Source organism: Barbus barbus (genome assembly GCF_936440315.1).
Source record: "Barbus barbus genome assembly, chromosome: 15".
In the NCBI taxonomy this organism is placed as follows: Eukaryota; Metazoa; Chordata; class Actinopteri; order Cypriniformes; family Cyprinidae; genus Barbus; species Barbus barbus.
The window spans coordinates 5,190,715-5,479,072 of record NC_136743.1 but is presented as its reverse complement, the minus strand read 5'-3'; the positions used below and the strand labels follow the sequence as shown (position 1 = coordinate 5,479,072).

The 288,358-nt window shown below is 37.1% G+C and overlaps 13 protein-coding genes across 69 annotated transcripts in view; 6 read left to right on the top strand and 7 right to left on the bottom strand.

Annotated features, from left to right (window-relative positions):
• Positions 1 to 55,509, top strand: part of LOC306881030 (muscleblind-like protein 1) — a 68,749-nt gene extending 13,240 nt beyond the window's left edge. Inside the window, exons 1-13 of one of the 42 annotated variants that reach the window (XM_079434911.1) lie at positions 11,892 to 12,070; positions 12,519 to 12,640; positions 18,885 to 19,486; positions 40,366 to 40,536; positions 41,028 to 41,252; positions 42,503 to 42,742; positions 44,335 to 44,388; positions 45,243 to 45,396; positions 46,924 to 46,959; positions 49,419 to 49,510; positions 50,161 to 50,187; positions 50,704 to 50,775; positions 52,269 to 55,508. In XM_079434911.1, the coding sequence (XP_079291037.1) occupies positions 19,313 to 19,486; positions 40,366 to 40,536; positions 41,028 to 41,252; positions 42,503 to 42,742; positions 44,335 to 44,388; positions 45,243 to 45,396; positions 46,924 to 46,959; positions 49,419 to 49,510; positions 50,161 to 50,187; positions 50,704 to 50,760 (1,230 nt within the window). In that variant the 5' untranslated portion in view covers positions 11,892 to 12,070; positions 12,519 to 12,640; positions 18,885 to 19,312 and the 3' untranslated portion in view covers positions 50,761 to 50,775; positions 52,269 to 55,508. Of the gene's footprint in view, positions 1 to 2,735; positions 2,909 to 11,788; positions 12,071 to 12,511; positions 12,761 to 17,181; positions 17,341 to 18,884; positions 19,487 to 40,365; positions 40,537 to 41,027; positions 41,253 to 42,502; positions 42,743 to 44,334; positions 44,389 to 45,242; positions 45,397 to 46,923; positions 46,960 to 49,418; positions 49,511 to 50,142; positions 50,188 to 50,703; positions 50,776 to 52,268 lie in introns of those variants that run through there. The other 41 variants (XM_079434892.1, XM_079434908.1, XM_079434870.1 and 38 more) reach the window with 41 other exon arrangements.
• An 8,307-nt stretch (positions 55,510 to 63,816) lies between these two features.
• On the bottom strand, positions 63,817 to 65,283 carry LOC306880895 (frizzled-8-like; the record flags this gene model as incomplete). Its single annotated transcript, XM_079434701.1, has 1 exon — positions 63,817 to 65,283. A coding segment is annotated over one exon (1,467 nt), but the record flags the coding sequence as incomplete, so codon positions are not given.
• A 17,986-nt stretch (positions 65,284 to 83,269) lies between these two features.
• Positions 83,270 to 88,057, top strand: LOC306881131 (Krueppel-like factor 6). Its single transcript, XM_079435049.1, has 4 exons — positions 83,270 to 84,127; positions 84,942 to 85,422; positions 86,551 to 86,674; positions 86,752 to 88,057. Exons 1-4 carry the CDS (start codon positions 84,026 to 84,028, stop codon positions 86,801 to 86,803), a joined length of 759 nt encoding a protein of 252 aa, XP_079291175.1. The 5' UTR covers positions 83,270 to 84,025; the 3' UTR covers positions 86,804 to 88,057.
• A 2,949-nt stretch (positions 88,058 to 91,006) lies between these two features.
• On the top strand, positions 91,007 to 103,203 carry LOC306880994 (presequence protease, mitochondrial-like). Its single transcript, XM_079434789.1, has 27 exons — positions 91,007 to 91,203; positions 91,423 to 91,519; positions 92,447 to 92,553; positions 92,669 to 92,820; positions 92,898 to 93,012; positions 93,110 to 93,206; positions 94,112 to 94,272; positions 94,363 to 94,489; positions 94,669 to 94,757; positions 94,835 to 94,963; positions 95,046 to 95,159; positions 95,340 to 95,436; positions 96,653 to 96,787; positions 97,023 to 97,161; positions 97,231 to 97,347; positions 97,442 to 97,571; positions 98,207 to 98,327; positions 98,545 to 98,621; positions 98,718 to 98,883; positions 98,965 to 99,065; positions 99,999 to 100,119; positions 100,203 to 100,253; positions 100,340 to 100,452; positions 101,276 to 101,401; positions 101,526 to 101,671; positions 101,933 to 102,035; positions 102,164 to 103,203. The coding sequence occupies exons 1-27, from the start codon at positions 91,157 to 91,159 to the stop codon at positions 102,255 to 102,257; spliced, it is 3,072 nt and encodes a 1,023-aa protein (XP_079290915.1). The 5' UTR covers positions 91,007 to 91,156; the 3' UTR covers positions 102,258 to 103,203.
• Positions 103,204 to 103,462: 259 nt separating this feature from the next.
• Positions 103,463 to 127,971, bottom strand: LOC306881533 (ATP-dependent 6-phosphofructokinase, platelet type-like). Of its 4 annotated transcripts, XM_079435691.1 has the most exons (23): positions 127,725 to 127,971; positions 124,115 to 124,188; positions 123,733 to 123,810; positions 122,732 to 122,921; positions 122,477 to 122,642; positions 122,210 to 122,254; positions 122,016 to 122,124; positions 120,485 to 120,580; positions 119,411 to 119,503; positions 119,186 to 119,311; positions 117,144 to 117,208; positions 116,937 to 117,006; positions 116,110 to 116,256; positions 115,027 to 115,097; positions 114,387 to 114,474; positions 113,124 to 113,276; positions 110,800 to 110,952; positions 109,046 to 109,210; positions 107,891 to 107,952; positions 107,673 to 107,784; positions 107,494 to 107,593; positions 105,150 to 105,255; positions 103,463 to 104,124 (listed from the first exon to the last, which is right to left on the bottom strand). In XM_079435691.1, exons 1-23 carry the CDS (start codon positions 127,807 to 127,809, stop codon positions 103,977 to 103,979), a joined length of 2,502 nt encoding a protein of 833 aa, XP_079291817.1. In that variant the 5' UTR covers positions 127,810 to 127,971; the 3' UTR covers positions 103,463 to 103,976. The 4 variants fall into 4 exon arrangements, with proteins under 4 accessions (XP_079291817.1, XP_079291814.1, XP_079291815.1 ...); XM_079435688.1 differs by lacking the exon at positions 110,800 to 110,952; XM_079435689.1 differs by lacking the exons at positions 103,463 to 104,124; positions 110,800 to 110,952 and having other exon boundaries at positions 105,248 to 105,391.
• Positions 127,972 to 131,120: 3,149 nt separating this feature from the next.
• LOC306881253 (protein SNORC-like) lies at positions 131,121 to 136,793 on the bottom strand. Of its 2 annotated transcripts, none has more exons than XM_079435258.1 (3): positions 136,485 to 136,793; positions 132,296 to 132,466; positions 131,121 to 132,105 (listed from the first exon to the last, which is right to left on the bottom strand). In XM_079435258.1, the coding sequence occupies exons 1-3, from the start codon at positions 136,567 to 136,569 to the stop codon at positions 131,996 to 131,998; spliced, it is 366 nt and encodes a 121-aa protein (XP_079291384.1). In that variant the 5' UTR covers positions 136,570 to 136,793; the 3' UTR covers positions 131,121 to 131,995. The 2 variants fall into 2 exon arrangements, with proteins under 2 accessions (XP_079291384.1, XP_079291385.1); XM_079435259.1 differs by having other exon boundaries at positions 131,127 to 132,105; positions 132,296 to 132,460; positions 136,485 to 136,637.
• An 884-nt stretch (positions 136,794 to 137,677) lies between these two features.
• On the bottom strand, positions 137,678 to 165,591 carry LOC306881766 (GRB10-interacting GYF protein 2). Of its 8 annotated transcripts, none has more exons than XM_079436035.1 (29): positions 165,501 to 165,591; positions 162,291 to 162,341; positions 157,692 to 157,830; positions 157,498 to 157,593; positions 157,068 to 157,176; positions 156,703 to 156,811; positions 156,106 to 156,146; positions 155,824 to 155,856; positions 155,047 to 155,223; positions 154,761 to 154,972; positions 154,489 to 154,639; positions 153,919 to 154,170; positions 153,601 to 153,797; positions 153,256 to 153,406; positions 150,334 to 150,500; positions 150,134 to 150,228; positions 149,430 to 149,528; positions 149,119 to 149,258; positions 146,796 to 146,893; positions 145,621 to 145,761; positions 145,212 to 145,370; positions 144,517 to 144,762; positions 144,014 to 144,142; positions 143,599 to 143,859; positions 142,848 to 143,038; positions 142,584 to 142,732; positions 142,028 to 142,209; positions 140,005 to 140,140; positions 137,678 to 138,904 (listed from the first exon to the last, which is right to left on the bottom strand). In XM_079436035.1, the coding sequence occupies exons 2-29, from the start codon at positions 162,326 to 162,328 to the stop codon at positions 138,837 to 138,839; spliced, it is 3,966 nt and encodes a 1,321-aa protein (XP_079292161.1). In that variant the 5' UTR covers positions 162,329 to 162,341; positions 165,501 to 165,591; the 3' UTR covers positions 137,678 to 138,836. The 8 variants fall into 8 exon arrangements, with proteins under 8 accessions (XP_079292161.1, XP_079292162.1, XP_079292163.1 ...); XM_079436036.1 differs by having other exon boundaries at positions 154,746 to 154,972; positions 155,122 to 155,223; XM_079436037.1 differs by having other exon boundaries at positions 144,517 to 144,759; positions 154,746 to 154,972; positions 155,122 to 155,223.
• Positions 165,592 to 167,730: 2,139 nt separating this feature from the next.
• LOC306880907 (G-protein coupled receptor 55-like) lies at positions 167,731 to 173,260 on the top strand. The gene is made up of 3 exons (XM_079434713.1): positions 167,731 to 167,850; positions 168,668 to 168,750; positions 169,662 to 173,260. Exon 3 carries the CDS (start codon positions 169,669 to 169,671, stop codon positions 170,590 to 170,592), a length of 924 nt encoding a protein of 307 aa, XP_079290839.1. The 5' UTR covers positions 167,731 to 167,850; positions 168,668 to 168,750; positions 169,662 to 169,668; the 3' UTR covers positions 170,593 to 173,260.
• Positions 173,261 to 176,749: 3,489 nt separating this feature from the next.
• Positions 176,750 to 178,307, top strand: LOC306881139 (lysophosphatidic acid receptor 6-like). The gene has a single exon (XM_079435060.1). It carries the CDS (start codon positions 176,811 to 176,813, stop codon positions 177,789 to 177,791), a length of 981 nt encoding a protein of 326 aa, XP_079291186.1. The 5' UTR covers positions 176,750 to 176,810; the 3' UTR covers positions 177,792 to 178,307.
• A 238-nt stretch (positions 178,308 to 178,545) lies between these two features.
• Positions 178,546 to 186,242, bottom strand: LOC306881121 (integral membrane protein 2C-like). Its single transcript, XM_079435037.1, has 6 exons — positions 186,081 to 186,242; positions 183,415 to 183,555; positions 183,067 to 183,255; positions 182,302 to 182,412; positions 181,580 to 181,730; positions 178,546 to 179,722 (listed from the first exon to the last, which is right to left on the bottom strand). Exons 1-6 carry the CDS (start codon positions 186,171 to 186,173, stop codon positions 179,625 to 179,627), a joined length of 783 nt encoding a protein of 260 aa, XP_079291163.1. The 5' UTR covers positions 186,174 to 186,242; the 3' UTR covers positions 178,546 to 179,624.
• Positions 186,243 to 188,813: 2,571 nt separating this feature from the next.
• On the top strand, positions 188,814 to 190,296 carry LOC306880868 (transcription cofactor HES-6-like). Of its 2 annotated transcripts, none has more exons than XM_079434667.1 (4): positions 188,814 to 189,054; positions 189,139 to 189,225; positions 189,300 to 189,381; positions 189,478 to 190,296. In XM_079434667.1, the coding sequence occupies exons 1-4, from the start codon at positions 188,992 to 188,994 to the stop codon at positions 189,855 to 189,857; spliced, it is 612 nt and encodes a 203-aa protein (XP_079290793.1). In that variant the 5' UTR covers positions 188,814 to 188,991; the 3' UTR covers positions 189,858 to 190,296. The 2 variants fall into 2 exon arrangements, with proteins under 2 accessions (XP_079290793.1, XP_079290794.1); XM_079434668.1 differs by having other exon boundaries at positions 188,898 to 189,054; positions 189,306 to 189,381.
• A 1,759-nt stretch (positions 190,297 to 192,055) lies between these two features.
• Positions 192,056 to 222,842, bottom strand: LOC306880763 (period circadian protein homolog 2-like). 3 transcript variants are annotated; one of them, XM_079434507.1, is made up of 24 exons: positions 222,684 to 222,842; positions 214,056 to 214,535; positions 208,181 to 208,279; positions 207,556 to 207,713; positions 206,736 to 206,857; positions 206,332 to 206,533; positions 206,061 to 206,112; positions 205,647 to 205,789; positions 205,260 to 205,338; positions 204,988 to 205,094; positions 204,709 to 204,859; positions 204,048 to 204,156; positions 203,639 to 203,779; positions 203,426 to 203,501; positions 203,005 to 203,170; positions 202,250 to 202,377; positions 201,537 to 201,722; positions 201,088 to 201,144; positions 200,567 to 200,824; positions 197,032 to 197,951; positions 196,018 to 196,195; positions 195,048 to 195,258; positions 194,143 to 194,293; positions 192,167 to 193,438 (listed from the first exon to the last, which is right to left on the bottom strand). In XM_079434507.1, the coding sequence occupies exons 2-24, from the start codon at positions 214,439 to 214,441 to the stop codon at positions 193,274 to 193,276; spliced, it is 4,245 nt and encodes a 1,414-aa protein (XP_079290633.1). In that variant the 5' UTR covers positions 214,442 to 214,535; positions 222,684 to 222,842; the 3' UTR covers positions 192,167 to 193,273. The 3 variants fall into 3 exon arrangements, with proteins under 3 accessions (XP_079290634.1, XP_079290633.1, XP_079290635.1); XM_079434509.1 differs by having other exon boundaries at positions 192,186 to 193,438; positions 195,129 to 195,258; XM_079434508.1 differs by lacking the exon at positions 201,088 to 201,144 and having other exon boundaries at positions 192,056 to 193,438.
• Positions 222,843 to 236,726: 13,884 nt separating this feature from the next.
• On the bottom strand, positions 236,727 to 240,336 carry LOC306881968 (C-type mannose receptor 2-like). 2 transcript variants are annotated; one of them, XM_079436366.1, is made up of 7 exons: positions 240,225 to 240,336; positions 239,480 to 239,527; positions 239,068 to 239,125; positions 238,633 to 238,992; positions 238,212 to 238,541; positions 237,992 to 238,086; positions 236,827 to 237,722 (listed from the first exon to the last, which is right to left on the bottom strand). In XM_079436366.1, exons 3-7 carry the CDS (start codon positions 239,102 to 239,104, stop codon positions 237,582 to 237,584), a joined length of 963 nt encoding a protein of 320 aa, XP_079292492.1. In that variant the 5' UTR covers positions 239,105 to 239,125; positions 239,480 to 239,527; positions 240,225 to 240,336; the 3' UTR covers positions 236,827 to 237,581. The 2 variants fall into 2 exon arrangements, with proteins under 2 accessions (XP_079292493.1, XP_079292492.1); XM_079436367.1 differs by lacking the exon at positions 239,480 to 239,527 and having other exon boundaries at positions 236,727 to 237,722; positions 240,225 to 240,334.
• Positions 240,337 to 288,358: the final 48,022 nt, after the last annotated feature.

Genomic DNA, 288,358 nt, shown 5'->3' with positions numbered 1-288,358 from the left:
TTGTGTTTGGCATCATAAGGACATGTGGTCAACATGAAATTCAAATACACCCTTTTTACTTCATTAAAAAGTCATTTAAAGGGATAGTTCACCCAAAAAAGTCTGTCATTATTTACTTAACCTCTTGTCATTTCTTCTTCCTTTTGTGCATGGAATACAAATGAAGATATTGTGAGGTATGTCTCAGTGTTTTGTTCATACAATGAAAGGAGTCCAAAGTAGCTTTGAGTTTTGCAGAGGAAAGAACATCACAGGTTTGGAATGACACGAGGATGAGTAAGTGATAACAGGTTTTTCATTACTGGGTGAATCTCTTCAATGCATTAACATGCAATAACACTGTAGTATTATTTTAGTATTATATACTATTATAGTTTATATTAATATTTGGAATTGTTTTTATATTTTAATTTTTTTGTATTTTATGTTTATTTGTCATTTTATATTTTTGTTTTTAAAAATATTTCCATAGATTTAATTTAGTAATTTTAGTATTTCCACGTAATCTTATTTCAGTTGTTTCAGTATTTAAAATTTTAGTTTAGTTTTTCATCTAATATTTATATTCATATTTATTCAAACTAATAAAAATGTTTTAAAGGAATAGTTCATCCAAAAAAATGAAAAGTCTGTCATTAATTACTCACACTCATGCCGTTGTAAACCCGTAAGACCTCCGTTCATCTTCGGAACACAAATTAAGATATTTTTGATGAATTCTGAGAGCTCTCTGACCTTCCCATAGACAGCAATGCAATTACCACGATCAAGGTCACGCTTTGATTTGAACGAAAACTTATCCGCGTGGTGCAGCTGACACAGAACAGCATACGCTGTTTGTGTTCAGTTGATACTCTCCAAAATGGCACTATAGGGTGACGTGGAGGAGATGAATTCTTGAATAAAGTCGTTATTTCTGTTTTCTTTATGTACAAAAAGTATTCTCGTAGCTTCGTAAAATTACAGTTGAACCTATGATGTCACATGGATTATTTTACCAATCTCCTAATCCGTTCTGGACCTTGAGCGTGGTAATTACATTATCTATGGAGGGTCACAGAGCTCTCAGAATTCATCAAAAATATCTTAATTTGTGTTCCGAAGACGAAGGTCTTACAGGTTTGGAACGACATGAGGGTGAGTAAATAATGACAGAATTTTCATTTTTGGGTGAACTATTCCTTTAACAATAACAAAACTCCACAGAAGTATTTTAAAGTTCATGGCAATAACAGAAACCATTGATTACCGTTGGCACTGCCATTGGAATTCCATGTTCCAGGATAAAATACTCCTCAAAGTGAAGAAGTGAAGTAACCCCCCACAATCTACAGCAAACTGGCATTAAGTGGGAAGTCGTGGCCTAATGGTTAGAGAGTCGGACTTGTAATCCAAAGGTTGTGGGTTCGAGTCTCGGGCCGGCAGGGATTGTAGGTGGGGGGAGTGAATGTCCAGCGCTCTCTCCACCCTCGATACCACGACTGAGGTGCCCTTGAGCAAGGCACCGAACCCCCAACTGCTCCCCGGGCGCCGCAGCATAAATGGCTGCCCACTGCTCCGGGTGTGTGTTCACGGTGTGTGTGTTCACTGCTGTGTGTGTGCACGTTGGATGGGTTAAATGCAGAGCATGAATTCCGAGTATGGGTCACCATACTTGGCAGTATGTCACTTCACTTAACATCTGGCTCCGTTCTGACTAGAAACACCCCCTTTTGGTGATCTAATCAATTTTACGTGGATAAAATCCTGTCTTTTTTTTCCACATTGAATGTTCTTTAGATAATGGAAGAAAAATAGGTTAAACATTCTGTTTCATGTTGACCTGAAACATTTATTTTTGTCATTGTAGGAGCTCAAAACGGTTCTCCACTGGCATTTGACCAGAGGCTTTATTTGCACAAATACACTAGCCTTAAATCTGTTTCTCTCTCACATTAGTGTAAGGAACACCGAGGGGGTTGCAGTAGTGAGATGTGTGAGTGTTTTTGTACCAGGTGAGTGAGTTTAGAAGAGGAACTCTACCATCGACTCAGTCATGTGGACCGTCTGAGATAACACACCTGCCATGAGTGGACTGCAGACCTCAAGTAACCTCGCACACACACACACACACACACGCACACGCACACATGCACGCGCATACATGCATAGTGACCCACATTAAAGAAATGAGATGTTTGGTACAGTAAGTTTCCGATCATAAAACTATACATTCAGTGTTTTTGCAATATTTGTTTGCAGAAACAACTTGGTTTAAAAATGTTCAAGTGTGACTCACATGCTAATAACTTTTTTTATCTCACCTGATAAAATAGTTTTTCGGGGCTTCTGTATGAAGCAATTGCAACCCTCTTCCTGTGCAAGATGTGCTGTGTTATCTTTAGCAGTGTATGAAAGTTGTTTCCTGTTTTTGAAGCTTTGATATTTAGGGCGTGTATGTTAGTATGATATTCACAGTGTTTTTTCTACGTTTAGGATCTGGGAAAGTGTTTACGAGTGTGAAACGAGTGTGGCAAACTTCTCAGAGTCTCTGAGGAGGGCAGTGGTGTTTTCTAGGGGAAAATGACATGGCTCTCTCTGCGGCTGGTTCACCCAGATGCAAATAAGATAAAAGCAGGTTTCCATGGTGATAGAAAGAATGATCGCTGAACACACACTCACAGTTGCTTCAGTCTGTGCTTTATCATGTGATCACACATTGAAACCGTAAACACATGCACACATTTAAAGATCTTGACGCAGTGTTTTGCATGCATGCTACTCTATACTTGGTCGTGCACTGTGACACACCGGGGCATACGTTAGTATCTGTCCCAGAATGCATTGCGGTGAGCCACAGTGGCTGGTGACCCGTGTGTGAGTTCCTGTCTCACTCTCACTAGAGATACAGCTTTTGCACTACACACGGGTAAGAACTAAACTAGCACAAACGGCCTCAAATATACATGTTTGCATCTATAGCTCCGGAATTATTTATAAAAGGGAATTTCTGAAAAAAAGTGCGTTTCATAATGAATTTATATGTGTATTATATATTGCTTTAGAAAAGCTAACAGTTACACTCTGTGATGTAGATTTTTAACCTTTTGAGTTGTTTGCTTATGGCTGATTTGCACTTTTTTGCATTGTTTTATATGCGTAAAGTTTTGTATTATGAATATTTTGAAAATCCCCAAAAATTTGTTTCAGCAGTCTGTTGATATGTATTCAGAATGTATATACTGTACACTGTAAAATAATCTTTAAAACAGATCGAAAACAGGTTGCTCTGATTGCAAGATCTTGACCGTAAAATGATTTTTAAGGCATTTTAGTGACTTTATATTTTGCAGTTTGTACAATACTTTACATTTCGTTATTATATTACAATATATTGCAATTACTGTAATTCTTAATATATTTAAATACATTTCACTGTATATGGTTACTTACTGTACACTTTATGCATATTTACATTACAACATTTTTTCAGTGTGTATTCTAACACGCTTGACCACTTCCTCTTGTGTCTCTTTGTCTCGTGAACGTCAAGTTCTGGTATGCAAGCCATTTACATGGCCTTTTTACGTATGCATCACTTTGTAAATTTACACTTTATGAAGTTGTTGGACTTTGTTGACGAGTCATACTAGCTACCGATCGCGCTCTTTCTCCTCTGACATTGCTTCACAACTTATTTGATTATATTCAAAGTCAGTTTGAAGAATCAGTGATGTAAATCTGCTGCCAAGCGCCATTGGCCGTGTCAAACACACCGGCCACATCGCTTCTGAATGTATGAGATGTTCAAAAGACAATTTATTATTGAGTTGTTGTTTTTTTCTCTCTCTCTAAGACACTCTTGGGAGGTGTTAATGTAAGGTGTGACGTGCTTTTTGTTTATTGCATCTGTAGCTGGTGGTAATATTTGGCGGGAGGAGATAAACAGCCGTTCTGTTTAGTCATTCAGAGCTGTTGTAATTTTTTCCTGTTTATCTTAGCAGAGTGAACTGAAATGCTGCTTTCTCAACATGCTTTGGGTCAAACAGTGTTAGGCTTTGTTAGGTTTTGTAAGACCTTGTTCCAAAAGAGGACGTTTGCAAACTGAGAACTTCTCACTCAGTTACGCATACACTTCCTGTTTTCTCACTGTTTTAACTGTTTCAACAAGTGAAACTAGTTTCCTAATTTAGCAGCTGAGTTTTCTGAATGGGTACAGAGCCTTTGGACTAACTTTTAACATTAAATGTTTGTTGTAAGAGTTTAAAGAATCACACATTATTTTACACAAAAAAGTGCTTTCATTACATTACAATATTCTTTCAGTATTATTTCTTACAATATTATTTATATTTATAATATTATAAATAGTTTATAGGCCTTTTTTGAATAATTAAAGAGGCTCTGTATTAACTTTTAATGTCAAATAATGAAAATCATGTATTTAATAAATGAACCGTTTAATGAAGCTTAACATTTAATGTGTGTGTGTGTGTGTATATGTGTGTGTGTGTATATGTATGCATGTATGTATGTGTATATATATATATATATATATATATGTATATGTATGTATGTATGTGTGTATATATATATATACAGTGCCCTCCATAAGTATTGGAACAGTAAAGACCAAATTGCTCTGTTGGCTGTGGAGTCAAGACATTTGCAAATATGATTAAAAGATGAATATGAGACAAAACTACAGAATGTCACATTTTATTATTAGCCGTTTCAACACATACATGTTTTACCAAATAAAAAGAACAGCACTTTTAGAGTTCATCTCACTCATTGATGTGAGCATAAGTATTGGGACAGTTGAACATAAGGCAGATATAAAAAATTAAAAGCTATTATTTAGTTGCAGATCCCTTGCGCACAATCACAGTAGTGAGTCTGTGACCCATAGACATCACCAGACTCTTGGTCTCATCCTTTGAAATGCTTTTCCCAGCCTTTAATGCAGCCAATTCCAATTGTTGCTCCCTCGTCTTCATCCTGGTTTGTGTGTGTCATCATCGAATGCAAGATTCAGAATGCAGAAGTAATGGATATAACTGATACGACACATTCCCTGCTTTTAATATCTGAAGAATTAATGCAACAGGACACAGTTGATCACTTATAAAGACCTGTGAGGCAACTGTTCCAATACTTATGCTCACATCAGATAGAGGGATGAAACTCTAAAAGTGCTGAACTTCTTAGCTGGTAAACATCTATGTGTTGAATCACCCAATAATAAAATGTGACATTCTGTAGTTTTATCTCATATTCATCTTTTAATCATATTTGTAAATGTCTTGACTCCACAGCCAACAGAGCAATTTTGTCTTTACTGTTCCAATACTTTTGGAGGGCACTGTATATATATATATATATATATATATATATATATATATATATATATATATATATATATATATATGTATATATATATGTGTGTGTATATACACACACACATACAGTATACACACATGTATGTAACTTTAAAGAATGATAAATTTCATAAATGAATAGTTATAACTTAAGGAAGCATAACATTTAATGAAAAAAATATTTAGTTTATGTATATGTATTTGTAGCAACTACAACAACTGGGCTACTAAAAGAACTAATTCTTATTAGTATGATTTTGATATTTGTGTGTTTTTTATTTTTTATATATGCATTTAGTGATGTGAATATGTCGAAATATAACTGTATAAGTCAGCACTAACAAGAAAACCTTTACTTTTACTATGTTTTTGCTACACAAACAATTAGCTTTATGAGAAGAGTTTTGCTATTACTTCTCTAAAAGAGATCGATTCACGGGGTGATGAAGACACTGCAAATGTGTAAATATAGTCTTCCCAGAATGTTTCTGTAAATCAGACAGCCATTAAAAAGAGCATCCGTGTTGTTACCTATAAGGAGAAGGCCTCCAGAGGTCAGTAAACCTGACGAACACAGAGAGTTTTGCTGTTTTAGGATTTCAGTTCGCTACAGCTTTAGATTATTTCGAGCTAAATAATGACTCGATGCCACAAAGACTAAAGAGTGGCTTAGAAATCCTTTAATAGTGTTTGCAAACCGATTATTGCATCATCAAAGGTAATTCTGCTAGAAAAGTGGTTGTAGCGTTGTGATGTAGGGCAGTGATTTAGTTTGGGTGCTGTAGTAACTCAAGGCCTGAATGCCTTCGATAAATCAGTAAAGTAGGCCAGCACAATGCTGCTTTTATCAAGGGCATCGCCGGTGACTTTCAGCAATGCAGCCAGACGCCGATGCCTAGCACTGAACCCCTGAGTCACATTTACACTATTCAGATGATAGCTGTTGTCTGAAAGCATCGTCTTAGCAAACTGTGCTGAGAGAGATGGTGTAATATTCCAAAAAGCAGGGATTTTACTGAATAATTTAATAGATAATTTAGCTTCGAGTAGCTCTGCTCAGATAATGTAATAAAATATAAAAGATATGTGGGACCGTGCAAGAGAAAAGGGTGAGGTTTGCAGGGTTTAAATGAGGTTATTGGATGGTGAGATGAGCTGGAGAGGCGAGAGGTGTCCATACTTACTGAGTAACGAGAATATTCTCTAACCCAGCAAGAGTTCACATCCACCAGCCATGCACAATTTACAGCATCCTGACACATACCAGTGCTGAGACGAGAGAAAGCGAGAGAGAGAGGGAAATGGGCATTGCTATGACTGAGACTAAGACTGAGGTTTTTTTGTGCACTGAACATTTCTGCCTCGTTCAGTTTGTATATCTGGCACAGATTTAGGAGCTCAAAACGAAGGCATCTTTGATAAACATGGTGCTGACAGTTGTCTTTTCCACCTTATGGTTTTTATTTCCTGTTCTGAAGGCGAACTTCCTGTCTCTGCTCCATGTTCAGGTGTGACTTTCATATTTTGCATGATTCAAAATGGCCCCGTTTTCGCATAAGCCGCACGAGTAACTATGTGATCTCCAAATGGGTTTTAACATCAGCAGGGACTTTTTCTCCACACAGTGTGATGAGGTGAGCGAAGCCAGACCCAGTGGATGTGGTTTTAGGCATTGGTTTAACTGAAATAAACATAAAATATTTTGTGTCTGTTGGAAATATAGATCAATCCATTTGGAAATCGAGGTAAATTGTTGATGCAGTCGTAGAGCTAATCACTAGATTTGGCAAAGTTTGCCAGGCTGGCAGCAACAAATTTTTGGTAGATAGATGCTTAGATACATAGAATTTTATTTAGGTCACTTAAACTAGTTAGAACTCTAATTTCTGGTTTGTCTGAGTTTTGAGGTTCTGTAAAATGGTCAGTATTTTTTGTCAGGATCCTGTCACCAAACTATGAACATGACTGACCAAAATATCTGGATCCTAAAAATATCGATGATCATGTTCTTAATTTGGAGACAGGAACCTGAAACTTTTTGACAGGCAGAAATTCTGTTGTTTTTCCTATTTCATCAGTATTCACAGAGATTATTTTGTAAAACTTTTATTAGAATTTTTTTTTTTCCATATTGTGGTATGATTTATTATACCACCATTAATTTGCGACATGTAAAAACAAATCAAACTGTGGGCACACACTACCATCATTAAAATATTACCAGCACAAATGTTTTCAACATTATTATTAATAAAAACAGTTTTTTGAGCAGAAAATCATCATATTAGAATGACTTCTGAGGGATCATGTGACACTGAAGACCGGAGATGCTTAAAGTTGAGTTTTGTATCACTTCTATTTTCAAATCTATTCAAATAAAAAAGATTATAATAATATTTCACACTATTACTGGGTTTTTAATCAAATAAATGCAGCCTTGGTGAGGAGCATAAGGGACTTCTTTCAAAAACATTACAAATATTACCGACCCCAAATTTGAATGCTGGTGTTGGTTTGACAATCTCTTCTTGTCTAAATTTGGCATTGAGGACCAGACTTTATGCTGTTAGTTAAACATTTGCCTAGGTAAGACTGCTTTACACCAGCATTCCCAGCCTCTCTCTCTGTAAACTATAAATGGCCGAGCCCAGTGTCTTTGACTAACTGTGTAAACAGCCACACCCAATCACTTTCACTCCTTTCTTTTCAACTTGTCCATTCAGACACGTTTAAGCTGTAAATGGTGAAGGATTAAAGAGAGACCTGTGAGAGATGGTATGAGGGTTTGAGAAAGAGAGGCACGTCGTGGTTGTAGTAATAAAATTTGATCTAAATGTGTGTGTTTGACGATCATGTCTGCGTCTAGATTTCTGTTTGGTGAGTCAGGGAATTTGGCGCAGAGAGGTCAAGAAAACTCGGAAGAGTTCTGATGTCATGAAGCCAGACCGACATGAATCAAGTCACCCCAGTCAGCTTGTGCTTTAACTCCCTTCTCTATCCACTATAATGCATTGATAGAATACAAAAACAGTCCACATGAATATACATTTGTTGTGCAGGCATGCACCAGCGCTGGGGAACGTACTTCCAAACTGTCAAAACTACAAGCTAATTATAATATATCTTAGTTAAGTCAAGCTGCCCTTTTCAAAAGCAGCTAGCTATAAAAACTATATTTTATACTACAGATCACAAGATTTTTTTAATTATTATTTTTAAAGAAATTAATATTTTTATTTGTGCTGTCAAACGATTAATCATGATTAATTGCATCCAAAATAAACTTTTTTGTTTTCATAATATGTGTTATTATTTATACATAAATACACAAACATGCATGTATATATTTCAGAAAAATATGTTATGCTTGTAATATATATTAAATATATTTATATATAATATAAATTATATGAATATATAACCTGTACATGTAAATATGTAAATATTTTAAAAATATACACTGCTTGTGTGTGTATTTACATAATAAATATACACAGTACACACATATATTATGTAAATAAAAACTTTTATTTTGGATGCAATTAATCGTTTGACAGCATTAATTTGTATTCAGCAAGGGTGCAATAAATTGATCATTAAAGACATTTATAATGTTACAAAAGATTTTATATAAATGTTGTTCTTTTGAACTTTCCATTCATCAAAGAATCCATTATCAAAGAATAAATGCAGCCTCGGGAACATAAGAAATTTGTCAAACATTAAAAAAAATATATATTACACAGTTCTATCAGATTAACTGTGCAATTACAGCATTTACTCGTCACAAAACACATAACTTTTGGCGACAGGAATTGAACTTAATTATATAACCTAACTCTATTATAATACAATAAATGCAACTGGTAGAATTAGAAAATCCACTCATTTAAATAACCAAAGTTGAAAAGCATAATGATGAAAAGGAGCGTTCGGCTAAAAATTTTGTTTCAAATAAAAATATTCAGAGGTTAAAATGAATCAGCGTATTAATTACTTGGTCACTGAATCATTATTTACTTGAACAGACTAATTCACTGAAATGAATCCGACTTCCCAGCTATACAGAATTCAATGCTAGACTGTTTTGAAACCGGCTGAACAATGTTACTAAAAAAAAAAAAAAAAAAAAAAAGTTAAGTTTTAACATTTTAGCTAGTTTTGTCCCAGTCATTTAGAGAGATGCACATGTAAAATTATAGGGATGCAAAACTTGAGTGTTTGGCCGTTTTAGCAGTCTGCTAATAGATTTCCATTTAACTAGAGAGTGAGCGAGAGCCGTTTCAGTGGAAAGTATGACCGTCTTCTCTTCTCGGGTGACTATTTCTGCCACTTTCATCACTCTTAATACCAGAACAACCTTCTAGAAGTATGAGGACACAAAAGTATGAGCGGAAAGGAAAAAGACAGGAATTATTGGATAAGACATATTTTCCCTTATGTGTAATATCTGAATGAATCGGTCAGTTGAAGGTAATGGGGAAAGAGGTAGTCAGAGTGAAATGTGTGTGTTTGTGTGGTTGTTAATATAAACCAGAGTTAGACTGTAGCCTTGGTCTTGGTGTCAACTGCATAAATTATCATAAATGTATCACTGATCCCAGCCAAAGAGTATCAGGCTAAACATTTTGATATCAGGCCGACTGTAGTTCACATGAATGTTTTAAATTAAAAGGAAAGTTGTACACTAGTGTGTATGACTAAAATTGTGTTTATTAGGTGATTAAATGGCCACATGAACCACCCTGATGTCTAGACACGGGGAAATCAACTTTACAGTTGTACTTTTAACAAGAATTCATTTTATATTCAACTAAGGTTATGTTTTATTATGTACCCATAAGATGTCAGCGCAAAGCTGATACAAATATACTAAAAGGCATAGTTTATAATGGGTGTTATTATTTATGGCATAAATGTGCATAACAGATGTTTTTAGTTGGTATATTCTGTTTTAATTACTCAAATTATATAATTTGCATTGACATGCATTTAATTGACCTCTACAAAAAAAGTGTATATGTTTTTGTCTAAAGTTTTGGTTGTATTGTGTTTCTCTGCACGGTTTTTTTTTTTTTTTTTGCTGCTTTTCGCCATACCAATATATCAGCTATTACAGATAAACTATTATCAACCCTTTTTATATATAAATTGACCCTTATGTATGCATTTTGGCATTAATATGCTTAATTTTTTTTTTTTTAATTTGATTTGTGGTTGGTAATTCCTAATGTCTTCCTTTTTAAATGGATGGGTTTTAGCCAGAAATAAAGCTGAAATAAAATAGACTGCGCATTAGAAAAATATTAGAAAAACTTCAAATTAACATGATGTAATGGCCACTAAGTGAAATAAGTTTAGGTTAAAGTACTAAAATGACTAAAACTGAAAAAATAATAAATTAATTAATTACTGACTTAAATCTAAATGGGAAAAAAAAACAGAAATCACCAAAGCACATAAAATGACTAAAATTAAAACAAAATATAAAAACAAAAGCTTATTGAAAATATTAATAAATACTATATAAATAATGCTAAAATAACGCTGGTGTGTAGCTCTTATTAGCAGTTTCCTCTTATGCACATGCATGCTATTTTAGGCCCTCAAGCTGTAGACTTAAAAGAGCCCATCAATACACAGCTCTCCTGACCCCACACACACTTGAGCTTTTCACACTTCCCTGAATCTCGAAACAATTCTCTCCAAAACAAAATTCCTTGTGTCGAAGGACGTGTGAACAACAGCAGAGTTATGATTTCCTTTTTCTATTGACTTTAGCAGAAAAAGCTCTAAATGTCTTTTATTATTATGATTATTCCATCCTGAGTTGCGTGTCATTTTTCCAGCAGTCGGATAGAGTCATTGCTGGGTGAGGCTCAAGTATGCAAATAATGCAATAACGCATTTTTTTAGAAGATAATGAATTAATGTCGCCGTTTCAAAGGTTTATTGCCATCCTGGAAAGTATTGTGTAGTTTAAAGTGACTCTAAATTATTGGCCATGTGGGAGTTTGTTAATATTAACATCGGTGAGTTAAATGAACACAAACCAGTTCTACTTCGTCATTTAATAAATAGCTCATGGTGTAAATATATCACACTTTTCAAAGCAGATTATTAGAAAAATGCTTAATGCGATGATATATTTCCGTTTCGGAATGGCCGTAATTCAGATAGTGATGATTCAAAGTCGAATTAAGCCCAAATCCTGCCTTTCCCAGCAGCAGATAAGGTTGCCGCACAATGCACCAGGTGTGCAGGTGTGTGAGCGCGCGCGTGTCCCACTGCAGTCTGGTGCCCATCGCAGACAGACTCCTGGGAAAGCACGATGTAATCTCACAAGCACACTCGTTTTCTTTACCTCCCTTTCCTTCCTTTCATCCCCTCCCCTTCTCATTTTCTTCTCTCTTCGCTGAGGAACTCACAGAGCAGTGGCGGCAGCAGCACTTCCTGGTTGTGTGGGTGGGCGGTTCCAGCTGGAGTCCGGCGCTCTGCGCAGTGCTGCTGTTTCTCGCAGGCTCTCAGCTCACACACACAGTGGCGCAACCAGCAGCCACACGCGCAGCCTAAGCGCTCTGTCTCTCTCTATCTGTCTCCTCCTCTCTGAGTATGGTCCACCCGGTGCCTGAGGCTCTGCTGTCGCGGCCTGCCACCCGGGTCTGATCTCTCACACACACACGCGCTCAATACTAATCATGATGTGAGAGGTAAGAACTGCTTTTCTGTAACGTTACTCGCTCTCCTGTCTGTCTGTCTTTTGCCGTTCTAACAGCAATGCACCACTTTTACATGCTTCGTGTGTGTGGGATTGGGGGTTGTTCAGTGTGTGTGGGGTGTTTTTGACTTTATAGGGTGCCTTTGTGGTGAACTGCCGTTTGTTATGTCTAGGCGATCACAAACAGCACAGAAATCTGGGGGAATCTCAGCTGCGTTCGAAAAAGTTGCGCGGCTGCGTTTGACAGGAAACTCCCCCACCCCGCGCGACCGGCTACTTGTTTAGACACGGATCTCACTTCCCTTATGTTTGTTTTATGCGCGTACCAGCGTGTGCAGGGTTTTTCTTCCTCTTACGACAGAGCCGCGCTCTCCACTCCCCCTGCATGTAAATTACGTGTGACATGTTTAACTGCTGATTCCTAATATGGCTCGTGCTAGATTTCAGAGCGGTAGGACCCAGCCAGGCACCCTGGGACTGCACAGGGGCGTGTGTGCGAGAGGGAAAAGAGAGGGGAGAGAGATGTTGACGCAGGTTTTCACTTCTGTCTGAGTGCAGTCATGTAAGTAAACGCTCAACACGCTCTCACTGCAGAGAGAAACATATGGATTCGAGCCTTTGCAGGTCTGCTCGGCAGCTGCACTGAAATGGAAACATGCAAGGAAGGATTGCCTAATAACAGGTTATGCACACTTTTAGTGCACTTACACGGGTTATTGTTTCACCGTGCTGCAGAGTGTTTAGAAACAAATGTCAATGCTGAGAAGTCAATGGTGATTGGTGGCGTATGATTAAAGCAATTGTTTCGGTTTGTTTGAAGATACCATTTTTTTGTTGGGGTGAGGGTGGGAGAAAAATAAACAAATGATCTGTTAGGGTGGTCTGGGGCCAAGTCTTTGGGTTTTGTCGACGGCGTGCTGTAGTTGAGAAAGTGAAAGTGTTGGGGAAAGTAAGCACATGCCAGCACACTTCACTCTAGTTTGCATCATATTCTGTTTAGACTAGTTCTGAATCGCTGAATTTTACATTAGTGATGTAAACGGTGAATTACCGTGGATTGTAAAGTTGATGCAAAAAGATTCTTTTAAATGAATTGTTGGTTTAATCCCTTATGCTAGCTGTTAAACAACTGTTGAGATGATAAATGTGTTGCACCTGCGTTAGATATCGTAATAGCACATCTGGTTGTTCATCTCCTCGCGAACACGTCTTATCCTCGATTTTTCTTGCTTTTTGTCTCAGTAGCATTCTTGCATTTTATTTGGGGTGTTTTTGCATGCAAACAATGCCTGTTGTCTTTAATGCCGCTAATAAAAATATGTCTGATGGCGGCCATCTAGAAGGTGTCGTTGAAAAAAATGACTTATTGTTTTGATAAATTCCTAACTCTTATCAAACTGAATTACTGCATTGGTAACTATTATCATTTGAATAGGTAATAATGTGAAAAATCATTAACCTTTGACCTCTCCGATTCACGCAGCTTTGTAGGGCGTTTAGAGCTGTGCGTGTTTCTGAGTTACTGGGTAAAAGGGCTTTTGCTTGAAGCTTTGTGCTGTGTAACCATGGTGATGATACTATTTTCAACCCTTTCCAACATGGCAATCATCACCTACACACATCTGAGTCAAACGATGGAAGGCTGTGGTTTAGATAACCATCTCCGCTGCCCGCACACCTTTCTGATCAAACACTCCACCCAGATTCAGGCCAGTTCCTTCATGCATTAATGGCAGAAAAAAAAACGCTGATTTGGGTTCAGCTGAACTTGGAGAAATTGAAATAATCAGCATTTTAGAGCATCCACATGGTGCCTGATTCCAAGAAGCATTTTGAAATGCATATTGACATCATAAAATCCATTCTTTGCCTCCGACTGTCTGATAAATTAAATTCTCAAGGTATTCCTAAGGGATAGTTCACCCAAAAATAATAATCCTGTTATCATTTACTCTCATTTCTTTTTTCTGTTGAGCACAAAAAAAGATATTTTGTAGAATGTGGGTAACCAGACAGACGGTAGCCATTGACTTCCATAGTATGGAAAAAAAATATATGGAAGTCAATTGTTACCGTTGGTTACCCACATTCTTCAAACTGTACTTGTAAGGTTATGGTTTTGAGGATTTTTCTGAAATAAACTGACAGATTTGTTTATGAAGGTTTAGTGCTGAGGTTTGATCATAAAAATAATGGTGATAATGGTGCGTCATATAACCTTCATTTTTGAGTTCTTACAAGGTTGGCTTAAAAGTACTGATTAAACGATTAATCGCAATTAATCACATTAATTTTTAAAAGTTTTTGTTTACATAATATATGTGTGTGTTTACTGTGTATATTTATTATGTATATATAAATACACACACACACACACACACATGCATGTATATATTTCAGAAAAATGTTATATATTAAATGTATTTATATATAAAATAAATTAAATGAATATAAATATATACATGTAAATGTACATAATTTCTAAATATATACTGTATGTGCATATATATATATATATATATATATATATATATGTATATATATATATATATATATATATATATATATATATATGTAAACAAAAACTTTTATTTTGGATGCGATTAATCATTTGACAGCAGTACTTATAAGGTTCTTGGGTTGCTATTGGTTCTTTGGAGATTCGAAAAAGGTCAAAATCAGCGAAATGGGATTTTTGGAACTTATAAAAGTTCTATGACATCATACTGTAAAAATCCTTCTTGGTTAATTTTGCACTTCTGTATCCTTCTATTTATAAAAGTGTTGGTGCAGCTCATTAATGACACACTTTTAAAGCCTTAAATGGTAACAGTTTCCTATATGCTTAGGATGTAGCTTGTTTGTTTACAGATGTGATTTAAAATCTCCATTAAACACTGCTTTTTTAATATTAATACTCTGCATATTTGAAGTGTCAAAGCTCTATGCAGGGAGAGTTTGTTTTCTGTTTCCTAGACACAGACTAAACTCAGACTGATTTTAACCTTTCATTATAATTCCTTCATTTAAATAGCTGGTCTTTAATATTGCACGGCTGTCGAATTGCAAACAGAGCCACAGGAAATCAAATGTTCAATCAAGCATTTCTCACTGGCAGGAGCGTATTAGAGATCAGTGTGTGTACAGACGTAAATAAAGCCATAAGCCAATGGGCAAAAAGAATGAAACTCTTAATATCTCATTCATGTGAATCATTGAAATAGTTTCCATTTCTGAAAAGAGAACATAACATCCAGTTCCCCTCCCAGTGGCAAAAAGGTTTGACTCTTTAATGGGCTTTGATTGGCACACTTCCAGATCATTCTCTCTCTCCCTTGCTATCGGTCTTATTTTCTCTCCTTGTTTGACCTTGCAGCAACTTCTGAGAATTGTTATTCCACTGCAAAGGATTGTGGGAGATACCGTGACATAATAACCAAATCATTTAACCAAAAAAAAGGGAACAAGAAACAGCATCGTTATGTTCAAGTAAAGATGAGGATCTTAAAGTAGAATCCATGTCTGAGCATGAATTTCCTTTAATTGTCACGGTGATTATTCCTCTGCTCAGTAAACACAGATAACGCAGGCATGAGCCTGTTTAATGCAAGATCAGAATCACACTGCAAGGCTCATGGATTCACATTATCCAGAGCGATCACTTTCTTTTCATTTCACAAAATCATTTAGCCTGTTTGGAGTATTCAGCGTTCCCAGGAATCCAGTCTTATCGGATTAAAATATGTCATTCCATAAACAGGGTTGTGTTTTGTTTTGTGTGTGTGTGTGTGTGTGTGTGTGTATAGTGTACTTCCACGATAACCATATTTCTGCTTAAGAACCAAGTTTTTGTTTTTAACATTTATTGTAAACTATTGATTTATTTATTATAAACTATTTAAATTATTAGAATAAATTATTAAATTTAATTGTATTTGTTAAAAAAAAAAAAAAAAAAACATATATATATATATATATATATATATAATGTAATTGTTATATATTCTAAATAAAAAAATTATACAATAAATATAAATATAATTCTATTTTATTATTGGTTTTAGCATGTATTTATATTATATAATTATGAATTTGAATTAATTTTTTATGCTGAAAAATACTAATTCCATTGTATATGGTTAGTGTTGCTCGCCCATACAGACCCTGTTGCAAAGAATTTCAGACTGGTTTTTAGCAGCTTGTTGTGGATGGATACTAGGGTATTTTGGTTACTTTTCATGGTGGTATCTTATTCAAAAGAGGCCACTTTCAAGTCTCAGTGATATTCTGGTCTCTATGACTCATTGACAGTTGTCAATTGAAAGAAGTTTTCTGTCCATTTCTTTTTTTTTTTAAATGTAATAGGTAGCTAATACCAAGCTAGTACAGTTTTAATAACACTAACTGGAGTTAGGCCGTGTTCACACTTGGCGTCTTTTTCGAAGCTGCCGGCGTCTGTTTTACATTATAATCCTATGGAGTAAACCGTGTTTTCAAAAAAGTCCTGAGCGCTTTTTAAAACGCCACCGCCGGCGTCTTTTTCTGCAGCTCAGAGCGTTTTTTCGAGTTGAAAAAAGTTCAACTTTTCTGAAAAAAACGCCCTACGTCAAGCGCCTTTTTGACAGCTGACCAATGACAAGCGAGTAGTGAGATCTGTCGTTTCCATAACAACAAGAAGAAAAATGGAGAAGGTGCCGCAAACCGTGCATCATCCAACCGGAGCTCCTGGACTAAATTGTTGTAAGCACCATATTGGTTCCTTCCCTGTATAATGTCGTGCACCCACAAACGTCGTTGTGAATCGACATTTTCTTTCCCGTTAACTTCAAAAGCCAACGCAAGAGCCAACTTTTTACTCTTTCTTGACATTTCTGCAGTACACAGCGCTAGGCTACTGTTGCAGCTGTTGCTATGGCAACAAAAGACGCTCTCGGCTGCTATTTGTAACAGACGCTGCCAGCTTTGTTTTTCATAAAAAAAATGCTCTTGTCAACTTTTTCTAGTCAAAAAAGACGCCAAGTGTGAACACGGCCTAACTATGTCATATAAGTTTTTTTTGTTTTGTTTTTTTTTGTAAAGGTGTTTTCTCTCGCCCTCTCTCAGACTGGCCTGCTGCTCTTAACTGGCATGTGGCCGAGAACATTGCTACATCTCTTCCTATGATTAGCTCACCACGAGTCACACAATACTTCAGAGAAACAGGAAATTACCTCGCCGTTCAACTTTCCACCTTCTCAGTCTCAGCTCTGATGTGCTATTTGGGTCGGTTTTCCTCAACCTGGACTGAAACTTCAGATTGTGAAGGGCTGCTTTGTGCGTGTTTGTTTGTGTAAGAAAGAGCCCAGTGTGTGTGTGTGTGTGTCAGTGAGGTGTGTGTTAGGACAGGAATGTGTGTGTGACAATGCTTTATTTGCTTGGACTGACAGTATTCTGCAGACTTCAGTGCATTTCTGGCATTTTTAGGAGTGTGAAGGATTTATGCAGCTGGTGAGAGTCTAATAGAGAATGAGTGAGAAACAGAGCGCGGGCGAGTGACGGAGAGAGATAGTGTGATAAAGTGAGGATGGGCGGGCTGCGTTCCAATTTTACTCATGTTGTCTGGCCTAAATAGTATGCAAGATTAGTACAATTCCAGTGAACTGCGCATTTTTGCTGTATGCATGGTATACATCTTCTTCATCTGCCAAAGTATGAAGTATAATATTGAGTCTCATTGCGATGCACCCAACTTGATGCAAAATATGTTTATTTCTGAGATGATAATTGGACAATGCTAGCTGAAGTAAACAGATGTCATGTGATAGCCTCACGATGAAGAGTTCATGTACTGATAATGTGGCATGATATAGTTTGAGCTGCTTCTTGTTGCAGAATGCATTGCCCTTCACATGCTATTTTAAAAGAAATATTAAGAATTATTCAATATATTTAGGGAAACTTTTCTGTTCCCCTGATTATTTTTTATCTTTCTAGTTTTAAAGGATACATTTAAAGAATACATTATATTAGCTTTATTTGTTTTGGGGGGTTTTTTATCTTTATTTGCTTTTTAGTGTTAACTTTTTTTTTTTTTTTTTTTCATAGTTTTAAATTTGATTTGCCATAATTTCATTACCCAGACTTTTTAACCTTAAATTTATAAAAGATTTAAAACCAGGAAAATTCTTCTTTGCACCTTTTCCTAAATTTGTTTTTATGTTTAATGTGTAACTTTAATTAGGTGGATTATTTTATAATTTTTAGAGAGAGTAATATAAACTTGAGTCAATCAATTAGTTTAATTAAAATATTTTTTTTTTTTAAATTTTATATATATATATATATATATATATATATATATATATATATATATATATATATATATATATATATATATATATGTGTGCATGCATACAGTAGTCAACATTTGAAGTGGATCAAAAAAGTTCATCAAAGTTGCTTTACACATTTTGGTTTTAGGACAACTTTGATCCAATGTTCAGATGTTGACTAGCGTATACATACATACATACACACACACACACACACACACACACACACACACACACTATACAAACTGGATGCAAGGTAAATTGTTGTGTTTGCAAGTCCAACTCTTGTCCAAAATTTTTTTTTTTTTTCTCTCTCAAGATTTCAGGTAGTCAAAAGCATCTCTTACTCAGTTCGGTTCAGTTTTTGTGAAGAGTTAAAGGTGCAAAACTTCCTTTGCATTAAAAGGATCTAATCTCAGACTCACTTGATGATGTTTGCTGAAGAGTCCTGTAGGAAGGTCTTTCAAAGCTGTTCTGTGGTTTTGTGTGTTGCAGGTGGGTACTGAGTATCGTGCTCTCTCTTGCGTCTGCCGCTGCTTGGACCTGCTTATAGTACCAGCCTCAGCTTTCCTGCCTGCTTGCTGCCCACATCAGTGAAAGGACTGCCCGCATAACCCCACAATCCCTGTGACCCCGAACGACCCCTAAACAAACACAGAGCTGAAGTGGGCACTATTGAATCAGCCAATCAGATTCAAGGATTTTTTGCTTTGGGATCCATTACTGCAGTTTTCTTTTTCCTAGTAGCAACTTTTTTTTTTTTTTTTTTTGTCCTTTTTGCTTTGGCCTGGTGTGCATCCACAAGGAAAGAGGAGCTTAATGATCTAAGGAGAGGAACATTCTTAAAAGGACAAACACAAGCACACCCAAAGCTTTTGGGATATTAAAGAATTGAAGTTTGCTTGCCGCTAAAGTGTGTTGAGATGGCGATGAATATGGCTCACATGCGGGACACGAAATGGCTGACGCTGGAGGTGTGTCGGGAGTTTCAGCGGGGAACGTGCTCTCGCTCCGATGCTGAGTGCAAGTTTGCGCATCCTGCCAAGAGCTGTCAGGTGGAGAACGGGAGAGTCATCGCGTGCTTTGACTCACTGAAGGTAAGAAACACCTCAGACTCAAACATTACTTTTTATTTAATGTTAGTTTTTTATTTTATTTTTGAACATTTTTGACACATTCTTTTTATGACCATGTTTGAGAAAGGACAGAAAAGGCAGAGCAGGAAGAGAAGCAAAAATTTAAGATGTTGCCCACATGAACAGGATTAAAGGGATAGTTCACCCAAAAATGAAAATTTGATGTTTATCTGCTTACCCCCAGGGCATCCAAGATGGAGGTGACTTTGTTTCTTCAGTAGAACACAAACAGATTTTTTTACTCAAACTGTTGCAGTCTGTCAGTCATATAATGGCAGTCAATGGGACCCACAGCTTTGAGAGTAAAAAAAAACATACATAGACAAAACCAAATTAAACCCTGCGGCTCGTGACGATACATTGAGGTCTAAAGACACGAAACAATCGGTCTGTGCAAGAAAGTATATATATAATTTCTTACCTCTGATCCACCGCATTGTCCAACTGTCCTGAGTGCGATCACAACAGCCGGCGCGTGACGCGTCAACGTGCTCTGGCATAGTAGACGTATGCATGGAGAGTAAAAAAAAACATACACAGACAGCCAAATAGTAGTAGACGCATGCGCGGAAGCGATCTGTCGTGCGTATACGTCACTTATTGTTTAGATCGCTTCCGCACATGCGTCTACTACTATTTGGTTTTGTCTGTGTATGTTTTTTTTTACCATTGACTGCCATTATATGACTGACAGACTGCAACGGTTTGAGTTAAAAAATCTTTGTTTGTGTTCTACTGAAGAAACAAAGTCACCTCCATCTGGGATGCCCTGGGGATATGCAGATAAACATCAAATTTTCATTTTTGGGTGAACTATCTCTTTAATGTGTCATATCATGTGCGCCAACTACTAGGCCACAGCAATTTTTGGTTTTAAGAAATGCTTCCCTTTTAATGCAAATATTCTTGACTTATTCATTCATTAATTATACATTTTTACCAGGTTTTACTAGTTTACTCATTTTACTAGTCAAATAGCACTTTTATGAGCATGAAAATAAGCCAGATTAGTTTCCATATTATCTGGCTGTATAAATGGCTGAGTGTTTTACATCAGAATGACACAGAGCAGGCTTTAGCTGTAAATTCCTTCTTCCTACTTACGTTGGATGCCAACATGAACATTCCACACACTATATAAAAATGTAAATCCACTGCACTGTAAAGCGCAGGGATTTTTATATGGGAATTTCTTAGACCACAATACTTAGGGGAGGACCATGGTAACACACAAGCATTGTTGTCATGATTGTTATCAAAACTGATTATCATTGTCACAAAAAGAATAAGCCTTGACCTTTATATGATAGGAATCCTAAATGTTTTGCATAGAGAAGTTTCTGCAAACTCTCAAAGTTTCAAAACATTTCGACAATGTTCAAATCCAGGTCTCACAGAAGAAGACTAAACATAAACTGGTTATTCTGTGCTTTGCTGCCTTGTAATAACACACTGAATCTCTGATGTTTGGACAAGGCAGGCTGAGGTCTCGGCTCTTTTCTGCAGTTTTGGTTCAGTTCCTCATTTGGTCGAGACAAAGAGACACTCAGTACCGCTTACGCGCTCTGAAACCACCAGAACCCGAGCCTGGATGAGTAAGAGGACATTAAGCTCTCAAAACTGAAGGTTCTGGTGATTTGGCAGTCATGATTGCGCTTTTCATGTAATGTTGATAATTATATGGATATATTGTATTTTTAAACCTTTCGACTATTCAGCACAAAGCCACTCGTAATAGTACAAATCCCCAAAATATGAGATAATATATACAGAGAGAGGCCGCTCGCAGAACCTAATGCGTGTGTTTCTGTCATTCCCGTTTCCCATCCTGAGGTCTGAACGGAGTATTTGCTCTCTTCAGATCCAAATCCTTCATGATGAACAGCCTGATACCAGCCAATAACTCCACAGAGGTCTGATCCTCCTCCATGAGCCCTCTGCTTTTCCCTCTAATAACACCAAAAATCACATCCATCAGTGCGGACCCCAACACTGGCCCTCTCAGAAAGTCTGAGTCAACAAAGACAGAGAAGTCTGTAATGCCTAGCAGAAGAAACTAGGGTTCTCGCAACTTTCTTCCATTTGGATACATCAGTTGTTTTGGTGTTTACAGAGGGAAAACATTATTGTGTTATGACAAGATATTTTAAGCGATGGACAATTGTTAATTTGTCCTTTTTGTAATTCCATACGAAAAAAAAATTAAACACTGCTAATGCAAATTTTATAAGTGTTGCTATTTTTATTTAATTAATAGCATTAAATATAATTAAGTAATTAACATTTTTGCATTTAAGTTTTTAATTATCATATTTTATATAAAGTAAAACAAGTATCTTAAAAAATTACATATATAACGTATAACTTAAAATAAATCCAAAAAGAGTAAAAATTATATATAAATAAATTACATAAATTATAAAAATAAATGTGTATGTATGTATGTATGTATATATATAGGTTATGTTGTTATGTGTGTTTTCCCATCTCTAGTTGTCTGTTATTGTGTTTGTGATGTCTGTCCTTCATGGGTTTTCCCCCCTTTTTATCTTCCATCAAAGACTTTGTTTTAGTTTTCTCAATAATCTGACATATCATTCATGTCCGTAGTGCAAATGAAATGAGTTTTGCAAACCATCTAAGCCAACATATGAGCAAGCATGTCTAAAAGGTTATTCCAGTTTACGCCTTATGCTTTGATAAATGAATTAATGCCTATGTCACATCTGTCCAGAATGAGCTTTTGTGAAGTTTCACTAATCCATTACTCTGGTTCATGTCATCCAGTGTTTGGCTTAGTGTGGAGCTACTAAATTATTAAAAATGACTAAATATATTTAAATATTGAAAAGACCACATGTGCTGAATTATTAAAATGATTAAATTTGCTGAAATATAAAAAACATCAGCTATGAGTTTATTAGGTGTTAATTTGTAGCGCCAGGACTTTGCAAACAGCTCCACGTACTGTAAGTGTGTGTGTGTGTGTGTGTGTGTGTGTGTGTGTGTGTGTGTGTGTGTGTGCATGACCACTTCCTTCCAGAGCAGTAGGGAATGCCACTTTGTAATTTTCCATCTATTTTTACATGGCAGGAGAAAAGCAAATACACACACACACACACACACACTGGCGGGGGGGTTCAAGCTAAATCTCAGGTCTGCTGGGAAACCTTGGCAATGTTTCAGGTGTTCCCCTCCACAGATACACACACACACTCTCACTCACTCACTCATTCACACACACACACACACACACACACACACACACACACACACACACACGTACGTACGTTTGTTTATATTGGACACATGCAGTAGTCGAGACACTTTCAACAAATATACAGCATTTACAAAAACGTACTGCAGGTTTTTGGACATTACCATGAAAATAATTCCTTTTTTTTTTCACACATTCATTCATTGTTTTTTTTTTTTCCATCAAATGGTATGTAAATACAACAGTAAATGAATATGGGAGTAATACCAAACCATAGTAGTTATTAATTTGCATATTATATGATATTATATTTTGTATGATACATTACTGTTCAAAATTTGGGGGTCAGTAAGATTTTTCTTTAAATGTTTTTGACAGAAGTCTCTTATGCTCACCAAGGCTGCATTTATCATCAAAAAAACATTCATTTTGTGAAATATTAAATTTTAATATATTTTGAAATCTAATTTCTTTCTGTGATGACAAATCTGATGTTTATGAAAACTTCTGTATAATATTTTTGTGGGCACCATGATACATTGTTTCAGGATTGTTTGATAACTATGATAACTATACAGTTCAAAAGAACAGCATTTTTGTTTTTCAATAGAAACCTTTGGTAACCATTATAAGTGTCTTCGCTTCGCTTTTGATCAATTTAATGCTTTCTTGCTGAATAAAAGTATTAATTTCCTAAAAAAAATCTGATCCCAAACATTTGAATAGCAGTGTATTTACCTTATATTAATCTTGTATTTTCTTTTAATGTATTACACAATAATATATTTTATTATATTATAGCTATTTATAGTGTTTAAAGATGCAGTCCGTAACCTTTTTTGGTTAAAAATGATCCGAAATCAATATTTGAGAGAGTACATAACCAGCCAGTGTTCAAACCTATCGCCTTACTTTAGCCCGATTCACAACGGTTAGCTTATAATGTTTTCTAATTTGAGTGGTACGGGTAGGTTTTCTCGGGAAATTCGAGCATGGCACTGCGTCATTACGTCACGTCGGTAAACATAAAGAAGTTTTCCCGGCTAGTAGGCTATCGCACGTGAGGATCCTGCAGGTGGAGGATCGCTTATAGCGTTTTCACACAGCAGCTACAATAATTAAATGTACCATTTTGATAGTGGATTGTAATCCAGAAAGGATTATGTGTTTATGAAACACATGTGAATAAAATGAAATTATATTCCAGTTTTAAATGTGCTTCTGATTAAAGATAGTTTGGGATTACACAAGATTTGTATTTTAAAGAAAACCAGTTGGAAGGCAGAATAGTTTGCTTTTTGGGTTAAAAGAATTTCTTAATATGAAATTTGAATAGTATGACAATTAGAGATTAGACTGTACAGAAATTGAAATCTACACGCTAATACATACTATACTCATAGTCATGTAATGCTGATGTTGTGAACATTAATACTTTGAGAACAAAGTATAACAATGATAATACTTTGCACAGTTAGATGTGATATGAGCTAACTGATCTTTAGATTAAATCACCAGTGGTAGCGCGATTTATTGTAATGCTTTTTTCCTCAATTGGGCAGAACGAACTTGGCAGACTTGTTACTTGTTCAGATGGCAATATACAGTGAAAATTCTTATTTGAGTCATATATTCCAAGACATAGGCTAGAATCTGTGATTGCGAAGTACAGTAAATATCCACACTGGTGCAGTGACTAACAACTACACATTCACCTCAAAACATTAGATTCATCCGTGCTGGAGCCAAGCCGGAACACCGGATCACAACCACACGCACGGAAGATGATTCCACAAGAAACTGCAATTCCAGGTTTTCAAACAGAGATGGCGACAAAGAGGCAAAAGTTACGGACTGCAGGTTTAATTTATTCTATAAAATATATCACACTTATATCACCGTAAAGGGTGATATAAAGGGCAAGATAATTTGTTGCAATTAATAATATATCCCATCATACCCCAGAGCTCTGGTAGAGCCACAGTACTGCTTTGTAAAGGAGGAAGAGTGAAAAACAGATGAACTATGAACACGTGTTTTGCATCAGGCGACTGGAGTCGTATGAGAAGATCTACTGGGAATAAAGGCCAGTGAGCGTCGTGAATCTAGTGCTGGCCTCATGTGCATGTGTGTGTTTGAGAGAGAAAGAGAGGTAAAGATCTAAAGAAATTATTTCAGTGCAGATGTGGACAGAAGAACATTGTCTTGTGTGTGTGTGTGTGTGTGTAACAGCTCTTCTGACCATGTTGAATCGGGCTGGCTGGATGAAAAGCACACTGTGAGGCTGCTGACGCTGACTGCCATGGGCCAAAGTCCAGACACACTGCTCAGCTTTATCTATCATCCTTCCATCTGACAGAATGATAGATCTGTATCTCTGCCTGTATAAATATTGCCAGACTGACAGAGAGAAAGAGCGAACGCGATAACAAATGATGTAAATAAAACCGACAGAAAAGAAGAGCTTTAATATGAAGGCGAAAAGAACCTGTAAAAAATAAGTGATTTTCAGAGAGAGAGGAACAGCTATGAATTTGGTGTTGTTTTACACTTTTGCTCCAAGCGAAATGGAAGATCATAGAGTGGAAAAGTGGCTTGTGAGTGAAGCTGGCGTGAGTGAGAGATGTTTGAGCCGGCTGGCCAGTTTCTTAATCTCTAACAAGAAACAGACCAGCCATATGGCTCACAGAGCCAAGATGGCCACTGCAAAGGTTTTGGTAGGAACAGAGAAGCAGGAAGATCTAAGTGTGGGTCAAAACGGACCAAATGGGCCAAAAAACAATTTGATGCCATGTACAGTAAATGTCCCTGACTTGTGTGCAATGCATTTGTAACTTTGAAGTATAAAAATGGTTTTGTCATATTTAATATCGCTAATTTTAGACACATTTCAGAAACATTAACAAATCTTACAAACAACCCCAAACTTTTGAATGTCAGTGTACGTCACATTATAAATGTTAAATCTGTTTCATATAGTGGTTTTATGTATGTCACTGCTTTATGAGGGCAGCTCACAGCTTAACGATTAGAGCAGACCGTGGATGGCCTTCTTTTAGATGATATAATTAGAACAGGTATCACATGACCAGGCATCTAAAACACACTGGTGCAGACACACACGCACACACTCACCCAGAAACGCAACACAAATAAGTGTCTATGCTTTCAACAGTGCATTTACATATCATGCAAATCATTTGACTGAATATAGTCCAATAAGCTTTCCCTTCCCAGCAGTCCTCTCGAGCTCCAATCCTACAAGACAGAGGTGAAGTTGAGATCAACCAGTAGTAGAGAGGACCAGCACTCCCATTTAACGCTTATCTCTCCATTTTGGCTCCGATTAGTGCAAATATTATGCAACGTGCCAGAGGGATCTACCCAGTTTAACGTTTGCTGGTTACGAGCGCTCCTTTGACCTTGTTCAGTCACACAGAACAAATCTGAACGCTAAACAGGATGTTCAAAGCCGATGTAAAATTAGACGATATTTGTACACCTGCAACCGCGCTTCAATTGAATTCTGGTTTATTTGTTGCCTACAAACTACATTTAGTCTAATGAACTGAATTACATGGCAGATTTATTTATAATTATCATTAATAAATGTAATTAATTTAGTCTGCAGGTTCGACGTGTACAACATAAAATATAAAAAAAATTAATTTGATATTTTTTCATTTTCAGCTATTTTAATTAACATATATAATGTAATATTATTCATGTTTTAAGTAAAAAAAAAATATTCCAACTAAAATGATATACACATCACCTCAATATTATGACTGGGAAAATATATAGCTATCCTACATTATATTACTCACAAATACACTACTGTTCAAAAGTTTGGAGTCATTAAGTTTAAAGAAATTGTTTATTATTTAATAACTTTTATTCAGTATGGATGCATTAATTTGATCAACGATGGTAAAACTTTTATAATGTTACCAAAGACATCTATTTTAAATAAATGTGGTTATTTTGAGCTTTCTATTCATCAAAGAATTCTGAAATATTAATCGGCACAAGTGTTTTCAACATTGATAATAATAATAATTAATGTTTCTTAAGCACCAGATCAGCATATTGGAATGTCACATGATAATTTTTTTAAATTTGAAATTTTGTGCCACTAGTATCACAAAACTTGTTGAAATTGTTGTTTTCGAACATGTTTCCCCATTTGCCATTGGTTAAACTGACAGATGGTCCGTCCCCAACCTCACATCATTGGTTGAGCTCATATTGCTGCGAGGAGCTACATAAATACAACTCACTTCAGCTTTATACCTGAACCTATTTAGTTGTAAGGACCTTTCAAGATTCAAGATTTTTTATTTGTCACATACACAATTATACAGAGTATAACCAGCAGTGAAATGTAAACCTTTCAGGTTAGCCTTAGCATTCATCCATCAAGCATGAACCTGCCCTGCCCTTAAAAACTGATCCTCGTCCAAAGAGAAGACAAACAGATCAAGGCATAGCATGAGGACTTCAGAAGAATGAAATTTCAAAGACGAGATTCTGAGAAGAGAGGATATTTGGGATGTGTTTTCAATGGTGAGGTGTGGAAGCCTGAGTCTCTGGTGAATGCTATACTGTGTACAGTGATGTCGCTCGACATTAACATGTGACTTTGACATTTTTTGACATAAAGCAGATGTTAATTGCCTTTTAAGTACTTTGCATTGTAATGTGACTATAGCAACTGCAGTCTGCAAATCCATTAGCAAAGATTTCTCACAGCTAATGGACTTAATCCTGGCAGCAAATGATTTAATCTGGATTTTCTTGACTAAAGATGCCAAATGGTAACTAATTCAGAGGTTTCTTCCTAGATGGTTTTACACATTGTTTTCCTTTAAATGAAGGCAGCTGTGATTCTATAGCAGAGACACATGGCTAAATGTTCCTGTTTGCCCTCTTTTCAAATTGGCTCAACGCCTATGATTATTTCTGTATACGTTCAATATGTTCTCTCCCACTAGCTTGATACACCTAGGAAAGAAAAATGACATACAACGCCTATTTAATATCTTAATTGTTTCTCATGGTAATCTCTTTTTCTAAACAAAAAATGGTTGCCAGCCCATTTCTGTGCAATTACCTTGTTTTGTAGGTTAACTGGACCTCGTTTAAAGAGCCTGTTGATTTGAAGTGTTATTGTTTATTAGAACTAAGTCTAAAAACAGAGAATTATAAAATACAATTAAATTAAATTAAATTAAAATGTCGTCCTGGCAAATAACTGAGGTTTAATTTGAAATACAAAAATAACTACAAAAAAAAAAATTACATGAAAAAATACAAACTAATAATACAAACTACATTATAAAATGTAAAGAAATGTAAAAATAAAGTAAAACGTAGTAAAATGAAAATGAACTGAAAATATAAACAAATTAAAGGCAATACAAATTATGAACAAATACTGTAGTAAATAATGCAAAAATAACTTATTCCCAAAAAAGACAGAGCTATGTCTTTACATTTTTCTACATTCATGTCAAATCCTTATATTGTATTATTTGGTCAAATTTGTCTTTTTAATTTTTCCCAAGAAACTTTATGGAAAATTTGATACAGAAACAAAAATCTAGTCCTGTGCTTAGAGCGAGCAACCACTGAGCAATAAAAGTTTTCCTCTGGCCTTTCTTACAGATCAACATTCAATAAATAATTGTTGTTCTTGTCTTGTTTTGGACGGTTTAGTTAGTGGGGAAGTTTCTTAAGGGAGTTTGTAGCCTGGGATCCAAATACCATCATTCGCCTGTTTATAGGAGCTGATCTTCTGCGTCTGAAGACCTCAGCGCTTTGGAATACGGCTCCAGCACTCAGCCAAACTCTCTCAGCTTCTACAGAAGTCATCATGGCGGCCGGGTCAATCTCATGTTGCACACACTCACAGCTTTTAAAGCTCACGTCATCTCTGACCCCGTATCAACTCGAGTGTGTGTGTGTGTGTGTGTGTGCTCACTCGCTCTCTCTGTATATGGCTATCTTTGACACCAAGCTTACATTCCAAAGTCTGACACTCTGAGGGTCTTTTTCTCGCTCTGTTTACATTTCGTTACACACAACCCTCTCGTCAGGGTTTTACTACACTAAACGCCTATTAAAAATTAAAGCTAAACATTATTCTGCTACTGAACTTAGAGATACTAATATATGGCTCCAGCTGTTAGATTACTCAGTCGTGAAATTAATGAGATCTCTTTAATATCTCAATTATTTCTCCCAGACAGCAAACAGATTAGTGCAGCCTTTTATGCAGTTTTTTTTATTATTATTTTTTGAGGTAGTGTATGAATAGTGATAATTATGTCTCAAACTTGCTCAGATTTGGCATGATACCAAATTCTGAGATTTCAACATGAACTCATTTCTAATTATATGGACTGTGCTACACTAAAAACTCAGTTCTCTCACTTTGGTTCATTTATTTCAGTTTTTTCTACAATATCATTTTAAGAGAAACATCTAAGGAAAGTTGATACTTAAAATGAAAGATCAATAGATAGATCGATCACTGAGTGGTCCTGTGAGTGTCGTAACATTCAACAAATGTGATCCAGTTCAACACACTCAACAAGCACTAGAGAACGGGACTGAACCCGTTTCACCATGTATGGAGACAGAGCGGCCAATGCAACCACTGTTAGTAACACGCTCATGGAATGTACACTCACAGAACACACAGACACACTGGGCATTCATTAGAGAATAAATGACTGTTTGAAAGCATAAACATGAGCGCAGTAAATCCACAGAGGACGTTTTCACTCCTGGATCACGCCATAGAAACAAGCCAGCACTGGGATCTAACACACACACACACACACACACAGAGCATGAACCTGACCAGCAGACCGAGAAAACTGTTTATCTGACATACTGTCCCAGTGTGTCATAACAAAATCATCTAATTCTGGCTCCCTCCCTTTCTCTCACTATTAAAATATTTACACTAAAAAGTACCATAGCGCACTCTATTACTTAAAGTTTCCTCAACTGCAATGCTTTCTGGGAGTCACGTGCACTGGAGGACATGTATATGAGTTTTAAACCTAAATTGGCCCCGGAAAGAGTTCGAACGCTTATCAGGAACACCCTGCCTAGCGATTTCATCTCTACGTGACTCAGCTTCTAGTGAACTCTGGGAGTGGACCCTGCACTTCCTGTAGAGCTGAACGGGCTGAGTCATCAAAGCTCTCATTGAAAGGAAATGCATCATCAGCCTCAACGCATCAATCTTTAAGAGGGAGGGGTCACCGAAATGCATTATTCATTAGCGCAGTGAGCGCCACACACACCATATCACATTAGCAGGCACAATTATGTTTGTGAGGTATCACATTATAGGTGAAATGCATTTAATTACAGGCATTTCTGAGGTTGTGTTTCAAAACACACGCTCTTAAGCGATGGTACAGATGTGACTAGCCCTCCGCAGACTGTTTGCACAATCCTGGTGTCTGTCATGGTCATGGTATCCTAGCAACAGAGCCCTCCATCTAAGCCCAGCTCATTCTGATGTGTATTTATGAAAAAGGATTGAAAACACTGAATTCAATTATCAAAGCCCTGGAATAATGATGAAAGAGAGAGGAAAGGAGTCCGTTTTTGAAATGCTTTTGTCTGTTTTTTTTATGTTTATGATTCTGATAATATACGCCTGTAAAGGTGAATATAGCTACTGATTACACAGCTCTTGATTTTAATTGGTCAATCGTTGCATTCTGCAGTAAATGGTTTTGTATGTCTGTTAAACTTTATATTTGAGTGATTTTTTTTTGCTAGTTTTACGTCTCTCGTATCACGTGGCTGTACAAAATCATTTCAAATCAATATGTCATTTGTTTATTTACTAAGAAGACACAAGATCCCAAAATAAACCCCTTCGGAGTGAAACAGGATCGCTGTGGTAGTTTATTTTGCGGTAACGACCATCGGACTACGTTGTCTCATTTGACATAATGATTTGACAACTGTTTATATGACATAATATTAAAATAACATTGTATGCGGTATGCAACAATAAACATTATAACGTTAATATGATTCTCACTATGACCTCACTTTGTTGCACTTTTTATCCAGCAAGTGGATAAAAATGGATCATATCGGAAAAATAATTTTAGTCCAAATTTGTGTAGAAATCTGTTAACTTTTGGCAGTCTGATCAAATAATGAGTCAAATTTCAATTTACTTCCATTCCATTTATATCTCTGGAAATGGAAAATTTAGAACACTGCATTGTGAGATATATAATATTCCATGTAGTGTTTTATCAGATTTTTAAATGTTTTTATGCCCACCAAGGCTGCTAATATTTGATAAAAAAAATACAGCAAATATTGTCAAATATTATTACAGTTTAAAATAACAGTTTTCTATTTTAATATATTTTAAAATGTTATTTATTCCTGTAATGCAAAGCTGAATTTTCAGCAGCAATTACTACAGCCTTAAGTGTCACATGATCATTCAGAAATCATTTTAATATGCTTATTTGACCAGTGTGTGTGTATATATATATATGCATGAATTAGGGCTGAACGATTTTGGAAAATAATCTAATTGCGATTTTTTTTTTTTACCAATATTGCGATTTAATATGCGATTATTGTTTAAAGCTTTTTATATTCTGTATTGTTCAACAAAGACAAGTAATAAATGATTGTATAGTATGCAGTGTTGGGCACGTTGCTTTAAAAAAGTAATTAGTTATATTACTAGTTACTTCTTACAAACAGTAACTGAGTTACATCATTATAAAAGAAACTAATTAAAAAAAGGGGGTAAAACTACTATGAATTGTACTACTAATAAGAACAATATAAAATGCACTAAGGATTATTGAGCTGCTGGGTTCATGAATATTAATCAGGTTGTCTGCGTTTGCACAAACTGATTCGCTGAAATCAAAACAGGGAGGATAATAGGTGAGCGCCAGCCAATGAGATTGCCGCTTGTGCATTAGCCCCGCCCACTACCAGAAAACCCGACAGTTCTTAAAAGCTGAAGAATTCCAAAGGAACTCCGTTATTTTGACAGGAAAATACAACAAAGGATATAATTTACATGTAGCGCATCAATTCTGCATGATATGTATGATATGTAAGCGTGCCAACTTGATGCTTCCTCTGAAGACTGCTTAGATGTGTTCGACTTGAAGCAGTGCAGCTAGACCGATCGCTGTGTCTCATCAAATAAGAGAGTGGGCGTCTCCTTATTCTTTCTCTCGCTGTACTTTGATATCATACACCGATCGATCTTCAAGTCGAGCACACCTCTTTACTCTCGCGTCACGTGGCAGTGTAATCGCAGCCTCTGCGGTTGAAAAATGGTGTTTTTTATATCGCGATATCATCGCAAATGCAATTAATCGCTCAGCCCTAGCATGTATGTATTTTATTTAATTTATTTTGTACTTTGTATTTTTACTTTGTAAATATTTATACCTTTTATGTTCCATCTCTTATAATAATAACTATAAAAAGTGTTTAGAGTGCAGACCACAGCTGAATTTGATAGATTATCAGATGAGTATCTGTGGGAGAGCCCTGCACGGGACCTGAAAGAGATCACCCTGACTTTGAGGGTAAAGGAGGGAGGGTCGGATAATCCCATGGAGACTATACGGATAATTCCGTGATTATAATCCTAATCCTATGTCACACTGGACAGCTCACATTGCTGCTAATCGGCTGTAGCGCTCTAAAGCCACTGTGAACACTGTTAATCCTGTTACTGAGATTCACGTAATCTCACGCTGATAAGGTAATCATACAGAGAGTTAAACGTCTATGTGTATGCCGGTTATAGCCTACATGTGGGCCAGCCAACGATCTTCATGTCTGACTGAAAGTGCAAGAATGCTTTTGTGTGAAACCCTCCCACAAGCCTGTTTTAAATTTAGGGATAGAAACTTTTATTGTCTCAATAGAAATCAGTGGAAAAAGTCCCCCACCATGATAGACAAAAAAACATCTCTGAGTGGAAGTACACATATCCGAATTACATTAATTACTGCAGACTGATTCATGACCTTTGACCCCACCCTTTCCCTCCGGATGAGCCAGGCGTGTGTCGCGTGAGAAATGTGTAAGGAAATCTTGACAGGCGTGAGACAACGACAACAAACGTGCACCGTGAGAACCTTGGCAGTGTCAGAGGGGGGTGTGTAGCGAGAAAAAATAAAGAGGCAAAGAAACTGTTAACAAGAAAAGAGTTGGCAGAGACAGCCAACATGACAGCTGACCAAGATCTGACTCTATCTCTGCTTCTCTCTCTCTTTCCCCGTCAACCACAAAACTGTAGTCACAGATGAAGCAATAGATGAACATTTCACAGAAAAAGAGAACTACACTTTTCTAAGGAATGTGGTGTAAAACTTGTTTTGGTAAATCATAATTATTACCAAAAAAATCAAGATGTAAAAGTTTCAAATACTTTAAATTATGATACAAATCAAGATTATGAGATACAGAGTCAGTGATGAGATATAGACAAAATTGCACAATTTAGTCTTAATACGACATAAAAAGTCTAAATTATGACATTTGTTCATATTTATGAGATTAAAAATCAAAATTATGAGATAAAAGTCATAAATGACAAAGCAAGTCTATTATGAGTTAAAAAGTCTAAATTATGACATGCAAAGTTTAAATTATAAGACAAAAGCCATCAAAAATCATGACAAAAAAAACCCTAGTTATGACCAAAAGTTGAAATTGACAAGAAATGACAAAGCGAAATTAGAAGATTCTAAGTCAATTATGAGATAAAAGTCAAAATTATGAGATGTAGCGAATTTTAAGATGAAGGGTCAAAATTATGACGAAAAGTTTAAATTATGAGATAAAAGTCATAAATGACAAAGCAAGATTATCAGATACTAAGTCAATTATGAGAAAAATCAAAATTATGACATGCAAAGTTTAAATTATAAGACAATAAACAATTATTATTATATCAACAAAAGTTGAAATTGACAAGAAATGACAAAGCTAAATTATAAGATGTGACGTCAATTATGAGATAAAACTCAAAATGATGACATTAAATCATAATTGAGATGTCAAAATTTTGACAAAAATTTGAAATAAAGAAAAAATCACAACATTTACTTTTATCTCAGAATTTCAATCTTTTATGTCATCATTTTGACTTTTTCAAAATTAAGTCAAAAATTATGGTTTACCAAAGCATGATTTATTTTTCTTATGTGGAGGAAATGGGCTTCCATAAGAATTAATTCACTTCATTAGTGAAAATGGAGAGTAAGACTTATTTCAGTAATATACAGGCAGAGAATGAGGGGGAAATAGTTAGATCACTATTGAGCACTTAGACACACACACACACACACATTGTAAAACACGTCTGCCAGTAAACTGTAAGTCAGTGCAAGTACAAAGGGACTCTGTTGCTGCGGGACAGCAGCGGCTGACACTATACACGAGGATGAGACCTTCCTCCATCCCCTTAAAATCACACACACTCACACACATTTAATCAGTGCTAGGAATTTTATCCATGTCAGTGATGCTACAGTATCTTGATACATTTTGGACATTCAGCTGTAAAACAGACGTTTATCTTGTTTACTGTGCAAGTGAACGATACAACACAAAACTAAAATGGTCCTGTTATAATTAACAACTAAAAACTAAGCTAATTTAATATGGTGATATAGATTATAGACTGGCGATATAAGAGGGGTTTAAAGGTTAAAATTCTCTCCTATCCTTGTACAGTCAGCTAAACCTTTTGTAACTTGAGATGGGCTGAATTGAGACTTTTGATTTTTAGTCCAGCTGTAAAAGGGAACGTCAGCCAATTTACAAGGATGAGAGGACACTTCTTGTTTTCTTGTTCACTATATGTGTGTTAATGGTGTTTCTGTAAATGTATGCATATGCATAGAAACCACATCTGAGGTGATTGAAACATACCCTCTGTTTTTTGGCTCAGTGCTTATATGTGGCCATATGCAAGCAGTGACCTAAACGTCCAGCCATAGCAGTGCTGGAAAGACTGCATCCTCTCTCTCTCTCTCTCTCTCCATCAGCTGTCAGGAGGCCGAGTGACGATCAGGAATGACTTTCTCTCTGATTTCACTGACAGGGCTGTCTGTAGTGCACTCTGACTGAGGATCATGTTTCAAATGCGTTTCCTGCCATGCACAACTGAGGTTTTTCACCTCAGTGATAAAAAAACTACAAAGAGCACATGCAAAAAAACATGAAAAGGAATATTAGCACTTATGATAGGGGCGTCATGAACTTGCCAGACAGAGCTATATTCACTCGAAATTGGAAATGTAGTTTTATAGTGCATTTTTATAATGTTCTTTTTCTTTCTTTCTTTCTTTTTCTAATGTGTATATGCAAGCAAGGCCAGAATAATCAGACATTTAAAAAAAAAGAATCAATCTTCAAAAAAAATTATATTAGATCATTGTAACAAAATTCTGTATGACTCAGTCCAGTCAGCAGTTTATAAAAATAATGCAGGCGACAAAAATCAATGATTGAATTTAAACAAAATAAAGTAAATCAATAGATAATCCAAGTAATAAAATCAATTATGCTTTGTTATATTTTATCAGGATGATTTTGCCTAGTACTTGATTCTTTAAAAATGCATTTGCATTATGCAACAAAAGAATGCATTATTCATATTAATATCAAAAGTATCTAAATACTTTTGGGGTCCACTGTATATTTTCTTTTTCATTATTGTTTCACATTTTCTATTGTTTTAGTGTTTGCAACTATAAAAAGTAAAATAATTAGGGGTTAAATGTAATTCATAAGTCAAGATTTCTATTTGTTGCACACACAGTTATGTACAAAACACAAGTTGCAGTGAAATGTAAACCTGGTCAGCTACTCAGAAGGTCAAAATAGTACATCTTTGTGAAATAGTAATAGTTAAGGTTTGGTTAAGAGCTCCAGATCTCACTACTCTAGATCTAATATTTTCTCCCACTGAATGGCTCTTTAGTTAAATGAATCTTGTCCTTACATGTGTGTGTCATGTGACCTGAGCCCCGATGCTGCTGTACTGCAGAAGGTTAGGGATGGGGTGAGTGGGGTTAGATGGGGTGAGTGTAACTCGACTCCGCTAGCCCTGACACGTACGGCTACCTACCATAAACACGTCTTTCTTTTATCCTTCAACTTGATTCTCTCCTCATTCTTTCCCCTCCTGCCTCCTTTTTTCCTCTTCCTCTCGGCAGGTCAGTGAGCGTACAGTACTAATATCTCTCGCACATGCTCAGTAGGGCCGTGTTAAACCTTTCACAGAACGTTCTCACCCACACACCCTTCAACATGCACAGACCCGCATAAAACACACACACAGATCCTTTAAACATTTTCATTGCGCACATTCACATTTGTATCTGACTTCCTTCAAAGGTTTGACTGTGCTGACATATATTAAATTGATAGTTCACCCAAAAATGAAAATTCTGTCATCATTTACTCACCCTCAAGTAGTTCCAAACCTGTTTGAATGTCTTTGTTCTGCTGAACACAAAGGAAAATATTCTGAAGAATGTGGGAAACAGAGCAGTTCTGGGGCACCATTGACTTCCATAGTATTTTTTTTCCTACTATGGAAGTCGATGGTGCCCCAAAACAGCCTGGTTACAAACTTTCTTCAAATTATCTTCCTTTGTGTTCAGCAGAACAAAGAAATTCAAACAGGTTTGGAACTACTTGAGGGTGAGTAAATGATGACAGAATTTTCATTTTTGGGTGAACTATCCCTTTAAGTGTCAGTGACTTCATGTGTGATACTTTATATACACACACACAAACACAAATTATATAATAATAATTCATATAATAATAATAAAGCATTTTATAATATTTGTTAACAGGCTGATGATGCTGATTGATGGATCATTGTCTAAATGTGTTGTAAACAAATTGCAATAATTACAAGCATTACTGAATTATTTGTTAATAAGAAGAAGAATAACAATAATAATAAAAAAAAATACTATAAATTAATATATTTTATCATATTTTAACAAGCTGGTAAAGTTAATTAGTGGATCATTATCTAAAGGTGTGGGAAATAAATTGTAATAATTAAATACAACATTATTAAATAAATTTATTATAAATAATAATAAAGCATTTTTATAGCATTTTTAACTGTTGATTAGTTGATCATTGTCTAAATGTGTGAAAAACAAATTGCAATAAATAAAACCATTATTACATTATTTATTAAATAAATAATATAACACAATTTTGGATAATTATTATAATGAATTTGAACATTTGAAAAAAATGATAAATAACAGCAACAGTTGCTAAGGTAGTAACATTTGAAGATATTTAGCAAGGGCCTATTGAATTAGAAAACTGTATTTTTTAGTGTGAGACACTTGCATGAATCAAATTAGCAGAAATACAGAAGGAATTAAAGACCGAGAGTTTTGTTCAGAGTATTCATCTTCTCATAGCCCAGTGTTGTTTCACAGAGGCCAGCTTCACTAATGACTTAAACAGATGGTAGAAACTTCAGCTCACAGAATACCAGCCAGACACTCTTTGATTGGCCGGCTCACAGCCGAGTATGTGTGTGTTTTATTTATTTTCTACATGCTGCATAGATAGGAGCGCAAACTTACGTCACACTTCCAGAAGGTTCTGCTATCTGCTTTAGCCTCTGTCTCTGTGGCATATCACTGAGCAGTTATACAAAGTGTTCGTATTAGACTAAAAATAATCATCTTAATGCTCTGGCATGTTATTTTGGAATGCATATGTTACCAAACGGCTAATGAGTTGTGTAAATGTGATTGTTGGACTGGTGTTTAGTCAAATCAAGATTTGTAATAGATAAGTTCCTAGTTTATTTGTGTTGGGGAAACTTCATTAGCAGTATTTGCAGCTGGTGGAGATCTTCACTTTTTACATCATCAGTGACCAGGATGAACTGATGATACCTGTCAGCGTATGATAATGGAGGGAGACAAACCCAGAGAGGGTTTAACATTTAGGGGTGTGTTTGTGTGTGTAATACTGCTGAGGGACATCTGACTCCCTGCTATTTTCCCCTGGAATTGACTGACCTGACCTCTCGCTCACAGTGTTTGTCTAACAGGTCCCACACTTATTATGGACTTGGTCTGGCTGAAATGGGTGTAAAAGTGAAGTGAAGTGACATACTGCCAAGTATGGTGACCCATACTCGGAATTCGTCCTCTGCATTTAACCCATCCAACGTGCACACACACAGCAGTGAACACACACACACAGTGAACACACACCCGGAGCAGTGGGCAGCCATTTATGCTGCGGCGCCCGGGGAGCAGTTGGGGGTTCGGTGCCTTGCTCAAGGGCACCTCAGTCGTGGTATTGAGGGTGGAGAGAGCGCTGGACATTCACTCCCCCCACCTACAATCCCTGCCGGCCTGAGACTCGAACCCGCAACCTTTGGATTACAAGTCCGACTCTCTAACCATTAGGCCACGACTTCCCTCGCTAAGTGCTACACATTTATATTGTCTCTACAAAAACATTAACTGTTAATCTTTCATGACAGGAATAAATTATATTTAAAAAAAATATATAGAAATAGAAGACAGTCATATGTCTCAATATTACTGTATTTTTCTATCAAATAAATGCAGCCTTGGTGAACAAAGAGAGTTTCAAAAACATGATAAAATCTTACTTACCCCAAACTTTTCAAAGACACTTTATAATTTTTGGTTTATTGTCTATTGTACTATGCATCTACTACTACTGTCATAACTGTAAATAACGTCTTTTTTATTTCATACAAAAACACTGTATTTCATAGTCATTTTAAAAGAATTAATAAAACATGCATAAAACTTGTAATTATTATTTAAATTATTATTATATAATTAAAATTAAAACAGGTTATAGTTAAAAAAAAAACAGCAAAAATACCTAAACTGGATTGTGCTGTATTATTAGATGCCACAAATAAAATATTATTTATTTTAATAGTTTAAAAATCATTTAATAATATCATTTAATTCATAGTAATTCAAATTGATAATTGTTACAAATATATTATTGGAGTTATACAGTAAATGGTGCTTTGTTTTACGTAGTTTTGTGTTTGTTTTTAGTTTATGCAAACCTAGTTCCAGTTTGCTGCATTCTCTTCTATCAATTGTAAATGCTTTGCATAAAAGCATTTTTTGGCATTGTGAGTTTAGGAGAGAAGTCAGTTTACTTTCCAGAAAGATTTTAGCCCTGTATAGCTATCCAAATCCATCTACTGACCACAACTGCATAACACTCTCCTTAAGTGCTGGCTGCAGAGATAATTGAACATTTAACCACAGAAATTGGCAAAAAGGCTTTATTTTGGTCGCAGCAGACAGACATGACGACAGGCGTCAGATCAGAGCAGGTTAATGACCGGCTGCGTTAGAAAGGCTGGTGTCCTGACATACTCGCCTACGCAGCCCAGATAAAGACACTCATCATCCGAGTGTATGTGGACGGGGGTGGGGTCACACGGGTTACTGTAGATCCATAAACTCGTCAGATGAATTTCTCTCGCACTGATGTGACTCTTTAATCGATACTCAGCTAATCAATTGAGTGACAGGCTGTCAGGGCCGATTCCACATGGGCTGAAAGCAGCTGCGGGTTGTGGTCAGATGCATTAGAGCAGAGGGCTTTCCCGTGCACTCAATACTGTCAGCTGGAATGAGAACAGGGTGTTCCCTCTATCTGCTGTTGAACCAGAACTGGAGATGCCAGTTGCATGCCATTTACTATTCAGTCTTAATGTAGTTCATTTTCAAATGCAAACATTGTATGATTAGTATACACCCATACTAGGTGTTTGTCTTAATCTGTGTTACTATACTTTTCTACTGTGTGTTTTGCCAATTTGTGAAAAGTGCATGTTTAAAACAGGGATAAAACTTCAATATTATACGAGTCATTTTACCATCATTATTTAGTTTATTTTTTTATATTTTGAATTTGCTTTTAATTTTTTATTTTCTGTTCGTAATATTATTATTATTTTTAATTAGTTCATTTAAGTTTTTGTATTCTTTGTTTTTTGTTTTTTTCTTAATATGTACTTTCGTTTTGTTTTTCTTATGTCTATATAGGTTTTTATTTCAGTTTTAGTTTTATTTATTTAAAATAAAGTTAAACTTAAATGAAAGTGATATGATATTTGAGGAATTTAGGTTAATTACAAGAGGTTAAATGGTTTGTTCACGCACAAAATGAATATTAGATTAATTTTGCCTAAAAATATTATATATATGTATATATATACATATATGTGTGTGTGTGTGTGTGTATATATATATATTAACAAATTTTGAAAAATACAAGGTTGATAAAATGATGACAATATATTTATGCTTTTATTAAAAAAAAAAGAATTTTAATTGTGATGTTTCTGTTAATTTTGTGTGTTTTAGTAAATCACAAATGATTAATGTACTTGAATTAAATGACTTTTATTTTTTTACATGTACGATTCCAACATAAAAACAGTAAAATCACGATAAAACATGAGGTTTAATAGATATATTTCCTCCTCACGTTCTTCCTCTCTCTCTATTATTCTCAGGGTCGTTGTTCCAGAGAGAACTGTAAGTACCTGCACCCTCCTCCTCACCTGAAGACGCAGCTGGAGATTAATGGCCGTAACAATCTGATCCAGCAGAAGAACATGGCGATGATCGCCCAGCAGATGCATCTAGCCAATGCCATCATGCCAGGAAGTCAGCTTCAGCCAATGGTGAGGCTCCATTCTTGTGGCCTCAAGAGAGATCAGGCCATTTCTATACATAAGCATTTTCTGTAAATGTTAGTCTAATGTTTGTTAAAGTTTATTTATGCTTTGCCACTTTTATTATTATGTACTAAATTAGGTTTCTATTATGATATATATATATATATATATATATATATATATATATATATATATATATATATATATATATATATATATACATTGGCCCCAAAAAATTGTTATATTAATATATATTAATGCTATAAAGAATTAACTACTGTGACCATGCACTTATTAAAAACAAAGAAAAATAATAATAATAATAATAACTAATAACACAAAATCATGTACTGCCACGTACTGGATAATAGTCAAATAACAGTGCTTATTTTTTGAGCCTTGACTCTATTATTTGCCTAAGTCACAGAAACAGAAAGTCGATTTATAGCAGTGTCCCGACATCAGTTTCATTTATTGTTATTTTCGGTCTGTTTCAGCCTATGTTTTCGGTTGCGCCAAGCCTTGCGAGCAATGCCAATGCAGCTGCTGCAGCAGCCGCCGCTGCTGCATTTAATCCGTACCTGGGCCCAGTGTCTCCTGGGCTGATGTCCGCAGAGATGCTGCCCAGCGCATCTGTGCTGATGGCGGGCAGTCCTGTGGCATCCGTGCCGTCCGCTTCAGCAGCGGCCGCCCAGAAACTCCTCAGAACAGACCGACTGGAGGTATGAGGACACCAGAGATCCATCACATCATGACACACTGCCAATATCTATCTCTGTCTCTATCACACATATACACATTTAAATCTTAATTTGTGTGCATGTAAGTAAGTTACAGCTATACTTATACGAAGAAATTAAGGGGCTGCTGCCCTCTGCTGACCACTGGCCACAAAACACATCTCGCCACCTGAGAAAGTGCTATAATACTGGCTATGTGTTGAATTAAATAATGTTACAAACTGCACAGTGTGTACTATAGACTGCCTACTGTTTCCTTTTAAAAATGTACTTGTGTGCAACAGCGTGTAGTATGCGGTAATAAGTGTTTGAAGCTGTAGTATGCTACACTACCACACCTGTTGGGAATAAATATGGGTTTAATTTATGTTTTTTTTTTTTTTATGCAATTAATCAAATAACAAGCCAAGATGGGAAATGCAGTACAAATTAAGGCTGATATTACTTAATCACTCTGGAAATGGAAGGTTGTATGTTTTTTTTTTAAATATTATTATTAATATAATTTATTATATGAATATAATACATTATACTTAATTATATGCTAATGTATTCATTATTTCTATTTATAAAATAACAAGCTAAGTTGGTATGCAATATTGGTGAAATGTTTTAACGTAATTATTAACATAATTTGTTATATTAATATAATATTTTTATTATACTGTAATATTTTTATATTTGTAAAATAACATAAATTGGGATTGTTATAAAATATGGGTACTTTTTTCGAAAAACAAGTAAATAAATATATATATATATATATATATATATATATATATAAAATGACATGGTGGATTGGTCGAGTGCATAGCATTGTGTAGTACAATATTTCATGCAGTGTACTGGTTGTAAATTGCACATTTTATATTTTATATAATATATTTTCAATATTTTAATACACTTTTGTGAAAAAATGCCTTAACTGTTAAGTCAAGGAAGTGAAAAAAAAAAAACATTTTGCATTGCATTGTGGGCTATGGTATTCTGCACACTGTGCTTTGGTTGCACCTTTCACATTTCTGCTTCCATGCATACATAAAGTTCACATATTTATATACACTACTGCATTCTACTTTGTTTCCATTCTGAACATAATTAAATTAAAGATTACTGGGTTTCTTCATTAATGAAACCTTGGCCAATCAGTGTACAATTCAGTTTTACACGAACACAAACTTTGTAGTCTCTCAGTATGCCAAGTGATGCATTACAGCTGTGTGTATTTTCAGGTGTGTCGTGAATACCAGCGTGGCAACTGCTCTCGTGGAGAGACGGACTGCAGGTTTGCCCACCCTGCCGACAGCACAATGATCGACCCCAGTGATAACACAGTGACGGTGTGTATGGATTACATAAAGGGCCGCTGCTCCAGAGACAAGTGCAAATACTTCCACCCTCCTTCACACCTGCAGGCCAAGATCAAAGCGGCCCAGCACCAGGTCAATCAGGCCACGGCCGCCGCGGCCATGGTGAGCACGTCCTCTACTGCACATCACACACACAAAGTCATGTAATACTGTTCTCATGCATCATACTGTTTGTAGAATTAACACTTTCTTAGATGGTATACATATGTGATCTCGGGTTAACATTGACCTTTCTGTGCCATTTTAAATGATGCATTTAAAGGAATTGTTCACCCAAAAATGATAATTTACTCACCCTCAGGCCATCCAAGATATGAGTTTGTTTCTTCATCAGAACAGATTTGGAGAAATGCAGTATTACGTCACTTGCTCACCAATGGATCCTCTGCACTGAATGGGTGCCGTCAGAATGAGAGTCGAAACGGCTGATAAAAACATCACAATAATCCACACCACTCCAGTCCATCAATTCACAACTTCTGAAGTGAAAAGCTGCACGTTTGTAAGAAAAACAAATCATCATTAAGACATTTTAACTTCAAACCGAGTACGCTATCCACAATATTGCTTTTTCTAGTGAAAATGCCATCTTGTCTGAATCAGGAGAGAAGTATGCACAGATCAAGCACAATTTACAAGTCATAAAAGGCTTTTTGATGTGAGAGGACAAAAGGGGATGGACTTTTTCCCTTGAGGAAGCATTATTATGGTTTATAGACTGGTATTTTGGCCAGAAGTGATGGTTTAGAATAAAACTTCCTTAATAATGGATTTGTATCTTACAAACACACAGCTTTTACTTCTTAAGACAATAATGGATGGACTGGAGTCATGTTGTGGATTATTGTGATGTTTTTATCAGCTGTTGGGACTCTCATTCTGATGGCACCCATTCATTGCAGAGGATCCATTGGGGTGTGATGTGATGCTAAATTTCTCCAAATCTGATCTGATGAAAAAACAAACTCATCTCCATTTTGGATGGCCTTAAGTATATTTTAAGCAAACTTAAATTTTTGATTGAACTATTCCTTTAAAAAATAAAAAATATTTGAAAAAAGGAATCTTTAAATAAGCTTTATAAAAAATAAAAGTAAAAAAAGGTAAAACATTGTGTAGAAATAGTGTAATTTTAATACTTTCTTGGTATATTCGATCTCAGGTTTCTGAAAAAAGTTTCAGGAGTTTTTAACAATGTTTCTTATGGATTATATTTTTGATAGAGTTATGTATAAGATAGTATATACCTACAAGTCATTGCCATTTCCATTTAAACTGCACAAATACGTAATTTCACCATCCTGTCGAGCAGAGGGCAGTGTCCTAGTTATTTTTATGTAACATTTCTCCACATTAAATGTATGTTTGCAATCCAGCGCAATGTTATCCACTGTTGACGTATTACAAGTATGTTTACTGTCAATGAAACCCTGTTAATGTTACCATAATTGATGTACTTGTTAATTGAATCTCAGTACAGAGTTCTCTAAAACAGAATGGACTGTATTTCTGCATGCCTTAGTCCTGATATCCCCCTGTATACTGCATTCCAATGATTTGTTTTTATTTGTTTTTTTCTCACCTACCCAAAATGCACTGCTGCCCCCATGATGCACCTCTGCTTGCTGTTTATGTTAATGCGCTTGAACCCCATTGGCCCATTGCCATCATGTGCTCGCTGCCTGCTAATTAAGACTCAGTCGGCTGTCAAATCACTGAAGCGACCCCTCGAAGCCACCTTTGACCTGGTACTATGACCTTTCACCTTTTTGCTTGGCATGTTGCTTTATTGTAGTGTCTTAACAACAGAAGAAAGATCATTTGCAAGCATAGTCCTTTTGTTATCTGTTTATTTAATGCCTCTGTTGTGTTCTGTGTTACCATGTCGTGTGATCAACTGACTGCGGCGAGCATATTGAGCAGATGTGTAAAGAGAAACCAGATATGCCCGTCTGCCGCAATCAGATCATCACACGTGTGTTATTCCAGGGCGTGAGGACAGGGCCAGATGTTCTAAACTCTAGTGACATGGCTTCTCTATGTTTATGTTCAGTATGCATGTTTAGTATCTCTGTGTAGTGCATATGTCTATGGGAGGGGTAGCAGCAGAAGAATACTAAAGCTCCACCATTAAAGCAACAGAAAAGTTCTAGTCTCTTTTTCACACTTATCATGGAGTGAGCAGTGCAGTTTATTTTCCTTTTTTTTTTCTTTTTTTTCGAGTTTTTTTCGTCACTTTTGTCTGCAATACATTTGAGTAGTGCTACGCTTGCTTCATTTGCATTGAGTTAGCAGTATGGATGCTGTAATGTTAATGAATTAATACTCTCCTGATGTTAAACTAATAATGTAAATCACAGATGCTCAGTGCTAATTTTTGTTTTATAGCGAGAGGAACTGGCTCTTTGGCTTTTGCTTGTGCCGTAGACATGTATTAGCTGCCGCTTGCTTGCTTGTTTGTCAGAATCGAGCCCTGTGATGTTTTGCCCTCTGATGATAATTCTGTCTTTTTTTTGTTCCTTTCCTGTCTTTACTCTCTTCTACACGTACCCTTACTCTCCCTTACCCTTACTCTCCCTTCCCTGTGGTCTTATCGGAGCAGGGAATTCCTCACAGTGTCATGCAACCTTTACCAAAGCGACCTGCGCTTGAGAAAGCCAACGGTGCCGCGAGCATGTTCAGTACTGGCATGCTCCAGTACCAGCAGGCTTTGGCCAACATGCAGTTTCAGCAGCAAGCTGCATTTATTCCGTCAGGTAGGGCCGTCAATCCTGACCACTCCTTGATCTCACCTTTGACCTTTCTAAATCATAAGGGATGCACAAAGACATGGGATAACTTTGTTTTAAAGAGACAGGGTTCCCACAGCCATACCAAAAATGGAAAATTGTACGTTAAATAGTAACAGAGTATGTCGCTTTTTGTTAAGTAATATACAATAGGAAAATGTATTAGATTTATGTATGTAGTATATATTATGTAACAATTCACTCAGTTCCCAATTCGATTTTCTCACGATTGTTTTTTTTACAAAATGAGATTGAAGACATTATACAGTAAATGAGAAGGTGTCCTTTTATTAGGCTATTGCTGCACGTTTCTCTGTGAAATTGAAATATAACAAAACTAAATAGAAATTTGAAAACAAACCCCAAATAACATAAACATCCTCATATAAACTAAGGCTTTGTCTGTGCTCTTTCCATTTAAAATGAGAGGCAACCACTGCATTTAAATCATCATCCAAACAAAGATGCGGCATACATGCAGCATGAGCAGTTTTTAATCTAAATTAGACTGTATATTTTATATACATTTAAAGCAAAAAAAATGATATTTTATATATAAATTTGAAGAAAAAACAGACTTTAGTTTTGTGAAACTATACTACGTAAAACATATCTGAACGAAACGGCAGACGAGCTGAATGAGACGCAGATTCACGGTGAAAAGAAAATACCACGTAAACTTTTCTAAAGACAATCAGTTCCCCTCAGAGATACATTCATATAAACTCCTACTCTGTAGGAGTTTGTTTGGCATCTCAACCGATTCGAATCGATTTTCAACCGACTCGTGGTTAATCGTTACATCCCTAGTATATAAATGGTGTAACTATAGATAGATAGATAGGTCTTTTTATTTTTTATTTTTTTATCTGGTTCCATGAAACTACTGGGATGCAGTGTTGTTTATGCATTTCTGCATTTAGCAGACGCTTTTATCCAAAGCGACTTACATTGCATTGTTACAGTTTTTACATTTTATCAGTTTATACCTGGTTCAGGTAGTCACTACATTAAAATGAATTCTAAAAATCTATATCCAGTCATCTCAAACATCTGTAAAACTCATAGAAATCCATTTGGTCAAAAGGTGTGGGAACCTTGTAATATATGCACAGTAAACTGAGCAATAAGAAATGGGGCTGTCTTTCAGTTTCTCTGTATCACCTCATCATTGTATCACATTTCTACTCTGGAACATACCTGTAGTTGAGCTCATGGCTTTCACTGCAAAATACAGTTGCCAATAACCCTAACGTCTGCTATAGTGACTGTCACACATACACAAGTTTCTGTGAGCTCACAAATACATGTGCTCCCTTCCTGAGTTCACGGTTTTATCAACTAATCGGTCTCTTATGGACATCATGCTATATCACTGTAATGATTTTTGTCTTCCTTTAATTATGATTTCTTCACTCTAACCAACCTTGTGATGGGCTGTTGTGATTCTTCTCCCTTTCCAATCCACTTCCTGTTGCAATGCATGATGGGCAGGCTCAATATTGTGCATGACCCCTGCAGCGAGCATGGGTAGGTTTCTAGACTTCCTCCTCTTAGTTGTTCTCACACCCTCAAAATCCACATGGCCGACAAACTGGCATTAAGAAGTGGGCATCTCAGTGAGCGAATCGAGCCAAGTTAAAGTCAACATGAAACGGCATCTGCAATGCAGTTTACTTCAGTAATATGGCATGCTTCCAAGTGAAACAGAATATCAAAGATATGTAGAGGAAGAACTTGATTTGATTCATCAGGAATTGCATTGGATTGCGAAAAGTGGCTTTTAGGCACATGAAAGTTGGAGGAGGCGGCCGAAAAATAATCTTTGCATTAAAGGTGCAGTAAGAGATCTTGGAAAATGCTAACTTTAGCCTGATAGCACTGAAAGCGAACGTCCCACCCTCCCTGCAAATTGCCGTCCAAAGCCATGCCCCCTGAACGCATGAACACGAACAGTTCAGACGACCATTAACATCATTAACCAGTGAGAAAATGACAGTACAGTTAGTAAAAGTACTACAATACCAGGAAGGAAGATCAGGTTGTTGATGTTTGCCTGCCATTCTCGCTCCGTCTGCACAGCGCGCATGAACGCGCTGATGACGTATCCTGTCTGTGCGAACAGGGTGTGCAGAGGTATGCAAATACATATGTTGACATATGTAGGAAAGTCAATAAAAATGCTCGGAACGAGCGTTTTGATTGGACGAACATTTCTTGGTCCTACGCCTTCCACAGAATATATTTACATATTTATACCACTTAACTTAAGATTGCTATCGGGATGTGAAGAGACTTTCAACAAGCATAACAAAAAATATTTCTGAAGACGATCACCTATTGCACCTTTAACATGCAAAATGAGATTATTGAATATTATAACATTTTGTTTTCATGTTGACTTTAAATACAAACAAATATGGTTTATTTCACTGTGAGTTGTAATTATAGCATTTTGTGTATCGTTTTTTGGGTTTTGGTGGCTTTTTAAAGAGATATTTCACCTAAAAATTAAAATTCTGTAATTCGTGAAGAACAAAAGGAGGAATTTGAGTATTCTTGCTGTGCAAGTTTAAATATGCAGAATGGAGAATGAAATTTGAGTGTTTTTTAAAGAATAACAACCTAAAATGTATTAACATGTATTAATATTTGTGACCCTGGACCACAAAACTAGTCTTAAGTCGCTGGGGTATATTTGTAGCAATAGCCAAAAATACATTGTATGGGTCAAAATTATAGATTTTTCTTTTATGCCAAAAATCATTAGGATATTAAGATCATGTTCCATGAAGATATTTTGTAAATTTCTTACCATAAATATATCAAAACTTCATTTTTGATTAATCGTGCATTCCTAAGAACTTCATTTGGACAACTTTAAAGGTGATTTTCTCAATATTTAGATTTTTTTGCTCCCTCAGATTCCAGACTTTGTCCTGTCCTAACAAACCATACATCAATGGAAAGCTTATTTATTCAGCTTTCAGATATTTAGAAAAATTGGTCCAGGGTCACATTTTATATATATATATATATATATATATATATATATATACTATTTTATCTTCTATAATAAGTTATATAATAATAATAATAACTATTATATAATATTAAATATTGATAAATTTTTTATAATATTTATTATAATTATATAAATATTATATAGTATAATTGTAGTATAATTTTATAAATATAGTATAACAGTAGAGTATTGTATGATTTATCATAATAATATACGTAAATGTTATAGAATGAAAATGACTACAATTTATATATGTATGCATTTTGTTTATTAATATATTTTTGTAAAATATAATTAATATTTGATCATTATTAATATAAAAGTATAATTAACAATTATTATGTGTTTACATGTGACAATGTTTTAATATAATATCATAAAAGATATTATAGAAATTATAATGTGTGTTATTGAAATTATAGAATACAATTTTTTTAAATAAATATATATATATATAATAGTATAACTTTACACATAGTATGATATTATAATATGTAATATTTAAGTTTGTAATTTTGGAATATGCTGAAGGTGAATATTTCCATTTTTGGGTGAACTATCCCTTTATCTCCTCACTCAATTGAACACTTTGTAGTTGATACTGTTTTTCAGAAGTTGTTTGTGGCTCAGATAATCAGTGTTGAGCATGATGTTCAAGTAACAGAAAATACGAGAAGGCTTAAATGTTAAAATAGTACATGGAAGCTGAAACCTAAATGCAAAGTTTATGAGATGCCATGCCCTTGTAGCTCTTGATGTGTTGCTCATATGACACTTTACCTGCCCTTATGTCTTCTTTAGAACAATCTCTCTTGCCACCACTTTTGGTTTGCCGTTTGCTAATATCACCTTCAATGCTCACTTTTCTTTCCATACCCCCTCTGTGTCCACTCACTCATCATGTTTGTGCACCTGTTGGCCACACTCCCTGTATGTGTGCTTATACCATTTTCCCTCTGAAAAGTTCCCATGATGCACGGCGCTTCCCCAGCCGCTGTGTCCGCAGCAACCACATCTGCCACAAGTGTTCCCTTCGCATCTGCATCAGCCAATCAGGTTTGCCCTTTATGGCCTTTTCTCTCTCTCTATCTATCTATCTATCTATCAATCTATCTATCTATCTATCTATCTATCTATCTATCTATCTATCTATCTATCTATCTATCTATCTATCTATCTATCTATCTATCTATCTATCTATCTATCTATCTCACACACACACACATACACACACTCTCTCTACCTTTCTCTTTCTGTCTGATGTATGTTTCTGAGTGCCGGGGGTCCTTTTAAAGTGATCTCTCCCCCTTGTTGGCCTACACAGGTTTTTGATAAGTCGTGCACATTTTGTGGTACTACAAACCACAGATTCACAATAAAAATGTTTATTTGACCTGTAGTTTTCTCACTGCATACATTGGCTGCGAAAAACAAGAGAATGCACTATTAAAGACAGAGCTATGGATAAGTAAATTGAGTTATTTGAACTATCTTCAGTACAGGTTTTATGCACAAAATGCACTAGAAATTAGTCTGAAATTGCCTGAGCGCTGTGAAAATGGTGTAAAAATGTAATTGAAGTAATTAGAAATTTCTATTAAAGCACCGTTACATTAGTATTTCTTGTTATATTTGACAGTTATAAATAGCATTGTAATATTGTTTTTTTGTCCTTTTTTTATTTTGAGGACTCTTCTCTATCAAAGCTGACTACCAACGAATACATGCAATTGGTATGTATGAGGTCGTTTTTCTTAGTCTTTTGCTTAAGGCACATCTTTGCCGGCTGTGAAGGATAAATTATTTCATTTTTTCCCCCGCTTCACTTTGTTGTTTTGCTGATCAAGATACAAAAAGGATATCCATCGGCTTACATTCTGCTCATGTGAATGCTATAACATGTCTTTGTAATCAATACAAACCAGCGTTACAGGCCGCAATGATAGAATAGTCTGTTCAAAGTTATACAATTAAAACAAATGGCAGAGGTTCTCCATGGTTTGAAACATTAGATGTTAGTAGAGACTATAAAGCAGCTTTTCGAATACCTTCAGTTATTGAAATAAAAAGTGAAGGTCAACAAGTTGAAAAAATGGAATGGAATTTGTTGTGTTTGACTCATTCTCTTAACTCTCATGGGGAGGGAGTGAGGGTGAGGGAGAATATTTTAGTCTTTGAAATGATTTTTGTAAAAATAAAGGTCGTAATGAATCTTTGTTTCATGCATTTTTTTTTTCGTTCATCTTCAGATTCCAATAATATCTGCAGAGCATCTGACTAGTCACAAGTACTTGACGCAGATGTAGTTCCAGTCCACAACAGTAAGTGATTTTAATTGAAATTTTCCAGAAACTGCTGGATTTGTTCCCTGCCTGTCTGAGAAATTTAAATGTGTTTGATTTAAAGCAAAACATCACCCAGTTTTGGCCATTATTTGCTCTCATGTCATTCCAAACCCCTTTGTGGTTGTTTTTTCAAAAGAACATAAAAGGAAAATTCTGAAAAGTTATCAAAAGTTTGTCAAGCTCCAAAACGGAAACCTGTGACAGTTTGATTACAAACATATGGACCACTTTTATGATGCCTTTTTGGAATTTTCTTTTTTTGAAGATGACATAGTAACTGTCACTGTATGGAAAAGAACTTTCCAAAATTCAAACTTTCCAAACAAATTCTAAATAATTTAAACAATGACAGAAGTGTCATTGGTTAGAACACAAAAAGCTCAATTCTGATTTTTTTTCGGTTCATAGTGACCATGTGTGTCAAGCACCAATAAGGAAACTATGGCACCTAAAGTGCAAGTTTCAGCCTGTTCATCACACAAAACTATGATATGGCTTCAGAACACTTAATGCATATTTACACAGCTCAGTTAAAGGGATAGTACACATAAATGAACATTCTGTCATCATTTACTCACCCTCAAGTTGTTCCAAACCTGTATGAATTTCTTTCTTCTGTTAAACACAAAAGAAGATATTTTGGAGAATCTTGGTAATCATCAAACAACTGACGGCAGCCATGGACTTCCACAGTACAGAAAAGATAACTATGGAAGTCAATGGCTACAGTCAGCTGTTTGGTTTTGGTTACCAACATTCTCCAAAATATCTTCTTTTATTCCTGCTCAGACACACCTCAGCCCATAGTATAACAGTATGCTATTGACAATGCCAATGTCACTGTATGGAAGAGAATGATTCAACATTATAATGACAGAATTGTCACATTTGGTTGAACTCTCAGGCCCCGTTTACACTAGTGCGTTTTCGTTTTAAAACGCATAACTTTTGCTACGGTTACGCCTATCGTTTACACTACTCCGGCGTTTTCGAGGTCGAAAACGGAGGCTTTTAAAAATGCTGCAGACCTTGTTTTTGTTTGAAAACTCAGGGTTTGCGTTTCAGTGTAATCGGACCAAAACTGAGACTTTTGGAAACGATGGCGTGGCTGCCCACATTCACCCTGCGTATCCTTGAAGACTGTGTAAACAGTAACATCATGTTCATTGTTGTACCCATAGATATGTAAAGGTAGATGCCTCATTGGACAGATGCGTCCGCCATCTAAATAATAGGGAATCTACATATACATATCTATGGTTGTACCTGCATGAATGGTCATGTGACAAGCGTTTTCGGTTGTGTAGTGTAGACGGAGATCGTTTCTGAAACACATCGGAAACGCCAGTGTAGACGAGGATCGTTTTCTCTCTAAAATGTCATTTTAAAACGAAAACGCACAAATGGGGCTTCACTTTAATACTTATTCTTAAGTCTTCTAAATATGCACTTTTTCTACTTTTCCACAGATCAAAGGAATGTGCTGTTGCCCTGGACAAAAGGCAAACAAACTAAATTCAAAATTTTAACGTCAAGATCACCGCCGGATAGAATATAGTATGAAGATTAGAATTTGGTCATACATGATGGTAGGGTTTTACTGGGGTGAAACTGAATGTCCTTCCACATGATGTGTAGAATTTGAGTGAACTGCATCATTATGTCAGACAGGACGGCATTTTTACTCTCAAGCCGGATTAGTAGGAAAAGTTATTTTCATGTCTGGCTCGCCACCGTTTTGGCATGTTAGTAGACCAAGAGATATTTTTTGTGATTCACACCTTGATTTTCTTTCCTTGAAATTTATCTGAAGGTTTACAAAGTGCACCTTGAATTGAAAAGCGAATCGAACGTCGATATGGCACAAAACATCCAGCAAAATAATTAAATGTATGTAGTTTTCTCTATCTTTCGTTCTGGCTTCTAGTCAAACTAGATTGTAAGCGCAGAGTCGAGATTGACAGATGAATGTTTTGGGTAGAAACAGATCACCTGAGACCTTTCAAAAGCACATTCTTGCAAGCTTTATGTACCATAACCACCGGCTGAATACCAGACACCGATCTAGAGTGTTATATCAACAGTGTTATTATGTTTACCAGAGATTAATGTTTTTTACAGCGCTTGTTTTTATACATAATTTCACAAGTGTGTGGGTTTTTTATGAAACGTGCCATTTTTATTTGTCGATCATCCATTAGGCCTTGTGGCACTATGAAGCCTTTTTGACTCCTATGAGAACAGGGTTGCCTTGTTCCTAATGCCCTGTTTCTTTATATTGCCTTGATCGAGAGAATGTGGCGTTAGAAGGTAATCGAGAGTCACGTTAGAGTGTGGTTAGGAGAACGTCAAGGTAGCGTAGATTCAGCAGTCGTGCGTGGAAACGAGCGACTGCGTTCCAGTCTTCGCCGTAACGGTGCGAGGACTCTAAAAATTCATGCTGGAAAAGCACTGCTTGAGTATTTCGTTACAGATTGTGAGTTCGAGACTAGGTACACGGAAAGATGAGGTTAGTGTTGGGTCAGGGTTTGTCTTGTGTTCTCATCTGTGTTGATTTTGAGTTGTTTTCGCGACCGCTGGATGACGTAAAAGAGAAACGGAGAATATAATGCAAACGTTTTTAACATTAAGTTGTGCCAAAGTTTTAATTTTTTTATTTAAATGTGTTTTGACTGGGTATACTGATCACGGAAGGTGAATAGTTTGTAAAGCTTCGTTTTACGTACAAGGCTGCTTGTAAACCAGGAAACAGACGTTCACATCAAGGTTACTTGCGAAGGTTTTAGCATCACAACCAGACTCAAGATGAAATGAATGAATCCGAGTTCACTTGAGTCTGGATTTCAGCCTGGTTTAGGTGCACAGACTTGAAAGGATGCACGCCATTGCCGTTTCCTCACTAAAGCCTTATATTTCAGTGTTTGAACCCACACAAACATTCTCTCAATCACAAATGGGAAATTGCAGCGATTTGAGATTTTATTCTTCACACTTATTTTACGTGTATATTAATCATGTTACACTTAACGTTCACTCTGTTTCAACGCCTTTATTAGAAATATGTGTTGTTAGCATATCATTTTTTTTTTTTGTATTTCACAATATTGTCATAGAACTGTTTTAGAAATATTGTTTTCCTTACTGTCACTTTCATGTTAAGTTCATAATGTTTAGCTAGTAGTGTATTCTTAATTCTTCATGTTAGTTTTCATGGTAGAATGTTTGAAATTTCAAGGATTTTGGTTTTGAATTTATTGAACAAAATGTTTTGTCTTGTCTTAAAAAAGAGTGAAAACGGCAGAAAGAGAGTTTATTTGTAGCTATAGTAAGGTTGATATTTTAACCCTTTATTTTGTGTTGAATCAAGACCACGTCTACAATTAGCTGGTTAAAGTATCAATTGTACATGCTAGAGAAAAAAGAAGTTATTTTCTACTGTATGCATTTCAGAATTTAAAAAATCGTCTTGTAATATTTCAAAAAAAACAACAAAAAAAAAAAACATCCCTCAATGTCAGGCCAAAATGAGCAGCAATTTGTCTCCAGAGATTTCTGAATATTTAAAGATGTAAAACAAAGGAGGGAGGTCAAAGGGTCGGGCCTCGAGCTGCAAACGAAAGAGACAGCCATAACTTAAGGGACGAAGGTTGACTTTTTGCACTTCTGTACATAGTCAATATAAAGAAAAGAAAAGGAACATGTATAATATTGAGATCTTATTTTGAATAATAAAAGATTCTATAACTATGAGAAATTTTCTTAGGATAATTTAAGAATTAGAGTAATAGTCCAGCTAACAAATGATGCTTGCAGAAATATGGCACAGCTCTTTTATTATCATTTCCGCCCATCACGTTCAGAAAAAAATCTAAATAAAGCTCCGCGTTGCCTGCATACAGTACCGACACATACCGAGAGTCTCAAAAATTGGCAGTACACTCCGCCTCGTCATGATTTCCACTGTGGGGAATTGGTTTTGTTAACAAATAGATACTACACCTTCAAAAACACAGTATTTGTCATATGATGGACATAAATAACTGCATGAAGAAGAAAAATTCTCATAATAGATAAGTACGTAGATAAGTTAATTTCTCACAGTACTGTAACTATCATTGCCACAGCATAGTGCAAATCAAGTATCTCAAATGATATCTGAGCCTGAATTGAGGCTCGTTCACCAATAATCCGTCTTGAGTATAATCGTAAGAACAGTACAGTTATTAAAAAGGCCTTCAAACCGACTCTAGATGCTAGCAAAAGACGCCCACTTAACACCCGAGAACAGAAAAATCGCTTTGTTACTTGGTAACGTGCCTTCAGCAGGAAAAGGACACCAAGAACACACATAAAAACAAACAAAATGAATGTAACTGTCAAATCCTCCGCTGAGGTCAGCGTTTTACTCATTTGAGGTTGCTGCACAAGAGCTATTAAACCAAAGCATCACTTTTCTTCACTATACGCAATGCCTAAAAGCTGGTCGGCCGTTGCAGACGGCGAAACCACAGGTGGTCCTGCCTGCTGAAAGCACTTGCTTGGATGCTTAACGCCCTCCATGGAATCTTACACCTGCCCTTTGCTTATAGTTGCTGTAAGATATTGTGCTGCATTCTAAAAGACTTGTTTTATGCACATTTATTATTGTTAGAATTGACTCTTACTGTTATGAGTAAAAAAAATCTTAATAAAACAAAATGGATTTGCTCAAAAGGTGTGTGTGTGGTGTTTCACTTTCTTTTCTTCATAAACGCAAAGAGGGACAAGAGTTCTAAAGGGAGATCATATTTATGTATAATGTGGTTTGCTTAACTGATTTCTAGTCACCAAAATCTTTTCTGGATGAACTCCACATGCCTTTTTTAGGGCCCAAGCCAGTAAGGCGCAGGGCCCTATTGTTCTTCTAAGGATTATTATTTTTAGGGCCCAAGCCAGTAAGGCGCAGGGCCCTATTGTTCTTCTAAGGATTATTATTATTTTTTTTTTTTTTTTTTATTTCAATCATCCGGGCACTTTTGGGGGCCTTAACGTGCCCGAAAACTCTCGAAAATTGGCACGCACATTGGAACCTGCGGCCATTAGGACGCCGCTGAGGCTGGGACCCGGGCGTGGCACAGGGGCTCTACGGCGCCCCCTGGAAAATTGTCAGAAAACTTGATGTATAGCTCACACATACTTGCACGTATTCATATGAAACTCGGTACACATATAGAACTCATTGAGCCGAACAACTTCCGCACAGCATGTCTTAGGCTCCGCCCAACAGGAAGTCGGCTATTCAGGGCTGTTTAAAAAGCGCATGCTCTGGAATTTGATATACTCCTCTGAGGATTTCCATACGATTGCCACCAAACTCGGTGAACATGATCTCAAGACATTGGGGACGCTAAATTGCGAAGATATTTTTGATATGTCGAACGGTTTGCCCGTGGCGAGGCGATGAAGTTATGGCGAAAAATGAGACCCAGGAAATGCCTAATAACGTCCACATACATTGTATGATGTAGATCAAACTTCAGTGATTTGTTCGTTGTATGATGCCGATCGGATAGATGTGACTATTATGACTGAAAGTTATAGCGCCACCAACTGGCTGCAGGAAGTGTGTCGTTTTCAAAATGCTTTGAATTCAGCATCTTCTTTTACCTCGATTTGCTTCAAACTTCACCAGAATAATGTCAAAACACGGCCGATGTAAAACTGTGAAGGGAATATTGATATCTAAAATTATGTTGCCATGGCAACGTGTCAAAGTTGAAAATTCGTTTCTGGTGATTTTGAGGCAGATAACATGTTTAGAATGTCATGAAACTCAACACACATGTCAGTATTAATGATAGTTAGACACTGGAAAAAGCTCATAAACGGGCGTGGAAGAGACACTCTATAGCGCCACCTTTTGTCAAAAATGAGGGGGTTAGTTTTAGCTACAGACACCAAACTCGGTACATAAATTGTTCTAATTAATCCGGACAACTTTCTAATTTACAGTCATTAGCTACGACCAACAGGAAGTCGGCTATATTTATTTTAATGTGGTTTTTTTTAAAAAACGGGCTGTAAACAAATTAATACTCCTCCAAGCAGAAACACGGAAATCACACCAAACATTTTTTATCATGATGCCAAAATACTGAAGATGCTAAATTGCGGACGGATTTAGGATATCTTGAACGATGATTTAATGGCAATTTATCAAAGTTACAGTAAAAAAGATAATTTTTTTTTTTTTTTTATCTTTTAAGAGCAGCTTCCAAACACTTCATAAAAAATTACATACACAGAACAATACAGTCTGAGGATATGTGATTAATTTCATGAATTTACAATACACTATGCTTAGGAGAAAATTTAAAAACTATCAGAGAGCTCTTAGACTGCTGAGTGAGAGCTCCCTGCCAGCCTGCAGCTGAGTGAGGGGTGGGCTGTCAGTGACTGTGTGGATTGAGGAGCTGGGTGAGAGAGAGAAAGAGAGAGAGGGTCTGTTTTTTAAAATCTTTAAAAAATGCTTATAAATCATTAAATAAGGTCTCAATTCTTAACATTAGGAAATGCATTAATTAACGTGAACTAACAATGAAAAATATATTTTTACAGCATGTTAATTCTTCCATGATAGTATGAACTAACAAAGAACAATTTTTTTAAAGCATTTATTAATCTTTTTAATGTTAGAAAAATAGTCATGTTCAAAAGATAAACTTTAAAATATAATATATTAACACATTTTGGAATTAATATTGATCAACATTAAATGGTATATAATTATTAATGTTTATATATATATAATGATAGCTACAGACACCAAACTCGGTACATAAATTGTTCTTATTAATCCGGACAACTTTCTAATTTACAGTCATTAGCTACGACCAACAGGAAGTCGGCTATATTTATTTTAATGTGGGTTTTGTTTTTAAACAGGCTGTAAACAAATTCATACTCCTCCAAACAGAAACACGTAAATCACACCAAACATTTTTTCTTATGATGCCAAAATACTGAAGATGCTAAATTGCGGACGGATTTAGGATATCTTGAACGATGATTTAATGGCAATTTATTAAAGTTACAGTAAAAAAGAGAAAACTTTTCTTTTCTTTTTTTCTTTTAAGAGCAGCTTCCAAACACTTCATAAAAAATTACATACACAGAACAATACAGTCTGAGGATATGTGATTAATTTCATGAATTTACAATACACTATGCGGAGGAGAAAATTTAAAAACTATCAGAGTTCTCCTGTCTCTGTGCTTCTGATGTTTGCGGTAGGTGACTGGGTGGGTGACTGACTGTGTGAGTTCAGTGAGTGTGGAGGGGGAGAGAGAGAGGGAGAGAGAGAGAGGGTCTGTTTAAACATCTCAATAAAATCCTTAAAAAATGCTTATAAAGCATTAAAGGTTTTGATAACACTTTATAATTAAGTCTCATTTGTTAACAGTAGGGAATGCATTAATTAACATGAACTAACAATGAAATATATATTTTACAGTATGTTAATTCTTCATTGATAGTATGAACTTACAATGAACTAACAATGAACAAAATATTTTTTATATTAGAAAAATAGTCATGTTCAAAAGATAAAACTTTAAAATTTAATAATATATTAACACATTTTGGAATTGATTTTGATCAACATTAAATGGTATATATTTATTAATGATGTTAACTAACAACAGTTAAATAATGTTGTTTTTTAACATTGGTTAATTCACAAATAACATTAAATATTAACAATATATTTTTTACTTTATTAATTTGTGTTAGAAAAAATTATTCATGTTAGTTAATGGAAAAATAAATCATTAAAAAATGCTTATAAATCATTAAAAGCTTTGGTAACTATAATAATTTCTCATTTGTTAGCATTAGTAAATGCATTAACTAACATCAACTACCAATGAAAAATAAATTTTCACAGAATTTAAAGTTTTATATGTTCTGTGTGTGTGTTTCACAGAGTTGATGGTTTGGATTAACCCTTTAATTGCCGTATCCCTTAAAACCAAACTGCCAGAGGGTTACTGTGATGCTTGTGCTCGCTGGGCACCGTTTTATCGATGCCACCGGGGTGGCGTATGCTGACGGCTTGGGCCCGTCATCGCTGCTCGCAGCTATATATTTTTTTTTTTTTTTATTTCAATCATCCGGGCACTTTTGGGGGCCTTAACGTGCCCGAAAACTCTCGAAAATTGGCACGCACATTGGAACCTGCGGCCATTAGGACGCCGCTGAGGCTGGGACCCGGGCGTGGCACAGGGGCTCTACGGCGCCCCCTGGAAAATTGTCAGAAAACTTGATGTATAGCTCACACATACTTGCACGTATTCATATGAAACTCGGTACACATATAGAACTCATTGAGCCGAACAACTTCCGCACAGCATGTTTTAGGCTCCGCCCAACAGGAAGTCGGCTATTCAGGGCTGTTTAAAAAGCGCATGCTCTGGAATTTGATATACTCCTCTGAGGATTTCCATACGATTGCCACCAAACTAGGTGAACATGATCTCAAGACATTGGGGACGCTAAATTGCGAAGATATTTTTGATATGTCGAACGGTTTGCCCGTGGCGAGGCGATGAAGTTATGGCGAAAAATGAGACCCAGGAAATGCCTAATAACGTCCACATACATTGTATGATGCAGATCAAACTTAAGTGATTTGTTCGTTGTATGATGCCGATCGGATAGATGTGACTATTATGACTGAAAGTTATAGCGCCACCAACTGGCTGCAGGAAGTGTGTCGTTTTCAAAATGCTTTGAATTCAGCATCTTCTTTTACCTCGATTTGCTTCAAACTTCACCAGAATAATGTCAAAACACGGCCGATGTAAAACTGTGAAGGGAATATTGATATCTAAAATTATGTTGCCATGGCAACGTGTCAAAGTTGAAAATTCGTTTCTGGTGATTTTGAGGCAGATAACATGTTTAGAATGTCATGAAACTCAACACACATATCAGTATTAATGATAGTTAGACACTGGAAAAAGCTCATAAACGGGCGTGGAAGAGACACTCTATAGCGCCACCTTTTGTCAAAAATGAGGGGGTTAGTTTTAGCTACAGACACCAAACTCGGTACATAAATTGTTCTAATTAATCCGGACAACTTTCTAATTTACAGTCATTAGCTACGACCAACAGGAAGTCGGCTATATTTATTTTAATGTGGGTTTTTTTTAAAAACGGGCTGTAAACAAATTAATACTCCTCCAAGCAGAAACACGGAAATCACACCAAACATTTTTTATCATGATGCCAAAATACTGAAGATGCTAAATTGCGGACGGATTTAGGATATCTTGAACGATGATTTAATGGCAATTTATTAAAGTTACAGTAAAAAAGATAATTTTTTTTTTTTTTTATCTTTTAAGAGCAGCTTCCAAACACTTCATAAAAAATTACATACACAGAACAATACAGTCTGAGGATATGTGATTAATTTCATGAATTTACAATACACTATGCTTAGGAGAAAATTTAAAAACTATCAGAGAGCTCTTAGACTGCTGAGTGAGAGCTCCCTGCCAGCCTGCAGCTGAGTGAGGGGTGGGCTGTCAGTGACTGTGTGGATTGAGGAGCTGGGTGAGAGAGAGAAAGAGAGAGAGGGTCTGTTTTTTAAAATCTTTAAAAAATGCTTATAAATCATTAAATAAGGTCTCAATTCTTAACATTAGGAAATGCATTAATTAACGTGAACTAACAATGAAAAATATATTTTTACAGCATGTTAATTCTTCCATGATAGTATGAACTAACAAAGAACAATTTTTTTAAAGCATTTATTAATCTTTTTAATGTTAGAAAAATAGTCATGTTCAAAAGATAAACTTTAAAATGTAATAATATATTAACACATTTTGGAATTAATATTGATCAACATTAAATGGTATATAATTATTAATGTTTATATATATATAATGATAGCTACAGACACCAAACTCGGTACATAAATTGTTCTTATTAATCCGGACAACTTTCTAATTTACAGTCATTAGCTACGACCAACAGGAAATCGGCTATATTTATTTTAATGTGGGTTTTGTTTTTAAACAGGCTGTAAACAAATTCATACTCCTCCAAACAGAAACACGTAAATCACACCAAACATTTTTTCTTATGATGCCAAAATACTGAAGATGCTAAATTGCGGACGGATTTAGGATATCTTGAACAATGATTTAATGGCAATTTATTAAAGTTACAGTAAAAAAGAGAAAACTTTTCTTTTCTTTTTTTCCTTTTAAGAGCAGCTTCCAAACACTTCATAAAAAATTACATACTCAGAACAATACAGTCTGAGGATATGTGATTAATTTCATGAATTTACAATACACTATGCGGAGGAGAAAATTTAAAAACTATCAGAGTTCTCCTGTCTCTGTGCTTCTGATGTTTGCGGTAGGTGACTGGGTGGGTGACTGACTGTGTGAGTTCAGTGAGTGTGGAGGGGGAGAGAGAGAGGGAGAGAGAGAGAGGGTCTGTTTAAACATCTCAATAAAATCCTTAAAAAATGCTTATAAAGCATTAAAGGTTTTGATAACACTTTATAATTAAGTCTCATTTGTTAACAGTAGGGAATGCATTAATTAACATGAACTAACAATGAAATATATATTTTACAGTATGTTAATTCTTCATTGATAGTATGAACTTACAATGAACTAACAATGAACAAAATATTTTTTATATTAGAAAAATAGTCATGTTCAAAAGATAAAACTTTAAAATTTAATAATATATTAACACATTTTGGAATTGATTTTGATCAACATTAAATGGTATATATTTATTAATGATGTAAATTAACAACAGTTAAATAATGTTGTTTTTTAACATTGGTTAATTCACAAATAACATTAAATATTAACAATATATTTTTTACTTTATTAATTTGTGTTAGAAAAAATTATTCATGTTAGTTAATGGAAAAATAAATCATTAAAAAATGCTTATAAATCATTAAAAGCTTTGGTAACTATAATAATTTCTCATTTGTAAGCATTAGTAAATGCATTAACTAACATCAACTACCAATGAAAAATAAATTTTCACAGAATTTAAAGTTTTATATGTTGTTCTGTGTGTGTGTGTGTTTCACAGAGTTGATGGTTTGGATTAACCCTTTAATTGCCGTATCCCTTAAAACCAAACTGCCAGAGGGTTACTGTAATGCTTGTGCTCGCTGGGCACCGTTTTATCGATGCCACCGGGGTGGCGTATGCTGACGGCTTGGGCCCATCATCGCTGCTCGCAGCTATATTGTTTTATTTAAAATCACATTTATCATTTTGAAGTTCTGTTTCTTTTTTTAGTCCTCATTGATTAAGCACAGGTGTGTCTTGATGATCTTGTTAAGCCATTTGCTTTGTGTGTGTGAATGTGTATATTGTGGCGGGAGGAGCAAACGACAGACACAGTGGGCGTGGCGTCAGGCCTCGGAGAGGTTTTTATTAAACAAATATTAAAATAAAGTGTCCAAATAAAAGGGGGGAAAGTGTCCAAAATAAACAGGGATCTGGTGTCCTCGTCGTGCTGCGGGGCTTGTGACGGAAGGCAGTGTTCAGAAGGGAAGGGTCCAGGGAAGGGGCGGAGTCCGGTGGCCGCACGCGCTCCCCTCTCGGGTCCGGGAGCGAGTGGCGGCGGCTTCCTTTAGCGGCGACGTCCTACTCCTGGGCCCCCGGAGCTTCTGGGTGACTCGACGGCCCGGCATCCTGGCCCGTCGGCCGTCTAACGGGTGCGGCAGTCTTCCTACTCGACGCTCCCTTCCTGGACCCACGAGGACACCAGTGTGCATGCACTCTATTCACATCAGGTGCGCCTCATCATCACACGCCGCCAGCCCTGGCTGTTTCAGCCAGCGCCCCTCCTCTCTCACACACCCACTATTTTGCGCGCTTGAACGCCATTGGCCAGTTTCACTGGTGTGATTCAATAAGGCTTCAGTAGTATTCGAGGAAAATGTATTTCCCATAGCAATGTAGAGTGACCGAATTGAAGGGGAACTACTGTATTCTATTTTATTGCTCTTCATGTCATCAAAACATTACGCGAGCACTGTACTCACGCAGTCTGTTTTTTTTGGGGCGGGGGGGTTCTAACCGCGCTTGCTTTATAAGCCCGTCTGCAAACAAATTCGTATAAACATTACCGGGTTGATAGATAAAGAGCTTTTGAGAATTAACAAATGCTTTCACGCTTTTAAACGCCTGCTCTGCTCTCTGCAACACATAACCAGAAAGTTCAAATTAACTGCTGTTCCATGTGGCTCTGTTTTTGTGTGCATGCAGTGAAATGGCAGAAGCCAGTTTTTCAGTGGGCGTGGATCAATTCAGCTGTTCAATCTGTCTCGATCTACTGAAGGATCCAGACCATCCCCTGTGGACACAGTTACTGTATGAGCTGCATTACAGACTGCTGGAATCAAGATGATCAGAGGAGAGTTTTGTTTTTACATTTTACCTTATAATCCTACAGACAAATTATATCAGCACATGAACTTTGCATGCTGTTATAAATCACATTACTGTCAAATATAGAAATCACCTTAAATTTTCAAAGTGTGATGAAAATTTTATCTTTTTTTATTATTTTTAGTTAGTGTTTTATTTGTATATAGGCCCTGTAGGCTACTGAGAAATATGAATCATTTTAAACTCTCAAACTAAATTTGCTATTATTTTGAGCAAAGCCAAATATTGTCCTTCTAGCTGTTGTTGCAATCGACAGATAGCCTACTCTTCCACTTTCACATCTGTTTGTGAGCGATATGAGCTCTCTGTAAATATGAAATACACATAAAATATGCTTTGGTAATATTTCACATAGTGTTTTATTGTCAAAATAGTTTTCTGTCAGAGTAAAGGATAAATACACACAATCTTGTATAAATGTTAAACATTGTTTGTCGTTGTTTTAACAATAACATCTTAATATAAATACATAAGAAAATATAAAAACCCGTAAAGGCGCATTCAGCTGTGATTTATTGACTGGCATAAACACGGCGTAATCCGGTTTCGGAGCTTTTCTATCCAACGCATGCGCGAGTTCCCACGCTTCGCGATTGTGCTGTTCGTAAACGTAACAAGCCACAATCACCATTGCGATGACCGTATGCAGGACCGTAAACACCCCGATGCGAATCATCAACCTCTCGAGTTTGTCCGTTTTCGTTCCTCCTTGTTTAATAACGCTCCGTATCCGAAACATAGACACGAAGCCCGCGAATAAAAATACAGTTCCTATAAAAAGATAAATCACCAGTGGCGCCAGCACGAATCCCCACAGGTTATCCAGGCTCTGGTTGCCCACGTAGCAGATTCCCGCAACCGAGTCCCCGTCCACCGAACTCAGCGCGAGCGCGGCGATAGATTTGACGCTCGGAATGAGCCACGCGGCCAGGTGAAAATACTGCGAGTATCTTGCGATCGCTTCATTTCCCCACTTCATCCCTGCCGCGAGGAACCACGTAAACGTCAGGATCACCCACCAGATGGCGCTCGCCATCCCAAAAAAATAGATGAGTAGAAATACAAGCGTGCAAAGCACGGGACCCGTAGTTTCGTAGTGGATATGGTCCACCTCGTGATCCTGATTGCACGCGACTCTTTCGTGGCCCGCGATGAGTCTGATGATGTACCCCACGGACACGAACATATAGCAGGCGGACAGGAAAATAATCGGACGCTCGGGGTATTTAAACCTCTCGATGTCAATAAGGAAAGTGGCAACAGTGGCGAAGGTGCACAAAAAACACAAAACCGACCAAACTCCGATCCAAAATGTGGCAAATGTCCTTTCCTCCTGAGAAAGATAGGGGTTGTGGCATGGCATTGCGCAGTTGGGGATCTGTCCGGTCTTTACCCGGTTATACAACGGATGGCGGTCACTGCTCAGGGTCACCATAGGCGCGCAACAGTGACACGAAGAAGATCCATCACTGCTTTTATTTTTCCGGTTGTATGGCTTCCCCGGTCGGCTGGTTGGTTTTGGAGCAACTGGTGAGGCTGTAGCATCAGTCCTGTTGTAGTCCATACACAGAGTGTTTGGATCTCCCTGCACGGGGAGAAGATCGCATCTCATTCGTTCCGGCCACGGGAAGCCGTATTGTCTCATCAGAGGCGCGCATCCCGCTTTCGCCCGTTCGCACACGCTCCTGCACGGCGGCAAAGGCTTCCTATAGTCCTCGAGGCAAATGGGCGTGTACAGACTGCAAAGAAAGAATTGCAGGTCCGGGGAACACTGGACCTCCACGAGGGGCCAGAACTGGTGCACCTCAAGCCCGGCTTCATCCTGGGTGTCGTGGTTGAATTGGTTGGGCATGTAGGTGTAGTTGTAACCGATCCCTCTGCACAATGGCACTGAAATCTCCTGACAGACCGGCTCGCGAGCACACACGGAGCTCCACAGTAGCAGGACACAGAGCGCGAGTGGAGGCCAGTGGGACCCCTGTATAGGCGAGTCCATCCTTGGTCAGTTGCACACACCCGCTCCCGGTCTTCTAAACAAAGGATGCGCTTGCATGTGAGCAATGTCGTCTGGTTACATACATTTTTACACTTAATTAAACTGTGTTCAAATTTGCAGTTGGATAAACTGATAGCAAGTGCAATTCACTACAACGTCTAGTTTGTTTTGGCTGTCAAATAGTGGAGCGTGAGTCTATTTATACAAAGGATAGCCGTGACACGCCCCCTTACCTCGGCGCCCAATCATAGAACTCCAGGGGCGGAACCTTACGATCATTTAATCAAGCATCCCCGGAGAGTTTTGAGTAAATGTTTGAACTACCAGCGGTTTGTTTGTCTTAAATTATTTTACCTCCGTTTACATCCCACCCTGTGTCCAAACACTGAATTTGTGGTTGTAAACAAGTCTCTTGGCACGCTTAGGATTTTCCCAATCTCTCCAGAATGAGTGTCCTCTGCCAAATGTAATTATTGCATAAACTCACATTTAGTCGGCATTAATTAGATTTAAAACGAGACCAAATAGCAAGAGCTGTACCAAAGAGACAAAACTGGCATACTAATCGATAAAATGCACGTTTCGTGCCAGTACAATAATGGCCGAAACCCTGCAAGGTTTTACTTGACTTTTATACAGTGCCCTCAAAATCTGTTTGGACACTTATGCAACTTTTAAAGTGATTCATTTTCTAAAAATATACCAACCCTTTTCCTTTTTTTAATGAAATATTTTAGGAAAAGTGTTATGTGTTCAATTTTAAAACAATAACCCGATTCTTTGAATTAGGCTAATTAAATGAAACTTTGCCTGGCCTTAGGTTTAAAAATATAAACTTTCAATTGACTTTGTCAAAAAGGTTTTCTATCGATTAGATGTAAATAAAAAACAGTTCAAACCATTTCATCGTAATTCATTCACTGAGAATGTATTATATATATTTACATGTGAGAGAAAACCCTTTTGTGATAAATTATAGATGAGATTGAACCTAAACATAAATTAACATCTCAACATGTTAGGGGAGGGAGGGGGTTGCATCTTGTTTGCATATGTCACTTGCTATCAAATTCATTCATTTAATGTGTGAATAAGCGACCAAACACCTTTTGGGGCCACTAAACGCAATTCAGACACAAGCAACTTCTCAGCGCGTGAAGTTGGCTTGTTGACAGCGCGCGCGGGGGGAGAGCTGTCGCGCGCTGGGAGCGTCTTGTTCGATCTAATTGCGTCGCTGATGTTCCTTTTAGCGCCTCGGCGGGGGGCAATTGCCATACAAGCTGGGTGGTGCATGTGTGAATGCACTGGGTTTTCTGCAGTGATGTAGTCTAGTTTTATGCTGTGTATGCTGTGATTTTTCCTTCCCAGTCTCATACTCACCCGTCCCAGAGCAGCCCCTCATAAGCACCACCACACTCACTAAACAGGACTCTACACTTACTTTTATTTTTAGGAGCACTGAAGAAGCTTCTCTACTCTAAAGAACCTTTCGTGCAGTTGAAAGGGCTATTAAAGGTTCTTCTATGAGCCACAGAAGCTTTATTTTTAAGTGTAGCAATATAGAAATGTGTCAAAACACTCACAGAATTGTATAGAGATACTGTATTTGCAATATTTACTTAAAATGACTTAAAAACAAGAAAGTTGACCCCAGAAAGACTAATAAAACAGGGCTAAATGACACACAACACATCTATTTTAGACAGCAAAACAACCATAAATTTCACACACACACAAACTCTGGCTCAATTCCACATTAAGCAGCAGTGATCCGCTGTAATGTTTGCTCCTGTCAGAGTCTTCCTACATCTCCTCTGTCCTTTTCCCCCTTCTACCTTTCTCAAATGCATTCACCGGATTCCTCACCATGGCAACAAGCCCACCCAGACGGCACCTGGCAGTCTAATCTGAGACAAACAATTTGGGATTTCCAAACAAAAAGTTCAATAAACTGACATCTCTATCTAAAATGAGAAAGAGATCACTTGTAGACTATGTGCATAACCCATATGGACAACTTTTATTTGTCACTTTGCAGCTTTTTAGCCCCATGCTCTTAATTAAATTAACCAGGATATTTCTCTGAATATTAAAAAAAAGGTTACACTTCATTTTATGGCGTCGTTACAGTGTAATTATGCATTTAATTATTACGTATTATTAATTAACTACTTATTAATAATACGTGTTAATGTACTTGTATGGTTAAGTTTAGGATTAGGGTTATTTGCATGTATTTATGCATAATTAATTATATAATAGTAAGTACAAGTAATGTATAACAAGGGCACCTTAAAATTAAGTCTTACAAAAAAATGTTTTTTTTTTTGCTTTTTTGGAATGTCATACTTATTGAATACTACCTATTATTTGAAGAAACGGTAGTATATGAAGTACACAATATGCAAAGATTTAAATAGTATGCCACATTGGTTTTGCATTTTAAATCCAATTTTCTGTTACAAAATGGGATAGTTCTTATGGAAATGTTTTAATGGGATAGTTCATTTCTGTCATAATTTACTCACACTTAATTGGTTCCAAACCTGTATGAGATTCTTCCTCTTGCAGAACAAAATGACTATGAAGAACACTGGAGTCAAAAACACTGAGATATTTATTAATATATGTCGTCAATATATATCTTTGGTGTTCATTTGTGAACTATTTTTGACTAATTTTTTTACATCACTTGATTGACTTTATATATATTTAATATATTAAATAAAGTCAATAAAGGGACGTTAAGAAATAGTTAATATTGTGGTTCATTTATTTGTGAAAAATCGTTTTTTTTCCAGCATATAGAATATTTCCAAACGTTTTTAAAGACTAATGTGAATAGAAAGGTAAGTAAATCTGTTTCCAGGTACAGTATTAAAAACTGAAGGTACTGCATGTCAGGTGTAAAACAAAAAAGGTAAATGTGCTTATCATTAAATGTAAAAAAATTTTTGATGTCAAACGATTAATCCCGAAGTTTTTGTTTACATAATATATGAGGGTGTACTGAGTATATTTATTACGCATATATAAATACACGCATACATATATATTGAAAATATGTACATCTATTTACATATATTCACATAATCTATATTATACATAAATATATTTAATATATAAAGGCAACATTTTTCTTAAATTCTATACATGCATGTGTGTGTATTTATATATACATAATAAATATAAACAGCACTCACAAATGCATTATGTAAACAAAAACTTTTATTTTGGATGTGATTAATCGTTTGACAGCACAAATAAATATATAAATACCTCCGAAATAACTGTTGCATTCAATGTTAATCTCTAAATGAGATATTGTGTGTGTCTGTCATTAAGTCTGTTGTATACAGTCCTCCACGTTATAATAGAAAGGCTGACTGAAAGTATTGCTCTTGTTTTTCTTTTGTGTATCTAGTGTTCTTTACTTCCTCTCAATGGCTTTTCTTTTTCTTTTTGTCTCTCTGGCCCTCCCCCAACTCTCTCCCTCTCCGTCATTCTTACGTCTGTTTATTTTGTCTTCTTCCATTCATCTGTGGCTTAAGACCTCTGTCTCTCAGACTGCTCAAGGCACTCACGTCACATTTATGTCTCCACAATAGCCTTCTCTCCATCTCTCGTCTTTCTAAAGCCTGTTAAATGGCATGGAATAAGAATCGGTGAATGTGTCTGCTTAATTAGAGCAATAAACATCTTCCTTCATGATTGACTCTTCCAAAAGAAGAGAGAGGCAGACTAAATGTATTATGATGGATCTCTATGCTGCAGGACATAAGATATTGTGTGGAGGAATGTTTTAAAAATGTTTTCTATCTATCTATCTATCTATCTATCTATCTATCTATCTACCTACACTCTTAAAAATAAAGTTCTTCATGTTTCTACGAAGAACCTTTAACATGCATGGAATCTTTCCATTGCACAGTGAAAAAAGGGTCTTTAGATTCAGAAAATGTTCTTCACACTATAAAACTGGTTCTGGATGTAAAATTGTATACACAACTGTTTTTTTAAATATAAAAATATGCAAAAATATCTATTTTATGTGAACTATTTAGGGTGACAGAGATAGTTTTGTCAGGTTTATTCTGGTAGAATGACCAGCTTACTTTATCATATTGCTTATGTTGTGTTCCCCAGAAACACAGACATCTGAGACACACACACACACAGTACGATGATATAAATCCTAAGATCATTAACAATGAGGAAAACGTTGAAGTGAAAGATTTACCAGACCAAGGCATTCAGAGTGGTGTTTCCGAAACTTTGCCTGAACAGACTGAATCCACACAGCCGGGTAAAACCACTGAGACTGTAATCAGAAGGAACCCACCAAGAACTTGGAGGAGGCCAGCTCATCTACAGGATTTTGAGACTGAAAATATGGAGGACAAACTACACATGCATGGACTTTTGTTATAGAGCAGTATGCGATGTACCGCAAACCTACCAGGACGCCATAATATCAACCAAGTCAAGGCAATGGAAAAATGCCATGGACAAAGAAATGCATGCATTGGAGGAAAACAAGACTTTCACACTCACCGAGTTGCCACCAGGAAAACAACCAGTTGGAGGCAGATGGGTCTACACACTTAAAAGTGACATTGATGGATCTGAAAAGTACAAGGCAAGATTCGTTGCAGAAGGATACAGTCAGAAACAAGGGACTGACTATGACTAAACATTCTCACCCACAGCTGACATGACAAGTGTGAGAGTGGTTATGCAGAAGGCAGCACAAGAAAATTTGGTCTTGCATTAGATAGATGTTGAGACAGCCTATTTGCATGCACCGATTGATCATGAAATCTATATTGAACAACCAGAGGGTTATGAGCAGAAATCTGAAAAGCTAGTATACAAGTTAGAGAAATCTCTCTATGGTCTCAGGCAGACACTGGAATGCTGTACTACATGAATGTTTGACTAAGAGTGGTTTTACACAAAACGCAGCTGATAACCGTTTATACAAAGGAAAAGTGAGACGAGAAAGTAATCCTGATAGTATGGGTTGATGACCTAATCATAGCGGCTAACAGTGAAAGTGTTCTGGAGAGTGTAAAGAGAATGCTCACTGAAAGGTTCAAAATGAAAGACATGGGAAGGTTGAAATATTTCCTGAACCCCGACAGGAAACCAGAACAGAGCCTGAATAAGACAGGAGTGCCGGGATCCGAACACCAAGCTCCAACATGAAACAGAACACGTAGAAGAGAGCGTGCGGCTTCACCAGAAACCAAGACGAGAAGGGAGTGTCAGGGCTCTGTCACAAAACCATAAATAAACTAGACCGAAGTGACAGAACCCTGACACTTTATGGAACCATTTAGACAAAAAAGGTTCTTCTATGGCTCTGTGAAGCACCTTTATTTTTAAGAGTGCAGATTAAATAAGAAACACTGACAGGCGTTTATGCAGTGTAGTATTTGAAAAATTGCACATCCGTGATCTTACTTTATATTCTTCATGTCATTGTTTTCAGTTACTGATGAAATGGTGTTTGATGCACTGTATATTATTAAATCAGCCTTAAAATTTTACATTTATTTACAATCGACTGATAAGCAATTTTTCTGCATCTCAATTAATTGGGTAGGTAAAATGAAATCCAAGAAAACTGCAGTCTTGCAGCATCTCGTGATACATTCCAAACTATTTAAAAATGCATTTGCTAAGTATTTTATAGTTTTGTTTGCATATTATTGTAATGAGCTCAAATAAATTTACAGACTACAGAGAATTATGTATTCCTTAAAAAAAATCAATTTGACACAACAGCAGCATGATTTAAAATAAACTAGCAGTGATTACAATTTTGGAAAACATTTAGAGGACTGGTGATACCTTAGAAATATTAAAATAAATGATGTTAGTCAAAAAAAAAAAGTCCACGGACACTGTATAAACGACCCAAATAAGAAGTGAAATAGCATTTGAAGACATTAGAATAATGAAATTAGCTGATCATGTCATTAGAAGGATATTGATGTTTAAGAGTTTGATTGAATGAAGCTTTCAGGAGGTTTACTCTGATATATTGGTCAAGTGAGTTGTGTATTAAGGACTCATTACCCCTCTGTGTGGTCTGTGTTTGAGGGGCGAGGGTTGATTCAACCTGCCCGACACTAATCTATGTCGTCAGGACTCTAAACACAGATAATGAGATTCGCCTCCCCCTTAATGAGGCTGATAATCACTGTTTGACATCCACCTCACACTAATTGTCAGCAGATGTTTGTGTATTTGTAAAGCTGTATTGTGGTGGTAATTTGGACTATTGTTAACTAAAGAGACAGACAAGCTTTATCTAGCACTTGTCTAACACAAGCATAGGCCTACATCTACAAACTACTCAAGATGAGGAATGTTTTTCTGAAATATTTTAATTGATATTTCAGTATTTTGTGTTATAATGACACCTCATTTTGAGATGTTTGGCTGAGCTACAGAATCAGTTTTCTGATTTTTTGTTGTTGATTTTTTTGCATTATTTTGAGCATGTTTTTGACCCAAATACACATTACTGTAATATGCAAAAAGGTGAAAAATATTTAAATAGTAAACCACTTTGCTACAAAAAAATTCTGTACATGAGTCATAGGTCATGATGCTCATTAAATGCAGTTTTAGATTTTTATATTATTTTTTTTATATATTTTTTTTATTTATAATTTAACTTACACTTTTTTTTATTCATAGTTTTTTTTTTCACCAAAAATGAATAACATTTAGATTCTCCATTTCATGACGCCTTTAATGAGAAGAAAATACTTTGGGCTGCAAATTTGAAGTTGTACACAGAATTTATTTCCAGTTCATTCAGAACAGACTTTCACTGTGTTTCTACTGTAATCTGAAGACAGAAAGTCTGATACATTGGGGATGGCGTGAGTGTGAGTAAATGATGAGATAATGTTCATTTTTGGGTGAACTGTCTCTTTAAGTATCACAGAAAAATCATACTCTTTATGTACCTGTCGAACTGTCCTCATCCTAAGCAAAAGCCCTACAAAGTTTAATAGTGCACATTTTAGAGAATTATGTTAATTGAAAGCAAAGAAATCAAATTGAGAAAAGAAACACGATTTTGTTGTAGATAACAAATTATATGATTGAGTAAATGTGTTATTCAATGTTTAATTTAGTTCATGAAAAATAAAGACAACTTCAAATGACCGTTTTACAATATGCATCAATTTTCCAAAAACCACCAGAAATATTAATAAAACTCACAATAATTTCTGTAGTCAGTAAAAATAGCCAGTGTGTGTGTGTGAAAATGCTATTTAAATAAAAATGTTAATGGAGAGTATTATTTGCTTCGAGTCAAACCAAATGAGACCCAATTTTTAATTAAAAACCACGATTTTCAATTAGACAAAAATAAAAATGCACTTTAAGTAAATGATATTCTGTAAATTTTTTTCAGTATAGAAGTTGTGTCTTTGTACTTTGGCGTTGGTGGTTTAATGGATTTCCATGAAATCATTGTGTTTTTATGGTATTTCACAATATTTTACAGTATCTAAATATTTGAACGATTTTGGAAGACTAAACACAAAGATGGAAAAAATGACATTGTTGCTAGCACTAGTTAAGCTACATGAAGCAAATGCATGCTTGTGACAAATACAAGCATGAGATGACTCTCAAATTCAGTATTCTTAATATCACATGAGGTTTGATTCATACATTAATGGCTGGCCATTGAATCAGGCACTTGAATCCTTTTGATCGTATGTTTCCTGATTGCTCTGTGGCTGTAAGGCACTAACAACTTTCTTCATTTTAAGAATTTTCTTCATTCTCTTCTCTCTCTCCACCATGATCTGACGCTCTTTTTCGAGCAAACTTTCTCCTTTAGCAATCTTTTCCTGGATAAGAGCTTCTTGTTTCATTTTCTCAAGTCCAACAATGCGGTCCTCAAAGCCAGGACTTCTCTCCTCTTTCTCAGTTTTGATCAGGATTTCGAGATATTCAGCTGTGGAGAGAGATTTTGGCTTCAATGCAATTTCATCTAGTCTTCTTAAGCAATTCTTCTTCCTCCTTAAATCGGTTCTCTTTTTAAATTCTTATCTTCTCTTCTTCTCTCATTCTCTGTATATTTCTTTAATTTTCAACTCTTTGGTACTGTTCCTGGAGTGCTTGTTTTTCTGCTTGGATTCTGCATCGTTCCTCCGCTGCTTTTTGCTCCTCTCTCACTCTCTGTAATTCTGTTTGTTCAGCTCTCATATGTTCTTATAGTTTCACCTGAGTTATCATTTCCCATTTTCAGTCCTTTGTAGATGGAAAGCTGTTATGCCAGGAAAGAGAGAAGAATTTGTTCATTAAAGTATTAGAAATTCGTAAAGTACATTCAAACATATTCGTTATAAAACAAACATCCTGTTAATATGCTGCATGTAAGGGGTGTAAATATCTGCTCCGATGACATTTCTGAAATTTGGCCAAGATTGATATTGTTCAGGGAAGCCCTCTGTGAACTGCATAGTTTTTCTTTTACTTTAAAATTCCCATTAAATTAAAATATATATTTTTCTTTGTAGAGATAGTTTTCATTTAAAATTTGCATTCCAAAAGAAATGTTCTAAAGAAAGAAAACTGCAATTAATAAGCCATTTTCTGAGGTCTTTGAAGTGCATGTTTTACTGATCTACATTTGAAATTTAAAATAATTTCCCTAATTTAAAAGCGTTTTTTTTCCTTCTCAGAATATAGAAAGTCTGTAAAATAGCACGCTGGACTGTTTTTTACTGTAAGAATTACTTTTTGTAATTTGATTTGTTCACTTAAATCTGTAATCATACAATAATCCAACCACTAAATGCTATAGTATTTTTCATAAAGTTTACTGATGACTGTTTGTTTCTTCAGGTTTTGCTCAGTTTCCAAATCCTAAAGGAGACATTGATGCTTCTATTATGAAAAAAATGGTTATTTGCTGAATATTCTGTAGTAGTAAACAGATGTTTAGTTGTAAAAGTTGAAGCAGTCATTACCATTATTAGAGTTTTAAAAAATGTGGTCTGTGGAACTTGCAATACAGTTATCGAAAAACTACAGCCATCAGAGCCTAATTTTCTGAAAACAATGACTCTGTCAACAACATACCTGTTTCTTCTTCTTTTTTGTGTCTTGGCTCCTCCAGTTCTCATGTACAGCTGGTGTGTGTGTGTGTGATCAGCCAATAAGACTGCAGTGCTCTGGAGGACATGAGAGGTTGGGTATTTTAGCATTTCCTTTCAGATCAATCTTATATTCTTTCTTTTAGGTGTGTTAAATGCCAGTTTTAGTATTTGCTAAAAAAAAAAAAAAAAATACTTTTAACTTTTAATTAAATGTGAATATTAAGCACTATGTTGTCACAGAGACCATATAATAAGTGTAATGCTTTTTATAATAGCTATAAGTGAAAATACATTGAGGTATTGCAACCAAGGAAATCGTTTTTAAGGAGATAAAAGTGTAGATGGGCTCCTGAGATCTTTATATTTGTTAATATTTTAATACTAGAAGTTCTTCACCGACTATTGGCATAAGCTCCTCCCACTTTAAATCTCCGGGTTTATAGTTGGCTACTGAGTGTCATGCTTTGAAGCTTTGAAAAGCCCAGTAGAGGGCGCCAGTCACCTTCAGCCACTGAAATAGACCTCTGAAAACCCCATTAATTTTAATAATATGAAATGCTTGAAATTCATCAATCATCAATACATGTATAAAAAAAAAAAAAAAAAAATGATGCCCAAACACAAGAGCCCCATAAATGCTGATTATAAGACATTCTCCTCCTGACAGCTAAATGAATGAGAACAAAAACATTAATAAACAATAATCAACAGTAGTACCAACAGTGTAACTTTAGTATCATTTATATAGCCTACTATTAAAGTTCTTATAAATATTTTGAATTAGATTTTATTTTTATATTTTCTGTTTTCATTTAAATTGCAAAGTTTACTTAATTTAATTTAGTTTTTGTCATTTTGTTGTCAATATGCATATATTATTTTTATTAATATTATTCATTAATTTTAGTGTATTTATTTTTTGTTATTTTAGTACTTTTTTATTTTATGTCAAGTACAAGTATTTATTGATTGATTGATTGATGGGTTTTAGGTTTAGTTAACTATAATAACCCCACCAGCAATACAAGCAAATAATAAATTATTCAATTATATATTAGGAAACAAATATATTGACAATAAAAAGCAAGTCCCAAAAGCTAAATTCTTGGTAGAAAGCCACCAGCCAGAAAAAAAAGAGCTGGGTTCAAAGAATCATCATCATCATCATCATCAATTTTAAGTAAGTATTTATTTATTTATCATTAATATTATTAGTGGTATTGTGTAATTGAATTACATTATTAATTAAAGAGACATTAACAGATTGCGAGTGACAAATATGAATATTAAAAACAGACATATACAGTTTTGTTAGAGCTTTAGCTTCTCATTTTATTGATGACTCTGGTGTGTGTGTGTGTGTGTGTGTGTGTGTGTGCATGTGTGTGTGTGTGCGAGTGTGTGTACCTGATATTCCCTATATTATAGGGACCAAACAAGGACAGTAATACCAGTTCATTTGAACCTTGTGGGGATTTTTTTAGTCTCCATGAAGAAAAGATTTTATAAATCATACAGAATGAAGGGTTTAGGCCTTCTAAAGGTTCTCAAAGTCTACATTCAAAATCCAAATCTGAATTTTCATCAGTGTCAAAGGTAATAACAAATGCAAAAGTAGCAAAACAATTCATTTAAGTGTCAGCATTAGAGGTCGATTGATATGGGTTTTTCTAGCGATCTATGGCCAATATATGATGCCGATTTTTTTGGCTGATATATTTGATATTTCTGCACCCTGTCAAATTATGCACCCCCTAGTATTGGTAGGTTTAGGAGTAGGTGTGGGGAAGAGGTTAGGATTAGGGGTGGGGTTAGGATTAGGCAATCAAGCAGCGATTTCAACGAAGGGCTGCATAATCTGGCAGGGGTGCAGAATTCGGTACAACACCGCTCAGTTTTGATATAGTGACTGACCACCACAAATAACTCAAATTATGGGAAACACTTGCTATAAGTCAAATGGCTATATAAGTGATAAAAAAAAATTCTCATATTAGCGGTGAAATGTCACCCGATTATGTCAACGAAGGAAAAGTTTGAATATCTCACCTTCGCTCCAAAAACACATAAAAAACTAAACAAATGATTTAAAAGTTTAACATGCGTTTATCAAAGTAGGAAATATAATTAGTGCTCTTGAGATATGAAATGGAGGCGAGAAGCACCGGTTTAGGGGTTAGGGTAATGGGATAGAATATACATTTTGTACAGTATAAAAACCATTACACCTATGGAATATCCCCTTGATGATACCTGTATGTGTGTGTGTGTGTGTGTGAGAGAGAGAGAGAGAGAGATAGAGAGAGAGAGTTCACAGGGTGGGTCTCCATGCTGTCAGTAGCAGATTAAAAAATATAAATATTAAATATATCTTTGTCAGGCAGAAAGCCAAGAGTGTGTGTCTTATGAATTATAGTGAGGATACACCCTTGTGAGTCATTTCCCTCTAAAACACACACACACACAAACACAGGGCTGCTTTATAGCTCATCTTGCTTCCATTAGGGCAATTACAGTGCGATGCATCTGAACTAGAACATGCTGTCCTGTTACCAAGCTTTCTGCTTACTCAACAAACACAATGCTGAGATATGGCTTGAGGGCAGGCATATCGACATGATAGTGTCCCGACCTCATGTTTCTGAATGGCACAGTGACTGCAGGGCTAATTATGATTCTATAAATCATTTTAGAGGAGCAATTTGCATACAGTATGCATAGATGGATGGATAGATAGATGTTTCATTTTCTATAATGTTTGAGGAACACGTCTTCATGACCCATCCCAACAGTTTTTCAGACTCTAAGGGTGTGGGACAGTGAGTCCTGTTATATCTGCTGTAGTGCAGTATTCAGTGCACCTATATCAGCACCAGTGTATCCCATTGCTGCGGGCGAGTTGGCACAGGTTAATTGTACAAAGTGTTGCACTGAGATGCCAACGTATTCTAGGAAATTCAGAGCATTAATGTAGAACATTGTGATGCCAATAGCATGTGGGTCAATGGGATTCTTGGTAACACTTCAGCTTTCCTAAGAAAATAAAACAAGTCGCTTTTATAACAGCAGTGTTTGAATCAGATAACAGAACATCAAAGCATATCATCATGAAAGATCTCATAAAAAAATAAGCAAACAATTTAGGTTATACATTGCAGCGCTGACCACTTCTATTGGTACAAATTGCCTTGTTATAGACTTTAGTCAGGGTAACGTCATATAGAATTTTGTAATGAATGAAAACGAGGCTGTGAGGGATGGGAGTACATGTTTGGAAGTAGTGTGTTTAATGGATTAAACTGTTGTTTAACAGCAGCTGATTGTTCAGCAGACAAAACATCTTTCTAATTAATACTTTCAGTAGAAAAAAACGTCATAAAACAGTTTTGAAAGTTGTGAGTTGTAAAACATTTGCCTACTTCATCAAATTATATCATGAAGACTAAATCTATCTTTCGCAGCCTTGTTTTCGCTTGTGTTAAATGCAGTGTGGCGTTTCATCTGACTAAGGACATAGATTTTACTGAAGTTTAAATTGCACTTTTAATGGACATAAATAATAAATAAAAGACAATGAAGATCTTTTCAACAAGGAAGCTTTTATAATGCAAACGGCATCTTGATATCATTTTTGGTAGTTCAGTCAATGAGTATTTAATTAATGCAGCTGATACTGCTTCCAGTTTACACTAAATGTGCATTGCATTGTGGGATACAGAACCCAGAGCAACGTGCCCTTTTGTTAACTGCACATTTTGGAAACGATTCAGAATAGAAATACCTGAATAGCCCCCCCCCCCCCCCCCCCTCTTTTTTTTTTTTTTTTTTTTTTTTTTTTTTACATCTCGCAATTCTGTTTTTCCACCATGGAATAAAAAATTATCTCACAATCCGTCCTTTCTCTTGCAATAGCGAAATTGCGGGAATTGCTTTACGGCAGCAACAAAAACATTTTTGCATTGTCCATGCAATTGCAATTTTTAAAGGAGTGTCTGCTCTGCTGTTCTCAGAGTAATGGCCTTCTTGTCATATTATGTATTATCAGGGAGAGTATTATAGTAAGATGCTTTATAAAAATGTATCCAACAAATTGTTGAATAAAAAGAGCCAATCGCCTAAAAAGTATTGAAACTAGAGAGCTGAAACTTTGAAACACAGTCATTGGCCGAACTGAAGGCCACACGTCACAGGGCAGTAAATAAATGTTTATCCCTCATCTATGGGTCAATTCATGTGGTTGAAGACATGTTCAGAATGGCATGAAAGAATCTGAAATTAACATTTCCTAAGCTGTCCCTATAGGCATATTACAGCCCCCTCTAGCTCTCAAACATCCACGCAATCTTCTTTTGCTAGATGTGGAGCCTCAGATCACAAAAGGAGGTATTTCTCTTAAGGCATCTTAACTGGTTCTGTGTGTATGATGACGAGCCCAGACTGGAACCGCATTTATTATTACAGTGGATGTTCTAAAATCTAGAATAATAACAGAACAAGAGAATGTCTCAGGTTTTAGGTATGTACAACATGTTTTGTAAATCTACTTCTAGCCACGGCCTACAGTAATTACCTCCAAAACAAAACAGTTGCTACAAAAAAGGAATGTACTTCTAAGAAAAGTACAAAACTTCCCCTTTAAACAAGTCTGATCGTGTGTGTGGCTGTGTGTGTGTGTGTGTGTGCATGTTTATGTGGTTTATGAGGACACAAATTTGTATAATGACATGGGTATGACAGAGGCATTACAATATGAAGGTGGTTTATGAGGACACTTCCTATGTCCCCGTAATTCAAAAGGCTTAAAAAACATACTAAATGGTGTTTTTTTGAAAATCTAAAAATGCACAAAGTCTCCTGTGAGGGCTAAGTTTAGGTGTAGGGTTGGTGTAGGGCAATAGCACACACAGTTTGTTCAGTATAAAAACCATTACGCCTATGGAGAGTCCCCATAAACCACAAAAACCAGTGTGTGTGTGTGTGTGTGTGTGTGTGCGTGCGTGCGTGCGTGTGTGCGTGCGTGTGTGTGTGAGTGAGTGAATGGGCAGGCTGCATTTAAGGATGTATCCAAACACTCAACAACTGCTTTAACACTAATCTGAAAATTGTGCTGAATTGTGCTCAATGTTCCTGGTGGTTTTTTAAACCCGGCTGGAATATGAACACACTTCTGTTAGACTCATTGAAAAGAGGACTTCCTCTTGGCACACCTATTTACAGTAACTTTCTCTCTCTTCATTTGACTGGTTATTTACTTCTTTTATTAATCTGATAGCAAATGGGTCTTTGAAAGGGAAATGTACAGTATGATATTTAACACGCTCCCAGGCAGAGCTGGATAGATTCATTACAAATTGTAATCCATTACTGATTCCAAATTACATGACAAAAAATGTAGTTAGTAACACAATCCATTACATTACACATTTTAGGTAATATAATCAGACTACTTTTAGATTACTTTTGACCTATCTCGTTTATCACATTGATTTAAGTAGGATAATCTTGTACCATAGTTATATAAAAATACATTCCATTTGTTGTTATCAACAATATGAAGTGCATTAAACATTACATCGAGGTTTCCCAAACTGGGTTTGAGAAGGAACCGTAGGGGAGTTATGAGCTGAATGAAAAGCTAATAATTAATTAAATCATAAAAATGTCAAAATAATACAAATCATTTTAAAATAAATAACATAAAACACTTACTGAAAATATTTCAGATTTAATTTGTTTACCTGCATGTCATGTGACCATAACCAACCTCAGAGAACCATGGACATGCAAATGTGATACTTCATTATTAAAATATTTATTTGAAAAACTTGGTGAATTTGTGCATTTCAGTGTGTTTGAAATGGTCCAATGCTGTGTAGCCACCTGACAAGTGACTTTGTGTGAATGTCCAAAAAAATGGAAGACTTTCTGAGTGTATACAAGATGAAAAAGAGGAATTAGGAAGAATCAATCAATTCTGAATAAAATATGTGTATTGTGTAAATAATGTGTAATCCATATTGTCTGATTACGAGTATTTTAAAATGTAACTTAATCTAATTACAAGTACTTCATTTTTGGAATCTGATTACGTAATCCAGATTACATGTAATCATACCTAGCTCTGTTCCCAGGTATAGCTGTGCATATACGTGCTGAAACAGTATTATGTAATAACGTTAGCAAGCTGGAACTGAGCAGACACACACACACACATACACACATTCATGGTATTTTTGTAATTCCTTTCACACAACCACAAAGAAAAAAATCACAAACCTGCAGAACCCTGAACAAAACGAGCACAATACCAGGCCCACACAATGAGATAATGATGCAAAATTCATAATGTCATCAATTTTGCAATGCCAATCCCTTATAACGAACATTTCTCAATGTGAGAGTCTCGCTAGAACAATATGCTCTCACATTTAGTCACACACTCTGCTCAAACCCGTGATGTCTTGTACAACTGTTTTGTACTTCAATTAAATTCCATCTCATTAGCAATGAGTTTTGTCAGGCTCAATGTGAGGGATCATGGGAAAATGGCACATTAACACAATAAAACTACATTTCCCTGAGTTGACTTCTTGTTAACAAATGTGTTTGTGTGTGAGATTCAGCCTACAGTCATTTGAATGTTGAATGATGTACATATCTGTGTGTGTTTTACTGAATCACATGATAAGAAAACATAAAAATTAAATAAGATTAACAAAAAGGGAATATTATATTATTAACATTGTAATGTATAAAAAATAACACATATGGAGACTTGAACATTTGTGTGTGATGCCGAAAAATTAATCTTGTTTTGAATTGATTCAGTGAAATGGATTGCTTGCAAAATTATTGCAAATAGATTGTGAATATTTAGCATCATACAGCTCGTTCTTCACACATTTTCTACGCTACTTCCAACATCATCTGTTTCTACACAATCAACTTAGCAGAATGATTCCTCAGAGAAATATTGTTGTCATTCATTTTTTTTTTTTTTTTTTTTTTTTCAAGAAGCCAAGTTCCTGGCTTCTCCCAAGACCTTCAAGGACCCGATTGACCTCGGAATAAGCTGTAAAGGAGGATGGAACTGATATTTAAGGTTAGACTATATTTCAGAATAAGATTATCTGTGCTCATGTGTTATCTATATTCTGTGTTCATGCATTTTTTGCTGAAGTTGTCATATCTGTTATTTTGAATGGGACAGCGATATTGCATCAATTTGTCTCCTACTTCATTTGAATCCACCATCACCACAAGGCTGCAAGGGAAAAATGTCCTCCAATCAAGCTGAAAAACATCTTCAGAAAGGTACGTTTGGACATTTCTGTCACTACCCATTGTCTGCCTCAAAATATTGCCAGATGGGTTGTATATGAAAGACGAATATAAATAAAATCAATTGGAGAGCTGACCTTGAGTGCTATTTTTGCTATTTTTATACTTTAATCTGCAGGGACTAACAAGAAGAACACCTTGATTGCATAGAAGAGACCACACAGCCATACCTGCTTGCTGATGGGACAAGGAACATCATTCATAGATGCTACACAACTGTTGACAAGTATCTTACTGCAATCTTGTTCAAATCTACCTGTCAATATTTTATTAACTATTTTATAGTGAATGTGACTGACTGATTATATATACTGTATATGCTTTAAAATTGCCACTTTGACCATTTGTTAAATAAACGTTGGAATTTATACATCTGTCTGAAGTCTCTTGATTTTGTGTAATCTTGTACATTAATACCATACAATAGCATTTTTATTTTTGCACTGAAAAGAATACTTTATTAATAACACTTAAAGGATTAAAACAACACCAGGGGTTTTAAATACCCCATAGTGTAAAATTTGAACAACAATTACAAGTATAGCACTTTACACTCAGAGTGTAATTTTTCTGCGAACAGTGTATTTTTTAGCACCAGATAGATTGGGACCATATATGATCTTTAGTAGTGTTAAAATTGACACTGTGTACTCAAAATCACACTTAATTTGTTTGTGAGTTTGTGTAGTGCAATTTGTGGGAATTTATGTGATTAGTTTCATCATTTTAGGTTTAGGCTTACTATTTATAGGGTTTAGATTTGAATTATTTTTCGTCTGTGTTTCATTGATGTCTATGACTTCGCATTTTATTCTGTTTATTTGTTTTTATTGTGCATTTGTGGGTATCTACTTATTTGTGTTTCTGTGGATGTCTGTTACTATGTAGTCATGAATTACTATGAAAATAATCTGTGTGATTTCAAGTGTGTTGCAAAATATCATCTTTGACAGAGAGCATGTGTGCTAGCCTGAATACAGTGTGTGTGTAATCACAGAAAATATGAGTCAACACCACTGTACACACACATGTCGGTGCATGTGTGTGTATGTGTGCATTATCCCGCCACACAGTCTTGATAAAGGGGGGAAACTTACGATTGTATACATAGACTGACATGCCACAGTGGTTTTAAGAGGTAAAAAATGTACGGGTCTCAGGATAGCAGTATGTGTTCATGCCTCCAGGTATTTACTTTCAGTAATCCTTACCTCAGTATTTATAATCCAAGGCTTTTATGGGTGTGGAAAGCACAATATCACACACAGACATCACAAATTGATTCAGATCTGATTTAGGCCTACCTCAAATGTCTTCCATGAATGTATTCACTTGTTAGCCACTGATTATTGTTTAGTTTCCCACTGTTGCTCTGATGATGAACAGTAACTGAACATTACATTCAGAGGCAAAATCGCAGTATTGCATTATACCGCATGAAGTAATGCAGTGTACATGACCCTGTATTTAAAATTTGAGTTGCATTGAGTCAGATTTTGAGTCATATCCTTTCAGGGAACCACTTGACCCTAGTCTCAGTGATTTTTTCATGAATCAGACTGATCCATTTCGCAAGACTCAACGAGAATCATGTCTCAAGGATCCAGCTCATTTCAGGGTAAGATTATCCGTCAATATCTCTTCCGTGAATTATCCGTGAACATCTCTTCCTCTCACAAAGCAAACAGGCTGCTTCAGAAGACTTATAAATATATATAAGTCTTATATATAAGACAAATATTTTATTTATGCTTTTAATTTATTTATTTATTTATGTTGCATGCTGTCAAAGCCATACTTAAGTTGTAATGAGCTGCCAGTACTTTTATTGTTACTGTTATTTTACAGATTTATATATATATACTGAAGTGTGCAGCCATCTATGCTCGTAAATATATGTACAAGTACCACAACTTCCTCATTTTTGAGAAGAAGGGGGTATGTTTATATACCTCCCCAGAAATAGCGCCAACTACAGCCCACCAATCAACACACACAGAGACACACCGATGACCAATCCTCAACCAGATCGGCAGACGGACACACCCATCGGGTGGAGTTGAGACGGTGGGCGGGGCACTAGCTGGTCGCTTCTGATTTGTCCGCTGGTGATGTCACTCAACGCGTTTCGCTTGTTTTGAAATTGTAAGCAGCCGACCGTCCGCTGAAGACAAACACACTGTTGCGCATTAAGACACTGCGGGAAAGCACCTTCTCCAGGATTTCCATCTGGGTTTGACAGATCTGCTCGTGGGAGGAATATGGATGTTATTCCCATGTGTAGTATTTTCCAGGAGCTACAGAGTGTCCTTGACACGGGATACCTGTCCGCATTACCATCTCTAGAGGAGTACTGGCAACAGGTAAGATAAACCAGCAGCTTTATTCATTAAATACTTTGATCAAACATATATATATATATATATTTTTTTACAAAACTTCTTGTTGTGAAATATTACAATTTCAAATAGCAGTTTTCTATTTGTATACATTTTTATATGTTATTTATTCATATGATGGCAAAGCTCTTTTTTTAGCATAGTGAATTTTCACCCTAGTTTTCAGTGTCACATTGATTATTTTCTTTACTAATATCTCCAGGAAGGCTGGCTTGCTTATTTATTTATTTTTTACTAATTTTACGTATAGACATATTATATGTTTCAAAAATGTGTGTATGGTATCATTATTTGGCATAAGGTGTCACAAAAGAATCCACCATAGGCTTTTCTGCTATAATTTAAATACGAAGTTCACACAAAAATGATAATTCTGTCATCATTGACACGTGCTCATGTCATTTCAAAACTGATATACACTGAATCTCTGAGCTGCTCTTTTCCAAAACAATGCAGAGCACTAAAATTCACCATAAAGTGTGAGGAACATACAGAAATGGAAAGCATTATTCAGTGATATTTGAGTATGGACTACTTTTATGTTACCTTTATATCATTATTGGAGCACAACAGAGCCCATTTCCATTTACTTTAATAGTTTAGAAAAGAGCACCGCTGATATTGTGCTAAGCCTCACATTTAGTGTTCCACAGAAGAAAGAAAGTCATATAGGAATGACACAAAGTTTAATTAATAATGACAGAATTTAATCTTAGAATTTTTCCTACATGCAAAGTATTCTGGTTGGTGTTTGATTGCTCTTGATTCTCTCTTATAGACTTGTCTGGAGCTTGAGCGCTATCTGCAGAATGAGCCCTATGTCTCTGCAGCTGATCTGAGATCAGTATGCAAGTCTGACAATCTTTGGAATCAGTTTCTGCGCAGCTGTGGGACTGAACTGAACTCATCCCCTCCAGAAGTGGCCATCCCCAAGCAGGACGGGGTCGCTACGGCTTCCCATTTGCCATTCGGCAGCTGTAAGAAGATCACTGCATCTGCTGACGTGCTCACACACCCACTGGATCACAGCGGATCTGAGCAGCAGCATGTAATCGCACACACTCCCCCGACACCGCCTTCCTCACCCTTACTCCCTCTCAAGGAGGTTAAAGAAGATGCAGAAGGGGCGATAGGGGATGAGGTCAAAGGTGAGGGGTCACCTGAAGGACGAAGGAGAGCTCATCGCTGTTACTTCAACGGCTGCAAGAAGGTGTACACCAAGAGCTCTCACCTGAAAGCACATCAACGCGCACACACCGGTAAGCACTTTCTGTGTGTGCGTCTATAGTCCTACCTGTATTTTAATTTACTGTTGCCACAACAGTGTTCTCAGCTTTGGGAAACAAAGTTCTTCCATTTGGATCACGTTGAAAGTGGCTTCAGTAATCTGCCTTACAAAGCATATTTTTTAAAACCTCTCTTAAAGCCTTCAAAAAAATCATAGCAACATGCTTTGAATGCAATTTAGGTTGCTTTAAATAAATGCGTCTGCCTAATGCGTAAATGTTTCCTATTCACAGTTTCAGTGCATCAGATGTACTAGTATTATTTATAAACTATTATCAAATTTGAGCTTTTTTAACCCCATAAACATACTGTATCGTATTTTTAACATATAATATATAATACATAATATATCTGCACATTTTTTAAATGATCAACATAATCAAAACGTTGCTGTTGGACACAATCTACTACATGCCTTCTGTCTTCAAAAAAATAGCTGCACCAATTATTTTTTTTTTAGTTTGGGCCTCAAGGAGATTTTGAGAATTTGACTGAGTACTGGCAGAACTATAAAGCTATTCCCATGGAATGCATGAACTGATGTATACTTTGAATATCTTCCAAATTCATAAATGAATGTTTCAGTGCATGCACAGTATGCATTCATTCCTATGTAGCGTTGCCGTTGCATCACATTTGAATATTTAGAGTGCAGAGGTGGCTGTGTGACCTCCTCCTCTAGAGGAGAATGATTGAAGAGTGTGTGTAAATCCGGTTTGGTGACTCCTTACATTCCTGAAATGCTCATTCTTCATGTTGCTGTCACACACTCTAGGAACATAGATTACTAACCCTGTTCCCACACTCTTCATCTTGCATGCAATCTAAAGAATGTTTGCAAACTCTACTGACTTTACCAAGAACTAATAAAGATCATAAAGGAACCCAGATCACAGCATAGAACACATGGAGACGTGGGCTTGCAGGCGTGAACGTGCTCTAACATGTTGCACGTGGTGATTATGTACTGAGCGACCCAAGCTTTCGTGCTGCCTTTTAGATGTCTTCCAAATTTGACGTGTCAAAAACCTACAGAATTAAACCCCCCAAATTCTCAACGTTTTTGTCAGTTAAACGAACCCCTTTGACTTAAAATACAGGTGAGAAGCCGTACAGGTGTTCGTGGGATGGCTGCGAGTGGTGCTTCGCTCGAAGCGATGAACTGACGAGGCACTTCAGAAAACACACCGGAGTCAAACCCTTCAAATGCAGCCACTGCGACAGGTGAGCGTGTGTATTATCAGACACAGTGTTTCAAACTGATTTTGAGCTATACGTAATCATTTTTATTTTATTTTCAGGTGTTTCTCTCGTTCTGATCACCTGGCCTTGCACATGAAGCGGCACATCTGAATGCAAATCCCAAAAGACCTGCCAAAGCTGGTTTTCTATGTATTCGTGTTAGTGTTGCAGATTTTGCACATTGGTAATAGCATTTTTTCCCATGCTGGTGACATTTGACTTGTTCAATTCAAGTTATAGCAAAGCTATAAAGGCATTGAAAAGGCAGAAAGTCTGGTACTGAATGTAAGTTAGCATATTTGCAGACTTTGCAAATTGCAGCGAGTATGTATGTCAAAATCAAAAATAATATTTGGCTAACTAACACTTTGCATTAACACACTGAAAACTCTCGGCTTTACTGCGCAGCTAACGTGTTTATATCCAGAGCAGCTATAGTGTCCATGTAGATTTATAAGAATATTTGAGATATTTATTACACTCTCAGATAAAAAAAAAACCTTTCAAAACATACTAATATGTACCTATAATATACCAATATGTAGCATTTAGGAGTACATAAGGTACAAATGACCTGCTTTATACTGCAGTTACAGGTATGTTAGTCATACTGATATTACTTGTACTTTTAACCATTTAACATTAGTGCCTTAAAATGCTTCTCTTAAAGTTAATTATGAGCTATTCATCAAGAATCACTTTGACCAATTAAAGTTCAAGTTTGAAGCATTTGATGAAACTGGAAAATCTGATGATAAAATACTGTATATGTTGAGTCAGAAGGACTGGAATGACTGAATTGTGTAATTGAATGATTGTTACCCAAAGAGAGGATCTGGACTTGCTACTGTGTAAAAACAAAATGCATCAGGATATTTCACTGGTTCTCCGAGCACAGACTGACATCATGTTGGCACAGATGAAGCTATAGCCATTTGTTGTCCAGATGTTTAAAGCCCTGCAGATGTTACAGAGACGAGGATGTTCACTCAGGGATTGGTAATATGAAAGCTGTTAATGTCTAACTGGAATTTGCAGTATCTTTAGAGGAATTCTAAAATGCACTCCAATATTATCACGTTATGTGCATATAACGATTTTTTAAGGTTGTGATCTGTACAATATCTCGTACATTTGTTTCATGAAATTTGTTGAATTTGACCTGTGCACCATGATCATTTGTTTTGTTTTGTCTAAAGAGACTGATATAAATATATATTTTTTTTACTTTTTTTTTTTTTTTTTAAATGTGTTTTTTCTTTGTTAAAAGCAGATTTCTGTGTAAAGCAACAATATATTGTAAGATTTTTATTATCTTTGTGAATACATTTTATACCACAATAATAATAAATGATTTTTTTTATAAAACTCTGTTATGTGGTTTCTTTATTATACAGTGGGCAAAACATTACACATTAAAGATTATAGTGGGATCCTGTATCCTGTGTGTAAACTGTAAACAGACTCTTCTGGAACACTGTGTGGACAAAAATATGGTGCGCTGTGTTCAATGTTACAACAAATGTTCAGTACTTCAAGTTCATGGCAGTGTTTTATAGACTTTTTACCTCTACATGAACTTAAAACAGACATCAGTGAGATGAACGACATGTTCTTCGGTCCCACGCTCACACACAAAAACACTGGGAAAGAAACTTTAAACAAACCCACTTTAAAACCATAATTCTGACTTAAATAGGACTGTCAGTAGATTTCAGTTTTGGAAAGAACAAATAATGTGTTATAAGTCATACAGTGAGCTATAAAATAAACATTCTAATTTATTAATTTGTAGAAAATGGTAAGTTCATCACAAATCTGCAATAATGAGATATAATATAAATATAAACACTTTGTCTTCCATATGTAATGTATAAGTTGGGTAACACTATTCACTATTAACTCTTAGCTAATATAGTATATTCAAATTTAAAACAACTTAAACATTTTTACACATTGAATTATATATTTTATGTATGTTGTGCTCTTATTTACAGCAATCTATTTATACATTTATAATAAACTATACATATAATTAAATAATGCACATTTATTTGTATAGCACTTTTTATTATACACATAATTTCAAAGCAGCTTTACACAAAATGAAAGTTTCTATATTACAAATAAGAGTTCTGTTAACAGGTGTAACGTCATGCATTCAGAAATAATGAAACATGTATACAGAAACAATGAACAAATTAAAGCAATGGTTACATGATGTGATCATTACAATGCAAGGAATATTTAGTAGTTTTGTATGTTTATTCTGAGTCAGCTTCATCTGAAGTCCTCTCAAGGGTCACCTCTTCACAAGTGTTGGGTCATCTGAAGTCTTCATGAGAGGCTGGATATAGTCAGCAGGAGTAATCAATAGATTACACCAACAAAATGTGATGGAATCATACCTGGGAACTGGCACTTTTTCCCAAAGAACAGGAAAAGACTTGCCAAACCCAGTGAAGAGACTCATTGTGAGGGTGATGTCTCATTACAGGGAGTCTTCAGGTGGTTCTTGTTCTGAGCAAGATAGAGAAGGAGAAAAACACAGGAGAAATGGTTAAGTGATGCTCCATCACACTTCAGTCCTGAGGCATCACTGCTCCTTCAACACAGTACTTCTATAGTTGACGTTTAAGTATAAAATACTGTAATAATGTACAGGTTTACTGTGATTACTTCTATAAAATTGTAGTGGTATATAATGCATTTTTGGAAATGTAGTCTAGCATAATTCTGAAATGAAAACTGCTCACCTATTTTAAACTTTTCATTCTCACTTAGGTCCATCAGCATCCTTTGCAATAAATCCAAGTCTATTAAATAACTCCCCACCAGCAAAAATCATGTTTAAAAGCCTTAATTACACAACGATGTATGAAACTGCATGTAGAGAATGAATAACATCCTGTAAATCTACTAATTAAGTGAGGAATAATCTAATAATGATCTGTTTTAATGCACAAGGCATTGTGATTAGCTGTGCTGATAATATACAATTTGTTTCTATAAATGTCTTAACTTTTAAAAGTTGGTCACAGCGGTCTCTTCTGCTGCATCTCTATGGCAGCTCGGTTTACGCAACAATTGAAGATATTAGAAGACATATTTGTCGTAAGATTTTAGCATATCAACATGATGATGATGAATTTGTAAGTAAATGTAATTAACATCAAAATAAATTCACAATTATAGATCTGGAACTTCTTTAAGTCTGTCTAAGTCTGTTTTCTTCTTCTTAAGTCTGTCTTCTTTAAGTCTGTCTGATTAATGTAACATAGAAATACTATACATATTTATATATTTTGCTATTGTATTGTGGAGTGACACTTTCATAAACTTTTCTATGCTCCTCTGATTATATAATGGTAAATATTACAATATCATAGCACAACGGCAATGATCAGCAATAATGATAAGCCTATACTCACAATAAAAATAATAAGGTCATATAGATCATAACACAGTCTCGGAGGAAAGAAGTGGATTATCCTTCACCTGAAATGTCTTTTCTTCCTGAAATGCGAGGCAAATGTTGGATCACAATAATTAGGAACCACAGTTTCCACAAATCCCTTCACTTGATTGGTTCTCTTTTATTCTGGACGGCAAGGGCAGTGACTGTAACATTGAGCATATTTTGCAGTATTAAACACGTATTTATACCGATTTCATCAGGCTCTGAAAATTGGCCACATTTAAAACAACAATGTGAACAGCTATACAAAGAAATCAGATCTGAGAAAGAATTGAGCACTAAGTTAGATTCTAAATTATTATCAGAAAACACTAAATCTGCAATAATGAAATAATAAAAAAACATATTAAATGGACTTAGTCTTCCAACATGTAATAAAGATTGACAGTGGTAACAATGGAATATGGGAATAAGCCATGGTAATTGTTTATAAGGACAAACTCCCAACAGAAATCACTTTATCGGTTTATATATATATATATATATTTAACTCTAATGGGTTACTCCTCCTGTGCCCAAAAAGTATAAGTGCCTTCCATTTCTAATTACTTGACCTTTGTGTTTATTTCGTGACCTTTGTTTCTACTGACACCTGTCGGTCATTATAAAAATGTTCGGCAAAGTGGGCAAAAATGTAAAAACCTTGCATCCTGCATTTCTTTTATCCTTTGTTTTACAAGAATGTATATTTTTCCATACAATATTTTAATAGGATCAAATTTATTTATTTACCATTTTTTAATTGGACTTTTATTATGTACAAGCAGTGACTCGGTATTAATCAATCAACTACGCTCTTCTTATCTTGCAGCCAATGAAAAGCAGCGTTGTTTGCTGTTGGGGTCGTGACTAGTGCGCATGCGCAGTGTACAGCATGGGACATGGAAGGGCAGAGATATAATCATAATGGAAACATGAGTCCAGCAACACACACATAATGTGTTTTAACTTGTAAATTGGTACGGCAGTCACACTAATTATCTAAAATGTTTCGTCATAGCAAGGGATTCATTACGAAACTCCAGAATTTGAGGTGAGTTCGGTTGAATTAAACTTCAGTTCTTCAGTGTTATATGCGTGATCTTTTTTAGGCTGTATTTTAATTGGGATTAATTGATGATACAGGTCATTGTTATTCATTGATATCGGGTTTATTTATAAAACTTTGAGTGAAATGTGTTATGTAATCATTATGTAGCTCAGTCATGCTGATTGATGAGCTCTGTAAGTCTGATGAATGAGGGGTCTGTAGTTTCCAGAGCTCATGGAGGTCGAGAGGCAGCTCTGCTGTAGAGAGAGCACTGCAGTACACGGCAGGACAGAAGATCCACGGGTTCACTGTTAAAGAGGTAAAGAAAAAGTCAACAAATCATGAAAATGCACACCTAAGTGTAAGGTTCACCAAGGTAAATTAATTGCATTTTACAACCTTTAGTGGTTTGATTTAGTTAATACTGTAAAGCCTTACATATGAAAAAAAAAAGCATTTTCAAATGGTAAAGTTCATTGAACTTTTAAACAAAATTTAAAAGAAAATCAAAAAAGTGTGTGTATGGTTTTGTTGTTGGGCATCATATGTAATAAATCAGGCTTTTATGGCGCAACTATGATATAGTGAGAATATGGAGCTCGTTCTCAAGGAGGACAAAAACACCACATTTTTATTCAGAGGCCCAAACTCAGCAAAAATATGCAGTTGCTTTTATTTCTTTGACCAAAAAGTAAGATGAAATTCTTATAGCTTGTAAGTCAATGAGATCTTTATAACAAAATAACACTCTATATCTCTCAATAATGTCTTAGTAAGATATTTAAATGTTTAGTTTTTATGGTCTTTCTGTAGTTTTAAACAAAGCAGTACAATGAAGCCTGATTAATGATATCTGAGACTCACATTTTAACATAATTTCTCTAAAAAACGATAGATAATGTCTAATCAAGTGAAGTTGCTTCAGTCCAGTAAATGTTCATTTTGAAATATTAGAGTACAGCATAAAATTATTCTTATGTTTACTTCATAAAAATCATTCAAATTAAACGCAACTAAAATGCCTATTTCTTGCTAAAAACAAAAAGTATGAAATCTCAATCGGACAAGAGAAGGCATGTTTGTTTTTTCATCATGTTGATCATTTAGAGGCCTTAGAAATTCATATATCAAATATGAAATATGATACAATGGGCTTTATAGGGATAATTGTGTTCTAAGCTATTATACTATTTTGATAGTCCTCCAGACATTTACAACACTTCTGAAAATGCTTGTATTTTTCTAGGTAACAGCAGTGCCAGATTTGTTTCTAACTGCCGTTAAACTCTCCCATGATGCCACAGGAGCTCAGTATCTGCATGCAGCCCGAGACGATTCCAACAACCTCTTCAGGTACAGTGTTTGATGGACACTAATGTTTTGAAACATCTGTGGAATTTGAAACCCATTATATGCCCCGATGATGTACCTATTGATTTGAGTGTGTGTTCTTCATGTGTTGTTCTAGTGTGCAGTTTCGTACCACGCCGATGGACAGCACTGGCGTTCCTCACATTCTGGAGCACACGGTTCTGTGCGGCTCTCAGCGCTTCCCCTGTAGAGACCCCTTCTTTAAGATGCTCAATCGCTCGCTCTCCACCTTCATGAATGCCTTCACAGGTACCTTCTGAAGTGTGTTTGCGTTTAAGTGAGTGTATGTGTGATTTGTATTTCTGATTGTCAATTTCTCCCACCAGCGAGTGATTACACGATGTACCCGTTCTCCACCCAGAATCCCAAAGACTTCCAGAACCTTCTCTCAGTCTATCTGGATGCTGTCTTCTTCCCATGTCTCAGAGAACTGGACTTCTGGTAAAAGTCATGACTCTGAAACATACTCAAATAGTGTATGTTTTCCATGGCACATAAATTGGTTTGTGAAAAGGATTTGATGTTTTTTTTTTTTTAGGCAGGAGGGTTGGAGGCTGGAGCACGAGACCCCCACAGACCCCTCGAGTCGTCTGGTGTTCAAGGGTGTGGTGTTCAATGAGATGAAGGGAGTATTTGTAAGGAAACTCTTCTGTGCTCTTCTGATTTAAAAATATATATATATCAGTGAGATACATCCATAAGTGATGTTATACAATATTGTTAAAAGTTTGGGGTCAGTAAAGTTTTTTTTTTTTTAGAAATTATATACTTTTTGTTCAGAAAATAATGCATTAAATTACTCCAAAGTTAGTCATTTATAATGTTACAGAAGATTTCAGTTTCAAACACTGTTCTTTTGAACATTCTATTCCTCAAGGAATCCTGAAAAATGTATCACGGGTTCCACAAAATATTAAGCAGCACAACTGTTCTTAACACTGATAATGATTATGTTTTAAAACACATAATAATTTTTCAAAATTTTGTTGTTTTTACTGTGTTTTTGATCAAATAAATGCATCTCTTACCATCCTTAAACTATTGAATGATAGTGTAGGTATCAGCCAATACAATGTTTTCTTAAACTCCCAAATTACTCGCATTGATCTGTTAAAACCAAATCCATTTTTCATATATATATATATATATATATACACACACACACACACACACGTATGTGTATATATGTGTGTGTATTTATTTATTTATTTTATTCATCTAGCAGTAGTAAGAGTTATAATTTTTGTCATTACAGTATAAGCCATTATTTCAGCCATCACAAGTATGACAAAACACACTCTGTAGAATTATAATATGCATATAGTAGCATCATAGCAGCCATTATGACATTGTGTAAAAATAAATATCTGCATAATAATAATATTATTAAATCTGCATAATGCACACTTCAATACACTGAATATTCACTGCATCTGTCCTTTTCTACTTACAATTCTACTAGATGGGACTTTTATATTGATTTGCATTTTAAGACTAACAGTCTCTTCTTCTGTTACTCTTGTATTTGTTGTTTGTGTAGTCAGATAATGAGCAAATGTACGCTCAGCACCTGCAGAATAAACTCCTGCCAGATCACACATACTCTGTTGTGTACGGAGGAGAACCACTAGCCATTCCTGACCTGACCTGGGAACAGCTCAAACACTTCCACGCCACACACTACCACCCCAGCAATGCACGGTACACACACAAAGCTCTCGGAATCAGTAAATGACTGTGTGCAGAAAGCAGACGATGCTCATAATGGCCTGTTGTTTGTGTGTTTTGCAGGTTCTTCACATACGGGGACTTGCCGCTGGAGCAGCACCTGCAGCAGATAAAAGAAGAGGCTCTGTCTAAATTTGAGAGATCAGAGCCAAACACTGCAGTTCCACCTCAGACACACTGGGACAAACCTGTACGTTTAATCTTGTGACTTGGCAAATTTGAAACAAGCTCTGAATGTGTGATGCGAAACAAAGTTTAATGAAGCAGTGTTTCAAAAGCACGCATCTCTACAGAGATTGCAACACAATCAGTCCAAACACACTGTAAAAACAGCACTGTGAGGTTTGTCATGTTTTGTTTTTTGTTCAGAGAGTGGATCACGTGACTTGCAGGCCTGACTCTCTTGCTCCTGATCCCATGAAACAAAACACGCTCTGCATGAGCTATCTGCTGGGAGAGTGAGTGGACAAATATTTATTTAGTCTTTTTTCAGTTGTGGTTTAACTGTCTAACTGCTTGTCTGCATGTGTTTCAGCATCACAGACACGTTTGAGGCGTTCATTCTGAGCCTGCTCTCCTCTCTGATGATCTCTGGTCCAAACTCTCCCTTCTACAAAGCCCTGATCGAGCCCGAAATGGGTTCTGACTTCTCCTCTTCAGTGGGGTATGTGGTTTTGACAAGACTATAAAATCAGCTCATCTCTCTGATTATTGCGAGTGGAGCTTTATAAATGTGATTGACGCAGGTTTGACGGCAGCACTAGACAAGCGTCTTTCACCATCGGTCTTCAGGGCATGGCAGAGGACGACACTGAGACGGTCAAACACATCATTGCTCAAACCATCGATGACATCATCGCGTGAGTGTTGACTGGGTTTTTATTGCTTTAATGCAGTGAGGTGTTTTTTTTATTTATTTACTTATTTTTTTAATGAAATCAAGCTTTGGATTGACTGAGAATCTGAATTGATGATCAGTTTAGATAAAAGCACCTGCTAAATGAATAAATGAATATTAATTGAATTAATTGCTGTTTCAGAAAAGGTTTTGAAGAGGAGCAGATTGAAGCTCTGCTGCATAAAATCGAGATTCAGATGAAACATCAGTCCACCAGCTTTGGTCTAGCTCTCGCTTCAGTGAGTAAACACACACACACACACACACACACACACACGCTCATTGAGTTTTTATTAATATTTTAAATTAGTTTTTATGTTTTGTTTTCAATTTGATTTTAATGTTTTAATTGAGTTTTTTGCCTTTTTTTATAGTTTTATAATTTTATTTCATTTTTAGTATTTATTTTAGTTCATTAAGGTAAGCTAAATGAAACCATGTTTATATATGTATTAGGGCTGGGTATTGTGACCAATTCTTCGATTCCTATTTTTATGGTTTCGATTCGATTTCGATATCGATTAGCTATCAATATTTCATTTAAAATGTTAGTTTTGCAGACATGGGATCCATATTTTGATATAAATGCTGGTAACTGAAACTCTCCTACTTAAGTTTATTACTGAAATACACATCTACATTAATAATAGGGTGCACACAGTTGTTTTTTTTAGTGGAGCAATTCGAAAGATGGTGACACCTTCAGAACGAGAGGTGAATATTCATATCCTCTTACGTGAAGCACGCGCATTAAGAATCGATTCGGGGATTTCCCGAATCGATATCGTTGCGTTCAACTGAAGATCGATTAAAATCGGAGAATCGATATTTTTTACCCAGCCCTAATGTGTGTGTGTGTGTGTGTGTATATATTCTTTATTTTTAATTAAGTTTTTTTTTTTTTTATGTTTAGTTAACTATAATAATCCTGACACATACACAAAAATGTGTGCTTACATTTTTATTTTTTATTTTGCAGAAGCACTAACTACTAAGCCATGGCTCTGATTGTTGTTCTTAAAAAAAATGTTAATTGAAATAAAGCTGAATTAAAATAAAAAATAAATATTAGATATAAAACTTAAATTTTTAAATTAAAACTTTAATTTTAAAACTAAAAGTATAACATTTTTAAAAGTATTAGAAGTATAAAAAAAAATGTATAATATAAGTAATAATAATAAAAAAAAAAAAAAAAAAAAAAATATATATATATATATATATATATATATATATATATATATATATATATATATATATATATATATTTTTTTTTTTTAAACCATTTTGTTTTTAAATATTATTATTTAATTTATTTATTTTTTGATAGTGATAAGCTGGTTTTAGATTTTTAGTATTTTACTATTTGAAGGTAGCATTCAAAAACATTCTCACACGTACTAAAAATCTAACGTGTTAAATAATAATAATAATAACATTAACTCTGTCTGTCAGTATATTGCATCCTGTTGGAATCATGATGGTGATCCAGTGCAGCTGTTGAAGATCAGTGAGAATGTGTCCAGATTCCGGCAGTGTTTGAAGGAGAACCCTCGCTACCTGCAGAACAAAGTCCAGCACTACTTTAAGGTAATGAAACCCTAAAACTAGAAAACACTGAACAAAATACACCAAAAAAAAAAAACTAAACAGGAAATAGTAAAACATAATACAATTAATTAAAAGAAAACTAAATTAAAAATGATTGTGGTCATATTTGGAGTGCTTTAGAAAAACAGCATTTATAACAGAATGGTTGTTTCATAATTGCAATTTTTAATACATGTTTGCTGAATTAAGTAATGTGTGTCTGTGCTTGTTTCAGGATAACACCCATCGACTGACCCTTACCATGAGTCCTGATGAGAGATTCTTGGAGAAACAGGCTGAAGCTGAAGAACAGAAGCTTCAGCAGAAGATCCAGAACCTCAACGAAGCAGACCACAAAGACATCTATGAGAAAGGTGTGATCATGAGACCACAGGAAGGACAAGAATAATTGTGTAGATGGTTTAACGTTGTTGTTGCTTCAGGTTTGCAGCTGTTGGCCGCTCAGAGCACGACTCAAGATGCTTCCTGTCTACCTGCATTAAAGGTGTCTGACATCGAGCCGATCATTCCCTACACACCTGTACAGCTGGGAACCGCAGGTCAAACGCACATGATGCATACATGCAACAAGCATATTCAAGGTTAAAATTATAGATGCAAAAAAACTTTTTCCTACATTTACTGTCTCTGTAGGTGGTGTACCTGTGCAGTACTGTGAGCAGCCCACCAATGGCATGGTGTATTTCAGAGCCATGTGCAACTTCAACTCCCTCCCTGAAGACCTGAAGATCTACGTTCCTCTGTTCTGCAGCATCATTACTAAGTATGAAACATTTGTGGTTTATTAATGCTACATACTGTAACATGGACTCTGTGATATCCATTATATACCAACATTCAATCAGACAAGTCATATACATACACATACATTTGTGTGTGAGTATGTGAATTGGAAACGCTTTCTATATCGGTCTAATCCAGGGGTGTCAAACTGAGTTCCTGTAGGGCCCCAGCCCTGCAGAGTTTTGTTCCAACCCTGCTCCAACACACAAACCATGTAGTTTTCAAATAAGCCTGAAGGACTTGATTAGCTGGATGAGGTGTTTAATTAGGGTTGCATCTAAACTCAGGGCTCTGGTTTCTCCCATCTTCTCGTCATTACTCCAGTCTTCAGTGTCTCATGATCCTTCAGAAATCATTCTAAAATGCTGGTTTGCTTCTCAAGAAACATTTCTTGTTATCAGCGCTAAAAACAGTTGTGCTGCTCCATATTTTTGTGGAAACCGTGCCACATTTTCCAAAAGTTCAGAAGAACTGCAGTTATTTGAATCTTTTGTATTATTATAAATGACTGTTGCTTTTGTAGTTTAATGCATCCTTGTTATTTAAAATTATGAATTTCTTTAAAAAAAAAAAACATACTGACCCCACAGAAATGTGATGATCATGTAATCTCAGGTTGGGCTGTGGAAAGATGGATTATCGTCAGCAGTCCCAGCGTATTGAGCTGAAGACTGGAGGCATGTCTGTATCTCCACAGATCATACCAGACACTGATGACCTTGATCTGTATGAGCAGGTATTGCTATTTCTCCATCATCTCTCTTGTGAATTTACATAAATATGATATATATTCACTTTTAATGTAGGAGTGATTTGATATGGTAGCTAAAATCTCAGAACTGGGAACCAGAAGACTGTAGATTTGAATCTAGGAATTGTTCTGGAGATTGAGTTTGTGCTTGCATTAGAGTGAGTGTGTAATCTACGCTTTTGTCTTTATTTGTGTTTTTTAGGGTATTATCCTGTCGTCTTCCTGTCTGGAGAGGAATCTACCTGACATGTTTCAGCTGTGGAGTGACATTTTCAACAGGTTAGTCTTTTTTTTTTAAAGAGACTGAAATCTGTAAATCTCTGTGCAAGTGTAACGATTATAAACTGACGCAGAATCTGTCATGTATATCTCCAGCCCTCATTTTGATGACGAGCAGCGTCTGCGTGTGCTGGTCATGATGTCAGCTCAGGAGCTGTCCAATGGCATTTCGCACTCCGGTCACATGTACGCGATGACACGTGCGGCTCGAGCCCTCACGCCCACAGCAGAGCTGCAGGAGACCTTCAGCGGAATGGACCAGGTGAGGGCTGAGGTGTTGATCTCCAGTCTTTGACCTCTTGGAGTAGAATAAATTGCTGTATATTTTATATTTTAATATCAGGTGAAGTTTATGAAAAGAATAGCTGAGATGACTGATCTGACTGCAGTTTTGAGGAGACTTCCCCGGTTAAAGAGACACCTGTTAAATCCTGAGAACATGAGGTAAACAACAGCCACAGGAAATGAACAAATATCAATGGTTTTATTTTGAAAATAGAAATGACCAGACTGTATAAACTAGATGTAGAATTGTACCCACTTACGGTTGCCTTTACATGGTTTTTGCAGCTCTTCCTTGACTTTTTAAACTTGACTTTTTTTACGTTATATAAATATTACATATTTCATTAGCACGTCCTGCTTTAACTGATAGTTGGAAATATTTTTACTCAGAAATTACATTAATGGGCGTAAAGGAAAAGTTTCTCGTGAAAAAATATTAGAATTATCAAATTGAAAGATTGTATATAAATGTTATTTTTATATCTACTGTAGATATTTATATATCAATATAAAATTTTTAGCTGGTTTGTTAATAATTTTGTTAAATAATTGACTATTACTCTTGAATTTTCCATGAATATATAGCCTTTGATGCTGATCAGTGTTATTTACTATTATAGTTTGAGACACTTCATTTTTATTAATGTTTTTGTTTTAATTTTATTTAAAGGTTATTTTATTGTGTGTTTTTGTATTTTTTAATAGTTTTGAGGTTTTTGTATATATCTTTGTTTTTTGTTCATTTATATTATTGACGTTTTAGTTTTTTTACTACATCAAATTAAAGTAAAACTACTTGCTGAAAGGTAATTTATTTTTATTTCAAGTTTTTTAATGGTTTTAATAATTTTTAGTCAACCATAATAATATGGAGCTGATTTGGCATAAAATGGTAAATTAAATGAAAACCACAGTAAATGTCGATACCATATCATGACATAAACTAATAAATTAAGAATAAGAATAAAAAAAAAAAAGTGAATTAACAAAATGAAATGCTAACAACTAATTGACTGTAAATGTGTGTATATATATATATAGTATACATGTTTATGAATGCATTTAAATGTGATTATGATGCCATGGTTTCAGGTGTGCAGTGAACGTCACGCCGCAGAAAATGTCAGAAGCAGCTGGAGAGGTGGAGAGGTTTATAGGTAATATAGCAGCCAACAGGAAGGAGCGCAAACCTGTCAGACCAACCGTTGTGGAGGTGAGGCCCCACACTTTTCTTTTTAGAAGACTCCACTTTTCACAATGAATTGAGCTTTGATTGGTTTGTTTTTCCTCTCGTAGAGAGCATTGGATCCTCAAGCTGGATCTTCTGCGAGTCGTAAACTTATCTCAGTGAGTGTGTTTGTATGTCATTAGAGCAACATTCAGGTTTGATTGATCCGTAGCTTTCTCACTGATCTCCCTCTTCATCCTGCCAGGAGCCTCATTTTAAACCCTGTCAGATGAAGACGTATTTCCAGCTTCCGTTTAATGTGAACTTTGTCAGCGAGTGTGTGCGGGCCGTCCCATTCACACATGCTGATTACGCCAGGTACAACAAACACACTCTTCGAAAACGATCTTCATTATGCTTGCTTAGAGCTACTTTTTGAAACTTTTTTGTGATTTATAGACATGACTAATAATAATAGTCCTAGGCAACGATTAATTGTGTATGTATGTGTGTGTACTTAGTGTTTATTATGTATATATAAATACACACACATGCATGTATATATTTAAGAAAAATGTGTTGTTCATATATTAAATATATTTATAAAATATAAATATACATGTAAATATTTTCAAAATATATACTGTATGTGTGTGTCTTTATGTATACATAATAAATATACACAGTACACACACACATATTTTATAAAAAAACACTTTTATTTTGAATCGTTGCCCAGCACTAAATAATAATTGTTGTTGCTGCTGCTATTATTATTATTACTAAATAAAAAATGTTGAATAAAACAAGAAATATTACTGCTTTTATATTTCACTTAAGAAAAATTTAACAAATAAAACATTACAATAATAAAATATAATTTAATAATAATAAAAAATATAATATTGTAAAGAATTTTAATACATTCAAATAATAAAGAATATATTTTACAGTTCAACTAAAATTAAAAATCTAATAATTAGTATCGATTTTTTTTTTTTTTTTTTCAAACATTAAAAATTTGATCTTTTATTTGGTGGAAACAGTCTTTTCTGTTGTTTACAGCAGCCTTTTTATAAGTGCTTCTCATTACAAGTTTACACGCACATATTTATTGAATTAAGATATGATCTCACAATTATGGTTTTATTCTGATTAATCGTGCAGTCCTTTGCTTATTCTGTCATCTGTTCTCTCTCAGTCTGTGTATTTTAGCAAGGATGATGACTGCTAAGTTCCTGCATGGAGAGATCAGAGAAAAGGGTGGGGCTTATGGAGGCGGAGCTAGAATGGGAGGAGGCGGCCTGTTCTCATTTTATTCCTATAGGTACATATTACACATTTCATTGAACCTGATGCTATTTATCCATAGTGTATTTGCTTCATATATAATGATGTTTAATTTCCAAATTGATCATGTTTTATTATCTGATTTATCATCGCAATCTCAGAGATCCAAACACCACCCAGACGTTGTCGGCTTTCCGTAGGGGAGTAGAGTGGGCACGAGCGGGAAAGTTTACTCAGCAGGACATTGATGAGGCCAAGCTGTCGGTTTTCTCAGCCGTTGATGCACCTGTCGCCCCCTCAGATAAGGGTCAGTAATGTGGATTGTGTCGGATACTGAGTGGCATTTGTGTATTATTACTATAGTTGTTTTAGGTTTCCAAAGGATTCTCCGATATTTGAAGTAAATATTTGACTATATTCACGGTTCAAATGTAAAAATAAGAAAATGAAATAATTTTTTTTAATGTAATTTGTGTTTGTTTAAATGCTCAGGTGTTTGGATGTTGTTGAGTGTGTGTTCTTGGATATTGGCTCTCTAGTTCACAAGGACCTTGTTATTGTGCTGTAGGTTTGGGGCGTTTTTTAAATGGCATTACGGATGAGATGAAACAAAGATACAGAGAGAGACTGTTCGCTGTGACCGATAAAAACCTAACTGACGTCGCTGGCAGGTAACAAAACATTTAAATATGTATATATCTAATAAAAATATAAAATTTAAAAGTGTATTTATGCTTGAGTGCCGGTGCTTTATTTCTATTTTTTGTATTCGTATTTACTTTTTGTGTGTGTTAAACAGGTATCTTGGTATGGGTCAGCAGACATGTGGAGTGGCTATTCTAGGCCCGGAAAATGAAAGCATCAGAAAAGACCCATCCTGGGTGGTCAAATAGACTCTTTACCTCTCTTCTTATTAGGATTGTGAAAGACACGCACACGCTCCTGCATCACGCACAGATCAGGCTTTTCCGTGTGTTTTCTTCCTTACAGTCATCATGAGGAACAGAGGTGCTGAAAGAACCTGAATTAAAGTTTCACTTAATAGTTCACTAGAACTACTTTTTGTTTCCACAGCATATTGTTAGTGATGGACTCCATCTTTCTATAACAAGGTCAAAAAACGCTCGTATGATTCTGCATGTCATTTGAGTGAGATTTATGAATTAGAAATTATTTATGAGATGTACTGAATTATAATAAACGTGACCATGTTTAACTAGAATGATTTTTTTTTTCTATTAAATAAAATATTTTAAATCGTTTGAGAATAGTTTTTTTCCAAATCATAAATCATCCAATTATTATTAATTACTTCAAATGTGTTTTGTGTTTTAATACAGTATGCGCTGTCTGAACAGCTGTGCTTTAACCCTTGTGCATTCTTGTCAGTTTTTTTATAATATTGTTAATGCCAACAGCATAATGCTCAAGTGTGCATTTTTATCACCCTCATTTCCTTTAATAAAACTATTTTACACTAGATCCTGAGTGTAAGTATACAAAATATATAGATTTTTATTTTTTTTTGTCAAAGAGCCATCTTTGATAATAGTTTTCATTCTGTTGGCAGGGCTTCAAAATTATTTTAACCATAGTAAATACTTGCTCTTTTCCTGCTTTTGCTTTATTATAGAGCCATTTAGATAAGAATGGATGTCAGAGTGTGGCTTGTATGCGTGTACTAAAAGATTGTGAGAAATTCTACTGTACTGTGAATCATGAATCTCACTGCTGTAATTGGAGCTTTGCTGGCATCTAATGGGAAAAATTTGGTACTGCACCCAAACAAAATCATACCAAAATCTTTAAATATAAAAAACAATATATATTTTTGAGTTCAGCATGTTTTATGAAATACGTTTTACATAACATTTTGCTCAAATAACTTTCATAAATTAAAAACTTTATATACTTTGTGAAATAATTGTTTCATTTTTTTAAAACTTGTTTACTTCAACAATCTGCCAGGGGTCGTTAAAATGAGACTAAACTTGTACTCCCAAGTTTAAAATTACTTTTTCTTTTTTTTTTTTACAATGACCTCATAGTAACTTTAAAATAGCACAAGGGTTAATAAATGAAGCAAAATACACAGATTATGTTCTAAAGGGAGTTTATGCAGCATCGTTAGTTTATACACACGTCATGACAAACACACACTAACACATTGTATGCTTTAGTACATGGTGCCTGCACTAACAATCAATAGCAGCTTGGAAGACTCCAATTCAACTAAAACAAGGTGCAGTTGTTAAATAGCATCACTATAAACCAGTGGAGCATTCATACAGATAGTTCCATGCTCAATGACAATAAGCTCTATTAGAATATATATATATATAAATATGGAAATCTTGCATATTCACAAAATATACCACTTGGCCCCATTTAAAAGGGATGATCAGTTAATTGTCAATTAAAACACAGTGAGCTACTATACCGAAGGATCTCGTGGCTGTACGTCTATGGTTAGAGTTTAATGTGAACTGCTTTACATATACTGTATATGATTATGTGTTCAGGTCAAGACGGTGGAATCACAGGTCTTCGCCTTCAATAAATACATTTTTACTTGCGATACAACTTGGTTTTACATGTGGCTGCTGCTGCTTTTAAATGGCCGAGACGTCTTTAGTTCTCAGACGGACGATGTGTTCAAGCTGGCCTGAATCAGACACGTCGTAGCTGGTTTTGTACTTGGCCAGAATCTTCATGAGCGGACGCAGTCGGAGCCACCACTGTTCCTTCGGGATCCTGTGACTGGAAAGAAAAATGAACAATATCAGGTCAAAGGAATTTGTCATTTTAAAATGTTTATAATGTGATTTTTTTTAAAGAATATATAATGAAAAACAGTTTTTTTCCCCTACGGAGTTAAAAAGAGTGCATTATGAAGACATAGACAACTCTAAACTCCTCAAGTCCACCCAGAACATTTATTAAAATTAAACTAACATATTATCAGCCTTTTTACATGTTCATGGCTTTTCAGTGTTTAGGAACATGACCTGTCCTGATTGAACTGAACTACACCAGTACAATTATAATAATAATGAGAGACTAAAGTAATTATGATTGTGATTTAAAAATGCTCCAATTTTGCTGTGCTCGTTTCTAGGGCTACAGAATTAGGCTAATTTAGTGATTTGTGCATCAATATGAATAATAATAATAATAAAAAAAAAATCAAATATTAAACAAAGTCAGAAATATTACAATTTGCATATTTTACTATAAAATAAAATATATATTTAATTAGTGTTTAAGAAAATATAATTTTATTGTACAGTACAACTGTAAAATTACAATACTAATATTCATGGCTGACTGAGGAAAAGTGGTACCATTTTACTTAAAGCTGTTATGTATAATGTGTTATAAGAATAATCTGAATGCATTAAATATGCATTGTAATACGCCTTATGCATTGCATGATCTTTAGAATAATTATAAACAGTTATAATACATTATATTAATCTATTCAATGTCACACCTGTACAAAGTATAATGCATTAAAACAAATGACAAACAAACCTTCAAAAATGAATGCATTTGAACTTTGGTTACAATTATTTATAAAAAATATATTATGAATTACATTGTACATTATGAATACTTGTGTTATACATAAAGGCTTTAAGTATAGTGTAGTGTTACCAAAAAAAAGTTTGAAAGATGTTTCAAAATAGAATCCTATTCTAAGAAAAAGAGTAGCCTTGGAAACGAATATTACAACCTTTTTAAGATAATAGAATCAGCTTTGTGAAGCATGTTTGTTGCCTTACACAAAATCCGTCTCATCCTTGAGCTGTATGATGGGCTGGAAGACCAGGGCCCTGCGCCGCATCCCCAACAAACACGCAGAATCCTCAGAGTTCGCAAACACACGCCCTACAAAACACACAAATATTGCACTGCACACAGTCTACAAGCAGTGCAAACTGACCAAAGATATAAGCATAATAACACTGCACTTTAAGTGAACTCAAACAATATCATTTAGAGATTCAAATAAACTTACCTTCACCTGAGCCAACCGAGGAAAGCAAAATACAAACAGCAAAATAAAATGACAGTGACAGTGAGGACCAATTTTTTCTTATACTAATATATTTTCTTAATTTATTAATGTACATATTTGTTATAAAAAAAACATTACAAAAATAAAAATATTTTATTAATATTAATTTATTATTAAACTATTATTAATTGTATTTATATATATATATATATATATATATATATATATATATATATATATATATATATATATATATATATATATATATATATAATTTTTTTTTTTTTTATATAAATATATTTTTATTATTATTTATATACACTCACCGGCCACTTTATTAGGTACACTTGTTCAATTGCTTGGTAACACAAATTGCTAATCAGCCAATCACATGGCAGCAACTCAATGCATTTAGGCATCTAGATGTGGTGAAGAGGACTTGCTGAAGTGCAAACCGAGCATCAGAATGGGGAAGAAAGGGTATTTAAGTGACTTTGAGCATAGAATGGTTGTTGATGCCTGACGGGCTGGTCTGAGTATTTCAAAAACTGCTGATCTACTGGGATTTTCACACACAACCATCTCTAGGGTTTACAGAGAATGGTCCGAAAAAGAGAAAATATCCAGCGAGCGGCAGTTATGTGGACGCAAATGCCTTGTTGATGCCAGAGGTCAGAGGAGAATGGGCAGACTGGTTAGAGATGATAGAAAGGCAACAGTAACTCAAAGTGAAGTGAAGTGACATACGGCCAAGTATGGTGACCCATACTCGGAATTCATGCTCTGCATTTAACCCATCCAACGTGCACACACACAGCAGTGAACACACACACACCGTGAACACACACCCGAAGCAGTGGGCAGACATTTATGCTGCGGCACCCGGGGACCAGTTGGGGGTTCGGTGCCTTGCTTAAGGGCACCTCAGTCGAGGTATTGAGGGTGGAGAGAGCGCTGGACATTCACTCCCCCCACCTACAATTCCTGAGACTCGAACTCACAACCTTTGGATTACGAGTCCGACTCTCTAACCATTAGGCCACGACTTCCTCAAATAACCACTCGTTATAACCAAGGTATACGGAATACCATCTCTGAATGCACAACACATCGAACCCTGAAGCAGATGGGCTACAGCAGCAGAAGACCACACCGGGTGCCGCTCCTGTCAGCTAAGAACAGGAAACGGAGGCCCCAATTCGCACAGGCTCACCAAAATTGAACAATAGAAGATTGGAAAAACGTTGCCTGGTCTGATGAGTCTCGATTTCTGCTGCGACATTCAGGTGGTAGGGTCAGAATTTGACGTAAAGAACATGAATGCATGGATCCATCCTGCCTAGTCTCAACGATTCAGGCTGGTGGTGGTGGTGTAATGGTGTGGGGGATATGTTCTTGGCACACTTTGGGCCCCTAAGTACCAATTGAACATCGTTTAAACGCCACAGCCTACCTGAGTATTGTTGCTGACCACGTCCCTTTATGACTACAGTGTACCCATCTTCTGATGGCTACTTCCAGCAGTATAATGCACCATGTCACAAAGCTCAAATCATCTCAGACTGGTTTCTTGAACATGACAATGAGTTCACTTTACTCAAATGGCCTCCACGGTCACCAGATCTCAATCCAATACCTTTGGGATGTGGTGGATCGGGAGACTCGCATCATGGATGTGCAGCCGACAAATCTGCAGCAACTGCGTGATACTATCATGTTAATATGGACCAAAATGTCTGAGGAATGTTTCCAACACCTAGTTGAATCTATGCCACGAAGAATTAAAGCAGGTCCAACCCGGTACTAGCAAGGTGTACCTAATAAAGTGGCCAGTGAGTGTATCTATCTATCTATCTATCTATAGCTCATGAAAATGGCAATCCTCAGTTAGCTATATAATTTATATATATTATATAGTTTATTTATATAATTCTTAGTTACAGAATTTTATAAATGTATCTGGTGGAAAAATGCGCTCTAAGATTATTAGCATGTAATTTCCTGCAGCAGTGTTTAATATGCATGTTTTCTGTTGCTCTTGTAACAGAAATCAGTTCTGACTTCACACTATCCCAGACTGCATCTCTACGGGAGTGATTTCTCTTTACCTTCTCTGTAAAACTCTTTGAGCTTCTTGGAGATCCACTGCATGGCTTTAGCTGCGATCTTGGTGCCAAAGTTCCTGTCAAACGGGGAAGGAGCACCACCCTACACAGCAGATGAACAATATTCTGATCACGTCCACAATTGCATTTAAGTATGTTAGCATATGTGTGTGTGTTTGTACCTGCTGCATGTGTCCCAGGACGTTCTTCCTGCAGTCAAAGACTCCTTTGCCCTCTTCACTGTACAGCTGGTAGATGAAGTCAGTGGTGTAGTTCTCACTGCAGTTCTCATTCCTGTAAAACACAGACACACCTCACTGCTTCTACACATACAGAGCTACATGATACACATGAATGAATCCAGTGAATTAATGCTGTATATAAGAGAGCTAGATCATACCTGAGCACTAAACCTCTCTGGATGCTGGTCTTCATCTTCTCAGTTAAATGTTCAACGTTGGACTGAAAAATAGAGCACTCGTAAAAACTCAGCATGATGCTGACGTTCTCGCTCTCTTTCCTTAAATAGTACACTAAATATTCCTGCCTGCGTGTGGGACGGAGCAGACAGAGGACGTGAAGAAGGGTACATTGTAATGCCTGTGTCTGGCAGAAGAGGGCAGATTTGACCTTTGACCCTCATGTGTTAAGAATCATTGACTCGACTTTGGCTACTGTATAATAATGGAATACTAACTAACTACTTACTAAACGATATCAATTTTTTTCTGAAAAAAAAAATTGGGGGGAAAAAAACTCTTATTCAGCAAGGTCACATTAAACTGATCAAAAGTGACTAAAGACTTTATGCTATAAAAGATTTCTGTTTCAAATAAGTGCCGTCACTTTGAACTCTATCGTTTAAATAATCCTAAAAAAAAAAGATGCATCATGGTTTTCACAAAAATATTAAGCAGCACAACTGTTTTCAACATTGATAAAAAAAAAGGAAAAAAGTATTTAATTAATAAATATTTCTTGATCACCAAATTCTGCAAGATCACGTGACACTGAATGCTGGTATAATGATGCTGAAAATTAAGCTTTGCATCGCAGAAATAAATTTAATTTTAAAATATTAAAATAGATAACAGCTATTTTAAATGGTAATACTATTTCATAATATTACCATTTTTACTGTATTTTGGATCAAATAAATGCAGCCTTGATGAGCATAAAAGGCTGTTAATGATATTTCAAACATATCCTGTGTGTGAAATACAAACGTTGAAATTTGAAATGGAAAAAAAAAAAATTATGATTATGATATTTTCACCACATTAATGTTAACCATATTTATTACACTCCAATGTACTTTTTTCACAGAATACCTTTTGTATTGTTGCCTAAAAAAAAAAAAAAAAAAAAAAGTTATGGTTTTGGTACATTTTTGTTAGTGATGTGTTTGCCAATCTAGGTCACAAGATGAAGCTATATATAAATACAGAGCTATATTCAGTAGGGCAGAACTATATTTATTCACCTTGTCCATCCCACACAGCTACACTGCAGGTATACATGCATATATATATAAGTAAAGTATGGTGTCTCTCACCTGCAGGTCTCGGATGTCAAACGGCTCTTCATAGATGTAGGCTGCATCCGCTCCGGCCGCCAAGCCGCCCACCGTTGCCAGGTAACCACAGTAACCTCCCATCGTCTCAATGATGAACACACGACGCTTAGTTCCGCTGGCCGACTGCTTTATACGATCACACGTCTAACAAACACATTTTAATAGTTAAAGAATGAAACATATCTGTTATGATCACACTCATGCACAAGCCAGTGCAGTTCTGACACATAACCAGTAATATCCTGCATGTCTGAGTGTTTACGAAGTATAGCACAAGCATAAAGCATGGTCCAAAATTAACTGGCAAATGTTATGGAAATTATTATTATTATTTTTTTCATTCATATTTCATAATGTCCTATAAATAACATTTTATTAGATATTTAATATATATTAAGTAACATTTCAACTGTGGATTTTATGATTTAGCAGTTTTTTGTCACAAAAGTCATGGAAGATGTACTTGAGTTAAGTTTTATGCATGCGAGTTCAGGAATTATTCAAACTATTATTAATTCAACTTACACTATATAATGTTGCACTTTTTACTCACAGTTGGCACTTGCTGAGTGTTAATTCTGGACCTGTGTGCAAGCCATCACATGCAAGCACAAGGCACTATATAGCTCACAACAACAGAGAACATGCATGTGGTTTCAACTCATAAATAAGTGTTTAGGTGCAGTTCCTTTTTTAGGATGATAAATGTTTGCCATGCAACTTAGGAAAATATACAAACGTTTCAGATCAGCATAGCAATCTTACCTGTAGTGGACAAACATGATTTGTATGTTATATAACCTCCGATAATGTAACTTGCATCTAAAGCTTAATATCTCATGGGCAGATATTTATGTGAGAAAAAAAATAAAAAACATTCTGTATGCATTTCTCATATCCAGGTATGATTGTAAAAATTTAAAGGTGCACTAAGTAGTTACCACTTGTAATTTGTTTTTTTATTAATTATATATATTCTTTAAAAACATAAAAATTACATTTGACAAATACATTAAAATGTGACATTTATCATTTTATTGTACTTAAAAGCAAATCACGACCAGCCGAACACTACTCACTTTATCACAGTAAAACCCTATCATTGTTCTCTTCCTCTTGGAATAAATTACGCATGACAAATATGCCTTTGAAACAGGGAATTTATGGTACTGATATGTTTTTTGTATCAATACATATTGTATCAGTCTCTAAGGAATAGTTCACCAAAAAATGTAAATTTGCTAAAAATTTACTCACCCTCAGGCCATCCAAGAGTTTGTTTCATCATCAGAACATATTTGGAGAAATTTAGCATTCCATCACTTGCTCACCAATGGATGCTCTGCAGTGAATGGGTGCCGTCAGAATGAGAGTCCAAACAGCTGATAACATTGATGGACATGTGAATTACTTGTGATGCTTGTCATCAGATGTTTGGACTCTGACTCTGATTCTGACGGTACCCATTCACTGCAGAGGATCCATTGGTGAGCGTGATGTAATGTTACATTTCTCCAAATCCGTTCTGGAAAACAAACAAACTCATCTAGATCTTAGATAGCCTGAGGGTGAGTAATTTTCAGCAAATTTCCATTTTTGGTTGAACTATTTATTTAACAAAAAATGACTTAGTGCACCTTTAAAGCTACAGTCTGACAAATTCTCTTTCCATCTCTGATGTGCTGATCACTATTGTAACATCTGTCATTCTGGCTGATGGTGGAGCATCTTACCTCCACTATGGCATTGAGGGAGGTGTCAGCGCCAATGCTGAGGTCAGTGCCGGACACATTATTACTGATGGTGGCGGGCAGCATGCACATGGGCACGCAGAACTCCTCATACCTGCTGCGGGCATCAACCAGCTGCAGCAAACTCTCAAAGGCCTGCAGCAGTGCACATGCATTAGGACGACTGCTCACTTACTAACTAGGGTACACTAAATAGGACGGAATATGCTGTCCTTCCTGATTGTTTTGAGGGGTAAAACTGTTTTCTGTCTGCTCAAGACCAACATATATAGTTGACCACCAGATGAAGCTCAAACTCATGAAGTGGGCATGGGATTGGCTAAATGGTGATGGAGGGAAGTTATTTAGATAGCAGAAAGCCTCACAAACCGACTGAACACACCTGCATAACCAAACCAAACTGCAGCACAACCAGACCCTAAACAGCACATCAAAACACACACATGCAGACAGAAACCCACAAGACATCAGGCCTGGCCCAAAACAGCATGCAGTTAGTTGCACTTACATTTGATTTGATTTGTTATTTACAACTTACCATGTCTATGGACAGAATGTTGCATGCATTCTAACTGAAATATTAATGCAAAAAATCCTCAGTTTGGCAAATGCTGTCCATAGACATTAAAATGTTACTGAGCATCAGTGATTAAGAACTAAAGCATATAATTATTTATTACTGCGGAAACCCACAAAATAAAAGGTTATTCCACAACAACATAAATGGGATATTTTAGCCATCAAATGGTTTTAGTTGTTAGATGTAATTTACTGTCAAATACTTTTGAACTCAATTCCCAATGCTCTTTAATTAACACGTTCAATTGTTCAGAGTTATATATATAGAATTTTGGCAATAGCAGAACTGAGCTCAAAAGAAAGAGTAATAATAATAAATTTAATTTATAATAATTTTACAATAAATATAACAATTTTATAAATTAAATGGTAATGTTTTCACATGACATGCAATATAATCAAGCATAAAATGCACTATAATAATTATGATTGTTATTATAATTTGGATCTCAGGGTGATTGAGCTATAGTGACGATAAACACATTGTGTTGGACCAGGCCTGCAATATAAACACACAAATCACAGTTATAGAGTCAAGTGTGAGACTGGGCGACAGGTTGTGCTGTGTGATCACATGCGTTCGTCTCCAGACACACTGATACAGTCAGACTGCAGTGACCACCAACCTCACTATCACACACACTGCTATCTCATCCTGCCAAATGCAGCTCTACTTCATACTACAATACAAAACTCTACCTATAGAGCTGTGAGTCAACCTACTAAACACAGCGAGTATGTTTACATGCACTTTGAAAGTTACATTTTAGATAGACAATAGTAATGTTTAAAATGTGATAATTTTGTTATATGCACACATGCCAGTACGGCTTCGTTAATGTTTCTTGTCTCTGCAAATTCATTTATGAATTAAATAGATCACATATATGATAGCCTGTCAAGTATTTTGCATCACTGGATTTTACGGAGTTGAAAACAGCTGTCAAATATAAAAGTTTTAGCTACTTACATATTACATTCTTTCATTGCTACAACTGAAGTGTTATCCTGCCTTCTCTGATTTTATTGCCCATCGCAATCATTTTAACATTGACAAGTACTATTAGACCATTGAGGCAGACAAGCCTAAAAATGTAATTAAATATATTAAAAATCTATATTAAAAATATATCCATGTTATAGAAGACCCATTTTGGGTTCCCCAAAGAAATAATCTTTCAGTGAACGGTTCTTAAAAGAACCATTTGTCTTAGTGTGAACTTGTTTCCATATGTGCAAACTTACCTTTAGTGCAATGGAAAGGTTCCATGGATTTTAGATGCCAAAAAAGAACCTTTTTTAATTTTATGAGTGATAAAGTATTATGTATAGTAACTATACATGTAAACATACTTAATACGACCAAACACAAGTTTACCTGTTAAATAGCTCTCTCACCCTCCAAATGTGGCTCTGCTTATACTAAAAATGCAGCTCTACCTCTTCCCACCACTCTATGCATCTTTCTATCAACACTTTCTATGCTTTGCAATGTATCTAAAAGCCAAATTTACCTAAGGTTGACTCTTATGCTGCAACCCAGAAAGTGCTGTTTAACCTTCAAGTATTTTATTCTAACCTGTGTGTTTCCTTACTGAGAGGTTGGCAATCATCAGCCCTGACCTTTCAGCGTATCTCTCTGACAGAACAGTGCTCTTGACAAACAGATACACATGCCCACCACCCCACACACACACACTCTCTGACACGAGTGTGTGACGTCTTACGTCCGTGATGGCGTTGAGGGCCGTGTCTGCCCCGATACTCAGGTCTGAGCCAGGGATATTGTTGGACACAGTGGCCGGGACCATCACCATGGGAACACAAAGCTCTGTGTGTTTGGAACGAGCTGCTTGCAGCTCCAACAGCCCCAAATATGCCTGCGGTCAGAGCAAGGACTTATGGGTCACTGGGCAGAATTATGGGTAATGTAGGGGAAGGGGCAGAGAGCCATGCCCACTATGATGATGTAGGTAGGAAGATATTGTAAGCATTAATAAAGAAATTTTACTTGGTGTTTGTTGTATTCTGGCACTTTAAGATGTTTTACACTACAGTTCAAAAGTTTGAGGTCTGTAAGATTTTTAAAAAATGTTTTAGTCTTATGGTCACCAAAGCTGCATTTATTTGATAAATACAGAAAAAAAAAGTCATTTAATTTGTGAAATATTATTACTATTTAAAATAACTGTTTTCTACTTCATGACTTCAGTCTTCAGTGTCACATGATCCTTCAGAAATCATTCTCTCTGCTGATTGTGTACTCAAACATTTCTTATTATTATCAATGCTGACAACAGTTGTGCTGCTTTATATTTTTGTGGAAATCATGGTACATTACTTTCAGAATTAGATGGTTAGTATAAAGCGTTTTAACTTTCTACTAACCAAATAATTAAAAAAAAAAATAATCTGCCATGATTTCCACAAAAATATAAAGAAAATGTTTTAAAGATTTCAAAATAAATGTTATTCTAAAAAGAATATCTTTGAAACATGATCTTTACTCTCCCTTTTGATCAATTTAATGTACATCAATTTCTTCAAAACAAATCTTACTGACCCCAATTTTTTTATTGTAATGTATGTTGTAAAGATTTTTTACAACGGTTTAGATTTTTATATAATTTTTAAATAAGATAAAAAAAACAATGTGATATTGTGCCTCATTAATTGTGTTATTTTCTTAGAAACCAATGTATATATGGGAATGTATGGGAAACACTGTAAATTGTTGTTTTTCACCTGTAAATAGCCATTTTATTTCATATATATGATAAAACAGTGATAAAATAATTTACAGACAAAATACAGACATAATGGCATCCTAATGAAAAATGCAGGGGAAAGGAGTTGACTCGACTTTATTTTAGTAGAAACTTCAATGTTAAAGAATCAAAATCTTATTTACTGATTGATATGCGGCAAAATATGTACAAAAACGTATTACTGTAAAGCTATAAATATACTGTAAATGTTGCATTACATACCTCAAAACCTCCAATAACCAGTAAAGCGTTAATGTTGTGAATCTTCATCTGTTCTGCAATTTTATCAATATGTTTTGCTGGGAGAGTTCTGAAAGGATACCAGAAAAAATCCTATTCATTGCATACATGCATATCAGTGAATTTTATTGACAATTGATAGTTTTCAGTCACGTGACCGGCTCGAAGACTTGGAGGGCAAAACATGCATAGACCTGCAGCACAAGCGTGTAAATTTTTCATCTGTTTCCCAGCCGCAAATATTTAGATCACCTCTTAAAAGAATAAACAAAGGCATTTCTGAACAAGATGCAAGTTTTGCCCAGCCATATTAAGCACCCGCGGCAATATTTCAATCATGAACAGTGCGACAAAACGTTGTAAAAATACTTAAGTGCCTTAATATATTTAAAACAGTAATATTAAAAGATGAAATTCAGTAATCACCACATTAATGATGCACAGTTTACTTATCTGTAAACTACTTATCTACGTTTTACTACATTATTACTTGATGCAATTTGCGTAAAAATATCTGACGGTCAGTGTAGCTAAGCTTCGTTTTGCCCGCCAGGTGGGCGTTCCTATGAGGGTGTGACGTCACGTGAAAACTATCAGTAGGTCCTTAGAAATATAATCTTACCTTTTTGTTCCTAGCAGGGACCCGCCCTGGCCTGTCCAGCCCCCAACATCACCCCACTTGATTTCTTTTATCTGAGAGAGAAAGCAGGGGAAAAAAACCAAGGAGGAGCACATATGGGATGTAATTTGCCTGTATCTCTTCATCTGTTACACAAAGCAACAGAGAAACTTTGCAAAACGTCTGGACACACATACAATCAAATATAATTGTCCAAATAAGCATGAAAATGCCTCAAACATGCATTTAAATGGAAAACATGAATTGTCATTAGCAGCATTACCTCTGAATCTGAGCTGTAATGCTACACTAGGTTAATTATGGCACTAAGCACAATGCAGCAGGGGATTGTGGGATGGAATAATGAGCTTACTGTAATCATTTATCTCATTTGGGAAGGGATTGATTCACATACACATGTCCATATGCAGACTTGTAGTGTTTCACAGACGGGTTGCCACCAGATTCTTTGCAAAATTATTTGTCAAAATTGAATGGAATTAAATCATATTGTATTTGACAACATCCTTAGTCTTACTAGGGCTAATTTTTCACAAAATATACATTATATTTGAACACTTTTTGCATAACTTGACAAATTAAATTAGAACTCGACTGGAAATTTTGCACGACAAATGATAGTGATTACAACATTAAAAATAATATATTCCCTTCTCAGGTAATATTTTCAGGTGAGTTTTGATTATGCTGATTTTACCTTGATTTTCAAAAAACTTTTATTAGAAGTAATGTTGTTGTTGTGATGGAAATATTGCCACAACAATGCAATTTTTGTAAAAAAACCTTTTGAAATAGTTCAGAATTATTTCACTCTTCATTTTGGATTATCATACTTTGAAACATTCTAGAATATTTTTATAAAGGATATTCCCGATTTAAAATTAAAAGCCTGTGTCTGGGAGAAGAATAAAACTAGTATTATTTATGATTATCTATTAGTATCTACATAAAAAGTTTTTGAAAAGTGCCAAAAATAAATGAAGCATCATCAACATAAAACCAGCCATAATTAACAAAACACCAACTAAACACAATGGTCTGTTAGTTGGTATTGCGTTGCATTACCTGTCCATTAGAGAAGCCCTCAAATCCATCATTTACAGCAAACATAGTGTGGCCTTCGGTGATCCCGACCCTGATGGCCGAACGCACGGCTGCATTCATGCCAGCTGCAGGAGCGCCAACATTCAACACAGCCACATTAAACGAGCTCTAGAGAAGAGAAGAGAGCATTATCACACAACATAGAGCACAATCCCCTGACAGAGTCCTCTCATTCATCAAAGTGAGTCACATGACCTCAAAGTAGACATGTGCAAATGTTTATAAAGGAGAACGATTTGGAGTCTAATCTGCTACACAACAGAAACACAGAACTAAATCCTGGATTAAGCTGCATTTGCGTGATTGTGAGTAAATTAAGACCATGTACAAAAATGATTTAGTCTTTCTTCCTAGACTCACAAAGTTAAATATGAGCAAAGAAGGCTGTGAAAATAAATCTACATTGTTTATCCCTTTGATCTTTCATTTCAACCTTTCACTGAAGTAAACTAATATATTATATTACTACATTTTATACTTGAGAAAACTATATCTTATATTTTGTACTTGGAACAAATCAATAAAATACTTAAGGAAAAAAAATAGTAAAAGGAACTAATCGGATGAAAAAGCATTCAATGCTCAATTCTTTTGTCTTCTATTCTATTCTATTCTATCCTATTCTATTCTATTCCATGTACATACATGTCCTTCCTGTGTTCCATCCTCATCCCCGCAAAATAAAATAAACATTGAGTTGTGAGCGTCACAGAAATAGGCTGAATCAGAGGAGATATGTTACACACGATATTATTAATAACAATAAGATGAAAGTCATTATCACTTACATGTGGATGTTCAGCATCCATTTTGCGATGGGACAGGAGTTTGTAAGTGTTCAGGTTGTTTTCGAAACTTCTAAATTTACAAAGAAAAACAAAAAAGGATCTCAAACATCATTCAGACATTTTCTGTTGGGTTAAAAGCACAAAAGCTACGATGAACAGTTTAGCTTTTGATATCTGCGCTGTAAAATGATGATTTTTGTGGTTTACCTGCCACGCAGCTTTACGGCTTCTTCAAATCGCTTTTCATCCATGGCCTTCTGGACCTCCTGTGTCTGCAATACGACAAACAAACAGGCTATAAACTACAAAACAATAAAAGAGCATCTAGCGCCTACCTAACACCCTTTTAATTGAACTAAATTAACAGGTCTAACTAAAATTAACTAGGCAATTTCAGGATTGCCTGTTGATATAAAACAGTGTGGACCAGGCTGTCTATATTCAGCAATAAAGTAACAAATATGAAAATTAGTGCAGTAGAATGATTAATCGCATCCAAAATAATATATACATATATATACACACACACATACATTGTTACGTAATATATGTGTGTGTACTGTGTATAGATTTGCTGAAATCGCGTTTGGTCTCGTACTGTATCGTGTATCTTGTCAGTGTGTGCACTTGCTTGGCCATTTGTAGTTGATAAACAGGAAAGTGGGTTCAAGCGCCAGCAGAAGGCAGTGTAATGAAGTGGTCTTTAAGAGAAGCAGTCTATCAGCGGAAGTTTAAAATCAGCTCGTAAGTGTATTTACTTGTCTCAGTGTTTAGCGCATTTGCCGTTGCTAGGAAACGCTTATTTTGTTTACTAGGATGAGAGTTGCTGAAATCGCGTTTGGTCTCGTACTGTATCGTGTATCTTGTCAGTGTGTGCACTTGCTTGGCCATTTGTAGTTGATAAACAGGAAAGTGGGTCCAGCTGAATTGAAATGATCATTTGTTGGTTTGGTATAATAAAGGTTATTATACCGCGGCAGTCGTCGTGTGAAGCCCTCTTAGTGTGCATGTGTTAATTTTATTTAATTTCTTTATTTTCTTAAATATGTGGGTAGATAGTATTTATAGAGTTGTAACTTTTTAGTTTTAGTTACTTTTTCTTATTTGTAAGTCGCTTTGGACAAAAGCGTCTGCTAAATGACAAAAGTAAGTAAGTAAGTAAAGTATATATATTATGTATAAACACACACAGCATATATTTTGAAAATATTTACATGCATACATTTCAATTCATATAATTTATTTTCTATATAAATAAATTTAATATATAAACATAATTTCTTAAATATATTATTAATATATAGGATAATTTTCACATACACATATTCTCTGGGTAGATGAAGATATAGGTGTGTAACATATAAGGACTAAAAACCCCAAAGTAAAGGTTGTATATGAACTAGTGCTGTCAAACGATTAAATTGCATCCAAAATAAAAAAGTTTTTGTTCACATAATATATGTCTGTGTACTGGGTATATTTATTATGTTTGTATAAATACACATCTATGTTTGCATATTTAAGAAACATACACTGTGTTTATATTTTAAATATATTTATATATAATAATAATAAATTTGTATATAAATATGTAAATATTTTCTAAATATACTGTGTGTGTTTGTATTTATATATACTCAAATATACACAGTACACATAATGAAAAAAAACTTGGATCGCGATTAATCGTTTGACTGCACTAATATGAACCTATGTTAATAATACCTATATTATGAGTTTTATATTGTATTATATGTCACAACTATATATGGCAACAATATATATTTTAATTATGTATGTATTTTTATTAAAATAATATAATTTTATAAATACACACATATCTTTTATATTTACTTAATATCAACGTGCTGGCGGGTTTTGGTATGGATATACATGTACATACATAAACATAAATATTTGCATGGGCTAGATATATGAAATTGTTCCAATTGCTATGTTTTTATTTTACATGACAATATATTTTATGCATGGAAATTTAATGTGTACATATTTGCATATGGGAAAACATTGCTTTAGGACAGTTCTCTGAAATAAAAAAATATATATAAATTAAAAAAAAAAAAAGTTATGGTTGGTCTTCTAACCTCTCTTACTGATACAGATGTGGATAGATGACAGGAAACAAGAACTCATGTGAACTAACCACTAGGCCAGGCTCCCAGACTTAATAAGCTTCACTATAAACTTTAAAACCCAAAAGACTGTCATTAGCGGAGTTACTTTCTCACCATCTGAACGCATTCCATCAGAGGAAGCCTGACAGCCTGGTTCCCACACAGAGACACCACACATGCTGGAGTACCAGGAGAAGCTTCTAACAGGGCCAACACGGCTTCCACTCCCATACGGCTCGCCTACGGAGGAAAAGGGAAGAGACAGATCTAAAGAGACTCAATACACCATGTGAAAGAGTTTTTGTACTACAGTTGGGATTTATTCAGTCAGGACCATACCAAAATCCGGTCAAAGGCAGAGGGGGTTCCTCCTCTCTGGACGTGACCCAGAATGGTGACCCGCGTGTCAAAGCCCAAACAGCGCACCACCAGCTGAAGTAGAGAGTCAACACACAATCTTCACTTTAAATCAAATACAGATGTTTCTCAAACAGATCGTGAAATTAAAAGTTTAATGGCAGATATACACTACCGTTCAAAAGTTTGGGAAGATTTTGTAATGGTTTTTAAGCCGCTTATGCTCACCAAGGCTGCATTTATTTGATTTTGATTAAAAATACAGTAAAAACAGTAATATTGTGAAATATTTTTGCAATTTAAAATAACTGTTTTCTGTCTTAATATATTTAAAAATGTCATTTATTCCTGTGATGCAGAGCTGAATTTTCAGCATCCTTCAGAAATTCGAATATTATGCTGATTTGCTGCTCAATAAAACATTCTTATCATTATCATTCAATGTTGAAAACAGTTTTTGCTGCTTAATAGTTGTGAAAACCATTTATTTTCTTTCCAGGATTCTTTTATTAATAAATAGTTCAAAAGAACAGCATTTATTAAAACTATTACATTTTTCTGTAACTATGCAAATGTCTTTACTGTCACTTTTGATCAATTTAAAGCATCCTTGCGGAATAAAAGTATCAATTTCTTAAAAAAAAAAAAACGGTAGAGTATATGAAATTATTATTAATTTTGGACTGAACATAGAAGCCTAACCCCAAATTATGAACACACATGCATAAAAAAAAACAATATTTCTAAAGGGGTTATTAAAGGCAAGCTCAGCAAACATAACCACAGACATAACTGCTGTAAGAGAAACTGTGAGTAAATTAAAAGTTCATTACATGCTGATCACAACTGCTACAATCAGTCCAGTAAATGAAGGGAAGTACAATATGGAAACTCACACATTTAGACAAAAAGAACACACAAGAAAAATGTCTACCAAATCTCAAATCCAAAACACACATTTTTTATTTGTTAAGTAGAAGAGAAGAAAAACAGTCATTTAGCATAAGCTCATTTAACATGAAAGTGCTGTATGGGCTGTAGCTGTGCATTACTCACGTCCTTTATAAGTTCTGTGGTTATGGGCTTGTTCTTTTGGTCTATTGCACCTTCAGCTACTATGATGATATTAAGCCGTTTCTTATCAGCACGATTCTACAAGGGGAAAAAAGCGTGCACACACACACACACACACACACACACACACACACACACACACACACACACACACACACACACACACACACAGGTGAGAACAGGGAGGGGATACTCACATCCTTCACCGTATTAGAGCTGATGGGGTTTCCGTGTCTGTCTGTGGCTCCCTCGGCCACTATGATTATATTAAGACGAGAACCTCGCAAACGGCTCTGCAGGACAAACACTGGAGGACTGAGACAAGTTGTGTGTGTGCAATGGCATGTATGCATGAGTGTGTTGTGTGATTGTGTGCATGGCAGCTTGGAACACTGATGCTAGCCAAACCACAAGCTAATATTTAATTTTGAGTAGTATGGTCTAGCTATTCTTTAAAGAGAAAATACCAGATTACAGAATTCGGTTGAAAAGAGGAGCCTTTTTCTGACACAAAAACAATAAAGAAATTGATTAGTGACAGCATCAAACTTAAGTTATAAATTAAACAAAAAATCCAATCAAATCTAAACACTCATTTATTTAATTCATTTAGATCATTTAATTAAATGTTTGTTTTGCTACAAAAAGACAAAGTAAAACAATGCACAAAGAGTTGCAGGAAAACAAGTGATAATCTATGTGTGTGTGTGTGTGTGTGTGTGTGTGTGTGTGTGTGTGTGTGTGTATACAGTCATGGCCAAAAATATCGGCACCCTTGCAATTCTGTCAGAAAATGCATCACTTCACGAGTTCGCACTAACATATAATATGATTAAGCAATTAGTAAGCATATTTGGTGTGCTGTCCAGAGGGAGGGCTCCGAGCTCAGGATAGAGCCCGAACCCAGAGACCCCCCCCCCCCCCCCCCCCCCCCAATCATATTATATGTTAGTGCGAACTCGTGAAGTGATGCATTTTAAAAATAAAACATGCGAGTACCAAAACATTTGCAACTGCAACCATTTTCTGAGAGAAGGGTTGCATTTTCTGACAGAGTTGCAAGGGTGTCATGGCCATGATTATATATGTATAAAATTCTCAATTATATCTTGTTTCTAATTAATATATAATGCTCTTTTTCAGCTTTAGCTTGTGTGTGAATCTAGCTTACACTTAAAATTCCCACAAATATTGTTGGCATTAATGACAAATTGTGTGTGAAGCTCCTGATTTGTAAGTCGCTTTGAATAAAACCAATAAATGCAAATTATTTCCTCAGCTTCTTCTGTTGCAAGGCTCCATGCACAAGATAAAGCAAAGAGTTAAAACACTGATGTAATGTTAGTTCATGCTACACTGAAACTGCTGTAAATAGCTGGTTACTGGTTTTTAAAACAACTACAGTACGGTCACTTATCTGGATAACGTAATTAGGTTAATAACCTCTAGATTTGAGTTGGTTTGAGAACAGCTATAGGCTTTTTGTGCATGTTTATGTGTGTGAGTGCGTTACCTCTGATAGTTTATGACACATCTGTTCCTCCCAGCCATCCTTGGGAGGCATTTCTGGAATCAGCACCCAGTCAGCTCCACACGCAAGAGCACTGACTAATGCTAGATACCTACACACACATACGCACACGGTTTAATGCTAATCTTTAAGTATATGCATGTTTCTCTTTGAGTGTTTCTAGTCGAGGGTCTTACCCGCAGTGTCTTCCCATAACCTCCAGCACAAAGGTCCTCTGATGGCTAAAAGCACACAATATGAAAAAAAAAAATCTATTTACCTTTAAATGACAAGCTATCTATCTGATATTCAAAAAAGCATTTACACTACTAGTGAAAAGTTTGGAATCATTTATATTTTTTTATATTTTTGAAAAATGTATTTTATGCTCACCATAATATGCTGATTTTACTCTCTAATAAATAGAATTTTCTGTATATTGTAATTTTTGTTATACACAGTACCTTTGTGCCGTGGTCATTATGGCGTCCACCACCTCTATGATCCTGTGCAGTGCTGAGTCAGTGCCAATGGTCATATCTGTCCCGCAGAAATCATTGTCTATAGAGCCCACCATCCCAACAATATGCAATGCAGAATGAGTTAGGGCAGCCTCTTCACTGATTTGACCTGGGAGAAATACGGCAAAATATTATGCAATTCAATAGTTACAATTTACTAATTCTCGTCCCATGTATAAGCCCCTCCCACTCTGCTACCAGATTGGACAAGCTCATCCAAGAGTCCACTCCACTCCTCCCTGAAGAGATTAGCCCCGGTCAAACTGCCATCTCCACCAATCACACACAAGTTAGTGATGCCACGCTGCACCAGGTTCAGAGCAGCACGCAAACGGCCCTCATGGGCACGAAAATCCTTACAGCGGGCGCTGCCAATCACAGTGCCACCCTGCACACACACAGTAGTATTAATAATATACAGTTCACATGTAATAATTGATGTTTTTCATTTTTGTCAAAATATGAAAGCATGAATAAAATTAAAAAATTTGTAATTTGATGCTTTTCACAAAATTATTGAGTGCGTTAATACTATATTGCTTATTGCATGATTACATAAACAAGTGAACTGAACCAGTTCATTAAAACGAACATATATCATCAAGAGCCATGGGTATTAATTTTGTGAGTTCTTTGCTGTGAACACACAGGCAGCTGCTGACTTGCATTTTATTAAATCACCAAGGACCACGGTTTCAGCTAAAAATCTTCTGTAGCCTACTGTTATGCGAAAAAAAAGGCACCTACATCTTGGATAGCCTGAGGGCGAGTAAATTAGCAGCAATCTTTGGGTGAATTATCCCTTTAAGTAATAATTGTACCACAACATCATAAAACCAGTATGTGGTGATAAGTGCCTGTTAAAAAACGTTGTGTCATTGAATCATTAATTCAAATTATTTGTTCAAAAACAGATTCATTCACTAACAAATGCAGTCTTTGAATCATTCAACAGTTTTTTTTATTATTAAGTTGAATTCATTAATATTTTAATTAGTCTGAAGCAATTAACTTTGTCAGAACCTCTAGTAAAAGGTTTTTTTTTGTCTACTGTTTTTCATTCAGAACCACAGGAGAATCATGACCTCTATTGAGAATCATGCAGCTCTCTGCAACAACCCTGCAATGTGTCTTCTCTATGTCTGCTCATTTTGTGTGTTAGTTAAGCTTAATATACTTCAATATAGCAAAATGCTTACCACTTGTAACATACTGGAAACACTTTCCCACGATGCCTCTTTGATGTTGTCACCTCCATCCACCATGCCCTGGTAGCCCTGAGAACGAACCACTCATTGTAACATCAGAAAAAAACTAAATTAATTTTCCTTCCAAGGCAACCACAGCTGTATCTGTCACAAGCTTTCATGCATGGTCTTTGAGATCCACAGAAACAATGCTGCTTGTCAGATATCAATATCCTGAATAAATTTCAGGAAATGACATTAAAATTGTTGTATTTGGTATTTTAACAGTGGTGTCCTTGAGTGCTGTGAAAGATGCCTGTAAATAAAATGCACTATTTTATTATTATGGGTTTCTAAAAATATAGATCTGGGAATTAAGAAAATGAAAAATCACCTCATGGATGAAATAAACTTTTGCTCCCACGTAGATTCCCATTCTGACCACTGCCCTCACAGCAGCATTCATACCTACATGATGAAATACAGAAAGAGAGAGAAAGACTGGTGATTCTCAAATTCTAATGCATTAAACAGTGTAAATTGGCAAATAAATTTGAGAAATTAAAACATGAAAGTGGAGGCTCTGCTCAGTATGTTCCCTACAGTGCTGTGACCTGACAAGTTGAATCAAGCATCTGTTCCCCTGAGGTTATGTCCAGCCTAACCCATAGTGATGGGAGGGCTGCTGCATGGAAACTGTTGCTAGGAAACAGCCATGATCCGAGCCATAAAAAAAAAAAAAAAAAAAAAAAAAAGGTCAAAAGGGTCAAAAGTGGAAACTCTATAGGAGTAGCTGTGTAATACAGCTCGAGCATTCAAGAGTACACGAGCCAGGGTTGCCAGGTTTTCAGAACAAAACCCGCCCAATTCCCACTCAAAACCAGCCCAATTTCATTTTGAGGGGGGTCCGGGTCCCCTGGTAAAAATCGCATTCCGGGGGGTAAAATACACATTTTTGGCAGGATTCCCCTGGTACAATTCGCATTCCAGGGCAGTGTCGGACTGGCCATCTGGAGCACCGGGAGTTTTCCCGGTGGGCCGCTGTAGGCTACAATGTGTGCCGGCCCATTGCGTAAATATAAAGAATGGATTATAATAGGCTAAATGTAGGTAGCCTATATCCATCCATCGGCCCAGACGAATGGCCCGTGCAGTCCATTTGAATGCATAGTCAAACATTCTAATTAATTTACCGCACTCTAGCTCAACGCAGCCACAGCGGCTCACAAGCGCTGTCAATGTCAAAATGTTTTAGCCAATCAAATCGAAGAAGGTGGGATTTACAGTTCACACTTCACAGAAGCTGAGCTGCTGCCTTTGAATGCAAACTGTGGTACACATGATTAGAGACAATTCAGCAATATTTGCCAACTGTTTTCGAAAAATGTTTAGCAACAGACATTAAATTTCAGGGTTGCAAACTACTACTGGCCTTTTCGAATTTCTCAGATTTTAATGCCATTTTGGCCTACATTATTTGCCACGGTGTAGGCTACAAAGAACAATTAACATAGCCGTTTTCAGCAGACTGGTGGTGGTTGAGGAGAGACCCCCCACATGATTGTAAAGCGCTTTGGGTGTACAGCAATAAGGCGCTATATAAATGCATCATTCATTCATTCATTCATTCATAAGATAACAGTGGATGTTTGTATATCTCTTCTGTAATTTTACGTGTCTAAGAAAATGTTTCAAAAAACTGTAAAAAAAAAAAAAAGATTCTTAAACTTACTCAAGATCAGGGGTGTCAAACTCAGTTCCTGGAGGGCCGCAGCCCTGCAGAGGTTTGTTCCAACCCTGCTCCAACACACAAACCATGCAGTTTTCAAATAAGCCTGAAGGACTTGATTAGCTGGATCAGGTGTGTTTAATTAGGGTTGCATCTAAAGCCTGAAACACACTGCACGATTTTCAGCTGTCCCAGACGAAAGATTGGCGTCGTGAAACAATCGTGGCCAATCAGAAATCACCGCGATTGCTTCACGATGCCAGTCTTTCCTCTGGGACAGCTGAAAATCGTGCAGTGTGTTTCGGGCTTAAACTCTGCAGGGCTCCGGCCCTCCAGGAACTGAGTTTGACACCCCTGCATAGATCACTGTAAATCTGAAGACTTTCGCTTTCAAGTTTCAGGAAAGTTCTAAATAAGATATTTTAACGTGTAAAGGTTTTAATTATTTAATGTTTAGGCTAAATTAATTTTTTTCTGTGATCAAAGCTGAATTTTCAGCATCATCACTCCAGTCTTCAGTGTCACATGATGATCCTTCAGAAATCATTCTAATATGCTGATTTGCTGCTTAATTATTTTCAGTTATTATTTGTGCTCAGTTAGTTATGGTTCTTATTATTAAACTGAAACTGTTTTTGTTTCTTAATATTTTTGTGGAAACTGTGACACTTGAACTCTTTCAGTATTATTTGTTGAATACAAACTTAAAGAACAGCATTTTTATACATAAATAATTAGTAATAAATATATCTTTACTGTCACTTAAATCAATTTAATTGAATAAAATTATTGTTGAATAAAAGTATTGATTTAAAAAAAACAAAAAAAAAAAAAAACTGAAGACTGAAGACTGAATGGTAATGTATCACATTTTTCACAAAAATATGAAGCAGGATAACCGATTTCAACATTGATAATAATCAGAAATGTTTCTCGAGCAAATATTAGAATATTTGAATATAAGAATGATTTCTGAAGGGAGTAATTATACTGACAATTCAGCTTTGATCACAGAAATAAATATTTTTTTACTATGTATTTGCATAGAAAACAGCTATTCTAAATAACTTTATATATTTCACATATTACAGTTTACTGTATTTTTCATCATCATAAAAATTCCAAGACATTCCAAGTCTTCTAAAGCAGAGCATTGTTAACTTTAGTGATATTAAACTGTTCCTCTATGTAAAAATATAATAAGGCAAATTATAATGTAAAGAAGTATGCTGGTCATATTGTGTTATATTTATAGGTTAGTAAGTGGTGTTAAAAACAGCTCTAATGAGCAGGTGGGTTTATGGTGTGGCTCTGTGCCAAAAAGTCCAGGGCCACTTTTTACCCCCTGTTCCAGGGGCTAATTATGACGGTGTTGGGGTCGCTTCAACCCGCGGACATGAAAAAGAACTGACGAGCGCACGAGCATTCAAGAGTAAACAAACAACTTAGTAAAATGCACTAGTTTATTTTGACTGAGATGTAGGAAGGAAGTCAGACATTGCATCACAACGCAATACGCGTCTTCATGCACTCTCTTGAGTTCAATATGACGCGCAAAAGAATAAATGACCGACAGGAGATGCGCTTTTAAAAAGAGCATTCAGACACTATCCCGCGCGCACTCTCGCGCTTGGGATGCCTTCGGGTTTTTTTCAACGTGATCACGGCATCACCGGAGTCTCGCTCTACTTGCCTGCCATCACGTAGACACGCGTCGCGCACGCATTCTTCACCGTGATGCATGCATCGTGACACAAATAAGCGCACAAAGACGCACAGAAAACCAAGTGAGAGACGCACAGATATAGTTCGATCTGAAGTCATTTGAATCATTTTCATTAATTACTTCACTGAATGGCGATGCAAGAGTCAAATAAACGCTGCATAATTGAATAAATATTTAATTCCAGTTGCGCTTGAGCGCACCCAGTTTACGCGCTGCCGTGACGCTCATCGATGCAACTTTAATTATTTTAATTCCATTATCCATAATATGTGATTCAACTCTAAAATATTAAAAAATGTACAAATAATCCGTTTTCTAAATAATGAACATATTTCGGAATCGCTATAAAAGTGGTGATGAAGAAGAGTTTGAGCGTCAGTTTAAAACCCCGGAACTGCCTCGCCTTTCTCTTTTAACATCTGTTGCACTGGCTCAGTTTAGCTCATGATTAAAGCTGTAAACAAGTCAATCTGCCACTTTCAGGACGAGTAGCCTAAACAAGCGCCCTTGACATCCTAATCGGTTTGTTAAAAGAAAAATAGGCTCTACCTTGAGCATCTCCGCCGCTTGTCAGGACGCCAATGGACTTCCCCGCTCCAGAGAGGTTCTCGATGAATTTTTTGGTGTCCGGCATTATTGCACAGGTGTCTTTGCAAACAGGGCAATGCCTTTAAATCTCGAGTGAGGTAAAAGCAATCCAAAGCAAGCTGGAGACGATAAAAGGCTCCGCAGATCAACTTCTCCTCCGGTGTCGGATGTGCGCGGTCCCGTAGGCTCACATCCACCGCCCCATTCTGGATTGACAGCAGCGTCACGCAATAGTCCCGCAGATCACGTCTCATGTGGACGAATTTAGACCAATTGCTTTCCGATGTTGGGATTAAAGAAGTGACAAGGAAGTCCTATTTTGCTTTCATCAAGTTTAGAGTTGTTATAATACAATTTGCATACTAAAGATCCAGCCCACTACAAATGCAACACGACATTCTTTCAAAGTTCTTGCAGCACATAGAAAAACAGATCAAGTTACTGTCATTAAGGAAGTAGTTTCATTCATGAATGAGTGTGACATGAGTAGTTCGTGGTACAGACAAAAAGCGTGACCTGGTAATAAAATCTACTATCTATAAAACAACTATAGCAACCTTAATCAAGGTCAACAAAAAGGTGAACCTCTGACAACTGTGAACTGTGGGATTCTTCCTGAAGCCACTTATAGCACAAAATATGTATATGACCTTGACATTTTCCCTCAGAGACTATTTTCGAGTGTGTGTGTGTGTGTGCAGGGGCGCCACAATGGTTTGTGGGCCCCCTGAACAACATATTTGCATATTCACCCCCTCAGTAGAAATCGCACTCCCCCTTCGGGCAGCCCCCTCTAATGCCGGGCCCTTGGAATTGTCCCCTTACGGCACCCATTAGTGTGATGCGGCGAACCACACCATGCTGATAGTTCTTAATTCATATTTTAAAGCAACTATATGTATTTTTATCTTAAAATATCAGTGCTAAATCATGATGGTGTGCTGACTTCTGCATTGCACCACTGGGGTTAACAGGAAATAATGGTTTCTTAAAAAATTTTATTCTGAAGTGGGATTCGTGGGAAGCATGTATATTAACAATTAGACATTTCCCTAAATAAATATGAAAATATTTTCGCATTTTCCATTAAAATGTATGTTTGCTTATTTTGTCATATGTTGTGCTGTCTAGTCAAGGCCCATAATCACCATTTTTGATTAACTTTAATAGTAGTAGTAGTAGTAGTAATAATAATAATAATAATAATAATAATGTTTTATTGTCATAATGAATATTAGATTTGGACTGCCGAATGTTCTGAAACATGAATGCATCTGGGGGCCCTGCTCCTAGCTGTCGACCCCATATCCTTCTTCAGGGGACAAGAGTGGTTTGAATTGAAAAAAATAGACAGGAAAAGCATGTTTTGGTGGACTAATGAATTCTTTGACAATCTCAAGACTCACGACCTGATGCTCTTTTTGAGGCCTCAGTCCATAAATCTGCCCTGCCATACAAGATCTTTTAAATCTTTGAAAAAAGAGAAAGCATTGGGGGTGTGAGTGTTTTCTGTTTTTATTCTTATCTGGCCTAACTGTTTCTCAGTCTGCCTATAAATTGGAATGTCTATCAACAGAACTGACCAGTGCACAAAGCACTGAGATAAAGAGCAAGAGCGAGTGCAGCATGACACGCCTGACAGTTGCTGTAGGTCAGGCTGTGACAGTGATCGGATAATTCTGGTAACAAGAGGCCACAAGTGTATGTGCTGTGACAATGCATGCTCTTTTATAATCTTTTGCATGCTCTTTTATAGTTTTATAATCACTTTATAATAAAAAAAAATCTCAAATCTTTTTCTTTTTCAAATATTCAGTTGCATATTTAGAACCTTGCAGATGTTAGATTTTATTGTAACATTAGTGCAGCACACAACGTTTAAAATAAAGTTGTTTTTTTGTTTAAACATATGCATTTTACATTCAACATTTGTTTGTTTGTGTTTTGCTTTCTAATGGTCTATAATCACCACTTTTGATTATTAATATTTTTTATCCTTATTTATAAAAACGATCTATTTAGCCCTATGAAAAACAATGGTAAATGAACATACAGTAAAATATTTCATTGGCCAGTACGGGTATCGAACCCGCGACCTTGGCGTTATTAGCACCACGCTCTAACCAACTGAGCTAACCGGCCACCGTCACAAGGTGAAGGTACTCATTTACAACTTCTTTACAGTAATATTTAGTCGCACAATCAAGGATGTTTCTATGATACCTAAATACATTCCCACAGCTTTTTTATGTTTTCATTTGTATCTAAAACGCACATCCATAATAAAAAAGTAAATATTCTTTTTTTTGAAAAAATTCTGATTTATTGCTGACAAATGCTGATAAAACCCAGTACACTACGAGCTAATGCGGCTGACCTCGTGGCGCAACGGTAGCGCGTCTGACTCCAGATCAGAAGGTTGCGTGTTCAAATCACGTCGGGGTCAATAGCATTTTGCGTCTACATTACATAGATATTATTTTGACAGATTCTTACAACAGCAAATGAGAAGAACAAGTGATTCATCACTCATCGTAAGACTTGGAGAACAAATGCTATAAAAAAAAAATACAGAAACGACTATAAACGACATTTTTTTCTCCCGAAGCATACATTATTTATCAATATACCTTTCAGGATGAAGTATTGGTTATTTATCAACTACTAACAATACTGGAGGCGCTGTAAGTACGTTAGCACGGCTGACGCTAAGCTCTGAATCTGAAACGCTGAAGAACCGTCAACTTTATTAAATCTCGTTTCCACATATTTTTTGTTTTTCAAAAAACAAAAACTCAGAGGAACAGTACACACTTCAATAATGCACGATTTGGGAAAAAAAAGGAAGGGCTCGTCCGGGATTTGAACCCGGGACCTCTCGCACCCTAAGCGAGAATCATACCCCTAGACCAACGAGCCGATGTGCTTCAGACTTCCAATATCACCCTAAATCTTTAGAAGAACATATGTTCACACCCAGTGTTCATTAAATACGCAGATTTATACAAATAACAATATGTTAGCGTTGGTTCTAGCTTTCCACAAATTTGTGATATCCTGTTAAATCAGACAATGTCAAGGAATTTACGTTACGTTAATTAACGACACATTTTTATAACTAGTTGTAGGACAGTGTTTAACCACGCCAGTACAAACTCAAAATAAACAAGTTGTGATGATAAAATACACAAACTAAATAACATTTTGTCAGAGTTTACAAGTAGCCTGGATTAATATTTTGATGGACCCAACTGGACAGATAAATGGAAATGGACAGACAACTTCTTGAATACCTTTAGATTACATTTGACCTAAATTTATCACATTGATTTCAAATTGATAATATTGTACCATATTGATATAAAACAATAACATTTCATTAATTTAGCATAATATTATGTTCCCCAAACTGTGCTTCATGAAAGCACAACCCAGCACTGGTTGCATGCTTGTCCAGTGTTAAAATAGACCTACATTTATATATATACATAATAAACATTGTGTTACATTTTTTTAAGGAAGGTCTCCTCTTCAAACTGACCATAAAGAGAATATAGAAATAGGTAACTAACCAAAGGGAAAGCATTATTTTTAAATATATTTATATAAAAAAATTGAAATTAAGTGAAAGACACCACTCTTGGAAGATGATTAAACATGGTCTTTTTATCTGTTCAGTAACCAATCCCAAGGTGACAAACAAATTCATCAGTTTACGTATAAAAACACTCACTCTTAAAGACTTTTCTCAATACATACACACACACACACACACTTTCTTAACACTAAAGGACATGATAATTTTACACAAATCAGCTAGAATGACAAGAAAATTGCAGGTATTCTTTAGAATACAGCATGAAATAAAATAAAACTAGTTGCACATGGCTTGAACTATATCTTAAAATGTGACTTTAATATAATAATTCTACCTTCTTTAAATATTTCATTCTAAACCTTGTTACAAGAGGATATCAACATTGCTTATATGGTCACCAAACAAATGCAACCAAAATTTCTCTTGATTGCAGTTACCCTTTTGTTCAGTCTTAGCCTGCTTTTCTCTGTCTTGAGTTTTATAGGAGAAAGAAATCACAAAACAGGTCTCGGTAAAGAGCATCCATTTCACAAAGGACCTGCCACCAATGAGACACTTAAAAATACAGTTCAGAGGAGAGTAAAAAGAGATTTGAATTGAGGAAGGGAGGAAATTAAAACATAAACGTCCCTTCTTAAGAGGCAGTGAACTTTCTGAGCGTGATCACGATGAGAGCGAGAAGAACAGAGGCTCCGAGGAACACGGCGATGACGATAGCTGTGATGGCACCTGGCCCCAGCACAACTGAAAACAGAAGTATCACAAACCATAAGATCGACTTTGAATGAAACCAAACCTCATATTATGAGATATAACTTTCCTAACCCTTTTGTAAGTTGCTTTGAATAAAAGCGTCTGCTAAAATACAAAACTATAGAAGATAATGTATCTTTAGTATGTGCTTTTCAGTGGTAAATCAGTGGAATAACTTTACCTTCCTCCTCTTCCAGAATTATTGAGTGTGTTCCATCCTCATAATCCAAGGTGAAGGCGTTTACTGTGGGGTCTTGGAAAGGGGCTTTTGCTGTCACATCGAAGCCTCCAGCACCAGATAGTGTGTCCTGATTATCATTCTGCAGCGTAGGGGAGGAATCAGCAACTGTTTCTGATGGAAGATAAGAAAATAGGTTTAGGTAAAAGATATTTACACACTCTCTCTCTCTCTCTCTCTCACACACACACACACACACACACACACACACACATTTACATGCATATTTAGGTAAGTTGATATCTCTAAATAAAGCAAGAATATTAAATGAAAATAATCTAATATGATATATTAAAATAACAGCTACAATATTTGCATATACTTAGCATCTTAGAACTAGTCTGACCAACTGGTAATGAGTCATGTATGGTAATGACGGGGTTCGTGCTAAGCCTTCTTCATCTGTCCTGTCTTATTTGACTCATCCCTATCTTTTGCCTCTCACATTTCTTCTGTTGTTAAAACATCTTTTTTCCATCTTCGTAATATTGCACGTCTTCGATCTTCTCTAACTCGAGCTGATGCTGAAATCTTAATTCATGCATTCAATCAATCACATCAAGTCTGGATTGTTGCAATGCTCTATTTCTTGGTCTTTCCCTAAAATTTATGGCAAGGTTACAGTATGTTATACATCTCACCTCCACCAGGCGTTCTCCTCACATTACTCTTCTACTGCATGATCTTCACTGGCTACCTGTGGCATCACGTATACATTTTAAGATATTACTTCTAAGATCTTGCGCCTCTATATCTGTCGGACCTACTGTACTCCTACTCTCCTCCCCGGTCCCTCAGATCATCTGAGCTTGGTCTTTTGTCCATTCCTCGTTATCGGCTGTCCACTGTAGGTGGTAGGTCATTAGGTGTTAATGCTCCTAAATTATGGAATTCGCTACCCCTTACACTTCGTAAAATATCATCTTTGTCTACCTTCAAGACTCAGCTAAAAACGTATCTTTTTCATTTGTATTTTGGATAATGTGGCTATATTTGGCCTATGTGTTTGTATTGTCTATGTCGGAGTGCAAATGTTTTGTATAGCACTATGTACAGTGACCTTGAGCAATGGAAAGGCGCTATATAAATTAAACCTTTTCATATTTTTATGTAACTTTAAAAAAATTATGACTTGACTAAAAGAAAAAAAAAGTGAGAGCAGCAAGATATTTTATGCAACCGGCTATAGATATCATAAGAAAAAAAATTACATAATGGTTGCTTTGCTGAACCTAAGGTTTTGCAAAACACCTTTGTGTTAGGAATGTCCAAAAAATGTGGTATTTGCTAAAGTGAGCTGCAAAAGTTGAATGTTTTTTTCCCTGTACGTTAAGCACAGGTCTAGAAAGTGGCAAATGCTAGTCACATTCTATATGACTCAATGATCTTCTTTATGGAGGATTAGCACTACGGGTATCCCATCATACACGTTCCTCCCCTCTTCTTCTCCTCACATCTCTCACTGACATTCCACATCTCCCGCAGGCATGGAACAGCCATGCGACTTTTCTCACCTACACCATACTCACCTAGCCCAAAGCTGATTTCCTATGTTACAGCTTGCACAAAGTTCCCAGAGGGCACCTTATGGACAAAGGTTCTGACCCCAAAATGAAGGGACAAAGACAGAGTGAACATGGACAAACAGCGGGATACCTAGCCTGACCCTGCTCGAACAACCCAACAGCATGGGTCAAAAACAAACTAAATCTAAACTCGCACATAACAGAGAGCTCATTTGTTGTTGAAAATTGACGTATTTACATGCAGCAGCCACTTATACCATGCAACTAAACACTAAAATGCTCATATTCCACCCTAAATCTTAAAATAAAATGTTAATATTTGGAGTCACTAAGTCGAGGATGGCCAACACACGAGTATTTTTGATAATAGTCTGTTTGCTCAGTAAGACACACATTTTCCTGACTCGAAGCAGGCTGTAGGTACGGCGCGAGGCCAGCGATACATCAATGAGCCCTTCACTTGAGGGCACAAAAGGGTGCTTGTGTGGTCAGAGAGGACGGCTTGAGGCAGAGGGACCAACGGCCTAAACACAGCCAGTACACTGCAAGTCAAACAAGCTTGTTTATGAAGCCAGTCTGTGGAAAAGCACGCACCTCGGCGTCAGCGTCCGTAACCTGTTGATTTTGAAAAATACACTTTTTTTTGTGTTTGTCACTTCTTGGCCAGCTTAAATATTTATTAAGTACTGCTAAAACATTTGGCGAGAGGACAAGGCCAAGAGCGTTGTCTCGTTTCTTGTATTCTAACGCACAACTGTGAGATGACAACATGCAGACAGGTGCATGCGAATGACACAATCCTCTGCCATCGTGCCCATGTCCTCACCTCACCTCACACCCACCGGTCAGTCAGGGCGGGAATCTTCACACTCAATAAAGAACAGAAATGCATTGGGTTCATTTTATGAGGTTTAAAAGACATTTCATATTCAGTAATATTATTGATTTGACTGCACTATCAGAGACGAAAACTGAGCTTTATAACGACAATCGTTTTATGTACAGCTGCTGAACTAAACATTTCATAATTGATGTGAACCAACACTGAACCTGAATAATGACTATTTTAAAGCTGCTTTATCACAGAATTTGAATGTCTCACATATTTGAACTTCGCATCATCGTTTATTACTGTGAATCTGTATTTTATGAGCTATATAAATAAATGTGACTGGACTTCACATGGACTAGTCAACACTAGTCCAAGCTGTTTAGCATTACAGAATTTGTTGTCCTCCTGATTTTTTACCAAGTAAACATTTGAAAGAGCAAAACAAATGACAAATTACATTAAAGTAATACCAACACGCAACCATAGTTATGGCCGAGGAGAGGCATCATGCATTAAAACTTCATAGTCAAGTATTTTCATGTAAAAGGAAAACGCCAAAAAGTCAAAAATAGGAGTTCTTCAACATAACGCTCTAAAAAAAAAAAAAAGGTTTCAAAGGGGTTTTCGCAGCAACACCAGAGGAACTACAGGTTCCCATAGAACCTTCCAGTATAAACCGTTCTTAAAAGAACCATTTTTTCTTCATGCGAAGGACATTTTAATATATAAAGAATCACCAGGAAGAACCTTTTGTGGAATGGAAAGGTTCCATGGATGTTAAAGGTTCTTCATGGAACCATTGATGCCAGTGAAGAAACTTCATTTTTAGTGAACGTAATGAAATACTGGCAATTTATCAGAACAGACTGTGACATCATGATCACTCGTGACTTTTGAAACCATGCGTTCACATAAGAAATATCAAGCAACTGGGCCATCACACCACTTCCTTTAAAAGTGCAGTATTACATCATGTATCCTGGCTGGAAAGTCTGAGATTGCCTTAAAGTGTCATTTTCTTTCACTTTACGGGCAGGTTTGTGCATTTCAGTATATTTTTGGAACTATTTTATTCAGCACTAAGAGATGATGGTCAAAAATGACAATTGTGTTGCAACTATACTAATTTATGTTTTTTTGGATGTACAAATGAACTTTGTGCTCTTTGTACAGCTGTATAAATGTCTTGTTTTTCCCTAGAGCCTAACAAACTATCTCTTTGTCCTTGTAAGCACTGAACCCAGGACTAAATTCAGGATCAACACCTGGTTGTGAAAAAGAGAATGTCTGAATCACTGACGTCAGCATGATGCTTTAGTCTGCCAGAGTAAAGATATTTTCAATGGATATATTTATTTTTTTGTGTGGCATATTTAGATTTTGAAGCCCAAAGCAAATATCATACAGCAGAAATCACTTTGCTATTTAAGTTTTTGCTATTTAACTTTGAATGTCCTACTTTCATGCTCCGCAATGGCTATTCACGGCACAGAACGGGGCCTTGCAAAATCATAATGGTCAACAAGGTGAAAATGACACGTGGGCACAATTTGGTATTTCCAAACAAGGTTTTTCTAGACATTCTTCAACATGGCCACAAATTCATAAACTGATCCCAACACCTCATGCATCAAGACGAGCAACAAAATTTTCACTAAAACTCAATTTCTCACCTGTAGCCGCCAACAAAACAGAACCCATTGAATCTTTCCTAAGAACTCGACACAACTATGAGAAATCCAACACTGATTAGATGGGAAGGAGGTGATGTTACCTGACTGCACAAAAGCCATGCAGATGGCCAGAGCGCCAACGAAGACGACCTGAGATAAACCGCTGTAATTGCTGCAGATGCCCATGGTTCCTGGCTGGACTCTTCTGCTCACCGCTCTAGACTGCTACGCTAATGAAAGAACACAGAGCAAGTAAGACTGAACGAGAGAGGCAGGGGTAGCTGGGTTTAGATGGGAGGACTCTGTATGGACAGTGCAGACTTTTGTCAACTCTTCTGGTAACTGCCCACCCTCTTCACAGCCGGATAAGTGAGTCTTTCCACTCCTGCAGCACCGTACCTTCATGTCCATCAGAGGCCTGGCCTGCTTTTCTGTTTGATTTCAGATCATAGAGGTGGGTCATGCAGATGACAATTCGATAATATTATAATCGATGTAATTAAACTACGTGAAACATCATTGAAGAGATTCAGTTTGATTATTTATCCATGGTTTATAATTATGAGGGATAATTTATAAAATAGTGGAAAACTGGCCCAAGAATAGTAGAAAAATTTTGGATATGCGAACATAGTATCCTGGGCATTACTATATTTATAATAATCAATTGTTAAAAAGTGGATAGTTCCTGTCCTGAATGTTGATGCAGCATTCTAGCAAATTTGTACTAATTCATACAATAGCATTATGTTTTTGTACAATCTGTTTACACATGGTTAAGACTGTTAAGGTGTAGACCTTCACACTTGACCTATAAAGGATGTTTTTGCATGATTAACATGATATCCCTTATAAAATGTTTACTTCATCCTGTGAAAAATGGTCACGTATTTTTTTTAGTAGTAGTAGCTGTTGCTATACTGTAAATAGTCTCAAACCTTTTTCCTTTATAAATGCAAATAATTTTTTTCCTGCAAGACATTTTTGCACCCTGCCACCAAACTGAAGTTATGGAGACATGAACTGAGTATAGAGTACATATCAATATTAGTCTTAGATGCTGAGCCCCCTCCATAAACACCAGACAGGAAGGTTTGTGAAGGATCTCTTTGGCCTTGAATCTGCCCACTTTTTACACTTTTCATAGAAAACCATAAATAGACGGTAAACTGAAAATTTGATCAACTGAAAAAATTTAACTTGTGTATGCCTCTAGTATCTTATTACCAACACAAACCATTTCATGTCTTTTAGCTATACTTAAAAATGCTTTTTTTTTTTTTTTTTTATGTTTATCCTGGTGCAATGCACTTCAATAGTAAATGATTGAAGGACTGCACTTGTTTTTAAATACTGAAGCACTAAAATATTTTCTGTAGAAATTACGAACACAATCCAGATTTAGGTCTAATTTTGACCTGAGACTCAACCAAAGAGAAACTAAAAACAAAGTTGATTTTAGGAAATAAACAAGAAACTCAACCCAAATAACAGTTTAAACTTACAGACAGAGCAGCTATGAATTTCATGATTTTTTAGTCATTCATATCTATTGATATTCACTTGCATAAAGAGGTACTGAAAGCCAAGGAAATACTTTAGTGTTGAACATAACTAGAAACATTTCTTATAGGCATTTCCTGATGCCATGGGAATCTGCAATGTGCGTAAACATTTGCATAACCCTTCTTTGTGCACTACGAGCAAAAGCGTGCAGGACAGCCCACGCAAGAGACTGATTTATTCATTGTACTGCAATAAAAAAAAATATGACTCCACTGGTTCATTTCCATATATTATAATACAGATGCAGAATTGAAAGTTTATTCTTTAAACAGCCTAATATTTTACAAAGAAATGGATAACTGTCTGGAACTTTCTAACATGTCCTTAAAACAGGACACTGTTGATTACATTTCCTCGAGTCCTACGTTGTTATCGAAGTCCGTCCACATAGGGGCAGCAAAGCAGGAGAGGAGAGAAGGGAAGAAAATGGAAAACACTAAAAGAATGAGGGAAGGAACGAATAAATTAAAAAGGAAGTTGTAATGGGGATAATACATAATTTTTTTCCTCTGCACTCCTTTTATTCACACTTAAAGAAACACCAGTCGGGAGATGAGCATGATCGCGAGCAGACGCTCCATCTTGATGGGACACTGTGAAATTGGTTGACTCCTCTCCAGCAGAAGTAAGCCTCTCTCTTCTTCTCAGAGCGCTGCATTTTTGGTTCTTTTCGTGGCCGTGGGGCAGCGATGTTATTGCAACTCTGGTTTCCTCTGGATTAGACAGGAAAAAAACTAGCTGCCCCAATCTACTCCAAATCAAAGAATTGAGGAAAAAAAAAAAAACAAAACAAAAAAACAGAAGAGAGGAAAAGGGTTGAGGAGAATATAAGGGACGCTGTTCAGAAAGGAAACTGTCAGTAGGGGGAGCTTGTTGATCAGCAGGCCTCAAATGTCTTCCACAGTCTCAATCTCACCCATGTTCAGTCTCTCAGATGAGGCATTGACAGAAAAACCTGCAGAGACATTTGGACTATAATCAGTGTTCATCTATTTTATGATAATGAAGCACATTATTCCTCCAATTCTCATTCCAATGCATCTGGTTGATATTTTATATATATGGGCTCGACAATAAGGAGTGCCTGATGGCCCGGGGCCAGCGTGAAGGACGCTCAGGACAACAGACGGATTTGTCACTGCAGCATCGTCACGAAAGTTTATCATTTCCATGTGTTTTTAAGCCTTCTTAATTTAAGTTCAAGCGATTAAAAAGCATTCGGGCGAGAAAGACAACTCCATTCACTACTCGCACGCTGTGTTCTGTGTGAACAGCGCACGCACAGACAGCCGTGTCAAGCCGCCTGAATGGCTAAATACATACAAAAGTAGATGTCAAAACATACGTTTTGCCAAGTAAATTTGTAGATTTAACAATGAATAATCTATATTTAATTTATAAAGTGGAGTACAGATGCACCGATTGACCGGACATTTTTTTAAAAATTTCAGACCATCTTCTGTTCCGTGCTTGCACACAAACTGCAATGCAATCATTTTCCAAAATGCCATTTGTTTGGAAATATTACATTATTATTATAATTAGTCTGTAAACGGCCGTTAACAGAGGCCAGAGACATTGAAGACGGACGCAAAGAGGAGAAAATGTAATTTTTTGTGGCAGGGCCAGTAAAAATTTAGGGGGAAATTGTGTGAATAATTGAACTTGCATTGAAGTGTTCAATGAGCAATAACGTTTTACATGTTTTAAAGTTTGTTAAAAATAAGAATTTTAAATGATTAGAATTTTAGGGATTTAACGGTTGAAAATAAGTCAATGCAAATCTTATTGGTCTCAAATATATACCTATATTATCGATATTATTATGTATACACACATATTCCAGTCAATGTCACAAAGTAACTACTCTGTGGTTTTTATTCAAATCTACTCACATAATTTTACTGAAATCAAATTGTTTTGACAGTCATCATGATTAACTCGTCTGTGGCTAAATAACTTGCTGTAAGGTTCTCTGTAACTTCCCTTCATAAGAAATAATTTCTATACAGATCATATCAAGTTTTAAAAAGACAACATTTTCCCATCGCTCACCTAGAAGGCTCGGGTCGGCCCGTACCATCTTCTGTTTCTTCTTCTTCTTGCCCGACGTGACCGTCTCAAACCGCTGCTGTTGTTGTTGTTGGTGCAGGACTGAGGGTGACACTTGGCTCATTCCCCACAAGGAGTCCTGAGACACAAACACGGGGAGCTCAGTGCAACTAACATTAATACACACGCACAAGCAGTGCGCATTTTTTCATTTAGTCTTAGCCCTGTGTCAAATCTATGTTTTAGCAATTATCATAATCAACTTTGTCCTGTTTTTGTTTGGTCAAGTTTTAGTCAAATGTCAGAGTATAATAATAAAAATAATTTTCGCTCAAAATAATCGTAATGATTGTTGTCATTTGAGAAACGTAGTTCAGGTATTGCACTTTCACCAGTAAGAACAAATCAATAGAATGTGGACTCGTACACATGGTTTATTTTCTAAACCATCTAGTGTACTGATTTATTATAGGCTATTTAACAAAAATAAATATATCAAAGACTTAGATGTCTCTGTCTACATTATGAAAACTGATAAAAACAAACAAAAATACTGTAACAGTGAAATTCCTAATAGTAATTCTGAATCGCAATGACGTTTCTCTAATACAACAGTGGTTGAGTGAGTGCAGTGTTTCCCACAGAATTTTGTGAGACTTGTGGCAGCAGGTGACGTCACATTAATTTGCATATTTATGACGTCATTGCGACAAGTTTTGGCACTTGCCGCATTACAGATCTGTTCTACTCTATGAACTGTCACATACTATAATACCACTGAATGCCCAATAAAGCTGTTCACATTTATATATTTTCGGTTGTCATACATAAAACAAGTATAAATAGTAAACATGACCCATTAATACTACATGTAAACCAGGAATCACTCTCACTATACTCCTTAAATCCTGATTTATAATCGCGACATTGTCTGATAAAATCAATATACATCTAACTTACACTAAAAAGTGACTATATGCGGTGGTTTTGGCTAGATTACTGTTTTGTCTCGTTCAGCGCACTGCCTGCATCTGAGTAACAACCTATGCGCATATTAACAGACAAACTGTTTTCATATTTAGAAGTCCAAACAGTCAGTAAAGGCCCCAATATACTTCAAATGAAATCGAAGAACGAACTGATATGACGTCATTTCGAACAAAATCAGGCCGAAACGAAGATCGTTTTGAGTTCGTTTCGACAGTTCGAATCAGCTCAGCAAAGCGAACTCTCTGGGGGAGTTCATTTTGGCTCCTAAACACCTTTGAGCTATCATTGGTCCGTGGCGATTACGCAATCGGTGGGTGTGTACTGGAACTCCACCTTCTTTGACGTGCAAATTTTTTTCCCCTGGTTCGTTTCTCATTCAACGGCGGTCAGGCGGGAGAACAATATCTCCAAGTCACTAGCATCATAAATACACTGTGTCGAATAACTGAACAGCCACAAACATATCCGCACCTGTACGATCGCTCGCAGAGAGACTTTAAAGATTCAGAGAAAGCATTTAATTCCTAGAAAGAAATTGCAACGAAGCTTGGTGTCGACGACCCGGAGTTATGCAAAAAGCGACGTAGAGAAACATTACAGCCCACAATAATATTTTGTCTCAAAAATAAAAAGATTTTGGTAAAGTTTTAATTTTTTTTTATATTTTTTAGTCTCGTCTTTTATCGTCAATGATATTGCATGTTGATATATTCACAGTTATCGTTTATTGACCTTATTGTTGTCTTGTCATCGTCTATTTTAGTCATGGGGGAAAAAAAAAGTGTCAACGAACTTCTGCATAGTTTTCGTTAATGAAATTAACACGACGTACAAGCAAGCGCACAGGCACACAAACACAAAAAAAAAAAAAAAAAAGACGCTTCATTTCCAGCGATATCGTCGACCTGATTGCAAAGACACTATTTAAACTTATTGACACATTATTTTACTTTTTTGATATTGTGCAGTGCTTTGACACAATTTGCATTGTAAAAAGCGCTATATAAATAAAGGTGACTTGACTTGACAAACGCACCTGCTCTTTTTGCAGCTGACCCTGCTGAGGTTTTTGCTGGTTAGCGTTCTGTTTGGCACGGCGCTCCAGGAACTGCTTGGCAAAGTCCTTGGCCTGTGGAGTGTCGCCCAGGTAGGCTCTCACATAGTCGTGCACCTCGTACGGTGAGTCCACTTCCTTCAGGAACGACGCAAAAGTGGGGACTGTGGGAAAAGGAAAAGACTAATGACTTTCGGAAACCTTTAAAATCACACTTTTTTCTAGAAATTATGTATGATGACATTTGTAGCTGCAATTTACCCAAAATTCAGTCCAAATGTCTGAACACTAAACATATGCTGGTGTTTTTCACAAAAGACTGCAACTAGGTGTTTTATGAGACAAGACCTTTTTAACGTCAGAGGCCACATTCTGTTCACACAATCACATTAAAATACTCAAGAAAAAAAAGCGATGAAACATCAGAGAGGGAAGTGGTTTGTGGGAAGAATTATCTGGGCATCGTTTGCTTAAATGAAACCGATGCCAATAAGCAAGATAGTTGAGGGTGAGAAACGAGTGTGTGTCAGAGACTCACCGTCGAGGTTATTGGCCGTGTTGAGAGCGTGTAGAGTCTGTTCACACCACTGCATAAAGCCGTCCTGGATCTTATTGGCTCCCTGGAACAGTTTCAGTAGCTTCTCTTCCTCTTCCACCTTTTTACTGGCTTTAACACTGCTGCTATTACTGCATAAGAGATTATTTTGCTAAATGTAGTATGGAAATGGCACAAAAAGTCTGAGGTTTTATTGCACTGTTAAGAATAATACACTCATACTAATATATATATGCAATAGTTTACCTGAGGTTAGCGTTGCCCTTGTTTTTTTGATTGTGGCTTTTGCGTGTGGCCTGAGGTGGGGTGGCCTCCTTTACAGCTTCATCCCAGAAGCCAATGTCAGAGTTCGGAGCATCACCCCAGATACTGCTGTCCATCATCCAGTTCGAGCTGACATTATTAACAGAACCCCACACTGATGATGTATTGAGGGCCTAAGACAGAGACAAGAGAGGTCATGCAGTCTATAGTACTCCGACTAATGCACTCAGTTCAGATTGTTTTCAGGGTTTTAAAAACAAACATAAGATAAGAACTTTAAGATCTGCACAAATAATTAGGCTGAGGCACATGTTCAACTGTAAAACAGGGTAAGTACAAGTTTAATTACTCAAGATGTTTTATTCAGTATGCATATATGTATTAAAATTACACTAAAATATAAATATATACAAATTAGAAGTCAGTCGATATTGGATTTTGTCGATACGATGATAATGTATTTAAAGAGAGGCAATAAAATGATCATTGTGCCAATACTTGTAAAATCTTTATATTGAATTGAATGATTTTGGTCTTTCCTTCCTATGACAGGCATGTGATGCCCAGAAATTAAAACCTCATAAAATAATTAAGTTTTGATATACTATTTAAGATATTTAAAACTTAGGACCTTAAATTGACATTAAGACCTTCTAAGGACCCGTGGGAACCCTGGACGTACATTTGACACACAGTTAACTATAGGCTGCTTCAAAGGATGTGTGTAACTCACCACTCGGTTCTGTGTGCGGTTTTGCTGGGAAACAGTTGAGTGTTGTTGCTGCTGCTGCGGTTGCTGTTGTTGTTGTTGTTGCTGCTGCTGCTGCTGCTGCTGCTGTTCCTTCCGCTGTTTCATCTGTTGCGCTTCCTCTCTCTGGATCTCCAGCAGAGACTTGGTAGCTGCTGGCTGCTTGGCCACATTGCCCCAGCCTGAGAGCTTTGTCTGAGGTTGCTGCTGCTGTGCCCTCTGGAGCTCCTGTTGCTGTCGTTTTTGCTGCAGGGGCGAAGATCAAAGATCACAAAAAAAGCACTACACAAGAGAGGTGTCATCCGCTAATGATTCTCATATCTCAACGAAATGGGAAACGGAAACCTGCTGTAATTTACTACAGAAAGTGTGAGATGGGAAAGACGAATCCCCGGCATACCTCTTCTTGTGTTTGTCGTTCTCTCTCCTCCTCCAGTTTCTGGATTTCAGCGAGCGACAGGGCATTTTGAGACTGTGAGAGGGTGTTTGCTGTGGTGGACTGCTGACCCCACTTAGAGGATGAAGGGAGCTGGGAACATTCAAATGAAAAACTAAAATACAATAACTGGGTCATTCAACAAACAAAAAGATGTTTTCAGGTTATGCACCAACAAAGTAACTATCATAAATCCCCTTTTTGTCAAATAATCAGGCTTGTGATCAAAGAAATGACTACACAATAAAATAGTAATAACTACTTCAAATTTTTACGGTTATAATATTTATGATGATTACAGAAAATACTTGTATTTATTTAAATTATAAAAATTTAAATCAATAATTATCATACAATTGCAATAATACTAGTGCACTGTAAAAAAAAACAATTTAATAAATGCTGTAAATTAAATAATTTAATAATGATGGTAATAGTTATTTCTAATTATCTTCAGGATGTATCACCTTCATCTGCGCGAGCTGCTGTTGTTGCTGCTGCTGCTGCAGTCGACGGAGCGCCTCCTGCTGTTGCTGCCGCTGCCTCTGTAGCTCCTGCTGCCTCTGCGCCTCCTGCTCTCTCATCTTCTGCTCCTCCTGCTGTTGCCTTGCTAATGCTGCTGCCGCGGCCACTGCCTCCTCTTCTAACCTCTTCTCTTCCTCACGCCGCCTCTGAGCTTCCAGTTCTTCCTGTTTCCTCCGCTCCTCTTCCTGCTGAAAAAAAAAAAAAAGATCAATTGCCACGCATTAGTGATTTTACCATGGTTAAGGGTAAAGGTCATTGCACACTGAGTCCTAAATTTTCGCACGTTAAAAAATAAATATATATATTTTTTTTAGTTAAAATTTATTTTAGTTAAAGCTGCAGTCCATAACTTTTTTTGGTTAAAAATGCGAATTTTATGACAGCACTAGCCATCTCAAATTCTCAGCGCCATTCATAAGTCACTGGGTTGAGTAACACGTTTCAGCACTGACTCTATTCACGTTTGGCGCTTTGAATCATTCAAACACTTTTAACTGTCCTGCAGATGGCACCGCGAGCTTGTGCAGCACTCTCAGGACCATTCAGTCCATGATGTTTTAGAAAACAATCGTGTCGCAGTTTATTTAGGTAATAGCTTAAGGCCATTTGCGCAATTTCAATCATCATGCAATCTTACCTGTTTGCGGAGGAATTCTTCCCTTTGTCTCCTCTGATCCTCCTCTCTTCTCCTCTCCTCCAGCCGACGGAGTGCCTCCTCCTGAGCTAACCTTTCCTCCTCCTCTTTCTTCCGCCGCTGCGCCTCCTCCTGCTCCCGCTGCCTCTGGAGAGCCTCCTCCTACAGAGACACAAATACTGCATTAATGTCACTGAGCATCAAAGAACTGCCCACTTAGAACTCTGACTACTAATGTGACAAGTACATTAAGAACAGTTTCCATGACAAAACGTGCAGTGAGTGCTTGTACAACAAACGTGTGCTAAAAGTAAAAACTATCATTCCTCTGTATGGTACCCCATTTTTTAATATAAAGCAATGTATTTGAGCTTAAATAATGTGCACTGCATATTTTCTCCTCTCTCCTGACCTGCTTGCGCCGTGCCAGCTCTTCTTCCTCCAAACGCTTCCGCTCTTCCTCTTGTCTAGCACGCAGTGCCTCTTCTAGTCGCTTCCTCTCCTCCTCTTCCCTTTTGGCTCGAAGCTCTGCCTCCCGTCTCTCCATCTCAAGCTTTAAAGCAGAAGAAATTCCATTATATATATAAAAAAAAACACATTTACAAAATGAGATTTGGGTCAGTGTTATTTTAGTGCAAGTTAAATTGTGTTTTTTGTTATTGAGTTGTTTTTTTTGTTCTTACTATTTTTTAAGTTAAGTACATCAAGTTAAACTGAATGAAAATAAGAAATGTTGCCTTAGCACAAGTTTATTTTAGTAAAAGCTGCAGTCCATAACTTTTTTTGGTTAAAAATGATCCAAAAATCAATATCTGAGCAAGTACATAACCAGCCAGTGTTCAAACCTATCGCCTTCATTTAGCCCGATTCACAACGGTTAGCTTATAATGTTTTCTAATTTGAGTGGTACGGGTAGGTTTTCGTGGGAAATTCGAGCATGGCACTGCGTCATTACGTCATGTCTGTAAACAAAGAAGTTGTCCCGGCTAGTAGGCTATCGCACGTGAGGATCCTGCAGGTGACGCATCTTTTATTGCCTTTTCTCACAGCAGCTAAAATAATTAAATGTATCATTCAGATGGCGGATTGTGCGTTTATGAAACATGTGAATGAAATTAAATTATATTCCAGTTTTAAATGTGCTTCTGATTACAGATAGCATTGGATTACACAAGATTTGTATTTGAAAGAAAACCAGTTGGAAGGGAGCATGGTTTGCTTTTTGGGTTAAAAGAATTTCTAAATATGAATACAGAAATTGAAATCTACAAGTTAATACACACTATACTCAGCGTAGGCTAGAATCTTTGATTGCGAAGTACAGAAAATATCCACACTGGTACGGAGACTGACTGACACACTGTTTTGTCCTCAAAACATTAGATTCATCCGCGCTGGAGCTATGCCGACTCACAACCCCACGCAAGGAAGATAATTACGCAAAAAGCTGCAATTCCAGGTTTTCAAATAGAGATGGCGACAAAGAGGCAAAACTTATGGACTGCAGCTTTAAATATTTTAAGATCATAAAATGGCCTTAAATTCATGTACTAAATTCATGTAAGATTTGTATCAAATCTTCCTTACCTTCAAAGCTTTGGCTTTCTCCAGCTGCATCTGTTCAACGGAAGACGCTTGAGGCATGGCGTCTAGTGGCAGATCCCATACGCTACTCCCTTCCCAAGCTAAAAAAGAGACACCGTCACAGCAAGCTTGAATTATAGGTATCTGGCACAAATTGATACTCAAGAAAATTTTGGATGCCATTTCAATAGGGCTGCAAGACCTAGCAAATTTATTTAAACACTGCAAATTGTGATATGCTTATAACAACCATTTCCAATAACTGAATGATATTAATGCTTCAAAAAGTAACAAAAAGATGTGTCACTGATGACCTATGCAGATGAACATCAAGCAGGCATGATGTTATCATAGAAAACTAGTCTGAGAAAATGAGTCAACCCCAAGCAACCACAGCTGTTGCTGACGATTTAGTGGCAAAAGAACATTATAAAAGGTATCATAATGCATATGTTAACAAGCTGCACCAGATTTTCCTGCAATATCGCGCCGTCTCAAACACCTCATGGAATGAAAATTCAAGACAGAACAATAGTGAATCTTGACATGTATCGCATCTAACTCCGTAATCTAAGATACAGATTCTGATATTTATCAGTATGTGACAACTGCAGTAAATGTGGTATGAGATTACAAATGTAAAAATAAAAAAATAACGGCAAAAACACTATCCACTGTTCCAGTTATCAGCCACGTTTCGGTTCTGCTTAAGTGGCATCTATTCAGCTGAGTCAAATCAATTGCAACAGGGTTATACCACGAGACGAGCATGACTCATATACAAAACTTAACAAATGGTGTGTTACTGTAAGTGAGTAGAAAACAAGCCTGTCATACAATACAAGCCCTGCAGGAAGACAAAACCAAAGCACTTTTTCCATTTAAACCTACTCTTGACTCAACATCTGATGGTCTAGTTCAGCATTTTGTCCCCTTGGAATTATAAGGTTCTATCTGACATTTTTGTCAAAATTTAGTTATTCACATATTCTTATGTGAATAATATTGCATATTCTAATCCGTGACAATTTATTGACATTATGCGATTTTTTTTTTTTTTTTTTAAGTTTTGTACATTTTAGGACTTATTTCATTCGACTACAAAGACGAACTAACTTGGTTCTATAATAAAGTTCTATCTGTGAATGAGCCAATCAGCACTTCGAATAAACGCAAGAGGACCAATCAGGATCAGCGTTCTTTATCATGTCGCCGGACTGCTCTGTAACAGCAGGAAAGGTTAAACATTAAACAACAATAATTATGTGTCTGCATAATCAATGTGCAATTCACCTTTATTCCACATTGTGGCACTGTTTAAAACAATGATGACATGATTTTTCACTCATAATTAGTGCATGCATAAAACAAATAATCATCTGCAAAAATTGAACTGGCTTGAATGGCTTTACTGCAGAGAAATTACTGTACATAATTAAATATAAGCTATTCATAATTTTTCTCTACCTCATATTGCTGCTATTTAAATACCCTGGACAACTTTTTTGCACATTCCTCTTATTACTATTCAAGTCAACAACATACTGACCTGCACATTTATATTTATATTTTTTATCTTATCTTTTATTTTATTTTATTTTATTCTTTCTACTTTTCTTCTCTTAATATTTGTATACTTTATAATTGCACTGTCCTTGGAGCGGACCTGACCTACATTTCACTGCTGGTTATACTCTGTATAATTGTGTATGTGACAAATAAAACTCTTGAATCTTGAATATAAGTGTCTGTTGTTTAATGGTAGATGTGGTGAATAGCGATCAAAATGTTTTTGAAGATGCTGAAAACGATAGTTTTGAGAATATATTGAGATCGTGAATATGAGGCAGATGCTGAATGTATACTGGGGAAATGCGCTCTGACGATGGCAGTGATGGTAAAATCCACTGCTCAAATCGAACCCCTCTAAGTTTCAAAAGGTAAGGAAGTATGCTTATTTTATGTTTTGTTTTTTTTTAATTATAAAAAACTAGTTGTATTTCTTGAAAATTGTTGCTTCAATTAATGTTTTGCAAGATAGAACCTTATAATTTCAAGCGGAAAATTACTTTTTAGAATTAGAAGGTTCTATCTGCATTTGACCTGTTCCAAAAATCCCCATTTAAAATTTTTTAGAGGATTTTGATATTATACATTTAAGGTCTCTGTCATGTCGGAAAGAGACTTGTTCCCCATATCATTTTTGCTATATGGAATGCAAAAACGTTGAAGCTCAATGTCAATGTTACAGACAGAATTTGGGTGAACTATCCCTTATTCTACACTAGGCAAAAGTACATTTCCAGATCTAAATGTTCGGACATACTGCTGGGAGTGGCGGGCTGCATGTTTGGAGAACAGGATGCTTGAGTGGAAGGGTTCTGCATTTCCCAAACAGATCCCGAGTCTGGTACCGACATGGAGCGTGTGACAGGAGGTAAAAGGCTCTGTTGCGGCTCTGGCGTTCTGTAGGGGCACACAAATCAAACCGTGAGATTGAGTCACAGACGCTCAACCACAATACAAATGCGATTTAACACCACCCACGCTTTGCAGTATTAATATAATGCATTCCTCTGTTTGCTCTGATGAGTGAATGTGACAGGAAGACTGAAAACAAAAGCCATTTAATCGCACCTGATCTTGAGTGCCTGATGGAGGAGGAGATTGAGCTGCTGCTGTTGTGGAGGAGGTGCAGAGCTTAAAACTTTCTGCTGAGCCAGAGCATACTGTTGCCTAGAGGAAAAGAGAGTGCAACTTAGCAACTTTCATTTTGTTCTGAGTTAAACAAGATAATGTAATTAAAAAGTCATGCATTTGCACTTAAGAAAAATAACATTCAGCAAGGATGCATTAAATTTATCAAAAGACAAAAGACTTGTTACAAAAGATTCTTCATATAAATGCCGTTTTCTTAAAAGTTCTATTGAACAAAAATGTATTAGGCTTTTCGCAAAAATATTAGGCAAGACAGCGGTTTTCACCATTGAAAATAAGATTTCTTTTTGACCACCAGATGAGCATATTAAAATAAAAAACTGGTTTTTAAAATGTTACATTACTTACATTTATGCATTTAGCATTAGGGTAATATCATTTTACAATATTATTGCTTAATTGTATTTTTGATCAAATAAATGCCACCTTGCAGCGTACACTAAATGTAATCAATCTTCTCAGGCAGCCAAACTGAGCTTAAAATGACATCGGTTCAACAAATGGTGCAAGTTTAGGGCAGAACAATGGAAGACAGAAGAGTGAAATGGAGATTTTGAACATAATTTTTTGCCAATTCTGTTAGCACTGCAAAAAATTGCACACTTCACTGTCTGTCGTCATACCTGAGTAAATACTGATATTGCAGCTGCTGTAGTTTATACATATTTAGAGCAGTAAACTCCTGTTGTCTCTTCATCCTCTCTTGATCTGCATCTCCCTATACAAAGAGAACACAAACAAATCAAAACTTTTAGGATGCTGAAAAACTGGGGAAGGCGTCCTGGGTCTGGCATTTCACAGTGACACGTGAGAGTCTTATTACCAGTATGGGGGCCAGTGTGTGGTCGGGTGTAAAGGGCACTCGCCCCCACAACTTAATCATCTCTACCAGGGGTTGGAACATCTCGTCACAGCCTCGCTTCACCTGCAAGGTCATGGTGAAATAGCCTGCCTGAAACCACTCAGACATCTCCTGGTTATTAAATGGTCCTGGGAGAAGACAGAGAGACTGGGGTCACTGAATGTGGCTATTAAGACATTCTAAATTCTTTGAGGGTTAGAGAGGCTTCATTGCAGACAAGGGGCAAAAGCTATATGCTCTTAAAAACTATTGTAAAGTGCAGGTTTTAAAATGCATGCCAAAAATTTAGTGACAAGGCAGAGTAATTCTGTAGTTGAGAATGTGACCAGTTTGTTCAAAACTTCAAACATTTCAAATTTATATATATTTTTTTTTACAATGTTGCATCATGAGTAAAAAAATATTTTTGAATGAATAAAAAAAACTAATTTTTTAGCTTTTTCTTTTATACAAATTAAATGAACAGTATGTCAATATGCTTAAAAACCATTTAAAATAAAAAATTAATCTGTGACTAGTAAAGGCTATTACTTTAAACTATGAACTTTTCAAGGTTGGGGTCAGTACATTTTTTAAGAATACTTTCAGCAAGAAAAACTTTAACGCCCTTTTTCTTTTTTTTAATTTATATTCTATTTCAATTAAATGCTGTTATTTTGAACTTTCTATTCATCAAGACTCCAAATATTAAGCAGCACAACTGTTTTCAACTGTAATGAGAAATGTTTTTTGAGCACAAAATCTGCATTTCAGAATGATTTCTGAAGGATTCTGAAGACTGGAGTAATGGCTATTGAAAATTTTAGCTGTCATAAGAGAATTCAATATAAAAAATAAAAAAATAAAATAGTTATTTTTATATTGTTACAAGATTTCACAATATTATTGTTTAACAGTATTTTTGATCAACAAAATCTGCTTTCCAAAACATAAAAAAACAACCTCATAACTTTTGATGTGCAGTGTACTTTAACCATGTTTTTGCTGCACAACAGCTTTCATAATGCAGTGCTAAACTTAGCAGACAGCTGACTCCTACAGTTTTTGCTATTCTTCATATTCAGATAAAAACTTATCCTTTTCAATAAGTTTAAATTGATTTTTACATTTTTGGGCATTTTTACCTTTATAAAGCCATTTGTTCTAAAAATGTCTATTATCTTTTGAGTCAAATTCTTATATTTAATCAGTGATTAAATGTTCAGAAGCTGCATCTGAAGTGACATTTAGATGCATTTACACACTGTTTAATGCAGGACATGAATGCATTAAACCTGCAATAACAAATGCATAAATAATGTTTTGATATATTAATCATAAAACGTTGAATAGATACTTTGTGAAATTAAAACCGCCAGTAGGTGGCAGCAAGTCACTGTTAATAAGGGAGTCATTGCGATTGAACCAAATTATTTAAATGGTTGATTCATGTTGCTCAGAGAGCAAAACAGCATTGTAGCTGTGTTTGGAATAATTTTTGTTGTCGAAATAGCGCAAAAACAGGAAATATAGTGTCTAAAACGTAAGTCTATTAATTAACTTTAATTTATTGAACTGCTTTAAAAAAAACAAAATCACATTTGTAATCATGGTAATTTTTGGAGAAAAATGGCACTCAGTGTGAAATTGATTAACTATGTGAAGTGGTATAAATGTATACATTTTCTGCCCCCATGTCTTGAATTTGGGATAATTCTAAATGCTTTTAAATAGACTGAATTGTGCAGTGAAAAAACACACTCTATATGCGCATTAGTCTAGACTTCATCATCAGATAATGTATGCATGCACTCTGCTGGTGCGTTTTGTTTGGTTTTTGCAAAATTCTCGATAATGTCAAAACGCACACCAGGGCTCTAGACTCATTCTTCCCACTGGTCGCAGTTTCTAACTTTCTCAGTTGGTCGCACGAGCACAATTTTTTTATTTTTTATATACTTATTTGATACAACATTTGATTAATCAATGCATGCTGATTAACTTATCATAGGTTATAGTCATATGGTGTTCAACATTCAACCCGTTCTTTTTTCATCAGTATTATTTGTGATTAAATTTTGTGAACAGGAATTCCTTTTTTTGCTTTCACTTTCAAATTCACGATCTTGGTTTCACGCTTTACAAGAAAAGATAATTGTCCGTTTTGCTTATATCTATAAACCTTTCACTTTTTAAGACTAAAACAAAATATGGATTCATTGTTATTCTTAATTAAAAAGCACAACAAAACAGTACGATACAATGACAAACTAGCTTGCATAAAATTTACATTAACAAAAACGAATAAGACGAGGCATAGCATAGGACACATCACATGCTGTATTATATACTGACTAATAAATTACAGAATAGTATAAAAAAATTAAAGAAAGCCTCCATAGCATAACGTGAGATAAACAGCAAAGATACGCTTTTCAAAACGAAAACAAAAAGAACAGTAAAACTAAACTGGCTGTCGCTGACAGGACTTGCATGTTTTTTCTACAAGAATACCAACACGTTCACCTTCTCTGGTTTAAGAAGTGGTCTTTTACTTTAGTTTGAAAACCAAATCCTCCGTTGCGCTCAGTCCGCTGTGCACCTTTGCGCTCGTGCTGACGCGGCGAGCATAAACCAGACTCGCGCTGAAATCACCTCTCTTCACGTGATCAGTGAAATCTTTCTCCTGCTACAATGTGCTGCAGCTGGCATCGCGCGCTGTATGAAGCAGACGCTTTGGAGCAGTGCAGACCATGCACACGCACAAGTGTGACAACGTCAAATTTTTACACTCTCAAAAAATGGTCGCAGTTTAGAGCCCTGCACACTGTTAAAACAACAATTACGACATCATGGCAGAAGAAATATATCGCACACCCCTAGTTTGGATCCTGATTTCCCTACCTTGGATCTCTCCCTGTGGATCTTTGTAAAACCATTTGAATGCAGCCTCATGGGTAATGGGAAGAGCTGTGGGTTTGTGACCAATCTTAGTTGCCAAACGTTCATCGTCCAAACCGCCGTCCTGCAGGTATGCCACCATTTTCTCGGCTTCCTGTTACAATTCGAAAAAATGGGACGTGAACTTCATCTACTGTTCAAACATTAATTCTTCACAGCAGCATTAGAATGCAGTGGATAGACTTTAGAGTAGCTCTGCTGTGCATTTAGCATTTTTTAACTCGTAATTTAGGCACAAGCTTAATATTCTGATGCAAGCACTGCTGTACAGTAAACAGCCATTCAAACCTGCTCAAAGTGCTTGAGTCCCTCATCCTCATCCATGTCAGAGGGCAGGGCAGAGGGCCGGCTGAAAGGGCCCACAATGCCTGTGGAGTGGGGGAGAGCAGGAGCCAAAGCCACTGGCATCTCCAAAGGCTTGACCTGCTGGGTTTGAGTGGGCACCGACTTAACGGGCAGCACTGAAGGTGTCGGGACAGGAAGATCTGGAAGCAGAAGCAGGCTATAACTAGAGACTCCTCAACTGAAAGCTACAGAACCTTATTTCCAAATATATTTATTCACAAGTATATATTCAAGGTAAATATTAATTGAAGCGATTATTACCTGGGAGAGTGTTTGTAACATGCGGTATGGAAATGGCCTCCACAATGCTATTTGGTAGGGTTGTGTGTAGTGGTGCTTTACTGAGTTCAGGTCTGAGTTCTGGTACCGTCGTTCTCTCCAATTGTCTCTCACTTTTTACAGCCTGCTCCAGGTGCACAGATGGAATTGGAGCTGGGGTTGCAGACTTGGTAGGCGTTATCACTGCTGGAAATGGTACAGCAACTGGCGATGGCTCTTCAGATTTACTGCCTTCTGTAAACCAAAAAATTAATTGTTTTATTAAAAACAGCGACAGCGATTGTTAAAAGGCTTGCTGAGACATTAGCAGACAATTTATAAGACTGAAAAAAATAATAATTGCAGCACTGTTCTAATCTACTTGGTTTAGATAAAGGTCTGGGTATTCGCATAAAATGACTATATTTTGTCATTACGAACTTAAGGTATCGATATCGAAAATGTTTGAACGATGCCCAGCCCTAAACAGTGATGAGACTTCTTTCAAAAATACTTTAAACAACACCTGAACAACTTGAAATCTGTTTTGCCCCAATGACACTGCCTTCTCACCTTCATTTCGGTCACTCTCACGTCTACTGTCTGTGCCAGTATCTTTGGTTTGTTCTGATTCACTGTCCTCCTTTTCTATGCATTCTTCATTCTCCTCCAGTGGTCGGAAGTCCAGCTCCGCCTCTTCCAGGATCGGCTCCTTAGGAGCTTTCTAATAGAGCAATTAGGAAAATTCACACATCAAAAACATTAATTAGGGCAGACATCCTCACTTATTACTCAAATATAGAACGAAAGATCAAAGATCAAGAACTCACTTCCAACGCCCTCACCTTAAGTGAGAGGAAGGCCCCAGAGGAGTCAAATGTTCCCGTCTCCTCCTCTGCATCTTCCAGACACCACTCTGGCAAACTGTCTCTCTCCTCTTCTACACTCCCGCTGCCTGACCGAGGCCTACGGTAACTGCCATCTTCACCCCTGGAGTCGAAAGGGAAGCGCCGACGTTGATCCGGGTGTTCCCGCCACCCTGCTGATCGTGGGCCATCTGCAAATTTGTTTGTATCACAAAATTTTCAAATTAAGTAAAGTTCATGATGAAAAAAATGGTGTGCAATATACCTGGACTTGGAGGACACCATCGTTCATTATCCCGACGAGAACCTGCAAGCCTCCAGCCCCCATCATCATCCTCACCATTCTGCTCATCTCGAGATGTGCGCCAGTTGTCACTCTCCGAGCGAATGAACTCGTGCTTTCGACCATTCCCTGCCGTAGCATCCTCATAGTTTGCCCGTACTTTTGGGAAGAAATAAGAACGAGTAGTAAATGTTGAGCGTTTGAAGCATTTATGACTCGAAGCTCATCTATAATACACTAATGTTAAAGTGTGTGTTCAGTATGATTTTTTTAATGTTTAGATAGAAGCCTCTTATTCTCACTAAGTGCGCTTATTAAAAATACAGTAAAAACCATAATATTCTGAAGTTTTACTGAAATTATTCTAATACTTTAAAATGTAATGTAAAATTCAAGTAAAGCTGAGTTTTTTTGCAGCCATCACTCCTACTCCAGTGTCATATGATCCTCCAAAATGATTTTTAAATGCTGATTTGCTGCGCAAGAAACATTTTGCATCCTTATCAATGTTGAAAACAGTTGTTAACTGTATTTGTGGAAACACTGATTCTTTTTTTTGATAAAGTTCAAAAGAACAGCCTTTACTTAAAACAGAAATATTTTGTAATAATGTAATAGTCTTTACTGACACTTTTGATCACTTGAATGCATCCTTGCTAAATAAAAGTATTCATTTCTTTAACTTCCTAACTACCAGACCACATACATTTAAACAGTAATGTACATTTTATAGGTCTGTTAACAAAGAGAAGCACTTACCGTGATTGAGAGGAAAATGGGCTGGTGCTCCATCTATAAGCAAAGAGATTCAGTTGGTTCAATGCCGACATAAAATGGGATGAATTACATTATGTCACAACTTGTGAGTGGGGTCAGCTGTGTCACTTTTTAAAATCACACAACCCTTAAATGCATTGAGATTCTGCATGTAGAAAATGCTCATTACTTTTTCCATGCAATCTCTACATACGACCCCTTCTAAGTACACAGTGACACATCTACCCCACTCTCACTCATATCTTAAAAATCTAACCATCTAACCTGGATCTTTTCGACCTGGCTTTTCAAACCTTTTGTCTCCCCTGGGTAAGAAAGAGAAAAATGTGTTATCAGGTTAACCCTAACCAAATGTACAAAACGCAGACAACTAATACACTTAAATTTTTGCCTTCTCTCTTTTTATTTCAGATCAATATCTGGGCTATTCCAACTATTCTTTTCGGCACTCACGGCCCTGATATAATTAAAGTAAAATCCAAGAACTAGCGTGACATCATCTCAAACTAAATCAGGCCAAAGCAGTTTGTTTGGAGATTTGAAACAGCCTGTCGAGGAAACTTTCTGGACAGGTTTGCTCCGCCAAGTAAACACCTTCAAACTACCATTTCTCATCGCTGTCAGTTTTGTTGTGAGTTTATTTTGTTACTGAGAGGACAGGCTGCATCAAGACATTTGCTGACAGTATACCACTGCAAAGGTATAAGCAGAGAACGGAAAGGAAGAAAAAAAAAAAAAACTTGGCCATAACCTTTAGTCTGCATGTTATCTGCATGTTAACTACCAACATTCTCTAGCATGCAGCAGATTCACAATTTTTTACAGACAGTTTGTGCTGCAGTTGCAATTCATTTTGAATACCTCTCCTCCCAACTCTGGGAGCGATGCATCTCTCTCCCTCCACGGCCAAAACCTCCCTCCACATCATCAAAACTTCTTTGGTAAAACCCTCCATCTCCTCTGCCCCTCCCTGTCAGGCAAACAAGAAGAGGGCTCTTGAGCACATGCACTAGTCTAACCTTTGCTCACCTTAATTCTGCATGAGAAATTTGGTGTGTATCGAGACCACAACTACATAGGAAGGAAAATGTTACACAAGGTGACAAAAGTCTGCACTCTGCTCTGGTTTAACAAAGTGCAGTATTTCCACTGTTAGAAATGTATTAAGTTACTGTACGTCTTTTGAGCAGGAAAAAAGGAAAGTCTGTGGTTGCAACGCAGCTAACCTCGCCCCCGTGAAGAACTTCGGCCTCTGGGTGCCCCTGCCACCGTCCCTCCACCCCTTCCTGTCAGACGGAGTACTGCTGTACTGTTTACAGACATGGAGAAATTTCTCTGTGGAGACAGACAGGCACGCAGAGGAACGTAAGGGCCAATAAATACATAGCTGCAAGCTCAGCAAGGGGTTGCGTGAGAGCAAGATAGCGAGTGAGCAAACATTCCTTATCCGTTTCAACCACAGAATGTGCCAAAATGAGAAAATGACATCATATGCAAAAAAAACAAATGCAACTACTTTAATACGTAGGCACAGCTTTTCATTGAAGTTTAACCCAACTTCAGTTTCATAGAGAATAGAGAGCTGCTGGAGAAAGCACCTCTTTGACATTTCTAATCCATGTGCAAGTCTTCTGAGTAAACAGGTCAAATTCTCACCTGTTCCTCCTCTGTAAATGGGACTAATGCCAATGGTGGCAGGGGCTCCTCTTGTAAAATAGGTAGAAATTCCTTATCATGAAGATCTACCGGAATCTAAAGGGGGAGAAAAGTTTGGAAACACTGAAACCTGAATATGTAAACTGAACAAGATGCTTTAAGGTAAATGAGACTGACAGAAAACTCGTCCTTACCACGTTATCCTTTACATAAAGTGCTAGCATCTCTTCTCTCCCGTAGCGATAGTCTGCGAGTTTATACTTTGGCAATGCGGGTGAGAGCGGAGGGGAGGCCACACTGCTGCTACCCACTCCACCAGACAGAGCACGGAGCCTGGGACGCAGCCGAGAGAAAGCATGCAACGTCATATCATTAGACATGTCAGTAATATGATTTGCAGATGTCTATCAGCCATCGTCTACTGAGTATTGTATGTATACTTCTAACATCAGTTATTTTATACTTATTTAATATAATTATATATTGTATATTTCTGTACTTCATAGCAATTAATCATACCTAACATTAAAATGTATAATATTTTTTCACAATGAATTTCCGATTTAAAGTAGAAACAAAGACAGCATATTTTTCATATTTCTTTAATACCACTTTTCTAATGAGTAGTACTTTTCTAATATATCCATTCAACATTACAGTGAAATTGGTGCAATCACTTTTAACATTTAACAGGCCTAAAGTGTTAACTTATTCAATTAAAATGATCACAATTTAAGTGAACTTAAAATGTTCACAATGAGAGCTGGAAGTATATGAATAGGCCAAGAGTTTAAAAGCAGAAATGTGAAGCTTGTTAACGCATTTAAACACACACATTTAAATCAATGAAGATTATTAGGGTTGGGTATCGAAAATCGATTCCAATTCCAGAATCGGATACTTCAGTTCAAGAATTAAATACTTGTAAAATTAAAATTTTGACTCCGCCTATTAATTTCTATGTACCCTTCTTTTCTTTTTTTCATCTGTGAGGACCCGATCTAGCGATCTGCCAGGACCTTGCTCGCTAATCTAAGCGCTCCAAAGTTTGGCTACACTTGTGATCAGAGGCCGAAAAAGCCAAGTATAATATTTGTGATAAGCTTAACATGTTGCAAGAGAGGTGTCACCACCAACATGACAAAGAGCACTTTATTTTAACAGATTGTTAAAGATTGCGAACACTATTCAAACACCAACATGATTCTATTCCTAAATTACAATGATTCATCGGTTTCATTAATACTACCCTACAAAGCCAAAAGACCTTAACTTGCTGGAGTGTGAAAATGAGAAAAATTACTTTAAAGTTTTTTATTTGTCCAGCCAAATTAATTATAGGTTGGACACTGGAAATTTGGCAATTAGATGCTTCAGTAATGAAAATTATCTACAATAAAAAATTGTGGCCTCAAACTAGTTTTTTACCCCTATTTTGAAGTTACTGTACTCTGCTTTTGCATTGTTTGCAAAAAGTGAGAAGTCACACTAGTGATCATGGGCTGTCTCATATAGGCTATTGCATAGTAATGTGGCTGTATGATGAGTGACAGCCTGGTGAGTAATCTGCATTATAAGGAGGGAATTTTTTTTTTTAAAGGTTATTCACGTTTATGCATTGCTGCCAAGGTATCTAGTCTTTACAGTGCTTTGTTATGTGGAGCTGTTTGGTAGATCGCAATCTATCTAATTTGTTTTTCTACACCGTAACTTAACAGACTTTGGCAGACTTTAATGGACAGTAAAAAAAAAAAAATAAAAAAAGGCAGAACACAGTATAACTCCAAGTCGTAACCGTAACTTAATTTTGATGCGCAATTAAACAAAGGCAGAACACCATAACTCAATTTGAGTGTTCCAAACAAAGTGAAAGAGCCGTAACTGGTGTTATACGGTGTTCTGCCTTGGTTTACGGTTACGGTTGAGACCACCCATTATTTTTTTGGAAAAACAACGAAATTGACTCAAGATACTTATGCACATGATAAAGGATGTCTTGAATGTCCCAAAAATATCAATAACTAATTTTCAACCAAAATCGAAGTTACGGTCTTTTGCCTTTGCACGGCAGAATAAACCTTTGATGTGTGCGATCACATCTGTGCAGCAAATGATCACATCAGTGTGATTTGAACATTCAAGCCTGCGTTTGTGCTGCCGCTGACCTGACGAGAGCAGCTGTAATGTAAATGAATGAAACAGCTTCACAGTCTTTTCAACCACACAGTATCATTATTTCTGTTACAAACATTCAAATAATGCCAGAAGTACAGGGATAAAAATGTATAGTTTGGATATAAACTAAGATTCGAACGTCAGCGATCAAAACAGAGTAGCTAAATCACCTTTTGAAAGTAATTTGAAAATTCAAATAAATATTTATTGATTAAGTTGTTACGTTGCGAAAAGGGGCTGTTAAAATGTCTTGAATCATTCTAGAGATTCGTTCACAAATGCTGATTCATCCAGTAATGAAACAAGTCAATTCTGAGTGAGTCATTGATTCATAAATTACATGTAATTTTGTTTAGTTGTCTAATTTTTTTTCTTCAGAATCTTGAGAGAACCAGAGTCTCCATTAAAAAACAAACAAAAACAAACTCAGTTCATCCACAATCATGCAGCTCTTAAATGAGTTCAGGTTTTATGTGGCCTGCTGATTTTTGTTTAAGGTATTCAGCTGCAACTAAATGTTTTGCAATAATGAGACACAAAATAACTATGTTTGATATCATTTTTTGATCACATTGGAATCGAAACTAGAAACCGAAAAGAATCCGGATCGATAAATAGAATCGGAATTGATAAGCTACAAAAGATACCCAACCCTAGTGCTGATACGTTTTGTGGTCAGAATGAAAAAAAAAAAAAAAAAAGTGACAAAAAATTACTAGTGTGTGAAACCATGAAATGCTCAACTTGTCAGTCAATCGAGTTATAAAAGCAGTGACAATATCCTGTATAAATGTTTTCTAGGTTAAAACTATTTTCTTTGTAATTGACAGCATGCCACAGATGACGTCCAGAGAGCTTAAAGGAACACTCCACTTTTTTTGAAAATAGGCCCATTTTACAACTCCCCTAGAGATAAACAGTTGAGTTTTACTGTTTTTGAATCCAATCAGCCGATCTCCAGGTCTGGCAGTAGCACTTTTAGCTTAGCATAGCATGATATTACGTAGCGCCTGAAAGTAGTCCCCAGCTATAGACCCCTTCACGGTTCACGTCACAGGAAAATTTGCAATTCGCAGTGCGCATGTCGGGGTCAGAAAGTTAATTCCATCCCATTGAATTTTGTGTTAACCAGAGAATTTCTCGTCAAGAAAAAAATACCTACTTGTTGCGTCGTGGACTGTGAAAATCGCACCAGTTCTCGAGTCAAGTTTTTCAGGATTCCTGCAGGATCTCATCCGTTTAAAAAAAAAAAAAATAGATGACATCTGTGGCTGCAAGCTGTGTTTGTAGTGCTCACTTCATATCAAAAATTAAAAGTAGTCTACTATGTACGTGTTGCTACGTATGCCTGTTCTAACCGTGTGTTATGTGTCTTAATGACACGTCAGAGTATTTTTTATTTATTTTTTTCTTTGACCTCATCACGCACTGACGTGTATATGGAATGTATTAGTGCAACAGGGTTTTCTAGGGAAATAAACCCATCAAGTCAAGGAAATCAGTCTACAGTGCATCCGTCTCCAATGATAAATAAATACCCTGCCATGCAGGTTCAATTTGCAGTATGGATGTAGCCTTCCCGCTTGTTGATCACAACCCAGGCTTGGTACATAGAGGTGTTTTTCCCTTGGCGCTGGCTCTGTAAAACCTCCGCTTTTAACACATAAAAGTCATCGCCTATATCGCTATATAAAACCGCCTGGACATGCCCACAGACTACGCAATTATAGGCGTCTAGCGATTGTAGGCTCTTAGCTTTTCGTGTGTGTAAACAATCGGCTTGTCCACCAGATAGCAGTATATGGCGGGCCAGTGAATATCTGGCCACTTGCTAACGTTGTCTACCCATTCTGTTAGGAGCTCGGGATCAGGCAGACAATCGCCATTAGCTAAAACAAGTTTAGAATGGTACTGTTCCCGGTTCTGTGGTGTCAAAGGCCTTGACACAATATGCCGGTCTATTAGCCGAGACATTTTTCTGACCCCATGCTGCGCGCGCACCCAACCTAGGCTTTCGATGTTTACAAATATTGAAGGGGTCTATATCATAACTAGTTACCTAGCTGGGGACTACTTTCAGGCGCTGCGTAATATCATTGCGCCTGCTGCACCCATGGTACAGCAGCAAAGTTCTTTGATTATTACGCCAGAATGAGAGTATAGCTCCTAGCCATATCGGCCCAGAAAATCGCAACTTTTCATTTTCCGTTGGTCTTACTACACGATGTAACTACAGAAGAGTCAAGTTTTAAATAGGAAAATTATCTAAACTTTTTGAGCGAGATGCTAATGGTCTAATCCGATTCAATGATCTATGTTAAGATAAGCTAAAAGTGCTACCGCCAGACCCAGAGATTGGCTGAATGGATTCAAAAATGGTAAAACTCAACTGTTTAACTCTAGGGGAGTTGGAAAATGGGCCTATTTTCCAAAAAAGTGGAGTGTTCCTTTAAGTTTCATTTTGCATAATAACTAAAATTCCAATAACAGATAAGACAGGCTCTCAAAAGCAATCATGGCTATGTCTGTGTACATAAGACTGAACATTTATGACATGTCATTACAAAACATATTTACAAGGCTACATCAGATCCTGATGCTTCAGCAACAACACTCACCATTCTGGTCCAAAGTTAAGTGTCTGGGTTTCTGCCATTTCCTTGAAAAGTCTAAAGAAAATGAAAGACTCAATTAATAATAGCTCATCACAAAAATATAAATCGACTGAAAACAGACAAAGAATGAATAAACAGCAAAAACACAAAATTGATGGTATAGATGTGTGCATACATGATTGTACATTTAACTACTGGTGTATGTTTAAAAAGTGAAAATGTCAATCACAAATGACAACTTGACTTATAGTTAAATGCATGCAATTTACTGAAAATCTACATATCAGTTCTATTTGCAATCAATATGTAAAATAATCTGTGTGTTGAGTACGAGAGGAGCTCATGATGTGAGAACTACACCTACACACATTGAAAAAGAGGACAAATTATATATATATATATATATAAAAACAATACACAAGGCTTCTATGCTGAACTTTGCACTGGTACATCTCAGGATGTCCAAAAAAAATAACATGAACATAACTTTCTACTTTTTGGGACATCCCCTTTGATTTGCGATTGCAAATACAGACGCCCAATGCAAATACTCGCTAACGCTTATGGAAATACACACAGGCGGATCAATTCCCTTGGAGTGACACGTTTGCTCAAACATTAATGAAACTATCAGAGCAACCATATTTTCAAGTCAACACCTTCACAAAGCATGTGCATGATTTATTCAGTCCCAGATAAGTACAATTACATATTTACACAAAGTGTGACAAGTAAACCAACAAGTTTTCATACGTCTTTACAGCAGTGACTTAAGCCCTATTCGCACAGGATTAGTATTATCTGAGGACCATGTGTGATTTTGAAATTACTCCCCCACATTTGAATTTCGTGTGGTGTATTCGCACGGGATAAGTGAAGCCTGTGATTTTACTCAAAATTACTGACTTATCTCCTGGATACACGGATGTCAAGGCTTTGAGAGTCCCGTTCTATGATCCAATAGATTTAAAAAAAAAAATAAATAAATAAACTAATATAGTTTTGTGCCCCGTGTCATTTACTTTTCACCAGGTTTAAAATAATATCTCAAGCTTTATGGTTGATTTATTTGTAACACATTAAACATTTCAGCTTTCTCTTTCTGCAAATTGTATGGTGTAGCGATATGACAGCACCCAAAATACTATCAAACACAGGCTAAAAAGGCACACAGGAAACAAAAACCTTGAAAATGATATACGACCAGCCAAATCACAGAGATGCTGATTCGCACAGGACTAATATTATCACAGGACCTCGATGTTCGGCGAAATATGGTAGGTCATTTGCTGGGGAATTTTTACTTTACAAATTACGGTCGATTCGCACGGGATTAAGATCACAGACAACCTCCGCAATTATTACAAATGACTGGAGATCAACAGGTAATACTAATCCTGTGCGAATAGGGCTTTTGGCAGTAAAACATTAGCCACATTTAAATTCAGACTCAAAACTCATCTGTTTAGCTGTGCATTTGTTGAATGAGCACTAAGTCCGAACTGACTGCACTGTATTTTATGTATAATCATTTTTATATTTCTAAATTCATTCTAAATCAATTTTTTAATCATTTTTAAATTTCTGGTTTTATTGTTGCGCTTTGTTTTTTTTATGATTATTTTACTTTTATGTAAAGCACTTTGAATTACCATTGTGTATGAAATGTGCTATATAAATAAACTTGCGTTGCCTAATGCATTTTTTCCAGCATATTCTAGAGGTGACCCCCATCCATTCGGCACCTTAGTGTACCCCCCTTACACTGACAAGAGCTATTTTAGGAACTCTCCCAATTAGGAAGGGCATTCTCAGACATCTGTGCAACCCACGGCTTCCCTTGCCCACTATGTAATGCAACTAACTTTTTTCAAACTTGATTTGAACTGATCACATGTACATTATGCATCTTGTCAGACCTGTCAAACAAGACGCATTTAACCTCAAGGAAAATTGAGAGATCTTAAAATTGTATTTGTGGCTTATTATATATTCTCTCGACACAGCCACATTATGGCACAATGTCTATGCAAAACAAACAGGAGAGACTTGCTGCTGCTGGGATTTAAACCACATGCACAGCCAAATGAAGCAATCCGATCCAGATTACACACGCTCCAATCGAAAAACAAAAACACTAACCTAACATATTTTACAAGCATATAAAAAGCACTTTAATCAGTTTATCCACCAAATCATTCAATTATAAGGTTGCAAACAGGCATGCACAGTTCAAGTATTTGTTTAACACCAGTCAGGCAGGGAAAAAAGACAGAAAATGAACAAAACATAAGTAAAGCTAGTTTTGGTTGAAAACGGGGTCAACAAGAGAGTTTGCATTGTACAGCCTGTTTTGAAATTTCCCAATTTTAATACGCATAAAATTATCGATTTTCACAGCTGTAATATGTGTGGAACGAGGTATTTTTAGTATTTTAGAGGCGATCAGAAGGTCAGAAAAGACACTTGTAGGTAAACTGACAACATCAGACGTGGCTTAACCAGTCAAGAAGGTTAGTTTAAGTGACCATGTGTAGTTGAACAGTGTCGAGACCTAACATGTTTTTATTCCCGCAAACCTCAAAAGACCGATAAATGTCAGTTTAAGGTTTCAATGACCACGTCCCTGTCGGTCCATGCCTTCATACACCCTGTAAGCACTGCAGTCTACAAGCTAATTTAGATTAAGAAAACGCCAATAAATCCGTTTAGATGTAATATTAACTATTGAATTGACCGCTGCAGCTGCTATGTAACGTTATCCGTTTTAAGAAGAGTTTTATTAAGATGAAATATCCTAGCCTGGCTATCGCTGGGCATTTAACTTTCTGACTTCCTACTCCTACCAACTTTAAACCAGCCCACGCACCGCCGCGAAATGTACAAACTGTCAAATACTGTCGGTATAAATGCCGACAGGAGCGTAAAAGCACATCGAAGTAAGAGTGTGAGTGAGTTGACACGAGTTTTAATCCGTGCGGCCTGTGCTCACAGCCACACCGCGTTCCACTACAGCTGCCTACGGACCGCTGATAGCATCATCAGCGATAGGCCGGTCTAATCGAGCCCGGTGCTTCTAGGCCTAACAACCATGCGGGCTAGAATAGCGTCGGTCCGCTAAGTTGGGGCGGGTCTATGTTACTGAGAGTTAACGTAGGAATAGTTAAATTTTATTTTAGAGCAAAACCATGTACGCCGGGCCCGCTGTCTTACCTCTGCTTTTACTGACAGCGCTGAGTTTGTGTGCGAGTGGCGTCTCTCGTTTCGTATCCACAAGATGGCTGAATCTGGGTCACATGACAACAAGTATGCTGAAAATTGCCCGGATGAGAGCGAGCGTGCTGACAGCAAGCGCGCGCGCTCGCGCCCCCACACATGCACACTGCAGATGCTAGGCTACTATTAAATGAACAATTGTATGAACTACACAAAACTGTCAATTATTACATTTGCCATTTTCTCATGTTTTCTTTTAGGCTAAATTAGTGATTTTTTTTTTTTAAATAAATGAACATTCACATTAATCTTCTCTAGAATAGGCTATTTACATACATTTATTTGACTAATTTAAACAAAGAATAAAAATGTGCACATTTTTAATCCATATTTGTATAAATAGCCTATTCATATTAATAGCCTTAATAGCCTATATAGTTGCACTTTTTTTCCATATTCATATTAATAAAATATTTATGCATTTTGTTTTTTGAGCTGTTGTTCTTTAAAGTCTAAAAGACTAAAACCTCACCCAAATCCCTAATCCTAAATGACCAGTTTTGGTTTATTTTTTAAAAAAGTGATTATGATTATTTGTTACATCACTGAAGGAGGTTTTGTGTTCTGTTATGTTATGCTATGCTATGCAATTTGTTCCCCAAAAGTAGCTAGGCCTGTTGCTAGGTTATCAAACATACATATATGCAGAACAATAAAGGTATTAATAGGAAGTGAAGTTGTCTTGTTTACCCTATTTCTTACACTGTTGAGTTTTGAGTTTTATTCTAAATTAGTAAAAAAGTACCCTGCTGGAATTCAATTTACAAAGCAGTCGTGTCTTTGATCTAAGTAGTCATTAATTACCTAATAAAATGAACAAAACAATTATTTGCCATTTTTGCTTAACACATATTTTGTTTACGCTATTCTATGCATTTAAGATGTTAAACAGGATTTATTTTTGTCTGCAGAACAAGAAAACAGTGTAATATTAAATCATGATTGATTATTTAATCAGTAAACATCATAATTATTTGTCTCTCTTCTTCTCTAGAGCATCAACGAATGGAGATATCGCCCTAACTCTGTAATCCTAACCCGCTATTATCTACATCACAGATACAGATAAACGCTGTGTCATGCAACAACTGTGTGTGGGTTATGTGCTGCCCCTGAAACAGTCAAAAGGGAAATAATCTCTATTTCCTCTGAATTGTAATGTGATCCTCTTTGCCTCCAATACAGATGAAGACTTGTGTTCATATGACTGATGCCTGTTTTTCATTGTTTATAAGTTGCCTGATAATTGCCTGTAAATCCATGTTTTTTTTTTTTGTTGTGAACTTATTTTAACAACATTATTTATAAAACATTTTCTGGCAGTGGACTTAAATCAATAAAGAAAAAGTTAATTATATATTTTTTTAAATTCTACTTAAGATTTGAGGTTAAAATGTTATATAGATTACAAGTGTACACTGAAAAATTGTATTATGTAATTAGTCTATTTTAAATAAAAAATACATTAAATAAATTCTGTGTGTGTGCACTTGGATGGGATAAATGCAGAGCACAAATTCCGAGTACGGGTTACCATACCATATGTCACAACAGAACAGGCAACAGAAAAATATCTAAATATAGCCATATAAATATTCTATAAATTTTGATAGATGTAGATTATAGATTACTGTAAAATGAAAGTGTACACTGAAAAATGTTAGACTTTTCTGAATAAAAATACATTAAATAAAATTAAAAATATCTAAATATTCTTAAAATGAGATAAACTTACTTGAATAGGAGATTGAATTATATTTATCTTTATATCTAATGCAGTATTAATTATTAAGTACATATATTGTTTTAAAACTTGGTAAATAAGCCTCATTAAGAACTTTTTTGTTTGTTTTTGCCGTGTATATATGTAACTGACCAACTTTTTGTACTTTTTTCAACATTTTAAATGCTCCTGTTGGTGTGATATGCATTTTAAAAGTACAAATAACCTTGCAGTTAATATGCGCTCACAATAGATCATACTTGTAAATGAACTAAAATGCTTTTTAAAATAGATTAGGATGAAGCATGTCACACCGCAGGGTGTTTTAACTTCCCAAAATGTATTTCATGTCAGCTATACCCATGTATACAAGCTGTGATAATAGTAAAACAAAACGAAGTAGCCTACTTACAGGCTAACAGGAAGATATCAGAAAAGTACCAAAGGCATGTTTCTGTTAGCAAGGATGTGGTCACAGGCAAAACCTCTGAAAACAGAAGTGCTACTAACTACAGTTTTCTTGATAGCATTTAAGGGAAAGTATCTCCTATGAGACACGTCCTGGTAAGCACAGACACTCGTTTCATTTAACGTAATTATTTAATGTTTTTGTGTGTGTGTGTGTGTGTGTTTTAGGTCATAACATCCTCTTTTATTGAAGTCAGTTTAGATATTGCACAGAGGCATAGTTTCAGTAAATGCATTCTCTCTTCCACTAGGTTTCAGTGTTAGAAAATTGCTTGCAGCTTCATTGGAATGATTTGTGGAAAACTATTATGGCTGTGTGATATATAATTAGTAATATAACTACTGTCTAAATACAACTGTTATGCTTTGTAGTATACAGGTGGGACAAAACCAGTCATCATTTCATTCATGAGACTAATGGTGATTTTTGTAGACCAGACATGGTTTCGTGAGAGATGCAGCCCACATGTCTGAAAAAAGGGAAAGAGTGTGGTTTATTGACATGCGTCTCGAAATATGTAGAAGTAGATGAAATGTTGAAGAGGTATAACGTTTGGCATAAGAGGGAAGCTTAAATATTGACTGTACTTCATAGATAATGCAGGAAGAAAAAAGACATCCGCCAGTTTGTCCTTCTTAGGTCACATTTAACGGATTTTGTGGTTTATTGGTTTGAGAAAAAATTGCTGATCTTTGGCAGCAGAGGTACACCATTTACAACTCGTTTTTTGGGTGTTGTGAGAGGAAAGCAGGTTGTTTGTGTGTGTGTGCGTGTGTGTGTGTTAAGCATGCTGCATGTGTTTGTCAGAATGTGTGAATGTGTCCAAAATTGTGGGTATTTGGTAATTTCATTGTTACACAGTCACCATTTCCTCTCCGTTATTTAACGGCTATATTTTGTTTCTTAACAAAGATTTACTTCATGAGTGCATTACCACGCAAAACTACCACCAGCTTCACTCTAGGAGAAATGATACTTTGAAGTCATCGGCAAAGGTAAGAATATCTACTGATGAACTAAAAAGCAGCAAAAATTAAACGCAGAACAAAAACAGTCAATCGTTACAATTGTTATTTTCGCATGTTTGACTTTTAAATTTCTGCATTTTGAAACAATAAATTAATATTCACCTTAATCTTTTAAAATAATATTTACATAAATATATTGTACTATAATAATTACAATAAATAAAACAATTGTGCACAATTGCACCAGTGATGAATTTTTAGACTGTAATGACAATGCATGAGAGAGTTTTTAATCATCTTTGGTGCAAAGTGCTTGATGCAATAGATTATAAATTCTATTGATTAATCTTGATAATATTTGACTTCAATATGAAACAAGAGTGCATGAGAGTTTTTATTTACTAAACTAAAATGTATTTACAAATCAAATGAAGGGTTTATCATACAGAGTAAATAAATGTTGATCATCAGCAAATCAACATCATGTTCATTTTTTAAATAGCTAAGTGGAAACTTGTTCGAAATGAGCACATGAATAGAAACTTGCCCTGTAAAATGTTTATGTGTCCGAAGACGCATGAAACATCATAATGAAAAACGAGCTTCCTGTCATCCGGTACTTTCTACAAGCAGCTTCCATTTGCTTTATTAACAAAAACAATTTCCTTAAAATTGTTTTGTTTTTTTTTAGAAAGAAAATGTGCAGTTCCTTGTGTGAAAAGTCTGAGCAAGGCAGTTTTAATTCATATAGAAAATAGATCTAGCATTTTGCATTCAAAACATCCACAGTTTTTTTTATATTACTTATTGCATGAATAAGGGAAAATAGAAAGCATAACACTGATGACTGTGCATGTCATATGCAAATTTCAGTTGTGAAAGTTAGAAATTTCATGGTGACGTATGAAATTTGTATTTCGCACCTCTCTCCATGCCAGTTTCACTATGATGAACTGCTCAACTGAAGAAGTGGACACTTTAACGCAGAAGCTGGACTTGGTGATTTATGTGCCCGTCCTGGTGTTCGGCTTGGCGTTAAACATCGCGGCATTGGTGGTGTTCTGTCGGCTGCTTAGAAAATGGACCGAGTCCTCCATCTACATGACCAACCTGGCTCTGATGGACCTGCTGTTGCTGCTGCAGTTGCCCTTCAAAATGCACGCAGCACACCACAAGTGGGCAGAAGACAAGATTCTCTTTTGCTCCTTCCTGGAAAGTCTTTACTTTGTAGCTATGTATGGTAGCATCTACACAATTGTGTGCATAGCCATAGACAGGTACATCGCCATAAACCACCCGTTTCAAGCCAAGCAGGTGCGTTCGAAAAAGAATGCCTTGATTGTTTGCATTTTAATTTGGGTGTTCGTTATGGTAGCGACTTCACCCATCTACACCTTCCGGGAACAGAAACCGGGAAATTTCACCTGTTTCCATGGCTTCTCTAAGAAGGGTTGGAGCACTGCAATAATCGTGTGTCTGGAGGTCTTTGGTTTCCTGTTGCCCGCCGCGGTACTGGTGGCGTGTTCCATTCAGAGCATCCATACTCTCAAAGCCTCAAAGAACAGCGACCAAAAAAGGGCAGCTGGTGTGAGAATCATCTACAGCAGCCTAGCGGCCTTCCTAGTGCCCTTCACCCCCTGTCACGTGGCCATATTCTTGCAGTATCTTGTCCGTAATGGCATTATTTCAGACTGCAAACAGCAAAAGAACATCGCCCTTTTCATACAGGTGTCAATCAACATTGCAAACGTGACCTGCTGCTTGGACGCACTGTGTTACTATTTCATTGCGAAGGAAGTCCGATCCACCAAGGACACACTTAGACTGTCCATCAGCAGAGCGAGAATCACCAGCTCCTCAGATGTCTGAGGTGAATTCAGTTTGGTAGTCTTTCAGAATGTGTTCTGATGGATTTCCAGTGGAGGTTAAGGTGTGGTCATACTAGCGAAATTTTGCGGTCGAAAAAAGTCTGTAGAGTAGCAACGTGTGAAGCACGGCTCACAAAAAAAAGTTTAAAACCCAACAGCTTTCTGTTGGTCAGCTCAGCAAATTCACATGCCAACTTGAACCCATTACGAAATCGGCATGGGGAAATCTTTGATCAACGTTGATCATGAAAACTCGCCAAACAATAGTAAATGTGACTGCACCTTAAGAGACTTCAAGGAAACACGGTGGACTGATTTTAAAGGTTCGGTGCATGTTTTATGGACAAAAATTGACAAAATATTACTCCTCTCATTCCAGTTGAAGGCATAGTTCACCCAAAAATGCAAATGCTGTCATCATTTACTCACTCTTATGTCCAAAACTGCATGAGTTTGTTTCTTTTTGAACATAAAATAAGATATTTTGAGAAATTAGAAGTTTTAATTTTAGCCATGCAAAGAAAGTCAGTGGGCTCCAATGATGTTTGGTTCCCAACGGTCTTCAGAAGAAATACATCTCTTGCGTTCAGTGCTGGGGGTAACGCATTTCAAGTAAATTACGCAAATTACGTAATCAGATTACTTTTTCAAGCAACTAGTAAAGTAACACATTACTTTTTAATTTACAAAAAATATCTGAAAAAAATATATTTATTCAAATCATAATGCCAGTTACTTTGTTTTCCTATTTATTGACTGACAGCTCTCCTGTTCTCATGTTGAGAGAAGTGTTGCTGTGGAAACATGACTGTTACTATAATTCTATATTGAATGTAAACATGCATTTATCTCATTTGCAGAAAAACAATCAGTATTTCCCAAAATGATTAAAAAAATGAAATGAAAAGAATAATTAAATAAGTTAAATAACACAAATATCCTTTATGGGTTATGGATAAACCAATGTCTTTGCTGCTGACCTTTGATGATCCAATTCAACCAACAAGCAAAAATGACTTTGCATAAACATAACTTTTGTGTTTGTAACATTGTAACATTTGCTAATGTAGAGGTGAATTTTAATTTCCTTCAGTTTGAGGCTTATTCATTTCCTTTTTGGTGAGAAAGATAGAATAAAATAGAACTCTTTATGTTAAAAACAAACAAGCAAGCTCATCTCAGATTTCAAAAGTAACACAAAAGTAACATAATGCATTACTTTCCATAAAAAGAAACTTTCCCCAACACAGCTTGTATTCTGCAGAAGAAACTCCTACAGGTTTGGAACGACATGAGGGTGAGTAAATGATGACAAGATTTCTTTTTGTTCTTCTTTTTGGTGGACTATCCATTTAATTCTACAAAGTGTGACAAATATGAGAAGAAAAAGTGAATAACTTTACCCAAAATTTGTCTGGATTGGAGTTTAAGATCAGGATCACCCAAAGTTTATATTCCACTAGACTTTAGACGTTAAATTAGACAACTATCCTTCCTTAAACCACATCCTTGACACCCTACCTCTAAAGCCATGACATCAAACACCCACAGAAAATTATAACATCTCAGAACATTTCTGATTGGCTACAAATGGGTAGGCTGCTCCCCTGACCCATTTTTGCTGTTTTTGAATCTAGGCTATATAAGAGAGTCGGGTATGATTTCTCAGAACTCCTATTTTAGAAAATTGGGACATTTTATGTTTGCAGTTTGAAAAACTTACTGCATTTAATAGAGTGCTCCAGGAATAATGTATTTTTGTAGGCCAAAACCTGTAAATTAAATTTAACACTTTAGCACTTTCGGTTCCAACGTCCTGAAGTCAATGTTTTTTTCTGAACAGGTTTTTGGTTAAATAGCTGAAATAAGGTCTGTGGTTAACATAAGCGGCATATATTTTCACGCTATAACTTAAAATACATAAGTTATACACCGTGACTTTTTAAAGCTTTTCAAGACAAGTTAGCTAAAGGAGAACAGAGGTGGTCCGGGACATTAAATGTCATCACATCAAAGAGGTAAACTCATCTACTCACTAGTCTGCTTTTACAGCCTGACAGGAAAGGAAAATGTCTTTAAATAAAGAATGAAAGAGTTGTCTGAAGTATCGTGATGGTGAAGATGAAGTCTGTGTGTGACTGTGGTGTAGTTCAGTTATAGCCTACATTTAGCTTTTTACTTCTAGTGACTGTATTCAGGATTCAGGCTTCAAAAAGTTGTTCATTTGTGAAGATGATTATAATCCGGAAGTCAATGGTAAAATCGTATTGGGTTTTTATTGAGGTAACCAAGACCTATGAAGATGTGTAATCACTGCAGCGCTTTATTTAATGTTATTTGCATTCAAAATTAAATCATATCCGTCACTTACGATGAATTCATGATCCTGTGATAAGGATTTTGCACCAAAGATTCTGTATTTGTCTTATCTCATGCTAACCCTGTCAACATGAGAAACCTGAGGTCTTCATGCTCACACGCGATGGTCGTCTGACAAACCATCCTGAAACCTTTACAATGACTCATAAATGTTTCTGATGCAACATTGGGTATGCCACAATTACTTCTTTTGTTCTGTATTTTGCCTCCTAAATCAGTGTTAAAATACCTGTGTAGACTTGTCTCATCTGTTTTGTACTGCATGGCAATAAAACGGTATATTTTGAATTAACAGAGTCTCTTGAGTATGAATTATGGCACTAATTTCCACAAGTTGTGGGTAGGAATGTGTGGGTACAGAGCCATGTGCCACTAGTTTCACTTAGTCAGATAGCAAGCGACTTCTCATATCTGGAATTCAGCTGTCTGTTTATATGATATATGAAGTGTGGCAACATCCTCCTTATTTAAATAGATGCACATGATTAACATTTGAACACGAGGCAGGTTGTTTTTGTTTTTTTTCTAGGATGCACAAATGTGTTCAGTCTTATCAGGATAAAACATTCTGCACATGTATACAGTAAAACAGAAAATAAAACCCCAACTGTATTTTAAACTAACAGGAAAAGACTTGTAATCTTATCAACACCTGCCTGTGGTGACATGGTGCGGTATATATGTTGTTGTTTAGTGCTACAGCCAGCTAGTAAAATTACTAGTAGTTAATCACAATTTATAAATAAATAAATTGTGATAATGTTAAGGACAAATAACACTGGGACCTCAAATAAGCTCAAACTGAACGACTTTCTCTCTAGCAAAGTGTGTATTTGAATTGTCTCCGCCGTGTTTCCTTTGTCTATTTTAAGCTGTAGCTTATACTCTAAGGCCCAGTTTCACAGACAGGGCTTAGCTTAAGCCAGGACTAGGCCATAGTTCAATTAGGATTTTAAAGTAATTTTTATAGACATGTCTTAGAAAAAACATTACTGGTGTGCATCTTGAAACAAAACAAGGGCACTGACATATTTCAAGATCAATCAGTACAAGTTTATTTCAGTTAAAACAGCTCTGACTTAAAATTTAGTCGGGGACTAGGCTTAAGCTTTGTCTGTGAAACCGGGGGTAAATCATCTACATCCTTGACCACGTGGCTCTTGGTGCACTTTAACCTACTGTTCTGAATTTGTCTGAGTGGGGATGGAAGTAGAATGAGAAGCTTGAAAGGAACATTTTAGGACAATTGTTGTAGGTTTATGTGAATCACTGCGTTACAGTTTATGGCAATTTTGTATCATCCTTCAATTATTATCACAATGTTTTGCACAGTGTCTGTAGGCTAGGCTAATTCCTCCTTTTTGCGGTATATAGGCCTAATTAACTTTTTTATTTTATTTCTATAACCAGCAGATGGCGCCAGAATAACATAATAACTGAGATGAACAAAAAGGCAACTAAAAAAAAAAAAAAAAAATAGTTTTAAAATGTAAATAAATATCATGTGCAAACATATAACCCTGCTGAAAAAAACAATAGAAAATGTAATGGATTTAATGGTTATAATGGGTATTGTATTGATTTTAATGGAAACTATAATGGTGTCTACTGGTATGTAATGGATTCTATTGGTGGGATGTTAAATCCTATTGGACAAATGCCCAAAACACACTACTTGCAATGGTTTTACTGGAAAAAGCTAATGGTTTATTTGAATGGAAACCATTGGAATTTATGTGATGGTTTCTATTGGACTTCTATTGTTTTTTTAGCAGGGTAACAATATATTAATATAATGTGTAGTATATGTAACGTAATAATAATTAATGCATATGATTTTTTAGGTTCATGTGTTTACATTTTAGTCAAATTTTGAACATTTGTCTTTTCAAATAAACATGAAATATTATAAAAACGGAAATGAACTCTAATGCTTTTATTGGAAACTCAAATATATCTACAAATGACAGAAAATACTAGGTAATTTATTCATAATTGCCTTAATACCACGGTTGTGAATGATTATCACGATGGTAGGTTATTCCAATATATTTACGTTTACAATTACCATCGTGTTTCAATGATGTATTTGTAGTGTACTAATAATATTTAGACACTCCGTTAGTTGTAAAATATCTTCACCTGTTGTTGTACAGAGAGTGCACGAGCGGAACTTAAACACGTGTATCGCTGCTAAACGATAGAAAACATTTGCCGGTTGTCTGAATGGATTGTAGGGAAATATCCCTTTCACACCGCTTTAGTTTAGCTCCCTGTCTCCTTATTTTGACTGAAAAGAACCCTGTCCGAGCGAGGCCTGATAAACCTGTGCATGACCTCTAGATGGCGTCACGACATGCTGAAATGAGGCGTTCCGAAAGGTGAATCAGTACAACAAAATCTACCCCTAACCCTACCCCCACACCCTGACAGACAGCTTTGTCGACCAATCATTAAGACCTTTCTCCACTCCCCTACCTTTTGGCACCCCCTAACCGTTCGCCACGCCCATTGCTCAAGCCTGCAGTTATCCCTACTTGTGCAAGTGAGTAGTTAGTTAACTTGACATGACGTAATAATGACAGCTGCAGTATAGGCTACTACACATCTAAAACAATTAAAAACAGTATTTAACTAATTTATTGGAATGCATACTTTATTAAATATAATAAAACATATAAGTAAAAACAATATATATATATGTTTTAAATATTAGGCTAATTTGCATCCGCATTACATACATGCAGCTTCACAGTTTAACTTAAAAATACAAAAATGTTATTTATAAAATACGTTCATCCTGTTTGCATTGAGCTCCCCTTCCCCTCCACCCACATGACTTTCGAAAAGCTGTTCTGTCTGTGCTCGTGCTGCTCAACTGACCTTTAACATCAAGACATTGACAATGAGAGAGACTGTGGTGAGGCAAGCCTGTTAGTTGATCTCTGATCTGTAAGCAGATGTAAGATTATGAGGTTGTAGCCTATTCATTTGCAGAAACATCTACTTGTATGTACTGTATATGGTTTTAAACCATATAGAAAAGCACTGCAGGTTGGAATGGAACAGTTACATTTACATTTTAGCAGAAATACAGATAGTTCACATTCATGGTGACCATGCTGACTTTACAAAACACACAGCAGATTTTCTTTTGTTGCTTGAGTGACTTGTGTGTGATTTCACTGTGTTATTATCTGCAACACTGTCAGTTTTGCCTGGCATTTTGACCTTTTGTTTTTCTCTCAGTACATGAAGGGAGAAGTTTAACAAAGACTCTATTTTAGCTTGCTTTTGAATGATCTAAAGATGACTTGGATATGATAATGATGAATTATTTTTTTTGTTTTCACACTCTCATAAAAAAAAGGTACAAAGCTTTCACTGAGGCTGTACAATTAGGTACAAAAGCTAAAATGTACATCTTTGTATTCTATTGACCCTTAAATGCTATATGGTACATTAGCAATTTAACAGTACCAAAAGTGTACATATTAGTACCAGTTGAAAGGGTAGCATAGCATACCAGTGACGGTTTGGTGTCTTTTTGATACAAAAATGTGTAGTAAACAAACACAAACTTTGAAGTTTGAATCTCACATGACCTAATTTTTCTGGTTCACATTTGACCACACATCAAAACATCTTCAACCCCCCCCAAAGCAGAGTTTGCTCCTCTTAAATATCTGCATGTAAATGCAATTCACTGACACCTCCCACTGTTTCCTGTCACTAACAAGTGGAACTAAAAAAAGGTAGCACACAGGAAAAAAATCATTACAGAGCCATTTCACATTTCAACACAGCACTTCTCTTAAATTCGCCTTTATCTTTGGAAAAATGCCACACAACAACACAGATAACTGCAGCATATCTCATTTCAGATATCCACTTTTCACTTCCACCTACAGCATCGTGCTGCTGTTCGGTCTTCCTTTGAACTCTGTGTCTCTTTGGATACTGGTTTGTCGGAATGGCTTGAGGAAATCCGTTCCGGTGATCTACATGGCCAACCTGGCCTTATCGGACCTACTTTTCACGCTTTCCCTGCCCTTTCGGATTATCTACTTCGCCACAGGTGAATGGAAGCTGGGAAATGCTCTATGCATGATTTCAGGGACCCTCTTTGCCGTCAACATCTACTCCAGCTCCATGTTCATCACGCTCATCAGCGTGGACCGGATGCTGGCCGTGGTGTATCCACTGAGATCTCGTCAGTTGCGGACGGGACCGATGGCCTGGGTGTTTTGTGTGATTGTGTGGCTGATCATCGCTGGAGTGTCAGTGCCAACAGCCTTAAACCACCATGAAAATAAGGACGAAAAATGTAACGTTACGCACTGTTTTGAGAAGTACACAGAAGAAGAATGGAAGAACGGTTTCATAATCCTCTGCTTTGTCACATTCTTTGGTATTTTAGTACCTTTCTGCATCATTCTGGGCTGTACGGTGGCAGTCGTGCGGCAGCTGAAAGGCTACAGCATGGCGACTTCCTCTAGCAGCACCGAACTGAGTAAAAGCAAGATTGTGAAGCTCTTTCTGTCCAACTTGCTCATCTATGCCATTTGTTTTATCCCATTTCACATTGCTTTTATCCTCTTCGGCCTGAGCAAACGAGACTTCTTGCATGGAGATAATACTCTGGAAATTTACTTTAACCTACAGACTGTTACCATGTGCATGGCCAGCACAAACAGCTGTCTGGACCCCTTGATCTACTATTTCAGCTCAAAGAATATTCAAGGTAGAACCAGATGTGACTCTTCATCCAAAACCGTCGGTCTCGGCCTGGTTCAGAACATGAGTTGGAACGGACAATAAAGCACCTTCCATCATAATCATTTAGGTTGTTGAGGTAAACAAGGTCTTTGTCTGAAAGGAAATGGTTATGTAAAAAAAAAAAACCCAGGTCTTAAACCAAGAGCTGACTCGTGCAGGAGAGCGGTGCACATCTCTGCTCATGTGCATCGCGTGAAAAGGTTGCAACTCTGTTCTGAAGACACAGAACATTGAGCGAGTGATTCATTACCTGCCAATGTGATAAAAATACTTTATGTTCTGCAAAACTTGCATTGTAACATATCATCAAGGGCAGTAGCTACTGTAGAAATATCTGTCCTTCTGGTTGTATATTACTGTTTTGTTGCATTAGCTGCATTTCTACCAGCATTACGGTTGAAAAAGTGTTCATTTTGTCTGTTTTTGTGTCATTGAGCAATACATTTTAACTGCATTTTTATTTGCCCAGGATTGCACTGATTTCGCATAGTAATATATGCACTTTTACTTTTGTGTCATGCATTATGTTGGTCGAAATAAACCAAGCATACTTCTGCCAAGTTTAATCTATTTTACATTCTTGTGGTGTGAAAAAGTGAGAAATTGTTCACATGGTTGCATGAAGTTGACAGGCTGGCATAAGGAAATGAAAGTTGAAGTTTCGAATCAAGTGTTGAAGTCCACACCCTCTCCTGTTGCTTCACATGAGGGATATTTTTCAAGTTGTGGTTTGTGGGCAAAGTGTGCTGAAAGGTCTGTTGCATACGCTTACTTATCTGTAACGATCAGCAGACTTAGGGTTTCAACTGTTTATTGATGGATTTTTACAAGCGAATATTATTTACAAAGCAGCAGAATAGAGTGCATCAAATCAAACGCCTCATTTATTCCAGACAAAGCCAGTTGTTGCTACACCAGTATGTGGAAGAGGACCAAATACATATAAATGGTACAATTAGAAAAAGTGCAAGCAAAATGAAATGATTCCACCTCAAATGAGGTCTAAGGATCTACCATGAAGTCATGGATGGACCGTACATTAAAAAAAGGAATAGGAACAGCAAGGAAAAGATTTCTGCACAGCTGTGCCTAAGAAAATTCACCTTCCCCTTAATTAAAAGCCCATTCTTATCAGTATAGACTTACTGCATTTAGAGATGACAGAACATTTCAAACCAACATCCGGTGGCTAGTTTTTCACATTTTTCTACAAACTTTATTCACATGTATTAAAAAGCAACACACACAATTGGATGTCAAGTTAGGAAATCCAAGATAAGAAAACTTATATTGCTTGTATCACGTTCAAAAACTCACGCTATGACTTAAATAACCGGCTTAAAGTCATACATTTCTAAGATATGAGGTATACATCTTTTGGCATTGAAGACAATTTTCTAATACTGGATTTCTTAGCGGACACAGAAAATAATGAACGAATGAAACCATCAGTCTACACAAACCGAGGCTTTACAGAGGAAGAAAAAATTAAATGCAAATCATTCATCAGTGCATGCCAGACGTCTGAGACTAATCTCACAGTTATATTTGAGGAAACTTCCTCACTAGAAAAAAAAAATAAAAAAAAATAAAAAACACAGATAACCTGAGTGTGAAATGAAACCACAAACTAGAGTGTGCTTCCGAATATGCAAATCAAAATCTAATATAGACAAAAAAAACCAACAAACAAAACACACTTGGGTGAAAAAATTACAGTTTATCCTTTGAAAATTTGAACAAACAAACACACAAATATGGCATTATCTAACAATGTACAGGTTTATCATGCTGATAAAGTGCTGTTAAGCTGGACAGATGAGGAAGGGTCAGTTTTGGGTTTTGCTCAGTAGAGTTGAGAAGAACGGAGGGAAACTACAGCAGGAGTCGCTCACAAATCTTTGTCTCTACGACAAACGTGTTCTCGAAGTGCCGGATGCTGTGGCAGTTCCTGGTCTCCCTCTTATCGACGCCTGAGGAAGAAACAGATTCCAGTCGGGTTAAGCAAGGATATTGCATGTACTGTATTGCATAATTGTTGCATGTACATTTTCCTGTGTGCAACATCATAATTACGCTTTTTGTGCTGCCTGGTTCAGAAACTATTTTACACTACCATTCAAAAGTTTAGGGTCAGTCAAATTTGTTGCTTAATATTTTAGAAGTCTCTTATGCTGACTACATCTGCATTAAAATACAGTAAAACCAGTAATATTGTGAAATAAAATAACTGTTTTCTAATTTAATATATTTTAAAATGCAACTTATTCCTGTGATGCAAAGCTGAATTTTTAGCATCATTATTCCAGTCTTTTGACCCTTCAGTAATTATTCCACTATGATAATCAAGAAATATTTTTATTATTATCAGTTGAAAACAGTTGTGCTGCTTAACGTATTCATGGAAACTGTGATACATTTGATAAGATTATTTCTAAAAAAAAAAACAGCATTTATTTAAAAAGGAAAATAATTTGTAAATAGTTTGATCAATTTAATGCATCCTTGTTGATTAAGCGTTGATTTCTTTCAATAAAATAAAATGGTAGTGTATTTTCTCCATAGAGAAATGTATTTTTTTATGTATAAACAACTCAACCACAACTAACTACTCCCAAACAATGACTAATTACAACCCATAATCCTGAACAGAGATCCACTCAAAGAAAACGTTCCATGGAAATGGGAAAGAATTCATTCTAGTTAGTTTCTGCAAGTTAACTAGGTAATGTTACCCGACTACACAACTAATGCCTACCCCTGTCTTTTTATTTCTAATTTACAAATATTTTTCTTCGTTTCAAACTGGAACTGTTTTAAAGCTGGATTCATCTCAAAACTGGTCATTGGCTCTATTTTCTAAGTGAAAAATACATTTTTGGGAAGTTGAACTCAGCGGTCACAATCTTGGTGTGGCGCAAATGTCACAAGTCAAGCTCTATTTCCTGTGGCTACCCAGACACCATTTGCGCCTGGATGAGTGAGAGGAAGTCCTTAAGGAGCCAAGCTACAGCTCCCACACCTCAGCCTCCGCATCACATCACAGAGAGATGCCCTCTGATCCAAACGACAACTCCAACAATGCATCAGTGCCTGACGTGCATCACATCCCCCTCTGTGTGGTTTCCTAACCGGAGACGTTCTGCGTACTCTACAATCGTGAGTCACGCTTACACCTACGAGCGCCCGCATTAATCAGGATGAAGACGGGTGTCACACGCACCAGACTGAATGTACCCAGCGCATGCCCAGATCCACCTGAACATTAGACTTAAGCACGCCGACAGTTTTAATAATCAGGAAGACAGTGTTGTGTTATCAGCGTCCGATTTTTGCAAGATAACTGGGTGGATAGAAATTAGAAAGAAAACCTTAACTAAACGAGGCGACAGACAACCACGTCTAAAATATGGACAAGATTGTTCTGTTTGAATACATTTTAAAATCTAATTTCCTTCAGTAATCATTCTAATATGCTGCTCAAGAAACATTCGTATTATCTTCAGTGTTGAAAACTGTTGTGCTGCTTACTGTGTTAAACTACCATTAAAAGTTAACTATTCAGCAAGGATGTTGTAAACTGATTAAAAGTGACTGTAAGCACACATCATTTTACAAAAGATTTCAGATAAATGCTATTCTTTGAATTACTAATTCAACAAAAAAAAAAAAAAAAAAAACAGTTCCCAGCCCTGGTGAGTATACAAGTCTTCCTTCAAAAACCATCTTATTTCTTTTAATGTTTTGTAATGATAATAATATTATTATTATTATTCACACAGATGTTTGACGTAGCATACACCAATAAGTCAAGAAGTCATGAAACTCACGTCTTTGGCTGCTACGGCGTCTCAGTCTGTAGGTTTCTTTTCCGTAACAGAGCCGGTGGATGAAGGGTCCCAGCTGACGCATGTTCCTAACGCGCCCCGTCACCACCATCTCTTCCTGAATGATGTAGGTCTGGGGCAAATACATCCCCCGCTGCCAAAACACATGCAATGGTCACATGGGGCTACGGGCTTCATTCCATCAACACTGACACATTAGCTATGAAGAATTAAACAGATTAGAAATGTGTGTGTCACCTCTGCTAGGGAAGTGACAAATTCCCTTTAGTCTTTGCATGCATTCACTTGATTATTTTGAATAAATTAAAACGACTAACAAAAAAAAAATAATTATAATGTTACTAGATTAAATGCTTCAGAACTAGGGGGAATTTAAAATATATATATATAATTATATACTAAATATTTTAATATACATTTTATTTAATAAATAACTTATTAAATTATAGACTAAAAATAAATCATAATATTAAAATCATTAAAAATCCTAATCCTTATCCTAATTTTTTCTTCTTCTATATTTCCAGGTTTTTCATGACCATGATGAAGTTTTTTAAATCACATGATTTCAGAAGGCGCAGTTCTTCCTTCAGAAATCATTCATGAAATATTTCATGTTTCACATTTCAGAAATAAATGCTGCACATCAAACATGTGACTCACTTTTGTTCATGCGTTACATAAAACTTTATGCAATCTGTTACCTTGACATTGACAAGCAGCTCCCACAGGTTCCTGGGCGCCATGACGATTGTCGTGTTGAGTTCAATAACATAGCACTTATCCAACGCAATGTCGTAGTAAGCTGTGAGTCCCTGTGTTAACGAGAAAAGACAACACCTCCGTTAATAACAACTCTAGAATCAAATGAAAGATGATTTGAGAGATTTGTTAAAAAGTTTAATACATATACCACCATTTAAAATCAGCACTTTTAGTCAGCAAGAATGCATTCAATTGATCGAAAGTGACAGTAGCACGATTTATAATATTACAAAAGAAAATCAACAGTTTTAACAATCAGGAAATCAGCACATTAGAATGATTGTGACACTGAAGACTGGAGTAAAGATGCTGAAAATTCAGCTTTGAATCAGGAATAAACTACATTTAACAATATATCACAAGTCTTAGTAATATTCTGAAATATTATTATAACTTATGTTTAGCACTTATGTTCAATTAAATGCAGATGAGAGAGAACTAAATGTTCTGCTGGCATTCTCATAGATTTATAGCTGCTGGGGAACTTGGAAACATTTGCACGGACTCCTGTGCTTGGCACATTGCGCTGAATATTAAACAATGATTTCAGCAGACAAAAGGTTTCCTTAGAAATGGTTCACAGTCCATCTGGGGGAGCCGTGATGACTAACACCATCTTTTGTGCAGCCAGAGAACTAGAAGAAGCTGTACCAGAGCTAAACGGGCAGAACTTCTCTTCAAGTGCTTCTAGGAAAGATCCTCACCCTGTGAAAGTCGTGAATGATGTCAGCTGGGTCGCTGCTTCCAAAGTCGGGCACAGGCACGCTGATCTGCTCGTAGTTGTCATCCAGGTAGATGCCCACGTTCTCCTCCAGCTCCTGTCTTCCAAGTAACGGGGCGAACAGGGGGTCCTCGTACATCACCCGACAGTGGAACAAACTGTCCTCTGGGATCTGGAGAAAGAAAGCAGAGTGCACTTGAACCAGTGAACGGAAGACTGAGTGAAAGATCCAGCAAGGTGTTGCTATGGTGATCGCTATGGCAATGAACTTTAATAGGCTTGTTCATGAATAAAAGATGCTTAACGGATCCAGTGACGTCTAGCGTCTCACCTGCGGGCTGAAGTAGTATCGGTACAGGCATACAGACGCCACGATCAAGCCTGACAGGAAGATCACCAAGCCGAGAACGATGCACCAAAGGCCACTAAAGGGAGACTTCTTAGATCTTACCGGGAGCACCAACTCATCCTCCTGGGAAACAAAACAACTTCAATTAGTTTTATGCATTCAGAGCATTTGGGATAGTTTTCATTGGCTTTTTGATTCTGGATTGCAAAAGAAGAGTCCATCTAAAAACGAAAATTTGGTTATTTACACCCCCTCATTTTTTGATACAACTCTTCTTCTGTAGAACACAAAAGATGACATTTTTAAGAAAGTTGGTAATTAAATGGTTCCAGGAACTTCAAATTCCAGAATCTTCAAAATATCTTCTTTTGTGTTCCACAGAAGAAATAAATGCATACAGCTTTGGAATTTGTGAGCATTGATAATGCTTGGAGATGATTTACAGTACATCCAAATTTCCCATTACAAAATCAACACATGCAAGCTGGCACAAACTGCATGGCAAAAATTATTTTCTTACTCAGTATTTTTGCATTGTTAAACATTCATAAATCAAGATACATATTACCTGAGAAACAAAAAGGCTTAAAACTAGACAAAAATGTATAAAAATTAAGTGGGTTTATGCTTAAAAAAAAAAAAAAAAGAATTCTCTTATCCCACCTTTTTATCCCCATTTTTCTAGTTTTAAGCATAAACTTTTCAAAGATTCATTTTTATAAATTGTCCAGAAAACAATATCTAAATAATGTTCCTCCTTAAATGCATCTTGATTTAAGAGTCTTAAGATATTTTTAATGAAAACAAGACAAAAATAAGAATATTTTATAAAAGAAAAACCAGGTACATTCTTACTCCACTGACATATTTTTGACTTTTTTTTTTTTAAGCATAAACCTGCTTCATTTTAAGACATTTTTCAGAAAACAAGACTTTAAATTTAAGTAATTTTTAAACACTATTTTTTTTTTTGCAGTGCACCCAACCCGCCAAGACATTAGTCACGGCAGCATCTCAAGACGTCAGGTGGCGTGAGCAATCCATCTGCCTCCAGTCTCTCAGAGGTGCAGAGGACACCAGCTCGGATCGGCCCACGCAGGCTCTGGATCATTGTGACTCAAACAGACTTGCTGACAGAGCTACTATCTCCGCCTGGCAGAGTGATATTTATGGGCACGTACTGTACTTCCACGCTCCTTATTTGTACAGGAGTTCCTATCTACGTAGGGAGGACACACAGTAGCAGCGGGTAGGAGACAGTGTGTGGGTACCAGGCTGAAAATAACAGCACTAGTATCAGATTAGATGAATCCACGTCATTTTCACTCTAGTAGGGAAAATGAATGCAGACACACGAGGTTGAATTAAAAACGTGACGCACTAGAGAAGCAACGTTCTAAGTCGCCCACAAATGTCCTACTTTATAATGCTTTCAGATACTCCCAGCTGAAGTCTAATAAATGGATTTTATTCAGCTTTCTAGTTAAAACCCCAAAGATTTGATGCACATTAACAGCTTCCAATGAATCAAAAACTGATGCATTATCAGAGATTAGAAAATTATTAAATCTGCTGTCAGCATCATATTCCTCAGAACCGAATACAACACTCGGATGTGAGGCATCCATTTTGTGAAAGCAAAGATCCTATTTCACCCCGGCTGATGGGATCAAGCGTGTGCCTGTCTGGGTTGGAGCGAGTACTGAGTGTCCCAGGCACATCAAAACAAAAGGCTGCGGTTATCTGCACGGTCACAGCTCAAGTCAAGTGGTAATAAAAGGTTTTGCAGTTGAATAACTGCCATAATGGGAACAAATAGCAAGTGTCCATGTAGAGGACACACACACACACACACACACAAATGCAGCTCAAGCCGATTTGTTGTGCACTAATCTGCAGTGGCGGTTCATGCTGAGAGATGATGTAATATCATCCTGCTGTGCATCTCAATGCTGGCTTGCATCTATCAGCTGTAAACCAATGCAGAACTGCAGGTCCAAGCCTGGCAAAGTGTATAATATATACTTTAATATTACTATATTCATAAAAGTCTGAGTTGTTCAGTTTAGACAGAAGACATCTGATGCTTATTATCAATCTGTAATAATAAAATGAAGACAGAAACTGGTCCATTCTCACAAATAAGAAAATTGTGAAATCTGCTGTCAGCATAATTTTTGTCTGACAACAAAGAGAAAAGTTTTCCTGTGCATCTCAATCCTGCCTCACATCTAACAAGTGCAATACATTTTTACACTTTTTTTTTTTACTTCAAACATGCACAAGCCTGCCAAAGTGAATAATAATATTTAATGGATTACTAATACTAATCATCATCATTATTATTAAGAATAATAATTGCATATATTATATTTCACATTACAGTTTTGTCTATTACTCGCCTAACTGGTTTAGAGACATAATGGCACTGTTAAAGTACAATTATTAAAATGCAATATTATTTTTTTCTTAAGCATAAGCAAAGCATAAATTTAATAGAACAGCATTCAAATAAAAAATATATTTTTGCTTTCTGAATTTTTTATTTCTTTTTGCCTGGAGGAACATGACAAAACAAAGGATGGTTTCACAGCAGACCACAAAACAATAAACAATAATGGGTGTTTAAATAGGAAGCTGTAACTCACGTGAGAGCAGGGCATGTGAATTTCCTCTTTGTCTCCATCGTTCTCCTTTTCCGGCTTCTGTGCAGTTACTTGCTGAAAAGATATCTTCACCATTTTGACGCTTCTTCCTAGTTTTCTGCGGTTAGGACGTCCAGTAGTGATTCTACCACCAAGCACGCTTCTGTGCTGTGAACGGAGCGCTCGACAGAGGGCGAACTTAAAGAGGATTCCCTCGCTTCCGGTACACTTCAAATTAAGAGTCCACCAATCGGCGTCTGTTTTCTAAAATTAGTATCGCTTACAATTTTCTCAATAAAAAAAAGCCTCGTCTATTAACCCGTGCATTGCCTATTAACCCGATTTATGTTCCAAGGGACAAAAATGACAATGTTTTATTTTTACTCCAAATGCAACCATAAATAATAATCATTTGGGGGAAAACCAGTTAACCATTTCATTTGATATTCACACCATTTGATATATGCATAAGCATTATCCATCCATTCATTCTTTTAAGATTTTCATTCTACATCCATTCCCATAACCGTATTATGTTTTGCGTTATTACACATTGATGTACTAATATTTTAATTACATTATTGGTGCATAGTTAAGATATACATCCAATCTAAAAATACTTTGCATAACAATGTCTTAATGTGCACAAATGAGCCCTTGTTTTACTACAAATAAAACCATAAATCCATGCTTACCACAAATTTACCACAATAACCATAACCACGGAATTTGTAGTACAGCTGTGGTTTTACAAATGGTAATCGATGCGGCAAAAAAAAAAAAATATTAGGCTACTACACATTTACTATAATAAAACCATGGTTAATCTTCGTAAATGCTAGGTTCATTTGTCAAATTAATAACCTTGAATGATATATCAAAAGATTATCTCGCCATGAATGTGATCGTACATTAACAGAAAAAAATACAATTTAATAACTTATACAAATTTAAAATAATTTTGAAATTAAAGTAATACTTGGAATAATTAAAAAGTATCCCACGGGATTTTTGTAAATCAGCCATTCATCTCCGCCTGGCCCCGTCTTGGACTTTTATTGTGGAATTTGTTTTTCCCCACAAATGGATGTGCCTTCCGGTTCTATTTTAGCCGTTTACGGTGCTCTCCTACGTGTTCTGATCTGCATCAGATGCCGGAAGTCAATAAATAACTTGACACCGAATGCTTTTTATGGCTCTGATGCAAGTTATAATCTATAAATTAAAATCTACAAACAGCGCAAATGAAGTATAATAAAGTATTTTCAGGTTATGAAATGATGTTGAATTTCATGTTTTATCATGGATTTGTCGAATTAAAAGATTCATTTAGTGACATTAAACGAGACTTTACTTTTTAACAACAAATGGAATCGAAAAAAATGTAAGGCAACCAATAGGCCTATATGAAATTTAGGCCTAATATAAAATATTACATATATTCAATAAATGTAGCGTAATAAAACGTCATAATAGGCTACAATAAAACAAATGTGACTAATTTGCTTTCTTTTTTCACTAAAACACTGCGCTTCGCTTATCTGATGTATCAGTCTTTATAAATATTATGACTTTGACTTAAATGTGTAGTTTATTTTTTAGTGGTCTTATATGAATGTTAAATATCAGCACCTTTTCGTGTGTTTTGCATGACATTCATATGTAGCTTCATAGATAAAGCCTCATAATAAAGCACTGATGATGTCACACTGGTGAAGTAGGACACACCGCAGAAATGAGATCAACTCTGCACTGATGGAGATGATGCCGTGCACGCGCGTGAACTCAATTCCTGTAGAGGACGCACTTCTGTTCTGTTCAGAAAGAAAGGATTAAGTTCTGTAATGGTCTTATTGGTGGGAAATTATTATTTATTATGTAATGTATAAAAACTACCAGCCTCTGGCTGTTAGCCATTCAGATGATGTCTTTGCCATTTATTACTAATTACTAATCAAAGATTCAGACAAGCAATTGGAAGTCAGTTTATTGTTCACAAACATCTGTCAGCCTCAATATAGGTGACGTGACATGTGGCCAAGTGTGGTTACCCATACTCGGAATTTGTGCTCTGCATTTAACCCAGCCTAAGTGCACACACACACTGTGAACACACACACAGCAGTGAACACACACACACACACACTGTGAACACACACACACACACACACACACACACACACACAGTGAACACACACACACACACACACACACACACACACAGAGCAGTGGGCAGCCCCCCCCAAAAAATCTCTGCCGGACCTGAGACTCGAAATGGTTTTCATTTGCTTTATTAATAACACAATCACTTCCTCATTGTCTTCTCAGTTTTGAGAAGTAACTTTTAGAAGAGTTTAATTCTTACTATAGTCTGTAATTTGCAAGATAAGTTTCAACCCTCTAAACTCTAAAACCTAAGTTTGTTGATTTTTAAGTAAAAATAGCCTATATGAATTTAAATTGTTTCCAAGTTAAAACCTGCAGTGAGATTACAGCAGTTTATATGGCCATTTTTAAATCGACTTAATTTGAATAGAGTTGAAAATATAATCTTTATGTAATATATATTCTAAGTTTAATGTCAGGATATTGATTTTTCTCTGAATAACTTATTCTAACTTCCTAATTTAAGGACAGTATATGACAGTATCTGTCTATCTAGGTACTGAATGTAGTTAATGTTATTCACTAAAGTGTCCTCTGGTCCATCTACAGGTTCACAGGGCGGGTTGGTTTAGTGCCCAGACAAAGACAAGGCTGTTGATTGGTTACCAGTCAGTCCATTCACATGTAAATCAGCCCTCATAAATGTCCCCCTTTGCACAGTATATGTAGTGCTTGTTAGCTCAGGCTTTTGTGTCGAACTGAACCCGCCGACCATCTGCCCCTCATTCAGTCTCTATACCGCAGCAATATGGCCCCTGCGTCCCGCAGCAACAGACACGAGGAGGACTATCTCGGAATAAAAGACAGAAAGGTACGCAACGCGTCTTTTTAATCCCACATGCAAAAGTTTCTCGACGCTTTCCACGAGTTAAACGCATTCTCTCTCCCTCTTCAGACGAGGAAGCCGCTGGTGGAGAAAAAGAGACGCGCCCGCATCAATGAAAGTTTACAGGAGCTGAGGCTAGTGCTAGCCGACCCGGATGTAAGTTTATTTAGCTCTTGCGTCCAGCACCAACACACAGCGCAAACCAAGTCTTAACTATTCATTTATTTTAGGCGCAGGTAAAAATGGAGAACGCTGAGGTGTTGGAAATGACCGTGAAGCGCGTGGAAAGTATCCTGCAAAACAAAGCGAAGGGTAAGAAGAGCTGTTATCAAGTTTCATACAGGCCTGCATTAAGAAAAAAATAGCAATGCATTTGGGTGGTCGTCACACCGCTTTTCTCCTCCGCAGAAGCTGACAGCGTGAGCCGCGAAGCTAACGAGCGGTTCGCCGCGGGATACATCCAGTGCATGCATGAGGTGCACACCTTCGTGTCCAGCTGTGCGGGAATCGACGCGACCATCGCCGCCGACCTGCTCAACCACCTCCTGGAGTGCATGCCTCTGAACGATGAGGATCGCTTTCAGGACATCCTGTCGGACTCTAGTCACAGTGGCGCTTGGCCTGGCGAGGCGTCGTGCGACAGGAGCGCGGTCAGCAGCGGCTCCTCAGTCTTGTCCCCGGCCCCCTCCAGCACCTCCAGCGATGACCTTTGCTCTAACCTCGATGACACGGACTCGGAACAAGCGCCAAGCTTGTATCTCTCCAAGACCGTGTGGAGACCTTGGTAGACAGACGATCCCAGTTGATTCATAAACACTATTTTTAGTTAGGAGCTAAATAAACATGCAGTAGTCCAGGAGCATTTTATTGATAGCCCATAGGACACGTGTTTTTGTCATTTGTCATCGACCTGTGGATACCCCTCAGAAGCTCTTCATGGTGCAACAATGTGCATTTCAGTCCAGGTTCACACAAATAGTTCGTGTTTTTATTTAATTGTTCTTGTGTATATAAGTTAAAGCAACACTGTAAGGATAAATAATATTTCTAGGGAGTGTTTTCCCATCTCTAATTATTGTAGACTAGGATGTAAATATTTTAATATCGTGGCTGTAGATAGAGAAAAAAAAATGTATGTTATGATGACGTAATTTGTCAGATGTACTGACATTTAATGTGTTTTATATGTGATTGTGATTTCAATAAAACGTATTATTTCCTCGCTGTAAAGAGTTTCATGTTTTGTTCCCGTTAAATTTAATTTAGGCTTTAGCGGAATTGATCAAGAGCAGTTTTTTAGGCAGGTTGCAATTGCTTTGATGAAATAACCAGCGCACTTTAATCACACATTTCTATTATTTCTGAAAGTGTGAATGTCCGCTATGGGTGTCCTGGCCCTCCACACGTGTAAAACATAACACCTCATTCCCGTTTAACCATCATCTGAACAACTGGTCGAGCCTGTCACAGAAAATAAGCAAAAATACATGTTTGCAGTTTAGATTTAATAATGTCATTTTGGCGGAAACTATGGTTGTAAAGGGACAGAAACCTGCAACCAAGGTCAATTTAACCCGTGGTTTCCGTCACATTTGACCGATTAATAGGCCTATTTTAGGGACAGTTCAGCCTAATCATACAAAAAAAAAAGATATTTACTATAGAAATGTACGTTTAAAATTAAGTTAATTAAAATGACTTGACATCAAATGAAGTCAAAATAGTTTTGCATGAATAATAGTTAAAAAAGGTGAAATATAGGCTGTTCAGTAACCACCAAAAAGTAACATACTTTTCTATATTTAGCGAGCTATGATTAAAAAACGAGGTTTCGGGTTTTAAGTGGTTGCTTCAATTGTTTCAAGTGAGGAAAATAAAAAACATACAACACTGGTTTCACAAAAAATCTAGATGGTATTAAATATATTCCGACCCAACAGCATTGTCTAACGTTAAATGTATAGTTTTAACATCCGTTCAGTGTCTTAGTTTAAATCATCGGTTTTCTACAACCAGAGCATGTTTGATGTAAATACGTATTAACTCTTTTAAATCCACATGTAATGTTCACAGGTTGTATTACCACTGCTTTCATCGCAAAGGGGCCGGATTTTCGGCGTCTGAAGGTTGTTGTCTTGGTAGGAGGCCCGAAGGAACCATTCACACCTTTTACTGAAATCGGCGCAGGTGTGAAAGAGAGGAACTAGCGCGCCTTTCATGTGTGGAGACACAAGCCCCTGTCTGTGCGAGGAGAGTCTGATCACATGAAGGGAAGCTGTGCATCGGATGTGCGCTGTATAATAATAAAAAACTGCCTTTGAACATATGGCTCAGAAAGGGCCCCTCTGCTCCAACGGCCCCTTTGTGCAGGGCTGGCTTGTGTACTAAAATATTCAACTTATTATCAGCACAACAAATACTGAGAATAGGAATTTTATAAAGAAAGTCAAACTATATGTCAAACTCCTGCTTTCTTTGATTTACTTTTTTCCATATATATATATATATATATATATTTGTAGCAATAGCCACAAATACGTTCTATGGGTCAAAATTCTATTTTTCTTTTATGAAAATTCTATTTTTCTTTTATGCCAAAAATCATTAGGATATTATGTTCCTTGAAGATATTTTGTAAATTTCCTACCGTAAATATATTAAAACTTAATTTTTGTTTAGTAACATGCATTGCTAAGGACTTCATTTGGACAACTTTAAAGGTGATTTTCTCAATATTTAGATTTTTCTGCACCCTCAGATTCCAAATTTTCAAATAGTTGTATCTCAGCCAAATATTGTCCTATCCTAACAAACCATACATCAATGGAAAGCGTATTCATTTAGCGTTTAGATGATGTATAAATCTCAATTTTGAAAATTTGACCCTTATGACTGGTTTTGTGGTCAAGCACACACACACATATATATATAGCCGACGTATTTAAATATATATAAAATTTCACAAGACAAAATGCACATTTATTTTAAAATGCATAGGCATTTTAATGTTGATCTGAATTATTTACCAAAAAGTGGCTTAATTTATCTAACTTCACATGTTTAAATATAACAAGAAATAGACACACACAAAAAAAATAAAAAAAAGAGTAATTTAAAAAAAATAGACTTTAATTCAAATTCACTTCAGCATGAAGGAACACAGTATAGTTCAAAAGTACAGAACACAAGCACATTAATTCACAACGTGGGCTAAACGCTGTTTCCTCGACATTGAAAGCTTAATGCCAAGTTGACCTCAAAATTAATGTTTAAGTTATTTTCAAAACATAGACCTTTGAACGTGATATTGAAATCTCATTCTGCCCATATGTCCCAAATAAGGTGCTTTTGTGCTGGGGATTTATGGTAGTTGTGGTCACACAGGTTTTCACAGGTTTAGGGACACTCGGCGAGATCAAGACCTCTGTCTGAGTAGATTCAAAAGAGGAGAAATTTAACACTGAGGTTCTACATCGCAACAGGCCATCAGACAGCCAGTCTGAACAAGACAACAGCACCTAAAATCTTTAGCTTGAAATACGACAAATGCACTGCATTAGGTTCCTGACACATTCACTATCTGATCAAATAAGCTGCAAGTGCTAAAGCAAAGTGACCGTGGTTTGTGCCAATTATGTAGAGCACGTTACATCTGTCGTAGTTTAATAAATAATACTACAGCTCACAAAGTCCTCCGTGTTAAATTGTGAATTTGAAAGGATATCAGAAACATATCCAACAACACAACTATCAAACACCAGAAGAACGGTTTCAAAAGCTTATACTATTTAGAAGAAAAAAAACAAAACAAAACAGTGTTTTTGTTTTTTTTTATAAAAAGTTGTAATAAGTTAGAACGTGTATATGCACGTTAATGGAAAAACTGTCAGGAAAACACTGAAAAGGAAATATTATTCCTTAATATTAAAATCTAACAGTAATGGTCACTGAACAGCACAGAGTCTTGCTTTAGAGACAGTTTAGACTGTCTGGAAATAATTCATTCGCTCTGATTTATTCTCTCACTCATTCGTGTATTTACACATCTGTACATTTTCACACAAACACATTCACACAGACAAGCAACAGAACGAGTCTTCATGAAGGTCCGAGGCTGCGGCAGGAGCATTTTTCAATGCTAAAATGTCCGCTTTGTCCGATCAGACGAGGTCTGTATTCTTCCAGGTGAGAAGAGGGGTTCAGTTCAGGTGACAGGACCGGGACAGCCATGTGTTTCTGAGTGTGTAGAGTCTTCACTGCTATTGGCCGGAGGCGCCGTGACATCACTGCTTTCTGTTTCTCCCATGTGCAGATCTGGTGGATCCTCCTCTGTCAGAGTTTCACTGAGCTCTTCACAGCCGACACACGCCTGCAGAGAAACACTCTTATTAGTCTACATGGAGTTTGTTACCTAAATAAGTCTCTATTCTACAATTTAAAAATGTAAGGCTTGATTTTATTCATCTGGAATTGACCAGATAGTGAAATGTGGTCAAAGTTTTTACTTTTTGAGGAAAGTGACAAAGACTAATCTAACAATTACATAAAAAAAAATTACATAATCACTACCTTAATATTTGCAAATACTTTAAAATGTATCTTTTTGGGTGTTTAATTGTGTTTTATTATCCCCCAAATTATATATACATATACTACTACTACTATTAAAAAAAACTATTTTTTTTTTCAAACTTTTTTCCACAAAAATACAGTTTTGATAAATATTAAACTGTTTTCAACATTGATGATAATGTTTCTCTTTAAAAAATATATATTTCTCAAGGATCATGTGACACTGAAGACTGGAGTGATGATACTGAAAATTCAGCTGTGCACCACACGAATAAATTACACTTGAAAATATATTCAAATATAGAAAACAGTTATTTTTAGTTGTATTATTTCATATTATTGCTGTATTTCTATGCGGTCTTGGTGAGCATAAGAGACTGTCAAAAACATAATTTTTTTTTTTAAATGGTAGTGTATAGTGTATATTCTCCATGCATTAAATGAATGAGTTAAAAACGGACTTCAGTACATATCAGATAAATAACAGTGTATAGTACAGACCTTGACGTCGATGGCTTTGGGCAGCCCACCTCTTCTCATCCAGGGATGCACCTCCACCAGCTCTCTCTTCTGCTCTTCTGTAAAGCGCGGCTGACCTTTCTGCATCTGCCGCAACTTCTCCCTGTCCTCCCTCAGAACCTTCTGGATGTCACTGCAAAAGGGCAAAAAGATGTTTGTAATTTAGTGTCAAGCCAGCATCCATGATGATTTTCATGGTAAAAACCAGGTCAAAATGCAATAGATTAAAACCTATATATACACGCTTGAAACCGAATATGGTTTGATTGGTTTGTTAAAATTCCCTTCTATATTTATTGATATTTATTTATATACTTGGCCACACACCACTTCCCTTTCCCTTTCTTCAGTACTTCAACTGTTTAGTAAAACCAACTAAAAAGAACCCTTGGCAGATTTTTTTTGATTGTGAATAAGTGAATTTTCTTCAATTTCAAGTAAACTTTAAGTCCTAAAGTTCTCCAATCTTTCATATTTTGGTGTTTGACAAGCTACAATAAATGTTTTCTGTTTGTATGACAACTCGTAACAAAACAGCCTTTCCAAAACGCATCTATGTTTTTAAATTTTGCATGCACATTCGTGACCCTAAACGAGAAATATTCACACATTTTCAAGAAGAATTTAAGCAGTATTTCAAGCAGTTTGAAAATTGAGTGTGCGTCAAGCTGACATGAAGGTAAAAGGCTTCCTCTTCTAGACTGTATCATTCTATTAATATGACATAGTTTGTTTCACCAGCTCAAACACAGTATAGACCGTGGATTACAGCTGACATGACTAGAGCGCTACAGATGAAGGGTAGGAAGGGTAGGGTTGGTTAGTGGTAAGCGGGCATTACTAATATTGGGGTGGGGGGTCTATTTCTCCTCTTTCTGCCCACTCACCGAGATGGTAACTGGTATGACATCATAACATCTTCGTCCACGTTAGCCATGAGCAGCCACAGTGGGTCCTGCAGTACATACTTGATCAGGGTCTCACTCCCATTCAGCGCCAGCGCCCCAGATCCCGAACCAGAGCCTTGCCCCTTGGCCTTATGGGATTTCTGGGAAGAATCCACACTGCCGAAGTAGTCACTGCTATTGTTGCTGCTTCCTGAGGTAGAAAAAAAAAAAAAAAAAGAGCAGAAAGGAGTGATGAGAGAAGTGAACCTTTTTAATAGCACAGGTTTGTAATGGAAATTCTGTATCGGAGAAATCAAACAGAATACAAGAATTTAGAGTAAGTGGGAAGACCTTTTTAGTACATGTTTATTGTGGGTTTTTGGATTGCTTTTGTGTAATTATATAAAAGGATGTCAACATATATAACATGTTTTTACAGCATGTGTAGTACTGATCTGACTGCTAGACTTATATAAACAGTCAAATGCATTTTTTGGGTAAAGAAAAAATCTTAATGAAGTATTATTATCACAGTCGGGTATGTTCAAATCTTGAAGAGGTGGGACAAAAAATATCTGATTTGTATCGAAATATCTGTCCTTCCATAGCAAATGCAGTCTAATAGATTTAAATTTGCTGCTCAAGACATATCCCTGATTATTATCAATGTTGAAAACAGTTGTGCTGCTTAATATTTTTGTGGAAACCATGATAGATTTTTAATAAATAGAATGTTATTTGAAATAGAAATAGTTTTTCCTGTCACTTTTTTATTAATGTAATGTGTCCTTGCTTAGTATTAATTAAAAAAGGTATCCATCTTTAAAGTTTTAAATAAACTGACTGTCAAGCATCAAAATTAGTATCAAGAATTGGTTAATTAGCATGGTGTAGTACACTACAGTTTGCACACTACAATGGTTAGATCAGAAGTCAATAGGACACAAGATCTATAAACTCCAAAATTCACCAGTTCTGCTGGCAGACCCGCCGCTAGCAGACGTTCCACAGCCGTTGGACCCAGAGCCCATGGAGCCTGAGGTGGCAGAGCCGGTGCCAGAGCGAGAGTCCTCTGGGAGAATGTCCAGCAGGTCACTAGATGATGAGAGCACATCGCTATGCTGACTGTCGACAGGTGACACTTCATCCTAAACAACAACAAATATACAGAACATCATAAAATTAATTCATTTATTTTGCTATATTTTTATATAACTAATGAATACAGTTTTTTCCATACCAAACCACAATGTTAAGTAAAGCATTTAAATCACTTTGAATCTGCTAAGCCTCATGGCAACTTTTCACACTCTCACATCGATAACGATAACTGCATAGTCGTTTTATGGCTAATTTCTATCCCCTGCATGCCAGTTGTATACAATTATATACTTATCAAAACGTCCCACAATAACCTCTTGGCTCAATACAAAGAATGCTGCATGGTTTGTAGCATTATGGAAACATGAAAAAGTTGGTACAATAATTTATTATAATTAATATTATAAATACATAAAGATATTGATTATTTATTTATTTACTCACTCGTTTTCTCATTTAGAATCTCTCAATACAGAAGTAAGTGCGACATCATATCTTGTCGGGGGATCCTAAATAATTTTGAATGCTTTAAGCTTAATGTAAAGAATGCAAACTCTTCATTTGCATGTTTGGCATATCATTTATTATTTATTTATTTTTAGATATTACTTTTGCAATTATAATCATGCTATAATTTTGACGCTTACAGTCTAATGTGACTGCACCAAGATGCAAAGCTTAAATTTTGATTGACATGCTTAAAATAAGTAAATACTGCCACCTGTTGACCAATCCAAAGCTTTGCATATGAGTTTGTGTGTGTTATTTGAATACTTTTTGAAAGAATGAGAGGTGAGAGTAAGAAAAGTATTTAAAAAGAACACAATGGTCAAAAATGCACTGCAAAACGAAAATACTTGTAAGTCACAGAAAGATTCCCAACCTGTGGCACATCCTTGTCAGTTTTAGCTTGCCCAGCTGTGCTTCCTGCTTTCTCCACACTACTGCTGCAGTTGGCCTGTGGTACAACAGATGGCGCCGTGCTCTCCTGTCTCTCAGCAGAGCGCAGAGTCTCCTCTAACTGCAGCAGGTTGAGCTGCAAAGGTGAGCTGCAGCGCGACTGGAACAAAGGTGGGGACGGCGGCCCACCTCCACCCATGGACCAAGGGGTGGGGCTTCGTGAAGGCTCCTCCCTCAGCTCGGGCGGTTTTGGGGGCTCCTCGGGACATGCGAACGGAAAAGGCTGTGGTGGAAACTGAGTCTGTGGGGTAAAGGGGTTCTGGGGGGCGAACTGGGTCTGTATAGTGAATGTGGATTGTGGAGGGAATGGTGCCTGTGCTGCGAAACTAGGCTGAGGTTGAAAGGTAGGCTGTGCAGGGAAACTTCCCTGCTTGGGATAGAACGGCTGCTGTGGAGCGCCGCCCATCTGTGGGAACATGTAGTTGGGCAGTACCAGCGCCACCATGGGCGTGACCAGAGGAGCCGAATACGGTGTCTGGATGGGCTGCATGGGGATGCGTGGATCCTGGCTGCATTGACTTTCGCCGAAGCCTGAGAGCGGAGCATCTACCCTGGGCTGCATGCCGCTGGCTCCAGGGTAAATCTGCAGCGGGTATGAGGGCATCACAGCCGGATAGGCGATGGGGAAGGTGGATTGGGATGTGTCCGAGGGAGACCAGGAGGTCTGGTTGAGACCCTGCAGCTGAGGTCTGGGTGGAGGTCTACGGCCTGAAGGAGTGCTGTCAGAAGACTCGTTTGGCTTGATGCGTTTGGACTTGGTCTTCTTGTTGCGACCCCGGCGGGTCCCGATGGTCTCCTGTGCGACGCCACCACCCTGCTTACAGGAACGAGCAATGGGAACAGCTGCAGAGGAAGAGAGAAAACAATTATCAACTTAAATCATGTAAAAACTACTTTGATGCTATTTTGTTTTGATACAATCAAAAAACAACAAAAAAAGTTGTGATTGTAAGAAACAAATAAGCATATATTATTATAAAATAATAATAAAATGTAACAGAACAAGTAACATAGTAATAATAATTAATGTTATGTTTATTAATGATATAATAATATTCATCAAGTATTATGAGGTTTATTATTATAATTATAATTACAGTCATGGCCAAAAGTATTGGCACCCTAGCAATTCTCTCAGAAAATTGTTCCAATTGCAAATGTTTTGGTATTCACCTGCTTATTGTTTTTGTTTGCACTGCAACAACACAAAAAAACTGAAGAAAAGTCAAACTTAATAAAATTTCACACAGAACTCAAAAATGGACTGGACAAAATTATTGGCACCTTGTCAAAATTGCAAGAAATAATTGCTTTTCAAGCATGTGATGCTCCTGTAATTTGTATTTAGACACACCTGTGGCAAGTAACAGGTGTGGGCAATATAGTAATCACACTTGCAACCAGTTAAAATAACATTTGTGTTGTGTGTCACACTGTCACACTTGTCTGTGGATTTGAGAGAAAAAACTGTGGAAAAACATGGACAGTCTCAAGGCTACAAGTCCATCTCCAGAGATCTTAATGTTCCTGTGTTCACTATATCATCAAGAGGTTTACAGCCCATGGTACTGTAGCTAACCTCCCTGGACGTGGACGGAAGAGCAAAATTTCAACGAAGGATTGTTTGAATGGTGGATAAAGAACCCAGATTAACTTCCAAACAAATTCAAACTGATCTGCAGACACAGGGTACAACAGTATCAGCTCGCACTATCCGTCGCCATGTGAATGAAATTATGGTAGGAGACCCAGGAGGACACCACTGCTGACACAAAGGCATAAAAAAGCAAGACTGGAGTTTGCCAAAACTTATGTGACAAAACCTCAGTCCTTCTGAGAGAACATACTGTGGGCAGATGAGACAAAAGTAGAGCTTTTTGGTAAAGGACATCATGGCACGGTTTACAGAAAAAGAAATGAGGCCTTCAAAGTAAAGAACACAGTCCCTACAGTCAAACATGGTGGAGGTTCAGAGATGTTTTGGGGTTGCTTTGCTGCTTCTGGCACTGGATGCCTTGACTGTGTGAACGGTATCATGAAATCTTATGATTACCAAAGAATTTTGGGGCGCAACGTAGTGGCCAATGTCAGAAAGCTGCGTCTCCAATAGAGGTCATGGGTCTTCCAGCAGGGCAATGACCCGAGAAACACTTCAAAAAGCACTCAGAAATGATTACAAACAAAGCGCTTCTGAAATGGCCAGAAATTTGTCCAGATCTGAATCCCATAGAACACCTGTGGAGAGATCTCAAAACAGCAGTCGGGAGAAGGCATCCTTCAAATCTGAATGACCTGGAGCAGTTTCCAAAAGAAGAGTGGTCCAAAATTCCAGTAGAGAGGTGTAAGAAACTCATTGATTCATGATTTCCAAAGGGGGTGCTACCAAATATTAAGTTAAGGGTGCCAATAATTTTGTCCAGTGCATTTTTTGGGTTCTGTGTGGAATTGTTATCAGATTTGTAATTGTAACTTTTCTTCTCTGTCTTTCTGTGTTGTTCCAATGCAAAAAAAAAATAAAAATGTGAGTACCAAAATATTTGCAACTGCAGGGTTGCATTTTCTGAGAGAATTGCAAGGGTGCTGATATTTTTGGCCATGACTGTATATAAAAATATTAAACAAAAATTTGAAATTATATGCACCTATTTTACCTTTGTAATATTTCCCAGCAAAAAAAATGTATAAAGGAAAGGATGTGTGGCCATGTACGGTGTCTCTATCCCATACTCGGAATTTGTGCTCTGTACCCATCCATGTACACACACACGCAGTAGTGAACAAACTCTCTCTCTCTCTCACACACACACACACACACACACACACACACACACACACACACACACACACACACACAACACACAACACACAACACACAACACACACAACACACACACACACAGAGCAGTGGGCAGCCATTTTTGCTGCCGCGCCCGGGGAGCAGTTGGGGGCTCGGTGCCTTGCTCAAGGTTCTCACCTCAGTCGTGGTATTGAAGGTGAAAGAGAGCGCTGGTCATTCACTCCCTCCACCTACAATCCCTGCCGGTACCAAGACTCAAACCCACGACCGTTGGGTTACAAGTCCGACTCTCTAACCATTAGGCCACGACTGCCCCTTATTTTTGTAAGGAAAATAATATTAATATAATTGAATTTACAGAATAACTGTAAAATTGCAATACTTAAATTTATGGCTTGTCTTAATTTTTAATTTTTTTAATGATCAGTTTAATGGTATTTTTCATGACATGTTTGGGATGATGGTAGGTGCACATTACATTCCCTAAAGCATGTTATAAACGACACATTATAAACTCAGAGCACATATGCAGAGATGTATTTGTGTGAAACAGCATTTACTGTGAAGCGAGCCACTCAAAGACACTGAAAACACAGGATCATGTGCTGCTGGCGTGAAAAAGAACAGTGCTGTGCAGCTTTTGACTCAAATCCTTCCTTACCTTCAGATGTGACTTGTCCTTTCTGTCTCTCCAGGTAGAGGGCGCAGTCGGCTTTAAAAGCGTGCACACCTCGCAGCTCTCTGAAGCGGCTGAGGAACGCCTGCTCTTCCTTCTGTGTGTGCGCCGCCAGAACTTGCTTGGTCAGGCCCAGTTTCTTGTAAGCCTCTCGCTCCTGATTGTGCGGCGAGACTGCGGCCGGAGGAACAGCGAGACCCTGACCTTCAGTGCCTTCAGCGCTAGGGACGTCCTCGATGATCTCTGCAAAGAACAAAACAAAACGTTTAACTACAATGAGCAAAGAGTTCTCGCAAAACACAGGTGACACGACCGGCAGTGGTTTACGGGCTGCATCCAGGCCTTCTCATACATGTTGGGATGGGAATCAGGGGAAAATGCTAGATGGATGCATAAAATCCTGATGCCCTGCCTGGGTGATCTGCACCTTTATTTTACTCATCAGTTCAATCAAAGGGCTTCGCAATAAATTTTTTGTCCCTATGTCATGGGAAGATTTTACTAACTTTGAAGTTTGGAAGAGAATTCTTGCTTTGAAGAGATGTTTCTTGCTGATGATACAACTATAACAAAAAAGGTGTTTTACCAAGGAACAGAAAGAACACATACAGCTCTAACACAGATAAACTATCCAAAGCCTTGTGAGCTGCATAGATAGCTTTTTTTATTACCATAGTATGTATCGTCTGTTAATGGATATTTCATTTTGGATGCTCATTTCCCCAAATAGATTACCATTTAGATGTGTTTAGAATCATATTATTACCTTAGCAACATGCTAATGGCACACTAAAACAATTTCACATGTAGGCAGCAGACATCAAGACAGCTCACTAAGTTTTGTAATAGAAACATTATTTGTAAGAATAGATAGACTGGAGAGAACGATAGAAAGGCCAGACAGACAGACAGACAGACAGACAGACATAAAGATATACCGAAGAAATCAATTTACCTTTCTTGTCTCCTACGTGTACAATGGTGCTGCTGTAGCTGCACTGGCTGGTGATGGACATCACGCTTTCAGGTTTACTGGGCAGCGCGAGTGGAGCCAGAGACGGACTCACTACACCAGAGCCCGGAGGCTTCTTAGACACATCTAATGATGAGAGACCTGGTTGGTCCTTTAGACGGTTCACCTCTGAACACAGAGAAAATGAAGAAACAGAAGGTTTCAGAACTGATGTATTTACAAGAATTAATAGTCAAGATGGCCTGATGGCAAATACCAAATTATATATTCATTTTACATTTAGTCATTTAGCAGACACTTTTATCCAAAGCGTCTTACAAACAAGGACAATAGAAGCAATCAAAATCAACAAAAGAGCAATAATATGTAAGTGCTGTGACAAGTTTCAGTTAGCCTAACGCAGTACGCAAGGTTTTTTTAAATATAATAAATAAAAAGAAAACAAGCAGATCGAATAGAATAGGGAACGCTAGGGTCTTTTTAACATAAAAATAAACAAGTCAAAAGAATAGAAAAAGAATAGATCATGTTAGTGTTAGAGGATCATTTTTCAATAATAAACAAAAAGAAAACAAGTAGTTAGGATATTGTTACAATTTCTCTCCTGAGAAAATGACTGGGATTTTTTTTTTTTTAATTTGGGAGCTTTCTCAATGATGAAAAATAATCTTGGAAAGTGGATTTTTTTTCAGTACCTTCTGACACTTGCATGGAGCTCTCAACACCTCTCTGCTTGTCTTCATCTGAGTTTGAGGATGTTGTGTTTGAGGAGGATTGGCACTTTCTCTTCACTGTAATGGGCACGTTACAGCTCTCCAAATACCTGATGGAGAGAGAAGGACATCATCAATGGAAACGAGGTTTAAAAACGACTAACCAGGCTGAAAGTAACATAAAAGCCCATCTGATCTTCTTAGTTTTGTCTTTATTACATTGTTTTGTACCATTATGTCCCTATAATTATTTGTTTATTGTGGTTTAAGTGTACAACACACGTGTCAAAATCCAATTACTTCTGTTTTAATGGCTTTGAAATCCCTCATTGAAAATATCATCAATGAAAATCTCATTATGTTTGCAGTAAATATTAACTAACTTTATGAGGGAATTTCTAATACTATATAAAAAACATCATAGTCAAATGCATTAAATCTGAGCAGGATGTAATTTTGTGCCATTTTCCATTGTTTCAGGCTTCAGGCTAAACATGTACAACCATTATCCTGCTGTGAAAGAGTGCTAATGAGACTTCACATCCTGCAAAACCTAATGTTCTCTGCCGACTCAAGAAAACAAGTTCATTCTTCTTCAAAGCACGCTTAATTCAGTTTCTCATACTCTCTTTGCGTCACAGGATCAATAAGTGCATTAAATTTGGCTAAGTGAGTCCAGACAGTCTCCGTCCATGTACCATCAGTTTTCACCATGATGTGACTTTGTGTCTTTGTACCTGATTACGCTGTCCAGGCAACTAATCTGCTGATAGGAGTAGACGTTCTGGTCTTTGAAGGCCAGCTCCTCTTGCACTGCAGCACGCTGCTCCTCTGCAGACCCTCTCAAGTTCACAGGGTACGCAGAATCTTTGGGTCGAACCACTGGACTTTTCTGAAGAAGCTCTGCAGAGGAAAAAAAAGGCCTTTAGAAGGGCTGCACAATTAATCAAATTAAAATGCCTATTGGACTTATGTATTTTTGTTCCTTTATCCTATAAGCGAGAACCACAGATGTTAAACGGTTAAATGTTTCATTATCAAAGTTCAAATCACAATTGTAATATTTGTTAATATAATCTCTCTATATATCATGGAGCGCTATTCTTAAGCACAGACTCAGATGATGGTGTACAGATGGTGGAGGATATTGGTACATACTAGTAGGGCTCTTCTTGGACTGCTGCTCCTGGTTTTTCTGCATGTGAACTCCTTTGCAGATCTCTTGAAAGGTCCTCTGAGAAAACACATACATATAAAGACAAATCAATCCACCACAGTCTCTTTAAGTTGTGAAAAAAAAGAGACTGTGAAGCATTTGACTTACAAGAAAACAAAAAACCCCACTGAACTAGAATTCATCATGTAACTCACAGGTTTGTCTCTCCTGCTATCCTCTTCCTCTTGTCGCAGGCGTGTTCCAATGCCGTTACTGTCACTAGATGATGCCACACTCAGCAGGTGATCATTACTGCCCAGACTCCCATAGCCACTCGAACCGTTGTTGTGCACCGGCTACAACACACAAAAACATGTTTTTACCATTTCTTTCACCCAAAAGGATGGAATAGACAACACCAAGAGATTTTAAAACACTAGGCATCATAAACTTGCCAACTTTGTAAATGGTTACCGAGAAAAAACTGGGCATCATATACTAAACTACAATCTGTTACACACTGTCCATGACTCTCTGACATCACGTGGAGGGATGTTAAAGCCCTTTTCATGTAAATTCAGTTCCATTAATCTGGTTCTGTCCACTGTGAGTGAGTTTCCGCACCTGCAGCAGGAGTCTGTGAATTTGCTCCGTGATCTCCTGGATGTCTGAGTCTATGGATTTTCCCTCAGCTGCGGCTGGAGCTGCAAACACATCTTCATTCACTGGACCCCTGGTAGAACGGACAAAATTACAGTTACACTACCATTCAAAAGATTTTTGCCTGAAAGAAGCCTTATGTTAAGCCTTATGAAGCTTATGTTCACCAAGGCTGCATATATTTGATACGGTAATATCTTGAAATATTATTACAATTTGAAATAATTTTCTATTTGAATGTAATTTAAAATATAATTTAATCCTGTGATCAAAGCTGAATTTTCAGCATCCGTAACTCCAGTCTTCAGTGTCACATGATCCTTCAGAAATCATACTAATATGCTGATTTTCTGCTCAAGAGACATTTCCTTTTTATAATCAAAAGTTGGAAACTGTTGTGCTGCTTAATATTTTTGTGGAAGCTGTGATACTTTTTTTTTAGGATTCTTTGATGAATAGTAAGTTCAACAGAACGGCACTTCAATATCTTTACTGTCACTTTTTATCAGTTTAAAGCATTCTTGCTGAAAAAAAGTTTCTTGTACAAAAAAAAAAAAAGTTCAGCAATTAAATTTTTTAGCAAATATCAAGCAGATACATTCTCTTACTCATCTTATGCACTCACATGCGAACTTTGTGTCTGCCAATGACGAAGGAAACTTTGCGGCTCCAGGGATTGACAAAGCTGGACCAGCTGGTGTCTATGGTGATGTACTCTCCGTTACGAGCACAGAAGCGGATCGAGTGATCAAACGGCTGGCCAGCATACTGCAGGACTGATGGGACAAAAAAAAAAAAAAGATTTTGAGAGAGTTTTCTCTGATTAAGGTAGGAAAAAGTACCTTCCCACAAAAAAGCTATGAAATTTGACCAGGGACTAAATAGAATGAACAGCTTGACTCACTCTTCCTGTGGATGCCAAGCATGATTGGTCGATCGCTGGGATGCAGGTGCAGCAGGACAGGTGTGCCAATCAAATCCTGTGGCAGGTATCCTAGTAATGGAACGGCCCTGCAGAAAAACATCCCATAACAATTCTGATTAGTCTGACAACAGCTGTTTTGGCTTTAAAATGCATGACTATGAGAGACGGAAAAAAGCAGGTGTAGAGGTGCTTAACTTACAAGCTAATCATCAACATCATGTTCATCAACAGTGAAGCATTAGCACTCTCACCTCTCGTCCACATCCTGAAACACACAGCTGGGAGTGTGTGTTGTGGTGAAGATTCGTTTGTCCGTGGGGATCCTTGGAGCTGAGGAATGAACATAATAAAACTTTTGAATGGTAGTGTTTAAAAAAAAATACTCTTCTTTAAATAACTGAATCGAAAACGTACTTATTTGACAACAAAAAAATATGCACCTCTTGAAACATTACTAAGTGACAACAAATAATTCAGTTAATCAGTTCTCCTGAATTCATTGTTCTAATGAATCGATTTGCGAAATTGATTCGGTTTTCCTCAATGCTACTATAAAATAATTAAAAACAAAAACCTGCACTGCTACTTTCTGGAAAAAAATGCATTCTACATACAGAAGATTGAGTAAAAGAACTGACCTTCGTAGCCAGAGTGCACTCTCTCGGCCAGCAGGAGGCAGCAGAACTGATCTTCAGAGTGCTCCATATCCTGAACCTTCATCAAATAAGGAGTCATTCTGAAGGGATAGTACTGAAGATCTCCCTCACACTCTTTACCACCGCTGGAGAACAAGACAGGAGAGATTTACACACACATTCAAAACAATGTTTTTATTAGCAACTGACTGTAGTACATTGCTTAACAGGTGTTTACTGAATGCAGGTTTTCCATAGTAATGTCAAATGTATTAGTAATCAAATCTTCCTATTTACAGGGACAAAGGTCCACCAGAATTAATTTCCCCAGGCTGATTCAAAAAAAGGGGAAAACTATGAATTAAATCATGGTGAACAGAAGGTGTACAGGCTACTTCCAACCCTACACACACTCACCTAATGCGACAGAAGAAGGATTTCTCTTGCATGCAATCTGCAGGTGATGACTCTTTAAGGAGGAAAAACTGGTTAGCACTGGTTTTGCTCAGGAATAAGACACAAAAATGCCTTTCGTATCTGTGGACATTTGTGCTTGTGTTCTGTCTATTGTTAGTAATATCTGAATACTTATTTCACCTTTTGACTAAAAGTCCATAGTAAAATATGTGAAAGATTTTTTATGATTCTTGTTTTAGATATTATGACTGATCGTGTGTGTGTGTCGTACCTGCGCCAGTGCACATGCTCCAGGACGGCAGCCTGTATGGTGTGGTGAAACTATAAAACACGCTAACATCCTGCGGCGTAAGAAACTCCACGAACTTAGCATTCTTGAACACGTCCCGTTTGCAATTCAAGATGGAGGCAGCCTGGTCTGAAATATAGACAATCTTCCCGGTGATGAGTGACACTGCCACTGCGAAGATATCCTGTAAAACAAAGAGCCCAAGATCAATGATAAACTGAAATATGTGTTTCTAAAAAATAACCTAATATAAATATTGTAACTAAATAATAATAAATGAATGTACATTAAATAAACATATGAAAATTTTAATAAATTAATAAAATAAATTACAAATTAAAAATAAATAAATGAAATGGCTTCATAAAACAAAATTAAAAACTTACTGTGTTCTTGAGGGTGTATTCAGAGGTGATGCTGTCTATCTCCTCTATGGTATATGATGAAACGTCAAACCCTGATGGCTGACTATCATTAATCATAAGCAGCTGGTAGTATTCTTCATTTGCTGAAATGAAAACGTCAAAACAAACACATTTAGCCAATTCAATTAAGACATCAGGGGCCTGTTAGTTTACCAAATAAGCCAGGCTTATTTCGGTTAGTCTGACTTATTAAGTCAGGCTAACTGAAAGAAACCTGGCTTATTTGGAAAACTTGTTTTATGAAACAGGTCCCAGGTGTGTGTAGTACAGATTAAGTATGTGATATATGCCAAATACTAATTAAAAAAGAAAAACATGTACTGTATGAGCTCAGTTTCGACTGGTTACTTGTGTTGTATAGCCTCTTTGAAAACCAATCCTATATTAGATATATACTCATAATTCACTATAAATAAAGCAAACTATATATTAAGTCCCTTCACGATAATTGAAATGTGCATTGTAAAATCTAAAAACAGACAATCTAAAGATGGGCAGAAATAAACTTGATAAGCTTATAAATCATGTGATGTGATGTTCACCAAGTAGTTCTATTTTTCTGAAATATTGCTTGCATTTCTTTCACGTTGCCAATGGATTTATTTGGTCGTAAAGTTGATGTTTTATGCCCCTAGGCTTTACTTGCATTGCAAGCATGCAAAATGAAACTCATAAAATACACTGATAATTTACCAGACAGCAGGACTATGTCCCTGTGATCAGGCAAGTGTTAGGGATGACTTATGTAACGATATACTGAACTTCATAATGTACTGCTCACCTTCCACCTGTCTGACGCAGCGCAGGGCATATTTCAGCGTGTTGAGCGTCGTTGACTTGCTGCCCTTGTTTCGCTTTTCCTGTGGCAAATGAAGCTTCAGCTCTTTCAAAGTTTTAAGCAACTCTTTCTGCGTCTTTGCTTTGGCGGACTCTTCACTACTGCAGGTGCCCCAAAAACACATGCACAAATATGTCAGAAACAAAACCCAATCTAATCACATCATTCTCTTCTAATGTTAAATATAACTGAGACTTACAATATGCAATGTACAGTTCACATCATGTTTGACTAAAATTGTAAAAATTATTTTGTAAACATTTTGAAAATAACATTTTGTACTAAATATAATAATGAGTGGCTATAAAACGATACAGGATGACATAATACAACACTTCATAAAATATATTCAAATATATAAATATAAATTAAAACAAATAAAAATTAAACTAAATAATATAATGTAATAGATTATGATACATTTATATTATAATATAATATAAAAATTATATTAAAAAGATAAAACATATAAAATATTATACAAAATAAAAATATTAATTAAAAATTAAAAATAAATAAAATTGTACTGCAGACATTGGTAGAAGGGTCATGTGTGTTCGTGTTTAACCTGCAGCCGCTGGTAGAAGGGTTGTCCTGCTCTGAACTGGCACTCAGAAGGCTGAAGGCGTTCGTGCTGCTGGGTGGCGAAGGACTATGAGAGTTGGAGCTGTAAAAAGAGTGAACACACATGAAGACATCATAAAACAGGTCATAAACTATAGACAAATCCTTCATGAACAGTAATCTCCGCAGATGTCATTTTATCAGGCATGTCTACCCTTTATGGCTTTATTATTGTGATTAAATAATGTAAAGTGAATAAAGTGGCCCGAACCAACGAAGAATCAAACATAATAAATCTGCATTAATCTCAAATTGTTTGACATCAGGTTTGACACGGAAACACAGCGTATCCACGCAACGAACATGACGACATTATCGACAAATGATTCATCCAGTACGCCAGCTGAAGCCAGTCAGGGCAGGCTGTTGCAAGGGAATAAAGCCACAGCAAAATCAAGCAGTAGCTTCAGCTCAAAACCTCATTCTCACAGGACATTTTCAATCATTGTGGACAATGGAACAGGAAATAGGTGCTCCTGTTCCACATGGAGGTCACTTGGACGTTGCCCTCCATCTCAATTATATAATCTTCACCTTTCCAGCACCCCTACTTTGCCTCAAAAACGTCATGCCATGTGCTATTCCCAGCCGGGCCACCATTAGCACAGCTAAGAATGGCTTGTATTGCAGGCTTCTAGTACAGTAGATAACTGAGATTGACCGAGGCGGATTAAACCTCTCAATTTAGCGTACTGATACTATAACAAGTCCAATGTCCAGCTGCAAGTGACATGCCAAGAGATATAAATACACCAGGAGTGATTATAAATAGCCCACTAAGTAGCTTTGAATAGAAACAGGCTTCACATGTTGCACTTCTTAGCTGTAGGTGAGCTAATTATATAAAGCACATCTGTGTTAGTCTAGCAGGGCAATGTGTCTCGATGCTATTGATACAGTCGGTCATTTCAGGAGGCTAATGAGATCGGAGAATTTGGAGGATTATTTATACAACTACGCATGCAGGGAAGCGTGGCCTTATAACATGCTGAGTTCAAGCCTTCAACACACATGAACAGGTGTACTAGCACAGGAATGTAAGAATATCATGTAATCGACCATTATGGGTTTTTAAAAGGCCAATATATCCCAATAAATGTCAATATTTTTCGTATCGCTTATTATGACTTCATATCAATTATTATTCTTATTTTAAACATTTTCGCACACTTCGGTTTTATTTTTTTCACAGGCTTCAATACTTGGCGACCAATACTTATTTAGTTTGGGTTGCATTTTCTTTTACCTTGCATAGTTTTGTTCAAGATTTTTTAAAGATGATGTTTGACAAAATTAACATTTATTTTAAATAATATATAGATAAACTTCATTCAAAACTACAAAAAACATAAATGTAGTCAAAGAAAATCTTTTGGTTATCGGTCAATAGTCTATAATCTCAAAATGACCAAATCTTGGCCATTGAAATGGCTTAGCCAATATGTATTTTAAAACAGAGAGATACACAAATAGACGGACGGATGGACAGACGGGTGGATAGGAGGATAGACAGATGGATGGACAGACAGACTGATTGATTTGTTGTAATGATTGAACAAACTGTTCAATTTACTCAATCATATTATTTGAGATCTAAGCAACAAATTTGTCTCTCTCTTCTAAACTTGATTGCTTGCGATTAATGCAATTCTCTAAAACATGCAATTTACTAGATTAAATTTAGGGTGAACCAATCAAGTGTTTGAAAATGATTTTTGCTAAACATAGTTGCAAGCATGCTTCACTAAATCAGGATGGTAAAAATGAAATGAAGTGTTATTTTAGGTGTTTTTGAGCAAGATGAGAGAGGGGGAAACTTGATAGTCTAATGTTTAAAGATCAATTTTGTGAACCATTTAAATTACACAGGGTTATCATTGCGGAGAAGACTGGAGAATAGGCCGTAGACTGGCATCTATTGCATTTATTGCTTAGCATTTAGCATACTAATATATGCTATTGTTAACTAACAGCTTGTTAGCTACTTAGTGCAACCTTATAATTCAATCATGTTACAAAATATATGAAAATATAAAAATTAATTCTGTTATGGTGGAAGGAAAGGAAATCACTTTGAGACTAGTTAATTGGGTCAGACTTGATTTCATGGGGCTGAAATTCTGTGAAAAATTTTTTTATGTTAATTGACATGATTAAACCATTGTACAGGATTAAATCATATTAAGTTCAATACACATTTTTGGATGGATGGAGGAACAGAGAGAGAGACATTTAGCCTCACCTAAGCACTGGTTGCCACAAGAAAGGCATGAATCACTGAGCGATTAGTGTAGGGAACACATCTAATGACGTAAAGACACTCCTAGACTGGTTCAGATCCCACTCAAAGGGAAAGAATATGAGAATGTGACCGGGAGGTACTGTGCTCCAGCACTGTGTTCAGAGTCAAAAAATTTAAATTCGAGAACAATCAACATATTCTTCTTTATTATAAAGTCAAAGACTAGCTAAAAAATACAAATAAATAAAAAATAACTTTCAAGAAGAGAAGAAAAGACTGACGGAAGGCAGAAACTGTCAACTTTTCCAGAGCTCTCACTGGGCCGTACCCATCCTGTACACAAGAACAAACAGTACGTTGTCAATGGAAACCATGGTGCAAATATCTGGGAAATACTTACAGTGACGCACTGACGGAGCAAGGCACTACAGCTGTCCAGACTTTCCACTGAGTTTACGTTTCAGAATAGATATTACTATAATAGATGTCTGGAAAACCATGCCAATAATTTGCCAAAACTTGAAAGGAAAAATGCTTAGAAAGACTTGAATGCCAGCTCTGGTAGTGCCAGCCTATAAAAGTTTCCAGATTTCTAGGTCAATTTAATAATTGAATTAATGATTTATTATTATTATAATATTTAATTTTTTATTACTAAAACAGCATTCATATTTGGGTATTATGTCATCATGATTCTTCACACTGTCCTGAGAGACCTTACAACATTCTGATGCATTATGCTGCCTGAAAGAAAACTAAATTCTGTAATTTTGGCTTATGAGGAGGATATCACTAAAGGTTCAGTCATACTTACACTTTTAACCAAAAATAAATTAAATACTGATGCTGTAATGTCATGTGAAACACACTGGAAAATTCGACAACCACTGTCTCTTATCTACATTTAAACACCGCTTAAAGGGTTAGTTCACCCTAAAATGAAAATCACGTCATTAATTACTCACCCTCATGTCGCTCCAAACCCGTAAGACCTTCGTTCATCTTCGGAACACAAATTAAGATATTGTTGATGAGATCGGAGAGTTATTTGACCCTCCAGAGACAGCAATGCAACTGAAATGTTCCCAGGTCCAGAAACGTAGTAAATACATCGGTAAAAAAATCAATGAATCAGTGGCGCAACTTCAGTTTTGCGATGCTAAAAGAATACTTTTTTTTTGCGCAAAGAAAACAAAAATAACAATTTACTCAACCATTCTTCTCCCCCGAGTTACGTCGTCCGCCATGGGTTGAGTAAATTGCTATTTTTGTTTTATTTGCGCAAAAAAAAGTATTCTCGTAGCATCGCAAAACTGAAGTTGAGCCACTGATGTCCCATGGACTGTTTTACCGATGTATTTACTAAGCACCTGGGAACATTTCAGTTGCGTTGCTGTCTATAGAGGGTCAGATAGCTCTCCGATTTCATCAAAAATATCTTAATTTGTGTTCCGAAGATGAACAAAGATCTTACGGGTTTGGAGCGATATGAGGGTGAGAAATTAATGACATGATTTTCATTTTAGGGTGAACTAACCCTTTAAGCACAAAGGTTTTTTAAGTAGTTAATGGATTTAATGTAATGCTATCAACCTCACAATATATTCTGTAGTCAATGTCAGGTTTTGCTTCGTAAAACAAATGTATTAATAAATCTTTTTTTTTTTTTTTTTAATATATAAAATAAAACAAAATGGGCTAGATAGGGCCATGGCAGATAAACGTCATAATCCAATGAAGCAGAATCAAATATAACTCTTGTTGACTTTATTTAATGTCCTTGTTTGAGCACAAATATTTAAACTACCAAATGAATCCTGAAAAGTAAACATAACGCAGGTGTTTGTGTTAATGAGGTTTCTCAACAACATGGTAGCGTCAAGCATTTTATTAGCCACTTCCAACATATGGAATGTCAGCTATGGCAACCACGATCATCATGTTTTTATTTTCTCAAATCTCTTGAAAGTCTTCCCAAGGAAGCATCCCATTAATGGAGGACCGGAGATGGAGAAAAACAGAGGAAAATTGCAATTGTTACCATCTGTATCCCTAAACAGACTCTCCACATTAGTTCTCCCATTTACTCTCTTCACTGTATTTTTTAAAGTCAATGTTTCTTAGCACCATTACTTCAATAAACTGTAAATTATTGTCCACAATATGAAGGTGAAAGTGCACATACATGACACTGGACCAATCATGGTCACTTGTGAGTATTGCACAGTATTTATTGAATGGTGTCCAAATTAAAATTCAATGCTGCTCAATGCAAATTAAACTTCCTTAAATGTTAGTTTTGAAATGCATTCAGTTGCCAATACGGTTGTTGTACTTTCCACTGCATTCAGCACACTTTTAATGTTTAAATGCATGCATCTCTGAAAATAAGTGCAGAAAGTCTGTATATCCGGTTTAGGTCTTGCAACTGAAGAACTTGTGTCACTGCATGTCTTTGTCATATGAATAGTTTCCAGTTGCCTTACAATAACCTCAAAAACAAATGAGGTGAGAACAGAGGCTAGAAATGATGTCAGAGTTACTTAGGAGACAGAAAAACATTCTGATGTTGATGAAAAGATATTCAAATGCTGTGGTTTACTGTCTATCGGCAAACCAAAACTTCCAACCAGTTCAATGGTTAAACAAATCGCACGAGTGCCTGCATGCATCCTCTTGGCATAGGGTTGCTACATGACTAAGTCAATACTGCCAAACAAACAAACGGTCTCCACAGAGATTAATCTAGAAATTGTGCAATCCAAACTATGTTGTCACGTACAACAAATAAATATTCAACAGTGTTATACATTTTTGAAAGTACAAATATTGCATGTCTGTCAATTAGTTTGAAGTCATTATATAGTAGCTGCATACAAATCATAAAAAAAAATTATGAACATAATGCAGTTGATATAGTTAAGAATAGTAGTTAGCAATAGAAGGCATGTCAAACTGCAGGATGTTAGCTTTGCAAAATATATTTCAGGAAGGGTCCTTGAGCTGGGATAGATCGGGAAAGGTCCTTGAGCTGGGATTCGAACTCGGGACGCCTGTAATGCAACAGCGTTATATGTTGTGCACTTCCAACTAGGCTATCGAGGCCGACAACACACTGTGCTTTTTACCTTTTTTTTTTTTGCTTTTAAACCAAACTTATGATTTCAGCCAGCAAAGTTTAAATCTCATCTGGCCAGCGCGCTTCAACAACACATCCAGTTATGTTTCAGAATTAGGTCAGTAGGCAAAGAGGCGGCGGTCTCCAGTAGCTGTTCAAATGCATTTGACCACATGAGCGTTTACACTAAGAAAGCAAACTGGTCAAATGAGTTTTCGACTACCTCTGGAAGTGGCCGAAAAATGTTTCAGACTTTCAGACCCCATTTACATCTGTATTTAGTGTTGTCCACTTATGATTGGATCAACAAAAATGCATCTGAATACCAGGTGTAAACAGGGGGTGTATCTTAATTATCTCTCTGGCTCCCGAGCTTGTGAATCAGTATATCGTGTACACAAATCTGGGCACTGGTAAGGCCACTGCAAGTCACAGACAAACAGACTATAACTAAATTACCTTTTGTTACTCCCCGATGACTCTAATAGTGCCGAGTCCTTGCTTCGGCTATTGGAACTCCCAGAAGACTCGTTGCCATGAGACTCATTTCCGTGGGAATCATTACCATGGGACTCATTGCCATGGGACTCAGTTCCACTCCCACTGGACCCGCTGCTCTTCATGTCCACATCTTCATGGAGGGAACGAGCCATCTTCCGGCTATTGTGGCGCGAAGCAGGAGGGTCTTGGCTGCTGTCGCTTCCTTCAGATGCCAGGCCAAGTTCTGCCCCCTCCACGAAACTACCAATACGATGCAGCGTCGACATTGAACTGCATCCGGCTGCTTCATTCTGCCCCTCCAATGAGGAGAACAGGTACGGTTTGGATTCCGAGTCCTCAGACATCAGAAATGGTTTGAAGAATTGAAGCAATGAGCCAGAGGATTACCTCATCTTCATGGTGGAGCATACAGAGGGAATGTAGACGATGCTCAGATTTCTAAAGGAGCAAAAACAGACAAAACATGAGTCATTAAAAAAAACCATCAGAATCTTTCCATCTTAAAAATCCAAAACTTGTCTTTCTACATGGAAGGTACGCTTACGTACATCAGGTACGTCAAAAGAAACCAGGGCAAGATGGGACAAAGCTAATCTGGATGTGCTCATTGCACAGGAGATAAAATCACCTCTTCAGTTGCACGCTTTTCTTCTGACTTAGAACATTGAAAGTTGAAAAAGTCAAACTCACATCAAAGTGATGCCTGCACACAGCCCTATGAGATCCACAATCTATAGACAGGCCAGCCTCTGTCTGGTCCCAGAGAGCCTAAACTGAGTGTTCAAAGGTGGGCATCCCTGGCATCCCCTCGTTGTGTCTGTACAGTGTCCTTTATCTGAATAGATATGGCCTTTCGGCTTGTAAACACTGCCTCCTTCAAAGCATTAATCCCAGCAAGAGCACATAAAAGATGCTAGACAGCTGTCTGGACCAACAACAGGTCCTGGCTGGTTTTCATCCCTTCATGTTGCTATTAAAATGGCAGGGGGAAAAAATAAACTCTTATCCCTTTGCTCTGAAGAAATAAATAGTCGTCTGACCAGAGCCAAGTTTCCTGGTCCTGGTCAGGAACTGTATTGGGCCATATTAAGGAAGGACACCTTCAAGTTACTGATTCATGACTTACCACTCTTTTACCCAACAGGATTGTATAGGATTGTCAGAGAGTAGAGTACGTTAATGGATTACCTGTCTCACCAAGACCTGACTAGATTTACCCTACATGGCTTGTATATTGTGCTATTACTTACATACAGTACTACTAGAACAAGTGTGAACTTGCATCAAATTATTTAACTAAAAATTAAATTGCATCATTAATTCACTAAAAATGTGTGGTCAGTTGATTAAAACTCTTTGGAAAATGGCTCAGAAAAAAAAAAAAAAGGAAAGGAAAATACTTTTAGATTTAGTAAATTATGCAACAAAATTCATTCAACTCTTAATAAACCCCACAAAATAAACAATTAATAAAATAAAATATTATCTATGTTTTTTATAAGTCTCTTCTGCTCACCAAGGCTACATTTATTTAAATAAAAATAAAAAAAACAGTAATATTGTAAAATGTTATTACAAATTAAAATAATGGTTTTCTATTTTAATATACTTTAAAATATAATTTATCTCTGTGATGCAAAGAATGTTTTTTCTTTCTTTCTGCAGTCTTCAGAGTCACATGATCTTTCACAAATCATTCTAATATGCTGATTTACTATAATGTTGGAAACATTGTGCTGCTTATTTATTTATTATTATAATGTGCTGCTCATTTATTTATTTATTTTTGAACCTGTGATACTTTTTTCAGGATTCTTTAGAGAGTTAAAAAGACCAGCATTTATTCAAAAGAGAAATCTCTTATATACACTTACACTATACTGTTCAAATCTTTCTGATCCCAAACCTTTGAACACTATGTAACATTATTTTTTTAATATATAAAATCAATGGGAATGCACATTTTGGAATAATACACTGAATTACATTTTAAAAATGCATCACTTTGACCTTAAATTCAGATTGGATTAGCCACAATTTATGTACACATATCTACTGAATGCTATAACTATTCTAAGTTATTTGGTTGCTGACCAAGCGTAGACGTCTACCTCTTAATACCAACTTTTTTTGTCCTCTTGAATTGTTTGAGACACATTTCTTTGTCGTTTGCATGTGTAAATAAAGCAGTCCTGCCCACTGTACAAAAGTTACGGCAAAAATCATAGCCTTTATATAATCACACACTACAACCATAATGCCAGCCTCACCTGCCATGTACTGTACGTCAATGATTAAATCACTTGCTGCCATACCCCACTCACACCTGTTTGGTGGTTATTAGCACCAAAGAGACGTTAATATGTCTGGCTGAGTGCCCAGTGACCTACAAGGCGATGACACGCCACCGCTAACCTTTGGATTTCCAGTTATATAGTAACTCATTGGTACTGTGACACTGTTAATCAAGACAGAAAGTGAAATAAACAGACAGTATCATATCAGTTATTAAACCATATATTTGACGCAAGTCACATAAGTTTATGTAAACCCCAGCAAGTGAAAATCAGTGTGAATCTTTAACTATAACCTTGTAACCTAATGACAATTACTTTTGTCCTTCTTAAAAGTCATATGATCAGGTGATCTAGAGATGTGACCTTCAAATGACATTATTAGCCATTAATGTGAACTTTATTTAAACCCTAAGGGTGTCTTCCTTTGAAACACTCTACCTGGGGGGCATGAAGCAGAACACTGCTCTTTAGCGTCTTCCTTTGATGCACTCTACCCGGGGGGCATGAAGCAGAACACTGCTTTTTAATATAATTACAGCTGACAGACCTATATTGATATCTCTTTCTAATACAATCATACTATTGGGAACATGCTCTGCTGTGACTGGTAAAACTAAATGGAAGAAACCATTTGAAAAACAATTTTGAAGCACATGAAAAAAAGGTAACATTTGACCACATTGTTTCATAATTATGTGTGTAGCTATTACATTAGACTAACTTTACAGGGACAAAGATAGTGCTATCGTCTTATTAGTATAATAACATGAAAAACAAAGTGTAAATTGCAAGTGTAAATTAAATTTAAATTAAATTATTCAATTATATACTTTACACTTACATTTGAACAGTTGAATTGTTAAAAGACACACAATTCAAATCAATCCATCAGTATTCAAAATCCTTACTTTACAAGCCAAATTCATGTACCTCCCTGGCCTCTTAAGCAAACTTTGCCAGCTAAAAATATCATGTCCAAGTCCAATGCCAGCACTATTAAATACGCCTATAGTCACAATCCCACTGCCAATTCAGCATTTTTTTTTTTTTCAGGTCACTGACCTCAAAGACCAACAACTGTTACTCCATAGTAAACTGGCTGAATTCAGTTGTGTTTGTCTATGAATCACAGAAGTCAAGAAAGATAAATTGGACAAGAACAGCTTTCCATAAGTATAATAACTTAATTATACAGTTTAATTACATAGGTCTGTAGAAAAATAATGTATTGCAAAGTATATGATCTTCAGCATCTTTGCTTACTTGTTAACCAAGTAAAGATCAGACAAAAAAACCCGAAACCTACTTATATAAAACATGAACTACATAACCACCTTGCAGGCAGTTTTATAACTCAGTATCAAGTTACAGACATTTATGTAATTGAATATGTACCAATGGCACATGGACTACTTGCTTTATGTAAGGAGGATTTACATAGCTCATATTCTTCAAATGTTTACATTTCAACAATTAGAACTAATTATGCGATTATTTAAATACTATGCATTTTTTGTGGTGCAAATACTTCTCAGACAAAAATACTTACATCGAATCATATTGAGCTTCAAGCATCAGAACATCCTTGGATGCACTTTAGCACTTGCATTTGGCATCAAAACCAAAAGTATATATAATTTAATGTATATGTATATTTCAATTGTAAACAAGACATTCAGCAGGGCTAAGACGACTAAACTAGGTTTAAAGTTATAAAGTTATAAACTGCACACCAATGTGATTTTTTTTAATTAACTATACCAAGAGAATAAAACAAATGAACACACAATGAGCCTTTAATGGTGGTGTCAGATCTAGTTGGAAAATGTTTTGACTCAACTCTCTTAATGAATCGTTACATTTGATATTAGCCATTGAGTTCACCAGTCCTGAAAAAGATTAGACACGGCGACTGATGTCTGTGTTCCGTGATGTCACGGCGCGAATCCTGTGCCATCAGGTCATGGCTTAGAAATACACTATTTAAGAGTAGCATGTGACAGGAAAACTGTTCTTAGGCTGTAGCTGTACTATACAATCTGCTGACACACATTTGTGCTTTTGGACCATGTTGAGATTTGAGAATATTTACAGATTCATTAACTTATATACAGCCTAGTTTTGCATACTTTTAGTTTGATTATCAGTAGAGCTCTCCAATTCTTTATAAATGCGTTGAGGAGCAAAAATTAAACCATATTCTAGTCTCGAGGCAGTTTTCACTGCATGATCCATAAGAAAAGTTTATAAGTATTCCCAATAAAATTCAAGTGATTTTAAATAATTTAAGTGCAAGAAGAAATGTCAATTTGTAAACCAGTGCACAAGTACCTAACTGAATCATTTCATTTTGTGTGAACAGACAAATAATAGTTAGGCTAGTATTACTTTTTATTGTGATAACGAAATATGAATTTTTAATGAACTTTTTTGTGATCTGTTGCACCCCAGTTATTAGATATTGCTTGAGTGTCGTCTAGCCTTACATAATACTAAAGTATTTGTGGTAGTCATATTCCAAAGTGTCCTTGTAAACAGCTATTTGGTAATAATGCAGGGAGTAGGCAGCTAGCTAACTAAATCTTTCCAAGAAGACACGTGTGTTTGGGGTTCCACAAGGGCAGGTGTTGGGACCTCCAGATTAGATTGTGTAAGTACATCATCCTTCTGCTAAACCTAAATTCGACATGTTTTGTTTACTCTATGAATTACCGCAATGCACAGCGGAGTATTGGAGATCTTTCAAGCCCTTGATTCTAAAGGTAACACCTTTAAAAAGGTGATTCAGACAGGTGAGTGAATTAATACAATAACTTCAGGAAGTGTTTCTGGGATCTCCAAATCAAGATATGCGTGCAAAGTGGACAAAGGCCAAACGTTTATCCTGATACCCACTTTAAAACAAAACGCAACAAGCATATCCAGCCACAACTGGTTCCAACCAGACTTTTCTCGCTCTCTCTCTCTCTCTCTCTCTCTCTCTCTCTCTGCCCAGGAAAAAAGCTCTATCAATCAATTACTTATCTACACTCCCACTCCTCTACCTACTTTAGGTGCACAGATGGGCACCAGAAAGGAGAAAGTGGCAGGGCCAGGTTAGTAGCTGGAAAAACCACTCAAAGGAAATCACAACCGAGTTATCTCAAAGCTCATACGCACTGATTTCACTTGCTTTGTGTGGGCAGGACCCATTTCAGGAAGAGGAGGCTTTTCTCAAGTTCCAGACTGATGAAATCAAAGGGATACAGAGAATAATATTACAGTTTAGTGTATGAGGTCCGTGCCTATATATGAGATTCTGTCTGCACTAGACAATTATGTAATGCAACAAAACTAAGTTTGCATGCCAAACACTTGTAATTGTTGAAAGTTTGCCACAAATGAAACAGCAGTCACTTTAAGTGCAATGATGGTGGTTAAAAAGACAAAATAAGCAGTATTCAGGTGACAACCTGCTCCAAGTAGAATAAAATGACTTTTATTAGGCTACAGATATGACAGCATTCTTCATATAATGTGAATGTACACAATTTAAAACATAACACAAAAAAATGCAATCGCCAAAACTTGCAATACAACTGTAGTTTAAAACAATCACATCCTCAGCAAAATCTAATTCCATGACTGCGCTGTTTCTCATCTACTGAACCACTCAGCAGACTAAAGTTTAAACTTGGAAAGATAATATCAACGAAAGCTTTGGCTCAATGGACTGTACGTGTGGCGCTCTGCCAGCAATAGTCTGTAAATACATAAAAATGTACCCGAGGACAGTCTTCGTGCGTCATCGCTTCCTACCCTCCTACTGCCTCTGCTGCAGCAGCCAATCCCATTTCAACTGCGAACGCTTTCAGCCTATCCTGTTGAGTGAGTCTTGATATCAGACACAGCACCAAAAATTGCTCACCCACACTATCTCCTTTATAGCTAGAGTACGTAGTTCAACAATGATCCGTTTGACCCTACAGCATGTATTTAAAACAGCTTTATTTGAAGAAAGCTATTGTCTCCACACACATATAAAGCAATCATCTTTTATTTCAGTTGTTATAGAATCGGTTTCAAGTGCTATCCTTAATAGTAGATGCTAAAATGAGAATCTATATCTTATCCAGTATTAGAAACGGAGATTATTTGTGTGCCCAACTACGGTTAGGAGCAAATGATGGTCAGTTCCTGATTATTTCAGTGCTGCATGCTAACCATTATTCCAGCATCTCTGTGTATAAAAATAGACCTAACAATTACACGTCTCTAGTTTCTCATTTGGATCAAGCTGTGCAACATTCACCGTCTTCAAGAAAATAGATTAAATGAATACAAGACAGAAAAACAAGAAAATTGATATTCTACCTCCTGACTCCATTTAAAAAAAACGCAGCATCTGCCCAATGTAAGCAGATGTTGAATGAAAACATCTTAAAGACTATAAACAGTTATTACTTTTTTTTCAACCTGTACACTTACACCACACAAAACATTTAGGGAAATTATTGCAAACAATGTATGAGTCAGCTTTGAGAAAAAGACCAGGGAGACAAATATGCAGAGAAAGAAAGACTTTAGCAGCCTGTTTTTTTCAATCACAAAATGAACCTATATTATCACCCAGCTCTTCATATAAAGTTGTACATTTAGTATGTCCAACTTTATCCACATACAGTTTACTAAAGTAGGCCAATTTATGATATTACTGTAAGCTGCTTTGAAACATGTTTTTTGTAAAGTTCTATAAAAATAAATGTTGACTTTTTGACAGTTTGTTGTACGTCAATGCACATGCAAGTTTATGTGCTCGATACATTTGAGGCAGATAAAGATATTTGGAGCACCTCTTGTAGGAGTAGGTCAGTTTTAATATCCTGAAAACACCCCCCTCTCCACCTCCGCATATCTGACTTCACACTCAACTACCCGGCATACGATACGCTGCAACATAGGTGGACAACTGTCAAATTCAGGCTATATTTACCCTTTTAAAATCAATTTAAATCAATTTAGTGGAATGCAAAAGGAGAGTTATGCAGAAGGATATTCAGTCACCATTCACTTTCACTGTATGCCAAAAAGATCCAATGAAAGTGAATGGTGACTAAGACTATCATTCTGCCTAACATTTCCTGAAGAAATAAATTTGTTTCCTTTATCCTTCGTTAAAATGATCGCATAGTAGCAGTGAATTTGGTTTAAATTTGATATATTAATGCAAACTAAAACATGCAATAGGCTAAGTGCTTCATTCATTGTCTCATGCATAAGATTGAACTGTACAGAGGCATGTGTTACAGCATGACATTATCTAACATACATGACTCTACACTCGTGACAATTATATATACAGCCTGCAATGATTGTATAACGATCACATCCAGACCTATACAGTGAGGTTGAGATTCATTCATTTTTGCGAGGGAAATGTGTGGCAAGCTATTTAAACATTTATTCTTTTATTAACAGTGTCTACTTTTATGTTACTAGAAGTTATTTTTTAACTAGGCTTCTAGTAAGTAATTCAGAGTAACTTTTTGACTATGAAATATACTGATACTTATCCTTTAGAAACTATTACTTATTCCTTACATAACTACACAAATATCTTAGTTACTAGAACATGTACTAGCATTTATTGCAGTTATCTTATGACAAACTGAGTAATAGCATTTATTAAACTGTAGAATGCATTCCAGTTGTTAGTAAGAACATTTTTTAATAAGTGCCTAACTGAATCCATACTAGTTAATAGGGAAATTGTACTGAATAGCTGCTAGTGAAGTTGAAAAGGTTGTTAGTTGCCACTGAATTTATTAATAGACATGTAAAAATAAGTACTAACAATAAAAGGATACTAGTTAGTTTTAAGGAATAAATGTTAAATTGGCTTGCCATGAAAATGAGGCTAGTAGGCTGAGTTCTTGCCTCATACATTTACCCAAATATACTGCAGTCTCAGTAAACAGAGTGCATTTAAATTTTACAAGTTATATGGCTTTTTTTTTTTTGGATGAGGTAAACAAGGAGGACAAAACTATTGTGATATATAGGTCTAGAGTACTGACCGGAGATGACCTAATCTCTGACACAGTTATGCAACGTTTAATACATATAAAATAATAATTTTTGACACATATATGACTGAATCGGTGTTTTTAACATATGTGACAGTGCATCTATAGGAACATCACTTTATGTTCACGACACAAACTTGTTTATGAACACTGGTCACATTGTAGTCAATGGAAAGTGTTATACAACAACTCAACCGGCTCTTTAAAATACGCATGCATCCTACCTGACAACTTAAACAGTCTTCCTTTTCGTACAGGATGGACGTCTCAAAGCAGGTCTCCGTCCTGTCCGGCAAAATAAAATATATTCCTGAAATTCCAGTCAAGCCGCAGCATCAGTTTGACACACTTCAGCGTTGAATGCTCCCTCACACCGCTGCCCTGGATCTCCAGAGCTCGCGCAGCATGACCTGAATCCAAACTCCTCCCACCGAGCGATGCAATTGGTCAAACCCCGCTAATTTGCATGCACAAAATGCGGAAATACCAGAAGCGCGCCGTGATTGGCCGAAAGGACCGCCAGTCTTTTTACATAAGTATGCCATACGTCTCACGTGGACACCCATGGCCAGTGACGGCGTGCGCTGTCTATGGGCAAATCAGTAGTAAGAGAAAGCTGGTGAATGGGGTGGTTGGTCCGGGGAAGCCGAAGTGTTATACAAACGGTTATACAAGTGTGTGTACAGTCATGTATGCGCGAAACACTGCATGTGATGCCGTTAGAATAGACTGGATGTACGTGCGCGATTGCTCGGAACCGTCCAGAACGTAATATAGACAGGTTAACATACATGCAGTGAAGTTGCATTATGTCGGACGGAGTAATATGTACATTTATATTTATAACGATTAGTAACAATTTCCTATTCACTTCAGGCACATTTGGCATTTCATAACACAGCATCTCACATAACATAATACATAACATCTCATGCACGTGGTATTGCACAACATCTCATCTATTTCATATAACTGGTTTTGCCTTTAGTTATCAAACTGCATATTTTGGAGCTGCAGTGTTCCCAGAGGTGGTCCTATATTTTACTTTGCACATCGATTGCAATTGCAACTAATCCATTTTCAGGTTTTATCCATGTAACTTACTGTTTATGATACCCTACCTATTATGATATAAGGCTGTACATGTTTCAGAAAGCACTTTGGATGAGTTTATTAGTGCACACAAAATAATCCAATATAAGTGGGAAACTCTCTCTGTTTGGACTCTCTCCATCACCATCTGTTGGAAGATGCATCATCCTGTCTATTGCCAATTTTATAATTGTGTTTTTTTTTCTGCCTGCATTTATTTTTACTTATTTCAAGAAAGTACACAGGCAATGTTCTGGTTTGATCTGCTATAAACAGCCATTTGCGTGATGAGTAAACATGTTTTATTCTCTTGCAATTGTGCTGATTGTGATTTCCACAATGATTTCCAATCATTTGTGTTTGCATAGCTCATTATATTAGTTCCATCTACCATTTAAGCAGTATCACATGAGCAAGAGTGCTGTTGTATTGAATATGGTGTAAGGCTGCAAGAAATCAGTGAGGACAATGCAACATTTTGCATTTTAATACCTTAAGGCAGTGGTCACCAGACACGGTCCTGGAGGGCCGGTGTCCTGCAGAGTTTAGCTCCAACCCTAATCAAGCACACCTGAAGCAGCTAATCAATGTCTTGTATACTTGAAACTTCCAGGCAGGTGTGTTGAGGCAAGTTGGAGCTAAACTCTGCAGGGCACAGGCCCTCCTAGATCAAGTTTGGTGACCCCTGCCTTAAGGTGATCATATTTAATAAAAATAAAAATGCTCAAAGAATATGAATGAGATGTTGTCTATTTCCTTTTCTCATACACACAGAGCTCTTTTAAAAAAAACATGTCAATAACACCAGATGGCATGCATCTCTTCCAATATGGATCCACAAGACTGAATATCAAATCATATCAGATCATCAAAGAACTCTCACAGAAACACTTTCTTTCTGTCTGTCACTCTTGTTTCTGAGAATATTAAGTGAAAACATAGCGATTATAAATCCTCAGTTGCTCTCCGCTGTTCACAAGGCAGGTATTTTATTATACAGGAAAATGGATATGAATAATTAACAGCTGATCATTAGTGTGATGTCTACATTCTGCCAGCAGTTTCTGAGCACTAATGAACCCTGCCTGAAAGCCCAAAGACCATTGTATTAATATTTTAAAGGATTTGATCCAGTTAGTACAAAGAGAACATTGTGTTCTCCGGTGAAATTAAATATGAAATTCAAATATTGAAAAATGAAATGTGTCATTCTACAATGAGGCCTGATAGTGTGTACACAAATGGATTACATGACAGAATCAGAGACAGGACAAAACAGGCTGAATGAGGATGCAAACCAAAAAACTCATTCTGAATGTTCAGGCAATTTAATATAAGGGCCATGTGGGTGTTTGTTGTCCCGCCGGAAGCACTTTATGACTGAAAAAGCCATGAGTCAGTGAATTGAGTGGGACCCACTCTAATAGTTCCGCTTTTATCAGATACTCATCAGATAAAGGCTGTTTATGCTATGTTTGAGTGTGTTTGTCATTGGATCTTTTGGGTTTCATGAAATGCTGTGAAAGTGACGCACGTAAATTATAACCGAAGGCCAAAACAATCCCATAACAAGGCTATTGAATGATGCATTATTGGAGTGGTTTCCAGCAAAAAGTGCACTTATTGTTTTATTATGGGATACTTTTTAATTTTTTGCAGTTATTGACATTTCAGCGTTACGTGCAGACCAATAACTAATGATTACAATGAAGAAGTTTTACAAATCATTCTAATCGTATGAGAATAGAATGTTCACATCACAACTGTAACAATAACATCACAGAGGAACAATATCGTTGGAATCACATTCAGAATGAGTTTTTTCCAACTTATGAATGATAAAATCAATCACAGACAATCAGAATCCATCCAATTTATTAAAGCACGACAAAACTGCACACGCACTTATAAAACATTATCTGTTGGTGTGGACACTAATATAGTTATTGCTATAGATATCTTTATAGTTATCGTTCTTGGTGTGTACTTTTTCAAAGGTACTGATATACATTTTAGGTACCAATATATACCTTTAAGGTACTTACAGGTGCATCTCAGAAAATTAGAATATGGTGAAAAAGTTAATTTTTCTTGTAACTTATTTCAAAAAGTGAAACTTTCATATATTTTGGAATTATTACATGTAAAGTAAAATACTTCAAAAGTTTTTTGTTTTAATTTTGATGATTAGAGCTTACAGCTCATAAAACTCAAAAATCAGTATCTCAAAATATTAGAATATTTACATTTGAGTTTCAATTAATGACCATCCCTACAGTATAAATTCCGGGCATCTCTTGTTCTTTGAAACCACAATAATGGGGAACACTGCTGAGTTGGCAATGGTCCAGAAGACAATCATTGTCCCCTCCACAAAGAGGGTAAGTCACAGAGGGTCATTACTGAGAGGTGTGGCTGTTTACAGAGTGCTGTATCAAAGCATATTAAATGCAAAGTTGACTGGAAGGAAGAAATTGGGTAGGAAAATGTGCACAAGCAACAGGGATGACCGCAAGCTTGAGAATACTGTCAAGCAAAGCCGATTCAAACACTTGGGAGAGCTTCACAAGGAGTGGACTGAAGCTGGAGTCAAGAGTCACCACGCTCAGACATCTTCAGGAAAAGGGCTACCAAGCCACTTCTGAAACACAAACATCGTCAGAAGCATCTTACCTGGGCTAGGGAGAAAAAGAACTGGACTGTTGATAAAAGTACATTTTGCTTTTCATTTGGAAATCAAGGTCTAGAGTTTGGAGGAAGACTGGAGAGGCACAGAATCCACGTTGCTTGAAGTACATTGTGAAGTTTCCAAAGTCAGTGATGATTTGGGGTGCCGTGACGTCTGCTGGTGTTCATTGTGTTTTATCAAGTCCAAAGTCAATGCAGCCGTCTACCAGGAGATTTTAGAGCAATTTATGCTTCCATCTGCTGACAAGCTTTATGGAGATGCTGATTTCCTTTTCCAGCAGGACTTTAGCACCTGTCCACACTGCCAAAACTACTTCCAAGTGCTTTTCTGACCATGATATTACTGTGCTTGATTGAACCCCATATGGGATCTATGGGATATTTTCAAGAGAAAGATGAGAAGGCTCAATAGTGCCTCAGCAGTGCCACAGGCTGATCGCTTCCATGCCATACCTCACTGATGCTGAAATTTGTGCTAAAGGAGCCCCGAATAAGTATTGAGTGCATAAATGAACATACTTTAAAGAACTTGAACTGTTTTGCAAATCCTTTTTTGATTGATCTTAGGAAATATTCTAATATTTTGAGATACTGATTTTTGACTTTTATGTAAGGTGGTGTTTGACTGAGGTGTAAGCTCTAATCATCAAAATTAAAACAAAAAAACTTTTGAAGTGTTTTACTTTACATGTAATGAATGTCAGATATATGAAAGTTTCACTTTTTGAAATAAGTTACAAGAAAAAATGAACATTTTCGCCATATTCTAATTTTCTGAGATGCACCTGTATATGCACCCTTTATGGGTAAATATGATACAAAGGTATACCTTTTGGAAAGGTATCGCCCCAGTGACAGCTTTTGTACCTTTCTTTCTGAGAGTGTGTGGAAAATGTAAAATACCAAACTTTGGTTGAATTCATTCAGCAGGCCTATTGAAAAGTATAAAATAAGTCAATTACACTAAAAATGGACCATAAGCATAAAAATTTAAATTTGTACTGCCTGACAGTTTATTCAAATGCTCATGATTCAAAGACATTCTGGATGTAAAATAGTCTCTGGCTCCTTTAAACTGTCTGTGAGGTTTCCTTGTACAATTTTATAGCCTGTTAAATTGTCCATTAAATGTGAATTATTCTGCGTTGATGTCCTACTTTGCACTCAAACTCACACTCAGTAACTTTTCTCTCTTTCATTACCAAGTTAAAAGGTTAGCTGCTTGCTTGTAATGCCATCTTCTTGGCCTAATTTGATCAAAATGTAAACTGCTGCGTTCCATTCTCATGACATAAACTCTAACACGACCTCCCATCTCATCCTCAGTAAATAATAACACAAAAAAATAATGCTGAAACATACTTATATGCATTTTTACAAGATAATAAATCAGGTGACGTAAGACATGCTTCTTTTGTCTACTGTAAATAGATGAAAAGAAGTATCTGTGAAGTTTATTAAAAGCTAGCAATCCCTACCTATTTCATGTACTACAAAGCTTCCAATTACTTTGGCAGAAGCTAACTCCCATTTAAAAGAACACATTGTTCCAAGGATGTAATTTCAGTGAAATTACTTCTTAGAATTTTTATCTATTCTCCTGCACTGTATGATGACACTATTAAAAGTTTAATTGCACATTGGGTACATTTTGTCTCCTGTAGAAAGTAGCTCACATTGCTTGGCGTCCTCACCCGAATTTTCCACTGTCTGCTACATCTTTCTGGAAAAGAAAAAGGGGAGTTGTCTTTTGGATCTTGTCCTGAGCATTACATCACCAGCCACATATATAACCCAGCAGCAGACATGAGCCGGACGGAAAAGGTTCTGGCATGGTGCCCGTTGAAAGCGTTGAAACTCTTCCGTAAAACTTCCACCCCTCCTCTCTCTTTTCCCCTTACAGCGGAATTTAGTATGAGTTAAAGAGAGAGAGCAGCGCCTGTGTTGCCATACATGAGCCAATTGTGTCGTAAGGGGAATGCTATTTTGTCTGCATATGTGGAGTAACGCCATAGAGCTCCATGACAGAGCATTTTACGTATAGGGTAACAAAATGAAGGATTTTTTTTTTTTTTTAATTCTGCCTGTGTTTTTTGCCAACAGAGTGCAATACAAATTATCTTCATTTGATTATTTAATTAGCTATTATTTAAAAATTATTTATTAGAAATTAGATATAAAAATCACCATGCCATTTAGACAACACCATAGAAAAGTCGTTCTCCCTGCAATTGCAAAAAAATATATTATCCAAATATATTACATATAAGTGAACAAAATTCTTTACTGAAGTTTTTAAAGAATGAAAGAGGTCATGACCATGAGTGCTGTACTAAAAGGATTATATACACACACACACACACACACACACACACACATTAATATTGTTTTTTGAGCATTTTTTTAAATTATTTAAATAATTACATTCACAAGCATTTGCAGGGTTGTAGCTTCACCTTGTACTGTTTTGTTTTACTGTTTTTAATTAATGGCTCAAAAATGAAGTTTCACATTACAAGCCATTCAAATAGTTTTATAAACGTTCATTGTTCAAGGACTATTTTAAAATATATATATGTATGTATTCTGTGAGCTATGAGCTATTTTTTATTTGTTTAAATTAATATAGTCACAAGCATTTTGCAGGGTTTAAGCTACTATTTCTAAAACAATATGTCAGAGGATGAGAATTTGACATCATTCCCCTTCAGATAGAGAAAACTGATTCCATTGATGAAAGTGTTCATGAAGGACACAGGCAGAGAAGCATAAACAAGAATTAACTTTGAATGCCCACCTCTCTCCATGACGTAAATCCTTAAGGACAGAAGCGTGGGTTTGTTCATGGCTTATCAGACGGTGTGGAGGTTTGTAAAGTGCATCAGGGAGACGACATGTTTAAAGTTTAAAATAAAAACTTACGATCACACAAAAACCACAATTTACTATTTTTGCATTAAGATCCTTCCTTATTATGTAATATGTCCAAATAATAACTTGCATTTCCTAACAAACCTTGTCCCAGGGCTGCATGCAGCATATCTAGTGCTAAAAAAGCATTCGCTGCTTTATTGATTCATCGCTGAAAAATACCTTTAATAGGATTTTGGTACTTTAGAGTAGATGAAGGCTTTGTAGCATTCTTGTTGTCATGGCAACTAGATCTTTAAGTAGCTTAAGATGCTGCCATGTAACTTGTTTTGAGCTAATGAAACAAGATTGGCTCAAGCTATGCTGAACTTGTGCAGTGCTTTTGCATCTTTCCTCTAATGTTGAGCTGTTTTCACATGCATGTGTCTGGGGTGAAACATTACAAGTTGTTCTTGCATTATTTTTTGTTTTCTAGTTTAACGGAGCTGCTGCATCTCACACACTCACCTAGCTTGAATGCACTTGTAGGGACTCTTCTATTCAAAATGAACACATTACTCAGGGCAGAGAAGTTCTGACCTCAGAAGCATCCCTGTTATGTTGCGTTGACTTCTTGCCGAATAACTCCCGCTGATGTTGCTTAGAAACGGCCATTATGAGTCAGTGAATGGGCCCAGGAGCAGAAAATGAAAATCTTTCCTCTTTCTAATCTATAAACTCAAGCGGCAGGGAAACATTTGCTTCAGACTGCTGGGCACTTTTAGCTGTGTAGATTGTTGTCAACAAAAACTGTTTCTTTATAATCATCACTGTAAAAAAAAATAAAAATCTGAGTAAAGGAACTTACCAGTAGGCAATTAATAGGTTTTTACCATAGCATTTTAAATTAGATTTACTGTTAAAATTGCAATATTTTTACAAGTTCATGCTTAAGCATTTTAATACACAGATATTAAAAATGTAACAAAACAGCAACAATATTTAGCTCAAAGTAATAAACTGATAAAGAAATACATGAGAGAGAGAGACAAAATATCTACACAGCAGTGCAATCTCTGAAGAAGAAAAACAAATATAAAATATTTAAATATTTCTAAATGGGGAATAGGGTTGGGTATCGTTTGAATTTGATCAATTCTGATTCTGATTCTGCTTATCGATTCCGATTCTTATCGATTCCCAGTTTTGTTTCCAGTGTGGTTAAAAACAATCTAACATTTAGATATCAAACTGTGTCTCTTTTTACAAATCATTTAATTGCTGCTGAATACCATGAACAAAAATCAGCCTGCTACATAAAAACTGAACTCGATTAATATGCAAAATATAGAGCTGCACGATTCTGCATAAATTCATTTTAATGGAGATTGCAGTTCTCTCACAATTCTGAAGAAAAAATCTCCCCAAAATCTCATGGAATTTATGAATGGAGTGATTTAAAGACTCACTCAAGATTGACTTCTTTCATTACTGGATGAATCAATGTTTCTGAATGAAGCTCTTGAATGAATGATTCAAAGACAAATACATTTCAAACAAAAAGATAGGACACACAGGAATTGATTAATGGAATTGAAATTTAGATTTTACAAGTATCCGAAACTCATCTGCATCTTAATGACCTGAGGGGGAATAAAGCTTCAGCAAATTTTCATTTTTAGGTGAACTATTTCTTAAACCTTGCCTTGCAAGCTCACGTTCATCTGCCAGATCCAATTAACAACTAATAACTCCCCATTCTACATTTGTTCTTTTTTAGCAAACCTTTTCACTTGGATATACATCACAACACGGAAGAAAAGATCTATCGCCATTTCCGTTTCATCATGGGGGCCTGAATATAAAAACAGTCCATGATTAACTGTCCCAAATAAATACAGTGCTTTCCTGTGATGAATGATCTCATTCGGACGCATCATGGATCTGAGCTGATGCAAAAGAGAGACTTCCCCTTCGGAAGATTCATGCTCATATAAAGTCATAAGGGTCCAAACACAGAGAGGTTTTTCTGCCTCCCACACCTGATGAGCCGGAGGAAATGCATCACAATTTCACCCACTTATAAATGCATATCTTCTCACATCCCCTGCGCACAGACACACACATGATCACACGCCACCACACTCCTACTGACACACACCACAGCACTGGCAGCCTTCATTTGCCCACTGAATCATTACATGCTTTGTAGTTTTCTTGTCAGTCAAGTCTCAAGTCCTTTATTCAGATTGTCGAAGGCACAAAAAAACAACATGATGTACATTAATATAAATTAAACATGATAAAACATATAATATATACTGAAATATAGCAGTATAGCAACAATATTACACACACACACACACACACACACACACACACACACACACACACACACACACACACACACACACACATATGTATATGTGAAGTGTGTGTGTATGTATGTGTATATATATGTATATATATATATATATATATATATATATATATACATACATGATTTAAATGATTTATTATTGATTATTTAATTTAATTATGCTGTGATTTAAAAAATATCAGTAATATTACTGCTATATATCTGCATAGAAATGCATCATGCATATATATCATTGACCTCACGTTTCTTTTAAAAAAAAAACCCAAATTACTTAAATCAGATTAGTCCAATATTATATGTATATTATGTATTTATAATATATATTATAAAAATAATGATAGCATGAATATGCTGCCATTGTTATATATATTTTTAAAATCTGATATACAATGGGATTCAAAAGTCTGAGACTTCTAATGACAATGCTTTTATTCATAAAATGTATTAATATTTTTTATGAATTCAAAAGGTTAAAAAATTACATTAAAACAGAATTTAAGAAAAGCTTAAATAAATTAATATCTTTTTTTTTTTTTTTTTAGCATTTGCTATGTCCCTGTTTTGCCTTAATAACACCATGCACCCAAGTTGGTGTACAGAATAATCATTTGATATTGACGTCAAAAGCTTAATTTGTTTGAACATTTTTGCAAATCCTAAAACGCTGTTTATTTGCAGGGTTAATAGAATAAAAAAATACCCAATGTAGCCTGAAAGTCCAAGAAACTTGGGCAAACAAATAAATTAAGTGAAAGCATCAATAAGATGTCAGCTGCATGGTAGAACTGAATCTACTGCGCTATCATGGAGGAGGTGGAAGCTTCAGATTCCCACATTTGTGAACACGCTTGGAAACCACACACAGTGTGACTTGACGCAGATGGTGGGCAGGGTTTGTTTTTCTAACTCAGAATGCCGTATTATGTGCGTCACAGACACATATATTCTCGATTAGGCCCACAGCTGATATGTTTTAAAATTGCATGGCACAGCTTTCAGATTATACACACGACAAACTATTATAAACATACATTGATAGTATTTACTCAATACAACACCCTAAAGCTTTTTGGCATGAGGTATATTATTGTTGATACAGAGCACTAATAAGATATTGTGACTGCAGCCATTGGCAATTCCAGATGTAACTGTTTCCTAGACAATATACAGTGCAATTGACCCCTTATTAGCACTCATGCTTAGTATTCAAGTAAGAACCTATGACTGTAGAATTACTGATGAAGATCAGCTCTCAAATGTAAACTTACCTGACTAACTATCCAAATATATGATTTCAAAGGGAAAACAGTAACTGAACAATCAATCAGCAATTTGTAGACCCCATTAAATGATTTCACAAGTGCATTTCTCACTTTTTTTTCTGCTGAAACGTACATTTCATGCTTTTAAGGGCGAAAAAAAAATCCAAAAAATTTTCAATTATTATATTTGCCTCTTAAGCCTACTTTTAACTGGTCTGAATACACATACATGTTCAATCTGGTCTCATGAGAAAGCCAGATGGGCAGCAGGGTCAAACAGGGACATGCAGCAAAACACTTAACTTTGGTGGCAAAGGAGTCCCTGGGTGCAAGATGATGATCATAAGCATTAAAAGCCACACAATTATGTTTTATAATGTATTCAACGCACCTTAATTGCATATCATTATTATGTTTATCCATATTGTATGTCATGATGTTTTTTATGTTTGTAATATAAGCACACAAACTATTTGCAGGTTTGTTGTAACTTGTGAATAAAAGCGATTTTTGGGCTGTGCTGCAAGATCACTACAAGATCTTTACAAAATAGCAGGTGAAAAATATAGGCCTACTGTTTCTCTTTTTTATTTTTTATTAATCATCAATTCATATTTAACTTCATATTCATTTGAGTTGTTTTATAATAACAACTACTCTATACACGTTAATCTGTAAATATTTCAGATCAGATGAACCTCTTGCAGGAGTAGTCTAATAAAGATGGCAGTGAGTTCGCAAAATCTGTGTGATGGCACCCTCTTCTGACTGATATGGATTGTCCCTGAAACAAATAGAGTGGGGGAACTTTGTACAAGTAGGGCTCGCTGCATCCTGCGGAGGACATCCAACCCTGCCCACATCCAAGTGTGACATCATATTGGTAGGTTTAGGGGTGGAGATGGGGTGGGTTTAGGGATCAGGGGGTGGAGACGGGTAGGTTTAGGTAAATGTAAGGTGGGAGGAGTTGGATCTGGATCCAACCATGCCCCCTGGATCTTGTAGGCTGCAGCGAGGCGCTCCTCACTTTGTAGGCGAAACCCAGAACGTTCAGGGCTGAATCTGGGTGGCTACGGTGACCTCGGAATAAGAAAGAAACAGACTAATATTAGCGTAGATGCCACTCTTCTAATGATGTAACAAGTATATCGGGTGTTTTGGCAAGAGTTCCCAGTTCCGGTTAACCTAATTAATGCAGCCTAACAATCCTTTAACGGATTTGAATTATAGAAATGCGATAGTGTATTATGTGTAAGCCAGGCTAAAGAGATGGGTCTTTAATCTAGATTTAAACTGACAGAGTGTGTCTGCCTCCCGAACAGTATTAGGTAGGGGGGTGATAACTTCAAATATCACAGTAAAACCACAGTTACTGTGGTTACCGTGATTTTAGTACAAATACAACTTACGTCTTTGAATCTGATATGAATAATTAACTGAATCAAAGATCCCGTCACGTGACAGATAGCATTTAATCACCCAGGTTAGCAGGTGTTCGTTTAGTTAAACGCAATGAAACGCACAATCAGCCTCGGATGGCAGATATAATACAGCGAATAATAAGGTGCTAATGTGATTAATCAAAAGACAGAATAGATTTTATAACAAACATTAGGACTACACACCCAACGTGTTGTACACGTAAACTGATACCAAATATCGCAATGTGTGCTGAATGAGACTTCTTGAACGTGATTTCATAGCGATAAATATCTCATGCCCTTCACGTCTGTGTATTGACGCTGAAAGTTTCCAATTGAAAGCAATGCAGGTCCGAGTTCGTCGATATAGCGATGCTGAGAAGCACCTTTGGCGTCTTCACAGTGACGCTAAAGGCGCTTGACCATGCTTCAGTTTTTGACGCCTAGGGAGTGAGAATGGGTTGTAAGTATTCACAGCCTTGGCTCAATACTTTGTTGGGTATGATACAACAAGCTTTGATCATCATCATTTGGCAATTATCTGCCATTCTTCTCCTCACCTCTTCACGCATACGCACATTTTCAGGTTTCTCCAGAAATACTTGATTGGCCACTCAAGGACATTCACAGAGTTGTCTATAAACCACTCTTGCTTAGGGTCATTGTCCTGTTGAACGGCGAACCCTCTGTCCAGTCTGAGGTTCTGAATGCTCTGGACTAGGTTTTTATTAAGGCTACCTAAATATTTTGGTCCACTGAGATTTTCTTCTACTCTGATGAGTCCCTCAGTCCCTGCCACTGAAAAACAGCCCCACAACATGAAGCTGCTACCAGCACACTTTACTTTTGGGATGGTACTCTGCAGGTGATGAGCAGAGCTGGTTTCCTTCAAACATGATTCTTAGAATTGAGGTTCATTAGAACAGAGAATTTTGTCCTTTACGTGCTGTTTTGAAAATTCCAAGTGTGTTTTCATGTGTCCAACTCTTATATAGACAGGACCTTATATCTGCAATCTGCAAAGTTACGATGCTCAAAGTTCAGTGCTAAGGGAGATATTCTCTTTTACAGAATTTGCTTTTTGAGGCCTACAACAAATGGTTGGTAGGGACTAAAACAAGCTTCTTTCTGGGTTTGTGACATCACAAACCCTGAAATTTACATAAACCCTGCACCAGGAACACGCAAGGGGTGGGGTCATGTTGGGCTACTTTAGATAAGAATTAGAGTTGTTTTAGCCTTGTAGGTTATTGTAACCTTATAGGCTTTGCTCAAAAGCTCGTCCTGAAAGATGAAGCAGTTCCCAACTTAAAAGCAGAAACTGTTGATTTTGGGACACAACATGTAAGCATGTTTTATTCTTTGTTGATGTGTTTTCCATGAATAGATTCTATCGTTAATTTGTAGCAAGGATGTAAACAAAGGGCAATGCTGTTTAGCTCTGCTAGCCAGTTAGCTAAATGCTAATTCATACTTATCCGTCAAACATCTACAAACACCTACAAAGTTATTTTTAATCCCACTAGGGAACTTGGTGATGGTGTTTGTTGGCGTTTATGCGATCAGTGTAAACTATTCTTTGATTAGAGCTTTTATGTAGCATTTAGCGTTTTTACTTTACATTTAAGTACAGTACAGTTTTTATTTAACTTTTAGGGACCGTACGTTTTAATAGTTTTAACGGTTTAAGTTTTTTATTTACCTGTATGTAAGCACAGTGCAGTTTTAATGTTCAAACAATGTTCAAAGTGGCCGACAATAATGATTATTCTTATTATTCTTTTTAAAAAAAACGAAGCATTAACACGCGTTACAGTGCACCCCATAAATAAAATCAATCCTTTTTTATTTTAGTTTATTTTAATTTTTTAAAATTTCTTTAATTTGCTGGTTTCTATTTGCATGTCTTTTTCTTTAGCAGCACGTTGAGCTCTCTTGGCCACAGTATTTATCAAAAGAAAGTCAACAAATATGTTATTGTAAAGCATGTGGATTATATTGTAAGAAGATTTTAAGGAATGTGACACCGTACTGATTTTGATGAATAAACAAGGACAAAGGATTTCATGGACTCCGGAGTTGTACTGTAAGTACTTCAGTGAGAGGAAAAGGAATAAGATATGCATCAAAACTTGTGGACTAAATTTAAACCATTCATGTCTCATACACTACAAATGTAGAAAATTCTGGACTGTTGCTGTTCTGCAAAGATCACTCTAAGAATGATACAGGTAATCCTGAAAGATGTGAGAAAGAACCTAATGATAACAGGAAAAGACCTCCAGAAAACTCTTCAAAGTCTTTGTTCACTATGAACAAAACACTGAAACACAAGCGTATTTCTTATGTTTGCCCAAAACTGCCTGGATGGTCCACAATGCTTTTCTATGGGCAGTTAAGACAAAAGTTGAACTTTAAGCAAAAATGTACTGTGCTTTTAGCAACTGCAAATCAGCTTCAAGCCCTCATCTCAACTGTGAAGCATGGTGGACGGAGTGCCATGATTTAGTGATACTTTGATGCCTCATGGCCTGGACACCATGCAACCGCATGAGGAACAACAAATTCTAAAGTATATCAAGACAATTTACAGAAGAATGTCAGAACAACAGTTCATGTCTTTAGACAGGTTGGGTGATGCAACAAGGCAAGGACACAAAGCACACAAGTAAATAAACTACAGAATGGCTTTAATCCCTATAAGTTATTTTTACAATTTAAATTCTGACATATAGGAGTAATCTTAAAACAGGAAATATATGCACTGCATTATTGCAGCTGAATTTACTACACATTTATTATGTCAATGATATTGTAATAGTTTACATATTAAATAAGGGCATATACATATACATACAGTATATCTCACAATCTTCTCTGCATATACTAGAACCTAAGTACTGTTTAAAAATCGCAGTGAATTTAAACTACATTATTAAAAGGAAAATGTAATTAATGGAATTGTAGGAAATTCATTTAATTAAATTAGTTGAAAGCAAAGTAGCCTATAGTCTTGTAAGACTGTGAGTATTTCTAGCTAATGTTAGGCTATATTCATAAATTTTGTTAATATTGTATTGTACTACTACTACTATTTTCCAGTTCCTCAAAACAATATAGTAACATTACTTGATATATACTATATATATTAGTGCTGTCAATCGATTAAAAATTCTAGATAAAACTTTCATCATTCCTTATTTAGGATGGATAGTATGCACATTGGGAAGCAGGCAATGATAGATTACCAATGAATGATATACCTTCCGCGTTGCGATGACGGCAAGAAGTTGGGGTCAAACCTTATCAAACGATTAATTTGTGTTAAAAAAATATTAACGCGCTAAGATTTTTAGATTAATCTCATGCGTTAACGTTGACAGCCCTAATATATATATACATATATATATTTAAAACTGTGTTTAAGTTTTAAAACAGATGCCTATTACATTTATTATCTAAATTCTCCATATGGTTGCGCTCCTTATTAAACACCTCTCCATCTTCCCCCTTTCTCCAGCTTATTTTGCTGTCACTTTCCAAGTTCATGTTCTTCAGCTTTTCACTTATCTGGAAGATCAGCAAAAAAGAATCAAATAAAACCTGACAAACCATGTCATATATAGGCTTCATATAATTTATAACCCTAAATAACAACCCAACCAGTAATAATAATAACGATGATGATGATGATATGAATGGTGCTTATTGGGTTTAAGGTAATTTAATGCATTCTTCTTGAGGTGTTTCATCGAGTGCGCATACTTGGCAAATTGTGCACCAGAATTTAACACTAAACACTGTTTAAGGCACAGACCTCATTCATTAAAGATACAAACCTCATTCAGAATGGCCGTCTGTAGTGAAGGATCATTCAATGCGCATTTTCCCTTACAGGTCACTTTCAATCTCACAATTTGTTTTCTCTTGTCATCTAGACAAGAGAACATGGAAGATACATCAATGAAGGAAACATATTTCATTTGTTTGTGATGTCTGTTGTAAGAGTGATCTTCAAACCATTTGAATCATTTAATTATGTTAACTGGAGAAACTCACCTCCATAGCAGATAAAAGGCTGCTGTACATCACAGCTGTATTGAGACCATCTGCCAGAGTTGCTTCTTGACATGCCAACACAGCCACCTGAAGTCATCAATGGTTGACCTGCTGCCCAGTGTCTGAACCTCTGATCCCACTGATCAGACCATTCCCAAGAGTCCAGAAACAGACCAAACCAGATGTAATATCCAGCTAAAGCTTTCATAGTTACCTGGTAATTTTCCTCTGAGTTGTGGATGGTGGCCAGGTCTGTGTAATACTGTCTGCAGTAGCTCTGAGCATCTGTCCAGATTTTAGCAGTTTGTACTAAAATGTATACACCATTTTCTATCGAGGGACACAAAGAAAGTATCTGTTCTCAGCTCTTCTTTCTCTGTTAAATGGCACAATAATACATTTAAAAGAAAAGGTAACTCACTGTAGCACACAAAATATTTCAGATAGTTACATGGGATATTATGCCAAACTCCAGAATAAATAGATGCACAATCTCCATTCGCATTTGACTGTCCTGAAGCCCAGTTATAGTACTGAGAAGATGTGTTTTCTCCATTGGACCAACTCCATTGTTTCTGCGTCCCCCTCTTCAGTCCAATCCACACTGATCCACTGTATCCAGCATCCACTATATTTATCAGCCTGTTCACATCATCCATGCTGTCTACAGTAGCCAGATCAGTGAATCTCTCTCTGCAGTAACTCTGAGCATCTGGCCATGACATTGCTGCATTTATATAGTAGTACGGATGAGAAAGAGCAGAACTGCTCCAGAAGAGTCCTGTTAAAATCAACATGTTAAAACATCTATATGTGAACATCATCATAAATACAGATTCCAAATGATCACACCAACCTGACAGCAGAAGCAGCACAAACAGACTCCCGTCCATGACTGCTCACACAGATGCTCACTGGTTTATTGTACAAATACAATTTTGTAAGTGGAGTGTGGTGAATGACATAAAAGCTTACACTGTAAACATGAAATGGCTACATACATAGGCTAGTAGCTTTAAATTTAGCCCTAGAGCTTAGGCAGTAGCAACTTGACAGTAGCATAGCACTAGAAACACCAAGATCATGGGTTTGATACCCATGAAATGTATGAACTGATAAAATACTCCAAAAGCAGTGTAAATTGTTAGACTCCTGAGTTACTTAACTTCCCACAATACTATAAACTTACAAAGGCACATTGTATATAATACAGCTTTGATTAATTATTAAAAATAAAAGTGAGACATAGTCAAGAGTTTTCTTATTACCTAAATCAATGACGGTTCAAACTTTCTGCCTGATGGCTGGAACAGGTACTGCAGGGGAAAATAGGCCACAACCTAAAGCTTTTTAGCTTTCTCAGTTTGTGTGAATCCACTTGGGGTTCAGAGTATTATTTGGTTGTTTCACATTAATTTCACAAATGTCTGGTCTTGTTTCATTAATACAGTGTATACTGTTTTTTATTAATTGACCCCAAAAGAATAGTGAAATGTGACAAAATGCCCACATTTGTAACATCTTAGCTAATCTAATTAAAATAGAATATTTTAATTTGATCATCTAAAATATCAATTTTAGATGACCAAACATCCTTTTTGTGAATATTGTAATTATTTTGAGAGATTTTTGTATGAGCAAGATGACCCCAACAGATGGTATGACTCACAAAGAGATCATGAAATCAAATTTGATCTCGCCATCTCAGTCTTGGATTACATAAAGAGACAGAAGCAAAGGAGATAATCTAAGAAACACTGTGGTAGTTCTCCAACAATACCTTTCAATTACAGTGCTATGAAAATGTTTAGGCACATATGAAAAACAAATGTTGTAACGCAAGTAAGTCAAATCAATATTAGGTGCAACCACCATTTGCCGTCAAAACAGCCTACAATTGTGCACAAAGCAAGGAAACCTACTAATTCAGATTATTCCATATCTGCTATTTAACACCCACTAACATAAATCAAATTATGGCTAGATGTGATTTAAAAAAAATTAATTTCTTACCTAATTTTTCTTTTCTTTTTGCCTATAAATCCTTTATATTTTTACATTGAGACTTTCAGCTTCGACCTACAGTTGAGGAGGGTGGTGGACACATTAAAGAGCGATTTCCTGTATGATGATGATATTACTTACCCTATATAGCAAAACTCTCCGCTTTTACATAAACACGCCTCTAAACCATCTAAGTGGGTGGTTCTTGGCCAGAACAGAATAAGTTACAATGTGGACCAGATTCTCTCAAAGCAAAAATGCAAAAGGTCTAAAATAAAATTATACGCAGATTTTTTGATGACAAGACAATTTTGATATTCAAAGAGCTCATTTTCATTGAAGAATGTTTTGCATGTTGTCACTGGTTGGAAGATCTTACCTCATGGGATTTATCTGATCATGTGGAAGATTACAGTAGAGAGAGAGAGAGAAAAAGAGAGATTTTTTGATTTTGAAAAAAGCTTTATTTACAAATACCCAAAGACACTTTACAAAAGATTTAAGATAATACATACCGCAAGAACACATTAGAGAAACAAGAACGCCATGGGATTATAAGGAAAACGGCAAAACATCTTCAGATTACACGCACACAATGCCCCATGACTGCATTAGTTTCTGAAAATATTTAAAGCCCAAAATAAAAGTCTCAATCGAAAAAAAAAAACCCTACAAAACAACTCTTTTAGCTTTTAGAGAGAGAATTTTAACATCACTTTATTTTGCCTTTCTTAGAAGGCAACTAATTCAAATGTACACGTTAGAATAATATATACAGTTGGGCAAAAAAGTGTTTAGTCAGCCACCAATTGTGCAAGTTCTCCCACTTACAAAGATGAGAGAGGCCTGTAATTTTCATCATAGGTACACTTCAACTATGAGAGACAGAATGGGGGGAAAGAATCCAGGAAATCACATTGTAGGATTTTTAATTAATTTATTTGTAAATTATGGTGGAAAATAAGTATTTGGTCAATAACAAAAGTTCATCTCAATACTTTGTTGTATACCCTTTGTTGGCAATGACAGAGGTCAAACGTTTTCTGTAAGTCTTCACAAGGTTTTCACACACTGTTGCTGGTATTTTGGCCCATTCCTCTATGCAGATCTCCTCTAGAGCAGTGATGTTTTGGGGCTGTCGCTGGGCAACATGGACTTTCAACTCCCTCCAAAGATTTTCTATGGGGTTGAGATCTGGAGACTGGCTAGGCCACTCCAGGACCTTGAAATGCTTCTTACGAAGCCACTCCTTCGTTGCCCGGCGGTGTATTTGGGATCATTGTCATGCTGAAAGACCCAGCCACGTTTCATCTTCAATGCCCTTGCTGATGGAAGGAGGTTTTCACTCAAAATCTCACGATACATGGCCCCATTTATTCTTTCCTTTACACGGATCCGTCGTCCTGGTCCCTTTGCAGAAAAACAGCCCCAAAGCAGGATGTTTCCACCCCCATGCTTCACAGTAGGTATGGTGTTCTTTGGATGCAACTCAGCATTCTTTCTCCAAACACGACGAGTTGAGTTTTTACCAAATAGTTCTATTTTGGTTTCATCTGACCATATGACATTCTCCCAATCCTCTTCCGGATCATCCAAATGCTCTCTAGTAAACTTCAGATGGGCCCGGACATGTACTGGCTTAAGCAGGGGGACACGTCTGGCACTGCAGGATTTGAGTCCCTGGCGGCGTAGTGTGTTACTGATGGTAACCTTTGTTATTTTGGTCCCAGCTCTCTGCAGGTCATTCACTAGGTCCCCCCATGTGGTTATGGGATTTTTGCTCACCGTTCTTGTGATAATTGTGACTCCACGGGGTGAGATCTTGCGTGGAGCCCCAGATCGAGGGATATTATCAGTGGTCTTGTATGTCTTCCATTTTCTAATAATTGCTCCCACAGTTGATTTCTTCACACCAAGCTGCTATTGCAGATTCAGTCTTCCCAGCCTGGTGCAGGTCTACAATTTTGTTTCTGGTGTCCTTCGACAGCTCTTTGGTCTTGGCCATAGTGGAGTTTGGAGTGTGACTGTTTGAGGTTGTGGACAGGTGTCTTTTATACTGATAACGAGTTCAAACAGGTGCCATTAATACAGGTAACGAGTGGAGGACAGAGGAGCCTCTTAAAGAAGTTACAGGTCTGTGACAGCCAGAAATCTTGCTTGTTTGTAGGTGACCAAATACTTATTTTACAGAGGAATTTACCAATTAATTCATTAAAAATCCTACAATGTGATTTCCTGGATTCTTTCCCCCCATTCTGTCTCTCATAGTTGAAGTGTACCTATGATGAAAATTACAGGCCTCTCTCATCTTTTTAAGTGGGAGAACTTGCACAATTGGTGGCTGACTAAATACTTTTTTGCCTGTATAACTGTATACAGCGCTTTTAACAATACAAATTGTGTCAAAGCAACTGCACAATATCAGAATAGGAAAATAGTGTGTCAATAATGTAATAATTAATTTGGCAAAGAAAAGTTTAATCTTGTAAGAGCACAACTATTTGTAATTAAATTAATTCATTGATATATAACTTTCAGAAATATTTTTCCATAAGCAATTGTAATCATTATATTATAAATGACCATTTATCCATTATTGTTTTTTAAACAATAGATACTACTACTTCCCAGCTCCACCAAACAAAATTGTTTCATTTTAGGGGGGAAGTCGTGGCCTAATGGTTAGAGAGTCGGACTCGTAATCCAAAGGTTGCGGGTTCGAGTCTCGGGCCGGCAGGAATTGTAGGTGGGGGGAGTGAATGTCCAGCGCTCTCTCCACCCTCAATACCACGACTGAGGTGTCCTTGAGCAAGGCACTGAACCCCCAACTGCTCCCTGGGCGCTGCAGCATAAAATGGCTGCCCACTGCTCCGGGTGTGTGTTCACGGTGTGTGTGTGTGTTCACTGCTGTGTGTGTGCACGATGGATGGGTTAAATGCAGAGCATGAATTCCGAGTATGGGTCACCATACTTGGCTGAATGTCACTTCACTTCACTTAATTATTATTTTTTTTGAATATTCTTTTAATCCGTTTTAAAAGTTAACTTTAAAGAAGTACATGGATTATTACTGCCTGTTTGCAGTGATTATTTAAATTTGCTGTATGTTTCCGCTCCAGATGAAACACATCTTCACCTCCCCTCTGTATCCAGCTCATTTTGTCACATTCCAGCCCCATGCTCTTCAACTTTTCACTTATCTTGAAAATCAGCAAAAGAGAATCAAACAAAACTACAAATCATGTCCTACTTATAGGCTACATAATAATATATGTAGCAGAGGCCAGCGGGTAAGTGCTGTAAGTGCTGTGCAGGTTAAACCTCACACGCCTCCCAAGCCGGAGACCGCGGTTCGAATCCCGCTCGGAGCGGGGTGGAGTAGGACCGCGACATATATATAAATACAAAGATATACATACCATGTTTAGAAAGGCAGTCTGTATCAAAGGATCCTTCAATATGCATTTCCCATTACAGGATAGCTTCAACCGTACAATCTGTTTTCTAGTTAACTTGTCAGCTAGAGAAATACAGGGTTAAAGAAAACATAAATAGATAAATTAATAACAATATATTTCACAGTTGTTTTTAATCTCTGTTTCAAAAGTGACCTACAAAACTCACCTCCATAGCAGATAAAAGGCTGCTGTAGATCACAGCTGTACTGAGCCCATTTCCCAGAATTGTTTCATGACATGCCAACTAGATCCTGAACTCATGGATGGTTGATCTGCGTCCCAGTGTCTAAAACTGAGATTCCTCTGATCAGACCACTGCCAAGAGTCCAGAAACAGACCAATCCAGAGTGATGATTCATTACGGATCAGATTCTGCTGCTCTGGGCTGCTGATACTCGCCAAATCAGAGTGGTGTAGTCTGCAGTAACTTTGAGCATCCCTCCATGTCATAGCAGTTTCAGTAATAATAAAACCAGTGCTGTCTATTCAGAACCACAAGACAAGGAGCAGCCCTTTAGTCAAGGCTCAGCTAAAGAGGAAAAAAAACAAACTCAAACTTAAAATCATCACGCTCTGAAAGGATTAGCCTCTCGATTGCGTTCGGTTCCCTTGGCCCAGCCTCGGTTGGTCTCTGTTCAGCCTCCCCCGCCTGCACGGCCACCTCTCCCCCTCGCTTTCCTTTTTCCCAAGCGACATCCGCACACAAATACCCCAATAAATGACTAAACACGGGCCAATTGGTCCCCAAAATCAGCGGATGTCTGAGGTGCGGGTTAACGGCCACCTCCACATTATGCTTTTGTCCCTGAAATTGGATGGCTAAGAGCATTACAGGATATTTTACCACATCCCTGTGTATGCACTGCACCTGAACCATGCAGCTCTTATCCAATGTCTCTGGTTGAATTAGGTTTTGATGGATCGAGGTTTGGTTACATCCTGAATCCACCAATGCCCAATACGTACCCCCCTTAATACTCACAGGTATTTGGTACATTCCAGCTTGATTGGGGGCAGCCTGCGGGCTGTCCGGAACCCGGATCAGTGCCCCCACCTCCATCACCGGGCACCGATCAGCCTCCTGTGCCTGTCCGAGGCTTCTTATCCGGTCTCTCCACGCCACATACTGCAATCAGACACAGGTGTTCATCATTTCGCACTTGACCTACTTACTCACCGCTCGTCTCCCAATGCTCTCTCCTGCTGCCAACTTCGCTGAACCACGCCCCCCTCGCTACACACCTGTATATGCATTCACACATACATTAAATACATTACAAATGAGGACACCAACCTGACAGCAGAAGCAGCACAAACAGACTTGCGTCCATGACTGTAGATCCTCTCTGCTGTATTCTAATGAGAGATGATCAATCACACATTTTCTATCAGAAATTAGACCGAATACACCTGAGGCACTCCAAATTCACTGCAACTTCAATATTTTGTCAAAAAATTGTCTTAAAATGTTATAATGCCCTGTGGCTAGATGTTGTTAATATCAAGAAATAAGCTGTCGAAAACTTAGGCAACCTTTATAGAATTGTACAAATTTTCTATAGCCTCAGCCTCAAACAGCACCACACGTTCACTGTCATATTACAAACAAACTGGTACTTTCTCGGTCTAGTAAGATTTAGTCTTTCGAAACATAGCGAAATTACAGGTGGGGATTCCTATCCCTGTATATTACATACATTTTATTTATTCATTTCCCAGATGCTTTTATCCAAAGTAACTTACATTGTATTCAAGGTGCAGTATACATTTATCTTTCCATGCATTCCCTCAAATCAATCAAACCCGTGGTGTTGTGAGTGACATGCTGTTTTTGCTTCAGGAACACAAATTTATTTCTATTGACATTTAAACTTGAAATTTGATAATGAATGAGATGAGGAGGTGTAGTCTGCACCAAAACATGCTAAATTATCTTAAAGCAAATGTATAAAATGTTTACCAGTTCATGCTGATTTTTGTGATGTCAAGAAATGAGCAATTTTCATATTCAAATACTGTTGCTCATTGTCACTGAGGATATTTTTCCATATTGTATAACATCACAATGGTCACAATGTCATGCACCAAAAGGCACATCTTGGAGAATTTGTGACAATTACTTTGGTGGGGTTTGAAAGCAGAATATGACTTCCTGTTATGAGACATGCATCAGTTTCATGCATGTCCATTGTAGAAGACACCAGGCCAAACTTCTTGCTTATCAGGCATCTTGTTGAGACATAATAAGTGATTAGGGAAATCTATATATTAATATTTCTATAAAATGTGAGATTTTTTATGAAAACACTGCTAGTGCAAAAAAAATTAAAAATAAATAAATAAGATCTATTTGAAATACATTTATTTTATGTTAAGTATACTACAAATACACTTACATACTTATTAAAACATACTCTGCAATTGTAATTTTTGGTATACTAAACTGGTATGCTTAAAGTCTGCTAAATTGGAACAACTAATTTTGTACTTAATGCACTGTAATTGTGTGGAAGTTATGCTGAAGTTCAGCTAAAGATATACTGAAGTATATTTGATTGTGCTAAAGTGGGACTATTGCAAGTATACTTCAGGTACACTTTAAATTTCTTTCATTTAAAGACGTTTATTATTCAAAGATCATGCAATCATCAACAATAAGAATATGCATTGTGCTCAAGTAGTAACCCAAATAAAGTTTAATGATATTTTTTATATCAGAAAGTCTTGTGTGATATGTCAGTAAATATGTTATTAGATTTGAACTATATTTAGTATGAAATAAATGTGTTTAAAATATGACTTTTTTATTTATTTCTTTATTTTTGTTTTTACTAGGGAAGTTATTATCATTATTATACTTATTTTTTTCATTACATTTTGCCCAAAGAACATGTTAATATGCAAATTAGAGACAATACATAGATACATTGATTATAATAGGCCTAGGAAAACCCATTCTTGGCCATTTTTACAAACATATTGTGTAAAGTAAAATAGTATATCAAATCATGCTCTAATATCTTTAATACCATAGTTGAGAATTTTTATACAAATCTTTGTGCAAAGTTTGGTTCAGGTGGAAGTTTCCTGGAGCTGTCAAAGTCCTGAAAACTCTGATTTCTATTACAAAATATAAATGTTCTCTAAATATATTTTCCCAACATTATTCTCATATCCGTTTTACAGAGAACAAGCTAAGGATAAAAATAGCCTGGCATATTTACTAGTATATTGAATATAACAGGGATTGAAATTAACTTTTTCATTCATCATCCAATTTGGCTGCTCAATTTTTAAGTTACCGGCCATTCATAACTTCTACTAGCCAAAAACAAAAATAAAAACAGAAATAGACCAACAAGCTTAAGGCTGTTTACACTGGACATGACAAAGCGACCATTGCAAATCATTTTGTGTCAGTACTAAGGGTGTGTGATATTGACAAAAAATAATATCTTAATATTTTCTGGGATTTTATCGATAAAGATAATTAGACGATATTTTGCTGAGTGTGCTATTGTGCTGATAAGGACTGCCATGGACAGCTGACACCTACAGTTTTTGATATTCTTCATATTCTGTGTGGTCAGTTCACAGCAGTGATAGAAATTAATATTTTCCTATACGTTTAAATTGATTTGAACCTTTTATGGGCATTTTTACCTTTATAAAGCCATTTTTTTCTAAAAGCGTGCATCATCTTTTGAGTCAAATTCTTACATTTAATCAATCAATGTCTAGTCGGCTCCGTAACACATATATATATATATATATATATATATAAACTGACAATAAAAACATACTAAAGAAATATGAGTAACACTTTATTTTAGGGTTTCTTAGTTGCTTATGAGTATGCATATTACTAGAATATTAGCCATTTATTAGTACTAATTAAGCACATATTAATGCCTTATTTCGAAGAAGCCATTTCTTAAAATTATGCTTAAATGAGTTAAATGATGTACATTCTCTAATTGATCGTGGTATTGAATTCCACTGATGTGATGCTCTGAAGGAAAAAACAGCTTGACCAAACAAGGTTTTATTGTTTTTTATGTGGAATTATGCAGTCGGCTTTAGCTGCACCTCTAGTTACTCTGATTTCAATAGATGTAAATTTAATAAAATCAACCTGTCACATGTGTGTTCCCGTTGAGTTCTGTTTTGCCCTTTTTTGGTTTGTTTCCTGTCATTAGTTAATCATCGTTTATTCTATTCATCTGTTTTGTATTAATCCCGTTTGCTCCTTGATTTCCTTGACTTTATAAATCCTGTGTTCTCCCTCAGTCTTTGTCTGCTGTTAAATGTCTTCCTATGTTCCCTGTTGATAGTGTGATTAAAGAGTTGTGTTCTGAAGAATTCCTCGTTTCCCTTGCTCCTTCGTCCCTGTGAAAACCTGACATAACCAGAGGAGGAGGAGTTAAACCATGCATAATCTTATAAACTAAACAAACATTTATAAATTTAATGATGTTTTGATTCGCAGCTAAGCAGATTATACGTATTTAAGATATGACAATGGTGAAACCTAAATAGTTTTTTAATCTAAAATTTTAAGTGCTTGTTTGTACAATAATTCCAATGGTTTTAGAACTATAGCATGTGTATTAGACCAACTTGTCGGAGAATAAGTAATATGAGAAAGAATCCTAGAGTGAAAATATACCTTTGCAGCCTCATTTGCTCAAGAGTTCCTAATAAACTGAAAAAAAACTAAATTCAATTTTACCTTTTTACATACCTTTTGTATATGCATTTTAAAATGAGTCCAAATGAACCCATAAGTATTTATATTCCGAAACAACCTGTAATCTCTCTCCCGAAATGAAAATATCCTGTTTTATATCAACACTATGTCCTTTAGAAAAGCTGCCTGCAAACAAGGTGTTTTTGACACGTTTAATGTCAGATAACACTGATTGAGCCAGGATATGATTTTTGCCAGAACATCTGTCAATCATTAATATGATTAAATATCAAATAATGGACAGGCATAAAATTTCTTACCTTAATTTTTCCTGCAAATCCTCTATATTTCTACACCGAAACTGTCATGAATCTGGTCTATGAACTTCCGTTCACTCAGCACCAGAGGTTACTCGCTCACCACATTGACTCTTGCACTACATTAACTGTTGCACGTTACCCCGGACTATAATTCCCATCATCCATTGCACTGACGACACACACACAGCTGATTGTACTAATCACACAGCTGATTCCCATCACATGCCTTACTTAAACCATGGACTCCCTCATTCAGATCGCTGAGTATTGTATAGCGTATATCACTCTCCTAGCGATAGCTACTCTACGGAGCCCACTTAGTTGTCATAGTCTTGCCTTGCCTGTTTTCTAGTGTTTTGATTCTTGGCCGTGTTTCCTGGATTAATCCTTTGCCTTGCTGTTCGGACTCTGTTTGCACCTCTCTTGGACTATTGCTTGTACCTGGATTATCTCTCTGCCTTGCCCTGTTGGATATTGTTCGCCAATCGTAGACCTACGCTTGCCCTAGGATTACTCTTTGAGTCTTGCCTGTGTTGTACCTGTTTGCCATTGCATGAACCTTGCTTGTTATGTGCCCACGTCCCTGAATAAAAGCCTTGCAAATGGATCCTCTCGTCTCGTCGGCTCCTTAACAGAAACGTCTACTGCAGCTTATTCATAATTGGTTAAAATTATGTTATAATTTAGTTAAAACAAGTTGAAATGCTACCTGCTTTATCCAGTTAATTTAAGATAAACCCACCATAAATGGCAAGTAAAACCTCAATTTGTCAGTCAAATGCTGATAAGTTGTAGTGGGCGGTTCTTGGCCAAGACAGAATAAGATGCAATGTGAACCAGACCTTTAGCCATTTAGTCTAACAAATACTAATATTTTTGGGAAATATTGTTAAATGCATTTGCCCACAGGCAGGTCAAGCACAATCAAATTAGGTGCTGTTTTTTGTGATGACAGGACAAGTAATTTTCATATTCAAATAGCCCATTTTAGGCAATAATAAGACGTGAAGATGATTATCAACTTAATAAAGAAGCCTCACAGAGCAGAGTCTTAAATATTTCTTATACACTCCAGAAAAATCTCAGATGAGAGAAACACACCACCTCTGTTGCGAAGAAGACCCAACACTTGCCTTTATTGAGACAGCTGTGATTAAAAATGTGAACTATCACAAGTTCTCTACTGTATGTCTTTCAGGTTTGGCTCTGCATAATCACACTCTAAAGCTGCTTTCACACTATTTCAGAATCATGGAAAATTAAATTCCAGGATCTTAACCTACACTGTAGAATTACACGCTTATATGTGGGATAAATATATGTATTTTTTTGGGATAACTTTGTTTAGCGTACTGCAGCAAAGGATTACATCACATTTTAATGTGATGCCAAGCAGTGCATACTTTTCATATTCAAATTGCTCATTTCCACTTAGGATTTTTGCATATTGTATCAAATTACTATACAGTCGCTGGTCACTTCACTTTTTGTAGCTAAAACAGGTCTGCTGTCATCATATTACATAAACATCCATCATGACATCAGCAAAAGTCCATCTTGATTACAGAGCATTTACTCCAAGTCACTACAAATTCAACATCACTATTCTAAAATATGCTTGTTCGCTCTCTCTCTCCCTCTCTCTCTCTATATAAAATAAAACAGTAACTTATTAAATAACAAGCCTAAAGTCACTTATAATAAGTTTGAAAAACTTAATATTACTGAAATAGTCTTAACAAACAATATGTTGTAAAAAAAACCCGTAACACTTTACAATATGGGTGCATTAATAATCATTAATTAATTCTGAACTAATGCACAGATAATCATAAATTAATCCATGACTCATGAAGAACTAAACCATTCATTGCTGATTACTACAAAAAAGAAAAAGTCTGTCTGATTAATATACCAAATAATAGCCTCTATGAATTGTGACATCATGTATTAATTCCTTAACAACACAGTATTAACACATAGTGAAAAATCTTGTGAATATGCACTCTATTGCTAGTCCGGGTTTAGTCAGAACAATGATGTCTCATTCAGATAATCCAAATGCTCTTTATTGAATGTGTAGGTGTGTGGTTCTGAAAATATAAAATACAAACATTAGTGTGGATATTGGGACGAGTCGGCTGCCTCCCCCCTTATCATCATCACCACCCCGTATTCGCCACCCTTCACCAGGCTCCCGACGGGAGTGGGTGTGTGAGAGAGGAGGGGCGCTGAAACAGCCAGGGCCGGCGACGTGTGATGAGGCGTACCTGATGTGAATAGAGCCTCATCACCGCCGCCGTTTAAATGCCGAGCGCGCCTCTCCTCGGGAGACCGGTCTCTTCCCCGCGCATGCACGCTGGTGTCCTCGTGGGTCCAAGAAGGGCGCGTCGAGTAGGAGGACTGCCGCACCCGTTAGACAGCTGAAGGGCCAGGATGCCGGGCCGTCGAGTCCCCCAGAAGCTCCGGGGGCCTAGGAGTAAGATGTCGCCGCTGGAAGAAGCCGCCGCCACTTGCTCCCGGACCCGAGAGGGGAGCGCGCGCAGCCACCGGACTCCGCCCCTCCCCTGGACCCTTCCCTCCTGAACACTGCCCTCCTTCACAAGCCCCGCAGCACGACGAGGGCACCAGATCCCCCTGTTTATTTTGGGACACCCCCCCCCCCCCCCCGGACACTATTTTTGTTTATTTATTGTTTAATAAAAACCTCTCCGAGGCCTGGACAAATAAATGATCAGTCTATAATTTTAATGGTAGGTTTATTAGAACAGTGAGAGAGAATAACAACAACAAAAAATCGATTTGCATTTTAATGAGTCAAATAAGTATTTGATCCCCTATCAATCAGCAAGATTTCTCGCTCCCAGGTGTCTTTTATACAGGTAAGGAGCTGAGATTAGGAGCAGTCTCTTAAAGGGGGTGCTCCTAATCTCAGTTTGTTAGCTGTATAAAAGACACCTGTCCAAAGAAGCAATCAAACAATCCGATTCCAAACTCTCCAGCTAAGACCAAAGAGCTGTCCAAGGATGTCAGGGACAAGATTGTAGACCTACACAAGGCTGGAATGGACTACAAGACCATCACCAAGCAGCTTGGTGAGAAGGTGACAATAGTTGGTGTGATTATTCACAAACGGAAGAAACACAAAATAACTGTCACTCTCCTTCTGACTGGGGCTCCATGCAAGACCTCACCTCGTGGAGTTTCAATGATCATGAGAACGGTGAGGAATCAGCCCAGAACTACACGGGAGGGTCTTGTCAATGATCTCAAGGCAGCTGGGACCATAGTCACCAAGAAAAAAAATGGTAACACACTATGCTGTGAAGGACTGAAATCCTGCAGCACCCGCAAGGTCCCCCTGCTCAAGAAAGCAGATGTACAGGCCCGTCTGAAGTTTGCCAATGATTCAGAGGAAAACTGAGTGAAAGTGTTGTGGTAAGATGAGACCCAAATCGAGCTCTTTGGCATTAACTCAACTCGCTATGTTTGGAGGAAGAGGAATGCTGCCTATGACCCCAAGAACACCATCCCCACCATCAAACGTGGAGGTGGAAACATTATGTTTTGGGGCTGTTTTTCTACTAAGGAGACAGGGTAACTGCACCGCATCAAAGGGACGATGGACGGGGCCATTCACCGTCAGGGCCAGGGCATTGAAAATGGGTCGTGGATGGGTATTCCAGCATGGCAATGACCTAAATCACACGGCCAAGGTAACAAAGGAGTGGCTCAAGAAGCACCACATTAAGGTCCTGGAGTAGCCTTGCCAGTCTCCAGAACTTAATCCCATAGAGAATCTGTGGAGGGATCTGAAGGATCTGAAAAGAGGAGCGGGACAAAATCCCTCCTGAGATGTGTGCAAACCTGGTGGCCAACTACAAGAAACGTCTGACCTCTGTGATTGCCAACAAGGGTTTTGCTACCAAGTACTAAGTCATGTTTTGCGATGAGGTCAAATACTTACTTGACTCATTAAAATGCAAATCAATTTATAATTTGTCAATCGGCAAATGTGACACATTTCCCAACCAGGACACAGGACAATGTGTTCAGCAGGTGAGCCATACTGGCTAGTGCTGCTTGCTATTGCTAACTCTCTCTACCACATGGCTTTACTTAAGAAAACCTAAAACACCCTGCCCACAAAATTCTTATTAACAGGCTCATGTCTGGGCCATCATTGGATTAATGTAGGCAGTCCCATAGTGTGGGCTGCTCACAGAGAGCCTGTGGTGAGCCCAAAGCTGTGGGCCTCGCCTGGGCAAGCCCACACTGGGCCTGTTTAGGTTTGGTGTGGGCTGGGGCTGGCTCAGTTTTTCCTGTTTTAATATACATTTGGCCAGAATCTCATTTGATTAAAGATGAATTGCTACTGTCTGTATGCACAGGCTATTTAAGTCTAGGCTATTGGCTATGACTAAGATGGCAAATGCTAGCCCTCTCTCTCGGGTCCCACCTGTCTCAGACCTCAAATAAATAGAATACAGGCACGTGCACAGGTAGGGCTCAATCGGTGGCAACAGATTGAATCGTGTTCCCTTATAGTAATCAAATTGACCCCTTTCCCAACCTTAAACCTATACCCATACCACCAAACCGGTCCCTAGCCCTACCCGTATATCACACCTCAACAGCAGCAAAGGTGTTGTGCATTAACAAAAACTTTTATCATTGTATAACATCTGTTAAAATCGTTTGTAGATTTTCAAGATGTGCATGATCATATGAATTAGAAGTTTAATGATATTTGTAAGCATTTTAATTTAGATGAAATGTTAATTATTAGGTATTGTTTAGTACATTTATTAGTAAAAACTAGAGGGAAAATAAAGAAACAAAATAGAAATAAACAATAACAACCAACTTCAACCAAAAATTATAGATGTAAATCAGCATTTAAACAGGCTCGGATAACTCCACTTCTTCAAAAACCCACTCTTAACCCAACTCTTTTAGAGAACTATAGATCGGTTTCCCTTCTTCCTTTCATTGCAAAAACACTTGAACGAGTTGTGTTCAACCAAGTCTCTGTCTTTCTCACACAGAAAAACCTCCTGGACAGTAACCAATCTGGCTTCAGAAGTGGACATTCGACCGAAACTGCCTTGCTTTCTGTTGTTGAAGCCCTAAGACTTGCAAAAGCCGCTTCCAAATCTTCATTACTTATCTTGCTGGATCTGTCTGCTGCTTTTGATACGGTCAACCATCAGATCCTCTTGTCAACCTTATTGAGAAAGGGCATCTCAGGAACCGCACTCCAGTGGTTTGAGTCTTACCTCTCTGATAGGTCCTTCAAAGTATCTTGGAGAGGTGAGGTATCCAAGTCACAACATCTAACTACTGGGGTGCCTCAGGGCTCAGTTCTTGGACCAATTCTCTTTTCTGTCTACATGGCATCACTAGGTTCTGTCATTCAGAAACATGGCTTTTCATATCACTGCTATGCTGATGACACTCAACTCTACCTCTCATTCCATCCTGATGATCCGACGATAGCTGCTCGCATCTCAGCATGTCTAACAGACATTTCTTGCTGGATGATGGACCATCACCTTCTACTCAACCTAGCTAAGACAGAACTGCTTGTAGTTTCAGCTAACCCATCGCTTCATCACAATCCCACCTTCCAGTTAGGCTCATCTACCATAACTCCTTCAAAAACAGCCAGAAACCTTGGAGTTGTGATTGATGATAAGCTAAATTTCTCAGACCACATTGCTAAAACTGCCCGGTCCTGCAGATTTGCATTATATAATATTAAGAAGATCAGGCCTTTTCTCTCGGAACATGCAACACAACTCCTTGTTCAGGCTCATGTTCTGTCCAGACTTGACTATTGCAATGCTCTCTTGGCAGGTCTTCCAGCCAATTCTATTAAACCTCTACAATTAATCAAAAATGCCGCTGCAAGATTAATCTTTAATGAGCCGAAAAGAACGCACGTCACGCCTCTGTTCATCAATTTGCACTGGCTACCAATAGCTGCTCGCATTAAGTTCAAGGCATTAATGTTTGCCTACAGAACCACCACTGGCTCTGCACCCCTTTACCTAAATTCATTAATTCAGACTTATGTGCCCTCTAGAAGCTTGCGTTCTTCAAGTGAACGACGCATTTTTGTACCATCCCAAAGACACACAAAAACACTTTCACGGACTTTTTCATTAACTGTTCCCATCTGGTGGAATGACCTGCCCAATTCAATCCGTGTAGCCGAATCCTTACCCATCTTCAAGAAATGGCTAAAAACTCATCTGTTCCATCTTTACTTGACCCTCTAACTCTAGCACTCTCTATTGTAATTTTATTTTATCTGTCTTTTTACTAAAAAAAATAAATAATAAATAAATAAAAATTTATAATAATAATATTTATCTGTACTGTGTTAGGCTAACTGAGACTTGTAATAGCACTTGCACGTTGTCGCTCTTTTGTTGGTTTTGATTGCTTCTTATGTCCTCATTTGTAAGTTGCTTTGGATAAAAGCGTCTGCTAAATGACTAAATAAAAAATAAATAAATATGCATTTTAAAATGAGTCCAAATGAACCCATAAGTATTTATATTCCGAAACAACCTGTAATCTCTCTCCCGAAATGAAAATATCCTGTTTTATATCAACACTATGTCCTTTAGAAAAGCTGCCTGCAAACAAGGTGTTTTTGACACGTTTAATTTCAGATAACACTGATTGAGCCAGGATATGATTTTTGCCAGAACATCTGTCAATCATTAATATGATTAAATATCAAATAATGGACAGGCATAAATTTTTTTCCTGCAAATCCTCTATATTTCTACACCGAAACTGTCACGAATCCGGTCTATGAACTTCCGTTCACTCAGCACCAGAGGTTACTCGCTCACCACATTGACTCTTGCACTACACTAACTGGTGTAGTGCAAGGGGTGGTGATGGCGCAGTGGATAAGACACATGCCTTTGGTGTGAGAGACCCGGGTTCGAATCCACTGTGAGACACCAATGTGTCCCTGAGCAAGACACTTAACCCCTAGTTGCTCCAGTGCGACCTCTGACATATATAGCAATTGTAAGTCGCTTTGGATAAAAGCGTCAGCTAAATGAATAAATGTAAATGTAACTGTTGCACGTTACCCCCGGACTATAATTCCCATCATCCATTGCACTGACGACACACACACAGCTGATTGTACTAATCACACAGCTGATTCCCATCACACGCCTTACTTAAACCATGGACTCCCTCATTCAGATCGCTGAGTATTGTATAGCGTATATCACTCTCCTAGCGATAGCTACTCTACGGAGCCCACTTAGTTGTCATAGTCTTGCCTTGCCTGTTTTCTAGTGTTTTGATTCTTGGCCGTGTTTCCTGGATTAATCCTTTGCCTTGCTGTTCGGACTCTGTTTGCACCTCGCTTGGACTATTGCTTGTACCTGGATTATCTCTCTGCCTTGCCCTGTTGGATATTGTTCGCCAATCGTAGACCTACGCTTGCCCTAGGATTACTCTTTGAGTCTTGCCTGTGTTGTACCTGTTTGCCATTGCATGAACCTTGCTTGTTATGTGCCCACGTCCCTGAATAAAAGCCTTGCAAATGGATCCTCTCGTCTCGTCGGCTCCTTAACAGAAACGTCTACTGCAGTTTATTCATAATTGGTTAAAATGATGTTATAATTGAGTTAAAACAAGTTGAAATGCTACCTGCTTTATCCAGTTAATTTAAGATAAACCCACCATAAATGCAAGTAAAACCTCAATTTGTCAGTCAAATGCTGATTTTGTAGTGGGCGGTTCTTGGCCAAGACAGAATAAGCTGCAATGTGAACCAGATCTATAGCCATTTAGTCTAACAAATACTAATATTTATGGGAAATATTGTTAATGCTTCATATTAGCCTGGAACTGAAAGTAAACTATTATAAAAACATCTGAGGTGATTGACATGATGATTGACTTTATTAAGCTCCAAATTAAGCTTTTATTAAAATTTCAATTAAATTATATTCACTTGAGTATGAGATGAGGAGGTTGAGCACCACGTTATATTCTCTGAAAACAAAAGACTGAAATGTTTACCTGTTAACGTAAAGAACATAGTAGAGTTAAATGCATTTGCCCACAGGCAGGTCAAGCACAATCAAATTAGGTGCTGTTTTTTGTGATAACAGGACAAGTAATTTTCATATTCAAATAGCCCATTTTAGGCAATAATAAGACGTGAAGATGATTATCAACTTAATAAAGAAGCCTCACAGAGCAGAGTCTTAAATATTTCTTATACACTCCAGAAAAATCTCAGATGAGAGAAACACACCACCTCTGTTGCGAAGAAGACCCAACACTTGCCTTTATTGAGACAGCTGTGATTAAAAATGTGAACTATCACAAGTTCTCTACTGTATGTCTTTCAGGTTTGGCTCTGCATAATCACACTCTAAAGCTGCTTTCACACTATTTGTCCAGTTCCTTGCTAGGCTACCTGCTATAGCTCAGCAATCTCCCCACTGGAAGGGTGTCAGGACAAGGACGGCAGATACAACTCAAATCTCTTTCGTTCTCTTTTATTGTGCACACATTACAATAATCTCCCACGTTGATTTGTTTTGTTAGTCAGAATTGTTCGATCAATTAGATCAGCGGTATCAGCTAGATCAGGTTATAAACTGGCAAGTCATCCCCGCCCTGACCATCAACTCAAAACGAAACCGAAACGTAATACGCTAGCACACTGTATCCAACTAAGTATATACAGACACACAGAACAGTGATTAGGAATAATAATAAACATTCCTGTAACCTAGCAAGATTACATCATACATAAAATATAACCTAAATTTTGTCTGCTTTTAGAATAAGGCGATAAATCTACACAATTACCCCCCAGAACATTTTAATAACTCCCACTTATTATAATACATATAACAATATTTACCTACTGGAAAGTTCTACACCTCCCACTTAGTCTACTGATTCTAGAATCCAAGTAGGCTACCATAACTCAACGGTTAAACTTCTAAATAGGAAATCCTCCTTGTGACCATGCAAACATACATGCATAGATATGAATGTTCTATGTCATAATATGAGAAAGTATTTATTCGAGGTCCATCACCAACATACATTGTCCTCGATAGCATTTTGACCTCTTCCACCAAAGCACACCACCAGCCTCCAGGAGGAGGTAGTGGTGAGGGTCTTGATCCTTTACCGAAACGCACCATGGTGGGGATACTTTACTATCCTTTACCAACCGAAACACACCATGGTGAGGATCCTTTACTGTTCCTCCACCGGAAGCAGAACCACCAACCTCCTAACATCCCTGTGGAGGATGGTGTAGGGATAGTTCTCCATACTTCGGTTCCTCTTGGGCTGCCCATCGAAAACTGGACAACTTCGACATGCTTTCACCCTCACATCTCGTACTACGCCTTTCACATCAGGACATGCCTCGACGACTCGACCCAGCTTGAACTGGCCTCTCAGTGCGTTCTGGTCAGCTAACCAGACTAGGTCCCCTGCCGCAACGTTTCTAGCAGGCGTGTGCCAGTTCTGGCGGATATATAGGCCTGGACCTGCCAGCTGGCTCCATCGCTCCCAGAACTTGTCAACCTCAATCTGGATTGCTCTTAGACGCACGGTTGGGTAAGTTGGGTACTCAAACCCTCGAGAGTCCCCACTGGGTCCTGCGCGGCCGAGTAGAAGAGAGTTGGGAGTAACGACTTCCACGGTTTCATCTTGTACCTGGGCTCTGGCACCGATTGGTCTCTCATTTGACAAGTTAGCAGCTAGATACAGAAGAGTCTGGAACTCCAGTGCTGTCAAGTTTTCTTCTTTGCCAACACTGATTAATGCTCTCTTGAGTACGCGGACTGCTGCCTCAGCCGCCCCATTTCGGTGGGGGGAGTCTGCCGGGTGAAATACCCACATCCAGTCGGTTCCTCCAGCTACCGCCTTCTCCTGGACTTGACCCTTGTCAATGCTACTTAGAAACTCATAAAGCTCCCGTAATACTGGCCTGGCGCCCACAAAGTTGGTCCCTTGATCCGACCAGAGCTTCTTTGGGTGACCCCTGAGAGCCGTGAAACGTTGGTATGTTTTAAGGAATCCTTCCGTCGATAGATCTTCCACAATGTCAGCATGTATTGCTCTCGAAGCCATACAACTGAACACCACACCCCATATTTTCATCTTTGCTCTACATCTTATAGCATCTTTAACAACATAGGGGCCAAAAAGGTCCAGTGATGTAAACTCGAACGGCGCGGCTGGTTCAGTTCGTTCGAGGGGAAGTTCACTCATCACCTGCTTGCACATCCTTGCTTTGGTCTTTCGACAGAACATACAAGAGTCAATGACATTTCTGGCAACCCTTGGTCCCAGCACTACCCATGCTTTAGATCTCACACGGAGGAGAGTGTCAGTAACACCTTCGTGGTTAGCTTCATGGGCTTCTCGCGTAAGAAGGGTGCTGATCCACGCATTGTAAGGGATCAGAGGCACACCGGTCCCTCCTTGCATAATGGTCTGGACTCTACCATGGCATATTAAGAGCCCTGTTGTCACATCTTTGCTGACAACGAGTCTGTTCAATGTCGTCACAGGAAACTTAACTTCCTTCTGGGCGGCTAGGCACAGGTCTTGGAATGCAGTCTTGCGTTCCTTTACTGTCAATACTGCCTCCCACTTTTCTTGTATAGGGATCCTACACATGACAACCATTTCTTTACAGCTCTGCGAATATAACCGACTACTCCACAAAGTTTATCTAGAGAGCTGTATCTTGTTGGATCCACCTGGTCTATGAGCGTGGCTCCCCATAGTGTCTCAGATTCCTTGGTCACAGATGAGGTCAATCTCATCCCATTTTCTGAGGACGCTGGAGTCCTGCTAACTCCTCCTGTGACTATGGGATCTTCACCATCAGGACTATCAGGGTTTACCAACTCCTTGGCTTGAGCTCTGGTAAGGACTGCTGAAAAAGCCTTTCTCTGGAGTCTACTCACTATCTCCCTAGCATCAGCTGCTACTTCTGAAGCGGACTTTATGGGCCAATCCTCGACTGGACTAGACAGAAATTTGGGACCTTTCTGCCACACAGAGTTCTTACCCAGCAGTTCGGGAGAGCACCCCCTCGTGACCAGATCAGCGACGTTGAACTCGCCTGGTATCCACCACCAGTCAGTAACGGGACCAGCCTTCTGAATCTCTCCGACTCGGTTCGCAAAGAATGTCTGGAATCCGTAGCTCTCCTTTTGGATGGCTCCCAACACCGTCTGACTGTCGATGAAGTGGAACCACTTCTCTACGTCCAATCGCCCATGCTTCAATACGTATCCCTTCAGCCGAGTAGCAAAAACAGCCCCACATAACTCAGCTTTGACTGCGTCACCTTTCTGGTTGAGTGGGGTTAATTTGGCCTTCGACTCTACCAGCCGACTGACCACACCATCTGACGTCTCCCATCGCAAATACAGTACGGCGTCGTAGGACTCACAGCTCCCGTCAGAAAACGTAATTCCCCAGGGTTTATCCCTCCTGTCAGAGGGTGTGAGGCTTCTGCGGAACGTGATCTTACTTAGACGAGCGTACTCCTTGAACAGCTCAATCGCCTTTCTCCTGAGCTCGTCAGACAGAGGTTCATCCCAGGTGTCTTTAGTCAGCTTACCAGCTTCTTGGAAGGCTCTTCTAACAAGGATCACTCCTTTCTGTTTCACAGGTGTTACCAAACCGATCGGGTCATACAACCCAGCAATCTGACTCAGTAGAACACGACGTGTCAGTGGGTTTGGTGTCTTTACTTCCACTTCTCCTTCTGTGAGGTCAGCCTCAGTTCTCATCTTCTTCTTTCCTCTGGAGAAGTTGATGGAGACCATCACAAAGAGTTTGTCCTCCTGCACGAGGTAACCAACCCCCAGGGCTTTGTTATCTTCCTCCCTTAGCTGGTTGGGCAACGTCAAAGTCACAGGCTTAGACTCTATCCCGTCCCGCCTTCCACTTTGGCCGGACCGGACCCAAGGCTTGAGGTAAAAGCCTCCTGCTTTTAGTATATACTCCACTCCTGCTAGAATCCCACTCAGACTGTGTAGATCATTGTGGGATGTGAGGAGGTCATCGACGTAGGAGTCCTCTTTGATTACTCTTCTTTCCTCTTCCATATCAGAGAACTGGGGCAACATTGCTGTCTCTCGCATGGCAACTTGGGCAATGCACCCAGCCGGTTTGTCCCCCATGTTCACTCTCACGACCGCATAATCCTCAATTTCATCCTCCGGTGAGTCCCTCCACAGGAATCGATGTACATGAACCTCTTGTTCTTCCAACCATATTGAATTATACATTTTGGTGATGTCTCCGATAACCGCATGTACTCCTTCCCGAAATCTGAGGAGCACCGCCCTGATGGGATTTAGGACATCTGGGCCTTTGAGCAAAATGCTATTCATGCTCACCCCTTTGTACTCCTGGCTGCTATTCCAGACGAGGCGCACTGGCGTAGTCACTGAGTGTGGATTTGGAGCAGTTAGGTGGATCACCCACCACACAGCACCATCCCAGCTGTCCATCACATCCTTAGTAAGCTTAACAGCCGCTCCCCTCTCTACCATCTCGTGGACTTGCTCCATGTAAGTCTTTTTCCACAGGGAGTCTTTCAGGAGCCGCTTCTCAGCCCTCAGGAATGTTGTCTCCACAGCCTTTCGGTTGTTGGGAAGAGAGGCTAGGTTTTCCGTCCAGGGGTACTTCGCATCCCAATGTGGCTGGTCACTGTGGGCATCTCCCTCTCTGTAGGTTAGACCTGCCTTTATTTTCTCTAGCTCTTTCTCCTCAGCAAGAGTCATCTCCTTTCCCCCTGGTGTGCACTTACCACAGCGACACCCTCCACAGTTAGGGTTACAGGCAGCACCGATGCTATCCCATTTTAGCCACTCAAGGACTTCTTTATTGCATGCTGCTGTCGTTCGAACTTTCACACTGCTTTCTTGCCTTAAATGGCTTCCTGGCTTTCCCACGAAGTATTCCTCAACTTTGACGGCTACTGTCCTCATTGCGCGAGCGAAGTGCGTCTTCGACTTCCATGCGATCACCTTCACTTCTTCAAAGAGGTTTGGATGCGCACCACTCACGATCTCGCCCAGAGGACCATCCCACAACACCAAGTCGCCGACCCTTTGCAACCTTTGCGGTGCTAAACGGCCTTCTCGAGTACTGATCAATAAATCGATTTTCCGTGGACGGGCCAGTTCACCCGGCTTAGCTTCCGGGAAAAACTGCTCTAATCGCTTTGAACTCACCACATGATCCACTTTGGCAATGTCGGTCATCCCATAGCAGATCATCTCATGGAGCTTCAGAGTTCCTTGTGATGTCCACACTTTGATTTTCACGAGATACCTTTTTGTCTCAACTTTCACTTTCATCGAGCCAACCCCATGCACGACAAGAATGATTGGCTCACCTGTCAGTCCGAGTCTTTCTGCAGCTTGGTGTGTAATGTAATTCGTGTCAGAAGCAAGATCGACCAAAGCTCCAAGGCTGTCTCCTCTCTTTGAAGTGACAGATACAAGCATCATAAGGACCGGATGTTCTTTCAAACCACTCTGTTCTATCAGACCCTTGCCAGAATACACTGTTGACGAAGCCTTGTTAGTACAGGCTTTACGGACAACCTCCAATTGGTGAGGAGTCAGTCCCAACTCAGCGAACACAGTCTCTTGCTCCTCTGTCGGACCACAAGATTCCCTCTTTTCCTCTGCTTTGTTTTCCCTCCTAGTAGCGTCCTTCCTCGTTGATGCCTTAGGGCAGAGGAAATAGTGGTGATCCGCTGGTTTGTCGCCTTTATTACACTCTTCCCTATGACAGAGGAACCTTGAAGTGCAAATGGTATCGATTTCATGTACATCCAGGCACTTTGAACATACTTTTGCCTTTTTCACCTGAGCTTTCTTCTCTGACAGACTGGCCTTCCTGAAAGTTTTACAGCGAAACAGTTTACCTCCATGTTCTTCATCCCCACACATAGCACATGGTATCTGCTTGGAATCTCTTTTGACTTCCCTTGATGTAGTCTTAGTGAACGACTTCTTCCCTCTCCACCTGTCACCTAGTTTCTCTCGGTAGCTCGGTCTCTCAGGAGCATTAGCAGGTGATGGCTTGCTGGGCAGCAACTGCTCCAACCTCACGAGTAACGATTTTTGTTCTTCCAGGAACATCAAAAGTCTGTTGAAACGGTTTCCTTGGTGGACATTGTTAACAGGGTTTCCCACGCACATGAGCCACTCTCTTTTCATAACATCCGGGAGTTTACTCTCCAAAAACCGAATCACCAGTAGATTCTGTACAGCGTCCACGCACCCCAGGTCTGTGAGGTCCATCGCAGCTCTCTCCACTGCAAGAATCAACTCTAACGTCTCTCGTGGCTGGTGGTTCTTTACAGCAGGCCGTGATTGAAGTTCCAACACGATCTCCTCTGCCGTTTGTGCTTTGTCACCATAACGGTTTTCTAATTCCCTGAAGATATCGTCTACATCTCTGCAACGTAACAGTCTGAGTACACTTTTCACAGACTCATTTATACTATCCAGCAAGTGAAGTTTCTTGCATTCCCTCGACCCCGTAGGTTCTGCTTGCGCCTGGATACTTTCCCATTCAGCTTTCCAGCGCCAATAATCTCTCCTGTCCCCAGAGAATTTAGGCAAATTTATGGGTGTGAGCCTTATTTTTGGTCTAATCCACTGAGAGCTATTATCTCCACCGGCGTATGAACCAGAGCTGCTATATGGTATACTATTACCTTGTCCCATGCTGAGATCGACGGGTAGCTCAGTATGAACACTCGGCAGTTGTGGTGTGCTGCCAAGGGTTGGAGGTAGAGCGAAACTGACACCAAGTCCACCATCAGACTGTCTGGACTGCAGGGTGGGCTGTAAAGTCTGTTGGGGTCTACAGTTGGTAGCTGACTCATATCTGCTCTGAGGTCGACCAGTGACTGTAGCAACTTGAGCAGCATAAATCGGGATGTTTGCTTTACCTGTAGCCATGAATGAAGAAGAGCTCGTGACATAAACACTCCCCTGCCCATTGATGGACGGATTGACAACAGCAGACTGGTCGTTAACAGGTAGAGAATCAACAGTAAGGGTTGCTGGTTGGGTTAAGGTGATGTTATCTTCAGCTGTAAGGCTGTCGATAGCCGTTATGATATGCTCACCGACCGCGACATCGCCTCCATCATCTTCATCCTTTACCTCCTCACCTCTGTCGCCGTCTCCATCGTCTTTTAGTTCTGTACTATTCCTCTTCATGACCTCATTTTCACGTCGGTATGTCCATCCATCCATCAGTTGCTCCCTATCCTCTCTCAATGATAAAAAGAGCATCCATCTGTCTTTTCCATGAGGCCGATAGTCTCTCCAAGTGTACACAGCCTCCCTGAGTTCATGGAGTTTCCTATCTAATTTACCACTTTCAACTCCTTGCTGTGCCCATGGCACTACTTTCTTTTCCCCGAGCACCTCAGCCCGAGCAAACGCAGACTTGAACTGTTTTATAAGATCGTCTATGTCCGGCGCTGCAAACTTGGACCACAGTAACTCCATGCTCTTACTCTCAGCTTCAAAGAACCTTTGCTCACAGGCTTCCCTTCTCGCTAGGGCGTCCTGCACTGTTGTCATCAGTAGGATCTATCTGGCTCTGTGCGTCTACATATTCATTACTGACATCGAGGAGTTTGTTATAATCATCCTTCAATCTCGCTAACTCTTCTGACAAATCAACTTCACGTAAACGGTCAGCACTTACATCAAGACGGTTTATTCGTGTGGTAAAGTTTCGTTGTACATTAGAGCGCCTCCGTTTTAAACTCTCTAGATCTGGATTATCATCCGCCATTTACTTTTTCTTTTTTCTTCCAGCGAACAGAACAGCTATAATTGCTTTTTAGCAAAAGAATCGTTCAAACGAATCGACTCATCCATAAACAACACAGACGTCTTTTCCAGATGTTACTGATGGTAACGGCGTTATTCACAAAGTCAATTTATTAGCCCCGCGGCTACTAATCTGTTCACTCAATCTTACTCACAGTTGCGGACGTTCTTCCGCTCTTTAACGGCTCATCCGTTGTTATGGCGTCATTACCGGCCACTTCTATCCCCAGAATCCGAGTCTCCGATCCCAGCGCTGGTCATCAACCATAGCACTCTCCTGCTCAGGGCTCGTGTCCTCTCTAGCACAGCTCCTATTGCAGTTTATAACTGTCCAGTTCCTTGCTAGGCTACCTGCTATAGCTCAGCAATCTCCCCACTGGAAGGGTGTCAGGACAAGGACGGCAGATACAACTCGAATCTCTTTCGTTCTCTTTTATTGTGCACACATTACAATAATCTCCCACGTTAATTTGTTTTGTTAGTCAGAATTGTTCGATCAATTAGATCAGCGGTATCAGCTAGATCAGGTTATAAACTGGCAAGTCATCCCCGCCCTGACCATCAACTCAAAACGAAACCTAAACGTAATACGCTAGCACACTGTATCCAACTAAGTATATACAGACACACAGAACAGTGATTAGGAATAATAATAAACATTCCTGTAACCTAGCAATATCACATCATACATAAAATATAACCTAAAATTTGTCTGCTTTTAGAATAAGGCGATAAATCTACACAATTACCCCCCAGAACATTTTAATAACTCCCACTTATTATTATACATATAACAATATTTACCTACTGGAAAGTTTTACACTATTTCAGAATCATGGAAATTTAAATTCCAGGATCTTAACCTACACTGTAGAATTACACGCTTATATGTGGGATAAATATATGTATTTATTTTTTTGGGATAACTTTGTTTAGCGTACTGCAGCAAAGGATTACATCACATTTTAATGTGATGCCAAGCAGTGCATACTTTTCATATTCAAATTGCTCATTTCCACTTAGGATTTTTGCATATTGTATCACATTACTATACAGTCGCTGGTCACTTCACTTTTTGTAGCTAAAACAGTTCTGCTGTCATCATATTACATAAACATCCATCATGACATCAGCAAAAGTCCATCTTGATTACAGAGCATTTACTCCAAGTCACTACAAATTCAACATCACTATTCTAAAATATGCTTGTTCGCTCTCTCTCTCCCTCTCTCTCTATATATAAAATAAAACAGTAACTTATTAAATAACAAGCCTAAAGTCACTTATAATAAGTTTGAAATACTTAATATTACTGAAATAGTCTTAACAAACAATATGTTGTAAAAAAAAAAACCCGTAACACTTTACAATATGGGTGCATTAATAATCATTAATTAATTCTGAACTAATGCACAGATAATCATAAATTAATCCATGACTCATGAAGAACTAAACCATTCATTACTGATTACTACAAAAAATAAAAAGTCTGTCTGATTAATATACCAAATAATAGCCTCTATGAATTGTGACATCATGTATTAATTCCTTAACAACACAGTATTAAAACATAGTGAAAAATCTTGTGAATATGCACTCTATTGCTAGTCCGGGTTTAGTCAGAACAATGATGTCTCATTCAGATAATCCAAATGCTCTTTATTGAATGTGTAGGTGTGTGGTTCTGAAAATATAACATACAAACATTAGTGTGGGTATTGGGATGAGTCGGCTGCCTCCCCCCTTATCATCATCACCACCCCGTATTCGCCGCCTTTCACCAGGCTCCCGACGGGAGTGGGTGTGTGAGAGAGGAGGGGCGCTGAAACAGCCAGAGCCGGCGGCGTGTGATGAGGCGCACCTGATGTGAATAGAGCCTCATCACCGCTGCCGTTTAAATGCCGAGCGCGCCTCTCCTCGGGAGACCGGTCTCTTCCCCGCACATGCACGCTGGTGTCCTCGTGGGTCCAAGAAGGGCGCGTCGAGTAGGAGGACTGCCGCACCCGTTAGACGGCTGACGGGCCAGGATGCCAGGCCGTCGAGTCCCCCAGAAGCTCCGGGGGCCTAGGAGTAGGATGTCGCCGCTGGAAGAAGCCGCCGCCACTCGCTCCCGGACCCGAGAGGGGAGCGCGTGCGGCCACCGGACTCCGCCCCTCCCCTGGACCCTTCCCTCCTGAACACTGCCCTGCTTCACAAGCCCCGCAGCATGACGAGGACACCAGATCCCCCTGTTTATTTTGGGACACCCCCCCCCCCCCCTTGGACACTATTTTTGTTTATTTATTGTTTAATAAAAACCTCTCCGAGGCCTGGACAAATAAATGATCAGTCTATAATTTTAATGATAGGTTTATTAGAACAGTGAGAGAGAATAACAACAACAAAAAATCGATTTGCATTTTAATGAGTCAAATAAGTATTTGATCCCCTATCAATCAGCAAGATTTCTCGCTCCCAGGTGTCTTTTATACAGGTAAGGAGCTGAGATTAGGAGCAGTCTCTTAAAGGGGGTGCTCCTAATCTCAGTTTGTTAGCTGTATAAAAGACACCTGTCCACAGAAGCAATCAAACAATCCGATTCCAAACTCTCCACTATGGCTAAGACCAAAGAGCTGTCCAAGGATGTCAGGGACAAGATTGTAGACCTACACAAGGCTGGAATGGACTACAAGACCATCACCAAGCAGCTTGGTGAGAAGGTGACAATAGTTGGTGTGATTATTCACAAACGGAAGAAACACAAAATAACTGTCACTCTCCCTCTGACTGGGGCTCCATGCAAGACCTCACCTCGTGGAGTTTCAATGATCATGAGAACGGTGAGGAATTAGCCCAGAACTACACGGGAGGGTCTTGTCAATGATCTCAAGGCAGCTGGGACCATAGTCACCAAGAAAAAAAATGGTAACACACTATGCTGTGAAGGACTGAAATCCTGCAGCACCCGCAAGGTCCCCCTGCTCAAGAAAGCAGATGTACAGGCCCGTCTGAAGTTTGCCAATGATTCAGAGGAAAACTGAGTGAAAGTGTTGTGGTCAGATGAGACCAAAATCGAGCACTTTGGCATCAACTCAACTCGCTATGTTTGGAGGAAGAGGAATGCTGCCTATGACCCCAAGAACACCATCCCCACCATCAAACGTGGAGGTGGAAACATTATGCTTGGGGGGTGTTTTTCTACTAAGGAGACAGGATAACTGCACCGCATCAAAGGGACGATGGATGGGGCCATTCACCGTCAGGGCCAGGGCATTGAAAATGGGTCGTGGATGGGTATTCCAGCATGGCAATGACCTAAATCACACGGCCAAGGCAACAAAGGAGTGGCTCTAGAAGCACCACATTAAGGTCCTGGAGTAGCCTAGCCAGTCTCCAGACCTTAATCCCATAGAGAATCTGTGGAGGGATCTGAAGGATCTGAAAAGAGGAGCGGGACAAAATCCCTCCTGAGATGTGTGCAAACCTGGTGGCCAACTACAAGAAACGTCTGACCTCTGTGATTGCCAACAAGGGTTTTGCTACCAAGTACTAAGTCATGTTTTGCGATGAGGTCAAATACTTACTTGACTCATTAAAATGCAAATCAATTTATAATTTGTCAATCGGCAAATGTGACACATTTCCCAACCAGGACACAGGACAATGTGTTCAGCAGGTGAGCCTTACTGGCTAGTGCTGCTTGCTATTGCTAACTCTCTCTACCACATGGCTTTACTTAAGAAAACCTAAAAGTAAAGTAAAAAGTAAAGTCGTGACGTATTGTCAAGTATGGTGACCCATACTCGAAATTGGTGCTCTGCGTTTAACCCATCCAAGTGCACACACACAGCAGTGAGTAGTGAACAAATGCACACACACACACACACACACCGTGAACACACACCCGGAGCAGTGGGCAGCCATGCTGCGGCGCCCGGGGAGCAGTTGGGGGTTCGGTGCCTTGCTCAAGGGCACCTCAGTCATGGTATTGAGGGTGGAGAGAGCGCTGTACATTCACTCCCCCCACCTACAATCCCTGCCGGCCGGGGACTCGAACCCGCGACCTTTCGATTACGAGTCCGACTCTCTAACCATTAGGCCACGACTTCCCCTAAAACACCCCTAAAACACCCTGCCCACAAAATTCTTATTAACAGGCTCATGTCTGGGCCATCATTGGATTAATGTGGGCAGTCCCATAGTGTGGGCTGCTCACAGAGAGCCTGCGGTGAGCCCAAAGCTGTGGGCCTCGCCTGGGCAAGCCCACACTGGGCCTGTTTAGGTTTGGTGTGGGCTGGGGCTGGCTCAGTTTTTCCTGTTTTAATATACATTTGGCCAGAATCTCATTTGATTAAAGATGAATTGCTACTGTCTGTATGCACAGGCTATTTAAGTCTAGGCTATTGGCTATGACTAAGATGGCAAATGCTAGCCCTCTCTCTCGGGTCCCACCTGTCTCAGACCTCAAATACATAGAATACAGGCACGTGCACAGGTAGGGCTCAATCGGTGGCAACAGATTGAATCGTGTTCCCTTATAGTAATCAAATTGACCCCTTTCCGAACCTTAAACCTATACCCATACCAACAAACTGGTCCCTAACCCTACCCGTATCACACCTCAACAGCAGCAAAGGTGTTGTGCATTAACAAAAACTTTTATCATTGTATAACATCTGTTAAAATCGTTTGTAGATTTTCAAGATGTGCATGATCATATGAATTAGAGGTTTAATGATATTTGTAAGCATTTTAATTTAGATGAAATGTTAATTATTAGGAATTGTTTAGTACATTTATTAGTAAAATAAATTTATCAGCAAAATAAAGAAACAAAATAGAAATAAACAATAACAACCAACTTCAACCAAAAATTATAGATGTAAATCAGCATTTAAATAGGCTCGGATAACTCCACTTCTTCAAAAACCCACTCTTAACCCAATTCTTTTAGAGAACTATAGATCGGTTTCCCTTCTTCCTTTCATTGCAAAAACACTTGAACGAGTTGTGTTCAACCAAGTCTCTGTCTTTCTCACACAGAACAACCTCCTGGACAGTAACCAATCTGGCTTCAGAAGTGGACATTCGACCGAAACTGCCTTGCTTTCTGTTGTTGAAGCCCTAAGACTTGCAAAAGCGGCTTCCAAATCTTCATTACTTATCTTGCTGGATCTGTCTGCTGCTTTTGATACGGTCAACCATCAGATCCTCTTGTCAACCCTATTGAGAAAGGGCATCTCAGGAACCGCACTCCAGTGGTTTGAGTCTTACTTCTCTGATAGGTCCTTCAAAGTATCTTGGAGAGGTGAGGTATCCAAGTCACAACATTTAACTACTGGGGTGCCTCAGGGCTCAGTTCTCATCACTAGGTTCTGTCATTCAGATACATGGCTTTTCATATCACTGCTATGCTGATGACACTCAACTCTACCTCTCATTCCATCCTGATGATAGCTGCTCGCATCTCAGCGTGTCTAACAGACATTTCTTGATGGATGATGGACCATCACCTTCTACTCAACTTAGCTAAGACAGAACTGCTTGTAGTTTCAGCTAACCCATCGCTTCATCACAATCTCACCTTCCAGTTAGGCTCATCTACCATAACTCCTTCAAAAACAGCCAGAAACCTTGGAGTTGTGATTGATGATATGCTAAATTTCTCAGACCACATTGCTAAAACTGCCCGGTCCTGCAGATTTGCATTATATAATATTAAGAAGATCAGGCCTTTTCTCTCGGAACATGCAACACAGCTCCTTGTTCAGGCTCATGTTCTGTCCAGACTTGACTATTGCAATGCTCTCTTGGCAGGTCTTCCAGCCAATTCTATTAAACCTCTACAATTAATCCAAAATGCCGCTGCAAGATTAATCTTTAATGAGCCGAAAAGAACGCACGTCATGCCTCTGTTCATCAATTTGCACTGGCTACCAATAGCTGCTCGCATTAAGTTCAAGGCATTAATGTTTTCCTACAGAACCACCACTGGCTCTGCACCCCTTTACCTAAATTCATTAATTCAGACTTATGTGCCCTCTAGAAGCTTGCGTTCTTCAAGTGAACGACGCATTATTGTACCATCCCAAAGACACACAAAAACACTTTCACGGACTTTTTCATTAACTGTTCCCATCTGGTGGAATTACCTGCCCAATTCAATCCGTGTAGCCGAATCCTTACCCATCTTCAAGAAACGGCTAAAAACTCATCTGTTCCATCTTTACTTGACCCTCTAACTCTAGCACTCTCTATTGTAATTTTTTGTCTTTTTACTAAAAAAAAATAATAAATAATAAATAAATAAAAATTAATAATAATAATAATATTTATCTGTAGACTTGTAATAGCACTTGCACGTTGTCGCTCTTTTGTTGGTTTTGATTGCTTCTTATGTCCTCATTTGTAAGTCGCTTTGGATAAAAGCGTCTGCTAAATGACTAAATAAAAAAATAATAATAAATATGCATTTTAAAATGAGTCCAAATGAACCCCTAAGTATTTATATTCCGAAACAACCTGTAATCTCTCTCCCGAAATGAAAATATCCTGTTTTATATCAACACTATGACCTTTAGAAAAGCTGCCTGCAAACAAGGTGTTTTTGACACGTTTAATTTCAGATAACACTGATTGAGCCAGGATATGATTTTTGCCAGAACATCTGTCAATCATTAATATGATTAAATATCAAATAATGGACAGGCATAAAATTTCTTACCTTAATTTTTCCTGCAAATCCTCTATATTTCTGCACCGAAACTGTCACGAATCCGGTCTATGAACTTCCGTTCACTCAGCACCAGAGGTTACTCGCTCACCACATTGACTCTTGCACTACACTAACTGTTGCACGTTACCCCCGGACTATAATTCCCATCATCCATTGCACTGACGACACACACACAGCTGATTGTACTAATCACACAGCTGATTCCCATCACACGCCTTACTTAAACCATGGACTCCCTCATTCAGATCGCTGAGTATTGTATAGCGTATATCACTCTCCTAGCGATAGCTACTCTACGGAGCCCACTTAGTTGTCATAGTCTTGCCTTGCCTGTTTTCTAGTGTTTTGATTCTTGGCCGTGTTTCCTGGATTAATCCTTTGCCTTGCTGTTCGGACTCTGTTCCCACCTCGCTTGGACTATTGCTTGTACCTGGATTATCTCTCTGCCTTGCCCTGTTGGATATTGTTCGCCAATCGTAGACCTACGCTTGCCCTAGGATTACTCTTTGAGTCTTGCCTGTGTTGTACCTGTTTGCCATTGCATGAACCTTGCTTGTTATGTGCCCACGTCCCTGAATAAAAGCCTTGCAAATGGATCCTCTCGTCTCGTCGGCTCCTTAACAGAAACGTCTACTGCAGCTTATTCATAATTGGTTAAAATGATGTTATAATTTAGTTAAAACAAGTTGAAATGCTACCTGCTTTATCCAGTTAATTTAAGATAAACCCACCATAAATGGCAAGTAAAACCTCAATTTGTCAGTCAAATGCTGATAAGTTGTAGTGGGCAGTTCTTGGCCAAGACAGAATAAGCTGCAATGTGAACCAGACCTTTAGCCATTTAGTCTAACAAATACTAATATTTTTGGGAAATATTGTTAATGCTTCATATTAGCCTGGAACTGAAAGTAAACTATTATAAAAACATCTGAGGTGATTGACATGATGATTGACTTTATTAAGCTCCAAATTAAGCTTTTATTAAAATTTCAATTAAATTATATTCACTTGAATTAAAACTTCAGCATGAGATGAGGAGGTTGAGCACCACGTTATATTCTCTGAAAACAAAAGACTGAAATGTTTACCTGTTAACGTAAAGAACATAGTAGAGTTAAATGCATTTGCCCACAGGCAGGTCAAGCACAATCAAATTAGGTGCTGTTTTTTGTGATGACAGGACAAGTAATTTTCATATTCAAATAGCCCATTTTAGGCAATAATAAGACGTGAAGATGATTATCAACTTAATAAAGAAGCCTCACAGAGCAGAGTCTTAAATATTTCTTATACACTCCAGAAAAATCTCAGATGAGAGAAACACACCACCTCTGTTGCGAAGAAGACCCAAAACTTGCCTTTATTGAGACAGCTGTGATTAAAAATGTGAACCATCACAAGTTCTCTACTGTATGTCTTTCAGGTTTGGCTCTGAAACTCTAAAGCTGCTTTCACACTATTTCAGAATCATGGAAAATTAAATTCCAGGATCTTAACCTACACTGTAGAATTACACGCTTATATGTGGGATAAATATATGTATTTTTTTTTTTTTGGGGATAACTTTGTTTAGCGTACTGCAGCAAAGGATTACATCACATTTTAATGTGATGCCAAGCAGTGCATACTTTTCATATTCAAATTGCTCATTTCCACTTAGGATTTTTGCATATTGTATCACATTACTACACAGTCGCTGGTCACTTCACTTTTTGTAGCTAAAGCAGTTCTGCTGTCATCATATTACATAAACATCCATCATGACATCGGCAAAAGTCCATCTTGATTACAGAGCATTTACTCCAAATCACTACAAATTCAACATCACTATTCTAAAATATGCTTGCTCGTTCTCTCTCTCCCTCTCTCTCTATATAAAATAAAACAGTAACTTATTAAATAACAAGCCTAAAGTCACTTATAATTGTCACAGAATGGCCCGTCTCCACCGTCATCACGATCACTTTCTGGAGTGTATAAGAAATATTTAAGACTCTGCTCTGTGAGGCTTCTTTAATAAGTTGATAATCATCTTCACGTCCGTACCCAGATCGTCTGCTGCAGTGGTCAGTGTCACCTGTGTTCCCGTTTGGATCATCGACTCTGCTCCTCACTCCTGAAAGACACAAAGACACTATCAGAATCACTACCCAAGATACCACGCATGACAACTTGAGAATCCTCACCTCTCGCACTCAGCTGCACGAATCACCTGCACCCAAGCTGTCAATAAAAGTCACTGTGTTAACACTTACCTCTGTGTCCGGCTATCCATAACAGAAGATCGGACCGCAACTGAAGAGATGGAAGAGTTGGCAGTCTTTCTTAATCTGCCAGAAGCCACCCAGGGACCCCTCGACTTCGCCCAGGCTTTCGTGCCGCTCGCCCTCGCCAGCTCCTTAGACGGTGACACGCTCAAGACGCTGTTCCGGTTTGGGATCAGACACCATCAACCTCTGGAGCTCCCAGACACCACCGATCTTGTTTGGCAGGAGGCTGTAATCCGGTGTCTGGAGAGTCTCCGATCCCAGGTCGGAACCCAGTCCGCGGCGCCCAGTCCACGGTTAATTCTTTTAAGGGTTGTGACGTCCACGTTTTTTTTGATGAAGAAATTAAAGAGGCTATGTCATCTATAGCAAAAAGGTGACAAAAATGAAAGCTTAAGTGTATATTTGAATTAAGTGTTTGGTCAATAGCCTATTAAACAAGGATATGATCGTCCTGTAAGTGTAACAGTAGCAATTACCAGGCCTTTGGCTCCCTTTGTAGGCATTTGTAATAACATGAAATGTTGAAAAAAAAAAAAAAAGACACCACCACAAAATTTGTAATGGTTTTACTGGTTATAATGGGACTTGTATTGGTTTTAATGGAAACATAATGGACCCTGTGGGTCTCTACTGGTAATTGGTCACCTTCTATTGGTGGCTTGTTAAAACCAATAAATCCTAATGTAATATGTCCCAAAACACACTATGGAAAAGCATTTTTAAAATGGTTTAAATGGTTAAAAGTTGATGGTTTTTTTCAATGTTTGTAATGGTATTTGTGGTTCATTTGTGATGGTGTTAGAAATTAAGCACAAAAAAAAAAATGAAACTCTTTTAACTTGTTCAACCTCCACATTGTAAGTCAAGGGGTCAGAAGCGTGTGGATCCATTTTCAGATATCTTTAATAATCAAAGTCAGGGTCAAACAGGCAGTGTTAAAAACAACAGTGGCAGGAATATCAGAGGCAGAGCAGAGACATGATACGATACGGGTGTATGGGAAATGGAGTCCGGGAAAGTCAATACTCAGGAGAGGGTGCCCTCCGGTGGCCATCGGAGAGAGCCACAGAGGTCTGATTCATGACACACATCATCTAGTCAGTTGTGCACATAATAAAAGCAGTTTCTTATTCTTTTATTAGTTGTGATTGCTTTGGTACAGTCATGCAATTGATGGTTTTTGAAATTGTGGTTTCCTACATTATCAGTTGTAATGTCATGTTGCTCAAAATAGTATTACCCCTCAAAACATCCAGTAATTAGTTCATCGTAAAAGTCATAAAATGCTAAATGGTTTATCTAGTTGTCATAAACTCTCAAGCATAATTATTTTCTACACATTTCTATTAGACTTTTTGTAAATTTGCCATGAATTGTGCAGGTGAATCTTGACTTTCACTAATGAAGAGAATGTAGATCAATCAATGATAAACAGTTCTCTGAAATAGGTGCATCTCATGAACCTTCAATTGGAAAGCATATAGACAGAGGACAACACAAGAGTTACAAATTCTGACAATGGATGAACATCCAGGAAACAATCAGGGTCAACAGCTGAGAGGAAGAAGAGGAGTAAGAATGCATGGAATGTTGTGGACTATGTTGTCAATTATGGCCTTACAATGGCTGAGGCTGGTCAAAGGGTCCAGTCAAATATTGGCAGATCAACTGTATCACCAATAATTCAAACATTTTGAAACAGTATCTTTCAAATCAATATCCCACATACAGAAATGTGTAAATTTGTACTTTTGAAATGGATATACAGTATACGACAAAATGGCATACATAAGTGCAGCCTTCTGCATTTCAATACAGTAACTGTCATCCAAACTGTTGCCATCAGGTAATACTAACAGAGTGCACTGTTACTGTATATTGACAACATGATTAAGCATATTGACTATCTCGTTTGTGAACAATGACTTGATATGTTCATTGACATAAATACTTACTTTTGAGAGATGAACTAAAGATTTTGAGTAAGTTACAGGCTTCTGCAGGTAATCCATTGTGTGTTGCTGTTTGTACAAATTGTTTAAAGAAATGCACAAACCTCTTTGCAAATATTAAAGACGATTCGAGAAATGCACCAAAGCGACTGAGTAAAACTGTAAATAACTAATTCATGGTTAATTTGCCGTTACCATGTGTTAAAACCATGGCTAACTTTCGCAAGGGAACATGGAATTATTTAAATTATTATTAACCTCAACACCCAAAAAGGTTTCACAGGATTATGAATGTAGCCTACCTGAGAGTGACGCACGGGCTTCATTTTCATCTTTTTTTTTTCTTTTCTTTTCTTTTCTTGGCACCAGATTGCTTATGTATTTTCATGGGAATAGTTGTCCATCAATTATGATCATTTGCATTCAGCCACAAACATGTGTGAGTGGTCGCAGGAATGTATTATACAGTAATTATATTCACTTAACATTAGATTTTAAAGCCATGTTTGTTTTTTTTTACATTTCATAGGCCTTTTTTGTTAACATTGTCAGAAATAAAATATATTAAAATTGTATTTTAGTCCTTTACTGGGGCAGTAACCTTAAATGTGCACTTATACCCCTAAAAGGGAGCATATGAGTACCATACAAATATGCATGCTTTAAGGGTAGATAAGTTACAAAGGTGGACCTTAGAGGGTACTTCATGAAAAATAAACATGGTGTTACATACTAAAATGTATTATATTATTAATATTATTATTACTACTACCATGGTAAATTTGTGGTTACTGCAGTTTTACTACAAATACTGTGGTAAACTGTGGTTACTGTAATAAAATTGGTAATTTTTTTGTAAAAGGCTGCCAGGCTGCTGTACTCCTAAAGGTGAAACTTTAGCATTTTTTTATTTTTCTGACAGATTTATTAACAGCAACTACAGAACATAATACGATCCATTTGAACTTTTAACAACCAGTTTAAATAAATTTACTTGCACAATCTAGCCTATTTAAAATAAATATTACATGTACACACAAGTTTGGGATTAGTAAGATTTTGTAATATTTTTTTTAAATAAGTCTCATGCTCACCAAGGCTGCACTTATTTGAACAAAAATGCAGTAAAAAAAAAAAGCAATATTGTGAAATATAACCATTAAAATACCCCTGCTGATTTTTTACGTTTGCCCACGGACAAATAAATGATCAGTCTATAATTTTAATGGTAGGTTTATTAGAGCAGTGAGAGAGAATAACAACAACAAAAAATCGATTTGCATTTTAATGAGTCAAATAAGTATTTGATCCCCTATCAATCAGCAAGATTTCTCGCTCCCAGGTGTCTTTTATACAGGTAAGGAGCTGAGATTAGGAGCAGTCTCTTAAAGGGGGTGCTCCTAATCTCAGTTTGTTAGCTGTATAAAAGACACCTGTCCACAGAAGTAGTCAATCAATCAGATTACAAACTCTCCACTATGGCTAAGACCAAAGAGCTGTCCAAGGATGTCAGGGACAAGATTGTAGACCTACACAAGGCTGGAATGCACTACAAGACCATCACCAAGCAGCTTGGTGAGAAGGTGACAATAGTTGGTGTGATTATTCACAAACGGAAGAAACATAAAATAACTGTCACTCTCCCTCTGACTGGGGCTCCATGCAAGATCTCACCTCGTGGAGTTTCAATGATCATGAGAACGGTGAGGAATCAGCCCAGAACTACACGGGAGGGTCTTGTCAATGATCTCAAGGCAGCTGGGACCATAGTCACCAAGACAAAAAATGGTAACACACTATGCTGTGAAGGACTGAAATCCTGCAGCACCCGCAAGGTCCCCCTGCTCAAGAAAGCAGATGTACAGGCCCGTCTGAAGTTTGCCAATGATTCATAGGAAAACTGAGTGAAAGTGTTGTGGTCAGATGAGCCCAAAATCCAGCTCTTTGGCATCAACTCAACTCGCTATATTTGGAGGAGGAGGAATGCTGCCTATGACCCCAAGAACACCATCCCCACCATCAAACGAGCAGGTGGAAACATTATGCTTTGGGGGTGTTTTCTACTAATGAGACAGGACAACTGCACCGCATCAAAGGGACGATGGATGGGGCCATTCACCATCAGGGCCAGGGCATTGAAAATGGGTCGTGGATGGGTATTCCAGCATGGCAATGACCTAAATCACACGGCCAAGGCAACAAAGGAGTGGCTCAAGAAGCACCACATTAAGGTCCTGGAGTAGCCTAGCCAGTCTCCAGACCTTAATCCCATAGAGAATCTGTGGAGGGATCTGAAGGATCTGAAAAGAGGAGCGGGACAAAATCCCTCCTGAGATGTGTGCAAACCTGGTGGCCAACTACAAGAAACGTCTGACCTCTGTGATTGCCAACAAGGGTTTTGCTACCAAGTACTAAGTCATGTTTTGCGATGAGGTCAAATACTTGCTTGACTCATTAAAATGCAAATCAATTGATACATTATACATTTATATAATTTGTCAATCGGCAAATGTGACACATTTCCCAACCAGGACACAGGATAATGTGTTCAGCTGGTGAGCCATACTGGCTAGTGCTGCTTGCTATTGCTAACTCTCTCTACCACATGGCTTTACTTAAGAAAACCTAAAACACCCTGCCCACACAATTCTCATTAACAGGTTCATGTCTGGGCCATCATTGGATTAATTTGGGCAGTCCCATAGTGTGGGCTGCTCACAGAGAGCCTGCGGTGAGCCCAAAGCTGGGGGCCTCGCCTGGGCAAGCCCACACTGGGCCTGTTTAGGTTTGGTGTGGGCTGGGGCTGCTTCAGTTTTGCCTGTTTTAATATACATTTGGCCAGAATCTCATTTGATTAAAGATGAATTGCTACTGTCTGTATGCACAGGCTATTTAAGTCTAGGCTATTGGCTATGACTAAGATGGCAAATGCTAGCCCTCTCTCTCGGGTCCCACCTGTCTCAGACCTCAAATACATAGAATACAGGCACGTGCACAGGTAGGGCTCAATCGGTGGCAACAGATTGAATCGTGTTCCCTTATAGTAATCAAATTGACCCCTTTCCCAACCTTAAACCTATACCCATAGCACCAAACCGGTCCCTAACCCTACCCGTATCACACCTCAACAGCAGCAAAGGTGTTGTGCATTAACAAAAACTTTTATCATTGTATAACATCTGTTAAAATCGTTTGTAGATTTTCAAGATGTGCATGATCAAATGAATTAGAAGTTTAATGATAATTGTAAGCATTTTAATTTAGATGAAATGTTAATAATTAGGAATTGTTTAGTACATTTATTAGTAAACATTAACAAGCACATTATTTCACAGTTCATAAATGTGAATATATATGAACTAATGATCCGTTAAGCATTACATAATGTTTGTTTATGATTTATTAATGAAAGTTATTATAAAGTGTTACAGGAATAGGTTATATGTCAAAACAACTTACAACAACTTTAGCAAATAAATATAGTGAATAATTATAGATATTATTTTATACTGTATATACAAAATTACGTTTGACATACATTGTGGGGGAAAAAACTGTGAGTTTAAAATAGATAAGTGTTCCCTTGCCTCTCCTGAATCTAATTGAATAAATATTTCCCTTTTTGATTTCCTTTACACATATGACAGACACATTTGTCAAACCTTAAATAAAATTTGTGAAACCTAAAATAAAATTCAGTAAGTGTCTTACCTGGAAACTGAACTCTTTACTTATTGTGATTAATGCCAAGCTCCACCAACTGACCTTTTTATACTCAACTTAGCTGCACTGCTACCACACCGTACTTGTACCAAGTTTGCAATTATAAAACATTCTAGCATACTTCTCATGTATTTTTTGTTACAGTTGAAAGTGTATTAGCATATATGAACCAGTTACTTATTATGATGAGCACTGCCGTAGCAGGTCCAAACAATAATAGCACATACTTTCAGTAGCCATTATGGCTATAAAACAAATGAATGATTTGTATATATATAAAAAAAATATATATATATTTGTAAATGCAAAAGTATAAGTAAGTAAGTTATTGTATTACAGTACTACTTTCACAAGAAAATCTCTGTTCTTTTTATTTTGGGAATAATATGCACAACATGATTCAAATGAATCATCCTGCACTGTTCCCCAACCAGCTGCTGACTCAAATGTCTCTCTTTGCACATGTACAGTATTTGTGAAGCATTCGTATAGTTTGTATTTTTTATCTTCTATTTTTTAGTTTGTATAGGGTAATATTTATGTGAAGCATTCGTATAGTTGTATTTTTTATCCTTTTTAGTTTGTATAGGGTAAATACTTATATATAGTATACTTATAGTTAAATCTGTTAGTAGTGTACAGGTTTATAGTGTTTTTTTTACTTCATTGTTGTAATGTCTGTATTTATGTAGCACCGTGGTCCTGCGAGGCACGACATTTCGTTCCACTGCATGTCCCCACATGTAGCGGAATGACAATAAAGCTCAACTTGAACTTGAACTTGAACTTGAAATGTCCGCCAAATTTAATATGAGAAGAATCATCATACTTTACATTTCAAATAATGGCTTAGCTCACATCTCAAAGTTGGCTCTGCATATACACTACAGATGTATCTCTCATTTTACTTTTAGTGTTGATTTTACTACAATTATTTAATGTTACAAAATATTTACGTTTAAAAACTTGAGTATTCATAATTTATTTGGTAAAGAAAAGTTTAATCTAGTAAGAACACAACTATTTGTAGTTAAAGTTAGGCTAGATTCAATAATGTAGTTATTGATATAGAACTTTCAGAAATATATATTGATAATCAACTGTAATAAATATATTATACAATGACCATTTATGCACTTTTGGCTTTTAAACAATAGATAATGCTACTATTACTTCCCACTTCCTCCAAACAAAATAGTTCAGATTTTTTACCTATAATATTCTTGTAATCTGTTTTAAAAGTTTCTAAGAGTACATTGATGATTACTGCCTGTTACATTCATTATTTGAATTTGCTGTATGTTTGCTCTCCTGATGAAAAACCTCTTCACCTTCCCTCTGTATCCAGCTCATTTGGTCACTTTTCAGCCCCATGCTCTTCAACTTTTCACTTATCTGGAAAACCAGAAAGAATCAAACAAAACTAAAAACCATTTCCTATAGGCTACATAATATATATAAATACATAAATACATATACTGTATATACAGTACATACCGTGTTTAGAAAGGCAGTCTGAAGTGAAGGATCATTTAATGTACATTTCCCATTACAGGACAACTTCAAACGCACAATCTGTTTCTTAATTAATTTGTCAGCTAGAGAAATACATGGTTAAAGAAAACATAGAAAATACATAAATTAATAAAAACATATATCACAAACATAATTGTTTTTAATCTCTGTACAAAACTCACCTCCATAGCAGATAAAAGGCTGCTGTAGATCACAGCTGTACTGAGACCATTTCCCAGAATTGTTTCTTGACATGCCAACACAGTCACTAGATCCTGAACTCATGGATGGTTGATCTGCGTCCCAGTGTCTAAAACTGAGATTCCTCTGATCAGACCACTGCCAAGAGTCCAGAAACAGACCAATCCAGAGTGATGATTCATTACGGATCAGATTCTGCTGCTCTGGGCTGCTGATACTCGCCAAATCAGAGTGGTGTAGTCTGCAGTAACTTTGAGCATCCCTCCATGTCATAGCAGTTTCAGTAATAATAAAACCAGTGCTGTCTGATCAGAAATACAAGATAAGGACCAGCCCTCAGTCAAGGCTCAGCTACAGTGGAAAAAAACAAACTTAAACTTTGAGGACTCACCATTGAAACACACAAATGGGAGAACAGTGCTGCAGCTCTCATCATACCAGCTTCCATTAAAACTCCTCACACACTCCCCATCACCATTTGGTTCTCCTGGATACCAGATACTGTAGTTGGAGTTTGTGCCTTCCCCCATGGACCAGACCCAGTGATACTCTGTCCCAGCGTGGAGACCTATCCATACTGAACCAGTGTATCCAGGATGCACTGTATTTACCAGACTTCTCACATCATTCATGGTGTCAGCAGTGGCCAGATCAGTGAATCTCGCTCTGCAGTAACTCTGAGCATCTTGCCAGGTCATGGTTTCATTCATATACTGGTATGTGTAAGGAGACTTGGGCCCTATAACAAATTGAAATGGCAAACAGGACTGTAAGAATATTAAATATGTGTATGGTGATACAATCAAGATTAAATATTTTTTGCTTTTCAATGGAGTGTTTAAATAATAATAAAAAAAATTGATTGTTATCAGTGCATTATGTGCACGTAAACATACATAATGCACAAACATGGAGAAACATCTGATCTCATTTGTTTAAAAAACCCCTCACATCCATGGCAGATAAAAGGATGCTGTTGATCACAGCTTTCATGAATCCATTTCCCAGAGCTGGTTGTTGACATGCCTACACAGTCACCAGATCCTGAAGTCTGAGATGGTTGACCTGCTGCCCAGTATCTAAAGAAGTTTCTCCGTTTGTCAGACCATTCCCAAGAGTCCTGGAACAGACCAATCCAAACCCATGCTGATGGCGAAACAATACTCTTGAGCTGATTAAGTTCCTCAGAGTTGCGGATTGTAGGCAGATCTGTGTAATACTGTCTACAGTAGCTCTGAGCATCTCTCCAGTTCTTCCATATCTGTACCCAGATGTATCCAGTGCTTTCTATCAAGAGGGAAAAAATAAGAATAAGGTCATAACTCTTTATCTCAGCTAAACTGTATATTTGTTATTGAATATGGTCACAAACTCATAACTCACCATTGTAGCACACAAAGTGTATCACAGATGAGTATCGCCAAGTATGCCAAACTCCATAGGTAAGAAAGCCACATTCATCTTGACTGTTTGGTCCTCCTCCATTCCAGGCACTGTATTCTGCAAGTGTATCTTCTCCCTTAGACCAACCCCAGCGTTTCTGTGTCCCGTTCTTCAGTCCGATCCACACCGATCCACTGTATCCAGCATCCACTAAATTTATCAGCCTGCTTGCATCACCCATGCTGCCTACAGTAGCCAGGTCAGTGTGCTTTGCTCTACAGTAACTCTGAGCCTCTGGCCATGACATTCTTGCATTTATATAGTAGTACTGAAGAGAAAGACCAGAAGTGGTCTTCAAAAGCCCTGTGAAATTGATTAATATATATAAATATATATATATATATATATGTGTGTGTGTGTGTGTGTGTGTGTGTGTTTGTTTATATACAGTATGTGTGTTCACATGTTCTTTAAAAACATTACAAATGAGTACACCAACCTGACAGGAGAAGCAACACAAACAGACTCCCGTCCATGACTGTGGACCCTCTCTGCTGTATTCTAATGAGAGATGATCAATCATACATTTTATGTCAGAAATTAGAGTGAATACACATGATGCACTCCAAATAGACTATGACTTAGACTATGAATTCACATATTTTGTAATTGATATCAGGAAAAACTTCCGTTAAAGAATTCTACACATTGTCATAGTCTCAAACAGCACAACACACTCACTGTCATATTGCAAACAAAACTGGTGGTACTTTCTCGGTCTAGTAAAGTGGGGATAACTATTACTGTATTTTACATTTGTAACCCTGGACCACAAAACCAGTCTTAAGTCGCCGGGGAATATTTGTAGCAATAGCCAAAAATACATTGTGTGAGTCAAAATGATCGATTTTTCTTTTATGCCAAAAATCATTAGGATATTAAGTAAAGATCATGTTCCATGAAGATATTTTGTACATTTCTTACCGTAAATATATCAAAAATGTATTTTTGATTAGTAATATGCATTGCTAAGAACTTAATTTGAACAACTTTAAAGATGATTTTCTCAATGTTTAGATTTTTTAGCACCCTCAGATTCCAGATTTTCAAATAGGTGTATCTCCATATGTTGTCCTATCCTAACAAACCATACATCAATGGAAAGCTTATATATTCAGCTTTCAGATGATGTAGAAATCTCAGTTTCGAAAAATTGACACTTAAGACTGGTTTTGTGGTGCAGGGTCACATTTACATTATATTTATTCATTTCCCAGATACTTTTATCCAAAGTAACTTACATTTGTCTAAGAAAAAATAATCTTGGTTGATTTTACATCATTTTCTATATGCTCATGAAATATAGTGGAGTGTTTCTTTCTAGTTTCTCACCATGAGTGGAAAAGATATAAGGTGGAGGAGCACCCTCCCCGTTTGTTGCTCTCTGCAGCAACCTGTGTTTCTGTCTGACTGTCTGACCTTCTTTGCAAAGAATAAAACCTTTTTAAAGACTAAGAGTGAGTATGTCTCTTACATGGTGAGAGTGATTTTAAATTTCCACGACACATTGTATTCAAGGTACAGTATACATTTAATCTTTTCATGTATACCCTCAAAACAATCAAACCCATGGTGTTGTGAGTGACATGCTGTTTTTACTACAGGAACACAAAAGTACTTTTAACATTTAAACTTGATAATGGGCATCAGAATGAGATGAGGATGTTTAGTCTGCACTAAAAAAAATGATATATTACTTAAAAGCATGTGTATAAAATGTTGACCGGTTTACCTAAACAACAATGTTGCGCTAAACATTTTTGCCCACAGGTCAAACACAATAAAAACGTCTCAGGTTACGTATGTAACCCTGGTTCCCTGAAGGGAACGAGACGCTGTGTCGTATAGAAGTCGTGGCCTAATGGTTAGAGAGTCGGACTCGTAATCCGAAGGTTGCGGGTTCGAGTCTCGGGCCGGCAGGGATTATAGGTGGGGGGAGTGAATGTCCAGCGCTCTCTCCACCCTCAATACCACGACTGAGGAGCCCTTGAGCAAGGCACCGAACCCCCAACTGCTCCCCGGGTGCTGCAGCATAAATGGCTGCCCACTGCTCCGGGTGTGTGTGTGTGTTCACGGTGTGTGTGTGTGTTCACTGCTGTGTGTGTGTGCACGTTGGATGGGTTAAATGCAGAGCACAAATTCCGAGTATGGGTCACCATACTTGGATGAATGTCACTTCACTATAGTCTAATAAGTCACACTGAAGACGTTCCCCTAGCGTTTCGACACAGCTCGAGTTCCTGGAAGGGAAAATATGCTGATTTTTGTTATGAAAGGAGATGAGTTATTTTCATATTCAAATACTGTTGCTCATTGTCACTGAAGATGTATTTTCATATTATATCACATTACTGGTAGCAACCTCCTGCACTAAAAGTCTCATCTTAAAGACTTTTTGACAATTACTAAAAAAAACAAAAACAAAAAACAACAACTTTAAAACTCTTTAAAAATTTGTATATGTAAATCTCCATATAAATTATGAGAATTCTTATGTTATGTGAAATGTGGTTGTACAAAACGTACATTTACTTACTTTTGCATAGACACTGAAACGCGCAATGCTGACATTATTTACAACACCTAAATGTATAATAGTGACAACATCTAAAACCTAATTATTTACGAATGAAAATCTTTACAGACTTACAAATTAATCCTTATGAATACTGCAATCGCAGCATTAACATTTTTATTATATTTTATTCAGCTATCATATCAATGAGATTATGTTTTCAACTACATTTATTAAATTAAGTTTACTCATTTAATATACAAATTTGAAACATTTTGTTCAGTTCTGTGTGATTTTTGCTGCAAACTCACCTCGAAGGACTTCATAATGTTAAACATGACTACACTTTAAAGTATCAAAATATTTTTTAATGCCATATTGTTGCTAAAAAAGTAATATGCATACCGAAATATGTAGGTAAATAACCTTATTTACCTACATATTTCGGTATGCATATTACTTTTTATATTCGCTATATGAAATGAGTATGTTTAGGTTTGGGGGTAGGTTAAGGGGTTTAAAAACCACATTGTTTAGCAATAAACTTGTAAAAATGGATTGATACTCATATCTTGATGTAAAATATATATTTTTTACATTTAGCTGTAATTTTACATTTCGAATGTTGTAATAGAACCAAATTGTATGTTTCAGAATTTGTTTGAGATTTGTGCTTGTAAATTTTACATACTAACACCTACGTATAAACAATGAGACCAGGCTGTTCCATTATATAATCTATATATTGATTATGTATCAGTGTCAGTTTTTGTGTCACTCCACATCTGGAATTACTCCCTTCCTTTAAATCCATGCCAACTACTAACATTAACCAACTACATTGTTGCCAGATCTCACTAGAAAATCAAGCCATAGACATTTACACTGTGTGAACAAATAAATTTGTGGTAATCAAGTAATTGGGGGATAATCAAATTTACAAGCTAAAAACAAACACTTATGCCATCTCCCATTCACCTCAATATAAATAAGACATATTTTAATATAAAAAACAAATAAAATAGGAAACAAATATAGAAATACAATAAAGGCTTGTAACTCTAACAGACAGTGTTAATAATATGGCAAATGTAGTCTGTACACTGCTCTATTCTGTGCAATCTTTATGGGTCCAACAGTTCTAATCTGATATTTCTAGTTTTTTACTTGTGTGGATGTTGTTATTTAACATTCTTTAATATAATTACATATCAAATAATGGACAGACAAAAAATTCCTTACCTTAATATTTCCTGCAAATCTTCTATATTTTTACATAGAAACTTCTACTGTAGCTCAGTCTTAATTGATGATGGTGTTATAATTCACCCAAGCTGAAACACTACCCGCTTTATACAGTCCATTTAAGATGAGCCCACCCCTAAATGGCAAGTAAAACCGAAATTAGTTGGTCTCTACGTGCCAGTAAGTCTAAGTGGGCGGTTCTTGGCTAAAACAGAATAAGCTGCAATGTGAACCAGTCCTTTAGCCATAGTCTAACAAACCCAAATATTTTTGGCAAATAATGTTTGGTGAATATATTAATGCTTCATATTAGCCTGGAACTGAAAGTGAACTATTATTAAAAAAAAACAAAAAAAAACAAAACAAACAAACAGGTGATTGACGAGATCTGACCTATACCTGAAAACCCCAATTAAATTATATTCACTTTTATCATATAGCTCAGAATAAGATGGGGAGGTTCAATCTGCATCATAACATTATATAATGTTCTCTGAAAATCAAATACTAAAATGTTCACCTGTTAACCTAAAAAAACACTGTAGAATTAAATGCATTTGCCCACAGGCAGGTCAAGCACATTGAAATTGTATGCTGATTATTGAGAGGACAAGACAAGCTATTTTCATATTCAAATAGCCCATTTTCATTGAAGATGATTTTGGACATTGCATCATATTGAATGTACATGTAAAAATGGGGAAACAAAAATCACAACAAGATGTGAAGATGATTATCAATTTAATGAAGAAGACTCACCACTTCTTCTCAACAGAGCCCTGTTGTCTTAATATTTATTATATATTCTAGAAAAATCTCAGATGGGAGAAACACACCACCTCAATTGCAAAGAAGACCCAACAACACTTGCCTTTATTGAGACAGCTGTGATAAAATGTGAGCTATCACAAGCTCTCTGTCTGTCTGGTTTGGCTCTGCATAATCACAATATAAAGCTGCTTTTACACTTTTCCAGAATCATGGAAAATTCAATCCCAGTATCTTAATCTACACTGTAACATTAAACGCTTCATATCCAGGAGTAAATGCAAGATTTTTTTGTAACTTTATTTTGGCATGCTGCAGCAAAGGATTAAATCACATTTTAACGTGATGCCAAGCAGTGCATACTTTTCATATTCAAATAGCTTATTTACACTTAGGAGTTTTGCACATTGTATCACATTACTAACACAGTCACTAGTTACTTGAATTTTTGTAACCAAAAGAGTTCTACTGCTATTATCACATTACATAAACGTCCATCGTGAGCTCAGCAAAATTCCATCTAGAAGATACAGTAATTACAAGCAGCAAAGAAAAACTACATCACTATTCTAAAATATGTTCTCTCTCTCTCTCTCTCTCTCTCTCTCTCTCTCTCTCTCTCTCTCTCTCTCTCTCTCAATTAAATTCAATTCAATTCAATATGTGCTTTATTGGCATGACAATTGTTACAATGTATTGCCAAAGCATAGTGTTTACATTAAATATAGAATAAGTATGTAAAAAAAAAAAAAAAAAAAAAAAAAATAAAAAAAAAAAAAATACATGCATGTGTATATATAATTAAACAAAATAGAACAAATCAATTCTAGAATTCTGTGAACAGTTTAAAAGTGTGTGTGTGTGAGTGAGTGTGTGTGAGTGAGTGTGTGTGTGTGTGTGTGTGTGTGTGTGTGTGGGCGCATCACTGATTTGTTGACTCCTCCCTCTTTTTGTGACAGGCATCAATGTATCTTGCTGCTAGTGAGATACAATCTTGTTTTTCACCTAATAAATACTGAAGTTGTGTTTTCTTGTTTAACATTTTGAAGTCAGGGTAAAGTGTTTCAAATTTGGGATAAAATGCCTCTCTAATGTGTTGATAGTTAGGACAGCTGGTGAGGAAGTGTTGCTCTGTCTCCACTTCTCCATGAGTACAGTATGGACAGATGCGGCTCTCTCTGGGCAGCCAGTGCTGTCGATATCTGCCCGTCTCTATAGTCAGAGTATGACCGCTCAGTCTGTACCTCGTCATCTGTCTTCTTAGTTTACAGTCTTTCACTGTACTCAGATATTCTGCAGTTGTGTAATCTCTATTTAGGGCCAAATAACATTCAAGTTTACTTTGTTTTTCTGTTGTTTCTTTCCAATAGGTTAGATAATTTTATTTTTGTTCTTTTATAATTTGGTTGGGCCA

What these genes read in the sequence shown, in the direction of transcription:
- LOC306881253 (XM_079435258.1), bottom strand. Translation starts at nt 136,569, where the DNA reads ATGGGCATCTGCAGCAATTACAGCGGTTTATCTCAGGTCGTCTTCGTT. An exon ending in CATGGCTTTTGTGCAGTCAG is followed by an intron (nt 132,467 to 136,484) that starts GTAACATCACCT and finishes ATCTTCCATCAG; the next exon opens with AAACAGTTGCTGATTCCTCC. An exon ending in AATTCTGGAAGAGGAGGAAG is followed by an intron (nt 132,106 to 132,295) that starts GTAAAGTTATTC and finishes TTCTGTTTTCAG; the next exon opens with TTGTGCTGGGGCCAGGTGCC.
- LOC306881139 (XM_079435060.1), top strand. Translation starts at nt 176,811, where the DNA reads ATGCCACACAACAACACAGATAACTGCAGCATATCTCATTTCAGATAT.
- LOC306880907 (XM_079434713.1), top strand. Translation starts at nt 169,669, where the DNA reads ATGATGAACTGCTCAACTGAAGAAGTGGACACTTTAACGCAGAAGCTG.
- LOC306881533 (XM_079435691.1), bottom strand. Translation starts at nt 127,809, where the DNA reads ATGCCGGACACCAAAAAATTCATCGAGAACCTCTCTGGAGCGGGGAAG. An exon ending in GCCGTAAAGCTGCGTGGCAG is followed by an intron (nt 117,007 to 117,143) that starts GTAAACCACAAA and finishes TTGTAAATTTAG; the next exon opens with AAGTTTCGAAAACAACCTGA. An exon ending in TTGACATCCGAGACCTGCAG is followed by an intron (nt 107,953 to 109,045) that starts GTGAGAGACACC and finishes TCTATTTTTCAG; the next exon opens with TCCAACGTTGAACATTTAAC.
- LOC306881968 (XM_079436366.1), bottom strand. Translation starts at nt 239,104, where the DNA reads ATGGACGGGAGTCTGTTTGTGCTGCTTCTGCTGTCAG. An exon ending in GCCTTTTATCTGCTATGGAG is followed by an intron (nt 238,087 to 238,211) that starts GTGAGTTTCTCC and finishes TCTCTTGTCTAG; the next exon opens with ATGACAAGAGAAAACAAATT. An exon ending in AGACGGCCATTCTGAATGAG is followed by an intron (nt 237,723 to 237,991) that starts GTTTGTATCTTT and finishes CTGATCTTCCAG; the next exon opens with ATAAGTGAAAAGCTGAAGAA.
- LOC306880994 (XM_079434789.1), top strand. Translation starts at nt 91,157, where the DNA reads ATGTTTCGTCATAGCAAGGGATTCATTACGAAACTCCAGAATTTGAG. An exon ending in CAAAGACATCTATGAGAAAG is followed by an intron (nt 97,162 to 97,230) that starts GTGTGATCATGA and finishes TTGTTGCTTCAG; the next exon opens with GTTTGCAGCTGTTGGCCGCT. An exon ending in TGTCGCCCCCTCAGATAAGG is followed by an intron (nt 101,672 to 101,932) that starts GTCAGTAATGTG and finishes ATTGTGCTGTAG; the next exon opens with GTTTGGGGCGTTTTTTAAAT.
- LOC306881121 (XM_079435037.1), bottom strand. Translation starts at nt 186,173, where the DNA reads ATGGTGAAGATATCTTTTCAGCAAGTAACTGCACAGAAGCCGGAAAAG. An exon ending in GATACTACTTCAGCCCGCAG is followed by an intron (nt 183,256 to 183,414) that starts GTGAGACGCTAG and finishes TTCTTTCTCCAG; the next exon opens with ATCCCAGAGGACAGTTTGTT. An exon ending in TCATTCACGACTTTCACAGG is followed by an intron (nt 182,413 to 183,066) that starts GTGAGGATCTTT and finishes TCGTTAACACAG; the next exon opens with GGACTCACAGCTTACTACGA.
- LOC306881766 (XM_079436033.1), bottom strand. Translation starts at nt 162,328, where the DNA reads ATGGCAGAAACCCAGACACTTAACTTTGGACCAGAATG. An exon ending in CATTTACAGAGGAGGAACAG is followed by an intron (nt 157,177 to 157,497) that starts GTGAGAATTTGA and finishes CTGTCTCCACAG; the next exon opens with AGAAATTTCTCCATGTCTGT. An exon ending in TCCCAGAGTTGGGAGGAGAG is followed by an intron (nt 156,147 to 156,702) that starts GTATTCAAAATG and finishes TTTCTTACCCAG; the next exon opens with GGGAGACAAAAGGTTTGAAA.
- LOC306880868 (XM_079434667.1), top strand. Translation starts at nt 188,992, where the DNA reads ATGGCCCCTGCGTCCCGCAGCAACAGACACGAGGAGGACTATCTCGGA. An exon ending in TCGGAATAAAAGACAGAAAG is followed by an intron (nt 189,055 to 189,138) that starts GTACGCAACGCG and finishes CTCCCTCTTCAG; the next exon opens with ACGAGGAAGCCGCTGGTGGA. An exon ending in CCTGCAAAACAAAGCGAAGG is followed by an intron (nt 189,382 to 189,477) that starts GTAAGAAGAGCT and finishes TCTCCTCCGCAG; the next exon opens with AAGCTGACAGCGTGAGCCGC.
- LOC306881131 (XM_079435049.1), top strand. Translation starts at nt 84,026, where the DNA reads ATGGATGTTATTCCCATGTGTAGTATTTTCCAGGAGCTACAGAGTGTC. An exon ending in ACATCAACGCGCACACACCG is followed by an intron (nt 85,423 to 86,550) that starts GTAAGCACTTTC and finishes CTTAAAATACAG; the next exon opens with GTGAGAAGCCGTACAGGTGT. An exon ending in AAATGCAGCCACTGCGACAG is followed by an intron (nt 86,675 to 86,751) that starts GTGAGCGTGTGT and finishes TTTTATTTTCAG; the next exon opens with GTGTTTCTCTCGTTCTGATC.
- LOC306880763 (XM_079434507.1), bottom strand. Translation starts at nt 214,441, where the DNA reads ATGTCTGAGGACTCGGAATCCAAACCGTACCTGTTCTCCTCATTGGAG. An exon ending in CCTTCTACCAGCGGCTGCAG is followed by an intron (nt 207,714 to 208,180) that starts GTTAAACACGAA and finishes GGGCACCTGCAG; the next exon opens with TAGTGAAGAGTCCGCCAAAG. An exon ending in ACACGTAGGAGACAAGAAAG is followed by an intron (nt 201,145 to 201,536) that starts GTAAATTGATTT and finishes TTTTTGTTATAG; the next exon opens with TTGTATCATCAGCAAGAAAC.